Source organism: Rhamphochromis sp. 'chilingali', assembly GCF_963969265.1.
Source record: "Rhamphochromis sp. 'chilingali' genome assembly, chromosome: 1".
Taxonomy (NCBI): Eukaryota; Metazoa; Chordata; class Actinopteri; order Cichliformes; family Cichlidae; genus Rhamphochromis; species Rhamphochromis sp. 'chilingali'.
In genome coordinates, this window is record NC_137929.1 from 49915432 (window position 1) to 50201368 (window position 285937).

Sequence of the window (285937 nt, forward strand, 5' to 3'; positions counted from 1 at the left end):
TGTGAATGGTTGTCTGTCCCTGTGTGTTGGCCCTGCGACAGACTGGGGACCTCTCCAGGGTGTACCCTGCCTCTTGCCCTATGACAGCTGGGATAGGCTCCCGCGACCCTGAAAAGGATAAGCGGAAGCGAATGGATGGATGGATAGTTCCTCCTTACATTTCCAAAGCAGACTTGTTCCTTTAAGTTCATCTAGTGTTTATACTCAGGGATTAAAGTGGGCTGGAGTTATGGTTGTGGTACTTCAGAGTAGCTAGTGTGTTGTTGTGTCCGGGGAAAACAGGTTAGTTTGCATTCATGTGGTGAATTCACTATAAAACACTGTTGGACAGCTTATGGTTACATCAAGTGTGGCAGAAATGAATGTGCATTTAAGATAATGATGCTTAGATTACTTAACTGAATTGAAACTTTGTATGAGCTGTATACTGTCTAGTGTGAAGCCGCATAGTGGCTGTAGCTCAGGTGGTAGAGCAGGTCATCTACTGATCGGAAGGTTGGTGGTTCGATTCCTGGCTTCCCCTAGTCTGCATGCCAAATATCCTTGGGCAAGATACTAACCCGAAATTGCTCTCCGATGCATCCATCGGAGTATGAATGTGTGTGAATGTCAGTTAGAAAGCACCTAGAAAAAATGTGCTGGTGCGAATGGGTGAATGCACAAGTTGTGTAAAGCGCTTTGAGTGCTCAGAAGAGTAGAAAAGTGCTATATAAGAACCAGTCCATTTACCATTTACCATAGTGTGAGTGTAGGGGATGGACATCAGATATGATAGCTGGTGAAACTGCGTACATGTTGTTAAGTTCAGTTGTGTAAATCCACAAAGAGCAGCAGGTCAGCTGATTGCAGCCTTTACACTAAGAAAACTTTATGAAGCTTACATCAGAAATTATTGTGGGCCATCATTTTTTCCCTACACTGAGCGCCATTACTAATTTTAGAGTTCCTCCACCACTTTAACCCCTGACTGCTCATTTTCCTGTTTAGAGGCAAAGTCACCCTCTACAAAGTAGGCAACAGGAAACAGTTATTGTTTTGAAATCTTTCAAATCAAAATAAGCACATTCATTAGAATTAGAATTTAGATTAGAATAATATTTGTATTCTTGTGCACTAATAATATTTTCTGATTATATTCTTATATTAATATAGCACAAGCTTTAGTTACCTTGTAACCTGCAAACTGTACCTTTTCACTTTTACTCAAAGAAGTTGCTTCAGTGCTTTTACTGGAGAATATTTTTTTTAAAAAACACAGGTATCTGTACTTCTACTTAAGTAAAGAACGTCTGTACTTTTGCCCCCTCTGATGGTGTGTGTAACTCATTACTCTCATCTTCACATCATGGGGTGTTTTTACAGATACTGAGTTTTATTTAGAGGCAGTGCCTGTGTGGTTATGACTGAATATGTACTGTTAACAGTAATTTTGGGGAAACTCCAGAACTGACACCCTGTTATGGAACCATAAGTCATAACAAGATGATGAGCTTTGGTACTGTAGTGAGGACAGTATGCACATGTTCAGATGCTGTGTAGGTGTTCAAGTCTCTGATTTTGATTTATCCAGAAAAAAAGATTCTGCTGTTGGAAGATTATGTCAATTGTATTTGATTTTATGTGAGCAAGCCCCTCCAAAGTCTCCCACTGCCCATCTTAATGTGACCAGAGGTACAAAAAGGCAGAGATGCTTCTGTGTGCACAGGTGCTCAAGTGTGAACTCAGAGCAACAATTAAAACAAACACACTCCAGATGAACCTGCTGTGATTCATGCAGATGAGTCAGGATGTTGTTTATGGTGTTTTTATTCTCCCTGTTTTTCCGTTACAGCTCCCTTTATTATGTGTTAGCTGCTTAAGTGCTGGTGTCCTGGTTCTTTCTGCGATTCTCCTTTAGTTAAACAAGCACGTCTAATGTTTCTGCTATTGGTGATGTGTTTTAGCAGGACAGAAAGAAAAGGTCATTACTTCTGTTAAATCTCTTCGATTTTGTTCCTCATTTGCATATTTTCTGCTTGGCTGCAGAAGCTGAAAGCGAAACAGTCACTGTGTGCCTGCACTAATGTTTCCCTGTGATGCTTGCAGTGGTGTTTTTGTGGACTTTTATGGTTTTACAGCTTTACAGCCTATCAACACGACTGATTAGAGAGGGATTGTAGATGGTGAGGTATTTAGTGAAGACCTTACATGTTGTTTCAGTAACAATTAAATTCACCCTGATTATTTTCATCTTGTTTTTACTGCAGCTGTAACATTTGTAAAACGACACTGAGAGAGAGCCTGTTTCTGCATCTTTGTGCTGCTCTTACAGGAGTTAAATGTTCAGATGATGATTCCAGCTGTTCTTCAACCTGCAGAAACCATCATAAAGCTACTACATCTGGATTAGAACAAACCAGTGTTTTTAATATCAGTTTAGTCAAGTTTATTGTTTCTGCCCAGGGTTCAGGTACAGAAATGGTCGTCTCAGAGATGACAGTATCTCAAACTAGCATCGTCAAAACAGAGCAACAATAAAATAAATACATGCACATCTATGCAAAACAAACAAATGAGCCAGTTACTGATCTGAAACATAGTTAACAATGTCCATGAAAAAAAAAATCAACAGCTCGCACACTGCAAGTTTCCAACTTTACCAGTTGTTTTGCAAATGTTTCCAGCACTCGTGATCTTCGTCGGACAATAACACAAATCAACGCCATTGTAACATGACAAAAATGCATTGAAAAATTCAAAAAGGAAGAAAACTCCAGCGCTATCTTATTAAAAAAAAATAGTTCCACATGTTTATTAAAGAGGAAAAAGAAAACTACTGTAATTTAATACAAACAACTGAAACATACAGGATAAAAGCCAGGTGAAAATCCAGGGAACAGACCTGAGAAACACAGATATGTGCACCAAAAACAGTATGCAGTACCATCATAGACAGCCATATAACAACTAGAAGTAGACATAGTAGAATACACAGGAAAAAAAAGACATTGGTAAGGGAAAACTAATAGAAATGATAAAGTAACAACTTTGATGACGTTTAATTAACTGTTTAATAACTGTGTCACCTGATGGTGACAGAAGATCTCCTGTTTGACTGATATACAACATTCACTAATGTTTTCTCTGGGCTACTCCATGAGACACGCTGGTTTTCTACTGAACATTACATGAGTCATATTGATATTTTCTATGAATTTGCATCTTCTGCACTGGTGTTAGATAGTACCTATTAGTTGTGTGTGTTTCTCTCCCTGTGATTATTATTATTACACACACACACACACACACACACACACACACACACACACACACACAGATACTCGCACTTACATGCACACACACATGCAGTGTTGTAACCTTCTGTGACCATGAGAATAAAAGGCTGCAATAAAGGCTGTTTATTTATTTTATTTTAAGGTGGATAGGATTAAGTTGGATAAGCTACCTGATTTCCCCACCAGTTTTTAATTTTTTTAAGGAGGTCTGGTTTGTCCGCCAGTTTTCAAGAAGGTTTAAGGATGGTTTCACCACCGAAAGGAGGTTTTTTTCTCCGCCACTGAGGACGTAAAGTGTTTGGTTTTGTATGTAAGGAGGATAGAGCTCTCACTGGTGACTCTGCTTTAAGGGAGATCATAGGCCTATTTTGTGTGTGAACAAGTGTGGGCCAGACGTGGTCTGTGTGCGGCTGAAAGTTGTCTTGTTAAGTGTAAATGCATTACTAGTCCCTAAGGACGCTAAGGACCCCAAAGCGCTTTACACATTTAGTCATCCACCCATTCACACACTGGTGATGGCTGGGGCGCACTGACAGAGGCGAGGCTGCTGGACACTGGCGCCCCCGGGCCCTCTGACCACCACCAGTAGGCAACGGGTGAAGTGTCTTGTCCAAGGACTCAACAACCGAGACTGTCCAAGCCGGGGCTCGAACCGGCAACCTTCCGATTACAAGACGAACTCCCAACTCTTGAGCCACGATGGGGAATAAACTGAGTAAGTAGTAAGTATGCCTTGAAAGGGGATGGAAAACATTGCAAAGTATTCACCAGGCAGCACGTAATATGTAGATCATTGAAGGAAGAAAAGAAGTGAAATTGTGCGCAAAGCAGTGTAATGTGTCTGAAGTCACTGTGTGTGTGAACCACAGAGAGGTGTGAAAGTGTGTGGGTGAGAATAGTCTCCAACGGGGGAAGAGGTGATTCTGCAGGTCAGCTTCTACCCCAGTGGACAGAAAAGAAAGAAAATAGTTGTGCTGTTGATGAAAAAAAAGGAATTGATAAATGAAGAGCTCAGCCTAAGGCAACTTCAATCTCACTTTCTGTTTTAAAGAAAGGAGAGTTCAAAAACCAGAGAGAGAGATGTGTGTTGTTTTAGGCGTCTCTCTATTGTGAAAACAGGGTTAGCAGAGGCGAGGGTGCCGGGTTAGCCTCGCCACTGCCTCTGCGAGGCTAACCCGGCCTAGCAGAGGGTGTGACTTGCAGGTGAAAAGCAGACCAGGATCAAATTTCCACATGCAGCAGTTGGACGACAATTATAGGTTAACATCATTAGAAACACCCAGGCCGAGTCTTGGCTGAATTGTGTTTACAGGTTAACTCCTATGTGTTTCTCACCCCGAGAAAGCAAGCTCCACGGAAGCTAACCTCTGCCTGAAGACAAGGAGTGCAGTTCTAGAACAATGAGATGGATATCAAGAGCTCACAGCAGGTCAAGAGACAGCAGTATCCTGAGCAGAGAGGTCCAGCAGCGCTTTGGGCAAACGGCATCAGAGAGAAAGAAAACCCATCACCTGACTGGATGGACATGTGTTTCCAGCAAGCTACAACTTCACTGTGTGACATTTGCCACTTTTGGAGTGAAATGCCAAGATGAGACAGTGGAAAACACAGGCCAAAGCTGAAGAGAACTGACTGCCATTGGACTGCAGAGTGGGAGAGGAGAACAGAGTGGAAGAAGTAGGTGAGTATACAGAGGAATGCTGTTGTTTAGTGTGGGAAATCAAAATTTGGGTTAGCAAACCTGTGAAAAAGGAAAATAACTGCTTTAAGTGGGAACATTTGAGGAGTCTGAAGCACTACAAAATGAAAAAGGTACACAAAAAAAACACAAACGGAAAATGTATTAATCCTACTAACCCTACATACACATACAATGAAACTCATGAAGACCAGACAGCATCTTAAGCATGTGATTCTGTTTGTCATCTTATCCAAGTCACTTAGATGAGAAGTGATACATAGACTAGTGGACTAATATTATGGGAGGACAGATGATTGCATCAAAGCTGGGGGAAAACAGAATGCTGATGAGGGGTCTTGAAAGAGTGAGCTGGGCGAGCTAATAGGTTGTTGAGTTTCTGAGGTGTGTGAAGAAGTTTTAACATGGCACACATCTGATTACATGAGAAGAAACTTATTATGTGAAAAGACATCAGGGTTATGTTGTATGTTGTGTGTCGCAAGGTGTGTGGCTGATGGATGAATGCTTGAGATTAATCTGGCCGATGATTTGTCTTTTGTTACAAATTTGAACCTGACAATTAGGTTTGGTATGATTTACCCTCCTGGGACGAAGAGCATATGTCATGGCTTAACAAGGCTTTTCTTTTCTTTTTTCCTGTTTATTTTGTTACAACTTGCCTAATAATTCTGCACTCCCTGCATGTGCTGCGGCACAGTGGTTGGAAACACTGATTTAGAGTTCAAGGAGATGTTAGTGACATCAGAGCCGTACGTATTAGCAGGTACACGTCCCTCACTCATCCTGAAAAGCAGATGCAACAGATGTTCCTGCCTTGGTTTGAAGACACCTGCATGCATACTTAGAAAATCCATCTGTACATGTCAGTAAGTGTCTCACATCATCATTACTAATGTGTCCATCATCACTATAACTGCATGTGTACAATGTGGAAATTGATGTTATGTAACGATGATACAAAAACAATATCAGAACATAATTTGATTCAGCAAATCCTATTTATTAACAACTATTAGTGTAAATAAAACATTCTGTCATCTTTTAATAGCAAAACACATTAAAGCAGACGTGTGTCCAAACCTCCTCCACTAACACATCCGTTTCTATGGTGCTGTCATCAGCTCGAGGCACAGCTGCACCCTTACTAACTCCATCAGGCACATTTAAGTCACTACAATCTTTTCATAATCCCCCATCGTTCAAGAGTCAGGTATCTCTGAAGATTTCCAGAGTACTTTTTCACACACATCCAAGTCATGTAGTTGCAGTACCTCGACCGCAGCATTGTCCAACTCATTCTGAGTCGCTTGTCTGATGGATCCTGTGTTCTGCTGTTTTAACCAGTCCAGCTGGTGCTGGAGGACCGAACACTGGTGATGGACTGCACTGTGCTGAGACAGATTTTGTGTTATAGGCTTCATGTTATGGACGCACAGTGTCAGCACTCAGGTCGCATCAGAGCATCGGGCCGTATAGTGTGAGACCCCCATCGTGACCTACAAACTTCTAACCCCTGTGATTCACTCATACAGAGTCAAACATGCTGAATATGAAGAGTAGTATCATTTAAACTCACATGATTATCAGCCATAAGAACACATTCAGATTTATATTGATGTAAGGTATATAAATGTAAGTACAGTTTGAATCAGTGCAATATTATTTTCACACATCAATGGACCACTGAACTTCTCAGCTTCTAAAATGTAAAGCCTCATTTAGAAACTACACAAGTACATATAATGGTCAGGGATCAACATGAACCTGTCTTCTCTATTTGACTTTAATCAACTCTGCAGTGGCTCCATTTAACCAAAGCCAAAGTCCAGCATAGAGCGGCTGAGTGAATGTGGTCTGGACTCTGTGGAGGAGAGTCATGGTTTCAGAGACGCTGTAGAAAGACAGAATACCTGCTCTGTGATCCAGGTACACTCCTACTCTGGAGGACTGAGGACCTGAGAGGACAGTTTGGACTTTGTTGTGCAGAAATTCAAAACTGTTTGTGTCACAATATAATGCCCAAGACTTGTCATTGTATCCAAATCCACATTCATCGCCCGTCCCTGCTCTGCTGATATTCTTGTATGCGACTGCTACACCAACTTCTCCCCCTCTCCACTCCACCTCCCAGTAACAACGTCCAGTCAGACTCTCTCTACTCAGGACCTCTTCCCATCCAGTGAATCTGTCTGGATGATCAGAATAAGACTGTTGTTGTTCCATCAATGTTACTTTTCTGTTCCCCTCAGATAATAACAGATGCATATTTGCTGTGTTTGGATCCAGTGTGATTTCATGTGAATATTTTAAGAATCCAGCTCTGGTCTTTGGCTCTGCTGGTGACAGTAAAACATCCACTTCAGTGACTGTCAGTGAGATGTTTGTCCATTCCTCTCTCAGAATGTCCTGTAGTTTATCTCTGGTCTCTGACACAGCTGCTGTCACATCCTCAAAGTAGCTCAGAGGACGAATATTGATGCTGGATGAGTGTGTAGACTCACTGAGTGCTGACAGTGAGGGGTAGTTGTGTAGAAACTGGTTGTGATCCTCTGTGTATGAGAGCTGCTCCAGCTCGCCGTCTTTCCTCTTCAGCTCAGCGATCTCCTGCTCCAGCTTCTCCTGAAGCTCTTTGACTCGACTCACTTCAGTTTCCTGCTGGGATCTGACCTGCTGCTTCACATCAGAGCTTCTTTCCTGGAGGAGACGGATCAGCTCAGTGAACATCTTCTCACTGTCCTCCACTGCTTTATCAGCAGAGCCATTGATGGCCTCCACCTCCTGTTGAAGCAGCTTCACATCTTTCTCTCGCTCCTGGATTCTCTGCTGGATGTTTAGTCGTCTCACCTCGAGCTCCTTCTGCTTCTCAGTCCTTTCTGCTGCAGCTGGGACTGTTTCATGGCCTTTATGTTCATCCATTGTGCAGAGATAACAGATACTCTGCTGATCAGTACGACAGAAAATCTTCATCACCTCATCATGACGAGAGCAGATGTTCTCCTGGAGCTTCTTGGAGGGGGCCACCAGCTTGTGTTTCTTTAATGGAGCTGCATCATAGTGAGGTTGGAGGTGTTTCTCACAGTAAGAGGCCAGACAGACTAAACAGGACTTGATGGCTTTCAGTTTCCTCCCAGTGCAGACATCACAGGCCACATCTTCAGGTCCAGCATAGCAGTGATCAGCTGGAGCAGCTTGGAGTCCACTCTTCTTCAGCTGCTCCACTAAAGCTGCAAACATGACGTTTTTCTCCAGGACAGGCCTCGGTGTGAAAGTCTTCCTGCACTGAGGGCAGCTGTGGATTCCCTTCCTGTCCTCTTCATCCCAGAAACTTTTAATACAGTTCCTGCAGTAGCTGTGTCCACAGGCTGTAGTCACCGGATCCTTCAGTAGATCCAAACAGATGGAACAAGAGAAGGTTTCTCGGTCCAGCTGAACTCCTTTCTGCGCCATTTCTCCTCTCAGTGTCAGTGACTGTGTGAGTTTCACTTCCTTATAACTGAAACTAGTCTGAGCTCTGATCTCAACAACATGTTTCTGCAGTGAATGGAGCCTGTCAGCTCTTACACGTCACCACATGTTGGTTACACCCATCTTCAAAGTGCAGATCTGAAGGGGAGGGAACGAGGAAACACGTGGACAGAGAGGAGGTGCTGTGTTTAAGAGCAGGAAGAAGAGGGAGGTTATCAGGCTGTGCTTCACTCCAGGAAGAGGAGCAGTTTGAGAGTGAAACTGTGTGTTTAACCATTTTTATTTACTGCTTCTTCTATATAAATAATTTTTAAAAATCCAGCTTTAATGAACACTGGACAGAAACGTCTCATGTAACAATAACTGTCAGAACAGCAGAGGCTGCTGACCTAATCAAAGCATATGTATAGAGCAGGGTTAGGTTAGCAGACATATGCTGGTTGCTTTTATTTATTTATTTATTGCTTTTATAGGCAGTAATCGATGTTGCTGTAACAGGATGAGAACTAGATAAATGCCACTGCATTGCTTTGAACAGTCAGCAGAGTCTGCACATATAATTACAGATATTCCTGCAAAAAGTTAATTACTCAAAAGAATCTTGCATTTTAGTTTTTGCATTTATAACAGCTGCTGCAACAGAAATAACCATGTTCTTTACATTAAAATAGCAACAAACCTTTCTGGAACAACTTTCAAGGTTCATGGCGAAGACAAAGATCTAATGACATGAAGACTCCAGTGAAACTTAAAGTATTAGGAACCAGTTTTAATGTGTGACCAACACATTTCCCCCTGTGGCCTTCACCAGGGTCATTGCAAAATACCCTTGTGATTGTGAAAAGACTACTGGTCAAGTCAAAAAGGAGTGTATGGTAAAATGACCAATGACCATGTGACAAGATCAAGCAAGCATTTTTCTGATGTGTTCACCGCTCAATGGTTTGTTGTCATATTGAACAAAATATTAGGTTCTCTTTGTATATTACACTCAGGCATCAGGAAAGAGTGGTAACTAGTTCATAGTTTTTAGCTAATGACATGTCAATCACAAGACATTGCTCAGAAAACGTGCAGATTCTCAGCTAGATCCACCTTCCACTCTTTACTTACAGTTTCACAACAGCAAACAAACACACAAATAAGTTGAAGTAATTGTTTCCTGTATGACTTCACTGGTGTCGCATCAGTAAGGACTTTTGCTCCTTGTTGCTTGAGTTCATTGAGGTGGTGAGCATACATTTATCCCCAGACATGTCCATGTACACAAACATTAAACAACTTCTTTCTGACCTTTTTCACACTTTTGCACCACTTCAGAGGAATCCCCTTAACCTCAAATCACTGTTTTCTTAAGGTATGACTTACCTTCACAGCTGTGTGGATTACGCATCATGTCACAGAAGGTCCACAAGCATAGATGCACGTGTGTGTTCATGTCTGTAAGCTATTATTGTTTCATCTCACTGAAAGCACAAATGCCATCCTCTCTCTCTCTATTTTTATATGAGGATGGGGTGGACAAAATAACAGGAACACCTCACAACAGTGATGGCGCTGAGTTGCAAAGCTGCCTGAGCTGCATTAGAGACTGCGCTGGTGTTATTCACCTATAACGTGCTACAGTTCGTGCTTCCCTGTGTGTGTCGCTTACAAGAAGGTCAACAAACACACCGCAGTGCTGCAGGCAGAACATACATAATCAATCAGCCCTCAGTGCAAGCTACAAAAATAAAATATGGGAGACACACACACACACACAGCAGCCTGCTCTGATATCTATAGCTTCCTATTAAAAGAGAATGTGTGTGTGTGTGTGTGTGTGTGTGTGTGTGTGTGTGTGTGTGTGTGTGTGTGTGTGTGTGTGTGTGTGTGTGTGTGTGTGTGTGTGTGTGTATGAGGGATTAAAACACCTAATAAAGTCAGGGAAAAGCTCTCAGACTCGCAGACGGTAAAACTCAACATCAAAACATCCGGCTGGGACTCATTAAACTGTGAGGGTTTGTAGGAGATGCAGCGCGCGCGCACACACACACACACACACACACACACACACACACACACACACACACACACACACAGAGAGAGAGAGAGAGAGAGTCATGTTTTCATATCCTTCCCTAGATGCTTATCCTAACACTAGCCCAGTGCTTCCCAAAAACGGTGCCGTGGCACACAGGTGTGCCGTAGAAGATTATCTGGTTTCACCTGATTAGTACTCCAAGTGACCGCAGTGAGTAACAGGCAGAACAATTACATTCTCTTCCACTAGAGGGCGGTACAATTACCTGTTCTAATTAAGTTGGTTGTCAAACAGAAGAAGATATTACATAATAGTCATGCTGTGAGAACACAGCACATAATAGCAATAGATAAATATTTGAAGAGAAAAAGCAGTCAGTCTGACCTGGGTCGTGGAGAAAATTCCAGCCCACATGAAGGCCGTCATGAGTGATGGTCAGAAGAAAGCAAAAAGGTATACTGGGGACAAACTGAGCCTATTTTACTAAGATAAATGATCAAAATGCTTTTTGAGACATTTTTGTTTGGTGGTGCGCTGTTTGATTTTTCTAATGTGAAATATGTGCCGTGGCTCCAAAAGGTTGGGAAACACTGGTCTAACCTATTTTCTGTGCCCATAAGGGCTGTTGGTCCCCACAAGTATGGTAAACTTCCAATTCTTGGTCCCCACACAGGTATGTAAACATGGTACACACACACACACTTTTTCCTAGGGGTACATGTGTGTGCATTTAGCCGTATTACTATTTTAGTGGGGACGTTTCTATGTTGTCACCCTTTGGGGACAGAAAAACAGGCCCCTGTAATATAAATCATTAAATCATAGGATGGAGTCTGAGTTTAAGTCTGTCTTTTAGTAGATCTCCAACTTTAATTTGTCATGTAAATATCACAGAATTCAGTCTTAAGGAGATTAATTAGTTACTTTAATTATCTGGATACAAATTATAGCACTATGTTGGGCTGGTGTTCTGACTCCAGAGTGGATAAGCAGAAGATGGATAGATGACTTCTTCAGTCTCAGCTGAAGCCTCCACGGCTTTTCATTTGCTTTCTTTTATTTACCTTTTCCTTACTTTGCATCCTATTCTGTTTTATAACCTCTTTGTCCTTATTTACTTTATTTTTCTTCTTTCCTCTTTTGTTTCTTTTTATCCTTCACATTAATGTACTTTTGTTTCTTCATCTTATTCCACTTTCCTTTGTCTTCGGTGTTTCCATCATTCCTGCTTCCACCTTCATTTACTTAGCTTGTCTTCATGTGTTTTTCTCTTTGCTTTATTTCCTTCCTCACTTGTCCTTCCCTATATTTCATTTGTTTCTCCTCTTTGAATTGTTTTTCTTTCCTTCATCTTTCTTTTGTATCCTAATCAATGTTTTCCTTCCTTCCATTTCTGCCTCTTCTGTTTCCTCTTCCCCTCTGCCACTTTCCTCCCTTCGTCTTTTCTTCTTTCCCATCTTTGGTCTTTCTGGTTCATTTTTTTCACTCTTCAGCTGTTTTTGCTCTCTTTGCTTGGGATTTTGCAGTCGTCTGCCTGTTGTTGTGTCAGCTGGCGGTACGTTATCAGGCTACTACAAACACACATCAAACTCTACACACACTTTCACGCTGCACCTTTCATTTCCAGCAGGTTGTAAAAATAGAAAGCCCATAAAATCTGACTCTTTCATGTCGGAGCATTAGGCAGGAAGAAAACCATCCACATGTGCAGAGCACTGATGAGCAGCAGCACGGACCTGCTGCACAGCTTAGATTTAATTCATTAGTTTTATCAATGAAGCTCAGAGAAAAGGAAAAAAAACACCTACATGCTTCAGTTTTCCTCGTACGGGGTGTTGCAGCCAGTTCTGGTTGCATAATATTATCTGCTCTCCTACAAACTCCCACATACTGAAGCAGAAAGCTCGGTGCGAGGCTCAGACAGGAGATGTGTGGGAAGACAGAGATTCAAAGTCAGAGTTCGTCTCATCCTGGTTGAGAATAAATAAGCTTCCTTTAAACGGATTCTGACTGTAGTAGAGTCTACTCCAAGACGCTGCTAAAATAAACTCGACTCATTAAAGTCTGGGTTTCCGCTGCTTTAATGAAGCGCAGTTTCTACATTCCTCCACGGAGATCAGATTCAGTCTCGTACCAGTGAATTTGGTCCGAAAAACCTCAAGCTGACGTTAGAGCTCGCTACATTTCCAAGTTCAACGTGGCTTTACGTTCACTTCCATCTATCAGTCTCTTCTCCTTCCTTTCTCATATTTTTCCTTTTACTCTCTTCTTTCATCTTTTCCTTCCTCCTTTTTCCCTCCTCTTCCATTTTTCCTTCCTTTTCCCTCTCCCATTTTTTCCCTTCCTACATCCCTCCTCCCCCATCTTTTCCTTCCTCCTTTCCTTCTCTCCCTCCTCTCCTTGTCCCCCTTCTAGCCAGTTTCTTTTCCTCTTGTTGAATATGAGCGTTTGCAGTAAACAAACATTAAAATGACCAAGGAAGGAAGGAAGAGAACGATGTGTGCTTGTCAGCATTCAGCTCACCTGTAAATTTCAAGTGACGACTTCATTGAGGTCGTATGAGCCATTCTTTTACTTTGGTAAACCAGAGTTTACCTCAAAGCAGCTCTGTGTACACGGCATTTGGCCGTCTTTGTGAGGACATTCATCAACATCAGTGGGTTTCCCCGTGTATTTAGGAAGTACTACTAAGTGCTTAACTAAAACTCTGACCACAGCCTCATTTAAAGTGGTTTTTGTTTTTTAAATTATTTGGTTTCAGTGGCAGACACCTTCAGCTCACTCATGTTTGGACATTTGGTGCTCTCCTCTTTATGATCAGCTGCAGGTGAAACGTTTAGAGGACATCTGTAAATTGCAGACACATAACCTGCAGTGTTAATACAACACAGGTGTGCATCAAGAGTGAAATCCAACTACCATAAAACTGAGTTACAAATTCTTCTGGGTCACTTTGGTTTGAGTTTTTCATAATAAAAGTCAAAGGAGCTGTAAGAAAAGCAGCAGAAAACTCCCATCACATTTCAAAAGCAATGTTTAAAACACAAAAGACAAGCAGTCAGCACTTTATAAAACTCATCTTTATTGATTCAGAGTCATCCCTCCATCCACGACAATATTTTCTCTGCTGTGTTCTTATAAAAAGCTGAATATGTACATCCTCTTTGTATTTACATTATTTTACATGATTACATCGTCAGAGAGCCTCACACCTGCAAAAAGGTCAACTCTCCTGCCTGAAACGTATCACCTGTTGTCAGGGGAAATGAACAATAGAGCAACTTGCTCGTGGGTTGTTGCCTGGCAACAGCAGCTTATCGGATTAATATCGGTAAAGAGGAATTGTTTTTAATTATTTATCTTATTTTTCTAAATATTTCACAAGCTTAGAAAAACATGCGGAGTGACCCCATGTGCTGCGGCAGTGGGTTGGGAAAAACACAAATTAAAAAAGTAATGGAACATATAATGTAGTGCAATGCAAGTTTCTAATGTGAAGTCGTGACGAAAGTACAAACTAATAACAATAAAGTCGATGCACGTCAAAGAGTTTTTGTGCACTTTACATAAACACACAGTCTGAGGAAAGTTTAACAACAAAAACTGTAGCTAACACTAGGCTGCTAAACATCTCCTCATCAATCAGCTTAGTCCTGCACAAGAAGGTGAGAGGGAAAAATGATACAAAATACAGGGTGGAAAAATGTCCTAAAAAATATACACAAACCACTGATCAGACTTAATGCTGATTATCTGATAAATCATAGAAAGACATCAAAAGGTGGCTGGAAAACATAATGTGGAGAGCAGACTCAGAGCATAAATGTGGCTCTTTAAAACCTGCTTTGCTTCTCTAATGAGAAACAAAACAGGTTTTATTTTATGTCTGTAATATGACTTAAAGTAAAAGCACATAATTACTTAGGTATAAAAATATTTTATCCATGGAGGCAGAAAATGTTCACCGAGGTCATGTGAAGTGTTCAAGGGTCGTTTTCACTTTTCTCTTCTTTATTTTAAAAACTGTGTTAATGCTAATGTTAGCAGCTATGTGTAAAGGCAGGAGAGGCCCCAGTCATTCAGGTCTTAGAGAGTGGTGTGCGATTCCGTGGCAACTACTGGTCGCTATGGAAAAATGTGTATTCCCAGACTCGTTGGAGAGTAGTTTCTAGCAACTGCCTGTAGTTTGCAAGGAAGGCGTCGCCTTGTCTGCAAACATCACCAACTATGCAGCTGTTAAACTGAGAAGCACAACACAAACTGAAAACAGAGATAGTTCACCTTCGAAATAAAAGTTGAACCTTTTGAAATGTACATAGTAAGAAGCTAATTTTCTGTTTTGTGTTGGGGAGCAGTTGGCTAGTGTTTGCAGACAAGTTGGCAACTTCCAAGCGAACTACGGGTGACCACAACAATTTGCTAGCAATACAGTCACAAGGTGGTGCAGCTCAGCCTTCGTGATCAATTTCACAACAGGTAAGTGGTTCATAACCTCTGCACAGCTGAATGAATGACAGGTGTGCAGAAGGAAGAAAAATGATACATATAATAAAATACTACCTAGCAGCAGTCAGCAATCACTTAGCAACCAGTCAGGGGAATATGCAATTTCCCCTAGCAACCAGAGGTTTCCATAGTATCAACAACTGCTCTCTAAGCCTGCGTGACCGAAGCCTAAGCTTTTAAAACATTCAAGACTCTCTCATTAATACTGAGCAGAAAAAAGGCCTCTCTCACACACAGAATGAGTTTAACAGCAACAATAACTCCGTACTTACAAAAGCTCGTGTGTGCAGCCCCCACCCCCTCCAGCCCTGACGGCGAGTAAATAACCACAACCCTGAAACTGAAGGCGCTAAATGGAAGTCAGCCACCTTTTGAACTGTTAACTCCTGTGCTTTCCCCACTTTAATACTTCAGTGTCTCAACAGAAACAGGCTAATGCCAGAGCTGAGCAGCAGCCACCCCTTTGAAAATGTTTAGGCTTTTGGCAGAAAGTTGTTGCACTACAAGTAAAACTGCGGCATAAATCATTTGGACATGTGCGTCTGCGAGTGATTTAGCGTGCAGTAAACCAGAGTAATCGCCTTTCTCTCTTTAAAAATAATGTTTCTGTAAAGCTTGACAAAGTTTCCAGTGTTACAACCATTGCAGATGTGAGGCTCTGCCTGTGGCCAACATGTTTCGAGGGTTTAGTCTTCCCTCTTTTTAATGATGGGAAAAGAAGCTTTAATTCCCGAATTTCACCGTTTCCAACGAATCCCAAGCACCAAGCATGTAACTCTGCCGCAGGATCAAAACACGCTGTTTAGAGGCAACAGAGATGAAGAATTTGGCTCAGCTGCTGAGAATAAATGTGAAACAATGTGATGGTTTAAAAAAAAATACTGACTAAATGTGAGGTTTGGTTTATATGCTGTGACATCGCTCATCGCTGTTGCCTCTAAAAGTTGCCCGTGTCTCTCCAGCTGCCAAGATTTGGTACATTTGCATTGGTTAAACAGCATCTTTGACCTCCTTGTTGGTTCAGCAGCAAAACAAACAAACAAACAAACAAATTGTTTGCCCTCGTTCTTCCTCTCATTGGATACATTCAAGAAATCCAACACTTCTCTTACAAGCCGTCCTCTCTGGGCCATTTTGATTGAAATAAATGCACTTGTTTGTCCATTTACATCCATGTTTTTTGTCCTTGTGGATTTATCAGTCACACTGTTTGAATTATCCACACTGGGTTCATCCACCCGCCTCTGCCAGCCAATCAGAGACGAGCTGTAACATTCACATCTATCAGTTTGACTGACGAGAAGAGTCGGATCCAGTCAGGACTTTGGTCAAAAAAGTCAAAGTGTGATGAGTTTCTGTTACTTTTCTTTAAAAAAAATGAAATAAAATAGCCGACCCCCAAATCCTTTAAAAAAAAAAAAAAAATCTGGGCTTTAACCGCGTTTGATGATGTCACTTCCTCCTCAGTCCGTCTCTTTCTTCTTTTCGTCCAGGTCAAAGTCCAGCACGAGAAGTTTGGTCTCCTCAGTGCCGTTTCTGCTGCCGGCGGCGCACACCAGGCGAGTGTCGGACGCTCTGATTCGCCACACGACTCCACCTGGATCAAAGACGTGATTGGTTTAGCCACAGACATGTGATAACAGGTGAGGACATAAATAAAGTTCAGGTACTTATATATTTATTCTTAATATTTAATAACAGAGTGAATACTGCATCTACCTGCACCATTACAGTTCATTTAGTGTCTTTTCTACTGAAATGTGAATGTATTTAATCTGTTTGTTAGTTCCACATTAAAATGTTGACACTACAAAAAACCACATAATATATAATTGAGTCAGTTACTAAAAATATCTTCTTTGTATCATTTTATATGATGATGAAGTTGAGAATTTATTCATTTTTAATTTGTATATTTTTTGGACTGGGAAACACCGGTTGCTATAGAAACGTGTACTTTCTGACAAGATTGGGTGAAACTGGTTCCAAAGAGGTATATGAGCTACACCGAACACCACACTGTGACTGATTTAGTTGCTAGCAGACCGCCACGGTAACCTGTAATCTGCATGGAAGGCAAACCACTCACCAATCATGAGTGAAATTGTGAAAAGTGCAGTGCGAATGGGATACAGGCTGCTTGCTTACAAATTAAACGTTGTGCTGTCATGCACGTTTCCAGCTGTGCAGGATGGAAAAAGTGACTGACTGCCTTCAAAGTGAAAGAAACCCCTGTGTTTCCACTTTGTGCATTTTCAAACTTTCACTACAATTCAGTGAATGGCAATCACAGCAGCCTTCTAGCAAAAACAAACAAACAGAAAAGCAAGCACCACATACCTCTTTGCAAATGAATTGACTCAGTAACAGCCAGAAAAATACATTTTTCCCTAGCGACCTAAGGTGGCGCGAACTCCTCACCTGATCCTCGGCTCTGCAGCGCCACCACGTCCCGCAGCCAAGCTCCGGTCCGCAGGTCCCACAGTTTGACCGTCCCATCGTCAGAGCTGGACAGGACCAAGCCACGACAGAACTGCAGGCACGTCACCGCCGACTGGTGCTTGTTGGGACCTGAAAAGTACGCATCATTACACCGTGACCCTTGACCTCAACCAGTTGTCTTTACATGAGCAGCCTTTCTTCTCAGCGGTATCACTTTATGCATCCTTTCTTATATGAGCGTCAGCATGTGCATCTTGATATAACCTGATTTCACTGAGTTGTAAATTCTCATATTGAATCATTTCCTCCTTCTTTGGCTCTAAAATATTTGCTCCTTAAAATATTCACTGCTGGACAGATTTCCAAAAAGAAAAAAAGAGAGAAATTACATGGACATTTACAGTCCCAGAAAATAAAGTTCAATACCACTGGCAGCGAGTCCAATTTTTCATCCAGTCACCAAAAACCCTTGAAACCACTCACATTCCCTTTAGCTGTACTTTCTGGCTAAATCCATGTGGCTCGAATTGCCCGCACATGTGAGCTTAACAGATGAACAGCAAACGCTGTGAAATCCACAACCATAAAAGACTAAACAGGCCGTCACAGACTTTGCATGAAAGTATCCTCAGAACTCGTAGCAACAAACACCCTGTGGTTTGTTTTATTTCTCACGAGTCTGACCACAGCTCAGGTTCACTTTCTGCCTCAGACCTTAGCATGATTATTCACGTCATCTCAGAGCCTTTACAATGCCCCCTGTTTCCTCACTTCCTCCCAGCGGGTTGCGGACTTTTGAGTCAGCCTGTTTTATTGCCGAGTCAGCGATCTGGCGCAGAAGTTCCACGGCGACCCTCACCTTCAAGCTGCTCTCATTGTTTAAGCGGACAGATTCCCTCTAAGGGACGTTACCAGCTTCTCACCTTGCAGCGTGTGGAGACACTGTCCTGTCCGGATGTCCCACACTCGCACCGTGGAGTCGGCATTCCCGGAAACCAGGATGTTGTCTCGAAGCTCCATGCCGCTGGTCAGCGATTGGTGGCCCGTCAGCGTGTGGACACACCCACCTGAACAAGAGACACTCGTTTAGCTTAGACTGACACCCATGCGTTTCATTTTTATTTGCAAATTTTTATATGATTACAGCAGGTTACCACCAACAGGGGGCGCTCTGAGCATCACTGTATTTATTCTGTTTAAGTTAGATAAAAGTGAAAAGAGGCGATTGCAGCAGCTTTCTGCATTATTTGCCACAAACCATTAAAAATCAACCATATTTGTTTTTTTTCTTCATTTATCACAGAGAAAGAGGCGGCCGTGTTTCAGTTATGTTCCTATGCGTTATATGTAAAGCAAAATAAATCTATAGTAATAATGATAAACACAGCCCGTCATCCAGAGTTACTGCCCCCTAGTGTCTGAATACAGAAATAAACTCATTAAATAACTCCAGGTTCACAGTGAGAAAACAGAGTCCGTGAGGTCTACCTGTCTCTGGGTCCCACACTTTGATTGAAGTGTCCAACGAGCCGCTCACCACGAACACGCCGTCAAACTGCAGAGAGGGGTGGGAGAGGTGGAGTCAAAACCAAAACAAGGAGCTCAAAGATGCTAAACCGCCTCATGTAGAGCTCAGTTTAAAGACTCCTGCTCTGTGTTTACCTGCAGCGAGTACACTCTGTTGGTGTGTCCCTGCAGCGTGTGCAGGCACACCTCTGTCTCGGGGTCCCACACCTTCACCATGTAGTCGTAGCCGCCCGACACCACGCGGCGCCCGTCGTACTGAACGCAGCGCACCGCCGCCAAGTGGCCAGTCAGGACGTGCTCACAGCGGCCAGTCGACACGTCCCACACGCGCAGCGTGGTGTCCCGAGAGCCCGACACCACCCTGAGAAAAAGAGAGAGAGAGAGAGGCATTACATCGCTGCAGTGACAGCCAATCAGGTCAAGGTGAACCAGAGGTGTGTGTTTGTGTCTCTGTTAAAGCTGCGCTGACCCAGTTCTATGAGTTCATGTGTAACATTAATTTGTGTGTGTGTGTGTGTGTGTGTGTGTGTGTGTGTGTGTGTGTGTGTGTGTGTGTGTGTGTGTGTGAGTGTGTGAGAGTCTGTTACCGGTTGCCGTTGAGATGCATGCAGCGCACGGTGGACGTGTGTCCGTAAAGCGTGTGCACGCACTCGCCGCTTTCAGCGTCCCACACGCGCAGCGTCCGGTCTGTGGAGCCGCTGATCACCGTGGTAGCCGCCATCTGACTGCACCACACCCCACCGGTGTGACCCGTCAATGTCCGCAGACACTGAGGGAGAACAAAAGAGGGATACATGATGATTAAACAGTGTTATGATTGAATTTAAACTTTGCTTTTAATTTAAATGATAAAACGCATGAAAACGTTCAGACATGAATGCGACATGAAGACCAGTGATTACAGATAAAGTTGCATTTTTACTGCACTTTAAGATCAAATATTAGAGTTTGCATTTGGAACAGTCGAGGATGAAGAAAAGCCAACACGTTCTTCCTCATTCACTTAAGATAAAGGAATAAAGAAATAATCTGCTGCTCTTATCTGGGCCAATGAAAGCTGTTATTCTGGGTTTTTCCTGCTTGGATCAAATTAATTAAACGCAATCAAAGCCTGCAGTTTGCACAAACACAGCGAACATTAAACGTCTCTCTCATTGTTTGCGAACGCGTGTGAGTCAATATTTTATCCACTTTCATGGACAGCCTTGAGAGACAAACGCAGTTTCACCTTGAGGGTGTTGTAGCGATAGTTGCCATGGTAACAGTGGCAAAACTTTGCCTTGGCAACTGTTGCGGACACGGAGGAAGACACTGCGGGCGTCGACACGAGCGCTCGCTGTTACTACACGACTTGTCAGCGGCTCGTACGCGGCGGCGCACACGCCTCATCACCCCCGCAGAGTAAAACATCGTGAGGGTGTGTGTGTTTTTCTTTCTGCAGGGAACAAAATGACTTCACACACACAGGCAGGTCTAGACGGATGAGCGAGCAGGTGTGGCGGATTAAAGAATGTTAAACCGAAACCAGATGAACGACCTGAGTCTGCGATCTCTCACCACATACTGAGTCCTGCGAGGGTTACTGTGGTTTATATAGTACACTCAAAGTATCCCACAATGCCTCACTGTGAGTAATGTACAACCAAGGGTCACTATCCAAGCATTGTATCCCATCATGCATTGTTGCTGGAGTAAGAGGCGCCGGTTGGTTTACAGGACAGAATTTCATGAATGACAGGAATTCTTCAAACCCTGAACGCAAACACACACTGGAGCTTCATCAGAGTGTGTGATTGTGTTCCTGTTATGACACGGGTCAGCAGAGATGAGCTTCCTCTGAAGGGTGACCGGTCTCTCCCTTAGAGGCGGGGTAGAGACTCGTGAAACGAGCCATGGTAAACGGCACCTCACGACAGAGTTAATGTCAAACTGTGGCTCTACCGCCTGAGCCACATGTAGAGCAGCTCATGTGTGAATGTCAGACACAAAGCACTCTGGCGTAGAGAAAAACGCCTGTTGCATGGAGAGCTTTGAGTGCTGCATAAGAACCAGACCATTTATCATTTTCCAAAATGACGTCACATGTGCTGTCGTGAGCCGCCGCAGTCCTGCATGTCTCACATTTTACAACTTTGTGTGTTTTGATGCTGCAGCTCGGTTAAAGACGTGAGTGTACCATCGTGTGGGTTTAACTGCAGTCTTAACAATGCACCAGCAGCTCACACATTACACAGACGGACATGCGGCAACAGTGTGAAAAAGATGAAACTTTGTGGAAACTGCTCAAATTCTCATGATGTGGAGGTTTGTCTGAGTGGCGACGCCCGTCGGTCTGCAGAATGCTAACAGCAGTGATAAATGGATGTGACTGTGTGACGTCACCGTGCCATGCAGTGTCCCACGCAGCGGGTTTGCTGAGGCTTAACTCTTTCCACCTTTGATGCTTACAAGGATTTAGCTTTGTTTCTATTTTCTGAACCGAGTAGTTTCTGTCATACTTCATAACAACAGGTGAGCGTGGTCGCTGCCTACACAGCTGTCCTCGGAAAAAAAAACAGAACCTGTTCGTCCGTGTAGATTCTTGGTCATAAGGTCACAGTAGTCTAACGAGCTTAAAAAGAAGACGACAGGACTTCTGGAAGTTTTTCAAATTCATGTACAGGTGACAGAAGTCATCATTAAGCGTACAAGGGAGTTGGTCTAATACCATCTTAAGGGGAAAAGAGTTGAGGAGCTCGGTTACTCAGGGGCGTCCTCCACACCGACAGGAACCCTGAGGTGGTTCAGGATGGGGTGTGGATGCCTCCTGGGCACCTCGTTAGGAGGACACAAGCTCTCAGCTGGCTTGGGAACACAGCGTCACCAGAGCAAAGAGGACGGAGGAGGTGAAGGTGAAGGAATCACAACAGTCTGCTGGTGTTTTAAGCCCGAAACATGTTCAGGATTGTTCTTCTGGTATTACTCTCCTTTTCTTAAAGTGGACTTTCCTTATAAAACAAGATGAGCAAACAGTAAAAACACTGAAACCAGGAAATCAAGAGCACAAGATTGAAGCAAACTGGTATTACATGAGCCCGGCCTTAGCTTAACTTCAGCTGAAATCTCTTCAGCACAATCTAAGATGTCTTTGGCATCCTGCTCATGGTTACTTTTGGAGGGTTTTAAACTATTTTAAAAGGACCTGCAGGGACCCATAAAACTGTTATTTGGTGTAAAACAACCTCCTCTTGCAGAACATTTTGCAGAGTTAAATTAAGATGATCAGTTGCAGCACGGACGTGCACTTGCAATCAGACAGCTTCTTGGCTTCTGCAGAGAGGGCTGCACTTTATGTCAACATTACATTATCCTCGTCTTGGTGCAGCGGGTAGACCGAGAATCTGCAACAATGGCGAAAGCTTAGCTGGCTTAAGATGAGTCCGGGCATCTTTTCTCTGAGGACAAAGGAGGGATTTATATTCCAGCAATGTTCCCTGTTTATTTAAGGAGCTTTTCATGGTCTGAAATAAGGTAAACGAGAGCCTGTCACCTTTCTGAATCCACTCTGATTGCATATTGTGTGTTTAACAGTCTGCGGGTGTTAAACAGGAAGGTTTACAAAAACACGCCAACAGAAACAGACACTTTCTCTACACCTTTAACACAAATGTGAGTATTCAAACAGAGATGCCTCGGGTGGTGTATGTCTGTGTCTGTGTGTGTGTACACAAATAGCTTCCCAGCGACACACCCTGACTGACACGACTGCTCCGCCTGTGTTTAGTCCGTTTAGCCACTCTGAGCTTCTCACTGTCCTATTAGGTCACGCTGGCCTACATATTAAAATCTTATTCAGGTCAAATCTGAAGCTGAGTGCAGCTCGCACGCAGGAGCGTCCCATTATTTCATGATAATGTCTTTTACTGACGATTCTCAAGGTCACCTTGATTAAACACTTGATAGCTTCAAATTTAAACCCAAACATATTTGAGCTCTGATTCTTTGAAATTAGAGCTTGAAATGTGGTAAACATATGTTTGACTTCCAGACGATTAAGCCCACAGACTGACAGTTTCCTCTCGTCGCACCCCGATGTTCACATTTCCAGGCTGAAGTGAAATTTGTCCATGAACTCGAGCACCTGTTGTGGACTCGAAAGTCCTTCTAGAAGCAAGTCTAGCAACTCATCAGCCATTCTGGATCAAATCCAGGGAGTTACTCATTGCTTTAATTGCTCTGTGTTTCTTCCTCTGTATGAAAACATGTGAATGAGCGCCCGGTTGCTAACTTGATCTACAGGTAACTCACTTCCTCCTGATGACAGCCTCCTACACAAATACCTGCCCAGGACAAAAGATTCACTCATTCATCTTTCGCTCAACCAGCCACACCTGCATCTACCTGCAGCTCTTCCATGTGCTTTGCTCACCGGTCTGAAGGCGTTCGTAGGAGCGTTTCACTCTTTAGTCTGAACTGGTTTCACATGTTTATGTCAGACACAAAAGCACTCCACATCACTCTCCTCACATCCTGTAGAGCAGGGATGTCACATTATAGTGTTTCTGTTAGTTTTTAACAGATTAAAGATAAACATCGCCTTCCTGTATTCCCCTGATGGAGGTGCAGACACCAAGTTGGCTCCTGAAGCAAAACCCTTCATTTCTCATCCCAGTTCAATTATCGGTTTCCAAAGAAGGAAACATTGAGATCTGATAATGGTGTGCAACAGCATTATCAGATAATAATGCTGCCCAGGGTATGAAGATATAAATCCTTGTTCTTGCTCGATGAACTTGGGCTCATGGATTATGCAATATTTAGATCATCTTTACAGAAGATTTGATGGCAGTTTCTTAATCTTAATTTTGTCAAAGTCTATATGGTTTGTTTATTTTTAGGTTGGTGCTAAATCATTTATCTGATAGGCTTTATTGTGAAGTACTACAAAATAAAAGTCATATTTGTACCGAATTTGACTTGCAAAAATAAAAGCCTCACTTTTTTTAGTGAAACAGCTCCTGCAGCCCTGCAGAGTAAAAGGAGCTGCAGAAATATTCACACTGTATGTACTTTAATGTGTGAATTTCATAATAAAAGCATCGCTTCTAGAAATTTCACAGTGTTCCAAAATAAAAGCGCACACTTTGTTTGCTAGGCGACACAAACAATCACACACACACGCATGTGATCGTGTGGTCGAAGCAAAAGAAAACAATCGTTCCCATAATCGATACGTCCGTCTCTGCTGTTGCGTCCTACCTTGCCGGTGATGGCGGACCACACTTTGAGCGTGTTGTCGTCTGAGCCGCTGACAATCAGGTCGCCGCTGAACTGCAGGCACGTGATCACATGATCATCGTGGCCTTTTAACACCTGCAAAGACATTTAAAGACAATCAGTTCACATTTACATCTCAGACCGATGCTGTTGAACCGAGGCGGTGTGTGCGTTACCATGGGTTCCCGTGTGTCCCCCTTCCTCCAGTTGGTCTCTATGCGATGCTGTCTAATGTAGGTCGATTTCCACTCACTGACTGCAGCACTTGATCGCCTGTGACGAGACGACGTGCACTCTGATATACCTGCAGAGGGGAGGGGGTAAAAGAAGAGGATATATTTAAAAAATGGGGCGTTCAGTCTCTCCCGTCTCCTCGCAGATGCGCATATTAATTAAAAAAATCCTAGGTTAAGTTATCACATTCACTAACTCAGGTGTCCATGTCGCCCACCTGCATGGCGCAGTGATGAAAACACTCCATCAACCTGTTTTTTTGTTGTTGCCACACCTTTTGGGAGGAAAATAGCAAATCTGATGAGCAGATTTAAATAAAGATCATAAGACAAAAACAGATTTCTAATGAACTTCAGAGTCAATATTTGGGAGGCCAGTCCATGACCGATGATGCTTCATTGTGTTTTTTTCTATCCAGGAATGTTTTTACTGCGAGATTACGTTTCATCACCATACCTGAAGTTCACCGTAGTGTAGTGGAATAGCATCTACTGTGACTTTACTAAAGTAGACCAACTTTAAGCCAACATTCATTAGTATGTAAGATGAGTGTGGTTAATGAAGGTTAGCTGCATTTATATTCTTGCTGAGTTCTTGCTAACGTCGACACCGATCCCGGCAGTATGGCAGGGGAGCTGATAATTAGCCTTATTTGTGAAGCTGGTGAGCTGCAGTCAGCATCGGCTTCATTAGTATGGCTGCGGTGTGGCGCTAACGTTAGGTAGCCTCATTAGTATGGCTGCTGAGCGCAGGCAGTGAATCTCAGCTGACTGGCAGAATTCCCAGGCAGACAGACACACACACACACACACACACACACACACACACACACACACACACACACACACACACACACACACACACACTGCATTGCGCTGAATGAAGGTGCAGTTACTGTGTGTGGCTGTATTTGCATGTTTCACTCAGGTTAGAAAGCACCATACATCCAGCAAGTTCCCGTCTCTCTATTTGTATTCTGGTTTCCATATTCCCCTTTGAAAACAGTGGAAAAACACCTGCAGCCTTCAGGTGCTACCTGATAAAACTCACACTCGCAACAGAAAACAGAAGGAAATTAATATAACAATGTGCTGCTGTCCTGGGCTTTTAAATGTAATTACCACCCTCAACCTCGAAATAAACTGCCATCTACTTCGTTTTGTCTTTGGTTGAATCATTTAAATATTGAGGTGCCTTTTCTGCATTTTTTTTAAATTTGATTTGCTAAAGCTGCTGAGGTCCTCTCATGGTCAAACTTCCAGTCATTTTTTTATGATTTAATTATAGCTGAGATGATCATCTCTCCAAGGAACATTAACTGCTTCGTTAACCAAGCAGACAATACACATTTATCTAATGCAAGGCTCTTAATTTGGAGTTTGTTCATTTTTTAAATCAACCACAGTGAAGTGAATATCTCTGGATCACAGACCACGCAAAAGGTTTCTCTTAGTCTCTTAAGAGCTCAATCGTAAGTTAAGTCTTACTGAATAAAACGTGACGATCGTCATTACCTTCCTCACGGCATTTCTCCCTCCACAGCAGGTTGTCTTCAGCCAGGGTCCTCCAGTTCCTGCAGGTCTGAGCGGCCTGCAGCAGGTCTCTGGGAGCCAGGAAGGTGAGCACGTACAGGGCTAGCTGCAAACACGGTGATAAAACACAATATTTGAAGCGCACTGCTCATCAACGGGGCCACATCTCTCAGACAGCAGAGCGGACTGCTTTTGTGCTGTACCTCTTTGGGCAGAAGTGATATAAAGTCTCTCTGGAACTGAGGCTCAATGACCTGCATCATGTGCTTCACCTGGCTGGTCTCACACCTGTTGATCAGCTCGTCCAGAGCCAGCAGCCGCTCAGGGCCGCTCCACATCTGTGTGAAAAGGCAGCGAGGGGAAACATTAGCACAGGATGAAGAGACAAAGATTTACATTTACTGTTGCCACTAAAGTGCCTCCATATAAAGTGTTAACATTTTTGTACCGCTTTGTTTTCCTGTGTATTTACTGTAATTGTTATATTTCTCCTCTTCTGTGTGCATTTCAGGGTGTGTCATCTTTTACTTTTTGTTTTTATTCCCTTATCTCTAAACTGGTTTGAACTGTCTCTCCAAAGAGATCATGTTTTTATTCCCTCCATTTAAATGTCTCCCATCTCTTTGTGTGTCTGTACTTGTATGTTTTTTTAGTTACATAAGAACAGCTTGGAGGCAGCAGCACTCTGCCACTGTGTTTGTGTAGCGAGCGGAAGATACACCACACTTTACCAAAAATCAAGAAAAGCTGCAGTTTAGCTGCTGTCCTTGAAGAACCAGGACCAGTGTCTCTCTGCTCGGACGTGCATATAATCTGTGCACTGAAATTTTGCTAATTAAAAGTTCTTTGTTGGATTTTGTGTAAATATAGTCTCTGGATTATCTGAGAGAACATGATTGTACGTGTGCTGACCTGGAAGGTGTGGAGCCAGTCCTGCAGGCCGGAGGGTGGCGGACCAGAGGTGACGCGTCGTCGCTGAGCTGAATGTCCGTTAGCCAGTCGTAGGTCACCGAATGTGGTGGGCGTGGCCTGAACCAGACTGGATGGACTGCAGAGAGATGCAGGAGCAGTACAGCAGAAATGTGACTGTTTACCATCGTAAACCCATAAAACATCCATCCATGCATGTTACACCTTTCTTTTATCCTTTTGGTTTATGCTCTGAACTGGTAAAGCTGATCTAATTTAACCATTTAACATTCGAATTAAATCACTAATTCGCTATTAAAATTCGATACAAAGGATTCCTGGATCAAATCCACTGTGGCTGCTATATTCATAAATGTTAGGAGAGCGATGACTTTAACTTCTCTGGACACTGTGTCACAAAATCTGCATGGACAGAATCACCAATCAAAACCAACACAGGGAAGATAGACGCCAGTCAGAGTGTCGGGTCTAGTCGACGGGATGTTTCTGAATGTAAACCCTGTCTTGCTGGTTCGTCTCTGCTGCAGGATGTCTGCAGGTGCAGATGAGAGCAACTAGAAGCCCGGGGGAGCAATGGAGAACTGAGTTAGCAGCCAACTGTTGCACGCTGCCAAAAGCAGAATGGATAGGAGACGCCGAGCTATCAGTGTGATACAGGAAGCCCAAGGCAACCAATAATCATTCCCCAGGTTCACCTACACAAACCTTGTGAGTTTGGTTTGCTTCAGGTAGACTTCGTCTTTTCGTCATGTTTGCTAGAGCTGAGCTAAAAACCAAGTGGGTGTGGGCTTTTGGGAAGGGGCAAAAAATGCACAAAATCAGCTTTGTAGCAAAAAAGAATGCACAAAAAAATAAATAAAGAGAAGAAAAAAACTCTTTGAATTTTGTGTTGCTGTGGGGTGCTGTTTTAAGGGTCATGCACACAGCATCACACGCTATCAGTGATTTGGCAACGAAAACAACTATATTGGGCAATGTGCAGCAGCAGGCAAATAATAATAGTAATAATGTAAGATGGGCGTGTTACGGGTCCAACTCATTAAAACCTTGAAGGAGCAACTGAAGCGACGGGTCCTGGGTGTAAACCAGACGGATGATTAACATTTATGGAGGTTCAGTTACATCGACGACCAGTTTTAAACGTGGTGTTTGTTTGCATGTGAAACTAGCTCCAGCCTGGGCGCCATTTTGGTGCAAAGCAGGTAAATCGGTGACAGGATCTTTGTTCACTTCATGTTATTAGAGCACATTAGCATGTTGTTCCAAGTATTCCTAGTTTAGTTCAACAGTTTTGTGAAAAGATTCGTTCTGACGTTAAGAAATCAAATGTGGTACCTGAGGTATCCGTTGCCTTTGCAGTGCTTCTTCCCCGAAGGGAACGGCCGGCCGTCTGGACCATGGTCCAACTTCCTCTTCATCTGATGAAAGATAAAAAGAGAAACCATCACAGACTGTAACCCTCCCGTTTTGGAACAACAACAGAGCCAAATGGAGCTTTGTAGGCCAAACTAATTGGATTTACCAACCGAGCTCCCAAAGCCCCACTTTGCTGCACGCTGGTGATTTGATTATTTGCAAATACCATAAAATAAGTCTGTCAGATCATTACCTGATCCGTCTGATCAGGTAATGGTGAGGTTGCGCGTCATAAAGAATAAAGACTCTCCATGTGAAAAACCTTTTTAAAAAGCTTTAACTTCTCCACAAACCGCTTCAAACGCCACAGGAGCTCTGGCTGCAATAGCAGTTTTTACCCAAGGGCCAAAAAAAACTGGTTAATCTGACCGTATCCTTCCTCAGCGGAAATCAGCTAAAATAAACACGCGCAGCTAGAAGTTCAGCATCAGCACAGAAAAACAAAAGCAGAAGACATTTATATTGTATATGTCCCTAAAGCATGGGACGAGAACAAAGCTAATGACTTCAAATCTGCACAGACAAAACAAACCACACAAAGACCATTTCCAACAACTGGAAAAGATCAGGACACACTGAGGACTACTGCGGCCGGCTATGGATTTTATTTCTACTTGATTAAAGAGGCTGATGGATACGACTTCCACAGTAAAAAGTAAGACTCAAGACTAAATAAGCCAGACAACAAACTGGAGCTCTAGAGATGGGTAACACAACAAATACCAAACTAACAGCTGGTCTTATACTAAAACAAATATAGACAAGACATATTTACAGTTTTATATATGACGTAAAGCCCATTATTTACTGTCTATCACAAAGCTAACACAGGGACTGTGAGGTTCCAGTGTTAACCACTGCAACACTACGCTGCCCAGCATGGTCATGGCATATTTCAGCAAATGTGTCATGTTTTGTTTGTTTTTTAATTTAGCTCTTCAGTGTGTGACCGTTCACTTACTGTATCTAACTTAGTTTGGCATGTGGGGGAAAACGTTGGCCTTCCTCGGTCTACGTGGTCTAATCATTCGCAATGCCCCAATTATCTTCACAATCATCTCCACAGTATTAATGTGAGCCAGCCGAATTCATATTAGCCTGCAACCAGTGTCTGCACTCATGATGCCAGCGCAGTAAGAGCTAGAGGAGTTCCCACGGATGTTTGTGGGTTTCTGGGTCGACCCTGCGGTCAGAAAGACGACCAAACGGCTGGAGCCGAGTCCACATCATCAAAGAGCTGCAGATAAACCCGAGGCCGTCTTTTGAACCGCAGAGATGCTGGAAACACCTACGCCGCCAACTTAGACAAAGCGAGGTCTGAATCAGCCCTCTCCATCTCTCGCTCGCTCTTCTCTGAGCGTCTCTCGCTGTGAATGAACGCAGGAATGCAGAAAATCAGAGGAATGTCGGCGGTGCAGCGCCGCTCTAAAATAGCCCCCAACACACACACATGCAGAGGATAGCATCTGTGTGTGTTCAAAATTAAACATGGGCAAGAAGCACCTGTAAATATTTCAGATTGTAGATTATCAGAGGGCGTTCTTCACTCCCTAACATAAACTTATAATCTGCTTTCCATTTTCAGACTCTGTGTCGCTGGATTTTAATAACAGATGCCGCGTCTGTGTGGATTTGATTAAGCCGGAAAAAATAAATAAATAAAATAAAAAGGAAAAAACTTGACCTTGGGGGGCTGGAAAACTGAAGAATGTGTTTACAGTTAGAACCAGACGACTTTGGCTTTTGGGTGGGTGGCAGAGACACATCTGTGCTTCAGCAGCAAAAATGTCCCAATCAAGCTAAACTGGGACTTTTTGGAGGGTTAGTATCTCTGCAGCTTCACCTTAAATCAAGTTTATAATAATGAGAAGAGGATACGCCGTGGCCTTACATCGACCTAGGTGCAATTTTGCCGGGATTTAATGTGAAGTCTCCCTCCATAATCTGTGTTTTTACAACATAGTGAAGGAGCTAACGTCCATTTGAAGCTCCAAACGCAAACAAACACTAGTTATTAAAGTTTTATCTGACTTTAAGTAGATTTCTGCCTCCACAAATTGCAGTTTTACAGCAGCTGCTGTCTCTAAGGTGCATCTTTTATTCATATTTTCAAAGTGCAGCGAGGTGAAGGATTCAATTTAAATAGAGTTGAATTCGTTTGTATTAGATTTTCCAGGTTTCCTGCAGCTTTTTCTAGCTCAGTCCTATTTATGCAGCCGTGTTACAGATAAAACTGTCAATTTAAAAGAGCATTGTATTTTACAATTATTTTTAGTTTTAGATTTTCTTCTTTGAAACATCTTTTTAACTTAAAAATAATCACACGGCCATTAAGGAGACAAAAAACAATTCTGTGTTTAATTGATCGCCATGGATACTGATCGTTTTAAACACCATTTTAAACGTGAACTGTGAAAAAATGGATTTCTAAGCTTTCAATCCTTCAGTTTGAAGCTGTGACGATAAATGAGCATTTGATGTAGAAGTCACGTATCCGTTTAATCAATTACTTTTGTTTTCCACTCCTGGATGGAGGCAAATAGCAGCTTTTAACTTTCTGCTGCTGTGGTTTGAAGCCAACAAGACAAATTAGCATTAGACATGAAAGCCTTGTATCCTCTTAATTCACGTTAATAGATAATATCTGTTCATAAAAAGCTTCATCGGTCTGGAACACAAAGTTTACATGGTAGCGTTGGGACCAATATAAATATTTACATAAAATATAAACAGTTTCTAACTGTTGCTGTTTGCAGATTAAAGGATAAACAGGTAAACACTACAGATTAGTTTGAGTTGGCATTTTAGCTCATGTCCAATGTTTTGTCAAACACTTTCAAGGTTTTAATCTTGTAGTCTTAACCAAGCACTTAGCTACTAAGCACTAAAGTGAAGCTTGACTGAAATGAATTTTGACCTGTATTAAACCCCACATGCTGACCCGGCTGCTCAGTAGAAAGACTTCATTCATTTGTGTTTTCAGAGAAGAAGCAGTGTCAGTTTCTAAGGCTTCATTCCTGTGGTCAGTAACAGAAGATGTGACTGACCATAACACACTCAGCGTTAGCTTGATTTCAATGTGAATTCTGGTGTTTTATACAGACTGAACCTAACAATGTGTCTCACAGCAGCTGTGCTTTACATTATCTGTCTTTTGAGGAGGTTTAGTGATACAGTTTCTTTTAAATTTTAATATTGACGTGATTTTATTGTCATTTGGATCCTCACCTTGATCCCGACTGGAGTTGATTTCATGTGTTTTTCTCTCGTATCTGACCACAGATATGGCAGAATACTGACACTGACATGCCTGTGCAGTGAAAGGCTCCACCTTTGTTTGTTTTCACAGTGTCGGGAGAAAGAAAAGTTACTGTCAAGGTTTCATTCCTGTGGCTCGCAGCACCAACAACGAGTACAGACTTTTTTTTCCCCTCGTTTAACCAGCGTATATGAGGCAAACAAAGCTGAGTGTGACGGTATTTGAAGGTTCGTGGAAGAAAGAAAGAGCCAATTTTGAGAAATTTAAGCCAAACAAAGCAAATTATATCAGCTACTGTCAGCCTTCCTTATTTTTCGGGGGGAAAGAAAGTTTGCAAGGTGTCATTCTATGAAGTTCTCTCTGCAATCGTATGCGTTTCACCTTTAAGAAATCACATTTGACCTGTAAAATTGCACTTTTACCACGTGCAGAGTAAAGTGCCCTGAATTTAATTGTGCCTCAGAGTACAGGGAGGAAGAAATGTCACTTTTCAGGGCTTACCCAGCATTTATGAGCCAAATAGCACAGCTGCTAGAGATTATCACAGCTGTACTGTAAAACATCCCAGATTTACAAAGGGCAGGAGGTGTCAGGTTTTTACGTTTTCATCTTGCAGTTTGAGGTTAATTTGATTTAAAGTACTTTTTCCAACCTTTATTAAACCCTACTGGCCCAAAATGGTGGCGTTTGACAACATTAAGGCAGAACTGAGCACTTGCACAGTGGACTAAACCACCTTTTGTCTGCATTTTCACAGTGCAGGGAGGAAAAATGTCACCTTCATAAGGTTTTGTGCCTGAAAGAGGAACAAACATAGATATTGACGTTAGGGCCGACTAAAAAAATGTAACTCAAGTCTCACCTGCCAAAAAGGGGTCTATTTACATGACAGTACAGTGAAATGCACTCCTGTATTTATGTTAAATATGAACAATATGACTTTTGTGGGTTTAGGCAGAAAAATCTAAGCCAAACAACACAGATCACAGCAGCTGTACTGCAAAACATCACTCATTTCAAGGAGCACAAGTCACTTTGTGAAGGTTTAATAAACCATATGGGACCAACACTGAGGAGTTTACCGTGGAGCGCACCTCCTCCACCTGCATTTTCACAGGGCAGGGAGGGAAAATGTTAATTATTATTGAGGTTTGTAGCTATAAATCATGGAATAAATATTAGACACTGAAGTTTAGAATCTAAAGAATTTAAATAAGATTTTTAGATTTTATGTCACCGTTTACAGGTTACACCCGCGGCTGAGCAGTAAAATCTATCACCAATAATCAATCACAGAGAGGGTGACACGGGGAGGAGAGGGAGGACACGGATGCCCCCCCTCTCTGGTTCCGCAGTGGTCCACGCTCGCACGCGCACTCGCACGCGCCGCCGAAGCATTTCGCTGTCAGTGAGAGAAACGCCTTGTCATGCCGGCGCACGAGCCTGACAACCTTCAACATCTGCACCACAACCGCCCTTATCGATCCGCCGCTCGTCTCTAATCGATACTCACTTTGTAGAAGATGAGCTTCAAGGTGCCGTAGAAACCCATGGCTGCCCCCTCCGGTAGGTACGAGCCTCCCGGAGCCCCGAGGGGTGGAAAAAATATATATTACAAAGTTCAAATGAATGAATCCGGAAATAAAATTTGGGAAAATAAAAATAAAGAGGGATATCCGAGAATGGGCGTGACGTCACACATCCATGGGGCGCTAATCGATGAGTTTGAGAGGAGCCGCCGAGCTGCTGCTGCTGCTTCAGGATCCACTCACTGACTGACTCCCTCTCTGCGCTCCGGCTCTATGCGGCTCGACCTCCACGGGAACACGCAGGGACATGCCTCTCCGTGCCTCGTGAGAGGGAGGGTGGAGCCTCTGTGCGTGTCCGTGTGTGTGTGAGAGAGTGTGCGTGTCCAATGCACGGTAATTATCGTCGTTGTAGCCTAATTACCACGAAAACACTCGAGTTTGAGTCCAAAGCGTTTAGAGGAAAACAAGCAGCTGTTTTTAATGAGCGCAGACACACATCAAAGGTTCCGAACAGGAGGAAAGACAGAATCAAATGGTTAAAAATATCTCACCGGCCACTTCGTTAGGTACACACTGCAACAGTTACACACCATTAATATCACGTCCTCTGCAGAGACACCTCAGTGTCAAACACACACATGTAATTTAGTGTAATAGTGTAATATACTGGGATATTTATAATTCGAGCTGTGTTGTGAATTTGATTTATATCATAGTATTTAATTGGAGCAATTGACCACATTTCCTCTGGGATTAATAAACTAGTTTGATTGTCATACACCTGTTAACCTGCTCGTTAATGCACATATCTAACCTGTCAATCACATAGCAGCACTCAGTGCATTGAGGCATGCGGTTGAGATGACCTGTTCAAACGTAGGATTAGACTGAGCGAGACGGGTGTATTTCAGAAGCTGCAGATCTGCTGGGATTTTCCCGCACGACCATCTCTACGGTTTCAATGATGTCAGAGGTCAGAGGGGAATGGCCAGAGTGCTTCACGCTGGCAGGAAGGCAGCAGTAACTCAAATAACCGCTCACCACCAAGGTATGCAGAAAAGCATCTCTGAATGCACAACACAATAGGCCTTAAAGCAGCAGAAGAGCACAACACGCACCACTCCTGTCACCTAAGCACACAAAGCCAAGGCTACAATTCACAAAGGATCAACACAATGGAAAATAAAAAGAATGAAGGAAAAAATGTTGCCTGGCCTGTTTGCTGCTGGGACAGGCTACGTCCACACAAAACATAGTTTCCATTTCTATATTTCGAAAAGAAGGACAATGGTGATTTTGTCTCACAGCATCAAATATGTGAACCTTTATCGCCTTCTTCAACAGTGCACCGTGTTATTGTTTGTGGGCTGCTGATTGGCCATTTCCTCAGTGGTTAAGGCTACATGACCGTTTTTTTGACTGAGTTTTTTGTCCAAAACAAAAAACAAAAAAAAAATCCAGGAATGCTATACTAGCAACGTGTACCTAATGAAGTGGCATAAGCATATTAGCAAATTAGATGTTTAATAGGTCAGGCCAGTAAAATTATTGGCTCATTTAAAATAACACTTGAAATTGTTTCCCTTTCGTCAAGTGTCAAAAAAAGTATCTTGTGAAACTGTTTTTTGAGCCGTCCGTTCATAAAACTGACACCTCGACAAAACCATGAATCGGTTTGTTTCCACGTCTCAAAGCAAAGCAGCTGAAGTAAACCAGTCTAAAAATATATATCTACACGCTTACAGGAAGTAGCACTAAAAAACAAATACCCAGACTTTTTCTCACAATTTAAAAAGTTTTTCATTACTTCACAGAACACTTTCAAGCTTCAGCGTTGGTGTTTTTGGCTGCTGCCATTTTGACTTTTTTGGACCAACTACCTGTTTGTGGTAAACAGAGGGTTTAAACAGTAGGTGGGTGGGGCTTCTGAGGCGCCCATATTAGGGACATCCCCTCTCTGCTGCCATGTCCCAATCACCTCATGAAATAAACTACTGTCGCTGTCTTTGTGAGTTGGAAATCCGACTTGAGATGGGGTTCAAGACTCAAATTCTGACTGGGAACTTTGAAATTCTGGCTACAACTTATTCAGGAACGTGTCATAAGACATCATATGGATCCAAAGTGTGAAGCGTGAGCTTTCGGCTCACACGGATCCCTGTCACCCATCACTGTAACAGCAAAGCACAAAAGAGAACTGTGTCTGGACCAAAGCTGAAAGCCGACCACTGTAAACATTGTGACGTTACTGTGAAAGAACGGCCACACAGGCAACAGGAATAAATGTGACATGCTTTCACATAAACAAACACACACACCCACATATGGGCACAGCAGGGGGTTGTTGGAGGTTGCAGCTTTCTCACAGCTGATTGACCTGAAGGTCGAGTGACACTCCCACAGGCGCGCACAGACACGCAAGCGCACACAAACACACATTAGGCAGCTCTGGGAGTTGGTGGAGGTTAATTTGGGAGGTCAAGCCTTTCACTCACTGCCTGCAGAGACAAAACATCCAACACCTTCCCCCTCGCTTACCTGTAGAGTTTTTTTTTCTTGCCTTATCTTCCCCTTTCTGATTCTCTCTTCCTTTGTTACCCTGCTGGCCTGAGACGCTCTGTTTTTTCCCTTCTCGTCTTATCTCGATTACATGCGAGCGCACAGAGGAAGTTGCTGTATAAACTTGGCATCCAGAAAAATGGAAACACCTGTAAATCCAACAAAGCAGCCCTGCAGCCGGTCAAACTGCATCAGCGCTGAGGTGGTTACGTACACTCTGTTCAGTCTCCTGAATGTATAACCCATACGAGCCTGATTAACACGTGAGGCGGGATACGCTCGGTCTTTTTTAATTGCATTTACAGACCGGATCCAGATATAATGTTGGCGCCTGTTAGTTTGCTCTGAGCTTAATCAAAGACAAACTTTCCAAACAATGCTAAACAGATCATCAGTGCATGCTCAGTATTCCAGCTTGTGGCCCGTCTCCTGCTACTTTAATCTACAAAGGTTGCCACTGCATTCCTGATTGCGTCCAGAGAGACCATTTCTTCTAAAAGTACAGTTTATTTTAAAAAAAGAGGCACTGAGCTGTTTTTACTTGTGATTTTTGGACTAAAAACAGGAGGACTTAATGGGAAACCGGCTGAGTTCTCAGAACTTCTCTCTCAGAGCATGTACTGCATTTAGTAACTGATGCTGCTGCTTATAAGCGACGACTGAAACCAAATGCTGTGCCGGCAATTTTGTCCAATAATGACTCTGAAAGCTCCCGGATAGTGAGTGAAAATTGCTTTGAGTAACATGAAAAACGAGCGATACAAGACATCCTTCTGCTGGTCCGTGAACTCTCTGCTCCGAAAGCCAACCAGAGGTCGTGACCTTTGTCAAACAGGAAGCGATAACCTGCCAGGTTTAGTCAGCTCAGCAGTCTGAGTGCCCAGTGTTTCCGACTCACACCGATGCAGACGCAGAGGATGGAGGTGTTCACCAAGCGAGTAATTATGGACCATCTCTGCACGTGAACGAGGGCTAAATGTCATCTCCTAACTCACCCCACGAGAAACCACTCATTTTTCCCACACTACATTTGCAGTATGTCATATCCAGCCATGGAACAGCGCCACCCTGAGACTATAAAAACTTTACAAGTTACAGCACCTTAGAAGTACATGAGGCAGCCGCTTCATTTTTTCCCAGCTTTTTTTGAGCACTTATAACTTCTTAAATACAGGACATTGAAACTTGAAAGTCCGTTTTCAGACCCCCCCCCCAACCCTAACCCCCCCCCCCCCCCCCCCCACACACACACACACACATTTAACCTCTTAAAACTCCAAACAAACCAACTCGCTGTGCTACAATATGACTCTGAAATCTCATTATTGTTGCATGGCCAACTTTGAGCATGACTTTCAATTATGGCAAAATTTTGAAGCACTACTAAAACATTTTAAAAGAACAGCTGAGATGTTGCGTGACATCAACACAAACACTGAAGTTAGTGTTGAATACTGTGAAGGATTGGACTGATTTTATACACACTTTAATATTTTATCCCCAAACAGACTCTTCACACGCTTCTCCCACAGCAGCTGTCATTTACCTGACCTGCTCTGACCCCGCCTCCTGGCTACAGCCATCCTGATCACCTTAATCATCAGGACCCCGGATGATCTTTAACCTCTGGACCTGCTAATCTATAAACCTCTCTTTCTCTCTGTCATCACATCACTTATTGGTCAATCCTCCTCCCTTCATCTCTTCTTGCTGCTTTGAAGCCTCTCACTTCATTTCCTTTGTGTCGCAGCACTTCCTTCCTCCCACCTTTTCCTTCCATTATATCTGGGACTAATTCTTCTCTTTCTCCTCCTCCTCGTAGTTTCCATTTTGTCATAAATTTGAATTCAGCATCTCCCGCTGTCTGCTTCTAATTTACGTCTTTTTCATCCCTCCACTGCTCTGTTTTCTCCACAGAAACATGCTCGACATGTGTCACAAATTAATCCTGGAAGTCAAAAGCAAAACAGAAGGAGTGCATGAAGACATAGGTGGAAAATACAATGTTTGGGTGTTTTAGAAGCATCCCCATGTCAGTGGTAGGGTTTTAAAAGTATTTTCTGAACCGTGCATCAGCTGATTTGCATTTTTTTTGTATCACCTATAATTCAAAATAACTCCATCATCTAGATTTAAGTCTTATTGTTTTTCAAGTTTCTCCTGTGCACATGTTTATTCTGCAGATCCTTTGTAATGAATAGAAAGTTTCCCCATCTCAAATAAAAAACTACAGAAACTAAAATTTGCTCTCTGCTGAGAATTTACAAAAGAAGCCACTTTTAGATCAGTGACGACTGAGAATATTAGATGCTCTCCTGCTCGATACAAATCTCTGAAAGCAAACCAACAACACAAACCTGATCTCAGAGAGAGCTGACAATCATTTTATTTTCCAGCAACTTTGCAACAAATCGATAACTTTACAACAGACGAGACTGCAGCGAGTCTCCAAAACCTGAAACAGTATGTATGGTATTATTTAGAGGCTCTAAGCAAAAGATCACTGGTTTGGTCCGAGGAGGAGACACAAATCCCTCTGGGGGTTTCATCAGGAAAAATTCTGCCACACCAAACACGAGCTACCCACTGTGGTGACATCGTGTGAATAAGTGAACAGCCAGTAGTTTAGGCATTTTCAATACAAGACTTTTTTTGTAACACATTTAAATTTCATGCAGCTTTCATTCATTTTTGAGAGTTTGTTTAGTTTAAGTTTTAGGATGTTAGTGACTAGATGGAGGGTGGTCTGTGGTCTCGTTCCCATTTGCCCATGTGTGTGCTGGATTTTTAGCAGCTACTGAAGTTTCAAAATAAGAGTAGGTTTTCGTAGCCTGGAGCTCAGATTACAGAGGGCTTGAAAGTGTCAGACACTTTTCTGATTGGCGACACCTTTCTGGAGAAGACTGAAGCAAGTCCAGCATGCTTCAAGCAGTGGAAAAAATAGTTATCAAACACAACACTGGCATTGTGATCATAAACAAGGCTTTAAGTGGGGATGATGGTATCATGTTTGTGCCAGTCTGCAATAGTTTTTGGCTACTCTGAGAGAAAGATTTTGGGTACGAACATCAAAGTTTCCAGTTTGCTGTAGTCCTCCAAAATGCACCGACTAAGGCCAAGTGGAGTAGTTCACATTGCTAGTTGTAATTCTACAGCATGTAGATGGTCTGCAAAGTCATGCTGGTCTGTTTACTCCAACAAGCAGTTTCAAACAAAACAAAACACACACAAAAAAATGGACGTATGAAGCCAACTATACTTGGGTGGTCTGAAGTCCTTTGTGTGAGAAACCCTGCATCTACAGCATTCAGATCCCAAGCTGTAAATCTTTAAACATCTGAAAGGACCATCATAAGTGACGAGAGGAAGACAAGTCCTGCAACAGATGGTCTGACCCCCACACAGAGCCCAGATCTTATCATCATGGAGTCGGTCTGTGATTAGTTCAACTCAGACAAACAAAACTCTTTCGGATAGTACTGATCAATGTCCAAAAACACAGAGTGTCTCTATACAGGAAAAAGATCACCAGCTTACATCTCTTCTTCGTGTATTTTTCCCTCCACCCTGTTCATCCTTCAAAGCTCAGCCTCCCTCCCTCTCTGGTATGCAGACCCACAGAGTCTCTCGCTCTTATGACCTTGTAAAACCTGAAGCTTGTGTGAGTGTGTAAGTGTGTTCTGCATTAAAGCACACCCTTTCCCACACTCAAGGACTTTGAGTGCATGTAAATTTCCAGAAGCTACTCTCCACTCGGTCGTGCCGCTCGTTATGTAGCAGCAGAGCTTGGGAGACCCTGTTAAGGCTGATATGACGCTCAGCTGATAAAACAATGGATGGCATGTGTTCACAGAGGTGGCAGCAGTCCTTGTTGCAGGGAGAGTGCATGATAACCGCGCTGCTCTGTGGGGACTGGAGTATATCGTGGTATACGAGATAATCTTTGTTCTAGGGCTTAAATTTGGCCAATTTTATGGTCAAGGTTGTCTCGTTGGCGAGCTACAACCTCAGGTTGTTTCTGCTGAATGTTTTCCATCAGGTGCTTTGAGACGTTACAGAAGTTTAAACTGACATCTTGCCCTGACTGAGGGACGAATTGTTGATGCCCACCACTGTGAAGGAGTCACATTTCTGACCTTATGTGGCACATTTAGGCTAGGCAATAACACCACCTAGAGTTTAATTATGTTTGCCTTTTGCATCTGCAAAGGGCACGATACAGCAAAAGTGACATCATATGTTGGTGCAAGCCGCACTTTGGTGTCATGTCAGACAGTTGTGCTGCCACTGAAGCCTCCTGGTAAAAGACAACCATATGAGCCTTCCACACCATAGCTGATGTGCGTTGTTCAGGAGAATATTTTAGTGTACACCCACGCCACACTGGTATTAATGGTACAGAGTTATGGTGGCAGGTTTCCGTGCAAAGTGACTAATGTGGTGGGTACAAATAGTTGGAGAATGTGTAGTGTTGAAGACAAAGCTCTTTACAGGAACTTATCCTTTCATACATGCTTGTAAAGGCAGGCACACCTGTGTGAATGGGAGTGAAAACACCTGAATACAAAGATTCAGAGGTGTCGCCCATTATTTTTGACAATGCAGTGTATTTAAAAGTATAAAGCCATTCTTCAGGTTGGTTTGGGACATACGTTGATATTTGCTCTGTGGTAAAATAGATGTGGACATGAAGACGGTTAGAAGTGGTCTTTACTGCAGCAATGCTTAAAGCTCAAAGGGGAACTCAGCCAAAGTTCAAATTCTGTATGGCTTAAGTTTTACAGGAGTTCCAGAATTTGAACCTCACAAATCTTCCTTATAATAAGCATTTGTCCTCCAGCTGTAGTGATGAATAAGTTGCAAAATGAAGAAACTTCATGTAGAGATGTTAATGTAAGGTTTTCATAACATACTGCTGCTGACAGTGATTGATTTTTAAAAAGAAAACGATGTATTCTCTTAAAAATGCATGCATTGTAATATTAGAAAGACTCCAAATCCAGCAGTCAGAATTACAGAGTCACTGTAGTTACTTCACCATCTCTGCACACTGGAAAAGTAAACGGTCAACTTCAATGGGCAGTCTAGTGAGGGATTATAATATTATTTTATGCCATGTTAGACCCCTAATTAAAGATTGTGAATTATTATGTAGTTTTAGTTTGCATTATTCTCCTGAATTAGAAGAAGCTGATAACTATTGCATTTGTTAAACTGATTTGCATTACATTAGACTGCTGATTTATTGTGACTGAATGATATTGTTTTATGATGCATTATACTGCTGAGCTATAAGAAATACTGTTCGCAGAAAGTCATCGCCTTATTTGTCTGATTAGAAGAGAACAGAACATACTGGAGTTTTCTGCCCCATCTCAGCAGGAGCAGATAAACAGGGAGCCAAGGTCGTAGCTTAGGCGCCGTGTGAGAGAAAGCATGTGAATGTTTAGGCTTTTATGATTAGGTGGGGGCCACTAGAGGCTATAAGAGTTTGATCAATGCTCCACCATTTTGAGATCTGAGGCTGTCTGCGTACGGTGTCCATCTCCCACGCGTGTGATCATTAAAATCATCGTTTGACTCAACCTGGCCGGACCAGTGTTGTTATTGTGGTTTTTCCTCTTGTATCCATCCCCAGTATTTGAATCCGTAACAGTAGATAGAAAGCACTCTTCTCACACACACTAGGGGAACCTCACTTCCCACTATTAGTTCCTATCTTTTACAAAAGCGCCTGTTTATTTCCTTTGGCTCAATGACTTTGCAATCTAATAAAGCAGATTTTCATTTCTCATTGTGTTTTATGCACCAGCTCATCTCTCTGATAGTCCTACTGCCCACGAGGCCTGTAAGCCCAGATTACCAACTTTTTCCCCCAGCGCTTTGTCCAACATCTGTTTTAACTCTGTTACCTTAAGTTTAGATACAGGAAATATTTTATTATAGTTAGGCTTCGATTTAGAGCTCTTTGCGTTCTCTTCTGTTAGCTCTCTCTAACAGGCAATACAAATCAAAATACATTTATTTTTTGTGCAAGGTTGATTTTGATTTTATCTGCTGTGACAATTTCTGATCTTAACCCAACTAGGTCAGAATCCACAGAAACTATTTACACACACTCCAAAAAATTATTTTCACTGGTCTCCAAGCAGCTAGGGTTTGGAGCTATAGCTGGGGTCATCAGCAGTGACCTCACAGGGTTAAGCTCACCAAGTCAGTCTGAGTCACTCACACCAGTGAGGTTCGACTGTTATTAATCGGTCGAACCTCACCCAAAGGAAACCCCCCCCCCAGAGGTTGCTTTAGGATGTTGTGGCCCAGGACTGGTTCTGGTCCTCAGGCCATGTTTTGCTCTGTGATGGCAGAGTTACACACTCCAGCCTCTGTAACCCTAAATTGGGTAAGAGGGAGGGATGAGTGTCAGGTACTTCCATTAAAAGCAGTAGGAACATATACTGTGAGGCACAAAGAGAGAGTTGGTACCTAATCTTGTTGAGACAGTGTTGGTGATGTGAGGAACAGGATTTTATTTCTCTTTTCCAGCATGAATATAAAGTAATGCACGGCAACTCTCCAGAGACTCCGCTATCCATATTTAATGAACTGAATGCACAAATATCAGCTGAAATGAAGGTAAAAAGTTTATAAAGCAAAATAATTTGTCTTGTTCTTCTTTACTTTTTTTAGACTTCTTCTATTTCTAAAGAAAAATCGTCAAACCAAACACGTTTTTTGTATGTTTGCGATCCTCAGAGCTAACGATTGTCAGACAGTGAGAAACACAGAGAAAACCACTTCAAAGAAACACACAGTCACACTTCAAAAAGGCAAAGGCAGATGTGGACGTACGTGTGTGTGTGCGCGTGCACGCACATGTCTGTTAGCAGGATTACCCTACGAGTGTGTGAGGAATCAATAAGGAGGGGGGGGGGGGGGGGGGGGAGAGAGGATCGGAGGAATGTGTGAAAGATTGATTTTCAGCAGATGATGTTTCATCTCTTTCTCTCCGTAGATGGCTGCGTGTTAGAGTAGAAGAAGACCCTCACGCTCAGAGTTCATTTTAGCATCAATAATGCAGCTTAAACAACCAACAGTGAGCGCTTCAAAGGTCAGGAGGTCACCGGCCATAAAGCATGTGCAAAAATATCATAAATCATTCACCCCTCCAGGCTGCAGAGAGATTAAATGTATTTTAACACCTAACACCAGAGAGGCTGGTTTCCAGCATGATGCAGAGCATCTTCCAGAAATGATTCAGTTTCCATTGCAAACACATGCAGCAGATTGCAGCCAATCCCTGAGCTGCTGGAGGTTTCTTCCTGTGAAAATGAAGCTCCTCCTCTCACCCATCAACAAGTCCTGCTTACACTGAGATTGTCTGACTGTTGGGTTTCTCTCTCTACTATTGCAGTCTTTCCTTTACAATTAAAAAGCACCTTGCAACAAGACGAGTGCTGTTGTGAACCAGCACAGTGTAAATGAAATTAATTACAATTACAGATAGAGATGCAGCACGTGTAAAATTCTGGGCTGATATAGGAAAGTGCAAAATTAATATAATCAAAAACCTTAATATTGCCAGTATCAGTCAGCTTTGTTCAACTGTGATGTTTCCAGGGTGGAAGGATTAAATCTTTAATGACTTTTAAAAGTATTTCAGATTTGATCTAATGCACACAGCGTCAAAAGTATACCTACAGGATCAAATATAAACATACATTCACAGTTTTAATAAGTGCTGCTGAACATTATCCAGTGTTTTAACTTGACTACACCAAGGCCTGTTTACCTCTCAACAGTGATCATGAATGACTACAACTGGTAGTTTCTCTTTGCTAGCATAAAATAAAATTTGACAGCACTGCATTGACTGCAATATTCCGAAAAATGGGAAACTTGAAGGAAGATCTAAGAAGGAGAATTGTAGACTTAAACAAGCTAGGAAGCTGTCACGGAGCCATTTCTTAATAACTGCTCATTCCAAGATCATCAGTTCAAACAATTGCACATAAGTTATTCGGATGTGTCACCACTTTCCAAAGGTCTTGAAGAAACATATATGTCCAAACTGTCACGTTCATGTTCAGGAACAACCAGCTGAGATGAGACAAAGATTTAGTTGTTTGGCCACAGTGACAATAGGTATATTTGGAGGACCGTGTACCAACTGTCAAGCATGGTGGTGGTAGTGCAATGCATATTGCACAATGTGGATGGAAATATGAGAGAGAACTACCTTCAAACTCCTCACATGAAATCAATTTAGATTCAAACTTAAACACAGATCTTTGTCCCAACACAGCAATGATCCCAATACACACATCTGGGGTGGCTCTATCTCAAGAGGTACAACAAGTCATCCATTATTTGGAAAGTTGGTTGTTTGATCCCTGGCTGCTCCAGTCTGCATGCCAAAAGTATCTTTGGGGAAGAAACGAAAGGTTCATTAAAGTAAGAATGTGTGTCAGTATTAGATAGAAAGCACTTAGGCATAGAAAAAAATGTATGAATGGGTGTGAGTGGGTGAAGGAGGTGATTTGTATGAAGTGCTTCGGGGTGCTCCAGTAGAGTAGAACAGCGCTATATAAAGGACCAGTGCATTTACATCAGAACTGGTTTTAGAATGGATAAAGCAGGCTAACACTAAGCATCTGAAAGTCCTCAGAATTTATAGACTATGCTTAAAAGACAGATCCATACCAAGGAAACAAACCAATTTAAATGAACTGTAGCAATTTTAATAGACAAAGATATTTCTTATGCTATCAAATAAACATTTACTAGCTTAAATTTAATAGCGCTCCCGTGTTCTTCACCATAAGCCATTAGCAACTGTTGTTTTCTTTCAATTTGCAGAGATATTTTAAGAGTCAAAAACAAGCTTGTGCAGCCACTGAACATAATGGTTGAGTAAGTTATTACAGCTTCGTCAGCCCTCAATTAAAAATTACTTCAACAATAAAATGCTACTGTAAAAATAGTCAATTACTAGGAACATCTACCGTGAGGAGAAATTGAGCTTAGCGAGCTAACAAGCTGCCAGGTCTGAAGACAGAAGTCATTTCCAGTGGGACACGTTACAGAGGTGCAATGCAGCAAACAACAAGTGGTTTATAATGGAAGTAAACAATGCCACTGCACCGTGCAGAGAGTGTGTGCGCGCGCATGTGTGTGTTCATCTATAATGAATGCCGACAGTGTTGGAGGAATGTAAGGGAGTTAGTGCTCATGTATATTTTAATGAGTACCTCTGTGTGTGTGTGTGTGTGTGTGTGTGTGTGTGTGTGTGTGTGTGTGTGTGTGTGTGTCTGTCTGTCTGTCTCTAAGCTGCAATCGTTCCCAGGGGAGAAATAGAGATTCACCAGCACTAGCAATCAGGATAGGAGGATGGAAGGAAAAAAGGCACAAAGGAAAGAAAGAATTAAGATACACACTCAGAGGAAGAATAAAAAGCCCTGTTAATATGCTGGCCTTGTGTGTGATCAAGCATTAGCATGTAAAGAGGGTAATCCTAAAATCTAAGGAATATGCAGAGTTGCAATATTTCTTTAATACAATGATTAATTCTACCTGTTTGGTATGTGGCAACTATCACAGCAATACAAAAATTAAAATAAAAACTATGTTAAAGTTTGATAAAGAGCAAGTCCACTGGCAGGCACTGGATTCTGGTGCTCCTAAACCAGTGTCTACTTCCAGTTGGGCGACCCAAGAGAACCTCAGAGGAGACGAACCTGAGCTGGAAACTTTTGAACATGAAGGAGCATTGAGTTTACTCTGGGTGCAACTATACAGAGGAGTGTGCACAGGAAGAACCCCTGTCAATCAAATTCAGTGACTAGTAGTGATGACAGGGGTAATAACGGTTAGGAACACGAAATGGCCAGGTGCTAACCATTACAGGAAGTTAAGCAACAACCGATGGGAAAGCAGTATTTAAAAACCATTGTCTATTTGTCTCAAACCTAAAATTAGGGACTTGGCAAAACAGCAAAAATGTTTCAAAAGGTACAGCTTTTACTTTTTCTGTATGGTGGGGTACCAGTCTGCAGGTCTGTGTGACTGCGCCCTTATTCACTTGACCACGACTGTCGCACATCAAAAATGGTGGATGAGTTAACACTGTATGGTTAATGGTCATATTTTTTTTTTAAAGAGGCTTGAAACTTTGCAGTCTTTGCCTCAAAGCATTTTTCCCCACCCACTGCAGGTTGTTGCTCTAGCACCACCTTCACCGCTGCAGAGCTCTCCCACAGACTTCAGTGAAGGACTGTCAAACAGAATCCCTCTTCTTTTAGTCATCTGATTGAAGCCTGCAGCTCGATGACATCAGTCAGAAACATCATGTAGGTGTGTCTAAGAATAAGAAGAAATACTAGATGTGTGGGTGAAGACAGGCACTCAGAAAGAAAAACAGACTGGGGTGGGGGCGCGAGAACGACACAAGCTTCGAGGTTTTAGTGGCATTCTTCAGGTGTCACCTTACACACTGTAAAACACAGGGAACGGGAGAGAGAGGAGACAGGACAGCAGAGCACCTGTTCCTCGCTGTGCTCCCTCGCTCACACACACATGAATGAGGGTCAACGGAACACCGGCCCACCAATAAGAATACAGTTCTGTGGGGTTGCCATGGTAATGGTGCAGTTAGAGAAAGACATGAGTGGTTTAAAAAAATAAAAAAAAAAAGAGGAAAAAAGGAGAAGGTCGATTTATACTTCAGCTACCACGTTTGAATACCTCACAGTTTTTACTGCACATTTTATATTTAGGCAAACGGGTTACAGCTATGTTATTACAGATTGGCACCTTTTATCCACTTAAATGACTAAAAAAAACAAACAAACAAAAAAAAAAACATTACCATCACTATTTAAGTTTTATTTGCTCATGATTTACTAGAAGGTTTATTCCTGTGTGGGTACAACCACTTGTTATAAAAGGTTTTGAAGACAGTTTTCATCTAAACCACATGGCTTCAGTCAATCGTAGTGACTACGTAAGATCACGTGAATATAGGCTAAGACACAAGGCCTGGAGACTAGTCTGCAACCTTTGGGCAAAAACTGGTTGTGTGGGAAAAATAAGTATTCCGCATCTAGTTGGGAGCATTGCGGAGGGTTGATGGCAGTTGCTAAAGGCCAAATCACACAGGTCTACAAATGTGTCAGTGACCTCTGACTTATGGGAACCATCTGTCACTGTGGGGTGGGAGGTGGGGGTGGACTTTTTTTTTTTTTACACTACTGCTTGGCTAAATGTTGGCATGTGCTTGCAGACAAATGTGAAAAACTACAGACAACCAGTCATTTTTTTTTAGTTTTTGGTGCAACATCTTCTTTGCAAGCGATTTCATCCAGCCACAGCCAGAAACCTCCAACAGCCACTGCCAAACAGTCCCTAGTAATCATGTCCAACGTTGACGCCAACTCTTGAGTTAGGTGTCCATAAAGTCACATAAAAACATATCTTACATACAATATAGGTGTGGCTTCCTGGTCTGGAAAATTAGCCAATGAATACCCTGAATGGCCTTGTAATAGCCCCTGTTCAGGGCCGGTGGGGGCAGCATCCCTCCAGTTGACAGTTTGATCAGCACCACACTATGTCCATCTTTTATATACAGTCACTGGAAAAAGGTAGAGTTAATGTTCATTCGAATTAGATCCATTGTTTAATCTCCGTAAAAAACCCACTGGTGAATTCTTACCCTGTTATGACTCCATATCAGCTCTAAATTGTGGTGGTAAGCCATAACCACACAGAAAGGAATTACATTTTGTTTTTTATTTTCTCTGTATGCAAAATTAAAAATGAAGATTACATCAAAACAATCAGCTCCTGCATTGAAACTACTGGCAGAAAATGGCCCTGGTGTACAAACATATTTGCATAAATCCTTGCTAAATTCCCACATCTGACAGCTTTGACAGGCTCACAGGAGAAAGTGTCAGTCTGACTGACTGACAAGAACGTTTGCTCCTCGTTTACACAAGAGAACTTGAAAAATCAGGGGGTTTAAAAACACTTATAGCCAATACAAGGTCTGGCTTCAAACCTAGCACTTTGGATGAACTTTCTTTCTCTCTCTGATAATGATTTCTGTCACTACGTACTAGAGCAAGGCGATATGGCCAAAAATATTTATCACGATATACATTTGAAAATGTGTGATAACGATATAACTGACGATATAATTGACGATATAATTGACACGAGACAAAATACTTACAGAATACAACTCCACAACTTTATTAGTGCAAAAAAACCCAAACAAACCCCCCAAAAGAACCAAAACATCAGTGTATTTTCACTTAAACAAGCAGCTGTTTTTTTAAGTGCATTAAAGTTATATAAAAATTTAACAGTGCAAATGCAAATTCCTTGCTGACAGTTTAACCAAAAGGTATTTCCAGTGGAATTGGCCGACATTTCCTCAGCATAACCATGTATAATATCCACAAAGAGGTTATACACACACACAATACGGTGATATTATGTTGAAGCACAGTACGTATCACTCCGCGAGACTCCTGCCTACGATAGCTGTAATGCTCCGACAATCCATCAAGCGGTGCGGGTTCGTAGCTTAGCAAAGTCGTACTGAAACATTTGACAGATTTTCGAGCACCATGTACCACATGAAATCGTTTCGAGGTCAGTAAACACAACCAGAATTCATACATAAGGAGCACCAGATTATAAGGGGCACTGTCGACTTTCAGAAAAATCAAAGGATTGATTTTAACCCTGGAGAACCAATGGGGTCAGAGCCGACCCCATTGGTTTTCTAGGGAAACCATGGGGTCAAATTTGACCCCATGGGTTCTCCAGGGTTAAGTGTGCCATATTTTCTGAAAAACACGGTAATAACGACGGCCCGCTAGCATGTGCTACCAAAAATAGTGCTTTGTTATGTATCTGATGGACGAAAGCCAAACCAGTTCCACACCACTGAAGTTGCAGCATTTTTACAAACCAATTTTGGTTCATCTGTTTCATTCAACGATCCGCTTTCGCGCTTCTTATTCTCCATCACTGCCACACTTTTTCCACCATGTGCGTATGTAAACAAAGGCACTGCACATGCGTGTTTTACCCGTATTCTATCGCGATATTTCATTTTCTTATTGTTGCCCAACATTATACCTGTATTACCATGAATGGTGTGATATGGCCCAGCCCTACTACGTACTACAGTAAAGAAAAAGCTACAAGAAACAAAAACCATCATGACATCAGAGTTTCAATAAAGAAGATACCAGCTCTATATTAAAAGTTAGGCTGAGCAAAAACTGAGAAAGAAACAAACTGAATCTTTTTTTTTTTCCTCTTCCAAGACACCGGATATGAAAGAACTGAACTACATTTTTCAGTAGTTGTGTCAACGTGCCGCAGGGAGACTTTACTGTAACCGGAAGGTCACAGATTCAAGCCTCCGTCCTGCTGATGAGCAGAAGAGTCCAGGAATGCTGCAGCTCGAGGAATGTGTGTGTATGACGCGCCGACTCGGCGTGGCCGGACCTGACTGGCTGGAATGTGACCGCATGCGCACACAAACACACACACACACACACACACACACACACACACACACACACACACACACACACACACACACACACACACACACACACACACACACACACACACACACACACACACACACACACACACACACACACACACACACACACACACACACACACACACAGAGCGTGGGTATGAGGGTGTGTTATGGTGTGTATAAGCAAAAGGAAGAAAGACTTGGAAGGCAAACAGAAAGACCAACTAACAAATTATATGTTAGATGTTCCGTTTTGTAGGTTTGTGTACCTGTGGTAGAAATGCACCGTATTGAACGAACTAGACCAGATGATGTCATTGATATTGGTGAAATTAAAATATACCGAGTGCATTTCTTAGGAAGGCACGAGTAGCATCCTCCAGGTCTGAAAAATGAAACCTGGAGATACAAAAAAGTGCAGTACCTCTAATGTCCACTTGAGGCCCACTCCAAAAGTAAGCCAACTCTAATAGAGTCCTGTGTTAAAAATGTCCACAGTCTAGTAAAAATGGACTTTAGCCATCATGCTAAAAAGTTACCAGCTTAACATAATGGGCATGGCGTCTTTGATTGGCAGCTGTCCCAGCACTGCTCCTAGCTGTCAGCGAGGCTTCCCCTGCTTTCAAGTGCCTGAACTGGACACGTTTGTGATGTTGGTGCCTGCTGGAGTGAAATGATCTAAAAATAAAAAATAAAATAATAATTTTTTTTTTTTTTACAATACATATGTTTTTTAGTCTACACTGATTAGCAGCTGTCTAACTAACCTATTGGTGGATAAAGTGCTATTTAACCCTCTTGACCATATGTGTTAATTTCTGGCTAAAAACTCCCTACAGCAACGTTTTGACAACCAAATTTATTCATTTATTTAGTTTTAGTCTGAAACCAATAAGCTGCATTGTATAAAAGAAGCACCCATCCATCATTTATAGACAGAAGAAAGCTGACTCTCTGCCAGTTCTGTGCTTTGAAGTGGCTTCCTTTCTCACTTTGTGACGTCTACATCATGACAGAAAAATGGAAATTTCCTACATTTTGGCCCAGACATTAAAACGCGGCCTCCTCTAACAGTAATACGATTTGGTTCATCCCTCCTGAAACTCACACAAGAGACACCACGTTTCAGACCCTGTACGAGCAAAGGAAAGGAAAAGTGTGTGTTCGCATACCAGACATGCCGTTGCAGATCTAATGTGCCTCCACTCATGCCAGTCATCTGACCCTAGTGAGGTCAGTGTGTCTGTCATGTGTCTTTCACAGACATTTTGAGTGAATAAGAAACAGACCGAGTGTGTGTCAACAAGGTCACACTAAATCGGTTTAAAAACTAAGATAAAACCTCTTCACTGAGCATTAAAGTGTATTAATATAATTCCAGTACAAGTGTGTGTGTGTGTGTGTGTGTGTGTGTGTGTGTGTGTGTGTGTGTGTGTGTGTGTGTGTGTGTTTAATCCTGTATACGTGTAGTAGTCTAGAAAAAAAAATGCTCTTAGATTACAGATCAGTGCCCTAGTTTTTCTGCCTGCTCCCTTACAAACACAAACATTTGTACATTGTGGGGACCCTCGCTGATATGGCCACTAACCATCACGCCTAAAAGCCTCGACTCAATTTTAAATTCAACCAAACCCACAGCATCTTTTAAGAAGTCAAATAGGCCCTTACAAAGACAGTCATGCATCGCCCATCAGCAAACTTGACTTAAAAGGAGAGAAAAAAAAAAAAAAAAAAAAAAAAAAAGAACTGCTTTCACGTGTTTTGAACCGAATAAAAACCTAAATGTGCCCCCTAGAGGCCACAGAGAGAAATGCAGAACCAAACCATCAGTTGATCTTCGGGTGTCCCATCATCACACTAACAACTATACACTGTACTGGTTCTGCACCAGTATGACAGTGCATGTGTGTGTGTGCGTTAAGCCATCAGTTCCCATGGGACCAGACTTCATATCCCATGATCCCGCAGTTGTGAGAAGAATCTGAGGAATGTTGACTGCTGCACATTCCCACCCACACCTCCCTCTCGGTGTGTGCGTGCTGCGTGCCTATCTTTGTGATGACTAATTTAGTTTGAGTCCTTGGGATTGAGGACATCATTATCAGCTACGAGCATGATGGGATATCTGATGTTCTCACTGCTGCTAGACAGCACGTTTTTTCATTTTTGTATTCGAAACTAATTCATGACATGTGAGATTAAAACATGTGACTCAGGACAGGTTGACTTGATCAGCCTGAAGCTTTTGGCTGATGGCATATAAAAGGTGCTTGAAGCTACTGTGAGGTCACAGGCGGGTTTGTGGACTCTTGATTTGAACATTTTGGCAATCGAGATCAATTTTTAAAAATAAACTCATATTCTACTACTTTATAAATCACAAATATAAGCCACAGACTGAGATGCTTTACCATCTGCAGTATCGTCACTATTACAAACATGATCATAATTTACAACTCCGACTCAGACTCTTGACTTGGAGCCGAAACTCATCAGGAAAACATCACCAAGGTTGTGCATCCAAAGCTTCTTTCAACCATTATCTTTAGGGGTCGCCAAAGCAACCCACCTCACCCTATCCCAGCATCCTCCTCTGTCACACCAACCCTCTGCGTGTCATAATTCACTGCATGCATCCATCTTCTCTCTGGTCTTACACTTGGAAGTTCCATCGCGTTTTTGTTGTGTATCCAAATCATAGACCATAGCTAGTCTCGCTACCATCGTGTAAGCCTTCCCTTTCGCTCTCGCTGCGATCTTTCTCTCACAAATCACCCTGAAACCTGTCTCCATCATGCCTGCACTCTCCTCTTCACCTCTCTTTTGCACCAAATGCTATTGGATCGTTGACATCAGCTATTTCCCTGTTGTTCCCACATGTATTCTGTCTTGCTTCTACTCACTCTCCTTACCCTTCACTCCAGAGTTTACCTCGACCTCTAGGCTCAATTCGAAATGTCATCTGCCAACATCATAGTCCACGAAGACTCCTGTCTGATCTCATCTGTCACTCCTGCCGCACACCTCACCCCAGCCCCTGGCACCACACTTTCTCTGCCTGTTCTTCATGCAGCACTACAGTTCATCTGCTCTCTCTGACTCCACAAAGACACAGAAACTCCTTCTGACATTCTCATATATCAGCATGATGCCATAATGCTGCTCACAGATCATTATGGCATCATGCTGAGATTTGATTTAGTATGTACTTAATCTAGTATGTGCAAACAATCCCCGTAAGTCGAAAGCTCCACCTTCACACCGCTCTGAAAAGTTTCAGAAACTGTTTTTCTACTTCTCATTTACATAGTGTAAATAAAATGTGTATATGTGTAAACTTACACACACAAAGGGCATTTCAAACCCTTTGTGTATACACACACACACACACACACACACACACCTCTGCATCGGTGTTTCACTCACTACACATCTCTATCAGGTGTATTTCATTCACACTGAGGAGATAAAGTGTGCACTGGCGCCACCTGCTGGATAATTGCAGAAGAAGCAGGAACTCATAAGTATAAAAATATATTGGCAGCAGTAGAAGAAACACTTTTATAGTTTAAAAGTATAAATATACCAATCAGTAAATGGACTTCAAGAGAAAATAAAGATCCTACTGATTTATTCTGTTTGAATGAGACCATCCTCCACTGCTGTGGACCTACTGTGAACACAGTGTAATTACACATGATGTAACAGAACAGACAGAGCTCATTAAAGCGCCTCTCACATTTTAGGATATTTCACCATATTGGATTATACAAAAGCTGCAAGGTAGAAATCGTAAGCAAATTGGGATATTTATCCATATATGCAAACTGTATGAACACTGACCTTTAGCCAATTACAGCAGCAGAATATGATGGGGCATCAAGGCATCTTCAAAAACACTTTAAATATCTGAATGAGGTTTTATACTGGACGACTGTTAAAATAGTTGAAATTTTTAAAATGTCGTTCTTTATCCCAACGTGTTCATGAATAATCCTTAAAGTGTTGTCTCTTTTTACAAATGTGTCAGGCTTTTCAATCATTTGTCAGAGTTTCTAAATTCTCCAGCTCTTTGTTTCCCCGAAGATCTAAAACTGAGGTGGTGAGTATTAGACTGACCCACAGAGGAGCCACTTTATGGGCAAACCTCCAGTCTCAAATAATGAGAATGATCCTTTAATCCAAATACTGAAAATATACATGATTAAGTTCTTCTTTGTATTCCCTTACCCCTGACTCCTAACCATTCACTGCCTCTCCCTGATCCTGGTTCTGTTGGAGGTTTCTTCCTGTTAAAAGTCAGTTCTTCCTTCCCACTCTCACCACGTGCTTCTCATTGGGCAGGGGTGACCAAACATTATACTAAGAGCACCACTGGAAAATCACTCAGGGGTCCTTTTTTAAGCATAAGAATTATACTACTATGCTGCCACCATGAGATAAAAACAGAAATTACACACAATAGGGTGAATTACACTTTATTAAGCACGGTGGCACAGTGGTTAGCACTGTTGCCGCACAGCAAGAAGGTCCTGAGTTCAATTCCACCATCAGCCCCTTTTCTGTGTGGAGTTGGTGTGGGTTCTCCCTGGATTCGCCGGCTTCCTCCCACAGTCCAAACACATGCAGTTAGTGGGGATAGTTAATTGATTAATCTAAATTGCCCATAGGTGTGAATGTAAGTGCGAATGGTTGCCCTGCGACCGACTTGCAGCCTGTCCAGGGTGTACCTCGCCGCTCGCCCTATGACAGCTGGGATTGGCTCCAGCGTCCCCCGCGAAGGAGAAGCAGAAGCTGATCGATGGATGGATGGCTAATTATATTTATGGTGGCGAGCAATACACAATATATTTTGAATTAGGAACGACAGGTCATATAAAATCTGACCTAGAGTGATGATTGGCCACCCAGCTGGACTTTGGACAAGCCTGTCAAAGAGGGAATCTGAGTGTTTGGGTCCTCTTGCTAACAGTAGGGCAGGTGTGTCAAAATAAATCCCACACATCACCTTTCTAGCGCGCATGACACACAAGTGCTTAATCAAACAGAAGCCTGAAAATGATCAAGTTTACTAAGATAAAAAAAAATACTGTGGGTCCTACCTTAAGTTGCAGATGAGCCTCAGGTGACGCCAGCTCCCCTTCCTCCTCTCTCTCCTCAGCATTTGCCGCCTCCTCCTCCTCATTTTCTTCTTCTGCCGCCTCCTCCTCTCCTTCCATCTCTCCATCCTCCTTCCCCTCCCCTCCACTCTCTGCCTGTCCATTATCCTCATTGGTTGGTTCAAACTGGGTGGTGCCAAAGGGCTCTGAAGGACAGGACTCATCCTCAACAGTTAGGATGGCGACTCTGACCTCCTCTTCATCCTCGCCCCCCCTTCCTTGATGAGGGGAGGAGATGAAGGGAAAAGAGGTGAAAGAGGAAGAGGCAGAGATTGGGGTGTGTCCATTAATCAGCTGACTTTGAGCTTCATCTCTGGGAGAAGCCTTCATCAATTCTGTTTCCTTTCCCTCATCTTCCTCCTCCATCTTTATCCCCGATTTAGGTTTAAGAGAACCATCCCTCTGTTCCCCTCTTTCTCTCGCCTGCTCATGTATCGTCTCCTCCTCTCCCTCCTCTCTCCTTTCTCGATGTCGTCCCTCCATCGATCGTCTACTCTTTCTTCTTAACCAGCACAGGAATGTAGAAGCATCCTGAAAAGATAACAGGGATCAAAACATCAACATCATCATCAACAAAAACCGCAGCACAAACCTCCACTGAGGCAGCTCACTGTCTGGGCAGGATTTACTTTGAAGGGAATATTGTCATTATCTATTTATTCATTTAAGTTTTTTTCCTTTTTAAACTATAAGAAGTTTGCACTTGTTCGTACTGCCCCACAAAGTGCAGGCTTTTAAAATCTAGCCTGTTTAAACCCATTTTAATGCACTTTTAGCTGTTTATGGCATTCTTATCGCATTGACTTTCAATCTATTGACCTTAAAGGAAAGATCAGAGGTCAAATGTAACAATACTTTATGTCTTTATATCGCACTTGCTATACATTGACCATACATACCAGACTACATAAGAATATTAGTTTTTAAGTTGTAAGCTTATTCTGTCCATTTTTCCATGAATAAAACATTAATGTAAGGTCACACAGACAGAGTGGGAACGTATTTGGTTCTTTTAAATATCTTCTTAGAACATAAAAAACTGGAATGTGTGTAAAAATTGGATTATAGTTCTGCTTTTGCAGTATTTTTATGCTGCCAAAGTATAAATATCTGAGAACAAATGGGATTCAGTGTGTGCCCAATGGGAAAAAATAAAGCAGGTTTTTATTTCATCAACCTATGCCAATTATTGTGTCTCATAAGCTAAAGACAGAAAGTATTTTAATGAATGACAAACAGCAGGTTTATTTATCTTCAAAACACAAAAGCATAAAAAAAACAATTTTTTTTTCAGTGGTTTCATATTGAAATTAGCTCATGGTCACATGTTTAAACAACACTTCAGTTTTGGTTTCCTTTCCTTCAGAATTCAGAACATTTGTCCATGCCTTATGTATTGATCACTTTAATAATAGTAATATCACTTTGTAACTTAGTTATATGAGTGCAGAATAGCATCACAAATTATGCTCTATCACACATACACTTTCCCAAAGGGACCATTGTATGGAGGTCAGAGACATCCAAGCGCTGCATGTCAGGAATTATTATTATTTTCACCATCATCATCATCATCATCTCGGAAAGAAGGGAGGCAACGGCTAAGTGAAAAACATAGTTGTAATTCTCTCGGAAGGGAAGGTTTTAAGGATGAGCTGAACTGAAGGTTCAGGCTCACATGATGTGTTGTGTTTTTGTCTGTGTATGTGGATAAAAGAGGTCAGAGCGGCGGCCCATCTTTAGAGACCACTTTGGCGTTTGACTAGAGATTTCACCATATTGCAATATGTAATTGAACCCACGTCAAAAAGCTGCTAAGCAGGTGTTTGCAGTTTATTTTAAAACTCTCATGACAGATGTTTTTGTGATTGAGCCCCAGTGACCCAATCCTCTTACGTACATCCATGGCCAAAAACACAAATGAAAATAAAACACACGAGTAATCAATCATTAAAAACGTATGAACATCCATTCCTAAATACAGAAAAGTCCATGGAAGCACCAAAGTTCATCTCCTCTCTTTAGATCCTCAAAGAAAGAGAAATTCCTCCAGACCTTCTCTTTGCTTCATGAACACTCGAAGCAAACACTCATTTAATTTTTCCACCAAACAAACTTAAATCATGCCCCTTATATAACATTTGGTTTTAAAATATTTTTTTTCTTCAAACGGAACAAAAAAACCAAACAAACACTTTTTTGACAAATTAAAAGCTCACTATAAGAATCTTTCTATTAAACAGTGAAAGAGTTTTCCTCTGCCATCCTCACCTCGAAATGTTATAAACCCTTCTTTGTTGAAAGCCCGCCACTAACATGAGATCTTGTTTTTCTCTAATCAGTGCCTCTAAAGTATGACGGGTGATCTATGCAGAGAGGAAACACCACAAAAGTGAGCTCTCAGCAGGAATAGAGACCAAAGAAACTAAAAACTAAAATGAACACTTTAACCTGTCCCCAACTTGATGACTTCTTTTTATTTCAATTTGACAAACTCTGCAGTGGCTCCGACACAAAGTCCAGCATGGAGCGGCTGAGTGAATGTGGTCTGGACTCTGGAGGAGAGTCACTAAAGCTGCTAACATGGTGTTTTTCTCCAGGACAGGCCTCGGTGTGAAAGTCTTCCTGCACTGAGGGCAGCTGTGGATTCCCTTCCTGTCCTCTTCATCAAAGTGGGTTTTAATACAGTTCCTGCAGTAGCTGTGTCCACAGGGAATAGTCACCGGATCCTTCAGTAGATCCAAACAGATGGAACAGTTTAATTCTTTTCTATACAATCAGAGCAGATTTATAAATGTTGAATTCAGTTTTTGTGTGATAAATTTTCAGTTTCAGTGTTTCGCTTTAGTAAAATTACCATGAGATCGCTTTCTACTTGTTAGAGATGCTGTTTTCTGCACTTTTCCCCTTTTAAGGCATAAACATTTTATCCCTTGTGGCCCATTTGGGTAGTGCTTTACTACATGTGAACGCTCTTAAGGAGTGGTATTAGATTGATGCACCTCCTTAGCAGATTTGTTTTAGAGGAATTTGCAGCCAGCTATTTTACCCTTTAATCTTTATTTATCTTCTAATATATCTCCTGTTCTTGATTGCATAAGCCACACCAAATCACCGTACCACATTCTCCTACACTATGCCATAACTCTATGTACCATCCATCTAAATGTAAATAAACTCCACTCTTACAATTTACTCCTGGATTTCAGCCTCTCCTTCTGACTGAGGATAACTATTGTAGCAAAATCCAGCACTGAACTGAATAACAGCATTCTGTACAAGAAGAGTTGTGTAAGAGCCAATTAGCACATGTGCAGAGCTACAGAAATCACCTGAAAACCTATGGAGAGAACTAAAGGTCAGAGTTCACAGAAGGGGCCCACAGAACCTTTGAAGTCTGTGTGGAAGGGCCAAAATCACACCTGAGCTGAGATGAGGCAAAGGCTTTTCTACCAAGTATTAAATACATTTCAGTAGGTGTGTTCAATACGTTTTCCCTGTGTGATTGTTCGTCATTACATAAAATTTATGGAGATCCATGGTTTGATTTCCTTGGATGTTTGGATTAGATGGGTCATTACAGACATTTGATGAGATTTCGTGTCAGTAGCACCTTTAGAAATAAATTTAATTAGAAAAATTGGTGACATGTTTAATACTTATTCTACCAGCTGTATATAGTAACTATTTTTAGAAAATATGCGGACAGAGTGGAACTACAGAGTTTCAGGTAAAAGAGGGAGGAGTTATCAGGGTTTCAATTTTGAGCCATCTTTTAATATAGAAGAGCGCATTTAAAACACCAGTGAACACAATTCTTAGGCTGTAAATGTTAATTTCAAAGTAATGAACAAAATAGAAGTTAAATCACTATACTTACAATATTAAAAGGTCATTATGCAAAAGACAGGTTAAATAAATCAACACAGTAAATAAAGATTCAGTTAAACTCTATAGTGTAGTATGGTGTAATATGGTGTAAGGTAAAGATCGTACAATAATACAGAGAAAATAGAAATCCTCAACAATTAGATGACCTCCTATGAGCAAGCACTTTGACAGCAGTGGGATGGAAAAAAAATCCCTTTTACCAGGAAGAAACCTCCAGCAGCAGCAGGCTCAGGGAGGGGCGGACATCTGTAGCAACTGGTTGGGGTGAGGGGAGGAAGACAGGGCAAAGACACGCAGTGGAAGAGAGCCAGAGATTAATAACTAATGATTAGATGCAGAGAGGTGTAAAAGACGTGTTAAAACAGGTGATTGAAAAAGAAACAGTGCATCATAGAAGCCCCAGCTTCAGGCCTTCACAACTAAGGGAGGATTCAGGGTTACACAATCCAGCCCTAGCTGTATGCTATGCCATATCTTCCTGCACTGAGGGCAGCTGTGGATTCCCTTCCTGTCCTCTTCATCCCAGAAACTTTTAATACAGTTCCTGCAGTAGCTGTGTCCACAGGCTGTACTCACCGGATCCTTCAGTAGATCCAAACAGATGGAACAAGAGAAGGTTTCTCGGTCGAGCTGAACTTTCTGTGCCATTTCTCCTCTCAGTGTCAGTGACTGTGTGAGTTTCTCTGGGATCCAATGGAAAATATTTGTGATATGTGTACAGACTGGAGCTGCTATGTTTCAAGTAAAAGTGGGAGTTTTGTTAAAGGAGTGGTTTGAAGCATACACTGCATATTTAACCCTTGTTATACAAGAGAGCACCTTTAAAATGCTGGTCAGCACATTATGTACAGTATGAAAATTCTAATGAAATATGAGTGAAATCAGTCACATGTGCTTGTAACAACTGACATTTAATGGCACCAATCACAACAATCGCCCCCACAACAACACCCAAAGCCAAAATACACTGATTACTGTAGCTAAAGAAGATATTTAAAACTTTTAAACAACTTCTGCAACGAATCCAAACACTAAAACTACACCAACACTTGTGACAAAAGAATGTCTTACATGAAGCACCTGCTACAAACAACAGCAGCTCCAGCGATCAGACAAACCAACATCAAGCATCAAGTCAATCTGGCTTCTGCAACTAAAATGACCACTACAACTTACAACAGCATCAAAAACATGGCAACCATCTGCAACTAAGAAGAACATCAAAACAATTAAGCAAAGCAAATCTTTAACCTCACAACTTCTGAGCCAATTAGTGAACCTACAGCACCAATTACAAAGCACATGGCACTCTGCAATCTATTTGTGTAATTTCACCAACACCAGCAATCAAATTCAGATCCTACAACAAAATCCCAGAATTATTCAAGACCTTTTCTGCTAAACACCAGAAACAAATTTCTTTCCATGTTGCACAAACACTTATTCGAACATCTATAAGTAAATATAATTTAAGATTTAAAGCATTTAATCCCAAATAAAGTCAAAGATAGAGTGTTGTGATGCACGCTCAATCGTCCAGCTGTCCATCTGGACGTAGCATTTCATCACTCATCCAAGTGACTTCTTCAGTCTCTGCTGACTCCAGGTTTCCGAACATTACCGTTCATACTTGTATAATGAGACTCAAATCCTGCCTGCAACAAGTGTGTGTTTTGATAACTACCCATATGATGTCGTACTTCAAACTGCCCGCAGCTAAAAAATATCGGGTATCTCTATAGTTAACATCGATATCTCCGTCACTTTTACAACCACCCTGTTTAGCCACTAAAAAAAATCAATACGACTATGTTAAAAGCTTTAAACCGAGACGGACTTACGTTTTGAGCTTTCCTCTCGCTCTTCGGACTTTAAAATTTAAAAACCGGCATTTTCTTCTTTGTTTATTCTTCACAGCAGCTTCAGCGTTTCCGCTCCAAACAAACACCTCGGCTCTGAAGATGTCTCCAGAGCGTTGAAATTACACACTTTCCGCTTCTACAAAACCTCAAACCTCAGAAAAACTAAACTTTATCCCGTTCTCCTGTCTCCCTTTTACGCATGAAGCTTTGTTTGGCGCGGTTTGATGACGTCAGGCGCCTGAATTACATAACGCTCCGCCATTGTCCAATCAAACGCCTCACAGCTTCTTCTGTGTGCTGACGTCTCGTTGTGAAAATCTGTTGTTTAGTTTACTGTGGAAAAACAAAATATCTGCAAACCTGCAGCTCTCAACCATTATAATAATGGTGGCATAACTTTTTAAAAATTACATTTAGTTATCTAATAATACACTAATACTAAATACTCTTATACCAAAGCCTGTTTATTTCAACCCACAAATGCATTTTCCTCACAGATGTGGCTCCATTTAAGGTTTCACAGAGGTGTACACAATGGTGTGAGGTTCATTGCCAAGAAGCACTGTTACAAAAAATAAATGACCAAACACAAATGTCCTGATTTTATAATATATATGAGACTGATATCAGGACCAGAGCAGATGGACTAGACGCCAAGCAACTTTGATGGGGTGAAATTAGACTGAGCTCACTTTATTTCATTACAAAAAATGAAGAAAAACAGAGAGGAAGATTAATGCTTCCACCTTTACAGCCTGCACAACAAATTCAAGCATAAAGAACCTGTCTGAAACCACAACATGAACCTGTAATAACTGTACATGCAAAGTACACTCACTGCAAATTTGTTTTGCATGTCTCAAGTGAGAATTGGGATAACACATTTTTTTGTTTAGTTTTTTAACATACAGATTTAAATATTTGCTCCACGTCTGACAATGTTCATGTAAAGTTTCCTTCAGATTGGCCCACCATAATTGGTTGATTTGAGATTTACCTATTATATACATATATCCAAAGATGAAGGGTAAGGACCTTGTGTAATACAGCTAGCACCCCCATAGCAAATTGTAACATGTATATGGTAGGAAGCGAGGGCTGGGAGACTCTGTGATACAACTTGTACCACTAATCTTAACCTGATTTACAAAGAGGACCTTTCAAGTTAGCATATTTAAGAATATTCTATATTACAGCCTGCAAATCTAAATCTACACTGATGTTCTTCATTCTTGTATGTGACTGCATCTCCCCTCTCTCTCCACTCCACCTGCCAGTAACAACGTCCAGTCAGAATCTCTCCACACAGAACCTGCCAACATAAAGCAGCGGAGGACGGTGATTTCATTATTACTGTGTATGTGAAAGATTAGCTGCCAAACAGAACAACTTACAACAAATGAAAGCTAGTCAGCATAGTGACAAAATCACCGAACATCTGTGAGCTCTACGGGTGACCACGTGTGGCTCGTTGGTCTAGGGGTATGATTCTCGCTTTGGGTGCGAGAGGTCCCGGGTTCAAATCCCGGACGAGCCCGAATTGCTTTCGGATGCTTTATTTATGTCATAGTTATGGATGAAAATGTCTAATTTCAACTGAGGAATCCTTTAACATTTATATCATATTTAAGTTAAGCTTTTGCAAAGTTAACTTGTATAACTCAAACATTAATTAATTAATATAAATGATGTACTCAAAAAAACTCATTCAGTCATTAATTGACTAATAAGACATTCATTGGTGTGTCAGAAAGAAGATAAAGAGGTCATGATACAAATAAGTGATGCCATTTTAAAACACACTTTAACTATACAACAAAAGTTCAAACTGTTCTGATAATGCGAGGACGTTGCTGTGACTTATACAGTGTCTGCTTATTTTTATCTCTTCTCTAAAAAGCATCAATAATATTAGCTTAAACCCCTTGAAATTATTAGCTAACTTTAACCTTCTGATCCACTAGTCTGCTGGTATATGCGAGTCGCCAGCTGAGAAGCTGATGAACTTTATTATTTTTATTTTATTTTTTTAACGATTTTTGTTCCTATTCTGATCTAATTGGGCTTCAGTGTTTCGGTACAGCTGCAGATCCAGGTGACAGCAAATCAAAATGATGTCACCTGTGAGTGTCCAGCTATTGTTATACACCGATATGGATCAGTTCATGTTGTTTTTTTCCCCCACTGTAACATTTAACAAGGACTGAGAGAGGAGGACAGAGAGGGAGAGAGCAAAGAGAAACAGGTAAGAGTGGACATGTGGTCAAATTCACCTCAAATGATAAAGCTGTAGATTCTGTTAACCCACATTCAGTGATGATGATTTGACATAACTAAGCCGTGTGTTGTCCTGTTAACAATCACAAATCCCAAACTGCTCTTCTAATAATTATTATGAGATTATATTTTTGTCATTTACCAGCAAATACAATTCTAGTTTAGTGAGGAGGATGAAGAGAGAGAGGTTGTACAAGAACAGGAAGAACGAGGAGAAGATAGTGAAGTTAGCTGGAAAACTACAATTATTATTCACAAAGTAATTTTTCATGTTGGCATCTTGTACAGGTTGGTGGAGTGGCAGGGTGATGCTACTTTAAGTGTTTGACGATTTGACGGATATAACGAGACCCAAGGGAAGCGAAACTCAATACATTCACGTAGGACACAGGCCTTCAAAGTAAAACAGGAAATGTAACATAGATGCAGACTTGACAAGGGGAGACAGAGCAACTAAGAAACACAGAACAATAACAAGGAGACACAGAGGGCGGCTACTAAAAAATACTGAAGAGAATACAAGAAAGCCGAACTAAGACACTAGACTACTGGGGCAACAAAGAGAACTAAGATCGTAATACAAAAACTCAGAGACACAAGGAACTCAAAACACTGGGTCACCGACCCAGGACCGTGACACCGCCCGCCTCTGTCATCTTATCCTTTTTGACACAACGTGAGAAGGGTTGACTACATTTGCAAACAGTATTGTAAATAACCCTAAATACTTTTATTTAGTTCCTTGCACTTCATTTTGGCACTTATCGCTGTTTCCTATCACCAGCTTTGTGTTTGAGTTTAGAAGCTTTTATTTTGCAGGGACGATTTCCCGTGAAACACTGTCGGCGTAGTTTTAGCATCAGTCCCTTGGAGATTTCTTTTGTCATTAGCAGCCCCCTTGATAGAGGCACATGGTAGTTTCATGACGTAGATAAGGACATGTTTATATGTTTTGTGTGACAGAGGCTACATTTGTTAAATTTTATGTTGAATCCTATTTTATGATGTAAGGTTTATGATTGTTAAGAGTGTAGATTTTTAACTTACACGCTGTTTCTGTGTATAAATCCCCAGCTCCTATGGTGAGGTTAATGGTTTACTGCCATTAAGTCTTCAAAACCTAATGAGTAAAGTGTCATCCTTCATTCGGTGGTTCGCTACAAGTATATTCCATATTAACTACGCCCCCTGCCCCCCGGAAGCTGATCAGCTTCCGTTAGTTTGCTCCGTTTCGAGTAGTGATGGTAAATTTGATTCTTTTTACTGAATCGGGTTTTAATGAGTCACTCACCAAAGTGAATCGGATATTTTGAGTCATTTGATTCACTGAGTCAGTTGACCAGAGAGTGCAAAAAATTTACATTTTCACTGAAACTTAACTTGTTTCTCTTTTCATGTATATCCTACTGCTAAGATGAATGATAAAAAAAAACAACTATTTTATAGAGCAAAAAAGAGCTAAAAAATTTCTAAAATTAAGCAATTTCCTATCAAAACTGCTTAATAAACATTTATTTTGTTTATTTTTATTTTATTAGTATTTTCCTTAAATGTGTTAAATATATATTTTCTCAACTAAATGTCCACTGAGCTGTGAGCCAGGGGGCGGTAATGCGCCTTAACATTGGTGGCCAACCAAGCAGAAGAAGAAGCTGTGAGCCAGGAGGGAGGGGGTGAGTGAGTGATTCGTTCACATGATTCAGCACAGGAAGGAAGGGGGTGAGTAGCTTAAATGTGCTGTTAGCATGTTAGCAGAGCGATGCTACTGTGAACCGAGGAGCTATTTTCTTGATGTGAGCTTCTACTCAGGGTTTTTTTTCTTCCAGTTCAGAGCAGAAATTTTTTGTTACGATACTGGATGTTGTGTTTTTCTCCACAATTTTAATTATAAGCTAGATACATTGCTGCTAATAGCAACAGGGATGAGTCAGTGAGTCAGTGGGGCTTGTGAATCATGATTCATGAGTCAGTAAAGTGATTCTGGAGTATTGAACGATTCGTTCATGATTCGTGCAGCCTGTTGGTAAGTTGTGGAGGAGAAGTCCTCGCTCTTCTTTTTCTTTTGAACCTATAAAATTATAAAAGCATTTTTAAAAAAATAACTGACCTGTTTGTGATGTGTTCCTTGGCGTGTGCTAAAGAGATTGTTGTGCATGTTCACATTGTTTTTTGTTTGTTTTTTTACTGACGTGCAAGTTTAATCTGTTCAAACAAATCGTTGCGAAAGTAACCAGTGCAGCTCTTCAGAGACTTCAGCACTTCTAGCGTACAGGGGACGACAAGTAAGGACAGACATGGTGACAGTTCATATGTACCTAACATGTATGTAAGGTACATATGAACTGTCACCGTTATTAGGAAATCTCCTTGGGAAATCATAACATTTGATCAGAAATAAATAAAGAAGGAAAAAGGTGTTGGGAATGGTTTTCAGGGTGACGTGCAACCCTGTGCTCTCATGTAGTAGTATTATTTTTAAAAGAATAATTTAATGATTGTTTTGTCAAAGTGGTGAAAAAAGTGAGCAAATCCTTAAAAACTGATATTGTCCAAACATTTTAGGACCAAAGTACTAAAATTGAAAGCACTGAAGAAAAATCATACACAACATAGTACTTGTATATTGAATTTTATATCACCCTGATGCTGCATCAGATTTTATTTCCTTAATGCTGAGTGAATTTATAAGAAACGCTGTGATTTTAAAAGTGTGACCTAGAGCCATCTGGTGGACCTTGAATGTACTGCAGATGGGATCTACAAGAAGTCACAAGATAAATTTAAAAATATATTTTAAGTGTTAGTTTAGTTTAAATTGACATTAAATATTACTCTACTACTACTACTACTACTAATTATAATAATAATATAAAATTAACTAGAATAAAATAAATAAGTTCCATGTTTCCAACCAATATGATTCTTATCTTGATGCATGCTCAATCCAGGTAAGTAAATCGCAAAAAGTTGATTCTGTTCATCTGGACGTGGCGTTTTCAGAGCTACAAAATTCTTGTTAAACACTTTTTTTTGCATAAACAAACAGGTCTTAGGGTCCAGAAGTTCTAATCATTGTCATTTGCATGTCTAGCTTAGTTTGCAATGTAGCGTTGTGGTACCTTGCTCATTCATAATGTTCAATAAAAACTTGATGTTGACCTACTGTTGTTTGTGCTCCCTTGTTTGGATATACAGGTTAAAGATGTGTGAAACCAACATGTGGTCATGTTTCTGAGCTGATGGGCATCATTCACTACAGAAATGCATGTTTAGACCAGAGATCAAACTAGTTTCACCAAAACAAAAGAAACTCACACAGTCACTGACACTGACAGGAAAAATGGCACATAAAACAGTTCAGCTGGACCAAGAAACCTTCTCTTGTTCCATCTGTTTGGATCTACTGAAGGATCCGGTGACTACAGCCTGTGGACACAGCTACTGCAAGAACTCAAGAAATAAAATGTTGCATTTACTCCACCCAGTTATGTCAACCGGTTCCACATAACTGGGTTAGTGAAATATAAAATGTATGATACACTTAATTTGAACAACAAATTTTAAGTACATCTGTCAAGTTTTGGCTAATTAAATGAAAATCACAAGAATGGTGTTGTATTAACTAAATATCATAATGTTGATCTAACTAACATGTTGACTTAAATTGACAACACTAAATAAAATCTACTCAACCAAAACAAGCCCTACCTACTCTATAAAATAAGATGTTGCATTTACTCCACCCAGTTATGTCAACCGGTTCCACACAACTGGGTTAGTGAAATCTAAAATGTATGACGCATTTAATTTGAACAACAAATTTTAAGTACATCTGATAAATTGACTAACCCTAAACGAGCTCTAATGAAACTATAGGATTAAATTACTTACTCTATTTAAAGTAAATTGAATAAATCAAACACAATTTTATTCAGTTAACCCAACTTTAATAACACTTGGTGTAAAATGTGCTGAAGCAAACTTTGAGCTGTTCAAAATTCTAGATCAATGCCTTTTTCCTAAACAAAAATATCTTCACATATATGCAAGTGCATATTAAGTTCAGGAAGACATAATACAGAATGTAAAAATCAAGTTATTAAAACTGGAAAGTGTTGTGATTCCAACATTTTTAACATGACTTAATTTAAACTTGCTTTGGGTACAATGGAAAACTCACAATTCAGTCCTATAAACAACAAGTAGAAATGACTTTAGTGGCATTTTTGTCCATATTTAAAAAACCTTTTTTTCCCCCAAAACTTAAAATGAAGTCCAAACTTAGGAGCAGTCTTGTTCAATGTAGCTGGATGGTGGTAAAAGTTCAACATGAACAAAGCATGCCAAAAGGTAAGAGGCCTTGCAGAAGTTCTTGCGGAATTCAAACTGAACCGTTTATAAAGTGCAAGGAGATGGGTTTGAGAATCTTGTAACCAGTTCAGTGTCCTCTATAGTTCAGTGCAGGCGGCTTCACTCAAGCAGTTTGTTTTTCAGAACTTGCACCTTCATGGATAGGTTGTTCCCATCCAACTCCATCAGCACCTTCTGAAGAAATTCAAATATGTATTTCATGTGCTTTGGGTACCTCAGATTTAGACTGTAGATTAGTCCAAGCAGGAGGGCACACCCCTTTGCCACATCACTAAGAGCTTTCAGCACAGTGTATCCTTCTATGATGACACCAATGTCCTCAGGTGTATCTGCAGAGTCTGCTCCTTCATGTCTGACAACACAGACTCCTAAAGTCAGCTGCTCCGTTTCTCTTCTTGCACTAAGATCCACATCCTTAAAATGAAAACAAGGTGGGGGGAAAAGCTAATTGCATATAGATACATATGAACAAATGAGCCCACCTTCAATTTACTATCCCAAATTAAAAAACAAACAAACTGATCTTTCCCCTTTTCTAACTTACCAAGAATTCCTTGAACAGGTCATCTGGCTTTTTATTTAAGTAGACACAGATAGTTTTTAGAACGCATTCCCGTCGAGCATCAATGCTGATATTCTGGTGGGGATAAGAACTCAATGTGAGACAAGATTTTGGTTCTTTTCCACCTCTTCCCAAACCAAAGTCAAAAATATTAACAGATGACTGATTAGCGATGAGTAATTAAACAATGTTTGACAACTCACATTAGTGACATTCAGTGAGGTTAATGATTGGTTAGGCACTGACTCTTCTGAGTCAGATCAACAAATATATGAACACAAAACTAGAAGCTTTTCAATTTTGACAATACATGAAAGCTTTCACTTTTGCTTTAATCAATTCTAGACTGTTCAACAATATAATTATTAATTGTACCCCTAAAAATGTTAAAAAGAAATAGAAGATTAGAACTCAGCAATATGGATTCAAAATCCTATCACAATATTTTCTGGTATTTATTACGATAACAAGAGTTACAATTAAAGATAACAGTAACCACAATCACATCTGAGCCACTTTTGTTGCATCTACTGACAGACAGAACTAGCTGACCAACATAAAATGAAGGGGGAACACACAAATTGTCACTTTGATAATCAGTGGAACTGATACAAGGAGTTAAATGCATTACATATAGCTGTATTACACATAATGCTGCATTTTAATGACACAAGATAAATGCATGTCTTACACTTTAATCACTGATATTAACACTAAACCAGATATCAACACGGGGTAGAATTCCTTCAAACAATGTAGCAACTTATTTGATGCATGTTTCTAAAATACACTATACATATATTTCATTCTTCAAACGGATAGGATCGCTGGCGCTCCTGGTGGTCATTACTGACACCAGGGAGCATGCGCGGTAGATGTTGGGAGTAATTTTAAAGCTGCAGTTCTTAGTAGGCAAGTTGCAGCTTAACATGAATCGTAAAACATTTTGGGAAATTACACCGAAGTGGGCCCAATAATATTTGTTAAATGCCTGACTACTAACACCTGTGAGAGGCATACAAGCTAGAATGCTAAAAAAAAATTTACCAGACATCATTTGTTTTAAAATAAAACATACAGAAGTACTCCCGAAAATGTCGGATGTTTATCATTTAGTACACATTAACCAAATTTGTCATCCTTAAATGGTTGTACTTACCAAATAATCCTCAAATGGCAATGGATTTTATCCATGCTGATTGCATCAACATGATGCAAGTTTCGGTTGAAAATGGCGGTTGTTCAAACTTCCACACTGCACATGTGCAAACTGAGAAGTACGGAGAGCCTGTTAGGACAATCCTCTTCAAATTAAAGTGCTGTTCATTTTAAATGAACTTTTTACATTGGATTTAATGTACTGCATTTTGTTGTATTGAAATATTGTGTTATTAATTAAAATCAAAACAATATCCTTGTGTTTAGAGTTAAAAATCAATTGGTGACATTAATTTTAACATAAAACGTTTACATAATGCTAGCAACATCAGTGTATCATTTCTTAGAGTGTACAAGTCAAACACAACAAGGATTTAAATTCAAGACTGGAATGACAACACAATCAAAACAGGAATCAGAAATCTATCTGAACATTAATCAGAAATTAAAAACACTGTGACAAAAGAAACTGAAATTCAGCAACTCAGTTTAAAACCAGGGATCATGACAAAGTGTCCAATAAGGTGATGTTTTTGTTTCTCTGTTTCACTGCCTCACTCATTATCAGTAATATAATAAAAAATTTATTTTCATTGCTTTTTTCATAAAGCAAATCTCTGTATTGATTTTTATGTCTTACTTATATGTTTATTGATGTTTGAATCCTTTGATCATTTGATAGACTGTTAACTCCATTTTTTGACTTTGAAAAAAAAATTTCAGAAGAAAAATGTCCAAAAATCATTTGAAACACAGCTGATTACAAAACAAAACAAAACAAAATGTAAAAATGAAAAAGGAGTTGTTTCAAAAGAGAGACTCCAAGAAAAATTGACCCCCCCCCCCCCCCCCCCCCCCCCCCACACACACACACACACACACACACACACAAAAACTCTGTTAATTATGCTCTGTACAGAAAAGGGTATAAAACACAGTGTCTACTTTAAAGGGCTCCTATTCCTGGAATCACTCACAACCTGACCACTCCTTCCTCTTCTAAACATAGAAACTACTCTTTGTGCATGCATTTCCTCATTCTCTCCTCTTACGTATATAGATATATATCTAAGGGCTGACAGGCTCCATTCACTGCAGACACACATTAAGTTCAGACCTCAGGCTAGTTTCATTTCTACAAAACAGAAACTGAAACCGTCACTGTTACTGGCACAGAGAAATGGCAGAAAAAGGAGTTCAGCTGGATCGAGAAACCTTTTGTTGTTCGATCTGTTTGGATCTACTGAAGGATCCGGTGACTACAACCTGTGGACACAGCTACTGCAGGAACTGTATTAAATCTCACTTTGATGAAGAGGACAGGAAGGGAATCCACAGCTGCCCTCAGTGCAGGAAGACTTTCACACCGAGGCCTGTCCTAGAAAAAAGCACCATGTTAGCAGCTTTAGTGGAGCAGCTGAAGAAGACTGGACTCCAAGCTGCTCCAGCTGATCTCTGCTATGCTGGACCTGAAGATGTGGCCTGTGATGTCTGCACTGGGAGGAAGCTGAAAGCCATCAAGTCCTGTTTATCTTGTCCAGCCTCTTACTGTGAGAAACACCTCCAACCTCACTATGATGCAGCTCCATTAAAGAAACACAAGCTGGTGGCCCCCTCCAAGAAGCTCCAGGAGAACATCTGCTCTCGTCGTGATGAGGTGATGAAGATTTTCTGTCGTACTGATCAGCAGAGTATCTGTTATCTCTGCTTGATGGATGAACATAAAGGCCATGAAACAGTCCCAGCTGCAGCAGAAAGGACTGAGAAGCAGAAGGAGCTCGAGGTGAGACGACTAAACATCCAGCAGAGAATCCAGGAGCGAGAGAAAGATGTGAAGCTGCTTCAACAGGAGGTGGAGGCCATCAATGGCTCTGCTGATAAAGCAGTGGAGGACAGTGAGAAGATGTTCACTGAGCTGATCCGTCTCCTCCAGAAAAGAAGCTCTGATGTGAAGCAGCAGGTCAGATCCCAGCAGGAAACTGAAGTGAGTCGAGTCAAAGAGCTTCAGGAGAAGCTGGAGCAGGAGATCGCTGAGCTGAAGAGGAAAGACGGCGAGCTGGAGCAGCTCTCACACACAGAGGATCACAACCAGTTTCTACACAACTACCCCTCACTGTCAGCACTCAGTGAGTCTACACACTCATCCAGCATCAATATTCGTCCTCTGAGCTACTTTGAGGATGTGACAGCAGCTGTGTCAGAGACCAGAGATAAACTACAGGACATTCTGAGAGAGGAATGGACAAACATCTCACTGACAGTCACTGAAGTGGATGTTTTACTGTCACCACCAGAGCCAAAGACCAGAGCTGGATTCTTAAAATATTCACAAGAAATCACACTGGATCCAAACACAGCAAACACACATCTGTTATTATCTGAGGGGAACAGAAAAGCTATGTATACCAAAGAAGAACAATCCTATTCTGATCATCCAGACAGATTTACTGGATGGCTTCAGATCCTGAGTAAAGAGAGTCTGACTGGACGTTATTACTGGGAGGTGGAGTGGAGAGGAAAAGGAGTTGAAGTAGCAGTCACATACAAGAATATCCGAAGAGTAGGAAAATCAGACTTGTGTTTTTTTGGATTCAATCAAAAATCGTGGTCACTGAAGTGTTATATCAACAAATATGAATTTTGGTACAACAAAATCCAAACTGTCCTCTCAGGTCCTCGGTCCTCCAGAGTAGGAGTGTACCTGGATCACAGAGCAGGTATTCTGTCTTTCTACAGCGTCTCTGAAACCATGACTCTCCTCCACAGAGTCCAGACCACATTCACTCAGCCGCTCTATGCTGGACTTTGGCTTTGTGAATCTGATGGCGTCTCTGCCGAGTTCATTAAACTTAAATAGACAGAAGTCATTGACAGAAAACTGGATAAATGTGTGTTTTAGTCTACAGTTTTTTTTCTCTGTAATCATTGTTACTGATCTTGCAGTTGCGCTTTTCTTCTTTGCATACCATACCATCACCTGTTAGTTAAACTTTTGTTGTCTAGTTAATGACTGACTTTATTTGGGTGGGACTTCATCTTGTGTTTGTTTAGCCATGTAAGGAAAACAAGGCTCCCATGTTTTATTCCGTCAGTGTATTCTTCCACTGCAAATGGTAAGTAATGTAAAAACACTGCTGCCACTTTTTTGGTTTCTTTGATGATTGATTAGACTTTTTCTTTAGTGCTGATATTACTGTGTTATTTGCAGCTTTAGGTGGTTTTAATCGTTAGCATAAGTTTGGCAGACATTCTTGCTTTCACCAATGTTCAAGAGTAACAGTCGCGAATTAATTGTCAGTATTATTGCTATGGAGAATAAAACATTAGAGCCTGTCTCTGGTTTACCTGATGATATTCTCATGAATGGGGCAGAGTATTAAGTATCACCTTAAAGCACTTGTTACAGGCTGCTGAGCTTGCATCAGCATAGAGTATGCAACCAGAAGGCCTTCTCGGTCTTCGAAGGAGCCGGCCCACGCAGACCACGAAGGCCGGGTCTTCCAAAATGTGCGGCCTATGAATTGGGACATAGCTTTTGTGTGTGTGAGTTTGCATGTGTAAGAGAGATACTGAGAATTTAAAATATTATCTGTTAATGATGTAGTTGACATGATGTTGCATACTCTATGCTATTAATTTTAAAACTGAAGTGCTGCTAATTGAACAGTATGTGCTGTAATGCATTAATACAATGTACCAGAATAGAACAGAATGGAATAATACAGTGAACAGGAGCAATGAGAAGTATGCAATGTAATGATGAGCACTCCTAAAGATCTGCAGAAAGGTTCACAGAATCATTTTCCCGCTACAATCTGATATGTTTACATCTTTTGCTGTGAAGTACAGCCAGACTTTTGACCGCTTTGCCTTGGGCATTTTTAATCTGTAGCTCTGCTCTAACAGAACTTACGTACCTGGGCCTGCTTACTACGCTTGCAAAGGTAAACTGATTGGCTAGCACCGAAATAAAGCACTGAAATGTGCGCTGCTTTTCGGTCTGGTTACTACCGTTTATGTCAGAACCGATACCGGTACCCATCCGTACTCTTGACCTACTGATCTCCAAGGGCCTGAGCATTTGAAAGGTTACTGTGTCTGATGTGGGCCTGTCTGATCATTACTGTGTTTTCTTTGAAAGTAAAATTTCAGCCCACACAAATATATCAACAGCAGTGATCACAAAACGGTGTATAACTGAAAACGGTAGTGAGATTTTTAACCAGGTCTTCCCATTAACCTCTGACCTGTCCAGAGGGTCAGTCAATGAGCTCGTCAATAGCTTCAATGCTAACATGTTAAATGTAATGGACACTATTGCTCCCATTAAGGTGAAGGTTATCTCTGGAAGGAAAAAGTCTCCATGGAGAAACTCCACACTGGTGAAAAATGAAAAAAGAGAGTGTAGGAAAGCTGAGCGCAGATGGAGAAAAACAAACCTCCAGGTTCATTATGACATTTATAAAGAGAAACTTCACAATTATAATTTACAACTGAGGAGTGCAAGGAGGTCCTACTTCTCTGACATCATCACTAAAAACAGCCATAATGCTCGGGTCTTATTTTCTACAGTTGACAGGCTAACAAACCCTCCTGTGTCAGTGGCAGCTGAACTTCATTCAACCATGGCCTGCAATGACTTTGCCAAATTCTTCACAGACAAAATCAAAAAGATTAGACAAACAATTGGTACATCAACAGCAGATCCAGAATATGTACTGTGTCCACCAAAAAACAGTTTAAACACCATGAAACAGTTTAAACCTATTAACAGCAAAGACCTGGAGGAGATCTTTGGTCAACTGAACTCCTCCTCTTGCTGTTTAGATGTCCTGCCAACAAGTTTTTTCCAAAAAGGTCTCAAAGACTTTGGAATCAGACCTGTTACAGATCTTCAACATTTCTTTAATGTCAGGTGTGTTTTTAGAACAACTAAAAACTGTAATTAAACCTATACTGAAAAAGGACAATCTTGACATGACACAAATGAACAACTACAGGCCGATCTCAAATCTCCCAAAACAGTTCACACAATACACATCACAGCAAAAGCACCTCCCACCCAAATGGTTCTAAGACAAGGCACTATGAGTGTGTATGTGTAAACATGTGTATGCATGTGAGAATGTGTGTGTGTGAGTGTGTATGCATGTGAGAATGTGTGTGTGTGTGTGTGTGTGTGTGTGTGTGTGTGTGTGTGTGTGTGTGTGTGTGTGTGTGTGAGAGAATGTGTGTCTCTTTGTGTGCGTGACTTCCAACTGTTTCTAACAACATCCTTAGTCATAAAATGGTAATCTCCCCCCACACCCAATATTCATTCAGAACTCTGCTGCTCGAGTCCAAAAAAGTGGACCACATCAGTCCAGCTCTGAGGTCTTTACACTGGCTGCCTGTTCGTCAGAGGATAGACTTTAAAGTTCTGAAATTTCCCCTTGTGGGACTAATAAAGGTATCTTATCTTATAAAGCTCTGAATGGTTTAGGATCAAAATACATCAGTGACCTCCTGACCCAGTATGAACCTTCCAGATCCCTCAGGTCATCTGGATCCGGTTTTTTAATCAGTTCCCAGAGTCAGAGCCAGACACGGAGAAGCTGCATTCAGCTTTTATGCTCCATATATCTGGAACAAACTCCCAGAAATCCTCAGATCAGCTAAAACACTCAGTTTATTTAAATCCAGGTTGAAGACTCACCTGTTCTCAGATGCATTTGAATAAAGGACACATTTGTCAGCTGCATTTGGAGGAGTCTACAGTTTTGGACAGCCTTCGTCACCTGGCTGTGATGTAATCGGCCTACAAATGCATCTTCAGGAAGATGCAGCCCATGGTTTTGGACATCCCCGTTATCTCTTGTTGATACTCATTCAGCACAATCTCCAGCAGGTGGAGGGTTGCGAGTTTAATGTTGATTACTGTTTCCTCTGACAGGTCTGATCCAGTTGGGTCTGCAGTGCAGCCTTGTGGAGTGGGGGAAGGAGTCGGCAGGGTCTGGATTAGCAGACCCTCTGCGAGGTCCCACAGTTGCGCTGCATCCTCTATAGGAATATTAGAAAACACCTTGTTTTTGACACTAAATTGTCAAAAACAAGGCGTTTTCTAATACCCTCGTATGCAGTGTTGTGTCTGTCCCTCTTGATGGCGTCATCAACCTGGCTAAACAGACAGTGCAAACCACTCCAGTTGCTCCCCTGTATAAAAAGGGGAGTCTTTAAACCATGTCGTGCGCTCTTCGAAGTTTTGGAGGGTAAGGATTTAACCTCCTGTTTTCAACCCCTCTGGTAGCTATAAGACTTTCCCTGTCATTACATACACTGAGAAAAATAAACGATCAGCCTAAACCCTGTAAAGCTCGGGGGCTGAGGAGCATATAGCATCTCTACAATACAATAGTGCAAAAGAGCTGGTGGGTGGTGGTGGCGGGGGGGTGATAAAAGCACATACATATTACTACTCATGTATGAGTACAAGGTAGGAAGGGGAGGCCGGGAGACTCTGTGATACAACCTATACCACTAATCTTAACCTTACGAAGAGGAACTTTCAAGTTAGAATCTATATTACATCCTGAATTGCCCGTGTGTAATAAATGATTATTACACCACGGTGTGTTTCACCTCTAGCATTCATTTCAAATCTACACTGATGTTCTTCATTCTCGTATGTGACTGCAACTTTAACCCCTCTCCCTCTCGACTCCACTTCCCAGTAACAACGTCTAGTCAGACTCTCTCTACTTAGAACCTGCCAACATAAAGCAGTGGAGGACGGTGATTTCATTATTACGGTGTATGTGAAAGATTAGCTTTCTGATATAAAGCCTGTTGGATTTTGTGCTAAATATCACCGTTTCCAACAAATCAAAGACAGTTAGTCAGCATAGTGACAAAGTAACCAAACATCTGCGAGCTCTTTGGGTGTAAGCGGGCCCGGGTTCAAATCCCGGACGAGTCCAGAGTGTTTCCGACACGACATTTTGATATGTTAGCAACAGCTTACACCATATCTCATTGTTATGAGATAAAAATACCTGATTTAAATTTAACATGGAACGTTTACCTACTTCAACTGTAGGTAAACGTTACATGTCATATGGTGATCTAGGAATCCTTTAACATAGATATTATATTTAAGTTAAATATTTGTAGAATAACTTGTACAACTCAAACATTATTTTTAATAGAAAAGATGTAGTCAAAAACAATCATTCAGTCATTGATTGACTAATAAGACTTTAGTTGTTACGGCAGAAAGAAGATTAGTGACACCAATTTAAAACACACTTTAACTGAAATTTAGCAAAAGTTCAAACTGTTCTGATAGTGCGGGGACGTTGCTGTGACTTATAAAGTGTCTGCTTATTTGTATTTGTTCTCTAAATCATGTATAAAACTAGTAGATGGTGTATTTTAAAACCACTAGAAATGAATAGCTAACTTGAACCTATTGATCCACTAGTCTGCTGGTATATTGCGAGTCGCCAGCTGAGGAGATGATGCAATTTATTATTTTAGTTTGTTAAAGATTTCTCTTCCTATTCTGATGGAATTGGGCTTCAGTGTTTTTTTCCGGTATAGCTGCAGATCAAGGTGACAGCAAGTCAAAATGATGTTACCTGTGAGTGTCCAGCTGCAGACTGGGTTTGAATATTGTTATAAACAGATGTGGATCAGTTCATGTCTTTTATTCACTGTAAGATTTAACAAGGATTGAGAGAGGAGGACAAAGAGGAAGAGGTAAGAGTGGACGTGTGGAAAAATTCATCTCAAATGATAAAGCTGTAGATGCTGTTTTACCACATTCATTGATGATGATTTGACGTAACCGAGCAGTGTATTTTCCTGTTATCAATTATGCATCCCAACCTGCTCTTGTAATAATTATTATGAGATTATATTTCTGTCACTTTCCAGCAAATACAATTCTAGTTTAGTGAGCAGTTCAGTGAGAAAGACGGTTTTTCAAAACAGGAAGAACAAGGGATAAAACAGTGATGTTAGCGGAGCAAAGTGCGCCGACTTTGTTCAACATTACTTGGCAACAGGGAACGTGAGGCAAGTTGCACTGGTGCATTTGTGACAGCTTCACTTGAAATGCCTTCGCCGCATCATACATGCCATGTCCATGAACAGACAGATTTCCTTGCTGAGCTCAAAACCTCTGTTGAGAACTTTTCCCCAACTCAGCCAGCGGACGTCTGTATGATAAGGAATGTCGGCAAACTCTGAATCTATTTCCCACATAAAAGACTGAAATTGACGGTGATTTAAACTTTTAGCTCAGATAAAATGTACAGCCTGCGTCACGGTGATCATTACATGCTCCATTTTTAGGACTTTACCACACAGCGTCTCTTGGTGTGTGACGCAGTGATATGCTGTTAACTCACCGGTACAGTTCTCCTCCTGCATCTTTACTAGATCCTACATCCTGCACAACACCAGCGCTCCATCTGTTGTCCCAGGGGAGTTTCATGTCGGTTACACTTTGACATACGTTTTAAAAAATGTCTTTGCATTTGCAATGCAGACTACTTTGGGCCCAGAAGCAGAATTTGAAACGTCATCACTTAAAGACCGAATAGGCAGAATGCTACAGGTATAGCTCTAAAGAATGTAGCATCATGGACAGTGTAGTCTGTGCTGCATTGAGAATGGACTGCCATACACGTTATGTGTCTGTGAGCAAGAGGAGGGAGAAAAAGGTGAGTGGAAAGGTACGAGTTGTCATCGAGCAAAAATAAGAGCTGGAAGCATGTAAATATAATAATAACCACTGCAGCCAAGAAGAGTGCCTGACGAGCCCAGTTGTAAGTAAGCTATTAAGACTCGACTGTACACCGTGTTCGTGTTTTCCTCCGAAACAATAAGTTCCGTTGGAGCAGCCTTTCAACGCCTCTCTCTGTCTCTCGCAAGCAAAGTTGACCCACACAACAAAGTAAAGCTATTTTTTGGCTACGAGCCGACAGGGACCCCGCCGTATTAGTCAGAGGTCCCTTTACTATACGGGACCTTCAGTAACAGTAATAAATCACACAGCAATAGTACATTCGTGTAGTTGTAAAAAGCATGATAATATATTAAGTAATCCAGAGAAACATGCTGAACATTTGAAGCTTTTATATTCCAAGCAAAGTAAACAGTGTTTTAGAGACGATCTGTGATTAGTGTGTTCACACCTGCAGCTTCAACAAGGTTTCGTGTACTCACACGTCAGCATGCGAACTTTACTCTGACTAGATTTAGTCTGAGCAGTCAGACAACATATTTTTAAATGTTACAGCATCAACACACACAGAGCTTAGCCCCTCCCACCTGTCCTGCTTCAGGTGGAGTCCCACCTCCTTCCTGTAAGCAGCTCACCTGTGTGTCCCTGTTTAATGTCCAGGTGTGGAGCTTGTTGTTCGTGTCTCTGTGTGAAGAAACTGTAAGTTTTTTTTGTCTCCTCCTTTAACAGTTTGACTGTTTGTTTCTGCTCTGTGATGTTTGAACCAGATGTTCAGCTCTTACTTCAGGACAAACTTTGATCACTCTTTTTTTAAGACACTGGTTATCAGTAACTACACTGAAACATTTGTTACTGTGAACAACAGTTTAAATGGATCTGTATGAAACTTCACATCCATTAGACAAATTAGTTTGTTGCTGAGAAGTGGACGTTCAGGTTTTACTGAATTTGTACTGGTTTTATTGTTGAAACAAGATGAAGTAAAGAAGCAGAATGTTTCAGTAAAAACATGAACAACAGAAGAAAATTCAAGAGCGATGTGACTTACATCATGCATGATGTGCAGAAAAGTATTTGGCAACTTTTCCATGTCTTTGTGTCGCTGTCGAGTTTACTTTGTACTTTCTCTTTTTGGATGAATCAGTGGATTTGAGTCTGAGTTTTCTTGTTTAGCATTTTAAGCTTTTAATCAATGATAGTTGGACAAGGTGTGGTCTCTTGCCTTTCTCTCCATTTTGACGTCCCACGTCTTCAGATTTTTTGTAAAATGCTTTTACATTTCTTCCTTTTGAACAGTTTTCAAAGGCTCACTTGATGTTATTTGAGTCAGTTGAGTCCTTTATGTAAAGGTTAAGATCTATGTTGCATTCAATCACAATAGGAAATGCAATCAGAAGCACAAATAAACAAAAAATAAAAACTAATCAGTACTGATTATTAGTCTTTACACTGCATTCAGAATTATTATGCAAATGGTATTTTTCTCTGATTTTCCTAAATAGTGATTCAAATGACAGTCAACATAATTTTCGAATAGAATAGCCTCCCAGAGCTGCTGTTTGGATGTGAACTGCCTCCCACCTGTTTTGCTTGCTTGAATGCTCCAAAGGTTCTCAATAGGATTGAGGTTAGGGGAGAATGGGGGCCACACCATGAGTTTCTCTCCTTTTGTGCCGATAGCAGCCAATGATGCAGAGGTATTCCTTGCAGCTTGAGATGGTGCATCGTTTTGCATGAAGATGATTTTGTTGCGGACAGCACTGTTTTTCTTTTTGTACCATTGAAGAAAGTGGTCAGTCATACTTTGCAGAGGTCATTTTCACACTTTCAGGGACCCTAAAGGGGCCGATCAGCACTTTTCCCGTGATTCCGGCCCAAAGCATGACTCCACCATCTCCCTGCTGACGACGCAGCCTTGTTGGGACATCATGGCCGTCCACCAACCATCCACCACTGCATCCACCACTGCATCCATCTGGACCATCCAGGGTTGCACGGCACTCATCAGTGAAGAGGACTGTTTGAAAATTAGTCTTCATGTAGTTCTGGGCCCACTGCAACCATTTCTGCTTGTGAGCATTGGTTAGGGGTGGCCGAATAGAAGATTTATGCACAACTGCAAGTCTCTGGAGGATCCTACAGCTTGACGTTTGCGGGGCTGCAGAGGCACCTGCAACTTAAAATATGTGTTTGCTGCTTTTTAATGGCCTTTTAGCAGCTGCTCTCTTAATCTGATGTATTTGCCCAGCAGAAACCTTCATCATTGTGATTTGATTTCAGTGATCCAAAGATCACCACCACCACAGTGTGTATGCATGTGAGAATGTGAGAATGTGTGTGTGTGTGTGTGTGTGTGTGTGTGTGTGTGTGTGTGTGTGTGTGTGTGTGTGTGGCCACAGAATGTGTGTCTCTTTGTGTGCGTGACTTCCAACTGTTTCTAACACCACAATTCCATCCTTGAGTTTAATTGAAAAACAACTTATTTAATCTTTATGAAACTTAAATAAACACAATTTGTATAATAATTTGGGATCCGGTGTATGTATAAAAAACTCAGCGAAATGTTCAGGTGTGAAGATCTGAACCACTTTAACAAGGACTCCTATTTGTTGATGAAAAACAGAAGCACGTATTTAAAAACAGAAAGAACAGAGAAGAATAAAGTTGTAATAACCAAGTTAATGTTCACACTCAGACCCACATGTAGCGTGACACACTCAGGCATGAGGAAGTGTACAGTTAAAAACATTCCTCTGCTAACAGCTGATAATTTTGGCGTCACAGAAACTAATGGAGCTGAACTGACCTGACTGTATTTATAGAGCACTGTAATATTTCATAACTTTAAGGTTTTTAAAAAAAACATTTCTCTACGTTTGTAGCTCTGGATTTATTAAATTCTATAATTGTGATGTCTGCATGTGAATTATGTTCTATAACTAAAGGCTAAACTAATAATTTTGATGGTATCATTAAATCCTCTTGGACTATCTGTCTGTCAGCTCTCTGTTGGTGTAGCTGATGTGGAAATAGTTTTGTGATGGAAGATTTCTTTATTCTATGTAGTAATATGTATTTTACATTGGTAATAATAGTATCACTTTGTCACATAGTTATATGCATGTAGGATGTTATCTCAAGTGGGCCTTATGTTTATCACACCTTCACAGTGGGGTCATTGCATGTGGGTTACAGGCATATAGGCACCGCATAAGGGAGGTGCCGGTTGGTCGTAATTCTCCTTTGGGGGGAAGGGTTCGAGGATGAGCTGAACTGGGAGGTATAGAGCTACGTGATGTGCTGAGGAGTTTCCTTTGTCCATGAGTTTGGCCGGGTCATATGTAAGGCAGCGCCCATCTTTAGAGACCATTCTGGTTTGTGACCAGAGCCCTCTCTCCACATGCAGTGTGTATAATAAACTCTGCTTCAAAAAGATGCTTACCGGGTGTTTGCAGTTTATTTAAAATTTCCTCAACAGTTACCTTTTGTAGTTTGTGATCACAGTGATAAATGCGAGCAATGTAAAACAAATTGTAAAGAATTGGTTTGCTGTCGGTTCCAGATGTGTCCAAAATGTGATCACAGAGGTTCTCTGATGAGTTAGGAATGAGACTGTGTTGGCAGATCATCTCTAATCTTCTGTGCAATAAAAAATGATTTAACATCATCGTAGCCCAGATAGCTGACTCATCTGTTAAAGCTGTTCTTGTGTTTTTGGGTTCTTGATAAACAGCTTCCTTTCTGTTTTCAGTCATTCTATATCTATTATAGTGCTGGACCGAATCATTGAGTAATTTGATTACTGTGTGCCCATGTGTTAAATGATGTAAACGTGAGCATTTCACACACATTTGCAAGTAAAACAGAGCTACAATAAAAGTGTATTTAGGAGCAACCAATTAAAAAGTCTGACCACATTAAGGCTACACTATGGGGCGCCGTTTGTAAAGGGAAACGTGCTGAAATTAACATCAACATCTTTCCACATTTAGCTCAAAACCTTACAAAAACATGTTTTTTCGAGTCATTTTTTACAACATTTAGTAAAATATTTGTAACTTTTTATGTTACATTTATATTTATGTTACTTACTACTGTACAGTGCATCACTTCAGTAGTTTAGAGGACCAAGGCACGGCAAGACCAACATCAGGAACATCGGCAACTAAAAGAAATGTTACATCTCTTGTGTTTTGTGAAAATGAGAAAAGACAAGAAAAAACAAGTCACGCTAAACTTATACAATAGCATTAATAGTATTTCAGTTGATGTGCACATGAATGATTGGTGTTTCCTCTGCAGGTGAAGGTAGAAGGTTTGTGTGAGCTGACGTGGATGTGAATTCGGCAGCATGGATCCGTGTGAGGACAGAGAGGAGGGAGTCCCTCCCTCTAAAACCACTCTGTGTGGGGAACATGACAGCCAGACCAAAGCTCAGAGGTGAGATGACCATCTCTAACTGTCCATGACTCTTCTCCATGTCACAGCTCAGCACTCACATCACTGCTTCATCATTATTCACAGGAACCAGCCTGAACCTCCACCCAGCTGTGTGTCCTTAAAGACTGACGACTCTAATGAACGTTTCATTAATTTTAAAGTCCAGCAGGCATCTGCTGCAGAGAGGTGAGCTGTTAGTAACATGAAGTCTTTGAGAGCTGATTTAACTGCTTGATGTTGTTGGATATATGTTGTTGGCAAACAAGGCTTTTATCTGAAATGACTTTTTTTTTTCTTTTTTAATCTCATCAGGACTGGATTTTATATTCCTGACGGAAACTTGGCTTCGACCCAGTGAGTTTTCTTCCTTCTCGGAACTTCCCGGATCACTGGTAGAGATGGAGGGCTAGCTTTGGTGTTTAAAAACAAATTTCGCTGTCGGCAACTGCCACCTTTTTTCTACCCCAGCTTTGAGGTGCAGTTTTTGGAACTGAACTCCACTCCCTCAGTCCTCTGAGCTGTGGTGTATCGTCCACCGAAATGCATTAAGGATTTTAATCTTGATGTTGCAGACTTACTAGGGAATCTTATGCTAGGATATGACCGTGTTTTAATTGTTGTTGAGTTTAACATCCATGTACGCTGTGAGACTAGACCACTAGTAAAGGACTTCCTTCCCCTTATGGACACTTTAATCTTACTCAGTGGGTGTGATCCAACTCACGAAATGCCACACACTTGTTCAGGTGCTGTCAAACAGTCTGGATGTTTGTATTACAGAAATCAAGGACTGTGGGATATCAGATCATTTCCCAGTGATGTTTAATATCGCAGTGTGTAATGTGGAGTTGAACAGTGAGGGACCTGTGCGTCAGTTATGCATGATAAAGTCATTGACCGCTGCTCACTATTCTCTGCTTTTACTAACTGTATGATGTATGATGCCAACTGTAAATATCAACACTTCGCTGAGTTCTTTTGGTTCCTCAGAGGCATCCGATGGAAGACAAAACACTGCTCAGTAGACCATTTAACCCTTTATTTCTCTTTCACATTACTTCTAGAATGGAGATGCGTCCTGCATGACACGTTGCCACGGATCTCAAAATGGTGCTGTGCCCCTAACAGTTTTATTCCAGACGCGCTCTCATTCTAGTCTAAACAACAGTGTCTCAGTAACCTTCCACTAGAGATGGTCCCCTCTTATCTACATTTTCCCACGCAAGTGTGAGCAAGAGTCTGCAGCTTTCTACTCTTGCAGCACACATGGTTTCATGCCTTTATTTTTCAGGGCTGTGTCCACTTAATACTGTACTTTATAACTTTATAACACTTATTATTAATAAAAAGCATAGTATTTTTGAGGCACTGCAAATTATTTAATCCCAACACAACTTTAGTTTGGAACTAGTGGTTGAAGAGCTAGCTAACTTTTTTTATTCAACATGTTCTGGCATGTTTGATTTTCTGTTGTTCTAGTCCAGCTGAACATAACATTCTTTTATCGAGACTTCAACACATTGTTGGTCTTAAAGGAGCCGTATTAAACAGGGTTTAAATTATAACTATCAGAGAGGTCCTTTTCTGTTGCTACTGAAGAATACTCCTCTTCCTCCGCCCCTATTTGTTGCGGTGTGCCACATGGGTCTGTTTTGGGCCCAACTCCCTTCTCCTTATACATCCTGCCTTTGGGATCTATTTTCAAGAAATACAACATTGCCTTTCACTGTTATATTGATGACATCCAAATTTACTTCCCCTTGATACTGGATGTCTCTGTCCCACTGCCACCTTTCCTTAACTGTCTACATGATGTTAAAGACTGAATTTTCTCACCCTAAACGAAAATAAGACCGAAGTTATTGTTTTATGAAGTCATGCCCCTTTGGATAAGTTAATGGATACTCTTGGGCCTCTTGCTTGTTATCACTCCCACACTGTAAGAAATCTCTGAGTGTTTTTAGATAGCTCTTTTAAATTAGAGAAGCAAGCGTCCACAGTTGTGAAAAACAGTTTTTTTGTCAGTTACATGAAATTGCCAAAGCGAAGCCTTATCTTCCTCCTAAAAATCTAAAAGAAAATTATTCATGCCTTCATCACCTCTAAACTGGACTGCTGCAATTCTCTCTGTTTAGGTATTCAACACTCCATCGCTTGCATTTAGTTCAAAATACTCATGCTGTATGTCTTCTAACAGGTTTAAGAATGTATGAAAGGTTTTCTCTGAAAAGGAGAAAAACGAACTAATCTGATTGTGAGCGCATGCTGCTCATCAACCCGTATTTAGCATTAATGGTGCAATCAAAGATGTGGTGGATCGGCATCCTGTACTTGGACTAATTCTTCATGATTTTTCCACAGAGTGGGCCAGAACAGCTCAGAGTTTCCCTGTGGTCAGTCTGCCCAGCAGCATGAAACACAACTGGACTCCATATTTATGGTCTGCACATGTTCAACAACTACTTTACTACTAAACAAAACATCTACATAATAATAATAATACTTATTATTATTATTATTATTGTTGTTGTTGTTGTTATTATTATTATTATTATTATTATTATTATTATTATTATTATTATTATTATTATTATTATTATTATTATTATTATTATTATTATTATTATTGATGCAAATACAATGAATGAAAGTATAATGTATTGTCGAGAATGACACCCAGACTCTTAAAACGTGAGGAGGGGGAGACAGAGGAACAGTCACTGACTAAGGAAAAATTGTTTTGGATCGTGTTGATTTTACACTAATGAGGTTAGTTAGTTTTGTCGCTATTTATTTTGAATAAATCTGAAGACAACCAGGATTTTGTTTTCGATATATAGTCAGTGAGTGAGGAGGGAGGCAAGGTAGATTTGTTGTTAAGCCGGATGTCATTTGTGTGTCAGTGGAAATTGTTGTTGTATTTATGAAAGATAGTACATGGAGAAGAAATGAATGATAAAATACCTCCAGTACTCCAGCTTCCTCCCACCGTCCAAAGACATGCAGATTGTCATTATGCAAATGTACTATTTATAAGATTGGGGAAACCTGCAGTCAGCTGAGACTGAAGAAGTCACTTGGATGAGTGACGAAATGTTTCTCCCACAAAACGCTACGTCCAGATGAACAGAATCAACTTTTGGAGACTGGATGATGTTGTTAAGCAATGAAAAGAGTGACTTGGTGTTACCTTCATTAGAAGAGATAATATGACAATAGTAACTGGGCAAGTTTGAGCGATGCTGTCCTTATAATGTCGTTTATGATTTTTATACAAGTCCAGTTCTTTTGTAGAGCCTCTAAAGTTTGTGACAGTAATAGTCAAAGTTCAGGTGTAAACTCAGGGGGTAGAGAAAGAGGAGAAAACAGATCTTTTCTTTTTTCATGGAGTTCAGTGTTGTAGAGTGAAATCAGTTCTTCAATGGTGAATAAACTCTGAATGTCTATGAAAGAGTCAATGCTACTGGAGAGAGAATTATTAATAGAGAATTGTTAATAAAGAGAGTTTCATAGGTAAGCGGGGTTACACCAGAGCAGCAAATCAGGTTTCAAATGTTTCCTTTAGACTGAGTAGCAACACCAATATGCTGCTGAAATCCAAACTCTCAAGGTAAGATACAAAATCTCTGATGAGAGAGTTATTAATACTGTGATAGATGTGAGGCAGGCAGCAAAATCATTTGGGAACTGATTGTTGAGTTTAGGGAAATGGTAGACAGTTGAAATAATGCTAGGAGTAGGAACAGACATTTAACACACAGTAGATTCAAAAGAACTGACACAGGAGCAGAGACTAGTATGACTTTTCACCTCTCATGATAGATGAGCCAGTACTAGTCCCCGGCCAGTACTACAGGATTGAAAGATGTTAACAAACCCAGGAGGAGTGGATTAATTCAACTGAGGCAAGTCATTGGGCATTGCTAAGTCTCAGTTGACCAGAGAAAGTCTAGCTTACAGTTGGTAAAGAGATCATAGAAGATATGTCCCTTGCTCTTAAGTGAGTGGGTGTTAGGTAGATGGAAGTTGAGAGTGATGGTATCATATTTAGCAGCAAAAAAAAAGAGGTGCATCATCCTACTGAGAACAGCTGAACAGTCAATTAAGACGTGACACAAATGTATAAAGTTACCAATGAGAAAGTCCAGTCATCTGTTCACAGTCATCTCCATGCTGCTCTTTGTTCGACCAGTGGATTGTCCAACATGGATCTGATGTTTGGCTGCATGATTTCAGTCTGACTGGGTCATTCATAAAGTATTCTGTTCCAGCTGCTGGAGGACAATATCATCCTTTTTGTAAAGAATGAGCTGAAGAAGATCCAGAAGGTTCTGAGTCCAGATTACCCAGAATGCGTAGAGAATAAGATTGTGAATGAGGAGGTTTTGAAGGGTGAGGATGATGAGCAGCAGAGCAGCAGAGAAGCATTTGTGAAGATCACATTGCACTTCCTAAGGAAACTGAAGCAGGAGGAGCTGGCTGACCGTCTGCAGAGCAGTAAGACAATTTCTCTAGATATTTAAGCTGCTGGATGAATGGAACATTTAGTAATGTCTCATTAATGTTAACAAAAACATTACACATGCATATTTTAGGGGGCACAAATCGTCATATGCATTTCATTTCATTGTTTTCTGGTTTTTTTTTTATTGTTTTCAGAACATGTTGCAGCAATTTGTAAGTGTAAACTTAAAACGAAGTTGAAGAAGAAGTTCCAGTGTGTGTTTGAGGGGATCGCTAAAGAAGGAAACCCAACCCTTCTGAATCAGATCTACACAGAGCTCTACATCACAGAGGGAGGAACTGCAGAGGTCAATGATGAACATGAGGTCAGAAAGACTGAAACAGCATCCTGGAAACCAGATAGACCAGAAACAACAATCAGACAAGAAGACATCTTTAAAGCCCAACCTGGAAGAGATGAACCAATCAGAACAGTGCTGACAAAGGGAGTGGCTGGCATTGGGAAAACAGTCTTAACAAAGAAATACACCCTCGACTGGGCTGAAGACAAAGCCGACCAGGACATCCAGTTCATATTTCCATTCCCTTTCAGGGAAATGAATATACTAAAAGAGAAAAAGTTCAGCCTGGTGGAACTTGTTCATCACTTCTTTACTGAAACCAAAGAAGCAGGAATCTGCAGCTTTGAAGACTTCCAGGTTGTGTTCATTTTTGATGGTCTAGATGAGTGTCAACTTCCTCTGGACTTCCACAAAACTGAAATCCTAACTGACCCTAGAAAGTCCACCTCAGTGGATGTGCTACTGACCAACCTCATCAGGGGGAAACTGCTTCCCTCTGCTCACCTCTGGATAACCACACGGCCTGCAGCAGCCAGTCAGATCCCTCCTGACTGTGTTGACATGGTGACAGAGGTCAGAGGGTTCACTGACCCACAGAAGGAGGAGTACTTCATGAAGAGATTCAGAGATAAGGAGCAGGCCAGCAGGATCATCTCCCACATCAAGACTTCACGAAGCCTCCACATCATGTGCCACATCCCAGTCTTCTGCTGGATCACAGCTACAGTTCTGGAGGATGTGCTGAAAACCAGAGAGGGAGGACAGCTACCCAAGACCCTGACTGAGATGTACATCCACTTCCTGGTGGTTCAGGCCAAAGTGACGAAGGTCAAGTATGATGGAGGAGCTGAGACAGATCCACACTGGAGTCCAGAGAGCAGGAAGATGATTAAGTCTCTGGGAAAACTGTCTTTTGATCAGCTGCAGAAAGGAAACCTGATCTTCTATGAATCAGACCTGACAGAGTGTGACATCGATATCAGAGCAGCCTCAGTGTACTCAGGAGTGTTCACACAGATCTTTAAAGAGAAGAGAGGACTGTACCAGGACAAGGTGTTCTGCTTCATCCATCTGAGTGTTCAGGAGTTTCTGGCTGCTCTTCATGTCCATCTGACCTTCATCAACTCTGGAGTCAATCTGCTGGAAAAACAACAACCAACCTCCCAGAAGTCTTTCTTTTTTAAAAAGAAAAGTAGTATAAAGTATCTCCACCAGAGTGCTGTGAACAAGGCCTTACAGAGCCCAAATGGACACCTGGACTTGTTCCTCCGTTTCCTTCTGGGTCTTTCATTGCAGACCAATCAGGCTCTCCTACGAGGTCTGCTGACACAGACAGGAAGTATCTCACAGACCAGTCACGAAACAGTCGAGTACATCAAGAAGAAGCTCAGTGAGAATCTGTCTGCAGAGAAAAGCATCAATCTGTTCCACTGTCTGAATGAACTGAACGATTATTCGCTAGTGAAGGAGATCCAACAGTTCCTGAGTTCAGGAAGTCTCTCCACAGATAAACTGTCTCCTGCTCAGTGGTCAGCTATGGTCTTCATCTTACTGTCATCAGAAAAAGATCTGGATGTGTTTGACCTGAAGAAATACTCTGTTTCAGAGGAGGCTTTTCTGAGGCTGCTGCCAGTGGTCAAAACTTCCAACAAAGCTCTGTAAGTGAATATATACTCATCACTATATTTAAAAATGGTTGATTTCACAAATGATTGAAAATAGAACAGTCATATATTAAATGATTTCCTGTTTGCTTCCCTCATAGGTCAGGTCAACCGATATCTCTAAATTACTTTTTTAAAATTGAAAGAAACTCCTAGGTTTTTTTGTAGTTCTGTGATTTTGTAATAATCCAAAGTTTTCAAGACTGTATGCATTTCTGTTAATGTATAATGTAAAATTACGTTTTATTCTGACACAGTATTGTTAGATTATATCTTAACATTGAGATAGCACAAATTTTTACGACAACCCACATTTAGCACCCCCCCCCCCCCCCCCCCCCCCCCAAAAAAAACAAAACAAAAGAAAGATGAACATGGGACCCTTTTCTGAATTACAATTAATCCAATTTCTGCCCCACCGTCCTACCTAAAAATATAAACAACATTTCCAAAATGTACAGAAGCCAGTTACAATGCAAGTGGATGATTTATTTTGTTTTTTTGTTGGTTTGTTTAAATTGTGTGTGTTTGTGTGTGTGTAAGAGAGAGAGAGAGATTTTTACTTTTTGAACATAGACATAAGATAATTGTTGTTGAGTCCTTAGCGGTCAGGGAGCATTGAACTGTTTGATGCCTCAAAGAAGAAAAGAAATTAAGAAAAAATTACAAAAATAATTTTGACATTGTTGATCAAGACTGCTTAAAAAATTGCTAAATCTAATAATACTTCAGTGTACTGTCATTGCACTACAACAGTGTTTTCAGTTTATCTTTTATTTTTCAGACTGAGTGGCTGTAACCTCTCAAAGAAAAGCTGTGAAGCTCTTTCCTCAATTCTCAACTCCCAGTCCTCTAGTCTGAAAGAGTTGGACCTAAGTAACAACGACCTGCAGGATTCAAGAGTGAAGTTTCCATACTCTAAACTGACAACTCTCCGGTCAGATCAATATATATTCTGTTTTCTTATCAGTTAACCCTCCTATTCTCCTCAAATATTACTATCACGTTTTACCATGGGGGTTATTTACCTCTACAAAATGGTTTACATACAATTGTTGACCAATTGTTTGCGTCAGGCACTTTGTTTATTTATTGAATACATTAGTATTCTCTTGATAATAAAATTCTAGTGCCACCATCAAGCCATGAAGTCAAACTTTTAATTTAGAATAAATGTATCTTGAAAAGTTTGAATTGAGAACTTTTCAAAATTACTGCCAACATTAATAACCACAAGTAGATGAACCCTGTTGGTCTTTGGTGATGACATGACCTTTTCTCTAGCACCACCATCAGGTCAAATGTTTAATTCTAGATCTGTTTCTTTCTCGTGGTGTTTACATCCATGCCCTTTAGAATGAATCTTGTTAATTTTTGCTCTAGCACCATGACATCACTTTCAATCACCCCTCCTCTTTTCTTATACAGGCCTGGGACTGGCAATGGTAGAGTTGAAGGTTTTTTTTTATTAATTTGTTATGTTTTGTTTGTTTTTGCTGTTTGTTTGGAGGGGGTGGTACATATTTCATGTGAAATTCAACCAGAAAACAGAAAATAATACGAACATAGTCAGAACATGGAACAGTTCTTGTCCAACAGCCAAATTTTTTCTCTGCACTACTGTACACAGGATGTGAAGAGAGTGTGTGCATGCTCCTTGCAGACATATTTCTTGCATTGTGCCCAGGTCATGCTAGTCTTAGAATCATTCCTGGTGGGACAGCCCTGGCACCTGCCATGTTTCCTGCCCGTGGTTTGTAGTATTCAAAAGTAGAATGGGAGGGAGAGCCTTCAGTTTTGAATCCCCTCTTCTATGGAACCAGCTTCTATTTTGGATTTGGGAGACAGACACTATCTCTACTTTTGAAATTAGGCTTCAAACTTTCCTTTTTGCTAAATCATATAGTTAGGGCTAGATCAGGTGACCCTGAATTTTTTATCTTGTCTTTCTTATCTCAGGGGGGTCATATGATTGTTGGGTTTTTCTCTGTATGTATTATTGTAGGGTCTACCTTACAACATAAAGCACCTTGAGGTGACTGTGACTTATATCAGTGTTCTTTGTGTTCTTGTGTATAAATCTGCAGACTGAGTCACTGTAACCTTGCAGAGACAGCCTGTGAAGCTCTGTCCTCAGTTCTTAGCATGCGGTTCTCTAGTTTGAGAGAGCTGGACCTGAGTAACAACAACGTGAAGGATTTGGGATTGAAGCTTCTGTCTGATGGTCTGGAGAGTCCATACTGCAAACTTGAAACTCTCAGGTCAGATCAAGATGTGCTCTGCTCTTTTTTTTCTTTTGCATTTTGTTTGTATAACTTAATAAAAATAACAAGATTTTTTGCCCTAGTTTTATAATCGTGAAAATTTTAATTTAGTTTTATTTACACAGTCCCAAACAATATTTAATCCTTAAATGATCCTGGATGCATTTTGTTCCATTTAATGTTTTTTTGTTTGTTTAATTTATTATGCTATTTTACCTGTGCTCAGTGAATATAGCTCACATTTCCTTCCACTGCCCAACTCGGTTGACATTGGTAGTGCCCCATATACGTTATGGACTATGTGAGGAGAGCCCTGCTTTTCCCGCCTGAGTTACCTGAATCTTTTTACTGAAGCATTTACTGAACCTTATCAGTCAGTCTTATCTAATCTGACACAGGACTCATGGGCTGTTTGTCCTCACTCGCACCAACATCACCTACATGTTAAAGCAGATGGTTAAACCTCCCTGAGCAAGATTTTGTTGGCGGTCTCTTCCTAGTTGTAAAACGTTTTTCCTCCTTCCTGTGACCAATTGCTGCTGACAGGGGACCATCTGAGAGTTGTGGTTCTTTCTCTTATATTGTAGTGTTATCTCTGCTATAAAAAGTTAAGACATTTTTATAAATGTAGGTAAATTAAATTGAGGGGATGGAGCTCACTTTCTCTGGGAAGAAAATAAAACACTTCTTTTTTGGTATGTACCTGCAGTCTGTCAGGCTGTTTGATCACAGTGGACGGATGTGCTTCTCTGGAATCTGCCCTGAGTTCTTCCCACTCCCACTTGAGAAAGTTGGACCTGAGCTACAATCATCCAGGAGACTTGGGAATGAAGCTGTTGGTGCCTGAACAGAAGAATCCATCCTGGAAACTGGAAACTCTCAGGTATGGAGAAAAGGTCTGGTACTGGAGGAAGACATTAAAACCATTGTTTTTCTTGTGGCATTACTGTAAAGTGTAGAAGTAAATTTAAATCTAATTTGATATACAAAGAGGTGTTTACAAAGGTTATAAAGCTAGTTATGTAGCTATTTGGTGGTTACGTGTTTTGATATTTACATGTTTACATGTTTGAATGTTTAGACATACATGTTCAAACCAGTAATAAGTATGTGTTATATCTACCTGGTTGTTTTCCCTGTTTTGATCTGAGTATAAGATTTCCTGGCTTCTGAGAGGCCAGTGAAGTATTCATGAGGGCGGCACACAGGAAGTGTGGGTTGTTGTTGCGGTGTGCTGAGAGTAAAGTGGCTGCTAAAAAGTTATCCGTCTCCATCTTGCTGTTCCTAATTATTCAGAGAGATTCCAAACCATCTAGTGAACCCTCACGTTACATTACCAATAAGTTTGATGTGTCACATGACCCTCTTCCTATTGAAAAAACAAAAGTTGCATCCAAGATGGCCGACTTCTAAATGGCCACCATGGTCACCACCCACTTGAGAAGTTTGCCCCCTCACAGATAATAATGTACCACAAACAGGACTTTAATATCACCAACCATTCCCATGTTAATACGGTGTATCCATATAAATGGCCCACCCTGTACAATTCACGACTACGTTAAGTCATTCACTAGTGTCTTTGCAGTTGTTTTGGGATCTTTGGACATATCTATAACTATATGTCTTCCCACAGTCTTTACATTTTTCACTTTGTTCCCCTGCCTGGCTTGTTCCATATAATAATAATAATAATAATAATAATACTAATAATAATAATAATGGATTAGATTTATATAGCACTTTTCAAGGCACCCAAAGCGCTTTACAATGCCACTATTCATTCACTCACTGGTGGAGGCTCTCTTTAAATATGCCCCGTATGCTCTCTTTAAATTTCTTAATACTTATGCTTGGGACTTGGAAACACTGGTGATTGTGTATATGGACCTTCTGCTTGGTGAGAATCAACAACTCTCTTTGTTTTGTTTTGTTTTGTTTTGTTTGGGGGAGGGGAGTGGCATTTGAAAGATACTGGTTCACAGATAGCCACATATTTCTGAAAATGTTGGACTGTTCCTTTATCACTGTCTAGCAGTATCAGTGTATGATGATGTAATGTCCTCGTGTGCATGCTGAAAGAGACTGTGCTGGTCTGATCCCCCTCCTCCTTTCAGGGTGGAGCCTGCTGGTGTCCGATGGTTGAGACCAGGTCTGAGGAAGTGTAAGTGCATTTTTAATGTGATTCATGAAAACAAAACAGCACACATTCAACCATCTTCAAACTGTCAAATCACTCATTCACCTCTCTGATGTCAGAAGTCATCATAGTGTCAATCAATCAACAGATGATAACAATAACTGCAACTGGATTGTGTTTGTTCTCTCCATCAGATTCCTGTCAACTCACAATAGATACAAACACAGTACACACAAACCTCAAACTGTCTGACAACAAAAGAAAGGTGACACATGTGGAGGAGGTTCATTTATATCCTGATCATCCAGACAGATTTGATGTTCATCCTCAGCTGCTGTGTAGAAATGGCCTGACTGGCCGCTGTTACTGGGAGGTTGAGTGGAAAGGAGATGTTGACATATCAGTGACTTATAGAAAAATCCGAAGGAAAAGTGGCAGTGATAACTGTTCATTTGGGTGGAATGATCAATCCTGGAGTCTCAGCTGCTCCGATGATGGTTACTCTGTCTGTCACAATAACAGAGAAACATCCATATCATCCTCCTCCTTCTCCTCCTCCTCAGTCTCTAACAGAGTAGCAGTGTATGTGGACTGTCCTGCTGGCACTCTGTCCTTCTACAGAGTCTCCTCAGACACCCTGATCCACCTCCATACCTTCAACACCACATTCACAGAACCTCTTTGTCCTGGATTTAGAGTGTGGTTTCCTGGTTCCTCAGTGTTTGTTTGCAGAGAATAATCTAAAGAGTGTACTCGTGCCTCTTTAGAGAAACACTTTGACTGTTGAACAGATAGTCTGTACATGTCTGTCTGTTTCACTCAGAAACACGTTTTCAGATTCATGGATAAAGATGGAAGCTTTGATTATTCCAGGATCCACATGTTTTTCTGTTGTTTTTCTTTTTCCACTCAAAGCTTCACACTGAATATCAGTATGTTGTGTTTCTCTGAAGCTCAGTTCACAACCAGCTCCTCTGCATTTTCAACAAACATGAACTCATTAAAAATAATCTGCTGTGATATCAAAAATGAATTCAGTTTAAGGTAGAATGTTATTTTATATTTCTTAGATATTAAATATGAAATGGTAACTCACGTGAGCCACCTTAAAATCACTATAGTCTGTGATAGGAACTGATGTCATTAGCAAACAGGATGTTAGCCAGTGAATTTGAGGAGACGGGCTGTGCTCAGCTAGTTAAATCCAGCAACATCCACTTACATCTTATGCCTTTTGTGGCTGCCGTCATCAGCGGTTATGCAGTTTTAAGGTAATTTCATGGTTTTAAGTTATAATAAATACATTAAGAATACTTTATTTTTAATAAATCAGATTGTAATGTACAGTGGTCCTTCGTTTATTGTGGGTGTTATGTTCTAAAAATAATCCGCAATAGTTGAAGTCTGCAAAGTAGCCAACTTTATTTTTTACAATTATTATAGATGTTTTAAGGCTGTAAAACCCGTCACTACACACTTTATTCACTTTTCTCACACAGGCATGAACATTTTCACTTTTCTCTCTTGTTTAGACACTCTCAAAGTTCAAACCTTTGTAGAAAAATAAGTCCAGTATTATAAAATAAAACCAAAAATAAAACCCTCTTTTCTGGTCCAGAACATGGGAATAGAGCACCTGCGAGAGAATTCAACATCAATTAATCATTAATAAATCATTGAATCAGAAGTTCAAGATTTTGTGCGATAGCTATCTTCCTCTGCCTTTTGGGTGCTACCGCAGGTGCCTTTGATGGTGCAAAACATGTTGGGGAGAAAAGTACAGAAATTTAGACTTACACTGCAAGCTATCAATGTAGTGATTCTGTACTGTACAGGAGAGACAGGAGGAGATTGACAATGGTCTACAGCTGATCAGGACACAGAACACAATGCGTTGTAAAAAACAAACAAACATTTTACGCTAGGTGACAAATCGTCAACATATTATGTTTTCGGGCACCCAACACGTTCCTACATGATGACATTGGAAACTGAGGACATATGAGAACCGTTTGGAGTCAATCTACACATGCGTCAGGATGTTACGCCTCAGGAGTGAGAATGGGCTCAAAATTGCACACAAAAAAATCCGCAAAACAGCAAGGCTGCAGAAGTTGAACCACGTTATAGCAAGGGACCACTGTATACATTGTTGGGTTTATATTTAAAGGATGTTTCCAGGGTGAAACCAATGTTCAGTCTGTTGTTTGGGGTTGACAATATTTTCAGTTACACGCCACTCTCGGTATATTTTAGGAGGATATGCTGACTTGTAATAAAAAGTAGTTAATATATTTTCATCGTTTTATCTGTACATGGTGAATATATAAAAGTGATTATGCCTTGTACTCTATGGTGCAGTTTCACCTTCCCCTGTGTCATTAAACCTGTGAACAGATGGAATTGTGTCATCAGAGTCTTAATGTAAGGAAGGAGTTTAGCTGACTGCCAAATCATAGCAGAGCCAGTAGAGAATCCAAATGTTTGATTTCTCTTTCTTGTGATTTTTTTTTTTTTTACCAACCTCTCCAAGTATGCTCATTGGTTCTGAAATAGGAAAAGACAGAAGCTCTTAAAATGAGAGCAAATGCAGATTTGCATGGTTTTTTCTTTTCTTTTCTCTCTAACCCCTTAAAACAGAATGCCTTATTAAGTCATGGAGCATCTACACTAAAATCTCCTAGAACTGTTCATTGATGGTGATTTGTGGCCCTCTGCGGATGAGAAGATGAACTGCATGATGTCAGTTTAAAGGCAAGTCTACCACACATCTGTTTGACCGTCACCAGTTAATCTGTGACACGAGTTAATCTGCCGGCATTGTGGCTCGTCTGGAAAAGCAGGTGTATCGATAGACATGATAGGTTTATATAAACATGCGGTTTTAAGCTCTAATGTCTCAAATGAAAGCTAGTTCAGATAATGTTTCAAAAGACCTACCCAGTGTTACAAAGTGGACTGGCTTCCACAGTGAATACTGCTGTGTGCAGACAGGGGACAGGTGTGCAGCTCACACCAGAATACAGTTTGTGGGGTTCATCTTGACTTGTGCAGGCATGTTTGTTTGTTTGTTTGTTTGTTTAAAAATGTTTATGCACCATCTTTCTCTCCAGCAGGTGGCAGTGACATCTTCTTTATAAATGTAATACTTCAGTTGAGGCTTTTAAAGCTGATTGACAACTTATTGTATATATAAAAAAAGATGACACCTTTCCCCCCCTGCAGATATAGATCTCACGTGGCACTCATCTGTACTACTTTCAGCCATTTTAGTCTTTTTTTTGTTTCTAGAAAATATTCAGGGATTTTAAGAGACAAGGACAAAGAAAGAAAAACGATATAAATAAAAACATCAATTAGAAAGAAGCTCCAGCCTTTGATTTTTTTTAAAGTGAGAGGGGTAACAGACTTCAGAGGTGACCATGACATTGTCATGGGAACTGTCTTTTTTCCCCACCACATTTGCACAGGTTACTCAGAGACAGCCACCTGCTGGTTGTTGGAATTTGCCCCAGGATTCTGCAAACAGTGTAATAGTAAAACAATAAAGGAGGGGTCATATATGGTGCATATAAGGATCCGAGCCCAGAGCGTACCTTGAGAGATGGTTTTTGGCACAAACCTGAGATTTGTAATAGGGTGGTGGGAAAGTTCCTGATTTAAATCCTGGCTGAGGCCTTTCTGTGTGGAGTTACGATGTTTCTTCCATGTTAATCAGTCCAAAGACATGCATGTTAGGTGTATGTGAGGCAAATTAATACTTGAAGTGTATAGAATAAAGTGCTGAATACATTTTTAAGATAATAAGATTATAAAAGCAAATGAGTTGCCATTTCACTGAGTGTGGGAAATGCATACCACAGATTTAAGGTTTCTTACCACTGCTTTGAATACACAGACTAGTTTGTAACAGTTTTAATATTTTTTTTGCTCCGTTAATTCATATTTAATTAAACCTGATCATTATAGATGAGGAGAATCTTTTAATACAGCAGTGAGAACAGTGTTTATAAGTTGTGCTTTCAGTGAAATGTATTCAAATGATTAAGACTGTTATGTTTTCATGTCTAAGTTAAACACAATGTTGTGTGATAGTAGATGTTTTTCTGCTCCCTGCTCTGAAGCATTAACTAAAATTTCATCTGTGGTGGAATTTTCTGTTAATAAAGTCTGCAACACAATCAGCTGTGGCCAGGCTACTGAAATTACTGCATGCAGGAGAGCAAACACAGACATCAAACAGTTATACAATCAGGAGAGCTCTAAAACAGAAGTGGAGCTTCCCCTCCTTTATGCATTCCAAAGAAGAGGGAAGGAAGTCATAAACTGATCATAACACACGTCACGCGGCTCGCTATGAAACCTAATGGAACAATGGGTATGCTGTTTCATGCCTTTGGCGTTATCAGCAGCTGCAGAGGGAGTTGTTTTCTTCAACTACTGAGGCTTAAATAAGTTCATCTAGTTTTAGAAACTTCCACTGAACAGTCTATTACAGTGTTTCAGTGTTTCATTTGCATAAGTATTTAACACCTTAAACAAGAAAAATGGAAATTTTCCATTACAGATCACTGGTTTAGTAATGAGATGAAGCTGAAACCATGACTCTCCTCCACAGAGTCCAGACCACATTCACTCAGCCGCTCTATGCTGGACTTTGGCTTGGGTTGTATAATGGAGCCACTGCAGAGTTGATTAAAGTCAAACAGAGAAGACAGGTTCATGTTGATCCCTGACCATTATATGTACTTGTGTAGTTTCTAAATGAGGCTTTACATTTTAGAAGCTGAGAAGTTCAGTGGTCCATTGATGTGTGAAAATAATATTGCACTGATTCAAACTGTACTTACATTTATATACCTTACATCAATATAAATCTGAATTTGTTCTTATGGCTGATAATCATGTGAGTTTAAATGATACTACTCTTCATATTCAGCATGTTTGAAATCTGTCATCAGTCTGGTTAGTGCTTTTATTCTGTAGTTGCTGTAGTGGGTTGTCAAATGCAACAATATATTGGAGCTGCAGTGATTCATCAGTTAGTCAATGATTAGAGAATTGAGTGTTTTAAACGTTTCACCTGCAGCTGATCATAAAGAGGAGAGCACCAAATGTCCAAACATGAGTGAGCTGAAGGTGTCTGCCACTGAAACCAAATAATTAAAAAAAAACAAAACAATAAAAAACCACTTTAAATGAGGCTGTGGTCAGAGTTTTAGTTAAGCACTTAGTAGTACTTCCTAAATACACGGGGAAACCCACTGATGTTGATGAATGTCCTCACAAAGACGGCCAAATGCCGTGTACACAGAGCTGCTTTGAGGTAAACTCTGGTTTACCAAAGTAAAAGAATGGCCCATACGACCTCAATGAAGTCGTCACTTGAAATTTACAGGTGAGCTGAATGCTGACAAGCACACATCGTTCTCTTCCTTCCTTCCTTGGTCATTTTAATGTTTGTTTACTGCAAACGCTCATATTCAACAAGAGGAAAAGAAACTGGCTAGAAGGGGGACAAGGAGAGGAGGGAGAGAAGGAAAGGAGGAAGGAAAAGATGGGGGAGGAGGGATGGAGGAAGGTAGGAAGGGAAAAGATGGGAGAGGAGGAAGAAAGGAAGGAAAAGATGAAAGAAGAGAGTAAAAGGAAAAATATGAGAAAGGAAGGAGAAGAGACTGACAGATGGAAGTGAACGTAAAGCCACGTTGAACTTGGTAATGTAGCGAGCTCTAACGTCAGCTTGAGGTTTTTTGGACCAAATTCACTGGTACGAGACTGAATCTGATCTCCGTGGAGGAATGTAGAAACTGCGCTTCATTAAAGCAGCGGAAACCCAGACTTTAATGAGTCGAGTTTATTTTAGCAGCGTCTTGGAGTAGACTCTACTACACTCAGAATCCGTTTAAAGGAAGCTTATTTATTCTCAACCAGGATGAGACGAACTCTGACTTTGAATCTCTGTCTTCCCACACATCTCCTGTCTGAGCCTCGCACCGAGCTTTCTGCTTCAGTATGTGGGAGTTTGTAGGAGAGCAGATGATATTATGCAACCAGAACTGGCTGCAACACCCCGTACGAGGAAAACTGAAGCATGTAGGTGTTTTTTTCCTTTTCTCTGAGCTTCATTGATAAAACTAATGAATTAAATCTAAGCTGTGCAGCAGGTCCGTGCTGCTGCTCATCAGTGCTCTGCACATGTGGATGGTTTTCTTCCTGCCTAATGCTCCGACATGAAAGAGTCAGATTTTATGGGCTTTCTATTTTTACAACCTGCTGGAAATGAAAGGTGCAGCATGAAAGTGTGTGTAGAGTTTGATGTGTGTTTGTAGTAGCCTGATAACGTACCGCCAGCTGACACAACAACAGGCAGACGACTGCAAAATCCCAAACAAAGAGAGCAAAACCAGCTGAAGAGTGAAAAAAATGAACCAGAAAGACCAAAGATGGGAAAGAAGAAAAGATGAAGGGAGGAAAGTGGCAGAGGGGAAGAGGAAACAGAAGAGGCAGAAATGGAAGGAAGGAAAACATTGATTAGGATACAAAAGAAAGATGAAGGAAAGAAAAACAATTCAAAGAAGAGAAACAAATGAAATATAGGGAAGGACAAGTGAGGAAGGAAATAAAGCAAAGAGAAAAACACATGAAGACAAGCTAAGTAAATGAAGGTGGAAGCAGGAATGATGGAAACACCGAAGACAAAGGAAAGTGGAATAAGATGAAGAAACAAAAGTACATTAATGTGAAGGATAAAAAGAAACAAAAGAGGAAAGAAGAAAAATAAAGTAAATAAGGACAAAGAGGTTATAAAACAGAATAGGATGCAAAGTAAGGAAAAGGTAAATAAAAGAAAGCAAATGAAAAGCCGTGGAGGCTTCAGCTGAGACTGAAGAAGTCATCTATCCATCTTCTGCTTATCCACTCTGGAGTCAGAACACCAGCCCAACATAGTGCTATAATTTGTATCCAGATAATTAAAGTAACTAATTAATTGCCTTAAGACTGAATTCTGTGATATTTACATGACAAATTAAAGTTGGAGATCTACTAAAAGACAGAGTTAAACTCAGACTCCATCCTATGATTTAATGATTTATATTACAGGGGCCTGTTTTTCTGTCCCCAAAGGGTGACGACATAGAAACGTCCCCACTAAAATAGTAATACGGCTAAATGCACACACATGTACCCCTAGGAAAAAGTGTGTGTGTGTGTACCATGTTTACATACCTGTGTGGGGACCAAGAATTGGAAGTTTACCATACTTGTGGGGACCAACAGCCCTTATGGGCACAGAATAGGTTAGACCAGTGTTTCCCAACCTTTTGGAGCCACGGCACATATTTCACATTAGAAAAATCAAACAGCACATCACCAAACAAAAATGTCTCAAAAAGCATTTTGATCATTTATCTTAGCAAAATAGGCTCAGTTTGTCCCCAGTATACCTTTTTGCTTTCTTCTGACCATCACTCATGACGGCCTTCATGTGGGCTGGAATTTTCTCCAGGACCCAGACTGACTGCTTTTTCTCTTCAAATATTTATCTATTGCTATTATGTGCTGTGTTCTGACAGCATGACTATTATGTAATATCTTCTTCTGTTTGACAACCAACTTAATTAGAACAGGTGGTTGTACCGCCCTCTAGTGGAAGAGAATGTAATTGTTCTGCCTGTTACTCACTGCGGTCACTTGGAGTACTAATCAGGTGGAACCAGATAATCTTCTACGGCACACCTGTGTGCCACGGCACTGTTTTTGGGAAGCACTGGGCTAGTGTTAGGATAAGCATCTAGGGAAGGATATGAAAACATGACTGTGTGTGTGTGTGTGTGTGTGTCCCATATTTTATTTTTGTAGCTTGCACTGAGGGCTGATTGATTATGTATGTTCTGCCTGCAGCACTGCGGTGTGTTTGTTGACCTTCTTGTAAGCGACACACACAGGGAAGCACGAACTGTAGCACGTTATAGGTGAATAACACCAGCGCAGTCTCTAATGCAGCTCAGGCAGCTTTGCAACTCAGCGCCATCACTGTTGTGAGGTGTTCCTGTTATTTTGTCCACCCCATCCTCATATAAAAATAGAGAGAGAGAGGATGGCATTTGTGCTTTCAGTGAGATGAAACAATAATAGCTTACAGACATGAACACACACGTGCATCTATGCTTGTGGACCTTCTGTGACATGATGCGTAATCCACACAGCTGTGAAGGTAAGTCATACCTTAAGAAAACAGTGATTTGAGGTTAAGGGGATTCCTCTGAAGTGGTGCAAAAGTGTGAAACAAGTCAGAAAGAAGTTGTTTAATGTTTGTGTACATGGACATGTCTGGGGATAAATGTATGCTCACCACCTCAATGAACTCAAGCAACAAGGAGCAAAAGTCCTTACTGATGCGAGACCAGTGAAGTCATACAGGAAACAATTACTTCAACTTATTTGTGTGTTTGTTTGCTGTTGTGAAACTGTAAGTAAAGAGTGGAAGGTGGATCTAGCTGAGAATCTGCACGTTTTCTGAGCAATGTCTTGTGATTGACATGTCATTAGCTAAAAACTATGAACTAGTTACCACTCTTTCCTGATGCCTGAGTGTAATATACAAAGAGAACCTAATATTTTGTTCAATATGACAACAAACCATTGAGCGGTGAAGAGATCAGAAAAATGCTTGCTTGATCTTGTCACATGGTCATTGGTCATTTTACCATACACTCCTTTTTGACTTGACCAGTAGTCTTTTCACAATCACAAGGGTATTTTGCAATGACCCTGGTGAAGGCCACAGGGGGAAATGTGTTGGTCACGCATTAAAACTGGTTCCTAATACTTTAAGTTTCACTGGAGTCTTCATGTCATTAGATCTTTGTCTTCGCCATGAACCTTGAAAGTTGTTCCAGAAAGGTTTGTTGCTATTTTAATGTAAAGAACATGGTTATTTCTGTTGCAGCAGCTGTTATAAATGCAAAAGTAAAATGCAAGATTCTTTTGAGTAATTAACTTTTTGCAGGAATATCTGTAATTATATGTGCAGACTCTGCTGACTGTTCAAAGCAATGCAGTGGCATTTATCTAGTTCTCATCCTGTTACAGCAACATTGATTACTGCCTATAAAAGCAATAAATAAATAAATAAAAGCAACCAGCATATGTCTGCTAACCTAACCCTGCTCTATACATATGCTTTGATTAGGTCAGCAGCCTCTGCTGTTCTGACAGTTATTGTTACCTGAGACATTTCTGTCCAGTGTTCATTAAAGCTGGATTTTTAAAAATTATTTATATAGAAGAAGCAGTAAATAAAAATGGTTAAACACACAGTTTCACTCTCTAACTGCTCCTCTTCCTGGAGTGAAGCACAGCCTGATAACCTCCCTCTTCTTCCTGCTCTTAAACACAGCACCTCCTCTCTGTCCACGTGTTTCCTCGTTCCCTCCCCTTCAGATCTGCACTTTGAAGATGGGTGTAACCAACATGTGGTGACGTGTAAGAGCTGACAGGCTCCATTCACTGCAGAAACATGTTGTTGAGATCAGAGCTCAGACTAGTTTCAGTTATAAGGAAGAGAAACTCACACAGTCACTGACACTGAGAGGAGAAATGGCACAGAAAGGAGTTCAGCTGGACCGAGAAACCTTCTCTTGTTCCATCTGTTTGGATCTACTGAAGGATCCGGTGACTACAGCCTGTGGACACAGCTACTGCAGGAACTGTATTAAAAGTTTCTGGGATGAAGAGGATAGGAAGGGAATCCACAGCTGCCCTCAGTGCAGGAAGACTTTCACACCGAGGCCTGTCCTGGAGAAAAACGTCATGTTTGCAGCTTTAGTGGAGCAGCTGAAGAAGAGTGGACTCCAAGCTGCTCCAGCTGATCACTGCTATGCTGGACCTGAAGATGTGGCCTGTGATGTCTGCACTGGGAGGAAGCTGAAAGCCATCAAGTCCTGTTTATCTTGTCCAGCCTCTTACTGTGAGAAACACCTCCAACATCACTATGATGCAGCTCCATTAAAGAAACACAAGCTGGTGGCCCCCTCCAAGAAGCTCCAGGAGAACATCTGCTCTCGTCATGATGAGGTGATGAAGATTTTCTGTCGTACTGACCAGCAGAGTATCTGTTATCTCTGCACGATGGATGAACATAAAGGCCATGAAACAGTCCCAGCTGCAGCAGAAAGGACTGAGAAGCAGAAGGAGCTCGAGGTGAGACGACTAAACATCCAGCAGAGAATCCAGGAGCGAGAGAAAGATGTGAAGCTGCTTCAACAGGAGGTGGAGGCCATCAATGGCTCTGCTGATAAAGCAGTGGAGGACAGTGAGAAGATGTTCACTGAGCTGATCCGTCTCCTCCAGAAAAGAAGCTCTGATGTGAAGCAGCAGGTCAGATCCCAGCAGGAAACTGAAGTGAGTCGAGTCAAAGAGCTTCAGGAGAAGCTGGAGCAGGAGATCGCTGAGCTGAAGAGGAAAGACGGCGAGCTGGAGCAGCTCTCACACACAGAGGATCACAACCAGTTTCTACACAACTACCCCTCACTGTCAGCACTCAGTGAGTCTACACACTCATCCAGCATCAATATTCGTCCTCTGAGCTACTTTGAGGATGTGACAGCAGCTGTGTCAGAGACCAGAGATAAACTACAGGACATCCTGAGAGAGGAATGGACAAACATCTCACTGACAGTCACTGAAGTGGATGTTTTACTGTCACCAGCAGAGCCAAAGACCAGAGCTGGATTCTTAAAATATTCACATGAAATCACACTGGATCCAAACACAGCAAACAGATATCTGTTATTATCTGAGGGGAACAGAAAAGTAACAAGAATGGAACAACAACAGTCTTATTCTGATCATCCAGACAGATTCACTGGATGTGTACAGGTCCTGAGTAGAGAGAGTCTGACTGGACGTTGTTACTGGGAGGTGGAGTGGAGAGGGGGAGCAGTTGGTGTTGCAGTTGCATACAAGAATATCAGCAGAGCAGGGGGGGGCGATGAATGTGTATTTGGATACAATGGCAAATCTTGGGAATTAGATTGTGTCACAAACAGTTATAAATTTTGGCACAACAATGTCCAAACTGTCCTCTCAGGTCCTCGGTCCTCCAGAGTAGGAGTGTACCTGGATCACAGAGCAGGTATTCTGTCTTTCTACAGCGTCTCTGAAACCATGACTCTCCTCCACAGAGTCCAGACCACATTCACTCAGCCGCTCTATGCTGGACTTGGTCTTTGGAAAAATGGAGCCACTGCAGAGTTGATTAAAGTCAAATAGAGAAGACAGGTTCATGTTGATCCCTGACCATTATATGTACTTGTGTAGTTTCTAAATGAGGCTTTACATTTTAGAAGCTGAGAAGTTCAGTGGTCCATTGATGTGTGAAAATAATATTGCACTGATTCAAACTGTACTTACATTTATATACCTTACATCAATATAAATCTGAATTTGTTCTTATGGCTGATAATCATGTGAGTTTAAATGATACTACTCTTCATATTCAGCATGTTTGAAATCTGTCATCAGTCTGGTTAGTGCTTTTATTCTGTAGTTGCTGTAGTGGGTTGTCAAATGCAACAATATATTGGAGCTGCAGTGATTCATCAGTTAGTCAATGATTAGAGAATTGAGTGTTTTAAACGTTTCACCTGCAGCTGATCATAAAGAGGAGAGCACCAAATGTCCAAACATGAGTGAGCTGAAGGTGTCTGCCACTGAAACCAAATAATTAAAAAAAAACAAAACAATAAAAAACCACTTTAAATGAGGCTGTGGTCAGAGTTTTAGTTAAGCACTTAGTAGTACTTCCTAAATACACGGGGAAACCCACTGATGTTGATGAATGTCCTCACAAAGACGGCCAAATGCCGTGTACACAGAGCTGCTTTGAGGTAAACTCTGGTTTACCAAAGTAAAAGAATGGCCCATACGACCTCAATGAAGTCGTCACTTGAAATTTACAGGTGAGCTGAATGCTGACAAGCACACATCGTTCTCTTCCTTCCTTCCTTGGTCATTTTAATGTTTGTTTACTGCAAACGCTCATATTCAACAAGAGGAAAAGAAACTGGCTAGAAGGGGGACAAGGAGAGGAGGGAGAGAAGGAAAGGAGGAAGGAAAAGATGGGGGAGGAGGGATGGAGGAAGGTAGGAAGGGAAAAGATGGGAGAGGAGGAAGAAAGGAAGGAAAAGATGAAAGAAGAGAGTAAAAGGAAAAATATGAGAAAGGAAGGAGAAGAGACTGACAGATGGAAGTGAACGTAAAGCCACGTTGAACTTGGTAATGTAGCGAGCTCTAACGTCAGCTTGAGGTTTTTCGGACCAACTTCACTGGTACGAGACTGAATCTGATCTCCGTGGAGGAATGTAGAAACTGCGCTTCATTAAAGCAGCGGAAACCCAGACTTTAATGAGTCGAGTTTATTTTAGCAGCGTCTTGGAGTAGACTCTACTACACTCAGAATCCGTTTAAAGGAAGCTTATTTATTCTCAACCAGGATGAGACGAATTCTGACTTTGAATCTCTGTCTTCCCACACATCTCCTGTCTGAGCCTCGCACCGAGCTTTCTGCTTCAGTATGTGGGAGTTTGTAGGAGAGCAGATAATATTATGCAACCAGAACTGGCTGCAACACCCCGTACGAGGAAAACTGAAGCATGTAGGTGTTTTTTTCCTTTTCTCTGAGCTTCATTGATAAAACTAATGAATTAAATCTAAGCTGTGCAGCAGGTCCGTGCTGCTGCTCATCAGTGCTCTGCACATGTGGATGGTTTTCTTCCTGCCTAATGCTCCGACATGAAAGAGTCAGATTTTATGGGCTTTCTATTTTTACAACCTGCTGGAAATGAAAGGTGCAGCGTGAAAGTGTGTGTAGAGTTTGATGTGTGTTTGTAGTAGCCTGATAACGTACCGCCAGCCGACACAACAACAGGCAGACGACTGCAAAATCCCAAACAAAGAGAGCAAAAACAGCTGAAGAGTGAAAAAAATGAACCAGAAAGACCAAAGATGGGAAAGAAGAAAAGATGAAGGAAATGAAGGGAAGAAAGTGGCAGAGGGGAAGAGGAAACAGAAGAGGCAGAAATGGAAGGAAGGAATGAAAACATTGATTAGGATACAAAAGAAAGATGAAGGAAAGAAAAACAATTCAAAGAGGAGAAACAAATGAAATATAGGGAAGGACAAGTGAGGAAGGAAATAAAGCAAAGAGAAAAACACATGAAGACAAGCTAAGTAAATGAAGGTGGAAGCAGGAATGATGGAAACACCGAAGACAAAGGAAAGTGGAATAAGATGAAGAAACAAAAGTACATTAATGTGAAGGATAAAAAGAAACAAAAGAGGAAAGAAGAAAAATAAAGTAAATAAGGACAAAGAGGTTATAAAACAGAATAGGATGCAAAGTAAGGAAAAGGTAAATAAAAGAAAGCAAATGAAAAGCCGTGGAGGCTTCAGCTGAGACTGAAGAAGTCATCTATCCATCTTCTGCTTATCCACTCTGGAGTCAGAACACCAGCCCAACATAGTGCTATAATTTGTATCCAGATAATTAAAGCAACTAATTAATCTCCTTAAGACTGAATTCTGTGATATTTACATGACAAATTAAAGTTGGAGATCTACTAAAAGACAGAGTTAAACTCAGACTCCATCCTATGATTTAATGATTTATATTACAGGGGCCTGTTTTTCTGTCCCCAAAGGGTGACAACATAGAAACGTCCCCACTAAAATAGTAATACGGCTAAATGCACACACATGTACCCCTAGGAAAAAGTGTGTGTGTGTGTACCATGTTTACATACCTGTGTGGGGACCAAGAATTGGAAGTTTACCATACTTGTGGGGACCAACAGCCCTTATGGGCACAGAATAGGTTAGACCAGTGTTTCCCAACCTTTTGGAGCCACGGCACATATTTCACATTAGAAAAATCAAACAGCACATCACCAAACAAAAATGTCTCAAAAAGCATTTTGATCATTTATCTTAGTAAAATAGGCTCAGTTTGTCCCCAGTATACCTTTTTTGCTTTCTTCTGACCATCACTCATGACGGCCTTCATGTGGGCTGGAATTTTCTCCAGGACCCAGACTGACTGCTTTTTCTCTTCAAATATTTATCTATTGCTATTATGTGCTGTGTTCTGACAGCATGACTATTATGTAATATCTTCTTCTGTTTGACAACCAACTTAATTAGAACAGGTGGTTGTACCGCCCTCTAGTGGAAGAGAATGTAATTGTTCTGCCTGTTACTCACTGCGGTCACTTGGAGTACTAATCAGGTGGAACCAGATAATCTTCTACGGCACACCTGTGTGCCACGGCACCGTTTTTGGGAAGCACTGGGCTAGTGTTAGGATAAGCATCTAGGGAAGGATATGAAAACATGACTGTGTGTGTGTGTGTGTGTGTGTCCCATATTTTATTTTTGTAGCTTGCACTGAGGGCTGATTGATTATGTATGCTCTTCCTGCAGCACTGCGGTGTGTTTGTTGACCTTCTTGTAAGCGACACACACAGGGAAGCACGAACTGTAGCACGTTATAGGTGAATAACACCAGCGCAGTCTCTAATGCAGCTCAGGCAGCTTTGCAACTCAGCGCCATCACTGTTGTGAGGTGTTCCTGTTATTTTGTCCACCCCATCCTCATATAAAAATAGAGAGAGAGAGGATGGCATTTGTGCTTTCAGTGAGATGAAACAATAATAGCTTACAGACATGAACACACACGTGCATCTATGCTTGTGGACCTTCTGTGACATGATGCGTAATCCACACAGCTGTGAAGGTAAGTCATACCTTAAGAAAACAGTGATTTGAGGTTAAGGGGATTCCTCTGAAGTGGTGCAAAAGTGTGAAACAAGTCAGAAAGAAGTTGTTTAATGTTTGTGTACATGGACATGTCTGGGGATAAATGTATGCTCACCACCTCAATGAACTCAAGCAACAAGGAGCAAAAGTCCTTACTGATGCGAGACCAGTGAAGTCATACAGGAAACAATTACTTCAACTTATTTGTGTGTTTGTTTGCTGTTGTGAAACTGTAAGTAAAGAGTGGAAGGTGGATCTAGCTGAGAATCTGCACGTTTTCTGAGCAATGTCTTGTGATTGACATGTCATTAGCTAAAAACATCTTTCCTGATGCCTGAGTGTAATATACAAAGAGAACCTAATATTTTGTTCAATATGACAACAAACCATTGAGCGGTGAACACATCAGAAAAATGCTTGCTTGATCATGTCACATGGTCATTGGTCATTTTACCATACACTCCTTTTTGACTTGACCAGTAGTCTTTTCACAATCACAAGGGTATTTTGCAATGACCCTGGTGAAGGCCACAGGGGGAAATGTGTTGGTCACGCATTAAAACTGGTTCCTAATACTTTAAGTTTCACTGGAGTCTTCATGTCATTAGATCTTTGTCTTCGCCATGAACCTTGAAAGTTGTTCCAGAAAGGTTTGTTGCTATTTTAATGTAAAGAACATGGTTATTTCTGTTGCAGCAGCTGTTATAAATGCAAAAGTAAAATGCAAGATTCTTTTGAGTAATTAACTTTTTGCAGGAATATCTGTAATTATATGTGCAGACTCTGCTGACTGTTCAAAGCAATGCAGTGGCATTTATCTAGTTCTCATCCTGTTACAGCAACATCGATTACTGCCTATAAAAGCAATAAATAAATAAATAAAAGCAACCAGCATATGTCTGCTAACCTAACCCTGCTCTCCACATATGCTTTGATTTGGTCAGCAGCCTCTGCTGTTCTGACAGTTATTGTTACCTGAGACGTTTCTGTCCAGTGTTCATTAAAGCTGGATTTTTAAAAATTATTTATATAGAAGAAGCAGTAAATAAAAATGGTTAAACACACAGTTTCACTCTCTAACTGCTCCTCTTCCTGGAGTGAAGCACAGCCTGATAACCTCCCTCTTCTTCCTGCTCTTAAACACAGCACCTCCTCTCTGTCCACGTGTTTCCTCGTTCCCTCCCCTTCAGATCTGCACTTTGAAGATGGGTGTAACCAACATGTGGTGACGTGTAAGAGCTGACAGGCTCCATTCACTGCAGAAACATGTTGTTGAGATCAGAGCTCAGACTAGTTTCAGTTATAAGGAAGTGAAACTCACACAGTCACTGACACTGAGAGGAGAAATGGCGCAGAAAGGAGTTCAGCTGGACCGAGAAACCTTCTCTTGTTCCATCTGCTTGGATTTCCTGAAGGATCCGGTGACTACAGCCTGTGGACACAGCTACTGTATGAACTGTATTAAAAGTTTCTGGGATGAAGAGGACAGGAAGGGAATCCACAGCTGCCCTCAGTGCAGGAAAACTTTCACACCGAGGCCTGTCCTGGAGAAAAACACCATGTTTGCAGCTTTAGTGGAGCAGCTGAAGAAGAGTGGACTCCAAGCTGCTCCAGCTGATCACTGCTATGCTGGACCTGAAGATGTGGCCTGTGATGTCTGCACTGGGAGGAAGCTGAAAGCCATCAAGTCCTGTCTGGTGTGTCTGATCTCCTACTGTGAGAAACACATACAGCTTCATCTGGAGTCTCCTGCCTTTGAAAAACACAAGCTGGTGGCCCCCTCCAAGAAGCTCCAGGACAACATCTGCTCTCGTCATGATGAGGTGATGAAGATTTTCTGTCGTACTGATCAGCAGAGTATCTGTTATCTCTGCTTGATGGATGAACATAAAGGCCATGAAACAGTCCCAGCTGCAGCAGAAAGGACTGAGAAGCAGAAGGAGCTCGAGGTGAGACGACTAAACATCCAGCAGAGAATCCAGGAGCGAGAGAAAGATGTGAAGCTGCTTCAACAGGAGGTGGAGGCCATCAATGGCTCTGCTGATAAAGCAGTGGAGGACAGTGAGAAGATGTTCACTGAGCTGATCCGTCTCCTCCAGAAAAGAAGCTCTGATGTGAAGCAGCAGGTCAGATCCCAGCAGGAAACTGAAGTGAGTCGAGTCAAAGAGCTTCAGGAGAAGCTGGAGCAGGAGATCGCTGAGCTGAAGAGGAAAGACGGCGAGCTGGAGCAGCTCTCACACACAGAGGATCACAACCAGTTTCTACACAACTACCCCTCACTGTCAGCACTCAGTGAGTCTACACACTCATCCAGCATCAATATTCGTCCTCTGAGCTACTTTGAGGATGTGACAGCAGCTGTGTCAGAGACCAGAGATAAACTACAGGACATCCTGAGAGAGGAATGGACAAACATCTCACTGACAGTCACTGAAGAGGATGTTTTACTGTCACCAGCAGAGCCAAAGACCAGAGCTGGATTCTTAAAACATTCACATGAAATCACACTGGATCCAAACACAGCAAACACACATCTGTTATTATCTGAGGGGAACAGAAAAGTAACATTTATGAAGCAACAACAGTCTTATTCTGATCATCCAGACAGATTCACTGATTATTATCAGGTCCTGAGTAGAGAGAGTCTGACTGGACGTTGTTACTGGGAGGTGGAGTGGGGAGGGAGAGCAGTTTTTATAGCAGTCACATACAAGAATATCAGCAGAGCAGGGGAGGGCGATGAATGTTTATTTGGATTCAATGACAAATCTTGGGCATTACGTTGTTACACAAACAGTTATAAATTTTGGCACAACAAAGTCCAAACTGACCTCTCAGGTCCTCTGTCCTCCAGAGTAGGAGTGTACCTGGATCACAGAGCAGGTATTCTGTCTTTCTACAGCGTCTCTGAAACCATGACTCTCCTCCACAGAGTCCAGACCACATTCACTCAGCCGCTCTATGCTGGACTTTGGCTTTATTACTCTGATGGAGACACTGCAGAGTTGATTAAAGTCAAATAGAGAAGACAGGTTCATGTTGATCCCTGACCATTATATGTACTTGTGCAGTTTCTAAATGAGGCTTTACATTTTAGAAGCTGAGAAGTTCAGTGGTCCATTGATGTGTGAAAATAATATTGCACTGATTCAAACTGTACTTACATTTATATACCTTACATCAATATAAATCTGAATTTGTTCTTATGGCTGATAATCATGTGAGTTTAAATGATACTACTCTTCATATTCAGCATGTTTGAAATCTGTCATCAGTCTGGTTAGTGGTTTTATTCTGTAGTTGCTGTAGTGGGTTGTCAAATGCAACAATATATTGGAGCTGCAGTGATTCATCAGTTAGTCAATGATTAGAGAATTGATTGTTTTATCATTATTTTAGTCACATTTAAAGCTGGTTCCAGTTTCTGAAATGTGAAGATTGTTGGTTTTCTTGATCATATATGACTGTAAACTTAATGTCTTTGAGGTTTGAACTTTTAAAATGTAACAAAAAAATTAATCCTTGAGGTTTTTGATATTATTATTATTATTATTATTATTATTATTGTATCTACAGTGATGACATTTAATGTCTTTTTGAGATGAAAAGCTTGATCACACTCACTTATTTATACATTTAAATATAAAAAACCAAATCAGTGTTCCCCAACCCCCGGGCCCCAGACAGACCAGGCAGCAAGAGAAGAAAACATTTTTTTGTACCGATACTGGTTTTATTTTGTTGTATTTATCAACAACACCTTAATAGCCGGTCGGTGACACACAAAAAGGTTGGGGACTGTTGAACTAAATAACACAGGCCTGTATATTGTGGAGGATAGACATGTTTCTTGCCCTGAGCTGTGTCTGGCAGGCAGAGCGTCTCCACAAATCTGAAGCTTCTGATTTGGAGAAAACGAGCTGAAGGAGACACCTGGTGGACAAACACAGACATGACAGGAAGAAAGACTAAAGTGCAGAGTGGAGACAAACAGCTGGAAATACTTGTTGGAAAGGATTGTCATGCTTCAGACAAACACACAGCACACACTCTAACAGTCCTTTATTTGCACTGAAGGAGACACGTGAAGAAGCCAAATCACACAATAATGAAGTGAACACATTTATAGCCAGTGTTCAAGATGATGGATAGAAATGAGAATCATGGAGCATTTATGCATTTTTACATCTGTCTTACAGCAGAAGCAGCATTCACATGAACTCACTGGCCTTTTTCCACTGAACGCTCTCTTCTTCATCACCTCATCTTCCTCTTCTGACTGATGCTGAGCTCCAACCCTTTTTACTTCCTGGAGATGATTCATACTCACTGAAATTTTACTCATGACACAGAAACTGTTCAGTTATTCTTCATTTATTAGTCTGTTTATCAGGAACCTCTGTTGATTTTACATGTAAAGGATTTTTCTTCTATCATTGAACCTTTTAAGGGTTTTCTCTTAGTAGTTTTGGGGAGTTTTTAATTAGATTTACAGCTTCAGAATAACTTTGTGATGTCAGATTAGAAAGTCTGTGTCCAACCCTGGTGTTTGATCAGATGTTTGATCCCTGCTGGGCTGGATTTTTTATATGAATGTTGAATTTGTTGTTTTGGAACTGAGTTAGATTTTTATTGATGGATGATTCGTTGTAAAAAGTGGATCTACCAACAGTTTATTTCTTTGTTATTAACCAGCAAGTAGACTTTTCCCCAGAAACAGAGTTTTGATTAGTGGAACTGACAAACAGTTTGAGGCTGATTTGGCTGATATGGGTGAATATTGAGCAGATAATGATAATGTGAGACACTTACTGACATGTACAGATGGATTTTCCAAGTATGCATGCAGGTGTCTTCAAACCAAGGCAGCAGCATCTGTTGCATCTGCTTTTCAGGATGTTCTGAGTGAAGGACGTGTACCTGTTAAACTTCAAATAGATGAAGGCGAGGAGTTTAATAATAAACATTTCCATCAGCTGAAGGTTCAGTTTAACATCACACATTGATTAAACCAAGTTTTGTGGAATGTTTTAACAGAAGCTTTAAGGACCGTATGTGAAAATACTTCACATCTGTTAACTTATGAAGACGTGTAAACGTGGTCCAGGACCTTGTGCTGTCAAGGCCAAGCAGCCGGTGTAAAGAGGTTGGAGCCAAAAGCTGACTCAGTACATGTTTGTTTGATTTGAATGAAAACTTGATTTATAGCAGGGATCATGAAGGTCGAGGCGAGACATGGAGGGAATGACATGGGAGCAGGACTCACTCACTATTAAATGCTGAAGCAAAGCTACAGAGAGGGGCGTTTCTCCAGGATTGCGGTGGAGTGAGGAAAAGAACAACATGTCTGAGGTGAGTTTCTGGACTTACACTACGAAAAAGGCTCTATTTTTTGTTGCCTACATAGTAGAAGGTCACTTTGTCTCTAAACAGGAAAATGAGCAGTCAGGGGTTAAAGTGGATTCAGCAGGTGGAGGAACCCTAAAATCAGTTGCAACAGCTCAGTGTGGGGAAAACATTCACGACTCAGTATAATTGCTGCTGAGAGCTCCAGTAGATTTTCTGAATGTACAGGCTGTGATCAGCTGACCTGCTGCTCTTTGTGGATTTACACAAGTGAATTCAACCAGATGTCAGCAGATGTTTTATGAGTTGAACTGCTTTCCATCCTCTACACTGACAGTAAACTGTTTATGCTCTTTTTATTAGACACTATTCAGCTGGTATGAAGGTGAAATTCAGTGAATCTTCAAATTCATCTCTGCTACACTTGATGTAATCAAACTCTGAGCATGAAACCACAGCCACTGTGCAGCAGTCACACACTGTTCTGCAGCAAACTAACCTGTTTATCCTGCACTAACCTGCAACCTTTAAATAGCACAGTGCCTCAGTTTGTTTAGCAGCACGTTTCAGGATATGAAAAAACATAATGTCACATGTACAGAACCAATATCTGATTTAAAAACATGAAGACTTACATGTGAGCTTTACAATCAGTCGTTGGGCCAAAAGCAAGAAAAAGGAAACACTTTAAGCCCTGACTATGACACATAGTTTTGCCACTTTTATTTCTTTTTCTGTGATATTGCTGGTGATTAATACACCAACAGGAATGAATTTCATGTGTTACTGTTTAATCTCAAAGCAGTTTGATTTGAGGCTCGCAGTGACAAAATAATAACTCCCCTTAAAGGTGTTAAACCTAAAGTAATGAAGGTCTCCTAAAGGTCTCTTAGCATTAGACTCTTGCTATTTCTGTGCCTTCATTCTAATGTGTACACTCTGTGTTTAGTTCCTCTGGACGTGGCCCTGTTTTCCCGGAGCAGATCCTTAGTTGTGAATGATTGGAGAGTGGCTATAGCGAGCAGTGAGTGAGCGAAGAGAAGCTTTCCCTGTCCTCCCCACCTTGGATTTCCTGGAGCCTGGACCCCGTCACACTTGTATATAGCACAATTCCCTGCACTGTCTGTACACATACCTGGTGTAATAAACTATTTCTCCTCAAAGTGAAGAGTCCTGCGCGTGAGTCCTCAGTGAACGGTGACATCATTACAGTAACAAAGTATTTGTACTTCATTACTTCCTTCCTCATGCTGTAACCCTCGATTTCATTTGGTGTGTTTTTTTGATGAGATGCAGCTTTCCACACCATCTTTTCACCTATTGCTGATCACCACACTGTGTTTGTGTGCTAAAAGAGAAATCATTTCCTGCATGGAGACTAAACGGAAGCACAATTACATTAACTCAGAGGGTACAGCAACTGTTGCAGTTTGTCTTGAAACAACTGTAATCTCCACATCTGGACTTTTTTCTCAATTGAATTACGATTTTAATCTCAAAATTGAAACTTTATTTTCAATGTTATCTATAATAGTTTTTCTTAATGTGGCCGTAATACTCATTCGTACAGCAACATTGCCAGCAAACTGAAATTGGAAAAAAAGATGTAAGCAAAAAAAACACAAAGATGTAGGTTTCAAAACTTAGTAAATAATAGAAAATAAATTTATTCGCACATTTTACGGTTTCAATTCACCTTTTTTTCAGTTTCATTTTTTCCCCTTTCGATACAACATTTTCGTGTTAATTATTCTCAGTTTCATTTTAAGGTGGCATCATTTTAACCCCACGCACACACAGAGGGTCCATAACACTCACATTTCCAGAGTGTAACAACCAACCACCTGTGTGACATCTGAAATGCCCATGGTGTTGATTCTATAATATATATTTAGCTAAAATCTACACATTTATTTGGGGAAAAATTGTTATCTGGCTGTGGTTCTAAAGATCTGTGATCGTTACGTGTTCACTGACACCTGATTTATGCACACACAGTTATTGTGGTTCATTTCATTATGTCTTGGATTTGTCTGAATGTTGTGCCTGCTCCTTTATCAGTCTTTGCTTCCTGCATGTACAGCTTATGTGATTATTGACCAGGAGGGTTTGCAGTTTCATCAAAACATGAGTTGTTTGTTGCTTTCATTATGACTTGGCTGACTATGGCTGCTTACACATTGCAGAGTCAGACTATTACATTAATAAGCAATTATTGAGCCTGGATAGCTCAGTCGCTAGAGCATCAGACTTTTAATCTAAGGGTCCAGGGTTCAAGTCCCTGTTTGGGTGCCGATCTTTACAGAATTTCGCAGAGGAACCCACCCGAGAGATTAATAAAGTTTTATCTTATCTTGTGTAATGTAGGGGGGGAAATTCTTATAGTGACAAATATTTGACATGATTGCCAAGTTGTCAAAGCACCGTGTCAGGTCTTTGAAAACTGTAATGCCCTTTCAGCTTCCCGCTGGACTAAACATGCCTTGTTGTTTCTTTCAAATCTGTCTAAACACATGCATGTTGTATTAGTTGATGAATTAAAATGGAAAATGGTGCTTTTGCCACTGAAGTCTGAATATGTGCCACTGGCAATGCAGTACTAGTTGACTTCTTTTTGCTTGCCCCCCAGTATGCTATGCTTTGCAGTTGTTGATTTTCGGGTGGAGGTGGATCCAAAATTATTTGCAATTGGTTTACAGGACTGGTGAAGGACTCTTGTTTCTGGTCACCAGGGAGAGTCCGTATCACAAAGGCTGTGAAGGATGCAGCTGCTCTAGATCAGAGGTGTCAAACTTAATTGTACAGGGGGCCAAAACTCAAAGCACACTTTAGGTTGAGGGCCAAACAGGGTAAGCATTTATTGAAAACACTAAAACAATGTTTTTTGAACATAAATATGAATAAAAACAGACAGGAATATTGTTTCAGAATAAATAGACTTAGAATAAAGAATAACTTCTAATAACCGTCATAAGTGTTCAAACATGTCTTTTCCTGTCGTTGCATCGATTTAATGTCCAATATTTCCTCTGAAACGGGCATATTGGAGTTCAGTTCATGGATGAAGATGGCCAGCTGTGTAATGTCCATCATGTCTGTACTTTTATCCACAGCAAGACAGTATGCTATAAAGTATTTGCTTCTTTCACACGACTGTGTTCTTAAATCAGTGGTCATCTCACAAACCCGACCGTATTTCTACTCAAGCTCACATTTGCCAATATCTGGGTTACCGTTAGAGTTAACCCTAACACTAGCTCTTCTACTTTCTGTATGAGAACTATGACTACATGGAAGGAGGTAACACAGACGATCCGACAAAGAAAGAAGGCACACAGACTAAATACACACAAAGGAGATTAGGGAAAGTGGAAACACATGAGGAAACAGCAGACACCACAGGGAAAGTGACACTAAAACACGCACACACACAGCAAGCTTGACGAACCAACAAGGGAGACTTAAACACAAGCATACTGAAAGTAAAAGACAGACCGCATAATGCTGTGAACAAGAACAGACAAGGGCATAGAAGAAAATCTAAACCATGATGAAACTCAGCTAAAACCTAAATGATGATCAACACCAGAACTTAACATATGTTCATTATCATGGGAGAGAAGAAAAAACTATAAAAAGAAATCAAAAAGATGGGTCGCAGACCCAGACCCTGACACAGAACAGAAACTGGACTTGATTGACACTCTGAATTATTGAATCTGTAGCTTTTGTCTCATTAGCGCTTCATTTTGCCGAGCCATGAATAACAATATGAATGAATGAATCTATATAAAAAGGATCTTGCAGGCATATAAATGTACGCTGGGCTGGATGTGGCCCACGGGCCTCGAGTTTGACACGTATCCTCTAGATACTGAACAACTACAGAAAACTACATTTCTCCTGTGGCCTGCAGGTTCTGCATCTCACCGTCTGAAATACACAACGTAAACATCACTTTAATACTTTTTGCTTGTTAGAATAATGAACTACAGAAAGACGTCATCTTACCTAATAACTGCTGAGCACTGTTTGACTGGGACACAATGGGCACCTCTGCAGTCGACTCTGAATCTATATAGAAATGATCTCGTGGGCCGGATATAAATATACGTTGGGCCAGATGTGGCCCGCAGGCCTCGGGTTTGACACACATGATGTAGATTGATGGGTTTGTAAACGAGATAATGAAAGATTATATTAGGTAAACCTGTACAACTGCTCACCGATGCAAATATTTAATTAGCCAATCACATAGCAGTAGCTCCACGCATTTATGGACGTAGAGATGGAAAAGAAGTTTAACAGGTTTGGTTGTTGGTATTACACAGGCTGCTCTGAGTATTTCAGAAACTACTGGGATTTTCTACACACAGCCATCTGTAGGGGTTACAGAGAAGGTTTTAGACTTGACAAATATTCAGAGAACAGCAGTAACGCCTGAAAGCACAATTCTTATTACAGTGTTTAAAGAAATCAAAGATACTTGTAAAGGTTTTTTTTAACTCTAATAACACATTCAAGATGAACACGTTGGCAGTGATGTTGCCAGAGACGTTTTCCTCTACACAAATCACTACAGTTACTTTAGCTTCAGCGTTGTTACATCACTACAGAAAACCTAGAAGCAAAAACACATTTGTGCTTGTTTCTTGAACTCTAAGAACTATAAAAATGGATGATTTTGAGATTGATGATGGTCTCGACTGCTTTAGTTTCTCAGTTTTAAATATGATACAAGACCAGAATTAATGAGAGGTGCAGACACAAAGAGGTTCTGCTCAAGATTAGATACAAAATGCAGCTGTAAGAATAGGAAATGTGGATATAGTTTCAAATGTGCTTGGTTTTAAAGTGAATGTTTCCAGACATTCATCCACTTGAAGCGAGATATTTCAGTCTATTTCAATTAAAACATTGTCTTCTGGCAGGAAAAAGTGCAATACAGTCTTTGAATGAAGTGCGCAGAGTGACTGAGGAACAATGCTTTATTAATTAGTAGGGAAACATTACATACATACATAAATAAAGACAGATAAACATAAAAATGTCCTCATATGAAAACACAACTTGAATTTTCCAAGTCAGACAGAAAGTGTCTGTTTTTAATCAGAGTTATAAATATCTCCTTGTTTAAACTGATCGTGTTTTTAAAAAAAGACACCACCGCTCTCAAAGATTAGTTATGTCAGGCTTTATAAAAACACAATTAGTAATATTATTATTTCTATATAAGTCCAGCCTGGATTAAAGAGATTCTGCTGCACGGTTCGTGCAGTTAAAGGTGCTTGTGAATCGAAAAGGCATTCAGTCACATGACCTTTAAAAACTGCAGAATTTTCAGGATACTCCAAAGATGTACATCTTTATAGCTGCAGATATTTCACTTTCAAAAAAGAAAAAAAGTACCACAGGAATAAATCAAAGGGAGTACAAATAAAATGAAATTAGATTTTATTCACTCCGTTTTTTAGCTCCCCTCCTTTCAATTCAGTGTTTAACTTTGCAGTTTGTATGTTGGTTGTAATAGTTTCTTTCATACAATACGGCGTACCCCTTACTCTCATAGTAGGAGCCTTTAGTCTGTGGATTAACGCACAGACTGACTCAAGTGTCTGTAGGCCTAATAGGAGAGATCAAGTCATGGCTACGGCCACCAAATTATTCAGAACTGCTAGTGTTAGTGTGGTTTTGACTGAAAGCTTGTTAGCAATCACGTCACAGGCTGTAGTCATTTCCCGACTCATCCAGAGATCTCAGAGCTTCACTCTGACCAAAACAAAAAGGTCTGTGATTTCTGATAAGACATCGGCTTTCCTGAGGTCGTGAGGAGAGGTCATAATTGTCATTAATCTTGGAATGTACTCTCAATTAATAGATTTAGAAAGAATACAAATATACCTTGAAAACAAGTTGTTTTTCCCCTCTGTGGTTGTTTAAAGTGCATTACAAGGACAATATAGTACAAAGAAAACGTAGTGAACTTTTCAGCTCCGCTGCACTTAAACCTTATAATAACAAACAAACAAGGTAACAAACAAGATTTAAATCCATACGAGACAATCTCATTGTATCTTCCTTTGTTACTCAAATTAAACTTGAACATTTTAAAAGGTATCTACATTTCATAATGGAGTGTATCTCCTGACTTTCCTGAAGGAGGAGTGATTAGGAAAAAATCCTCAAAACAAAACAACCAAGAGTTTATCTCCAGCGCGGCCTTGTGGGCAAGACCGAGTCCTGAGAATGAGCGGACTTGTCACTGTCACTGTCATTCCGTCTGTGGCCTTTAGGGGGAGCCAGCAAGTCGTGGCGCGATGCACGAGGAGATGATTTGACGCTCTGAGACTTCCTCTGTGAGGAGGGGGAGAGTTTTTGGACATCTGAGGATCTTGCTGACGCATGGACTCTTAGTGATCTTGATCGCGTAATAGGCAAGGAGGTGCTGGATGGGGTAACAGGGGAGGAGGTCTTGGAAGAAGGTTTGGGGGAGGGGTCTGACCCAATGTTGGGGGAGTGGGAAGCAGCAGGAACAGCAAGGTTGGTGTGAGTACGTCTGAAAGAAGAAGAGGCTGTGCTCCGTGCAAAACCCGGAAACACAGATGATGAAGAGCTAGTGGCTTTGCGCAAAGGAGTGGCAGGAGCACTGACGCTGCCTCCTGCTCCACTTCTTCCACCCTGAGAGAGTGCCCGCAGTGTGGAGCGACAGATCTTCTCCTCCCGCTGGGCTTTAGGTTTCATTAAGGGCTTTTGGCTGGACATCTTTCCTTGAAAGTCCTTGTTCTGTTCTCGGGCAGATGGCTGAGTACCTGAAACATTCTGGTTCTTTGAGTCCTTTGGATCCAAAGTCTTGGGGATCCCAGATTGTCGGGATGAAGGAGCATTTGCAGGCCTCGCTACTCGTCGAGGGGAAGCACTGCTTCGTTTTGAGGGAGTCAGACTGGTGGGCCCTGCGGTGCTGGAGGAGCCTCGATTCTTCTCTGTATGTTTGATTCTGGATGGACTTCTGTTGGTCCTGGATATTGGCACAACCCTCCTCATGTCCTTGTTCTCGGAGGTTGTGAGGGTCCGGATAGATTTGGATTTGCCAGATGCAGAGATAGTGTTTGGGGTAGGTTTCTTCCCATTAGTTTGGACTTTAGACGTAGGAAGGCTCTTGCTGGGTAGTTTAGATGGAGTTGCTGGTTCTGCTTTTACTTTGGTGGAAGAAGCTGCTTTTGCAGTTTTACTGGTTGAGTCTTTAGATGCCATGTTGTTTTTGCTTTTCTCTTCTGTTGATTGTTTTGAGACGGTCACTCCATCACTGTTCCTGTTGGTGGACACTTCTGCTTCTTCCTCCAGTTCTTTATCTTTCTCAGAAGCATCTGCTGTGAGAGCAGGCACTACATTAGGTGTTGGAGGTTCTTTCGGGCGCCACACAGAGGAAGAAACAAGCAGTGATGTGTCATCACAGCGGGGGACAGGCACTGGTTGGCTGCTGATGGGTACAGGCACTGGTTTTTCATTGGCCGGTTGAGGTTCTGAAGGCATGTCATTGGCTAAAGCAGAGGAAGTTAGTTTGTTTCCTCCTTGGTTGTCACCCTTATGCTGATCTTTTTCAGTTTCTGCATAGGTGCTTTGTGTGTCACTTGTAGCCTCGCACACACCCGTCACACACCATACAACCACCTTATCCTCTTGCCCCTCATCGCCCTCTCTTGGTGTTGAAGAAGAGCTGAGCTCACAGACTTGCTCATCAGATTGTTTTGGATTTACAATCAGTTGGCCATTATTCTGCACCTTATCAACTTGCAAGTCATCCCCTTTCTCTTCTTCCAAATCTGTGATTGTCAAATCATCTTGATGAAGACCGACATGTCTGTTTTCGCTATGACTTGTGAGGGTGTCGCCACTGCCAAACACTTTTAGCTCAGGAACCAACGTGCATTTGTCTAAAACCACCACCATGTTTCCTGTAGCAGTGGTGCTCTGCTGAAAGCTCTTATCAGTGCAGTCAGTCTGCTGAGTTAAAACCAGTTCAACATCTTTTGGTTTGCTTGTTGTAAGTGTTGCATGGCTGCTTAAACCCATGCCAGGTTGATCACTGCTGCTTTTGTTGTTGTGTTCAGATTGCTGGTTTGAGTCAGAGGTAGGTTTGACTGCAAGTTCATTTGCAGGATTAGTGGCATTTGCACACGTCTGGGTAGCATTTTGGCTGAGGTAAGTGGCAGTTGCATGGTTTTTGTTTTTTGGACTCCTTTTGGAAGGTGATGAGGAGTTTTGTGGTGCCGTCTGGGTGGACACTGGGAATCCTGGACTTGAGGGAGATGGAAAACTGCTCCCTTTGCCTCTTTGCTGAATGTTTTTGCGATCAGTCGCCTTTTCCAGGAAAGTGCTTAGTTCCTGCTCAGCAGCAATAGATGGTGAGCAGGATGGAGACTTTCGGGAACGACGTAAGCTCACAGCACGTCCCAGAGGACTGTGGGAGTTGTTCACTGGTGAGCGAGGGTGGGACCTAGGGGTCAGGAGCTCCATCAACAGTCCGGCCTCGTCATGCCGCGACAAAGCAGTGGACATGTCAAGCTCACTGTGGCAGCGCAGCCCAAAGACTCCATCCACCTATAACGGGAACAGAGAGTGGATCATCGTTAGACATCTTTGATTGATTTTGTTTTACAGTGTCTGCGTACGTCATCCTACCTTTTCTCCTCCAGCCCAGGAGTGCCTCTTCTTCTCCTCCAGCTCTTGTATCCGCTGACGACGAGCCGCCTCCTTCGCCTCCCTCTCCATGTTCTCCTTCAAAAAGAGAAAGAGAAGTTATTTTCCTGATGCACGTGACTCTTCTGGTCCTCCATAGCCTACAGATATTATGCATGTTGAAAAAAAATTCAGATCCTGATGGACAAATCAAAGCAAACAAATCAAAAAAATAAAACAAACTGTGAACCCTTGGGCCTTAAATACAACATCTCCTCTTATGCCTGATTTATGGTCTGGTATTTGTGTCTCTGTCAACAGCTCATCGTGAGAGAAGGGTTTGGGAATTCAAACTACTCAGAGGCAATGGAGACACACTTGAGCCAAAAAGCCAACAATGGTGAAATTGTTGGCAATCACACAAAACAGAAGGTTTAGAAACTAATATGTTTCACTGTAAATCAGAAGCGTTATGAAATATGGGATGAAGACTAATGTATCAGTTGAAGTATACCAACAGTTTTAACCACATCTACTGGATCTTGTGTGGATTGTTGTACAGCTCGTGTAATGGATTTGCATTCATAGTTGTACCTTGACAGCATTTGTGAACCTGGAGCAGAAGGTGTGGAAGATGCTGAAACAGTCGTCCAGCCTGAAAGTGTCTCTGTCCTCGCAGAAAAAGTCGATCAGCTCGCTGCCTTCCCTCTTTAGCTGTTGCCGACTGCCACGGAGTGAGCAGAGAGATGATGTGGCATGCTGAGACAAACATAATAGGCACAAAATTATTTTTTAAACTACACACTTATTTAAAGATTATATAAAACTAAAATACTGTTATGTGTATTACCTGCAGAAAGCTGTCCAGTTGCTGCAGCAGCTCTGTGTCTCTCTGGATGCTCTCCTCCACTGAGTGTGTGCGAGATGTCAGCAAATGCAGCTCAGCATCCAATGTTTCCAATGAGATCCTACCAAAGGAAGGAAAACAAATCCATGTAGCCTCATTTCTGCTTTGGTTTCATTCATTTTGTGTCTGGTGTAATTTAAGTATCAAATGAAGGACTGAAAAGAAACCAGCAGGGGGCGGTGTTCACTCAGATTCTGTAGAGATGTAATAAAATGATGGAAAGAAGGAGTATAATAAATAAATCCCCACCAAACAGGTTGATGGAGAAATGTAGTGGTGTATGTGGACAACTGTAGTATTTAATATGTGAATAATATGAAGTGATGTCTGACCTGGCTGCAGCCTGGATGTGACTCAGCTTGAGAGGAAACTCCAAGAGCTTCTCATCTTTTTTATGGGCTTCCTATAGAAAAACAAAAAAACAAAACATGAGACCCCCTCTTTCCAGCTACCTCCTCTTGCTCATTTTGGTGGTACAGAGGTGCTCTCAATCCACATAAAGAGACCCATTCTCTGTCCCAGGGTCCCCTTCTGGTAGACATTGCATGAAATCACCTTAAAGACATAATCTCACCAGCATGTTTAGGCCTTCTACCAGTAGGACTTGCCTGCAGCTCTATTCTGAGCCCCTCCTGAACTACTGAGCATCTCACTCTCTAAAGCTGAACCAACAACTTGTCAGAATAAACTAATTTCCACCTGTTGTATCTGCAATTTTATTCTGAGGGTTCAAATTTATATCAACTAGTTACTCAACAGCTTCCCCTTCAGCTTCAGGTCTCTCTTCACCACTCAAACCATTAAGACGTGGATCTGCTAATTTTCATTGTAACCACTTCACACTGAGCTTCAAACTCTCTCAAACTGTCTCAAGAGCTGATTTCATTAATAGATTAATCAAAAAAAGGATTGTATCATCTGCAAAAAGGAGAGACGTGTTTCTGAGACCACCAGATCTGAAAGAGTCTGTACAAAACCAGCAGTGGCGGAGTCCACCACTCTCCAGGAATAAGTATGACTTATTGACTGTAATGTGAACCAAGCTCTGGTTGCAGTTGTCCAGGTACCAAGTAGCCTGTAACAATGGCAAACACCCAAAGCAACACCAGGATGACAACCACATCATAGCATAGATCTTCCCTGGAAACTCTAAAGGTGTGATTCCCCATAAAAATAGGGTCTTTAGGGTCTTCCTCCCTAAAAAAAAGAAAGAAAGAGGGACCACATCTCCAGCCTACCCATTCGGAAGTAGTGTCCCTGACCTCCTGCCAATGAGTGCCAACCAGCACAGCCGACTACATCCAGAACCTTGATCAAATTCAGATGAATCTCATTCACCAATGGTGCCTGACAACCAAAGAGCACTTTAACTGTTTTTGTGACTTCAGCCACACTGGCGTATGTGCAAAAATGAAATGAACAATGATGTTACTCACCAGAGCGACAAAGTGCAGCAGGTTCATGCCTGGTTTGTTAGCTTTGGTGTCAGCCAGAGACAGGAGGGACGACAGCTTGAAGCCTACTGCGTTTCCTGCATAACCTCCCTGCAACGCACATAGCACAGAAATTAAACTCATAGTGGTAAACATTCAAACACTTGAACAACAGAATCTGAAGCTATAAAACTACATTTCCCACAAAGCAGTTGGTCTCCATAGTCTACCTGATAAGAGAGAGTAGAGACAGCAAGTCTCCAGTTTGACTGTACACCTAACATGTATCGCCCAATTATCAGCTCATTCTGTTAAACATTTATCAATTAAATGAACATAAATACACTTTTTCTGCAATCATTGTGTCATGACAGTCAAATGAGCTCATGCATTCAGACCCTGAGATTTTAAATGACAGATACTAAGATTGTGTAAATAAGCTAACACTAAAATACAACTTCTGCTCAAACTAGCAAACTAAACCGTCAGAAATAAAAGTAGTACTTCAACAGCAGAGTGACTGGCTGTGATTAAAACTGCAGATCAACCTCCGAACAATTTAACACAGACAAACATTTTTAAATGTGCTGTGTGAAAAATGACCACACGCCGTCTGCTTGAAACCACATCTCCTCTTGGAATAAGTCAAGGCCTCATAACCACTCCCACTTCCTGTTTCTGAAAAACACCCAAATCTTTTCCTGTATTGCATCAGTATTAGAGAAACTCACACAGTCACTGACACTGAGAGGAGAAATGGCACAGAAAGGAGTTCAGCTGGACCGAGAAACCTTCTCTTGTTCCATCTGTTTGGATCTACTGAAGGATCCGGTGACTATTCCCTGTGGACACAGCTACTGCAGGAACTGTATTAAAAGTTTCTGGGATGAAGAGGACAGGAAGGGAATCCACAGCTGCCCTCAGTGCAGGAAGACGTTCACACCGAGGCCTGTCCTGGAGAAAAACATCATGTTTGCAGCTTTAGTGGAGCAGCTGAAGAAGACTGGACTCCAAGCTGCTCCAGCTGATCACTGCTATGCTGGACCTGAAGATGTGGCCTGTGATGTCTGCACTGGGAGGAAGCTGAAAGCTATCAAGTCCTGTTTAGTCTGTCTGACCTCTTACTGTGAGAAACACCTCCAACCTCACTATGATGCAGCTCCATTAAAGAAACACAAGCTGGTGGCCCCCTCCAAGAAGCTCCAGGAGAACATCTGCTCTCGTCATGATGAGGTGATGAAGATTTTCTGTCGTACTGATCAGCAGAGTATCTGTTATCTCTGCACAATGGATGAACATAAAGGCCATGAAACAGTCCCAGCTGCAGCAGAAAGGACTGAGAAGCAGAAGGAGCTCGAGGTGAGACGACTAAACATCCAGCAGAGAATCCAGGAGCGAGAGAAAGATGTGAAGCTGCTTCAACAGGAGGTGGAGGCCATCAATGGCTCTGCTGATAAAGCAGTGGAGGACAGTGAGAAGATGTTCACTGAGCTGATCCATCTCCTCCAGAAAAGAAGCTCTGATGTGAAGCAGCAGGTCAGATCCCAGCAGGAAACTGAAGTGAGTCGAGTCAAAGAGCTTCAGGAGAAGCTGGAGCAGGAGATCGCTGAGCTGAAGAGGAAAGACGGCGAGCTGGAGCAGCTCTCACACACAGAGGATCACAACCAGTTTCTACACAACTACCCCTCACTGTCAGCACTCAGTGAGTCTACACACTCATCCAGCATCAATATTCGTCCTCTGAGCTACTTTGAGGATGTGACAGCAGCTGTGTCAGAGACCAGAGATAAACTACAGGACATTCTGAGAGAGGAATGGACAAACATCTCACTGACAGTCACTGAAGAGGATGTTTTACTGTCACCAGCAGAGCCAAAGACCAGAGCTGGATTCTTAAAATGTTCACATGAAATCACACTGGATCCAAACACAGCAAACAGACGTCTGTTATTATCTGAAGGGAACAGAAAAGTAACATTTATGAAGCAACAACAGTCTTATTCTGATCATCCAGACAGATTCACTGGATGGTTTCAGGTCCTGAGTAGAGAGAGTCTGACTGGACGTTGTTACTGGGAGGTGGAGTTTATGTAGCAGTCGCATACAAGAATATCAGCAGAGCAGGGTTTGGCAATGAATGTTTTTTTTGGATATAATGAAAAATCTTGGGCATTAGATTGTGACACAAGCAGTTATACATTTCGGCACAACAATATCCCAACTGTCCTCTCAGGTCCTCGGTCCTCCAGAGTAGGAGTGTACCTGGATCACAGAGCAGGTATTCTGTCTTTCTACAGCGTCTCTGAAACCATGACTCTCCTCCACAGAGTCCAGACCACATTCACTCAGCCGCTCTATGCTGGACTTTTATCTTTTGAGGGCGTCTCTGCAGAATTCATTAAACTGAAATAAATGTCACTGAGGGACAGTTGATTAAAATGTGATTTAGTTTTGACTTTCCTTTGGTCTCCATCATTGTTAATCAGACCACATTGTCACTAATGCCCACTTTGTTGCCTCTGACATGGGATCCCTCTCTACACTAGTCCATTTACATTTACATGCTTCCCTTAGGCAGTATTATTAGAGTGGATAGTATGTGGGCATATTCTCATTATTATGCAGTGAAATGTTGATTTACTTACAAAACAATGTTGGTTAAAATGTCTGTTTTAGTTTGCAGTTTCTTTGGTCTCCACATTTTTGCAGAGCACTCATCGTTGTGCAATTTCCTGTCAGTCACACTTTACAGATACTATTTTGATATCTTATCATTTATTGTCTAATTAATAACTGACTTTGTTTGAACAAAGACAATTTTCATTACATTTACATATATTTGTTGTTGTTGAAATAATCAGTTCAAGAAACAGCTTGCTTTGGGTTTTTTACATTGATAAATGCAGCTTTTTATGCTAATTAATGAATTTGCAGTTATTTGGGATCTAATTTTCTTTCACCTTTAATTATACCTACATATACATACAGCATACTCTGATTTTATTAATTAATGTGTAGCTGTGTTGGTCATATCGTTATTGCCATGTCGTTCAAAATTAATAACTTGATTTAAATATCCTCTTTGGAGGCTGCTTAATTTAGTGCACCAACCTGTTTTATGCATACAATTTTGTTTAGATCCACAATTTGAACTTTTACTCAGATTCATAAATAGTTTTTGTCTGATTTTCTTTCATCATTTTCAGTCACTGTTACATTTTGCACGAGTCTGATTTCTGCATCTGTTCACCAATGAATGCATGTCATTGGTCCACACTGTGTATAAGACAACCAACAGTTATGAATTAAAAACAAATCATTTTGAAATTTAAAACCTTTAGAAGACATTATATTATTTCCAATCAATTTGTGAGTGATAAATTGTTCAGTGATACCCTGACTGTAATTAAATGATGGATTTAGCCACCATGCTGTCACGCATGGTTTTGGCCGCCATCATGTCAGTTTTTAAAACAAGAGCCTATATTTGGATGATAACTTGAAGTCTAAGGCTACGTTCACACTGCAGGCGAAAGCACATCAAATCCGACTTTTCTGACCCTCTGCGACCCATATCCGATCATGGTATGACAGTGTGAACGGCACAAATCTAATATTTTCAAATCCGATCTGGGTCACTTTCGTATGTGGTGCTGAATCCGATACATATCTGATGTTCTAGAAAGCGACTGCTGTTTGAACGGTCATGTCGCATTAAATCAGTCTTTTACGTCACTGACACAAGACAGACGCCGATTATCAGCGCCGGAGAAGACATCGCGAACGCTTCCTGGCCATCCAGAGAAACTGTTGGGAAGACAACGTTGGAGAAACGTGAACATTTTATTTGTACTGTATAATCTGCAGATTCTGACAGAAATCTGCAACTATCCTTTGAAGCACCGCTCCCCTAAAACAGCAATAAGGATAATTATTAGGCCATATGTAAATAACAAAATAACTTTAGAATTTAAAGCAAAATTGGGAAACGTAAAGTCTGAAACAAGTCTTTATATTAACGGCCAACAGTCAAACAATACTGTTCAGTCTGGGTGTAAACAGAGCGCGTTGTGTGTGACGTCTTCTTTTGCACATGCGGGCCACTTTGAGGGTTCACACTAGAGCGCGTTTGCTGTCAGATTTTATCTGCAGTGTGAACAAGCAGACAAAAAAAATCAGATTTGATCAAAAAAAATCAGAGTTGAGCATTAATAAGACCTGCAGTGTGAACGTAGCCAAAGTTACAGTTAATCTCATGGTTAAAACTGTAGATATGAATCTAAATCTATTTGTAGCAGTAAACATGTTTAATTCTGATCTAAAGTTGAACATTTAAACATGAGTTTTTTTGGGACTGACTCAATTTTGGAGCCAGCCTCCAGTGACCACTTGACACTCGTATTAATATATGTGAGTGTTTTTAAAAAGAGCATATTACGTCTGATTATAATAAGGAAGAGAAGTTCTATGAAAACACTGCTTTGTTTTAGTGTCGTCTTAGCATTTCTTTTTTAATTTGCAGCTCACCTTTTCATCTTGACTCACTCTAATAAAAAGTTTCCATGCAAAGTTTTAGGTTATGTACAGAAACAGGAAATAAACCAGAATTCTAATATTAAATTACTGTCACGGAAATAAAGGGTGTAAACTAAAAAGCCTTTTGTTGCCTCTTCTTCCTTCTTGTATTTCTTTTTCTTCTTCCACCATCTATCCACTTTTTTCTCCCTCATCTAATTATTCATTGATGCTGTACAATGTTTTTTTTTTTCCTACTCACAGCGTTAAGGAGGTTTCCGGCCTGCAGCACCAGGTGGAGAACAGCATGGAGCTCCTCGCAACACATTAATTCTGGAGGACGGAGACAAAGTAAAAGAAATGATGTCTTCATTTGTGTCAGTACATAAAGGATAAACCAATGCAAAAGCATCACCTGCTGGAAATAACTGTGTAAAAAGAGAGTAAAGAGAGAAAAAACACAAAACCTGTGCAGTAAAGATACAGATAACATAAGCTTATGATGCTAAAATCCCACTGGGTTTGCTGTTTTATCACATGCAGTGTTAGCATGTGGAAGGTTAGTTAACAGTTCAGGCAGTTATCAAGTTCACACACACACTGCTAAAAATACTGAAGGTGTTAGTCTGTATTGGGTGGAGGGTGTAAACGAGGAGGAGAAGGCTTTACTTCAGGTATTTCTGCACCAACGACATTCAGTCCAGATTTATTGCGTTTTATTTCTTTTCATCTTTTTTATTATTATTTTATTTTTGTTAAAAAATATTCCAGAGTTTCATACACAGATCTCTTTTCTTTCTTTCTTTTTTTACAACTTCTGAATCAAACGGCTCACTCCTTCACATAAAGGTGAAAGTACTGATTCTGAGACATTGTAACACAATCTGTGTAACAGAATCTGCTAAATCTGTGAAAGTGTTTCTAGAAGCTTCTTGGTTACACCTCTGCGTGGTGATTCTGAAGCTAAATGAATCCTCTGAGATCGATGCCACCACTGATGACGACCCCAAACAGAACCTTATGTTTGGAGTCAAGCAAAATAACTTTTCTGGAGGTTTTTAATGTTTTTGATGGATGTGAGTCGGTGTGATTTCTTTGTTGTTTGTTCATTGCCGAGACACAGAGATAGGGTTCATCAGCAGCAATGAGCTGCATCTCAGAGTAACTATTAACATGCTCTATGCAACTTTTAACACCTATTATTTATTGTATATTTGACCAAACCCTACTTTACCTCAGTGCCCTGATCCCAGTGTCAGGAGTCAAACGTTACTTTTTTTTAAAAATGTAAAATTAATTTTAAAAAGTTGATGAGTTTGCTCTAAAAAGTTTTACAGCTCCACCACCATCGTTGGTGTTCATGCCATTCTCTCAGTAATTTCAGTTCATACAACACAGATAGAAGCAGTCTGGCCACACAATCTCTACCTGCCTCCTGCAGCACATTTGCTTGTGGTAAGGAATAAAACATTGTAACACACTCAGTGTTGGTTCTGGTCCTTCTCTGCTCTGCGTTGACACTGAGACAATAAGTAAGAGAAGAGAAAGCAGAGCTGTGGCCTGTGTGAGCTCCCAACAGCGGCTGCATGCAGAGAGCAGCTCATCCGTGTGCCGCTGATGCTGCGAGCGTGTTACCTTTGATGGCGGCGCGAAGGATCTTAATGTCCCGTTTCATGGCCTCGCACGCTGCCGGAAAATCCTCCTTTAAGAGCATGGATTCAATGCGGACTGTGTAACTGCAGACCGAGAGAGAGAGGGGTGAAAATGAATTGATTAATACATTTTTATTTTGCGTCCAAGCTGGTACACATCACTAAATACAGCTAATGCTACTACTTTACATACTCTCGTAGTAACTGTATACCAGCAGCTGGCAATTAGTTTGAACTGTGGGACTATTTTTAGCGCATCTCATTAAGGAGATGTTGTTATTGGTGTGTGGGGGAGCTGCAGGCATGTAATTGATTCAGCTTGATGTTTTTGAAATGATCTGAAGGCAGATGTCACATTACCAGCGCTCCAGCAGCAGCTACTTACTAACATTTGTTTGTTTTGTTGAGCACAAATTGATGCATTAACGGTTATGATTCCTGAGTCACTGAGTCAGCTCTGTTAACTGTCACAAGGTCCTGTTTAGTGATACAAAAACATTTTCCCCCACTTAGAGCTAGAGCTGGTACACAGGCCACTTTTACCCAACACTGTTTCACACCAGTGCATCATGTTTTCAAAAATTCAAAGTAACCACTGTACAGCCAGTAAAAGTATTTATGTTTAATGTTGTAAGTATACAAGTACTACAAAAATGTACTTTTTTGGTGCAGTATTTCAGTGAATGCAACGGTGAAACTGTACAGACAGTGGAAGCATTTTCAGTGTAAAACTGTTTCATGGATCTTGCATGAATATCGGAAATGTTAAAAAAAAAGATCATAAAGGTTTAATTCTAATTTCTGAAACTTGCAGTGAAAGTTGAACGCAGCATAAATCTGAATAACTAAGTAAAAGTTCAGCGCTCACCTGGGCACCTGAATCAGCCGGTACATGAAGGAATCGGCCAATGAGAGCTGAGAGACTTCGCCGCGGTGTGCCTTCAGTTTCTTCACCTTCATGAGTGCAAAAAGATGGATCAGATAAAAAAACACATCAGTGTGTGTGTGTGTGTGTGTCTCACCTCTTCAGACTCTGGCAGCAGTTTCAGCATTTCTCTCAGACGCTCCACCCCAAAAGCCTCACTGTTGCCATGGCAGATTTCATCTACTATAGTCTCATTGGACCTGGAGGAAGAAGATGTTTAAATTTAGTGTGAGCAGCGATATAAAAAACAAACACTCATTGTGCTGAAGTTAAGAATTAAAATGGCATCAAAATAACATTACACTAAGCTGATCTGGGTTTTCCCCCCACAGAGATTTAATTACCATCTGCACACGTACAAGGTACACTCAGTTCACTCTGTCAGGTTAAAATTCAAACAAGAAAATGAATAATTTAAGACAGTTTTATCACTTTGTGAACTCCAACCTTTTGCTTTTAAATGATAATTTCATTTTCAACATTGAAACAATGTTATATATTCATTCAGGAATTAGCCTGAGACGACATTTATAGTTATTTTTCTGTTGACTGGAAGCACCTTCCCTGTTACTTAAAGTAAAATAAAATGGACAAAATAACTTCTTTAACTAATTAACTTCAGTGCCGATACACGTCCAGTTTATTTTAACCTACACAGTGGATGAAGAGAAACTCAAAAACTCAAAATTTAACTTATTGTACTGTTGTCAGGAGATAGAAACTTTCTTGCACAGAGTTATTGTGCAAAGCTGCTTTCAAGGTCATGAGGAATTCCATAAACTTGAGATTTTCCTATTTGATATCCAGTTTTTGTATTTTTCGCTGAAACCTTCAATTTGTTCAATGAGTACAGAGCACACTTTCACAGTTAGGCCAAGCACAAAAAGACTGAAATTCTGATGTCAGAGTTCATTAAAACCGTTTCTTGACTGAGTGAGCTGAATAAACTGGACAGGCGTGTTCTGTCAGATCATCCCACCAAGTACAACTTCCTTGTACATATTTTTACACTCTGTTATAAATGCAACATGATGTCACAGAGTTTGCAGATGTATTAACAACAGTTTTAGTAACATGCTCTGGACATACTTTTAAAATGCGATTTTCTAAGCAACAAGCCCTAAAACGAGAAAAGCAAAAATCCCACATTTGAAATTTTGTTTCCTTAATTTTATGACAAAGAAAATTAGTATTTTCTGAATACTGTCTGTCAGTGCTGTTTACATCTGTCTAAATCTCAGCCAAGGATATCTGAGAGTGGATTTGTGGGTTTAGAAGTTGTTGGCGTTCTGTGTGTGTGTGTGTGGGGGGGGGGGGGGGGGGGGGGGGGTTGTTGGTCGGAGAGCTGTTTGTCACACATTAAGTGGTCGTTCAATGGAATCCGCTGTGACGCTAATGATTGTCTCCCCTGCTCTCTTACCTGCCTGAGAAAAGTTGGCTTTAAATTTACGGCAGTGATTTATCAGAGATGTGCGGAGCATGGAAGGAGAGCGTGAGAAATAGAGACAGGTGGTTAACAGTGAGTCTTTACAGTTGCCTGCACAACCTGGTGGAGTCTTTCATGTTTTAAGGCTGCATTTCAGTAAATGGTGTTGGAGATCTTGTTAAAAATGGAAGAACTATGAACAAAGAAAAGTCAGATTTTGACACACTGCACAAGTCTGGAAGGCATTTGATTGGTAAAGACTTCATTTTTCAACATCAGAATAATCCCAAACACATTGACAATTACAGTAAAAGAACACCTTGACTGTACCTGGACCTGCACAATAAAATGGTATCAGTCATGGACTGGCCTCCCCTGAGCCCAAATCTCAACATTACTGAAGCAGTGTGAGAACAGAACAAACAAAGCAAAACAACACATCCAAAGAAGAGTTTTGAATGTCCTTCAAGAAGCCTGGAGAACTATTCCTGAAGACTGTTTAAAGAAAGTACAAGCATGCTGTTTAAGAAAGTTCAGGCTGTGCTGAAGAACAAAGGCGATCCTGCTAAATATAGATTTTCAGGCTCATCTGAACTGTACAAACTCTGATTTGTCTTATATATTGGTTTTCCATGTATGTTTTCTCACGTTTTAATAAATCGCTGCACCTTTGTTTGTTTTTTAACCATTTCCTTAGAAAAGTATAAAGAAGTGCAGGGCAACTCGAACATTTTGCACAGTCATCCCAAAGTATATTTCCTGGAGCAGATGGCTGTGTCTTTTACTTCCCACTTCTCGAAATTGTTACTTTGTTGTTGGAAAAGTTAAAAGTACTTATACTAAAGTCATGATGCATGCTTAATCATCCAGGTAAGGAAATCCTGATGAGTGACGAAACTTTTCTCCACCTGGAAACGTTACGTCCGGATGAACAGAACTAACTTTTGGGTACTTTTAGCTCGGTGTTAAAGCAGCTGCAAAACCTTCAGCTTAATTTGAAACTGAATGACAGAGTTTTTGTGGATATTGTACATCGTGAACATAAAATGATGCAATACAACTCAGAATCTTCTCCAATTGATTTCAGGTATAGTTGCTGTACATTCCTGCTCTCCGTCTCCCACATGCCTGTATGTCCCTCAGTGTGTTTGGTAAGCACTAAGTCTCAACATGGTGACCTGAATGATTCAGCACATTCATTCAATACATTCTCTAAGCTTAGCCAACTGACTCACCTTGTGGACACTTTTTACGTGACTTCCTATCTCTATATTAAGCTGTGGTGAAGATGTAAAATCCTCAGTGAGGTATAAATGTAAAAAGGGTGAAGGGAGGTTTAGATAAAGCAAGTTTTTTCATTCTTTGAACTACATTAAAGCTTCATGAATACGTATCTATGAACAATATAAATGCAGTAATTCTGTCAAGCAGCATTGCGGTGACCTTACCATGAATGGGTTACAAGACAGCAGGCCCCTGGGGACAAGACCACCAACCCTCCTATAGAGGATTAAGACATCAAGCTCAAGGACACACGAACCACAACTGCGGTGTAGCCGAGCTGTTTAGTGTCTCACTGGAGCAGCGCTGTGCTTTGATTTGAATGTAGGATATCACTTTCTTGCTGTTTTGTCCCATTTTGTACGCTTTTTTTGTTCATTTTATGTCCCTTTGTAGCCACTTTATGCCTGTTCGTGACCATTTTGTATCTCTTTATTTCTATTTAATCGCTCTTGTAGAGATTTTCATCTTTTTGTCATCAAATTATGTATGCTTGTAACAATTTCGCATTTCCTCGTATTCTCATTTCGTTTCCCTTCGTCACTGTTTTTTTCTCTTTGTGATCAATTTTAGTTTCTCAGTCTTCATTTTGTATCTTTTCATGGCTAACATAAGTTTCCTTGCACCTATTTTGCATCTTTTTAACCATTTTACACCCCTTTATTGCCACTTTGCACCTCTTCATGCAAGTTAAGTTCACTTTCAGCCATTTGGCCTCCTTTGTCACAAGGTTACACCATTCTCATTTTTCTTCTTTTCTCCTCAAGTGGTTTAATTCTTCTTATTGCTATTTTGCATCTCTCAGCCTCTTTGTTGTCACTTTAAATCTTTTTGTTAATAATAGTCAATAATCAATGACATTGTAGTTATTTTCTGTCACTTCTGTAGCTCTTCGTTGTGAATTTAAATCTTTGTTTAGACAGTTTGTCATTTGTCAATTTAAGATCAGTTTATATCCATTAAGTTATTCTAAGGAGCTTGGAAAGAAAAGCGTCTGGACTTCTTTAAGTTTCCTTGAAGACGTTTCACTTCTCATCCGAGAAGCTTCTTCAGTTCTAAGAGCGATTGGTGGAGAGTCCCAGATTTTAAGCCCTATGGGAGTTTCCCCCCAAGAGGGACAAAGGACCCCCTAATGATCCTCTACCTAATCACATGAGCCAAGGTGTGAAAACTGGTGTAGGTCACAATCAGCCAGGGTTTCAGGTGAGCTCATTGTGAAACTTGGCCCCACCCCATCGTGTGATTTCCTGAGGTCAGATGGCCCAGGATGTGAGTGGGCGTTAAGGCGTCTGGGAAGGGATCTCAGAACTGGATTATAGATGGCAGACAGTTGGTGTCGTAAACCACCGCCTCTGTTCAAAGACGGTCGCTCACAGTGGACATAGATGAATTATTTTACTCCTCTTTCAAACAGTCTTCTCTGTCCAAAATGTGAACATTGATATCCTCGAAAGAGTGACCTTTGTCCTTTAGATACAGATGGACAGACGATAGAAGCTTCTCGGATGAGAGGTAAAAAAAAAAAAAAAAAAAGGTCTTCAACTAAGCTCAAGTCCTTTTTTAAGCTCCTTAGACTACGATGACCCAGATGACTGAGAACCTTCACATTCCATTAAGTTATTATTTTACATCTCTTGTTTTGGTCAACTTGAATTTGATTGTTGTCATTTTGCTCGCTTCATCTCTTGCGTCCCTTGTTGTATTATCTCCGTATACGTCAGTCTTTTCCTCTAATCTGACATATGGTCACATGTCTGTAGTGTATTCAATCAAGTATAACCTGCCCACATCACCACATTTGTTTATTCAACACTTCAGGATGATGGTGAGGAAACACACTACAATACAGCATCGCTTTGTGACACGCCATCAGCTAATAAAATCCCCATCTCCGTCTGACAGTCATTTTGTCATAGTCATGCTGTGTCATACCCACATTATTCTCAACAAACACCGACATGACAACACTGTCTGCATTTAGCATTCCTGTTCATGACTTTCCTTTTCTTCTTTTCTCTGGGAATCAAATCCGTGACCTTTAAAGTGAAAGCTTGCCTATCATAACTTAATCCACTCGACATAACTTTCAGTCAGAAATTATCAGTTCGATGCTCTGATGCTTCTTATCATGGAAATCAAACAGAGGCAGCAATGAACAACCAAATACATAAAAACATATTTTGTCTTTGTCTCTATGTTTTCATGTTGGGTTAAACTGTGTGTGTGTGTGTGTGTGTGTGTGTGTGTGTGTGTGTGTGTGTGTGTGTGTGTGTGTGTGTGTGTGTGTGTGTGTGTGATCATGCTCAAGATCAAGTGAGATTATTTACCTCTTGAACTGTTTGAGAAAAATTGCAATGTTCATCCCTCGCTTAGCATCTAGGATGGAAACCTGAGTGTGAGAGAGAGAGGGTCAATCTGAGGTCAAAGCCCTGGTGGAAACTGTCACACACACTTCACTCCATCTCCCATGCCTTCAACAAACAGCAGCACACGCAGCCCTGCATCAAAAACACACCTCCTGTTTGGTCTCTCTAAATGAGCTGCTGGTTTTCCCTCCCCTGGCGGGCGTTGCCAGGGTTTTTGATTGACCGTCATGTTGACCGAACAGCTCTTCGACAGTCTGAGCGTCAATCTCGTATTTCTGTTTCACTTGGCCTTGAGTCCATAGGTTGAGCCGTCCCTTTACCTGAGACACAGACTTTAGTAATGTAATAGCCGTTTTATGAAAGTGCTCGATTTCTCTTTGGACTCAAGCGTTTTCAGAGAGGTGCTTAGTCATCATTTACGTTTGCCAGTAAGTAAAACAATGTAATATATATTAAAAATATATATGTTAAAACAATGTGCTGAGACAAATGTAAAGCAGGAACTCTACCTGCTCCTCTGGAATCGTTTTCCAGAAAAAACTCCTCACCCTCCTTTTCTTCTTCAGCCCACCAGCGGGGTGTCCAAGCTCTGGTGGCAGAGGCAGTAGGGGAGGAGGAGGTGGGGGAGGTGGTGGAGGAATGTCAGGTGATTTCATCTGCTTATCTTCTATGTCAGCATACCTCGATGGAGGACGAGGAGGAGAAGGGAGAGACATTGTCACGGTAACAGCTACATCCTCTTGTTGGACAGAGAAATCTTGGCTCCCAGTGGCCTGCGAGACGCTGCCCATCACATGCATCCCTGCTGCTGATGGGGCAGTCGAGGACAGGGGAGATGGTGGGTTTGGAGGCAGACTGTAAGATCAGTGGGCCGATTAACTGACCATTGTGAAGGGTATAGTTACGAGGATGAAGATGGGTCATAGCATTTGAAACATCGGATGACACCAAGGTCAGGTTACGAGATCTAAAGATGCTGGTAAGCAAAAGAAAGGAGAAAATTAATGTTAGCTTTAAGTGAGAGAATTAGCTAAGCTTGTTATTAAATCTAAATATACAAAATCTTTTTGACCCATAAGGAGAACCAGAAACAAATTTTGAGTTTACAGTAGAAAACACATTTTACAGACGCAGCAGTTCCACGTTTGTGAGAGAAATGCAGTTCATTGCCCATCCACCAACGGCCATTTGAGGCTGGTTCCAAGAGGGAGTCAAGCCACACAAACTCCCACATTACATTTTCAACCTTACAGTACCAATAGACATGTCCACTTCTGGCTCCAACTAAATCTCATGGTAGCAGCCGACGTGCTAACAACTGGTGAGACTTCAAAATTGAGAGTCCAAAGCCAGGTGTGGATATCAAATGATTATATTTATTCTATGGGAAAAACTTCAATAACTAATCAAGTTATTGCAAAAGAACAAAGTAAAGAGACCGGCCAATAACCCACTGCAAAAATATGTATTCCCCAGCTGTTTGGCTAATGGTTGCTGAAAGGTGCTTTCGACTCGACTCTCAGAGGACTGCTGCAGTGGCATTTATGCACTGGAAGACGATGACTTGTCTGGAATTACTCACCAACTATTCACCAAACAGCAAAAAAATAAATAAAACAGAAACAGTGGTTTTCAAAGTAGAGGTTGGCAAGCATTTGCAGACAAGTTATTGTATTGGCTTTTGACTAAAGCAATGACAGGTATGTTTTTGGTGCTTTACGACTGAATGAAACAAGTGACAACCAGCAAGCTCTAACAACCACTCGCTACCATTCAAGGAGACACTAGCCGTTCTCTGGGTCTGTGTTTCTGAAGCTACCGGTTTTTGATCTTTGACAATTTTTTTGCACTTCTTCCTTTTTACAATAATCTCAGCTGATGTTCTCTTTCCTGTTCATGATAACTTTTCAAATAAACCAGTGTTTGACCTCCACGTGGTGCCAATGTGATAGAGCTATGCCTGTTATTTTATATTTGCAAGGTCTGCCTGTAGCTGAATTTCTATAATCTCTATAATTTCTATAATCTTTCTCTTTACATAGCCAAAGAGCTAAGCAAAAAGATACACACAGATAAACATTACACACATTACGTGCATTACACAATCAACTCCAAGTCCAATATAAGGTTTTTTAACTCTCCACCAACTGTTGAAGGAAATATCTGGAATTTTAGGACGCATGTCGACTATAAGAAAATTACTTTTTCTTTGTATTGGGTAATTAAGAAAGAAAACCTCAAGTAAGCTGAGAGCATTTTTTATATTTGGTATGACAATAATCAACAAACAGTGTCACTGTGATAGGACTAATAGGACTAATAGGAGAAATCGTGTTCACTGGAATGCAAAATGTAAAAAGCTGCTGCAGAGAGAAAAATGACTTTGGCACGTAAGCATGTTGGTCTCATGCTGACATTCATCTGTATTATTCATACTGTGGGTGTGTGAGTGTAATTACATGAAAAGCAATTAAACATTTATAAAGTTAAACATTTGCTTTTGAGTCGTGTATGTGTTTCTACCGTTTTTGTTAAGCCTTTTTCCTCTATTGAAAATTGTTGTGTTTGTTTTTTCAAACAATTAAACACCTCCAGCAGTTCTCCGACCTCCTTCTCTTCAAACATCACCAGCCTCACCTGGATGTCAAAGCATCTGCTGTACAAAGGTACGCTTAGAAATTGAATATATTGTGACCTATCTAATAAATGAAGAGTCTGGTTCAGACATTGAAGTCCCCCATAGGATGAATCCTGCTGGTTTTTGGGGTTTGAGTGACATAACTAAGGTTTGATGCTATATAAATAAAATTTAATTGAATGCGCTTTAGATATACACGCTCCTCAGAGGATGAATCTTCTTGACTTTTTTCCCCTCCCACTGCCTTTTATTCCTAGGACCACCATGAACAGGATTATTGTTGTTTCAGCTAATGCTGTAGATTGATTGCTGTACAATCTGGCTTAGACGTTCATGTTCCCCAGAGGGTGAATCCTTCCTCCAGCAGTATCTCCCCCCTGGTTTAACATTTGTGGTTTTGAGTGGAATCTCTCTACAACTGTTAAATGGATTGCACTGAATATGGATGAGACATTCACATTCTCCAGCATATCAATCCTACTGATTTTATTAATTCTCTTTGTTTTTCTGTAGCACCACCATAGTGTTGCCATGTGCTGCTTAACTATTAAACTTCGGTCCTCAACATGTCTACCATCATCGTGGGATTTATTGCAATCAAAACCACCAAAGTATCTCAGGATATGTTACTGGAAACTGATTGCTGTAAAATCGAGTTCCTCTAAGGAGGCTGAATCCTAAGGTTTAGATGATTGTCTAACTTTCCTAGCAGTAAAATAAGATTGAAATTTTTGATTTTGAGTAAAATATCACAATTACTGAGTGGACCTCTCTCCAAAGCAGGAATCCCACTAACCGTTTTGTTCACCTGATTATCATCATGGCACTGGACCTTTGTTGTTCTATTACTGTACAAGGATTGATGCAAAGCCTAGGTTTAGCATTCATTTAGACACTAAGGATCGAGCCCACTTTTTCTTTTTTTTAATCCTTATTGACATTTGTGGTTTTGAGTGAAATAACAGTTATTGAATAAACTACGGTGAATTCTGGTTTAGATGTTTATTCCTCTCCGGACTGAGCAGAAAACTTCATGGTTAATGTAACTCTTACTCACCATGATGAAGAGCATTGCTAATTGCAGTTTTTCCTAATAACAACTCCTTTGGCGTTTTTGACAGCACCGGCAGGAAGCCCACGAATGAATTATTTAATACATACAAGATTCCCCAGTGTGAAGTTCTGGATACATGTCGACAGAGATACACACTTCCTGCTGTTGAATTAGAGATGAGTGTGTTACGTAAGTTAATCTCACAACATTGTTTTTCAGCCAAATTTCATTTATGTTGATTGTGTGTAAATGTTTACAATTAGTCAAAAATGAGAAAAATATTTTCTTTAATCTCTCGGGATATTAAGTTAGTTGTTTGTTTGTTTTATTTGTTTTCCTAGAGCATATCTTGTCTTTTAAAAACATTTATATTTCGATTATTATTTTATTAAAAATGTAACAAATGAAAATATATTAATTTTAATAAATTAAATCTAATAACATTTTATAAATGTAATAAAATCAAATAAATGAAACCCACAAATGAACAAAAATTATTAAGAAACTAATGTTGCTGTGAGCAGCAAACTTTCCAGTAAAAACGTGATGTGCTGGCTTTGCTTTACTTATTTGGTGTCGTTAGTGTTTTTCAGTTGCAGAAGCATGAGGGTTTGGGTCGGCATGCACGGCTGTGCAACTAGTCATAGTATTGCTGATTGTCATGGTAACACAAACAATGACAGTTTGTATACTTGGCAGAGAACACATTTAGGTCACGATGTGCACGTGTGTTAAAACTACACATACATTATCCTTTTCTCCTGAACACCCTGAGATCTGTTTTTTTCTCTCGCATCTCTTCATCCTCAAAGGACCACAAACAAAACATTTTGACAACTTTCTCTCTTTAAACAGTTTCAGGCAGTTGATTTAAAATGTGAGTGATGATGAGGTCCAATCACATAACTCAAAATGCAAAAATGCCAAACTGTTGACCTGGTTCTCATGAAGGTTTCTAATTGGACAATGGGGTTGTGCGGTAGAGGAGGAGCCACAAAAGTACAAACAAGAATGGCCACACTCACACAAATCAACAAAAATAAGAGCAGAACAGCTCCAGAGATAAAGAAAGCGCGGAAAAAACGCAAAATGTAAATGGATGACAACAAAACAAAAACATGACTTTAACGTGGCATTAAAAAGCCATAAAGACCAACTACAGTAACAAGAACAGGAAACTACAAACAGGAAATATAGCCACATGCAAAGAACTACAACAGTCCACAAAAAAGCTACAAACAGATGCAAAATGACCAAAAAACCCAAAATGTTTAACAATGACACAGAAAACATTAACAAATAGACACAAAAAGCAATAAATGAACACAAACTACCCAAAAGGTAGCAGAAAATATTCACAAAAAAATAAAAATCACAGAAACAATGTGACTTAAAGACCACAAAGCGTTAGCATAGCCCAACAAATAGTATAATACCTCAAAGACAGACACAAAAACAGCAAAAGAAGAAGATTCAGACAAATGGATAAAAAACAGCCACAAGCCGATTTAAAAAAAATGAAAACAATTAAAACAAAAAAGTGCACATAAAGAAAAAAGACATACAGCTGATCAAAACAACCACAAAGAGACACAAAATCACCCATAAAAAGTAAAATGTCACAAATAAACAAACATAGGTCACCATGGCAGGTACCAATAGGTGACTGTGATAGTAAAACATGCAGAAAAACAGCAACAACAATCCTCAAACAGCTACAAAAAGAAAAACTAAATGTACAGAGACAAAGACATGGAAAAAGGCTGCTAAGAAACAAAAAAGAAAAACAGCCACAAAGAGACACAAATTATCCACAGATATATTTTAAAAAACAAATAAACAAAAGAGACATAAAAATAGCAACAAGGTGACAATATAACTGAAAATAAACAAAAACAGCAACAAAGTAATCAAATAAATCCCCCAAAAAGTAAAACAAAATATTAATAACAACAATAAAAGAGTCATAAATATAAAATACAAACAGAGAAACAAATCACTCACAAAGTGAAACAAACTGAAAAATGTAAATTTAAAAGAACACAAAAAACGAGCCAAAAATAAATCCAGGAACAAAAAAAATAAATAAACAAGAAGATTAATAAGTTGTGCAGGAGGTGATCTGAGTGATGAAAGCATCCCCCGATTTACATTTAGTGTCTAAATGTTTTATATACAAATTTATTTGAATAAAAATCACAAGTGTGAACCCCATCGTGGCACTGGAGAAAGGTCAGTATGGGGCTCATCCTCTGGGGAACATGAACCTGAGTCAGCCTGTGTAATGGTTATTTAATAATGGCTATAAAAAGCCTTACTTTAAATCCGCACCAATGGCCCCAGGTGCTATCGAAAGCTGGGAGATCCACTGCGTGAGTGAAGCGCACTCATTCAGAAAACCCTTCTAGTGGCTGCACGCTCCTTCTTAGTTTGCCTTTCTCGGCTGACCCACTTATGATCTTTCCATACATCCAGCTCTAGCATTTGCTCCAGATTCCAGTAGAGTCGGCTTGACCTCAATACCGAAGCAGAGAGAGAGAGCTCGGCTCAGACAAAGTGTGAATGAGTAACTGACAGAGACTCTGATCCACCATGAAAAATCTCTCCTCCTCCTTTTTTTCTTCATCTAATGATTTCCCGACGAGTAACTCGCTGCTTTGGTCACATCAGAGTACAGAGACGACGTCTGAGTGAATAATAAGCAGAGAGCTGGTGGAACGGGGCGGTCTGGATGTGGGTAACAATTAACCTCACTGGTCACACACTGGAAACTTAAACTCATCATTTAAGCAGCAAGTCTTCCAGCTGGACTTTGTCTCAACTCTGAGTGTCCATGAAACTGCACCAGACTTCATTCACAATTTTGACAATTTTAGATTCAAGTACAATTTAAGAGTACTTGCGTCTGTATTTAAAGAGTCTAGTGTGGTCATGTTAGTGCCCGTGAGGCAAACATAGACTACTGTGTTTGCAATCTTGTGTGTACTATGAAGCTCGACACGGCCGGGCACAGCTGAGCACCACAACAGAGCTTCTCGCTACCCCAGGCTTCCTGCACCAGGCTCTGAGCGTGCTCACAAAAGACGGGCCTGCCTTTCATGTGATCCATTATTTCTTCTTCTGGTCTAAATGGACTGAGGAGCCCCGCCTACTCCAGTCAAAGAAATCATCAGAGGGGAGGTGAAAGATCCACAAAGAACTACAGATCAAGTATATTGTATATGTTGTAGTACGTCTTTAAGCTCGTGAGTTTGTGTTTGTTCTTCCACTCTCAGAGCTGCTGTTTAATTCTGGCGTGGCAGCTGCATGAGAGCAGTGAAACTTTAAAGGCTGCTCAGTGTCACAGTCAAACAAAGGAGACGCAGAAATCTCTCTGGGAGCAAACTCCCGGCCTCCTTCATTGGCTGGGAGTTTCATTGTTATGCTCTATGATATGCTGAGGTATCCCTGCTGTCCCTTTCTGTGATCCAACAGACTTTGATTAAACAACACCAGACCTCATTCATAATTTGGGGGGTTTTAGAACATTTAAGGATTTGAGGATCCACTTAGACCACTAAACACTTGTTGAGTGCAGTGGTGTTGGAGCCGACATTAAAGGCACCTCAACTTGTTCTTCTCGTTTTAAAGTCTGGGATCTGAAAGTGGATTTGCTGACAGCTGTTGGCCTGCTGCCGTGCCTACGCATGGGGCGTCTTTGAGAATGTTAAGAGACTGCAGTTTATACTTGAAGTGAGGTAATAAAACACTAAATGACTTCTGTAACAACTCCTCATCATAACAGTTCCCACTATGACTTCTGAATGAGAGTCACTGATTTACATTGGAAAAGACATGCAGCCAAGCTGGGAGGCCTAAACGGCAGTGCAAGTCTACAGTAAAACACGGATACACAAAGACACACAAAAGTTCCCACAAACCTGTCTGCAAAATAATGGAGTGACAAATATTTACACAAATTCATCTGACCTCCCCCTCTGAACAAAAGAAAGAGAGCATGCAAACATTTAACTGAACAAATAACATGAACTAAAATGCTCAGACACACACACACACACACACACACACACACACACACACACACACACACACACACACACACACACACACACACACACAGTGCTGGTGGTGACTAATTCACAGTGACTCATGCCATTTAACAAGATATTAATAACCAGCAGATGATGACACCGAGATCATGAGGATGGACGCCAGAGCGTCACTGTCTCCAACATCCTTAGATTAAAATATCAAATTAAACTTTGTTGTCTGTCAGGTTCATGCAGCTGCGTTCAGATAACAGCCACACGCTGCACACTGAGCTGTTTAACTCACTGCAGCGACTGTAAACTTTATGAACATGTGAAACAAGCTCCACACCTTAAGTGTGTCTCTTAGAAAGGTAGCTCTCAAAACCACTGCTCGCTGGATACAGTCAGCAGTCATGTTAATCCATCCATTCATTCTCTTCCACTTATCCAATCCTAGATTTTAGCTTTTCCACAGATACTAACTGGAAGTACAGTTGTACTGATATATTGTTTACTTTTTTAAGGTTAGCCTAACTTTAATGAATGTTTCAGTGTTGATACATATAATTGCATTTGTAGAAAATTCCTTTGTTTTCCATCCATGCATTCACCCGCTTATCCTTAGAGCCCATCCCAGCTACCATAGGGCAAGAGGCAGGGTACCCTCTGGACAGGTGGCTATTCTGTTGCAGGGCTAACACAGAGAGACAGACAACCATTCACACTCACATTCACACCTATGGGTAAATTAGAATCGCCAATTAACCTAACTTGACTAACGACATGTCTTTGGAGTGTGGGAGGAAGCCGGCGTACTTGGAGAGAACCCACGCTAACACGGTGACAACCTGTAAACTCCACACAGAAAGAGCCCAGGACCTTCTTTCTGGGGGGTGCTGACCACAGAGCAAGCAGTGCTAACCACTGCTCCACCATGCTGTCCCAGTCATACTAGCTTGGGCAACAGTGGTTAGCACTGTTGCTGTAACACTGTTAGCTTAACACAGTCATGCTAGGCCCTTATGTTTCAGGGTGAAGTAGTGAAAACATCCTCTAGTTGTTCTAATAAACAGCAGAGAAGCAAACCAACTAAGTGTCCTGTGTGATTATAGGGGGAGGAAGTCGATCTGGATCGATGGACACAAACAAACAAATTAATAACCTTAAACATGGCGATTGTGCGCGACTGATGAAGGACAGAACATTTCCAACTCTGTCAAACTGGATAAGAGTTTAAGGCCAGTAAATGTGCAGGGATGTAGTTCCAGTCTGACACAGATCTCAGAAAAAAGGCAGGCGAGACTTTAATATCAGGGCCGAGACTTTCTTTCAGCTCAGTGCCGTCAGCGTTGTCATGTTGAGGGTTATTTTGTTCCAAAACGCAAAAGATTTTTGTTTTTTCAGCTATTCTGTGGAAAAAAATATCTCACTGACATCTTAATGTGAAGTGTTTGTGAGAATGGACAAAATAAGTGCTGGTTTGCTGAAGGAACCGCGACAAATAAGGCGCTCTAATCCCCCGGTGGTTTGACACCGAGGCTGAGCTCAGAGAGTTTCCAATAAAGCCGAATGTCTGCACATGAAAATCTGCACGTCTGCCTGAGTTTCTGCAGGTGATGCATTTATACAGGCCATCTCTTCTGGTTTCACTCCATGTTTTGCTCGAAGAGTGGATCATAGCACCATCACAGATGACTTTTCCCCACATTTTCACCTTCGTGCAATTGTTCAATAATGCAATTTACTGTACACCCGCCCATTTATGTTATGCTAACCACGTTTGCTTGGTGCTAATTCTGAATCCAGCGAGATCGTCTGATTTAACTTGATTTTATTGATATTTTTAATTAGATTGTTGCATTATTTGTTATTTGTGCACAAACTGACAGCTTATGTATGTGTTTATTTCTTTATTTTATTAGTAATTGATGTTAACATTTTTTTTTAAATCACTAGATGTTTGATCATCTCTGCTGTTGCGTCATTTTCAGGTGATTTAAATGCATAATGTTACAGTTTTGTTTACCTACAAAACTCCTGATTTTACTGACAAATAATTAAAAAGCAGCTTTCACAATTATAGCCTTTCTAATTATAACATCTATAAAAAGTTAGCCTATATAATAGGCTGTCTTTATTTGTCTTTGTACTCCAGCTGCTGTTCGCCATTTCAGATTTATACTGATTAACTAAATTCTTCCTCAGAGAAACTTTTATTGATGCCTCTGCAATTATTATTTTTTTAAACACACCTTTAATGTGCAAATTGAACAAATTCACTTGCTAAAAAACGCAATATAAATAGGTTTAATTTGTAGGCACAGAGTTGTTTCTGATTATTAAAGAAAGCCAAATTCCTCTCGGCTCTGCGTGCCTGTGGACTGAAACAGCCGATGTAATGACAATCGCAGAGATAAAAAAAGAAAAACATATTGAGATAATTACAGGCTGTTGGTACAGTGTGATGAGCAAGCTGACAGCATCATTGTGAAGCTGTTGCCACAGCTCTGAGGGCTAAATTAAACAGAAAATGGAGGGGAAACTGCTCCAGACTGCAACATGTGAGTCACAGCAGGCTTTAAATACATACGTATTTGTCCTCCCTCCTGTGATTTCTGTAGGTTTACAGGATGGCTGGTTGTTGCTCAGCAGTCTGACAGATTAGCTCCCACACTTTCTCCAGCACTGACAGATCTAACGCCTCAGTTTGAGGATTACAGCAGCAGGTCGGCGGACTGCACTGTCACACTAAATATATGAGGTTCAGGGTGGAAGAAGAGAATTTGAAGCCATCCTGAAACCACCGAGTCCAAAAGTGTTGAGGAAGTGTTTCAGAAGTAGAAGAACAAACTGTCCAAGAATGTACTCGTAAAAATGAGCCATCATTTTTCACTGAAACCACTTTTAAATACTTGGACACTAACCATAAATCTATAATGATGCATGTATATATACACTTATATGATAACAAATTATAAATATAAATTCCCTTGGTTTCCTTATATGTTGCGTTCCCGCCATCGTCGCCCTGCAAACACAGTGCTACTCTCTCTTTAGAAATAAAGTCCTCAAACATCACAAACACATCGCTGCTAGCATCCAATAAATAACCAAAAGTTTAACTGAAAAAGCATCCATAAATATGTAAACCATTCAAGAATCTGCAAAAGAATTACCAGTACATGTAACACAGAAACCACCAACACATTTTTAGAAATGATCCCCCTTACTTGTCCAACATCCAATTAACAAGCTAATGGCATTACAACAGGAGAAGTGATCAGTTACTATAAAACAGGACACAAATGATTTCAGAGCGCGCAGCAGACCTGCCACAAAGACTCGCTCTTAGTCACCGTGGAAACCCCAGTAAAACCTGCTGATGAGCAGAAGGCCTCTGTCTCATTGAGCCGGGAAACAACAGTAAACACATGTGTTTGTCTGTATGGCTGTGAGGGGTGGTGAAGAAGGACCCCCCACACTGATCAGTCTCGGAAAGGAATCTGAGCTCCGTTGTGCCAAAAACAAAAACAAAGCAATAGAAAAAAACGCTTTAACAAAAGAGAATCTCTTTCACGGCTCTGCTGATGGGCTGATGGTTGCTTTCTTTATCTGAGGAAGAGCTTTACCGCTGTGTTTTACAGTCGGGGAGGGTCAAGCAAAGCAAAGAGCTGGCTGAGCATCCCTCGTCTCTGGGGTTACCACGGTGACGGGGACACGGTGACAAACAGAAACCCGTTTGTTAAATGTCACCCGGTGGTGTCGTCACCGGAGCTCCGGGCAGGTCAGGGGGTCAGGTGGAACGCATAACCCGCAGAGAGAGCAACGAGGCCTGGCCACAGTCTGTGGGGAGGCTCGGTCAGAGAACCAGCTGTTTGTCTGCTGCACACAAATTATCCAGATAAAAGGACAAGACAGGATGTAATGCACAGTGCTGTGAATTAAATCTATTGATTTGTTATGTTTGTGCATATTTTTTTACTTAAATATTTTGGATCATCGCCTACCATCAGGTAGGTTTGGATCATTTTTCCCCCAATAAAGGAAATCGTCATTTGTATTTACTACTCATTTTTGTTTAATATTAAAAGCCAAGAAATGAGAAGCTAACAAATCCTTTTTCACAGCTCTGCACCTTCACATTAATAATGTGTGTACAGTAATCACACAGAGGTTGGACAGGTTCTTAGAAATTCAAAGAAACTTTCTGACACATTTTAAAACTGCTTGGTGGTTTCAAGGGTGCAGATCTGACCATGAGACTGTGCTGAATCCAAAATAAATCAAAGCTGTATTCTGTGTGCACCGCTAAGCAGCAAATTAAACGGAAGCATACTGAAACATATCTCCTAAAAAGGCGAAGCTCGTTTATTAGAAGTGGTACCATTTAATTCAGACCACAATAAATACCAAAAGAAAAACAGACAATCTTACAAAATAAAAATAAACCTTCTATTTTGAATATTATTAGAAGACTCCATTTAGTGTAAAGCAAGGTCAAAAATCAGGTGGCACAAGTTGTTATATAACAAAAGATTAAATTCACAGATTTCTGAATGTAGTCTGGTTTACTGAAATCTTATAAAAAGTGGATAAACTAAAAGTAACATAGTTGTTTAAAAAATAATTAAAGAAAAGTAAAGATATCAACCAAAGACTTAAAAACTGATTTTTCTGTTTCATTTTTTGTATTAATATTAATATTGAAGAGGTTTTCTTTATATACCAGTGCTTGGTAGATGTATTGATGTGATAGGCAATGATTTAGAAGCAGCTATAAAAATGAACATTTTTGATATATATTTAAAACATGCGCTGCTGAGTTTGTCTATTTCCTCAGAGAAAACCATCGAATGAAGGACAAAAAAGGATCTGAAGGCATGTTCTAGACAATTAATCACACAAAAAACAGTTTAATGATTAATGAAAGCAGCCAGAGCCACAGCAGACTGCATTTCACTGTATTAAAGTGTGACAGCACTCATGGAAAAGCACCAACAAGCACCAATCTGTCACAGCAGCTATGACTGCAACAATGACTGTTTTGGATCTACTAGAAGTACTGAAGTGGGGCTAAAGTATTCTTGTATCCGAGCATATTTATCCTAAGAAACAGCAGCACTTTAACCTCACTGTCACTAAATTACCATTATAGAAATATTATGGGACATAAGCACCACAAGTACACTGCAGAAAACACTCTAAATACTGCACCAAAACCACAGCAAAGGCAGTAGACCAACTTATCAACTTATCAAGGATACTAAAAGCACAAACATAATGAATATTCCAGAAATCTCACCCCCAATAAAAGCTCAGTCCAAAGAATCTCACCAGCCACCGGTATACCTCGAAACCGGGGGTCGTTTTAATTTAAGGTCACAAGCAGCCCAGTTTAATGCTAAGGTGGGAGGATTACATTTAATGAACCCTGCATTTAAAACACAGGATGAACAGCCTGAGGGGGGAAAGCTCCGTTTCAATAACAGGTCTGCATTTTTCCACATTTCATCAGCTGACTGAACAATGTGTGTGCAGCACAGTTACGGCGTCTCTGTGAAGGCACAGGACACCGTAACTGTGCAGGACTTTGACTTCCCTGTGAGGTAACATGTATTTTAATGGAAAGCTGCTATTCACACAGTTTTACACCTGCTCCAAATGATTGGTGTGAAGGTGTGAATATATCAGATTAAAACATTAATGTCAGTGTGAGTATCACATGAACCATGCCGGAACACTGTCAAGTTTGAACACCACTTAATTAATCATTATAGGAATATTACGCCGCTGGCTGTTTGTGTTGATCCAAGAATTTACAGAAATTTGCATGTAGTCTGGTTAGCGCAAAGCGCCCCCCTATTAAACAGCTCGTTAGTCTGTCAGATAACTTATATTCAGCTCTGAAGTTACATTTCTGGCAAACTAAAATCAATTTAGTTAGTTATAAACCAGCGGTTAGTTTTCTGTTAATATAACTCACCCCACTGCGCGTACTCAGCGGCGCTGCGGCTCCTATACAAAAGTCCCGTTTAAAAAATGTCCAAATATACAGCAAAGCGATGTCAACTGATCCCGGTCGCATCCACATGAAGGGTGCTGCTTGCAGCCAAGTTCTGGACTGACAGAAGCAGGGAGAGAGGAAAAAGGAGGTAGGGATCCCGAACGCTGCGCATGCGTGTTTACTCAGGTGAAAGGAAAAGCGCTGTCTCTGGTGCGCGCGTGTGTGCAGCTCAGATAAGCTCAAACAGCCCCTCCCTTGGCAAACAGTCAGGCTTCCCTTCTCATGGTTATGTTTATTTATGAAAAATAAATAAAAACACATCATATCAGTGTTAAGCAGCACACTGGGTGACAGCTTTTTTCAGTGAGTTTACCTTTGGTAGTTCATTGCTACTTAAGGCTCATTTATACTGCCATAAATATATAAAATATGACTGGATTTTCTGAATTTACCTGCTTTTACAGGGGGAGACTCTTTAGGTTACAAAACGTGTACAGAGGTCTGTGGATAAATTAGAGTACTCCAGACTGTCATTTATTTGAAGAGTTTATGGTTTAAATCACTGCATTAAAGTCTCATTGAATAGGACATGACAATTATGAGAAAAATCCTCAGTTTCTTACAACCTTTGGATTTCTATTTTTTTGGGGGAGTTTTGGGGGTAAGGGATTTTTTCCTGACAATTTTCATCATGTTTTTATATAGAAGGTGTTATGACAGTAACATTTCTTCTAATTTCAAATGTGTAGAAATAAACTTCTGTGAGGGCTGATGAGGTCCTACCTCCACAAGCCACTGCAAACACAGCATCCACCCTTTTGCACCTCCTCGTAGCAGTCAGGAGCTATAATGATTATGCTTTATTGTGCCTTTTGACCCTAATAGTGACCATCATTTCCAAAGTAAACCCCATGTTAGATTCAACAACACTACAAATTAGTGACTGAGACCGTAAACTCCCTAAGAAAGTGTTTACTGAGGCGCCAAAGCAAAGAAGCTGAAGGCCTGCTCCTCCACAGACTTCTGTACAATCACTTCTTTCTGCAACTGCCCCTAGTGGTCAGCAGAAAAAATACAGCTTTAAAGCTCTAATGTATTTAATGACAGATTGGGTCTCGATCAGTGGTATCCTGCACTGTCATTGGCCATCGCTTAAAACGCTCACCTTACTGTTGAGAAAAGTTTATCTCGGGTTCCACAGAGAGCATCGCCTGTGTTCAGTTAGCCAATCAACTACATACACTACTAGCTTTCCACTTCTCACTTGGTACATTGTCTCCTTACTTTCCAGACGCTTTCTTCTTTTTGTTTAATTTTTTCCTCATGTATGACCTTTCCCTGTTTTTGGATTTTTGCCCTTTGCCAGCCTCTTGTAGGAAGTGTTTCCTTGTGAGCGCTTTGGATTTAGGGGTTTACTGCATTTGTGTCTTCTGCTCCTCCTGTAAACACTTACAGTGATTTGTTAAGAGATTTCAGTGACCTACAGATGGACACCCTCCCTACAACAATGTGACAAATTCATCACTAAACGAATACTAAAGTAATACAAACGCACATCTATGTTAGAAAGACACACCTTCAAACAAATACGAGTAAAGCAAAGCTGAAGCTACTCAGTGCGTGCTTCAGTCTTGACAAGTTAATCATTGAGTTTGTGGACGAACCTCTTTTAAAAAAAAACAAAAAAACAAAACTGGAGCTGAGACAAGAGAGGTGGGAGTCTTTGTGAGAAACTCTATCCCGCTGGTGAAATGTTTGGGAAAATGAGCCTGGATGCAGGAACACACATTCACAGACTCGCTCAGACAAATAGTAGAATCAGTTTTGTGTGCTGGTGTTGCCAGGTGAGTAATTGCCTCTCTTTAAAGCAATCAGAGCAACAGAACCACAAACAGACCAGGGTCTTATTCTAAAATCGCTTCACTGATCCCCTCCATTTAAAGCAAGAATCACAACACTGCATACTAATACACCCTGCTTCAAGTCTAGTCCTTTTATTCTTGGAAAACAATTATAATGACACTGTGGACACGTAGATTTGATGTTTTAAGGTTTCTTGTTGCTGGTGTTAAGTTGAGCTTGAAGGAAAGTCAAGGTTAGGCCAGCATCTGTCATCATTAAAGAGTCTGCTGAGTGAAGGACATATTTTGCTTGCATAATATACACATTTTTTTCTGGAATTCAGTATATTAAATATTAAAATGATGGATGGTCAAAATTTTAATGGTCAAAATTTTAAATACTTTGATACAAATGCATAAATGTGAGTCTTTTTGAGTCTATAGCTGATGTTTTATCTGCACATCCAGAAAGTAGTTTAACAATTTACAAGTGCTGGATGCTGCCCCTCGGCAAGCTTCCAGATGCTGGTCAATGAGATGAAAGTGAGCTTTTAGTGCAGGGATTTAAAAAAAAGGGAACTAAATTGGAGTGTTTCAGACAGCAGTTGTATGAAGAGCCAAACTAAATCATGTGAAGCTACTCAAGTAAAGCCACAGACTAAAAATGTAGCAGAGGATGAGCTGTTTGTATAGCTAAACATTTCTTAAACTCAAAGATTAGGAAAAAATCCATGTCTGTTTTTTATGCTTCAAATAATTATGTGAAGCATAAAAATCGGTAACTTTAAGTAAATATAAAAATACATAACCATAAATAAAGATAAAAATACATGACCTTATTTATGACTTTCTATCCACAAAGGAGGCAGGCTTAGTCTCGCTTCCACAACAGGTGCAGATTTTGGAAAGCATCTAAAAATCATTCAGTTAATTTAATAAACTGAATATTTTTATTGAGTCTCTCAGATATTAAACCTAAGTTCAATAACAATTTTCAATTTTAAGAGGTTTGCATACATAATTATACTTCGAGTTACAAGATACAAACACTTGCAAACTGCTTGCCAAAGCGTAGTAATGGTGAAGAGCATGATGTAAATTGTGCTACTTCAAAGTTAACTTTGAAACTTTTAATATGTGCTAGTCGTAGCAGTATTGTGTTGCACTTTTTCAAGTTTGACTACAGCTCAGAGAGTAAAGGGGCAGGGTTTGTACAGTGGTCAAGCTGGTATCTTCCATAAAACTACAGCTGGCTGCAGAAATTTACTAGAAATCAAGTCACTCTTTGTAACTGATTTCACCTGATGATAGCCAGCCACCGAAAATACTTTTCAGTCTGTGAGGATAAAAAAAACAACAACAACAACAAAAAAAAAAACAAAGACTTTGGCAAAGGAAAGAAAAACCAAAGCACCTGGCAAAATCTGACCGGGAATTTGTGAAACTAAAATGAAAAGATTTGATGAATCTGAGTAAAATCTGAAATGATTACAGAGTCAAACTGTCAAAATCAAGCCAGAAATTCATGAACAAAATCTTTTATATTTGTACACTCATCGATTTTATTTCATAGGTTTATTAACACATGCAGAGTAAAATAATTTTGCCTTGTGTCTACATACATGTTGGTCCTTTTTCTTCACGTCTAATAAAAAGCAAAATTTATATTTTCACTTTCAGTTTTACTTTAGCCCTGTGGGTAAAATCCTGAGAAAAAGCTGACTGATAATCAAACTGCTGAAACAAAGCCAGTTGACAACAAACTGTGGTGGTGTTGGTGGAAAAATCCCCAAACTTTCATTTGCCTGGTGAAAACCCCAACCTCTTTCTGCTTCAATAAAAAACAAGCAGACAAAGTCAACTCAATTCAGTCAATTCAAAGACTGTGGCTTATCTTTTCTAGACATATTAGATTTGGCAAGTTGGGTGTAACCACCATCTGACTTAATGAAAGAAAAAAATATATATACACACATCAAATACAAACCCACAAAAACAAATTCAAGGTCATCTTATTAGATTTTCTCCTTAGCTTTCAACTTTGTCTTGCAGATTTCCTACAACTGATGACTGCACAATCCCAGAAACCTCTCTTTAAGCTAATATTACCAGGTGTTCTACCAAATGCAACTGAAAGCTCAAGAAAAATAATCTAGTAAATGGACCTTGAGATAAGATTACTTTTCAAACTACTCTTTTTTTTTTAATTGTCGAAAAATAAATTAGCAGTCAATCAATATATTCACCACACACAAACAAGAAGTAATGAGCTTGGATCAAAAGTGTGGATTCAAGCTCAAAATATAATTTAAAACAATCAGAATGTTGCACGGTTTCCTCTAACAATCTAAAGTCAAACCAAACCATTTCTTAAAGATGTCGAGCCCAAAAGTGATTTTGGTCACCAAACACATCACAGGAGTATCAGTTTACACCCAGTGGAAATTCCCTTTAAAGTCACAGATACATCAGGAAAGGGGAACTCAAGTCACTGGCAGTTTACACATTTACATGCAAGAAGGTCGTTGGGACATTATTGCACTGCATCTTACAGTCATTGCATATTTGGTCTTGTTGAGGTATACAGACACAAACATAAGAGTATTCATACATGCCAACATAACATAAGGGAGTCGTTCAATGAAGATCACTACAATCTTATGAGTAATGCATATGGCAGACTATGGTTTGGATAGGGTGCAAAGTGTGCAAGAAAATATGGTAGATGGACAAAATAACAGGAACAGGCACGAGCAAATCAAAGCCCCCAATATTATTTCAACACAATTTTACCATTTCATCTGCTTTTTTGTCCATCAATGGAAGAGTCCCCAAATTTTTGGTTTCATTTGGGAAAATACAAAAACAACAAGGTAGCAAATGTGTTCATCATCCTCAAATAATGCATATCTACGAATATAAAAGTAGTGCATTGGCTCCTGAGTCGCCCCTGAAAAGGCTAACTTCAGCTGACCTTTCCTCACCAAAAAAAATTTATTGAGCTCAGAAAGTAAACAGCCTAAACCTGGAACTTAACTGGTTTCATTAGTCTTTATTTGGTTGTGTAGCTTACAGATGAAAATAATAAAACAGAAGTGTGCAGGAACCTGTACATTAATAGGAGTGTTAGTTCAACTCTAATATTTGGCTGATGGTTAAATATTGCTGGAAAGTTGTTTTTAGCCAACATTTCTATACTTATAAGGCACCATGGTCGACATATAGTAAAACTTTTCTTACAGCTTTACCCATTAAACACTTTGCTCAAATGTTCCCTAAAAGTCTGTCTTTCTCTAAAAAACAAACAAACAATGTATTATGACCAACACACAGCAAGATGAATCCTACTGGAAAAAACAAAAAAACAAAAAAAAAAAAACAGTGCCTGTGTGGTTATTTATTTAAAACTCTACAACTTTTATTAATGTGCAACTCTTAATGTGAACGTCCAAAATAAAAAGGAAAACCTTTTTACTGGTGAAGCCTGAAAGATTGGTATTAAACAACAAGCAGTGCTAACATACTAGATAAACACCAACATTTTTGGCTATTAGCAAACCATTGGACCAACATGTTTTTGCACCGTGAACAAGCGAAGAACATGACCAACAGCCAATCAGACCAGGGGTTTAAACCTAAATCTCTGGCATACTGACAACCAACGCTCACTATCGACATCACGATCACTGTTTTGTTGTGACTGACCTTTAGAGGTGACAGAGTTGCTTGTGATGTAAACCAAGTGGCAACCAGCCAAGAACAGTGATACTGTGATAGCTACATTTGGAGGTGGCCATTCTTCAGCAGTCAAAATAAATAAAACACAAAATCTGAATCACACATAACCAGTTGCTGGATTTGAGTTTGGCATTTTGGTTTTTATCGATATACAAATACGCACATCAAATCCAAAGGTTACTGACTTGTTTTAGGTTTAGCTTTCAGCATCAACAGAAGTTGAAAATGACAAAAACCCCCAAAACAATTAGCTGATATTTTCACACCAGTTAGATTCTGCTGATATCTGCAGATATTTGACACTCAGATTTAATTTGCTTAATGTTGCTGGTAGAGACAAGAGAACTGTAGCAGCCTTTTTTGACTATGAAACTGTTTTCCAGCAGTGGTGTTGAGGCACTTTCGGGAGCTGTGAGCTTGTGACTGCAGTGGTTGAGGATTTTGGAAGTTCAAAGAAAGGCTTACTGACTCCTGGAGGATTAGATGGATTTACTCCCCAACACACTGAAACAGAGGTAAGAAACCCAGGAGAGTGCGAATGTTTGTATGTCTATGAATAAATGCATTTTACTGAATGAATGAGATGATATTTCTCTTAAATCAGAATTATTTTTAAGACTTATTACAGACTCACATTTTGAGACCTTTTCAAGGCCTTTCCAGACCTCCATGAGTTACACCAGAACCCATGAAACCCTTTCTACATCCCAAATAAATTATTTTTGCTAACTCCCAATTTTCTGTAGCGAACACTCAACTTTGTTTCCAGAGCTCTTTGTGAGGCTGGAAATTCATCCCAAATCTAACAAATTAAATTCCACTCTGGTATAAATGAATTAATCACATTAAACATTTCTAGCTGAGTACTCCCAAACTTTTCTCACAGAGAATCCATGAATGCCAAATGTTCCTCTGACTCCCTCCGATTCTGCCTTACAGCTCTATTGGTTGTTGCTTTGCTGTGTCAACTTTCTTCCAGGAAGGAGGGGACATCGGTGCTGACGTTGTTGAGATGTTCTCCGGCCTCTTGGATGTTTTTCTCCAGGAAATTCTGACAGGACAAGCTGTGAGCTGCAAAGGCGCCGTGGAACATCCACAGCTGATTACGGAGGACTTTGACCTGCATAGGAAAGAAAAAATAACACTTTTTTATTAACTGTGTTAGATGACACTACAATAATTTTACTCAATTCACATGTGGTTATTTAAGTTATTGTTATTCCAACTTAGAAACACTGCAGATTAGAAAGTTAGCTAAAACCCTAAACTATAACAGTGACACTGGATTGGGAATTTGTTGTACCAGGTATAAAAACGGTGCACATCGCTTTGTTTTAGCATCGTATTGTCATTTAAATAAGAGTATTTTACTGGGGAAAAACTGATCAACTGTTTTTATTATATAAACATTATTATTATCGTCATCTCCTAATAAAAAGTAGTCATATCAACAAAATATGGCTTAATGTGACAGAATATTTTATAGTCGAATAATTTGGGGAAAAAATGCATGGAAACGATGAGAAACCTTAAAAGATGCTAAAAACTATTTCACTTGTCACATGGTTTCAGTCATACGTCGTCACCTCCATCTTTATTCCCTAACTTCAGATGCACAAGGTAAAGATCAATCCAATACTTGTCACCTTGTTCCCCTCCAGCAGCTTGACTTTGACTGACAGGTCGTCTCGGAGCTTCTCGTACTTCTCCCTCTGAGTCTGGAAGTCTTTCTGGGCCTGCTCCAGTTTGGGCACGGTGACAGCATCACGGGGGCCCATGTTCAGCTCCTCCAGATCGACTCGGAACGCATCATACTCGATCCTGGAAGACAGGAAATTGACACGGATGTGTGCACTGAAGCTCCCTGTTGTATTGTAGTGGTTAGGCATCTCTCATTTGATCTCAATTTCCTGCTGCGTGGGTGCAGAGATTGACCTCCCTGCTTCTTTCTGGTTGGATGTTAGTTTGATTGCAGAGTCACTGTCACAGCACATGAATTTATTGAGAAAGGGAAAAAGGAAGTGTGCTTTTTAACCCACCTGACAGTCTCATACTGCTTAGCATTGATCATTGTGTCTTCAATGGTTTTGTTGACCAGTGTGTTCATGTCAGATGTGAAGGCGTTGATGGCTTCCGTCAGCGTTTCGCCGCTCTTGGAGAGAAACCTCTGAGCGTCTGCATTTATGCCAAACTCCAGCTGGTATTTATATTACAAAGAAAATGTAAGGTAAGCATGACGCATAGAGACATAAAAGCCACATCAATGGGAACTATAGCTGGTTAAATGAACCTGAATCATCTGTTAGGTTAGTTTACAACCAGAAAAATGGCAAATCAGTTGAACCCGAGATCTTTAATGGCGATATCGTCCTCTGGATTCCAGTTTATGACTGGACAAGATATCAAAACATTTCTTAAAGATTTCTTAAGGTTTACATGGACTCTGTGTAGCTTTTTCCATATATTAAAGCCTTTTTATCACCAATTTCTTAAAATGCTGTAAGCTTGTCTGACTCTCCCTGTAACAGCTTGAGAGATTTCACTGTGAAGGACTCTGAAAATCTAATTTATGTGACGTTTGTGCTTCTTCCAAGTGCCCACAGTGAATAACACTAGCTCACGCTAGTTATGTAGCCAGTGAATATTTGGAAGTCACAGCTCTCTCATTACATTTGGTTTCAAGATACCAAGATATTTAATGACGAAGGCTCTCCGATCTGGGCGTCACAGGATTTCACTATTTAATTATTATTATCATTAATATTATTTAATTAGTGAGGTCTTTCATACTGTCTGTGGTGGGGAACCAAACAATCTGTCTGCACTAGCAGGTAAACTAGCAGATTTCGACTTTTACTCCTTTATTGGCACTAATGTGGAAGTTATACCCGAGTGTTGACATCTATCATTCGGGAAAATATTTCAGCAAGTCACAATCAATATGACGACCAAAAACAGTAAACAATCAGGAGATTGTGTTTTTACAGCATAACTTGGGCATTTTTATATATAATCTTTGGACAAAGAAACTTAGAGTTCAGCATGTCACCAGCGCTGGATCTAGTAATTCTAAATACATCAAAGGTTACTGTATGTAATCCTGTTAGCATTAGCAGGTAGACTTAAAGTAGCAGCTTGTATCCCCAATACTTACGTGCAGAGTTGGGGTTTTGACGCTGAGTTCTGTGAAGGCATCCCCGAGGTTCTTCTGGGTAACTGTGAGCTGAGAGAGCTGACTGGCAAGCGTCTGAGCCAGACTGGTCATATTTTCATAGCGCTGTCGGTCGTCTTTGAGCAGCTCGAGGCGGGGCTCCAGGTCCAGATCCACGGTACGAGACCCACGGCCAAGCTTCTCCGAAAGAGCCTGCCTGGTATACTGTGGGGAGACCAGATCGATAGTAAAAGATTATATCTGGCACCAAAGTACAGTAACAGGAAGTCTAGTCAAAATCCTCCAACCTTGTATTTGGTGATGCTCCAGTTGCGAACTCTTCTGAACTTCTCGCTGGCAGGGTTGCTGTTGTTACCTTGAATCACCACACCTTGGGGTATCTCAGGTGTGAGTGAGAAACCTGGAGTTGGGGTCAAAAATTTATATAATCATCAAGTCATATTCACTTGCAATGAAAATACAATGGAGTTCATCTGATGTTTTTAATGTTAATTATATTTAATGAACCTACCATTTACACAACGCATGACAAAGAAAAAGAAGTAATCATAATATTTCAATAATCTCTTTCAACTATTAAAATGTATGGATCAGACTGGATCTACAAAAGCTGTTAAAGTTATTAAAATGTTAACTTGTTGGACAGACACATAAATAATATTGCACTTCTCTATGAAAACACTTCAAATGTGCATACAGTTACACTTCAGTATAGTGATGCTTGTATCAGCAGCAATAACAGTGCATTTGATTGGATGCAACAGGAGTCTAATGACTTTGCTGCAGTTTTCACACTCTGGAGCGCCCTCTAGTGGACAAAGCTGAGCATCAAAATATCCTTAAAATACCTCAAGTAAAAATATTCTGTACATGGAATCATATACATTACATTACTGGATGATTATTATTATTGACTAGGCAACATGTATATCACTTGAATATTGCAGCTAGAGAGGATGTGAATTACCTGTACTGTGCTGGGTACATTTATGTCTAATAATATTCCTTCCCAATTTATTGGGAGAGTTGTATTTAAAAAAACGCTAAATAAGAGTAACTAAAGATTTAAAATATGTGAGATGAGGTACAAAGCACAATAAAAGTACATTAAAACTTTATGCAAGGTACTTGAATAAACGGGCCAAATTATAGTCTACCAATGGACTGGAATACCCTACACCACTGGCATTAGAGGTGGGTGGTGTTCAGCTGTAAGTCCTTCACTTCTTTACCTTTGCTCTGCTTCTGTTCCTCTGGAACATCTGGAGTGGTCTCAGCTGTGGGGGCAGTAACATCGTTGCTGGCGTGGCTGCCATTACCGTTTGCTTCCTGTAAAAAACATCACTGTTTAATTAACGGCTTCTATCATTATACGGTCTACTGAGGACATGATGTGCCCAAGCAGCTTGTTGTATCTAAAAGTTACTTGCAGATCTCTTTGACCTTCTCAAAATTCAAATTTTGACTGGTCTGTGGGGTTAGACTGGTCTCAGTTATACTCGCAAATGAATGCAAATCAAGCAGTTTCAAACAATTGTTTTTGCTAGCAATCGATCACCTCCTTGATGCAAGGTTTTGGCATGTCTATGAATAACATGCACCTTACCCCATAGACTAGCTTAAGCCAAAGGCCCAGTGTTGTCACTTCTAACAATCTCCATTAACCAGTAGCACCCAACAGCAACGAAAGGAAATGACACGGCTCATAATTAGCTACCAAAAATCAATTAATTGAAACTTTTCAGTAGGTTTGCTATAAACTGCACGATTAAATAATTATCCAGTGAGCTACAGACATGCCACCCCTGGAAAGTAAAGCATTTCTTTTGACTAATTTCACACTGGTCACCCTTATCTGCCAAAACAGAGGCAACTGACTAACATACAAGGGGCAGTCGTTTAGTGTGGTCTCCTAACTTTGACAAAGTGCCAGGGTGTAGATTCTAAGTTACTGTACCAGTAAGCATATCTTACATATGTTTTCTAATGGAATAATGACTCACTTTCCCAAAACTCACTCACACGCACACACACACACACACACACACACACACACACACACACACACACACACACCTGGAAGGCTCACCGTGCTGCAGGAAATTAGCTCAAAGGTTTCGTGCCACATTGAAGTGACAGCGAGGCACACAGTGACGCAAATCAAGCCTCTCAGTGCCCACCTTGGATTTTTCCAAAGGTTAGAGGAGCTTATATGTGACTGTAAGGGTCCGGATTTCTGTGGAGAGTTATTAAAGGTCCAATAACAGAGGTTTATCGAGAAATTGTTTCTCCACTTATCAGTCCTCTATAGATATCCTCTCTATCTATTAACTATAGGCCAGACATGCTGTTATTTTTTGTGATTTAAGCTGTGAAGAGATCTGGGTTCAATGGTTCATACCTTTTCTGAAATACTTTCCTTCTTTTACTAATGGAGTCTGTAGTAGTTTCTACCAATGTTTGGTAAATAAAGTTAACACATGACATGACACTGAATTGGATAAGTGAAGATGGATGGATGGATGGAGGCATTTCATTTATTCTTTTCACCATGTTTAATGTTTATTCCTGAAGAACTCTGGTGCTACCAATGGTCTCCATTTATGTGTATAACATTTGAATCGAACAGCAGATTTTCAAATCTGAGGTTTCACAGGTGGCTTGAGCCATCAAAGTTTCCATGACTGGTGACCCACCAGATTCTATGTTGTTTTTAGACAACAACTCAAACCATCAATCTAGTTAATATATTTTACAGTGTTGTCATCAAATTAATCGAACTAATTTATACATGGAAAGAAAAATGAGAGATTAAAGAGACAGTTTAATGTGGAATGAATATGATTAACCAGCACAACAACCACTGGGACTGAAGCACAAAATGTTCACTTGAGGTTGGCTCCAAAGTGCTCCCCAACTTTATATCCAAAATAAACATGTTTGCAAATAAAAAGCTGTTTTGGCCTCTATGGATGGTTCCCTCCATCATAACTGCACAAAGACTCATGTTTTTATAAGTCATCCATTTGGAAACCTCTAAGGCATAAAGTTAGGAGTGCAGTCACTTCGACAAGTTTCCAGATACAGAGCTGTGGTAATCCATCATCTCTTAGTCACTGAACTGGACCTCCTGACCATGTTAATGGTGGGTTTTTTGTGGAGAATGGATTTATGTGATGCATGGATTGTTGTATGGTACAGACCATCCAACAAGTTTGTATTCCAGGTTTGAGTGAAATGGAGGATCCACCATTTTTGGGACTTCTGTGTTCTTTTCATTTATTGAGCTGTGGCGGTGGCAATAGAAGAAACGTTTGTGTTTGGCCCTCATAACATCTCAAATGAGGTAACATCACATCAGCCCCCCTGAGAACAGAGTTTTATAGATGAACCTTTCTCCCATTATTCTTGTGTTTGTGTGTATGCAGGAGAGAATGTAAGACCGTATGTTTGAACACTTATGTGTAATGTAAGCTTTTATTCAGACGCTTTGCAAAATTGTATTTTTTAATTGTGCTCTACAGCCTACATTTTCTCCACACACGCATAAACCCTGAGGTCTGTCTAGCAAAGGTTCATTTTTAGTGGAATGTAAAGAGTATGAAAAGAAAAGGTTTCACAAGTTTACTCGTATTAAAGTGTAACGTGTGTGGCGTCAACCTTCTCATGTGACCACTGAAAGCATGAAAAAAAGAACCATTGTTTTATTTCAGTCAGTCACCGGTCGTGAAAACAAAAAAGCAAAACAACAAGCTGCTGGATATTCACGAGCAGCAGCTGAAACGTTTCAGTTTACAAAAAGCAACTACATGTAGATGCAAGGAGCACCACTCTTGCCTCCCGCTGTCACACACTTAATATTAACCACAACAACGGTCTTCGAATCACTGATTCATCTGCTCACTGTGAATGTTCATCGCACCAGTTTGCCTTTGTTGTCATGGCAGCAGCTAATAAGATTACAGAATCTGCCCGCTTTTGTTTTTACCTGCCAGGTTGCACAGCCACATGCATTAGATGTAAAAACAAGTGCACTAACCACAGGTCTGTTTTAAATCTACACATCGCTCTGATGCTTTGCTGCTGAGCGGCGGCAGGAGCAACGGCATGTCGTTTGTTGTCCTTCACATGAAACTTTTACTGGTCGTTTAAGATTTTCCAGTATTTTAATTGAGGGCTTTAAAGTAGAACGTGCTAGTTTGTACACTGGACATTTTTAGTTCCAATGAAAAGCGTCCACAGTGCTGTTTGTGGATTATACAAATGAGCTGATGTTTACTCTACTGGAAACCAGCAGCATTGGGGTGTGGTCTTTAAACCACAGCCTGCCCTGTTAAAGACGAGTACAATCAGTTATTCAGGATGGCTACAGCTTACATGAGTTGATAAACTGAACACTTTTTTCCAATGATTATGAAACACTTATAATTTTCTACTTCTTTCCGTTCATTTTCAGCACAAAGCTCTTGTTTGTTATGGGTTTTAAGTCAAGCACAGACCTTCTGTTAACAGCAGCGTATTTTCTGTACTTTCTAAAAGCCCTGACTCACTCGCTGTTTAGTTCAGCTCAATACAAAAAGGACAAATTGGTCAACAAGATCCAGCTAGTACAAGTACCAGTCTGAAAATGCCTCTTTGGGGGAACCTGAAGAAGGCTTGTTAACATCCATCTCCCTAACACTTTTTTTGATAGTGATGTGATATGTTAGTGCCACTTCAAATTGCCATCGCTCTCCCAACAAGACCTCACAATACAGCCTTTACACTCACTGTTTGTCCTCCATCATCTTAACCAATTTTGTCTCTAAACTTGTCTTTTTTTTCTATTTTAATTATATTTAAATTCAGTGAAATCCTCTGTTAAAAGGCATCTACTAAAATTTTCAGATCCAGCATTATGTGCCATTATCTGCATGTATATATACACATGTCCATGTTTCTGCCTCCTACCACCATCTGCACAACAATATTTCCCCCCTTCTTCACAAAAAGCAGGTCCTACTAAACTCTTATTGCTCGTGCCATCGAACAGGCTCACCTTTGGAGGAATTTCTTCCTCTGTGACAGCGGACGCCACGGTGACACTTCCTCTCTGCTCCACCACGGCCATCCTCCTCTTCCTCCCTCGCTCCTCTTTTACTAGACAAACAGAAAACAATCATCTGTGCTGTTAAAAAACTTGTTCACGTGATTGTTATGAAAAGTTTTTCAGAGTGGTGTTTCTACCCAATCATTTCACCAGCTGTTTTTATTAGAATGAGCTCTTTAATAGAAGCTAAGCTACACCTGACTATTACTTGATTATTGATTAATTATTATTATCAGTAAAAATGCTGTTATTCATCGTGTTCCATAAAATAAACAAAAAAAAGTAAGTGAACTCGTTTAAAGTCAAACTATCTTTGGATGTTTAACCAGGACAACACTGACGTGATGCAACTGTACACCTTTTGTTTAAGCCAGTGTGAATATGACTGGTTTTTATGCCTGGGTGGCCTCTTAAACAAAATGTGTGTATGTATTGCTTATATATTCAATATTGCTTTAAAATAACGGTCAAAATAAATGCCATGCAGTGTGAGACTTGCTTCTAAGATTACTTTAGTTAAAGGAAAACATGGTAGAATAAAAGCACAAACAGGATCAGCATCTCTTTCAGTCTAGAATCTAACGCCACCTATTGGTCACAGAAGTGCACAGCTCTAAAAAAATGAAAGTCCGCAAATGAAGGCTTATCTGACTTCCAAATGCTTTAAACACACCCTGCATCCTGCAAAACAAACCTCGTGCCATCTTAAAACAGACTGACAACATTACAGAGGGAGTTTAAACACATGCTGACTGAACAACTTTATCCAAAAGCTGCATGAATCACTCACGAGCTGGGACGTGTTTGCCATTTACGGGGCCTGTGAGTCAGTCACTCTTATGACATGGACAAGTAATAGCCACTGTAACACAGTAATAAAGTTAAATCTTCTAAAACTTTACTTAACTTTACTTAAAGTACAAACCTCTCATTATAAGTGTGCGATAAGACAGATCAGCAGGTAAACGGTGACCTTTGACCTCACGTGTAATATCACAAGGCAGAAATGATCCAGACAAAGTTATTATGCAAACGTGATATAAAAGGCCGCATTTAAAAAATAAACAATGCAACAGGAAAAATTAAGCTAATCTAAACGTCTGCTTATTAAAAGGGAAATATGCTTTACTTCCACCAACAAGTCGGTGAACACAAAATTATCGTTTTTGTTGCTCAGAGTAGAGCCAAATAAAAGCCAGAAATGTAAAACCTTTTTGTTTAAACTACTGTTACGCATATACATTATTTTTAAATTCATTTTAAGTTTTACAAAACCTTGAAAAAGAAATTCATGAAACAATTAGAGTTAATTAAAAATTAGAATGAATAAAATGTAGTCAGATTTACCCATTTACCGCACAACTTCATATGCTTTATTTAAAAATGTTTACATTTTTAATAATGAAATCTTCAATAAAAAAAATAACAATGACACTAATATAATAAAATAAAGAAATCAATTAAAACTGTATTAAAACACACACACACACACACCAAATGCCTAGGTGCTTTGTTTACATCTTTTTTAGTTCTTCGTAATTTTTATTATTTAATTCTAAAGATTTTCTGCAGCTGGATTAGTGAAAAGTTTGCAGGTTAAAAATAGAGAGGAAACCTAAGCTAACAACGATTAGGTAAAAAGCAAACAAACAAAAAACAGAAAAAGAGAATGAATTTCTGCATCATTTTACGACATTAATCTTAGTAATAGCCTGTATGTGTAGTAATAGTTTCCTGCTGTATTCTTATTCACTCAGTTTCCAGTTTATTGCTACATCGAGCTGGAAGTTGAAAGCCTCATACAAGTAGAGTTTTTTAAAGGTTTTGCAAGAAACTTCTGAAGTATTTTCACACATGACAAAGTAACTAAATCCAGTTTTTACATCAGTTTATGCGCGTTAAAGGCGGATTAAAGAGTGTTTAAGTCCCTCTTGTCATCAAATAAGTTAAACAGAAACAGACAGCGCCCATTCGAGACACTGCAGACAGTTTTTACCTTCACAGCTTTGAAAGAAACTCTGCTTTTTCTTCTTCCGGGCTTCTGCTTTTTTCCCTGCCGTCAGCTCCGCATATTTAAACCTTACAAGCTGAAAACTGGACTAATTAAAAAGTTGTGAAGCAAAATCAAGAACGAGGAAAAAAAGTCACACACACCCGGAAGTTTTTTCGTTTTTCTGTAGGGGATGCTTGCGTTAACCTCCTGTCCTCACCTGGAGGGGCGGTGATAGCAATATGAGGTATTAGAGAATTTCTAAATAGTCCTCAACATCCTAGAGCACATCGTCTACAGCCATATTAGCACAGCCAGTGTTAACGCTCTAACGTTCAGAAGCACAAGCTTTCACATTTTAACAGTAAATCGATGGGATATAATTCAACTGACTAATGATGTTTTTCTCGCGACATATTTCAGTTCCACGTTAGTAGCGCATCTGGGAAGACAGACAACTCTCGCGATACTTGATTCGATCAAACGTTATTTCGCTGTGGCGTTGGCTAAGTCTATCCAAACACACCGCGGCTGGTAAAGTTGGTCATTACCCCTCCAAAACCCACTTTCTGTGCCGGTAAGAGACACGGAAAAAGCGGAAAACACTTGTGAATCACTTTATCTCACGTGCGGATATTTAGTCGAGTTTTCGGTTGTTTTTATAAACATTTTCCCGTCATGTCAACAACTAATGTCAAGCATTAACTTGGTGTGGCACCGTGCAGGTGCACTTGTTCCGCTTTATGTTCATGTATTTGTTTTCACAAAGCCTTAGCTTAAGGATGTAAGTATGTAAACCGTGTGCGGTACTATTACTACGTAAATAATATAGCCACAGTACTCAGAATATTCCAGTTGTTTTTGTAGTGCAAACTTTAAACATGTTAATGAGAGTGTGGGGAGTGAGCTGGAGGGTGGGGTGGGCTGCTTTTAACCATGTAAAGCACTTTGTGCTACATTTTTTTTGTATGAAAAGTGCTTTATAAATAAAGACTGATTGATTTGTTCTGTGTGTTTCTGTTTAGAAAGCAGTGACGCTCACGGAACCCTGATGATGCTGAGGATAGTGATGAAGAAGAAGATCATAATGGCGGGGTCAGCAGGCAGATGATGATGATGAGGAGGATGAAGCTGAGAGTGAACCGCAGCCAGCTGCTGTCTCTGTCCAAAGAAGAAACATCTGGGAGCTTCCAGAAAGAAGGGACGCTGCAGGTCGGACGGCAGGAGGCAGGTAAGAGATTCTGATCAGTTCTATTCTCCTTTATCATAACCTCTATTAGGCTGATGGAAATAATCTTTATTTTTTTCATTTGTTCTCTTTTTTATTTATTTAACTTCACTTTCACTGCAGTGTTTTGCTCTCCTTTGTCGTTGTCTTCTTTGCTATTTTCTTCTCCCTTATTTGTCCTAATATTTATGCTTCTTGTTATCTTCTGTTCTATTTTGTTCTCTTTTATCTTTTGCCTCTCATCTTCATTTTCTTATTTTTTCTCTTTAATTATCGTCTTTATTTTTTTACTAGTTCTCTTTTTTGATCTTTAGTTCTGTTTTTTGTATCCTGCTCTCTCATGTTTCTGTCGTTTTCTTCTCCTTTGTTTTGTATCTCTTTTCTCTTCTGCTCTGCAGTCATCTTCGTCTGTTTCCATCTCCTGCCTGAGTCACTCTAACTTTACTTCCTGGAACCTCTGAGTCTCCACCGGCAGAGCAGTTTCCTGACTCACAATCTAAAGGTCATGAAAGAAAACGCTGTTATTTAACACGCTCTGCAGAGCTCCCTTTAGACAGATTTTTCCATCTTAGTGTTCAGAAATCTGTGAGCCGTTCTGTGCTTTCACAGGTCTCACAGAGCGGTTCTGCCGTCTGAGAGGAAACCTGCTGTTCATCCTGAAGAAGCAGGTGAGAGTCAACATAGAGACACCAAGAAAACCAGGAAACGTGTCTTTTTGTTCTTTATTAAAGAGAAAACGTGAAACTTTAACACAGGCTGGTGAGCTGGAGGAGGTGTTGCTGCTGGAGAGATGTAACGTCATGAAGCTTCCACACAATAGCAGACGGCTGGCTGTCAGTACGTAACACACACACAAACACACATTAACGAACCTTTTCGCATACTATGTGAGCACAGTAAAATGTGTTAGTGTGTGTGTGTGTTGAGGCTTTGAGAGCGGCGACCCTCCCGTGTTCCTGCAGTCGAGCAGCTCTGCAGAGTGCACGTCATGGCTCATCAGCCTGAGAGACGCCAACATCGAGGAGCTGAGGAGACGCATCACACACCTGCGCACGCTCATTAACACACACACGCAGGAACACACACAAACCACCACGGATAGCCCTGACAATGATGGAGGTGCAGGTGAGCATGTCGGTCAAAGAAGTTTTTGTTGTTTTAATTCAGTGTCAAAGAGACGTTATACTTTTTATTTTATTTATTTTATTTATTGCTGCCCACATGACCTGAACCCAAATAAGCAGTGGACAAATCCATCCATCCATTCTCGTCCACTAATCCTTATCAGGGTTGTGGTTGGGCTGGAGCCTATCCCAGCTGCCACAGGGTTTATAAAAATAGCACATGGATGTGTGTTAAACTAACAGGTTTGAATAGTTCACAGCTGATGTAATGCTGTTCTGTGGCCACCAGGTGGAGCAGAAACTGCTGCTACAGTATCTCCGCTGCACCTGACAGTGGGTATGTCCACACACACACACACACACACTCACACACACCGTTAAAGCTTTCATTTATAACACTGCTGATTTTCTGTGTCATACCGTGTGTTTTTGTTCCTGACGTCTTTCCCACGGCCCTTCTTCTCTCAGAGTGTCACGGTTTGGATATCATCAGAGACAAAATCCAGATTCACATCTCTGTCATCGACACACACACTCACACAGTCAGGAAGCACTGCAGCGCAGAGATAGCAGAGGTACACGCAGACACACACACAGACTGCCAAGTCCTGTTCTTCGCTTTTATTGCTATTTTTGTGAGAACCTCTTTCACACACCATTTATGGCACATGAGCTGCGTTATATTAAGGCTAAGCTCAAGTTAGGCTTATTATTTTCCTCTGAATTGATCAAACTGCATTTTGTGTGTGTGTGTGTGTGTGTGTGTGTGTGTGTGTGTGTGTGTGTGTGTGTGTGTGTGTGTGTGTGTGTGTGTGTGTGTGTGTTTCAGGGATCAGATGATGGTGTGTTTCTGACATCAGTGTGCTTTTGTGATGACTTCCCGCTATACCGACACTGCAGGATCAAAGTCACCATTTACCATGGCGACGACTCCACAACAGTGAGTGTGTGTATATATGTGAGTGTGTGTTTCCAGGTGTGTGTTTTTCCTGTGTGTCTGAAAAATTGTGTGTTTAAGAGGATTAGTGGTGCGGTTATGTGCATGTGTGATACCAGCAGTGGTAGCTTTTCAGCACACTCATTTTCTCTTTTGGGTCACTTAATCTGCCTCTCTCTCACTCACACACACACACACACACACACACACACACACACACACACACACACACACACACACACACACACACACACACAGCTGGTTGAAAGAGTAACACGAGAGAGAAAGTGAGATTACAGAAAAGCAAATATTTCCGTTTTCAGCTCTTTTCCCTCCGTCCTCTTTGCCAAACTCCAAGCTGCCAGCCAGTTCAATTGTTTCCCATGATGCTCAGGGGCGTGTGTTTTTAATCCAGTCGGCCATGACGAAATAGGAGGCGGAGGGAGCGGGAGGATACTCGGCCGGTGTGTGTTGGTCTTTTCAGCTGGAGACGGATCAGAAGGGACAACCAAAGCCGACACTGAGTTTATTTTTTGTGTTCGATGTTTTCTGAGACGCTTAATTCCTGGACCAATGGATGAACCTGCTCTCCTTCTGCTTCACGTTTCTCTTGTTTTATCCACAGTTTTGTTGAACGCCTGCTTGGAAATGCATCACGAGCAGGAGAAATCTGCTCGTACAGCTGCTGCCAAAGTCAGCGTTAAAATATCAAATAGTCTTTAACATCGAGGATGCGTTCAGGTGCAGATGAGTGTTGCAGGTGCTGTAGCTGGGCTGTATTTCTGATTGTCCAGCAGTGTGTCTGTGCAGCAGCTTCAGTTTAGATTTGTAAAACTTTACCTGCTTTTGTTTTGGGTTCAAATTCATTTCAAATATATTTGTTAATAATGAGCGTACAGTTTTGAGATTGCAACCAAATCGCAGCATTGTACTGGCAGTAGGACCTGGGTATATCTAAATGCATGAAACTGCAGTAAAAGCTGCCTGCATGGAGTGAGCACCTGGCAATATGGAATCATTACATTAGAAAAGTGACATTAAACTATTAATAAATGTCCTTAAAGACTGATGAGCAGACACAGGTGAGGTGGCAGCAGCTGACAGAAGCTTATTTAAAAAGTCAGTTTGATATTAAGAATAAAGAAAAGTTTGATTGTTTTAAAAGTTCACATGCTTAATATATTGGGATGTGTACCTGTGACTCACTTCCTTTGTGTGTCATTGTATAGATTCAGCTGGTTAATCAAATCTTCAGCTGATGTTAGAAAGCAGGAAATCCTAGAAAGAAATATAGACTGAAATAGTGAGAGTCAGAGCAGAAACAGGAAGTCACTTTTTAAAAAACCAACTTTCTGAGGATGCAGAGGGCCATGAAGGCATGCACCGACTGTCTCCGACCGCCAGGAGACGGCCACAGCATCTCTGCTGGACAGGTAGGGAAAGTCCACATGCATCAAACCCCGTAGATTCCCATGTTTAAAACTCCTTACTAGCAGCAGAAATAAGCCCGCTTACAGCCCTACAAAAATCTGCTTCAGTCTCTGTGGATAGTTTCAACTGTAAGGGATTAAATATAACTTTATTTATTTTGGTATTTGTTAAGGTTTAAGTTTAGAGATGTGTCTGCTTTGATAGCTAGCCGTCCATCCCTAAGCTACAGTCAGCTACTTTAGCCACAGACCTGACCGGCCAGGCATCAAATGCTGGACGATTACAAAATAGAAGCAAAAATTTATCGCAGGTTTCCGACGATGGTCTTTGAGGCAGAGATCAAAGCCTTCTACGAGCCTTCAGCTGAGTTTAGAGACCGGAAATTTTCAAAAGTAGCCCTCAGCACTCTTACACAGCGACTAAGGCCACGCTAAGTGAATGGAAACATGCTCTGTATGTGTAGAGGAAGGTTGACAGTCTTGAGTGGCTTTTTAACTTTAAGGGATATTCCAGAGGAAATTGGTTTTAGACAGGGGACTTTTTTTGATAAAACACTGATACATGTTTGGTCTCGCAGCTGATGCTTATTCAGGTTTATATGTGAACCTTAACTTCCTCGTCTTTCACACTCTGCAATACAGGGTTTTGCTTCGGCCCTGTTTGTGATCGCTGCATAACCCTGATGCTGTTTCCTGATAAGCTGGTGGTGCAGATGATGCATCAGTTCAATGTCATTGTTGTGGAAATAACACAATAGAGATGTTTTATTGTCGTGTGTGTCAAGGTTTGATGGTGATTTGCATTTAATCTTAAAAGCCTCTTGCTTTTCCCAAGAACTGAGTGAGACAGATTAGCTCGGTGTGTGTTTGCATGTTTGCGTGTTGTAACCCTAACCTTGAGCTGCAAACGAGGAAATGAGGCAACTGTTTGCATGACTGAAGTTAACCCATCAATATCCGGTTTCCTTCTGTCTGTCTTCAAGTGGTTTTCTCTTTTCAGCGTCCTACAAGGGTCTCTGACAAAGATGAATTTCTACTTATGAAGAACGTTTTAAGGCTTTCGGAAAAGTTTGTTTGCAGGCTGGCTCTGCTCTTGGGAAGCAATGAGGACACGTCATAGCGTGTCTGCTGTAACATGTCCTGCATTGTGATAATTTAAATATAGTAATCACACAAATAAGTGTTGTTGTTTTTTCTAAACAATTAACATTCAGAACTTTTAAAAAATGACTGCCTTATTCTGACCGACCAGTTTTCACTGCACAAACTCACAGACGAATTCATTTGATCCAGAACTAACCAGCAAATAAAAGGAAGGTAAGAACTGAGTAAGAAACTTAAAAAGCAAATCAGCATGTTTAAAAAATGAAAAGGTTAAACCTCCTCCTATGTCTCTCGGCTAGGCGGCCAAAATTGATGCAAGTTGATGCATCAGTACGCCTGCACTGCTGCTCGCAGTGGACCAGATGCATCTGAAGCTATCGGCCTTACATTACACACAGAAATGAAAACCTGTCACAAAATGTTTGGCCAGATATCCAAATTCATTAGATGTTTGTACAAACATCACTCAGATGAATGAATCCTCACGTGGGAGCTACTTTCTGTGTGGGTTGGTGTCTTTTTATATCTGCTGTTTTTATTTATTTGTGTATTTTTAGTTTTTTGATGGTTGCCTCTGTTGAATATCAGCTTAAAGTCTCAGACTCAGTGAAATGAATGCATGTTTGATGTGATAAAAGATATCAGACAACTGAAGTAAATGCAGCTTCATTCACTTTGTCTTCACTGTGGTGTGTGTTTGTGTGTGTTTTGGGTGATTTGAGTGCTTTTCACTCGTCAAGGTAATCCTCTGAGTTTCCGATTATCGTCATGGCAGCCGAATGATTTCAGTGTCGTTGCCGTGGGGATTTTTGATAACAGGGCCGTGACCTTGTGGAGATGATGAGTTTGGATGTGTATTTGGTCCTTTATTAATTGGTGTGACAGCTCTGTACATACCTTGGAGTGGAATACGTCTTCCCTGTGAGGGCTGTTACGTCGGGTTCAGACTGCATGATATCAGCCTGATTATAGCCTGGCTCTGACATCGTAGGGCACGTGTTGTACAGCTTTAATCTGGCCTGAACATCGCTTTAAGTTCTTAATAAACTTTGGCATGTGCAGTTGCAGCTGTGGTTCGTGTAGTGACGGGCACAAGCTGCCTAACACAGAATTCAATTAAAAGGAAAGATGCTGTACGCACATAGTCTCAGCTGAGAAGACTGAGTACCTCACATCTTTATCGAGTGTAGAGTTTATCTTGATTTTGGTGTTTGAATCCACCCAGCAGTAAGAGTATGTAGTCACAGAGGAAAGAGAGGCTTTCAATAAGTAGCCTACTTTGGAAAGTTCAAGAGCTAAAATAGGCCAAACATGATGGTGCTGTACAGGTCTGTTTCATTTTTAGGTGCAGAAGAAATGCACAGTGAAACCATAGCACTGGTGCTACTCTCTGGCTCTGTCAGTGTCTGGCTCCATAGTGTAGTGGTTTACAATCCAGATCCCTTTGGGGCCATTCTGTGTAAAAATCTGCCCAGTCAAACACAAGGAGATGCATGCTGCAGTAGGTGACCCCTCGTGAAAGACGGGGCAGCTGGAAGAAGCTTTTAGTCAGTGACTATATTTTGCTCACAAAACCAGTTTGTGAAATTCCCCGTGTGCTCTGGCTTCTTCCCACGGTTACGTGCTGATTCCAAACTGACCTGTGAAAGCTTTCTAGGGTGTAAGAGTTCTGAAACTGAGATCGTGACCGCACTACAAAGGTCCTCTTTGTGGTATTACTGTAGCTTGTAATGCCTGGTAAAGGCCTGCTGGTCTGTTGGAAGCTGTGGAGTCAGCGTGTCAAACCAAAACTGTGCCTAAAAGTCGAGTTTTGAACCAAACTGTGAGTATTTTTACTCTGGTTCACGCTGGCTCTCACCCAGTGTTTGCCACGATAAGCTTCAATCTCCAGTGACTTGAGATATACAAGTAGTGCTGCTTCTTATTTGTTATTAAGGAAAACCATCAGGCCTCTAAAAGAAGAAGGTTTTGTCCTTGAGTCTCTCAGACTGCAGCCACACTGTCAGATGAGGCTATTAGAGTTCACGTTATGGTTAAGTGTTGATGTTATACATGGTTTGAAATGTGAAACTGTGTAGTCGATGTTTTTGACCTGATTCTAAAAAACACAAGTTGAAACGCGTCTTATCATCATAATCTACTTTAAAGCTGATGTTTTCACATAGAGCTTGTTGTCAGTGGAAATTGGATATATTTATATGGCTATGATGTGAGCCACAAAGAAAAAGCAGTTTGATGTGAGATGAAACAACTGTCTTGCTCTGTTTCTGTCTCAGAGGAGCTTCCTGGGTTTTACCTCGTTCTCTATCAGAGATGTGCTCAGGGTCAAGGAGCCTCACGTCTCTCTTAGCCTCAGGTAAACACACTTAAATCTTCCCCTTTTAACCATATTCATCACATCTTCTCTTAAAATAAAGTTTATAATTACTCTGTGTCCCCCTTATCCAGTTTTACTAACCTTTCGTCACTATTCTGCATGGTTTAACTCATCAACAACTTTCCCCGCCCACCACCCTGCAGGCATCCGAAGTTCATTTTAAGTTTACCTGCTCTGCACACACTCTTTTCCTCACCATGCATGCTCTCTCCCAGCTTTGCCCCATTTCCTATCATAGAAATGTTTTGAAGTCAACGAATTGCACGTCATAAAAAGCTTCCAGGATTGTCCGTTGCTTAGATACTGTAGACCACAAGAGGAAGTGAGGAGAGAGCGTGGGGCTCCACCTCTGTAGAAAGTAGAAAAAGGCAGCTCCTTCCTGTTTTGTCACCACAGCATCTTTAGAGAGACAGACGCGCAGCCGTAAAGACTAGATTAGATGAAAAAGCAAATTCCGAGAGATCGAAGGAGGACAGGAAGAATGAAGACGAGGAGAGAGAGGCATAGATCCAGAGCGCGGTCCAGGCATGAGCAGGCGGAGTGCAGTAGGTGTGTCTGTGCTGGCATGTTGTATCCAGGTGTGCCTCACTACTAACGCATACCTCATGCAGGCTGGCAGAACTGCAAATTTTTGTGACTTCATAAAGAAGCATTTCAAATAAACTTACAAAAGCAAGGCATCTTTATCCAGAAATATTTGTTACCACCTTAATGGAATTTCTTAGCTAGTCTTTCAGACGTGTGTTTGTTGGTTCTTCTATCATTTAGAGGTGCTATTTTGTCTTTAGTTAACTTTTCCTGGTGCTTATTGTGTAATTGGTAGCCATTACTTCATATTTATGTTGGTTCCTGATTACCTTAATGGTGATTTGTTTCTTAGTACCTTTTTTTTGTCTTTCTGTTGTTAATATTTAGCTTTATTTTTAGGGTTATCAGGGGGTCAGGAGGTCCCTGACTGGTCCCTAGTCCTGTGTAGTCCTGTGTAGCTGAAGCTTAAGGAAGAATGTATATTGGCAAGCGGTTGCTGGTGAATACGGCTTATCTAGAAAAGAATAGTCCGTTATTGTCTTTGCACATGTACCATGAAATTGTCTAATTGAAACTGGTCACAAAGAGCTTGCAATGACCTACTTGTCGTTGCTTTGGTTGTTCTAGTTTGCATTGAAGATGGCAACTTGTTTGCAAACACTCTCAAAAACTCAGCTTGAAAAACTGTGATGCAACCCTGCAAAAAGCTAATCCTGGTGCAGCACCGTGCGCCTTACTGCGACAAGTGTCATGTGAATGACCTCAACCAGTAAGGGAATACACATTTTCCCCCCTCATGTTGCTTGTTGCCAGATGTTATCCAGTCAGTCTCTGGGTTGATTCAATGTTTAAAACTCTTTAAATAAGAATTTTCTGAAGCATCAGTGGGGAAAAACAACAGGAAAATTAACGCCTGGAGGCCATAAAAGTGTGCAGCATCTATTTCTACTCCAGTTCTCTTGCTCTTTAGCATTGCCTCGTTGTTCTGTTTAGCCGTGTATTGCTTGTAATTGTTTCTAGTGAGCTTCAGTTCTCTAGTTAATAATTAGTCTTTACCTCCATCTGTATTTTCATTTATTGTTTCTGTTTTTACCATCTAGTCAGTTATTTTGTTTAACTAACTTTTCATTTCCAGCTAATTGTTACTATCGTCTTAAACATGTTCCCTCCTGAACTTTTCTTATGTTTCTAGTATGTTTGTTTTTTTCACTAGCTTCTTTTTGTTAGTTAGTTTGTTTATGGTTAGTGTTGGATTGTTGGTTCTCTGGTTTCTGACCACCTTAAGTTGTCTAGTAATCTTGTTTTGAGTAACTTTTGTCTTCTCTGTAGTTGCTTCGTCTTTCTCGTTAGCTGATTGTGGCTCAGGTTAGCCTTGTATACCTAACTTTCTATTTCTTTCTTCCCGTTTGTTTCGTTGGTGAATCAGGTAGCAGGTGATTGAAGCTTTGTCTTGCTAGTCGTTGTATTTTTAGTTAGCTTTTCATTCAGTCTCTCTAACTTTTCCCACTAGTCGCTCTGCTGTCTTGTTTCTCAGAAAGCTTGGTTTGAAATATTTTAATATGTCCCCCTGTGTTCACTGGTCCGTTCCAAATTATGAATTTAAACTATGAAGAGGAACTGAAAAGTGAATCAGGTTTTCTTGGCTCACAGTGGGCCTCTCAGGAGTGACTGTCCATGTGAGCAAATCCACATACGAGCAGAGTCTGTGTTCCCACAGCGCTGTACTTCCCATATTTCTGATATGTTCATGAATTCTGTTGAATTAATTAGCATCAAATGCCCTACTCATGGTACCCTTACCGCTCAGTCTTTACATTTTTGTGATTTTTTTCTTTGAATATGAAGTGTCCACTCTTTCTTCATCAGGACGATGGATGGCGTGAACGAGGTGGGGGAGGTGCGGGTGTCCCGCGTGCAGATGGAGGGAGACGGCGAGAGTCAAACTCCTTCTGAACACAAGGTAGCACAAAGTTGTCTTTCTCTTTCAGTGGTGCTTGTTTGATGCACCGTGGACTCGTCTCAAGTCGACAATTGGCTCTGTGGTTTTCTTTCTGGCACATTTGAGGTCTAGGTTGGTAGATGAGTCACAGTGAAGCTGCTTTAGCACTGTCCAGTCTAGCTTTCATTTTAAAGTGCAAGAAAAGAGATAAATAATAACAAATTATGTTTGACCTACTTTCTCTCTTTCCGTTTTCCTGCCCCAGTGTTCCACGCTGTGCGACAGTATTCACGGCTCTGTCCACGACAAAGACAACAGTCCAATGATGAGAGCATGTGAGGCACACAGTTTACAGGATATGGTTTTCTGCTTTTATATCAGTTTTCCTCCCTTAACCTGTGTGTGTGTGTGCGTGCGTGCGTGCGTGTGCGCGTGCAGTGCTGTGTGCTCAGGTCTCTAAGGTGAACAGGTTTAAGACAGAAGATCAGAGGTGGCTGCTGGTCAGGGAACAGATGTCAGAGACGCCGCTTTCTTTCTCTTTACCCAAACAGTTACTGAGCTTGCTCACACAGGAACATACAAACAGGTATGCAGGGCTTGTTCTTTGCTCAGACTGGGCCTTCAGGGGGTGATTACTAACATTTGAGTCTTGTTTTATTTGACAGTATATGCATTTCTGATGATTACATAAGTGGACATGTTTACTATACTTGTGTAAATAAAATGTACATTTAAACAACTTGAAAAAGTTTTTAGTTCAGGATCACCTAAACGATGTTGTTAACTTCCTCCAAGCTATGTTAGCTCTCTGCTAGCTACATGCTGAAGTAAACACAAGACAACAGAACTGAAACAGACGTGTCCATAAGTCGGCATGCTGACACAGATCCAGCACGTTGAGTCAGGACTGGATGGATATGCGATTCTAACGTTAGATTAGTGCATCCCTGCAGAGATGAGATAATGTGGTCGTGCATGTTTTCACACTGTGCTTCCTGGAAGTTGTTCATGATGTTATTTTTGGCTGGGTTTACATATATATGTAAATAGAAATTAAAAAAAACACAACCTATGCAAAAATAAAAGTCTGTAAGAAAACGACCCTTCAGAACTAATCTATTATCTCAATAACCTGAACTCAGGTACCAGATCAAAATCACCTTGAAACTGCAGTTTATTCTTTAGTAGTTCAAACTCTTCCTTGTTTATCTTATTCTGGGCGTTGGTGCAGCACCCCAGGTCATCCTCTGTAAGGAACAAGATGTTTTAGCTCCTCCCTTTGTGGACCTCCCTCATTTTATCCAGAGGGCGCAGAGCAACTGCACATACGAGATGAACAAGCAGGGAAAACGTGTGGGTGTAATGTTATTACACGCAACAAAAGTTAGACAACCACTGTTTTCAGCTGCCCCTGACAACAGCAGCTGGGCGGGGCTTCTGTGAGATCGTCAAGGATATCACCTGCCTATGACATCATAAAGATCCAAGAGTAGAAAAAACTTTGTTTCTTTCAGCCTGAAGTTTTTTTTTTCCTGTTAGAATTCAGGAAGTGAAGGAACTCGGTGACCTTTCACCCCACTGGGATGGCCTTCGCCATGATGTCGTCAGCCACTGTAACCACGTGACCGGCTGCTATCAGGAACTGCTCGCTGAGCTCGAAAAAGTCTCAGGTGAGGTCACGTGATCTTCACGCGGATTTTAGCTTTTTCCACAGATACTATCTGGAAGTACACAGAACTGATATATCCTGATATATCCGCAGCTTCATCCTGTTTTAAGTCGAGCACCAGTAAGTCAGACAGACACCTTCAGTTTGTTCCGACCAACCTACACACGCAGAGGATGGAGGTCACCAGTCCTGACAGCACAGGTACACCCGGGAGCCTCCTGCTTCTTAGAGATGAGCATTTCAAAGCTAACGTGTGATTTGGTGTCTGAAACCACCGCTGGCCTCACAGAGACTGTTTAATGCAGGGAAGTCGAACTCATTTTAAATCATGGGCTCATACAGCTCGCTGAAACTACATGAGAAATATTTAAAGTTACAGAAAATGTTCTGATAGCGGCTCATCCAGATTGTCCTTTAATTAAAGAATTTAAATTAATTCACAGAAAAGGTTGTTTTCCCCCTGTTGACTCAATATTAAGAATAAAAAAAGACATTTCTGTGGTAAATAATAAAAAAACAGGAACTTTACTGTCATTTCCTTGTTTATCGATTACTTAATTACTCTGCTGTAGTGTGTGGTATGAATTCATACTACCCCAGGGGTGCGGTCCCTTATCAATAGAAAAAGCTGTAAAACCAATGAAAATGCAGTTAAAAGTAAAAAAGCTAGCTTATTTTCAAAGTCATCCAGTGGGCCAGCTTTAAGTCTTTTCAAGGCCTATTCTGGCTCCCGGGCCTCGTGTTTGACACCCCTGGTGTAAAGGTTGGAGCTACATATTTGGATTGTGATTTAAATTCTCTGCAGATGAGGTCACAGGTTACAAAAACATGTGGACATCTGCACAGACTCGGACCAAAGTGCACCCCATGAATGTATCTAATCATAGCTTAAGCTATACACGTTACCTGTAAAACTGAACATCTAGAGGTTTCAATAAGACTGTTGTTGGTTTAAAAGCTGTAGCATCAGTCTCTAATTGTAGTTGTGGCTTACGAGTCAAGTCGTAACAGTATTCGGTGGTAACCGCTCCACACTGACTGTGGTTAACTGTGGCAGAACTGTATCATTCTAGCGTTACGTAGCAGATTTGCCCTGCAGAGTACCGTACAGGACTTTCTGACAGCGGTAGCCATCTTTGATGCTGTGTCCTGTTTGCACGGTATGAAGCGTCTCACAGCGCAGCACGCTTTCCTGCTCCCGTTTGCAGCAGTTACAAGTGTCTCCCTCTAATTTCAGTGGTGTTTTGTGAACAGCTTGCAGGTAAATTACTGCAGGTTTTAGTTGCATCCCAGTCGATGCTGATAAATAAGAATAAAAAGATGTATTTGCTATGTTGACATAAATTAAAAATGCTCAAATATTTAAATATTATTTAAGTGTTTCTAAATCATAACCGAACTTTCTTTAACTGCTTCTTATTTCTGTTGTGTATTTTTTATCGACTTTTGACGACACTTTACAATAACCATCAGACATACATGTAAGCAAACAATTGTGATTTAAACTTTATCAAGTAGTTATTTTACTGTTAATAATAAATGATGTTTGCCATCATTAGTAGTGGTGTAATTCCCCTTTATGTTGGTTGTGTGAATAAAAGCAGAAAATAACATTTTATGTCAACGCGGCTGTTGTCTGCGGCTTCCTTCTTCTTCAGGCCTGTGGTGCATGTGTGGTATGAACAGCGAGACAGCGCTCAGTCGAGGCTGTTTTATAGTAACTCACACCACAGGTTTTCCTAAAGTAAAGGTGAAAGCAAAAGTAAAAATGAAACGGGGTACAAAGGTTCACAGACTGGTACTTCTGCCACTCCACCGGCTTACTTAAACATTCCTAAACATCATCTATTAACCTTATGTGGCTGGTTAAACTGGTTTAATTGGAATTGTTTACCAGTTTGTAGGCATTATCATGTATCATGTAGCAGCTGTAAACACCACATTATGATTCACTGATGATGTTATTATAAAGTGTTTTGTTTCCCATCTTCACCTTTCTCTCTCTCTCTGTGCTTAAGACGCTACAAAGCTCTCTCACTCACTCATCTCTGTCCTCAGGTGTTTGGTATGACGTTATAACCTTTGGTGCTCCGGCCGATCATCACCAGGCCTTTAAACACGGAGGGCTGAAGAAACTCCTCAGGAAACATACAAACCTCAGGGAAAGGTAACGTCTCCACCCTTTATTTTCTCTTCCTCCTCCTTCCTCCAACAGCGTCACACTCAAACATAATATTGTTGGCTGCTGTCGGTTAATCTCTATAATCTCGACTCTGTCAGGATTAGCGTTGCTGCATCGTGGAGTCGGCGCACTGATGCTTTAATTTTTATGGAATTATCTCAGTCTGCACACAGCAGAGGGATGAATGGCAGTGATGTACGTTTAGAGTTAAAGAGATTGTAAGCGCTCGCTGTAAATTAAATTGAGCTGAACACAAGTTAATATCTATAAACATGAACTCATGAATAAAAAGTTTTCTCATTGCCACAAATTGGTGACAATTTATCGCAAATAATTGGTGACGATCGTTCCTGCATTAAGTAAATCACACTGTGTGACACTAAAAACTTCTACGAGCGATTTTCCAGCACAATGTAAGATTGTAACGAGGCAGAAGGTCCAACCAAGTGACACAGAGATCATCGGATTAACATTTTGGATTCATCCCCAGATCTTAATGTGATTTAGTGTGTCAAACACCTAATTTGTGCCACTAACAAAACTTTTGTCCATTGCTGTAGAGAGATCAAATATAAGAACGTGTTAGTCAGTGTTATTCAGCGGCCCCTCGTTTATCACGAGTTGCGTTCCAAAAATAACCAGCGGTAGGTGAAGTCTGCGCAGTAGCCACCTTTATTTTTTACAGTTATTATAGATGTTTTAAGGCTGTAAAACCCCTCACTACACCCGTTATACACTTTTCTCAGACAGGCTCGAACATTTTCACACTCTTCTCTCTTGTTTAAACACCCTCAAAGTTCAAACCTTTGTAGAAAAATACGTCCAGTATTATGAACTTAAGGAACCTGCAGGTGTCTTTGACGCTGCAAAGGTTTGTGGACATTGTTGTGTTTGTTGGGGAGAAAACTTACAAACATACAGTACAGCACTTCAGAGTCACACTGCTAGCGAGCAAAGATTTCAATAAATTTGACAAAGTGAACACATTCACGCTCTGTACTGTGCAGGAGACACGACATGAGATTGATTGACAGTGGTCTAGAGCCAATCAGGACGCAGAACATAATGTGCTAACAAAAAAACCCCCAAAAAAGCAAAATTGCACACAAACACAAAAAAAATCACCGAAAAGTGATCCGCGTTACTGTGAGGCATCACTGTATTGCATAAAGAGGCATCTCAGAGATAAAAACAGATTTGTGTGTCCACATGTGAAAACTGGAGACTGTGCAAACCAATCAAATCAAATTTGCTGTTTTTTCTGCATTGAGGTTTAATATCAGTCACTGTTGTGTCCAACAAGCTTGTCATGAAGGATAAATACTTAAAGGTGAACTTTAACTCTAAATGCTCAGCTTGAGGTTTAAGAACAGAAATGTCCTGACCGTAGGGGGACATCACGGTGCTCGTCGGCTGAGCACGTTTTCAGGCAGAAATAATCCTACTTCTCACTTTGACCCCAGTAAACTCTGTGATGAGTTTATAGCATCAATCATCTTTCTGATTACAACATGTTTCGTTTGGAAATAATGGCCCCACCTAGAGTTAAATTGACCGCCCAGGCTAAAGCTGCTAGATTACGAGCGCGCAGTAGTCTTGGATGTAACCCATGTCCTTCACATCTGGTTTTAAAAAGCCAAAATGTTGCAGTCAAGGATTCAATACAAATTCATGTTGTTATCTGTTGTATAACAGATACAACAGTGTGTAATCTACACAGGTGGACTTGTTGGACTCTTCAGTCTGTTTCAGTTTAGCTTGTTGGTAAAGTTTTCCTCGTCCTCCTTTCTTTCCTCTCCAGATGTGTCTCTTACTCCCAGGAGGAGAGCTCTAGAGCCAAGGAGCTGCTGACAAGGATGGCCCAGCTGCAGCCGTTGGTCTTCGGGCTCGCAGAGGAGCTGCTCTCCGTCGCGCAGGAGCTGAACGCCGCCCGGCTGCGGCAGGTCCTGGGCAGCCTGACGGAACAGGTGAGGAAGGAATAAGAAGAATACAGCTAACCGGCAGTCGTTTGGACACCAAGAAATCTGACGTTTCCTCATACTTTGTCGTCCACCAGACCGAGCAGTTTGTGCACGCGCTCAAAGAGGAGTTGGTAAAATGCGCCCTGCTGGAGATCCATAACCAGTGCATCGCAAACGCCAACAGCAGCCACGTGCACAGCAACGGGCTGCTGTGTGAGAACTGTCCCGCCGATCAGGAGCAGGATGGTGGCCGACACGACACGGAGTACGACGACGAGGAGTGGGCAAGTTGGAGTGTGTGTGATGTCTGCGTGTTTCCGACAGCGTTGTATGATTCCAGTTTTTATATGTGCTTGTTTTTGTGTAGGACAGGGTGTGGGTGAATGTCGGAAAGAGCATCAACTGCATTGTTGCCATGGTCGACCGACTGCAGCGGCAAGAGGAGCAGACGGTGATGTCACCAGAGCCGCAGGAAGGGGACACAAACTCTCAGAACACAGGTGACGGTAAATCACGTCTCAGAGTTCTTATTCAGACAAGTGCATGTTTCTGCTACTGTTTGTGTATAAAATCATTTTTATATGTTTTAATATATTTGAAAAATTTTTACATTTAGCACTAAATTAGCGATAAAAAAACAAATTTGTCAATTGATTATTCTGCAAAAGGTTTTAGTAGATTCAGCTGTTCAGTCCATAGTTACCTTGGCTGTCAGTATGCTGTGTGTCCACGTGTATTTACTCTGGAGGAGGAAGTCTTGAAGTATTACCTGACATTGTGCACGTGTTAATATCATGGATTATGCTAGCTGATAATCTGGCAGGCAGCGTTCTCACTGAGATTATGCTTGCAATAACGTTAATAAGCTCGATACAGTTTTTCAGCGATGTGCATCTTGGCTGTGTATGAATCTTGTGATGGTTAATTTAACCTCGGGATTATTTCATCTCGAGTCCTTTAAATCAAAATCAGTCCATGTGCTGAGACAGTCGGAGAATACCTCCGTTTTTAAATTCCGATCAGACTTTGACAGTGAACAGGGTTTAATACATGCACAGAGCACGTTTGAATAACAATTTTTAATGCTTCATTGTTTTCTTTCTGTTTGAAAGATCACTTCATCTCACTCATCAGTGCTGCATTTCCTGTTAACTTAGATTTGCTAGTTCTTCTTCTTCTTAGATATCTCATTTTCAGATATCTGTTTTTTGTTTTCTTAAAGTAAATTTCTGATTAAAACACCAAACTTTCTCACGCTCTCCCTCCAGCCTCTCGTTCCTCCTGCTCCTCCTTCTCTGGGTGCACCTGGCAAGAGCACCTTCTCCCTCTGGTGGTCACTCTTAGGGACTGCGTGCGTGAGGCAGTGGGGAAGGCCCAGGTAGCAATGACCTTTGTGGTCCTGCAGGAGGCAGTGGATGTGACGGTCGCTCAGGGCCCTGCACACATAGCCCAGAGACGTCACGCCGTCTTCAGCCAGGCGGTGAGGATGACAGAGATTTAGAAGGGAACATGTTCTGTTTTTTTTTTTATTGGGGGGGGGGAATTTTAGTGGGAGTTTGTAGTTTTCTGTATTAAAGAAACTGTGTTTGTCTTCCAGCTCTCAGCAGTAGTTTGTGGTGTCATGCTGAAGCTTTACAGAGGCCTGGGGGATCCTGACTTTCTACGGCAACTTCACACTGTAGGAGTATTGGCTCAATTTGAAAGCCTGTTGAGCACCCACGGTAAATACACACTAGTCACACAGAGTCACACTATGGAAAACAGTCATTGGTGAGACCAAATTGTTGTTACCATGTTTGAAGAACCTGTGATCTTTTTGCCTTTGACATGGTTGCCTTAAAGACGGGGACCAGGTCTCATGACTGAGTGATTGATGTGTTAAAATGGCAATTGTGGAGTTATTCGGCTATCAGTCTGCAATTAATGTATTTTTCGGTCCATAAGGTGAATTAAGCAAAACAAAACAGTCAGATGAGTCAAACTTTATTCAACTCATTCTTCTTGCGTCGTCCACTTCCTTACCATTGATTCATTAATGTTGAATTCTCTGGCAGCTGCTCTATTCCCGTGTTGTTGCAGTATATTAATGACTAACCTTGTATTGTGGATGGATTATCTCAGTTGTTCTCCTGACTGAAGTTTGATCCATTTACAGCATCCTGCCATGCAATTGCATTTGTCCCTGACCATCAGGAACCCTCGCGTTAAGGGTTAAGGGGAAAAAGTTGGCGTTCATCCTCCAGCTTCACTGTGCTAATGTTATGCTAACATAGCTGTGTCGCTAGCAATCATGTAGCACATCATTATATTCCAGCTAGCCAAACCTCAGTAACCCGACAAACCTCACTGCTGTTGAGTTTTCTGTCTTCTGAATGTTAAACTTAATTGTTACACCTGTTAAAGCAGCAACGCTGATCATTTTATTAAAGATGAAAGAATTTAGATAATTTTTAACTCTCAGTGATGCTGCAGTGTTCGTTTGACTTTGGGACCTGAAGCAGACGGAGTTTTGGACCCAGATTTCTCCGCGAGGCTCCTGACTATGGTAGCCATAATGCTCCGATAAAGCCACGTACCACATAAAATCGGTTCGAGATCAGTAAGCACAACCAAAATTCATACATAAGGCGCATTGTCGATCTTTGAGAAAATTAAAGGATTTTAAGTGTGCCTTATAGTCTGAAAAATATGGTACGTACAATCTGTTTGTGATGATACAGTGATTAACTGTGATTAATCTGGGAAAATTCCACAGATTTATTTGGGAAAGTACCCAAAAAACAAAGAGTTGTCAACCAGTTCATTCGAGTTTCTTGTTGCAAAATGTGTTGCAAATAAGTTATTGGTGCAGACTGACTGAGACTGATGGCAGTGTGTTGGCCGTCTGTCTGTGATTTGGAAATCTTCGCCACTCTGTCTGAGAGTGATTGCAGTAAGGTGTGTGTCAGGCCTTCACTGAAAGTGAAAGTTTTAGTGCAATCACGGGGCAGCCACTCTCAAGGAAGCTGCTGTCCTTTATTTTAGTGTGACACATGCAGTGCTTACACATTTAAGGTGTGTTTGTGTGTCAGGTGATGAGATTGGGATGCTGGAAGACATGGAAGTGGGTGTGGCTGACCTAAAGAGAGTAGCGTTCACCATCACCGAGGCCAAAACGGAACAACCAGACGACCTGCTGCCGACACTCAGTGGAACATGGTGGGAATACACACACACACACACATCTATACACGCAGTGAGTGTGCAGCTTCCTCACTTTGTGCGTTCATCTCCAACTAGGGGCAGTTTTATTGTTGAAGTGCCGTTGCCCCCGGAGACCTTCAGCTCACTTCCACAGGAACTGAAAGATGGACTGTTGATTCGAGTCGATCCTGTTCTGTTTAACATTGGAATCAACCAGCATCAGAGTTACGCTGAGAGGTAAACAAACCGCTTTTCACTCTTTAATGAGCAAAATTAAAACTCTTGTGAACATCAATATATTTTTCTACCTCTGAATAAAATTGCTGGAAGTAGAGGTCTTATAGGAAAAAAATATTAATGTGTCTGCTGTTGGTGCACATCTTCATCGACAGCTTAATCTTCATTAGAGATTATTAATCAGATGACTTTAAGCTGCATCTCAAGCTGCACATTCGTCTTTTAGGATTCGACTAGCTTTAGTTACTTTGTCCTTCTCTGTAGGCGCTTAGCTCATCCTCCATTTGAAACAAGCAGCCCTTTTAAGGCACACCTTTTTAAAAGTCCACTCTTTTCTGATTGGCCGGCGTCTGGAATGCTTCAAATTAAAAGCCCAAATAAGAACCCAGAGGAGTTTCAAGATGTTGTAGTTGAATTTTGTGAGAAAATCTGCAAGTAGAGATCAGGTTTAGGTAGAGAAAAGGCTTTGAAAACAACATTTATTGTTCATACCTGGCTTTTGACATTTCCCTCATTATTTGAAACTTTAGCCAACTATTATTATGAACATTAAACATTATAATATCACAACAACAAAAAATAGAAGGTTGCTTCCTGTAAGCTGCGAAATTTCTCTCCATTTTTGGTAAAAATACTCAGAAGCTGATGTTTGTTTTCAGGTTTGGTGACTGTTCGTTGCAGGAGAGAATAAACCAGCAGAGCTGTGAGCGTCTCAAAGCTTATTGTAACACACTGAGGGACAGACTGCCGGACATGGGTAAGGCTTTTTTATCACTACTGCGGTTTCTTCCTGTTAAAAGGGTGCTTTCCTTCCCACTCTTGCTAATTGCTTGCTCACAGAGGGTTGTCTGATCGCTAACAGTGAAACAATGACTGAACTGAACTTCCTTCTTCTTCTGTCAGCTGGTATCCAGTCGCTGGCAGACTTGTTGTCTTCTCTGGAACGCAGCATTGAGGCCAAGAAGAGGAAGAACGTGGAGGTTCTGTGGATCGCTGCTAAGGTAAGCACCTGAAACAGACTTACTGATGTAAGATTTTTAAGACCTGACTCTGTGGGGATCACCTGGTGGGAACCACCGGGAAATATCCCAGTGCTCCCAATGGGGACTCCTTTACTCCATGTAACCAGTTTAGAACCACAAATTAACCTCACAAGCAATAATATACTTGTACAGGCGAAGAACGTCCAAGCCGCACAGAAAGAGCTCAGCTGACTGTCAATGTTGAACTTACTCAAGGGGCATTTACACTAGGACCTCTTCTACAACACTTCACATAATATTAATGTGTTTTCTCTGCTTTGGGCCTTTGAACAAAGTGTTTTTGTCACGTGCAGGTGTGTCGTAAGGTGAACGGTGTGCGGCTGACGAGCTGTAAGAGTGCGAAGGACCGCACTGCGATGTCGGTGACGCTGGAGCAGTGCGCCTTACTGCGGGAGCGACACACACTCAGCCAGCAGCACTTCAGCACCGCACTGGACTGGATGAGAAGGTGTGTTTTTGTTTCTCCTGAAAAACACAACAATCCTCTTCCTCTTGCCTTCCTTTATTTCTGTTTGTTCGCCTCGTTTGTTTTTCCTGTTTCCCCGTTTTGTTCTCCACTTATTGTAAATGTTGCAAAACTTTTTCAGTTTAATCTTTTTCTCTCTTTGTTCTTTTACTTCATGCCATCAATTCCCTCTCTTTCTCTTCACATCTCTTCCTTCTCTGCCCCCCCTGGCTTTCATTCACACTTGCACACAAACACCCCTGCTCATCCTCCAGATCTCGTCTGTCCTGGGGGCAGATGCTTGGCTGTTACACCCAGTCAGGGTTCCCTGTCTCTGGGTTAGATCCAGGGGAGACTCCCTCAGAACTCCCACAGTGTTTGGCCCCCAAAGCCCCCAGACGGCACCTTTACCCAGTGGCCTTTCTCCTGGTGACCTCTCACCTCCTGGTTCTTTGGCTCATCCTCAGCCTCGTTATACTGCTGGCAAAATACCAGTAGAGCAGCACAGACTGGGAACACTGGGAAGTGGACTGCATCACTATCACTCTTACTATTTTCTGTCAGGTTTGTTCAGACGAAGCGTGTTCATGAGATTTAATTCAGCTTAAGGAGACGAGAGGCGGCTTTCTTTATTTTTCTCTTTCATTTGTTGGAAAGTTTTATTCACAAGAATGATACCAAAGACTAAAACAATATGTCAGTCAGTAAGTATCCTCTAATGAAAATCCCACACTGGACGTGTTTTAGAGTTTTGGGGGGGGTATTTACATTTTTAGGGAAATGTTCTTGCTTATTTATAGCTGTATATGTATATATACAGTCATAGGAACCATATGTCTACAAAAAAAGAGTAAATTAGATTCACTTTAATAAAATATAAAGTTACAAATCTTGATAAAGTAAAATTTTTAGATGGTGCTCCAGTGTTCACTCAATAATGTGCACCCCTCCTCAAAGTCCACCCCACTCTTCTTCCCTGTCGCACATCATTTCTCTGCTATGCTGCTCATTCTGTTTAGAGACCAACAGAGGAACAAGTTTGAATGAAAAGCAGACCGCTTATTTGTTATGGCTTTGAAATCTGAAATTTGATTTTATTATTACCAGACCACAGTTTGTGACTGACACAAGGTTGATAATGCTTTTTTTTTTTTTTTTACCTTTCAATATATAGCGAGGGTTAGGATACAATTAATTTGTAGCACAAACGTTTACTCTAGTACTTTACTGAAGTGCAAAGACATGAACAGTCTGTAATTTTAATGGAGAGAGGCAGCATAACAACCACAACATAAAAGTTATAAATTAATTTGCATGTCACTGAGTGAAACAAGTATTTGAGAACATGCAAAACAGGACTTACTACTTGGTGGCGAAACCCTTGTTGGCAAGTTCAGCAGTAAGATGTTTGTACTCCTCTTTACAGAAATGCTCTAAATACTTCAGGTTTCTTGGCTGCCACTTGGCAACTCAGAGATTTAACATGCTAACTGAGGCCTGTAGAGTAGCTCTCTGTTTTTTGGATGGTCTGACATTGCTGTGAATTTACTGAAACATTCACTGCTGGGAAGATTGTGGCATTGTGCTTTCATTCAGCACAAACATGAATGTTTGTGAGCAGCACACTGCCGAAGCTTCTGCTTTTAAAGAGGTGATCATACTTGCTGAAGATCAGTTACTGTAATCTAATGAGTACTTTATATTTTGATCCTAAAACCTTAGTATACATACTTGAGTAAGATTTATTCAGCACAACTAATCATAGTTAAGATCTATGTGTGAACTTATTTTGCAAAACAATAATTTAATAGAAATTTCTGTTGTGCAACAATGTAACACATTGTAATACGTCTGTCTTTACTAATCAAATATTGTGATGCCCTGCGGGTCCTCCTCACTCTATTTAAAAAGTCCTGTAAACCCCCTGCGGGTGGTAAGTGTTAGTAAAAAACGAATGCATAAAAATACACAGAATGCAATGAATAAAGTGCCTGACACATATCATCTCCATATTTTAGGCTCATACACCTCATTTTAAACCCTTTTATTTGTGTGTGTTTTCAGTCATAATAAATTCATTAAAATGATTCATATTAAAAATGATTATTATTTCTTGGCCTTTCATTGTTTTATGTAACTGCACAGCACAGGTGGAGGATGAAGTTCATGACTCATTAAATCACAACAGACGCATGATGGGAAATACAGCAGGCTAAAATAAAGCAGAATCATCCTTTAACATGAAGTCGTCTGTATCCTATAGTTCACTCTGACATCATGTGATGTTTACATGGAGTAAACTTTTAGATTCACGTCATTCAATTTGGTTTAAAGTCAAAACAGTTTTTATTTATATAACACCAAATCAGAACAGTCACTTCAAGACTTCAACATTCACACAATCAGTGTGTATGACTCAGGATATGAGCTGTGAATAATCAAGTAATGACGAGAGACGATCACAGTGAACAACAAAATCTAAAAATAAATGTGAATGTAATTCTAAATGGTTTTTTTTGTTTGTTTTACAAAATGAGAACAAATTCTGTGCAATGAATTAATGAATCTGCTGGTTTTTCTATTACGGTCCATGAATAAATTGAATTGAATTTAAAAAATATACATTAGCCAAAATATTCCTGAAACATTTCGAGAAGAGAGAAGTTCACATATGTATGCGGTTTCATTCAGTGTAGCTGAAAAAAACTCACCATGAGCTTGGGGAGTCTTAATGGTTAGAGACACCGGAAGTAGAGCCATCCAGACAAAGTCAATCATTATCTAAATGAAACATGATAAGACATCAAAGTAGCGCACATGAAGTGTGACTGACAGATGATCTCTGTGCAGAGAAGTAGCACGACACAGTTCACAGCAACAACAATGGAGACCGAAGAAACTGGAAACTAAATCACACATTTTAACCAATTGTCCCTCAATGACTTTTGTTTATTGCAGTTTAATAAAGTCTGCAGTGACTTTGTAGTCTAAAAGGCAAAGTCCAGCATAGAGCGGCTGAGTGAATGTGGTCTGGACTCTGTGGAGGAGAGTCATGGTTTCAGAGACGCTGTAGAAAGACAGAATACCTGCTCTGTGATCCAGGTACACTCCTACTCTGGAGGACCGAGGACCTGAGACAGGAGTTGAGAGATTCTTGAAGTGAAAACCATAGCTATGTGTGTCACAACGTAATGCCCAAGATTTGTCATTTCCTCCATAAACACATTCATCTGAGTACCATGCTCTCCCAATATCCTTGTATGCCACTGCTACACAAACTCCTCTCCCTGTCCACTCCACCTCCCAGTAACAACGCCCAGTCAAACTCTCTTTACTCATTACCTGATAATAGAAAGTGAATCTGTCTGGGTGATTAGAATAGGACTGCTTTTGTCTTTTTACTGTTGCTTTTCTGTTCCCCTCAGATAATAACAGATGCATATTTGCTGTGTTTGGATCCAGTGTGATTTCACGTGAATATTTTAAGAATCCAGCTCTGGTCTTTGGCTCTGGTGCTGACAGTAAAACATCCACTTCAGTGACTGTCAGTGAGATGTTTGTCCATTCCTCTCTCAGAATGTCCTGTAGTTTATCTCTGGTCTCTGACACAGCTGCTGTCACATCCTCAAAGTAGCTCAGAGGACGAATATTGATGCTGGATGAGTGTGTAGACTCACTGAGTGCTGACAGTGAGGGGTAGTTGTGTAGAAACTGGTTGTGATCCTCTGTGTGTGAGAGCTGCTCCAGCTCGCCGTCTTTCCTCTTCAGCTCAGCGATCTCCTGCTCCAGCTTCTCCTGAAGCTCTTTGACTCGACTCACTTCAGTTTCCTGCTGGGATCTGACCTGCTGCTTCACATCAGAGCTTCTTTTCTGCATGAGACGGATCAGCTCAGTGAACATCTTCTCACTGTCCTCCACTGCTTTATCAGCAGAGCCATTGATGGCCTCCACCTCCTGTTGAAGCAGCTTCACATCTTTCTCTCGCTCCTGGATTCTCTGCTGGATGTTTAGTCGTCTCACCTCGAGCTCCTTCTGCTTCTCAGTCCTTTCTGCTGCAGCTGGGACTGTTTCATGGCCTTTATGTTCATCCATCAAGCAGAGATAACAGATACTCTGCTGATCAGTACGACAGAAAATCTTCATCACCTCATCATGATGAGAGCAGATGTTGTCCTGGGTCTTTCTGTAAGGGTCAACAAGTTTGTGTTTCTTTGATGGAGCTGCATCATAGTGAGGTTGGAGGTGTTTCTCACAGTAAGAGGCCAGACAGACTAAACAGGACTTGATGGCTTTCAGCTTCCTCCCAGTGCAAACATCACAGGCCACATCTTCAGGTCCAGCATAGCAGTGATCAGCTGGAGCAGCTTGGAGTCCAGTCTTCTTCAGCTGCTCCACTAAAGCTGCTAACATGGTGTTTTTCTCCAGGACAGGCCTCGGTGTGAAAGTCTTCCTGCACTGAGGGCAGCTGTGGATTCCCTTCCTGTCCTCTTCATCCCAGAAACCTTTAATACAGTTCCTGCAGTAGCTGTGTCCACAGGCTGTAGTCACCGGATCCTTCAGTAGATCCAAACAGATGGAACAAGAGAAGGTTTCTCGGTCCAGCTGAACTCCTTTCTGCGCCATTTCTCCTCTCAGTGTCAGTGACTGTGTGAGTTTCTCTTTCTCTTTCTTCTTTTACGCAGAAGAGGGAGGGACTTTGAACTATTCCAGTAACAGAAGAGGCAGTTCAGTCAGTAATGTGATCACAAGTGGTGACAGAGGATAAACCTGGCAGTAACCTCATTTCAAACATTACCGATCATCAAGATGTCTGCTTTAGGTAATTTAAAAATCAGATGAATGACCTTCCTGAAGTTTTTGTCAAAGTTAAAACTTTAAAAAATTGATCAAACATGGTCACTGAAACCTATCAAAATCTCTCACTATGTTAATATCCAAAAGGGCAAACCCGAATCTTTAAAGGATATTCAGGGAGACTTTGGCACCTTCTGACTTCATCAGGACAGAAAAGTTTAAATGTTTGAGGTTTATTCACAGGTGTCTAACCTGTATAAGTAATGATGCATCCAGGTGCTACAGCACAGAATGCAGAGAGGACTGTCGGGCTGTGCATCAAAAATGTCTTTGAACCAACATGAAATTACTTGAAATAAAAAATTATTGAAATCAAAGTTAGTATTTTAATTCAACATTTTATAGCTGGATTTAGTCATTTTACTTGTTCCTGAGACAGATTTATGTGATCTGATAAGAAAATTTTGTTCAGTTGCCCTGTGGTGCTCCATCCTTTATAGATATATTTAAAATTAATGATTGGGGCACCTTCCAACATTTGCAGGTTGTAAAAAAAGTCCAGTTTTCTTCAGCTCCTCCAGTAAGTCTGCTAACATGGTACTCTTGACCAGTACAGGCCTCGTTGTGAATTGCCCCATGCACTGAGGGCAGCTGTGGATTCCCTTCATGTCCTGTTCATCAAAGTGTGTTTTAATACAGTTCATGCAGTAGCTGTGTCCACAGAATAGTCACTGGATCCTTCAGTAGATCCAAACAGATGGAACAAGAGAATTTCTCTGAATCCAGCTGAACTCCTTTCTGCTCCATTTCTCCTCTCAGCAACACTCGATATTTTAATAAGAAAGAAGCTGTCAGACAGGTTGTTTCATTTAGACTACAGAACAGGGTGCAGTTTGAACTTTAGCAGCATTTATGACTTTACATTTTTATTATCATCAGTTTGAACTTTGCTGGAATGTTTTACCACTCCTTCAAATTGTAAAAGACTGATGCTTGGTCATATGATCTGCTCCTATGGACCTATTTGTGATTGCCAACCAGTCACATTGCAGTTCATAGCCCTGACTATTATAAGATATTCTGTATTGCTAAAAGTATTCTTTTTATCCTTCCAAATCAATGAATTTGGGACACCTCCAATCACTTCCAGGCGTTTAAAATTGAGCACTTAGCCAAGCAAACTGCTTCTGGAAACATTCATGAGAGAATGAGTGCCCCTCTGGAGCTCAGTTAATTCCAGCTGAGTCCATGTGTTTGGCCAGCTCATCCCATGCTGTCACATATCCTGTACTACTGAAAAATTCTTGAACTATACATTTTTTTTCCTTTTTTTTTTTTTTTGGATTGGTGTGAACACCACGGACCCACAGCATTCAGTCACTGTTCAGTCATTTATTCACAGCCCTACATCACGCACACCCACTGCCAGACTGAGGTCAGGGCCATATCCGGCTGCACCTACGGCAGTCAACCCCCCTTACCTGCTGGGACAAATTGGCTCTAGCTCTCCGTTTGAGGCGTCCATCTGCAAGACACCACCTGGCACCGCTTCGTCCACTAGACAAGATCTGACCAGCCCCCGTGAGATGAGGGGCTGGTCAGGTCCGCAAACCCAGGCACAAACCGGCGACAATACCCAACCAGCCCCAGGAACCTCCTCACCTCCTTTTTGGTCTTGGGGCACAGGCCAGATGCAATGGCGGCTGTCTTCTCTGCCTGTGGATGCACCTGCCCACCCCCCAAGTGGTATGGTACCCCAGATACTGTTGGCTGTGAGCCCTGCCTTGATCAGAGACTCCAGAACCACGCCCACCTTCTGCACATGCTCCACACAGGTGTTACTGTGAATGATAACATCATCCAGGAAGGTGGCAGCCTGTGCACTGTGTGCCCCCCTACCTGGTCCATTTGATGCTAGAAAGTGTCAGGGGCTCCAAACAAGCTGAACAGAAGGCCATCTTTTGCCTGGACTGGTGCCCCAGTGCATGGTAGACATCAGACCGCTGTTTCCCTGGCAGACCATCCACAAACTGCTCCAAGACCACCTTTGCCAGTATGCATGCCTTCCCCTCCAATGGTCCGGGCTGCAGCCATATAGCCCCTGCATCGTGGAGCTAATAGGCCCACACAAATAACCGATCCTCCCCCACCAGCTGACAAACCCAGAAGCGCCAGAAGTGATCCTCCGGGGAGAGGTCCAAGTAATCGAGCCCCGCATGGCTGATGTACTCAAAACTGCCCTGTAAAGCAGATGACAGGCTCAAAGGCGCCGTCTGAGCCTCTCCCGACAGCATTGGCAGCAACCACGGTGTCCATTCCGCGGCAGGCCACTGGCATGCCTCTGCTGTGGCCCGGAAGGTTTCCAGAAATGACTGAGGGTCGTCGCCCTCCCCAATGCATCAACACCGCCAGTGCCTTTCCAGCACCTCGGTCTGTCGCTTCTGCAGCCTGTCCAGCTGTACTTTGTACACCGCCACCTCTTCATGGTGCATGACCACGATATTCACCAATATTCGGACTAACAGCTGGAGCAGCTGTACTGGTTGTGCAGGCTCGGAGTCCAACATGGAGGCTGGGGTTCGGCACCATTGTTAACACCACGGAAAATGGGAAACAAATGCAGCTATTTACAGTAGAGATGGGGAAAACAGAGTTTATACAAGTGTGTAATCTGAGCTCTCTTAGGCAACTTTCTTGTAATTTCTGTAAAGTCTTCAGGAATAGTTCTCCAGGCTACTAAGGACATTCAAAGCTCTTCTTTGGATGTTTGCTTTTGTTCTATTCTCTGTCTGGGTGATCCCAAATTGGATTTGAGTTCCATGTGTGATAAGTGTGTTAATTTATCCAGAGGTTCAAGGTTCTTTATTTGTCACATGCATAGTTATACAAGTATAACACACAGTGAAATGTAGCCTGACACGCTCCTCGACATGTGCAAAAATGGGGGGGGGTAGAGGAAGAACATTATATATATACACACACACACATTGGGTGAATGTGCAGTAGTAGCAGCAAGCAGGTGAATTCTGTACATTAATATGAATAGACATCTGACTATTTTACAGAATAGACAATATAAACATATTTAAAATTAAAAGAATTTGAAATGTACATTGTTCCTTGGTTTAGTGTCTGGAACAGAGTCCTGTCTCAGTCAATTATAGATGATGTGAGAGGGGGTGGGTGTGTGTGTTTAGGGCACGGATGGCTTGGGGATAGAACCACGATGTCATGTTCTGTGTGAGGATGCTCTCCACAGCGGATGTATAGAAAATCCTGAGGATCTTTGGAGAGACCCTGAACTTCCTCAGTTGTCGTAGGTGATACAGGCGCTGCCTAGCCTTTTTGGTCTGGACCTGAATGTGGGCAGCCCATGTCAGGTCTGAGAAGATGTGGACACCAAGATACTTGAAGGACTGCACCCTCTCCACTGGAGCTCCATTGATGATAATAGGCTTGTAGTCTCTGTGCTGACCCCTTCTGAAGTCCACCACCAGCTCCTTGGTCTTGCCGACGTTCAGCTGGAGGTGGTTGTCCTGGCACCACGATGCCAGATTCTTCACTTCATCCATGTAGGCCGCCTCATCGTTGTTGGAGATGGCGCCCAACACCACTGTGTCGTCAGCAAACTTCACAATGGTGTTGGAGCCAGATATGCTTTTACTGCGCTGGTAGTGTGTTTGGGATCAATGTCATTCTGAAAAATGAAGGAATTGCCAATCAGATGCTTTGCTGATGGTATCGCAGGGTGCAGTGAATCGAAATCTGATGGTATTTGTATTTCCAGCAATTTTGCTGTGGACACTCATTGTTGTACTTACACACTCTCACTAGATCACTAAGGTCTGCTGAGAAAATGCTCCTGGCTGTCTCCCAAGATCCAGATTAAAAGAGGAGATGGGTTTGTAGAAGCGGTTGCTTCTGAATTAGGGCACAAAATGCCTCTTCACATCAGGAGGTCGTCAACATTAGATATCTTTAAAACAGTTTGAAAAACATTTCTTTGTATTTTAAACCAGTGGTGTTCTAATTTTTTTAATGTATTTTGTTTTCTCCTCTTTTCTCAATGTATGTTATCTTTATCTTTAGGGGGGGGGGGGGGGGGTTAAACAATTTTATTTTTAAGCGATTTTATTATTTTATGTATTTATTTTTCTTAACTCAGACATGATCAGTATACACCCTTCACACTCCCTCTTCAGCCTTCGGAGAGGATGTACAGGAGTGTTCAGGCTCGCTCCACTGGACTGTTGAACAGCTTCATTCACCAGGTTGTCAGAAGGCTGAACTCTGTTCATTACCATTCCCCATCAGCCCCTACCCCTACATTGTAAGATTGTACCCCTAGATTGTCTCTCACACAAGTTGGCTTCTTACAATTCTATCCTTGTACATTTTACAAGCTGTTCTATTTATTTATTTCTTATTTCTTACCCATCCTATAATTGCAAATGCGAAGACATTGTTGTGTAAATTACATAGGGCGGGTCGCTGGGACTTTATTAAATCTCCTTCGGCAACCCTATGGGGGAATAAAAGAATTTTAATTGGAGGGACATCGGTTGACTGGTTACAGTGGCGTAAGGCAGGCATCCTTTATGTATCAGATTTGTTTGACTGGGGGACCAAATGTTTTTTTAAGCTTTGATAAAGTTGTGGAGTTATACAAGTTGCAGCATAATCAATTCTGGAGATATGTCCAAATGCATAGTTCATTATCAAAGTGGCCTTTTGAGTTGTCCTGTGGGCAGCCCTATGGAAGTCCTGCTCTCAAGATCACCCTTGGGTAAAGGTATCACTTCTAAAATTTATCATTTATTGCAAGAACGGTCAGCTGACCCTCTCCTTAAAGTTAAGGGCTATTGGGCCCAGGACATGGCATTGGACATATCTTCAGTTGAATGGGATTCATGTATTCATAATGTTAACACTGTGTATAAAGAAACAGGCAGTAGATTTATTCAACTTAAGATAATCAATAGGTGGCATCGAACACCGCAACAACTGTATAAATGGAACTTGGCCCCCACGGACGATTGTTGGAAAGGTGATGGTCAAAACGCTTCGATTTTACATATCTTATGGAGCTGTTCGGCACTTCGGGATTGGTGGGAAAACATAATGGAGGTAATTTTCAGTGTTTTCAAAAGGAGATTTGGTATCTCACCAAAACTGTCCATACTTGATATAACCACAGAAATTTCTGATGGAGACTTTTCCAGTTATACAAAAAGATGGATTATTCTTGCTCTTACTACGACCAAACAGGTCCTGCTAAGACATTGGCGGTAAAAGAAGACCCCCTCCCTATGAAGAGTGGCCAATGACGATGGCTAAGTTGGTGTTTTATGAAAAAGTGACCTATGGTTTATTAGATAAATTGCATCAATCTGATTGTATTTGGTCCCCCTTTACAAGCTGGCTTTCTGTAACTTGAAGAACAGAGTAATGAGAGAGTGGTGGTGTGGGGATTGGTGTGCAAAGAAAGAATAGGATAACCTCCCTTTGTCTTTGTGTGTGTGTGTGTGTGTGTGTGTGTGTGTGTGTGTGTGTGTGTGTGTGTTTTTGATTATTTATTTTTCAGTTCTGTTATCAAAGTTTAAAATGAAATAAAATTGTTGATGAAAAATAGTTTACTAATCCCTGAGTAAATAATGAGGTTACAGTTGCTCCAAGATGGATGAGAAAAGTGGTGAAAGTCTCCTAAATCTCTTGTATGTCCTACAAAACATAAATAGAAGTGGTTCTTCATGTGGTCCAGTGTCCTTAACTATTCTCTCCTGAAAATGTATTCATGGTTGAGTGATTATTTACTTTTCTAATTTCATTTATTCTTCCTATCCTTCAGCAATTTACATTTTATTTTATTTTTCCTCTTGATTTTGAATCTTTTAAACAAGCAGCGCTAAACAAAACTGCCACTGGTTTTAGATATTTATGAAAAATGCTAATCTTAAACCATTGTATGTCCATGACTCAATGTTAATTTGTGTATTTGTGTCTCTTTCTGCCCTGCTCTGTATGTATGCAGGGATGGCTGCAGGATGGAGAACGTGGAGAAAAACATTGGCAGCAGGAAGTTTGCCTTCAGCAGCGTCCAGCTTCTCACCTTCCCCAAACTCTACAGACCTCCAGATGGCAGCTATGGATAAGAATGCATAAAGTTTATCTATGTACATATGTGTATATAATTTCTTTTATCATTAATTTGTTTTATAATGTGATGACAGTGTTATTTTTATTTCTGTGTTCATAAAAATGTTGATTGTGGGTGTGGAAATTTGAATGACCAACATTTTTCTGCAATAAACACTTAAACACTCGACTTATTTCTGTCTAATATTAAATTAAACCAAATGGGTAATGATATATGCAGCAGCACAAGTCATTGTGGTCTGGGACTCCAAAAACACATGAATCTGCTAAATTGTCTCCACTTTTTCATTTACCCCAGAAACAAATCTGTAAACTGAAAACATTAAATATTGATAAGTATCAAAGTTCAGTATCTGATCAAATGTGAAAAAATTACTAAAATCATCCCTGCTTTCAATAACTTGATATCATTGATCATAAACTCTTCCTGCATTGACCAGAATACAACACTGGTGTTAAAGGAAATCCCTGAATTATATGCATCTTATAAATTCCAATTTGGCCATGTAGGTCAGGAGTGTTTGTTGTATACAAGTTTAGCCATGGAGACGTGCTCGGGCCGATATTTTTGTAGTTTTATTTCTATGCACACAAAGACTTCTGTGTAATCACTGCTTTCACTTCCGCTAATATGCAGTTAATTCCTTGTCATAATGTTGAATCCATCCATGGACTGTTTAAGGATTGGTTAAGCTTTTTTTGAGCTTTTGTTGTGAGGAAGAAACATTTTTTCTCGAGTAAACAAAATGGAGTGAAACATTTTGGAAATGGGAAGTAAGTCACACCTAGGGATGGGTATCGTTTAGGTTTTATCCGATACCGGTGCCAAACCGGTACTTTTGAAACGGTGCCAGTGCTTACAGGGTGCTCAAACCGGTGCTTAAAGAATGGAGAACACAAAATTGGTCCAAAAACCTCTTTATGTTCAGCTGTTTTTTTGCAAAAAGATAACAATGTTAGCCTTTTCTGCAGCTATGGGGCATATATGGTATCACTCTTGGCTGGAAGCAGTGCTTAAACAAAGGAAAAAACACAAACTTTGTCCAAAAACCTCTCATGTTTAACTGTTTTCCACTTTTTCTTTGGTCATTTTAGCCTTTTTGGCCAGGGTGAAGGGAGCATCTGCCATCAAACAAGAGAACAGCCGCATGTAGCTATGATGATGTTTGCTAGTTCACCTTACATGCATTAATGTAATAACGTGGTTAGCCTACTCAACGTAAATTACACACGAACAACATTAAGCTACTCACGCAGAGAAGAACGGCTGCTGCTGCCATCAGCTATCAAATACGGCGCATTTCTCGGCTTTTAAAAAAACCGCTATGCGTCGCCAGGTGTTTCATCGGATTTGAGGTGTTACCTCCTTTGACAGTGTCACAGTATCACCTTAAAGCACTTGTTGCAGGCTGCTGAGTTTGCATCTTTTGCTGTGAAGTACAGCCAGACTTTTGACCGCTTCGCCTTGGGCATTTTTAATCTGTAGCTCTGCTCTAAAAGAACGTACGTACCTGGGCCCGCCTACTATCCTCGGAAACGTAAAATGATTGGCTAGAATCTAAAGTGTATCACAGCTCAGGGAAGAAGAAAAAAAGCACCGAAATAAAGCTAGTCGTCTGGTTACTACCATTTATGACAGAACCATGCCATCATGGCACCGGATACCGGTACCCATCCCTAGTCACACATGCTGTTTTTGTTTTCCCACATTTGTTTAACCTCCTAGGACCAGGGCCCTATTTCAGGAAGCCGGTTTAGTGCAAACTCTGAGTAAGTATACCCTGAGTTAACGAAAACTCTGGGTTTTCGGTTTCACAAAGCGAGTTTAGATTCATTCTGAGTGAGTTACTATGACGACACACTCCGTGAAGCTAACCTGCCCCCTAGCAGGTTTACTTCAACTAACCTTGACTTTCTCCGCCTCTTTGTCAGAAACCTGACTGTAGGAAGTGTCAGACATGGCGTGTCCCTTCCTTGAAGAGCCAGTAGATGTTGAAGCCCAAATTCTCCACAGAGCTCTCCGCCGGGAGAGAGTGATTAGAGCGCGTTTGGACATTTTATCATTTCCTGATGATTTCCTGTGTGAACGTTACCGTTTTTCAGCACAATCTATAATTTATTTGAATAACATCCTCAGGCCTAATATTGCTCATGTGACACATCGTGGACATTCTCTCAGTTCTGTACATATTATTTGTATCGCACTTCGGTTTTTTGCAAACGGGAGCTTTCTGTATAATATTAGTGACGCTGAGCACGTTTCCAAGGCTACCGTCTGTCGCGCAGTCAGGAATGTTACAGTTGCACTGAAACGTCTCCTGTACTCGTTTGTGGTGTTCCCCGGTCATAGACCCACAAGATTTATCAAGAGGGATGCCACAAAATTGCAGGTATCAGGATGAACAAAACTTAATTCATGATGTGGTGATATTTGAACTACTACTTAAATTTTACATTTATTCTCACGGTTCCCAGGCGTGATTGGCTGTATAGATGGCACTCACATTCCAATCATTGCTCCTTCAGTAAATGAAGGAGACTATGTGAACAGGAAGTCTTTCCACAGCATTAATGTACAGGTACATAGTTCCCTGTAGCATTTCAAACTAACAAATTATTTCATTATAGTAATGGATGCTAATTTGTGTTCTCTGCACTGTGAAGATCATATGTGATGCTGCCAACATTATCACAAATGTGGAAGCCAACTGCTCAGCCTCTGTGAGTGGTGGTGGTGGAGGACCCCCACCTGTTTTTCAGGCCTCCACTTTTTTTCTGTTGGCTATAACGGGTCACATTTGAGCATACAGAGTAAGCAAATATGTACTTGTAATGTGCTCAGATAATTTCAATAAGTGCTTACAGAGGGGAAATTAATGTAGCCTCTAACTGCAATTGATTTACATCGGACAAACAGACCAAGCACTATGGCTCATAATACAATTACACCTTACCTGTTTGGACTATATTTTTATATTTCATTTTTACTTGCTGCCAGGCACGTTTGGGGCCTGTTGGGTTGCACCTGCGCTCACATCACATCACAAAATCAAATGTATAAAATAAAAAATAAAATATAATAAAATAATGTGTTAAATGGGTGGAAATCCCTAGATCAATGTTTAAATTAACACTCACGCATTGACTCTGTCGGCTATGTTTTGCCATGCATGCTCCCTTTCTTTTGCAGCTGAGGCTGTGTTACTTTTTTTCTGCAAAATTTGCATGTTATCGGCATATGCTGCCATCAGAATTTCGGCCTCAAGCGCTGTAAAATACATTGACCGCGCCTTCTTTCCCTCCGGCTCCATGGTGACTCGCTTAATCTGTGCTCCACTAATCAGGGCTTTATGTATCCTCGTGCGCGCGCTTAACTTGGGGTTAAAGCAACTCCACGTTGACTGAACTAATTGTTATCAGCCTTTCTGAAACCGAATATTCAGAGTTGGACAGTTCGGGGTTACTCAACCCTGCGTATCGTTTTTCACTCTGAGTTTTCTAAACCAGCTTCCTGAAATAGGGCCCAGGGGCCCGTTCTTCGTACCTCGCTAAGTAAGTTAGCTGGATTTGATTGTTGACGATTTCGCGTGATCCTGGATCGTTCCCCGAAGCTCATCCGGGACTTGCTGTCGTAGCAACAGAGCCGTAAGCGTAAACCTGCTCGGGAGCAGACCACGGCTATAAAAGCGAAGGTGGATTTGGGAAGCCTGTCGCAGCCATGTCCTGTCCGTTTACGCGAGCAACCCATTGCAGAAGGTGCAAGATTGATAAGGAGAGTCCTCAGAATCCAGCGTACATTGCGGGATAGACAGGATCCTTTAGCTCAGCGCGACAGTGTGCTCATAGAGAGATATCGATCTTCCCGTGAGGGTATTATTCACTTAACCAACTTGTTGACGAGGGGGTGCAGGACCACCACCTGTCTTCTTCTGCTCTGCCCTTTTCTTGGTTGCTGTTATGAACAAACAAACAGAGTATTCCAGGGTCTCTTTCCAAGAGACGAAAAGCAATATAAGTGGTAAATAGAGTGGGGCAAAAAAGTATTTAGTCAGCCACCGATTGTGCAAGTTCCCCCACCTAAAATGATGACAGAGGTCAGTAATTTGCACCAGAGGTACACTTCAACTGTGAGAGACAGAATGTGAAAAAAAAATCCATGAATCCACATGGTAGGATTTGTAAAGAATTTATTCGTAAATCAGGGTGGAAAATAAGTATTTGGTCAATAACAAAAATACAACTCAATACTTTGTAACATGACCTTTGTTGGCAATAACAGAGGTCAAACGTTTACTATAGGTCTTTACCAGGTTTGCACACACAGTAGCTGGTATTTTGGCCCATTCCTCCATGCAGATCTTCTCGAGAGCAGTGATGTTTTGGGGCTGTCGCCGAGCAACACGGACTTTCAACTCCCGCCACAGATTTTCTATGGGGTTGAGGTCTGGAGACTGGCTAGGCCACTCCAGGACTTTCAAATGCTTCTTACGGAGCCACTCCTTTGTTGCTCGGGCGGTGTGTTTTGGATCATTGTCATGTTGGAAGACCCAGCCTCGTTTCATCTTCAAAGTTCTCACTGATGGAAGGAGGTTTTGGCTCAAAATCTCACGATACATGGCCCCATTCATTCTGTCCTTAACACGGATCAGTCGTCCTGTCCCCTTGGCAGAAAAACAGCCCCATAGCATGATGTTTCCACCCCCATGCTTCGCAGTAGGTATGGTGTTCTTGGGATGCAACTCAGTATTCTTCTTCCTCCAAACACGACGAGTTGAGTTTATACCAAAAAGTTCTACTTTGGTTTCATCTGACCACATGACATTCTCCCAATCCTCTGCTGTATCATCCATGTGCTCTCTGGCAAACTTCAGACGGGCCTGGACATGCACTGGCTTCAGCAGCGGTACACGTCTGGCACTGCGGGATTTGATTCCCTGCCGTTGTAGTGTGTTACTGATGGTGACCTTTGTTACTTTGGTCCCAGCTCTCTGCAGGTCATTCAACAGGTCCCCCCGTGTGGTTCTGGGATCTTTGCTCACCGTTCTCATGATCATTTTGACCCCACGGGATGAGATCTTGCGTGGAGCCCCAGATCGAGGGAGATTATCAGTGGTCTTGTATGTCTTCCATTTTCTGATGATTGCTCCCACAGTTGGTTTTTTCACACCAAGCTGCTTGCCTATTGTAGATTCACTCTTCCCAGTCTGGTGCAGGTCTACAATACTTTTCCTGGTGTCCTTCGAAAGCTCTTTGGTCTTGGCCATGGCGGAGTTTGGAGTCTGACTGTTTGAGGCTGTGGACAGGTGTCTTTTATACAGATGAGTTCAAACAGGTGCCATTCATACAGGTAACGAGTGGGGGACAGAAAAGCTTCTTACAGGAGACGTTACAGGTCTGTGAGAGCCAGAGATTTTCCTTTTTTGGAGGTGACCAAATACTTATTTTTCACCCTGATTTACGAATAAATTCTTTACAAATCCTACCACGTGGATTCATGGATTTTTTTTTCACATTCTGTCTCTCACAGTTGAAGTGTACCTCTGGTGCAAATTACTGACCTCTGTCATCATTTTAAGTGGGGGAACTTGCACAATCGGTGGCTGACTAAATACTTTTTTGCCCCACTGTATTACCATTCTGTAGAATATTCTTATATTTCACTTTTACTTGTTCCCATGTTCTAGTGGGTCCTGTTGTGGCTCTAATGTGAAAGGGGATATAATATAACATATTATAATATAATGTAATATAATATTGGATAATATAGTGTGGTATGAAATTACTTACGAGTTTAATTTGTCAGCAACTTTCTGCCAGCCCTCTCTCCTTGCTTTTGCAGCCTTTGCAGTGTTCCCTTGCGTTCTGATTAAACTCTGAAACTCCTGAAATCCCTCACTCAAGAGTTCTTGCTCTGCTGCCGAAAAATACCGAGCGCGCTCCTTCGACATTTTCGCCGACCAATCAAAGGGTTGCCGATCAATGTTTCTACTATCGATGCGTAGCCCCTTTTACGACACCCAGTGATCTCACATTACTTCATCCAGCTGTACTAATCGTCAACAGCAGGTGTGTTCGGAGAACCGGATTAGCGAGCTCACGGTTAGCGCGATGATTTGGTCTTGGATGTGTCATTTGATCTTGGATGTAGTGAGCGACGTACGAAGAACGGGCCCCTGGCGTCCACATATGTGGACATCACATTTTGGGTTGTCTAGACCACAATACTAAATTTTGCTCTACAAGAGCCTGATATCCACTTAGGAGGACATTATTCTGCCACTGTTCTATCAGAATTATGGGTGGTTTTGAATCAATTTATAAATAGCATAAACTGAGACTGGTAACTTACGACATGAACCTCCAGTGTCTAGACCCTGGTGGTCCTGATGATGGAGGTCTGAGTAACTCAGTTGAGGTAGAGATGGGGAGAAGGTGGGTTGCACAAATGACACCAGGGCCGTGCATAGATGTTTGAAGGGGCAGGTTCTCAAAGTTAAAAGGGCTCATCGAACCAGGCTGAATAACAACAACACACATTCATCAAAAATCTAATATGGAATCACATCATACTATTTCACTGTCAACAGATGGGGAAAATGCAACCCAAACACAGTCTGTGTTTTACCTGATGGGTACAATGTTGCTGTTGAGGGGTTTCTGCTGCTCCTGCTGCTGATAGTGCTGGAGGGCAGGGCTGTGTTGATCTGAGACTGTAGAATGTAGTCCACAGGAGAGATTGTAGCTAATTACACAAGTGTTATGAGATAATAATAAAATGCAAAGATTGGTGATGGCGCTTGGAACCATACAGCAACAGATTAAAAAAACTGTGGGAAATGAACTGAAACTGGAATATTATGGTAAATGGCCTGCATTTGTATAGCGCTTTACTCAGTCCCTAAGGACCCCAAAGCGCTTTACACTACATTCAGTCATTCACCCATTCACACACACATTCACACACTGAGGGCAAAAGAAATGGGTGGTCTTGGTAGGGTAACAATGTAACAAAAAAAAATCTATATACAGTCTCAGATTCTTGATGAATGGGGGTTGCTGTTCAATGTGCCCCTTTTTAACTTTTAGTACCCGCCCCTTTAAGCATCTCTGCACGGCCCTGCAGTTTCTTTATATAAGCAAACTTGACTATCAGTACTATATTTTAGTTTCAATTGCAAAACTGTGCCAATTTAATGTTTATGATGTTGACTAAAATAAACAAGCATTAGTAATATGGATATTTGAATTGTTTGTAATAATTTAGTGGAGAAAAACCATAATAACTAAATTCTGAATAGATGGAGTCATTTATCTGGAACCAGTGGGTGGTCATAATAGCACACCTTCAACCAAGAATCAATAATAAGGTAAAATTTTAACACTACAAAGTTTTAAATTTAATATTTCAATAACAAAAGGAATTAAATCCACAATGATGATGAGTGAGTTCAGGAAGTGATATTACAGCATTTACATGGACAAACACAATCAAACATCACCATCTAGTGACCACACAGGACAAAGTAAACATGTAGTTGCAATTTTCACTGTCATGACCATCTAATTTCAAACTCTACATCAGTGATTCCTAAAGTGTAAGCCCATAAAGTGGGTCACACAAGTTATGCAATTTTGTTTTCTACAGTAACTACAAATTTAATTTTTAAAAAAAATGTCATTTGTATTTTGTAAAACCGTATAACATACAAATTTTATAAAATTGCAATAACCACCTAAAATTAATTAATAAAAAAAATGCTGATGCAGATGTTGGTTAAGAGTAGATCCACAATGTTAACAACCCTGCATCTACTTTAGTAATAAAAGGCACTGTAATATTGACACAGTTAGGCATAAATTACACAATCAGTAGTTTTATTTATTATGTGAAGCTTCAGTTTAAAAAATAAAAAATCTGGAAGAATAAACAACATTTTTAGGGATTTCTATGAAACTTTATATTCACCACAAATAAACCCATCTAAAAATGAAATTGATTTGTTTCTTGACAACGTAACTCTTCCAAAATTACTAGACAGTCAAGCAATGGCACTGGATTCTCCACTGACGCCAAGTGAACTCCAGGAAGCCCTGATAAGTATGCCCAATAATAAGGCTCCAGGTCCAGACGGCTTCCCTGCAGAATTCTACGAAGAATTCTGGACAATTCTGGCACCAGTTTTCCACAGAACGTTGCAGGAAATCGAGGAAAATGGCAGACTACCTGTCACGGTTCTGGGTCCGTTGGACCCAGTATTTTGAGTTCATTATGTTTTGGTACTTTTGCATCATGGATTTTCCTTTATGTTTCTCTGGTACTTGGTGTTTCAGTTATCTTGGTGTTTTTCTATATTATGATTTATGATCTGATACTGTTGTGATTATGATTATGATTTAGTAGCCTTTGGTCAGTGTCAAGTCTGTCTCTGTCTAGTCTGTGTCTTAGTAAAGTGTGTTTTGTTTCCTGTTTTACTTTGAAGGTTCTTGTTCCTGTCTGATGTTAGTATGTGCAGCTTTGTTCCCCCTGTCTCGTTAGCCCTGATCTCTCCCAGCTGTGTCTCCCTCCTGTTGCCGATTCCCCCGTTACTACCCTGTGTATATAAGCCCTGTGTTTTCCCATGCTCAGTGTCGCGTCGTACCATCAGTTTATGCCTGTGTGTTCTTGGTCTCAGTGTTCCGTCCTCACTTCATGTTTGTTTTCCTGCCAGCAATAAAGCTGAGGTTTTTTGAGTTACATTCCATTTTCCGAGTCCTGCATTTGGATCCTCATCTCTGCCTGCCCGCACACAGAGCCTTGACACTACCACCAAATATGAACTCTGCCAACATTAGTCTCCTGCTAAAACCAGGCAAAGATCCTTTATTTCCCTCAAGCTATCGTCCAATTTCTCTTTTAAATGTAGACCTCAAAATAATCTGCAAAGCTCTCTCAAAGAGATTAGAGAAAATAACCCCCCTCTTAATTCATCCTGACCAAACTGGTTTCATAAAAGGTCGGCACTCCTCAACAAACACTCGTAGATTACTTAATTTAATAGACTACTCATACAATAAAAACATCGAAACCATAATATTATCTCTAGATGCAGAAAAAGCATTTGACAGAGTTAACTGGAAATTTTTATTCGCAACTTTACACAAATTTGGTTTTGGAAACTCTTTCATAAACTGGATAAGAATATTATACAATTCCCCAACAGCTCGTATCAGAACAAATGACCAGACATCCTCCAGCTTCTGTCTCCTGAGGGGCACCAGACAGGGATGCCCACTCTCCCCTTCACTTTTTGCAATTTTTATCGAACCTCTAGCAGCAGCATTTAGACAGGCTACAACAATTAAGGGCATAAAATGTAAGAACATAGAACATAAAATCAGTCTCTATGCGGATGATGTGTTGCTTTTTCTGCAAAACACACAAACCAACCTCTCTGAGGTAATTACTCTAATAAACTGGTTTTCAAGAGTTTCAGATTATTCAATTAACTGGCCAAAATCTACAGTTCTCCCCATTAACTGCTCCTTCCATAATTCTTCCTCTTCCCCACTGCAATCCGGAAATATTAAATATTTAGGTATTAATGTTTCTCCTAAGCTTTCAGACTTAACTAAATTAAACCACATCCCACTTCTAACCACTCTTTGGTTCTGTCCACCAGTGCAGAAGTTTTGGCGCGAGATATGTGAAGATTTATCAAAGTGTCTAAAATGTAAAATTCCAACCTCCCCTTTAGTATGCATGTTGGGAAAACTGGATGAGGTCACTACAGAAACTAATACAGTCCACATGGTTTTTACTGCCCTATGCATCGCCAAGAAAACGGTCCTCATGAACTGGAAAAATAAAAATAATCTTAATTCTAGCCAATATAGAAACCTTCTAATGGATCACATTAGTCTCGATATAGCCTCTGCCGCCACAGCACCTCTGGGCTCCTTTGATCGGCTCCATCACCTAGCAGGGGTAGGGGGTCGTGGTTTGGTCCCGCCTTAGCTACTGTGGTTGATATGGAGTTGGGACGGGCTTAGGGCGCCTGGAGGACCCCTAGAGATGTTACCCCTGGAGGGCTTAACCCGGGGGTTGTGTTCATAACCTGGTTAGTGGCTCTGGTCGCTCTTAGAGGTTGTTCTCCTCTTGGCTGCGTGCAGCGGGGCTGGAGGATGGTCTGTACTGGTGGACGTAGGTTACTGGCCTGGTGGCCTGGCTGCCCCTGGGTGGATCCGGGGCAGGCGTGGGGGTTTGGGGTTCGGGGGTGCTTCGCCTCCGTGTTGGGGCTCTGGCTGGGCCTTGGGGGCTTTGGTCCTCGTCGGTGTGTCACCGAGGTTGTGAGCGGGTGGGTGCACGGGGGCTCAGCCCTGGCGCAGGGGGCCTCTTGTGCATCGGCCTAACTGGGGGGCTCTTCAACTGGCGGGGAGGCTGTTCCATCCTTGCAGGAGTCCACTCTGCAGGTGGGGGAGAGACATAGGAGAGGTGGAGAATAAACTTAACCTGGGTGTCTGTTGTCTTGTGTAGTCTGGGAGACGATTGAATGTTGGGGTGGGTACAGTTTCCTCTGCGGTGGGGTAGGGTGGGCTGCCCTGCTCCCTTGCCTTGGTGGACGGGGGTGCCTACTGGGGTCAGCGGGGGAACTGGCCCTAGGGAGGGGCATCCTCCCCTCCCTCCTTCTCCTCCCCATCCCCGGCTACCTCTCTTCCCGCTCCACCACACTCACCCACACAGGTAGGGCCTTGGGGTGCGGGTGTGTCACGAGGGTGCAGGGGAGACATTCCCCCCCCTCTGTCCCCTTCTGGCCACCTGTGCCTCAATTTTATCTCACAACTTAGACATCCACATTACTTACACTCTCATAACACACACATATATATAGGGCCTTGAGGGTGGGCACGTTAACGGCGTCCAGTGGACGGTCTGTGTACTCAAACCTACCTCTGGCGCTGGTGCCCACCTCTCAATTTTAAATCCATGTAGACATTGAGGGTTCTCTGGAGGGGCCGTGCTAACACCTGCTGCTCTCTGGCAGCAGCACCATGCTCTCCCTTGTTTTAAATGCACTTTAGAACAACACGCAGCAACACTACACATGAGCGGGAGGAGGGAGGTATGGGGTCTTCACACACCCCCGTTCTCTGCTAGCCATCGGGGCGGGGGGGCTGGGGGGAGATGTTGGCTGTCCGATTGGCCTCCCTGCTGCTGCGGAGCCTGGGGCGGTCTGCTTGCCTCCACCCCGGGGGGAAGGGTAGCATCTCTTGGGTCTGGGTTCTGTTTCCCCCTCTGGGGGCGAGGGTACCTGGACCCGGGGTATAGAGTATATTTGGGGAGTGTGATTGTGTGTACATGTCCATTTATGTCAATCCTTACGTTGGGTGAGTGCTGAGTGTTTGTATATGTGTGCATGAGGGTGGGAACGCATGTTTGTGTCTGTGTGTGCCTGTTTGTCTGTGTGTATATGTCAGGTCGGGTCTTAGACTCCACCTCTCTGGGAACTCCCAGGCCCTCCAAGGCCTATCTCCCCTCACCACACTCCCTGCCGGTGACTGATGCCCTCAGGGGTCGGTGCATTGGTGGTTCTTGGTGTCCGGGGCTGGGCACTCAGGTATGTACCAGCTCACTCCCGGTGGCTGCCTGGCGCCTGTTGCTCGGTCAGGCCTCCTCCGGGGTGCGGGGGGCCCTCGGGCCTCCGGCCTCTGGGCCTCCAGCTCGGTTCACTCTGGCACAGCTGGCTGCCAGCAGAGCCGGCGGGCATGCCGGTGCAGCCCCCTCTAGCTTCTGCTCGGTGGCTACTCGGTGGCTACTGGGTGACGCCTCGTCTGGGGATCCTCAGCCCTTCCCATGAGGGTGGCACGGATGCCCCTCCGATAGTCCTCCTTGGGCTCTCGCACTCTGGGGCCTCTGGATGTCTGGGGCCTGGATCTCCTCCATGCCTGCTTCATGCCCTGGGGGACGGGGCTATGGCTCGCTACATCCTCTTGCAGACCATTACATGTGGAAACCATTTGAATACAAGCGCGCTGATCCACACAGGTATGCACACGGATGTTCACTGCTCGTAGACTTAAATTACACCTTTCTTGGCTGCTACTTCAAAGCACATTGTGCGCTGTCGGTCCTGCGTGCTGCACAACAACATTGAATTTTTAGTATTTACTGCTGTTTACACTTAGCTAGATTAATGCGATGGTGTTGTGTTTAGTATGTTGCTTTGTTTTTTTTTGCTTGTTTTCTATTCTTTCTCTCTCAACAGGTGATCCAGGAGATTTTTTTCCCCCTTTCTCACTGTCCCTCTCCCCTTCTGTTTTTCTTTTCCTTCCTCTTTCTCTCTCACTTTCCTATCCCTCACTCATGTCTGTCCCGTCTGTAACATCTGAAAATAAAATATAATAAATAATAAAAACAAAGGTCGATCAAATGGACCAATACGGCAATGCCACGATGATCCATTTGGCAAAGTAAATCCATTGGGTATCCTTGTTGGTCTTCAGACAACAATTCTGACGACTAAAGAACCAAATGGGACAGGCAAAAAAAAAAAAGAAAAAAAAAAATTCTGATCACACATAAGTTTAAATCTTCATGTGTACAAACCTAAATAAAAATTTATCATGTACAGTCTGAGCCTCCATGGCTAAAGAAATCAAGAGTGGAGCACCACCCGACAAAGTCAATCAAATAACTAGACAACACAGATGAGAAAAAACAGCACAACAGTGAGCTCACAGCAACAGTCACGAGACCAAAGAAACTGGAAACTGTTCCCCTCAGATAATAATGTTACACCCCTGAAAACAGGGGGAAAAGAATCACGAGAGTGATTATGACTTGCGTCTCTCATGCAGTAGTTTATTGCAGTGAAAATGAGCAGAAACGTTTCACATTCTGTACTGCTAAATGTCACATGGTGGAAGAAAAACACTAAATAATAAACCGAAATACTAAAGTGCTTACTATACATATACTTGAGCAGGTTTCCTGACAAAATGGCTGACAATCGCGGTGTTTTTAGCTCCTGCCGTTATCTTAATAGCCATTACACAGTACAAAACACAGCTCAAAACCGCCACGTATATGTGCACAAAACTGCAATGTAATGCTTTTAACGCTTACAAAACAATGAAGGATTACCTCTTAAATATCTTAACAGTGTACACATTGGAAATATATCAACTTTTAAACACTTTTACCTGAAAACAGGGGGAAAAGAATCACGAGAGTGATTATGACTTGCGTCTCTCATGCAGTAGTTTATTGCAGTGAGGAGAACGCGCGAAAGCCCCCTAGTGGAGAATAGAGACACTACTAATCGATCCCAGAAAAGGCTTACTAGCCGATCACTGATGTATAGATTGCAGTTCTCTTAAGTAACATGAAAGCCATTAATATAACATGAAAAATAATAAACTCTTAACCATTTTCTTACCATATTTACATTATTTTCGTCCTTATATCAACAGATATGAATTAGTATTAACTGAACAGTTTTATATGCAATAGTCATTCAACCTGTCACAATAACAGATATCTGTGTGCTGTGTTTGGATCCAGTATGATTTCATGTGAATATTTTAAGAATCCATTGTGTTAGTCTACATTTTTGTCTTTCAATGCCACGTTTTAATCTTAGCATTTGTTGCTGTTTTCTTATTTCCTGTCCTACTTTGAATGTCTTGTGTTACCTGTGCTTTGTATGTAGTTCTTTTCTTGTCTTCTGGGATTAGTTAGCTGTCCTCCCTTTTACCTTTGCCCTCTTTATCTGCCTGCATATATATATTGTCTGAGCTAAAACAGTACTCATCTCTCAAAAAAATTTAAACTTTAAATTTACCTGAGAATCGAGGATCATAGACTGACGGCTTAGAGACTTGTTTTTGTTCTGTTGGCTGGAGGAAGAAAATTTGTTTCCATTTTGTGCATATTAAAGATAATAATGATGTTCAAAAATATTTGGGCAAACCGTCTTTTATGTTACAGGAGACCATTTTCGTAACTGTGGCACCAACTCTAACATTTTTACCATCTTCAAACTGAGCTGTCATTTGTTTTTCAGGTTAAACACACACGGTCCACTTCCAATCATTCTTTGTATGTGAAAGGCTGATAACTCCTCCCTCTTATTCCTAAACCACAGCAGCTCCAGACTAAATGTATTTCCTGGTTCCCTCCCCTTTAGATCTGCACTTTGAAGATGGGTGTAACCAACATGTGGTGACGTGTAAGAGCTGACAGGCTCCGTTCACTGCAGAAACATGTTGTTGAGATCAGAGCTCAGATCAGTTTCAGTTATAAGGAAGTGAAACTCACACAGTCACTGACACTGAGAGGAGAAATGGCGCAGAAAGGAGTTCAGCTGGAGAGTGAAACAATTTCTTGTTCCATCTGCTTGGATTTCCTGAAAGATCCGGTGACTACAGCCTGTGGACACAGCTACTGCAGGAACTGTATTAAAAGTTTCTGGGATGAAGAGGACAGGAAGGGAATCCACAGCTGCCCTCAGTGCAGGAAGACTTTCACACCGAGGCCTGTCCTGGAGAAAAACATCATGTTAGCAGCTTTAGTGGAGCAGCTGAAGAAGACTGGACTCCAAGCTGCTCCAGCTGATCACTGCTATGCTGGACCTGAAGATGTGGGCTGTGATGTCTGCACTGGGAGGAAGCTGAAAGCCATCAAGTCCTGTGTGGTGTGTCTGATCTCCTACTGTGAGAAACACATTCAGCTTCATCTGGAGTCTCCTGCCTTTGAAAAACACAAGCTGGTGGCCCCCTCCAAGAAGCTCCAGGAGAACATCTGCTCTCGTCATGATGAGGTGATGAAGATTTTCTGTCGTACTGATCAGCAGAGTATCTGTTATCTCTGCACAATGGATGAACATAAAGGCCATGAAACAGTCCCAGCTGCAGCAGAAAGGACTGAGAAGCAGAAGGAGCTCGAGGTGAGACGACTAAACATCCAGCAGAGAATCCAGGAGCGAGAGAAAGATGTGAAGCTGCTTCAACAGGAGGTGGAGGCCATCAATGGCTCTGCTGATAAAGCAGTGGAGGACAGTGAGAAGATGTTCACTGAGCTGATCCGTCTCATCCAGAAAAGAAGCTCTGATGTGAAGCAGCAGGTCAGATCCCAGCAGGAAACTGAAGTGAGTCGAGTCAAAGAGCTTCAGGAGAAGCTGGAGCAGGAGATCGCTGAGCTGAAGAGGAAAGACGGCGAGCTGGAGCAGCTCTCACACACAGAGGATCACAACCAGTTTCTACACAACTACCCCTCACTGTCAGCACTCAGTGAGTCTACACACTCATCCAGCATCAATATTCGTCCTCTGAGCTACTTTGAGGACGTGACAGCAGCTGTGTCAGTGACCAGAGATAAACTACAGGACATTCTGAGAGACAAATGGACAAACATCTCACTGACAGTCACTGAAGTGGATGTTTTACTGTCACCACCACAACCAGAGCCAAAGACCAGAGCTGGATTCTTAAAATATTCACGGGAACTCACACTGGATCCAAACACAGCACATTTAAATGTGGTATTATTTGAAGGGAATAGAAAAGCAAAAGCAATCAAAAAACAACAGTCTTATTCTGATCATCCAGACAGATTCACTAAATGGTATCAAGTCCTGAGTAGAGAGAGTCTGACTGGACGTTGTTACTGGGAGGTGGAGTGGAGAGGGTGTGAAACTGATATAGCAGTCTCATACAAGGATATTAACAGATTAAGGACAACATTTGGATATAATGATATATCTTGGGCAGTGCGCTGTGACAGAAACGGTTATGAATTCTGGCACAACAAAGTTCAAACTGTCCTCTCAGGTCCTCGGTCCTCCAGAGTAGGAGTGTACCTGGATCACAGAGCAGGTATTCTGTCTTTCTACAGCGTCTCTAAAAACATGACTCTCCTCCACAGAGTCCAGACCACATTCACTCAGCCGCTCTATGCTGGATTTTTATTTTCTGAAGGAGACACTGCAGAATTCATTAAACTGTAAAAGATAGAAGATGCAGTTAGTTTAAATGTGTCTTTCAGTTTCCAGTTTCATTGTTATGGTGTTTAATCTTCACATAGATCACCTGTCAGTCACTCTTTATAAGTTCTACTTTCAGATCTTATTAATTGTCTTCTAGTTAATTGTTGTTTTTGTTTGATTTGGCGCTACTTACTGTGTTTGTTTTGCCAAAGAGGCTCTCACTGCTCATGATTTTTATTCAGCAAAGGTAACATTGTATAGTTTGTTTTGGAAATATTTTCCGGATTTTACTGATTTCGCGTTTGAACAAAATGAAGTTTTAAATCAGGGCTGAAGCAGTTTTTTTTGTCATATATGCTTAAGTGTGTCATTATCATTCTTGTTTCCAATATTGTCAGGGAGTATTCTAGTAATATTTTGTATTATGGTTTATATTCAGGTTCATTTATAGTCTTAGTTATTCTATTGTGAGTTTCTCTTATTCCCTGTTTAGCTTTTGATTATTAGACTCCCGCTTGTGTCTTTGCCCTCTGTGTCTCTCTATTTGTGCTGTATTTATATATATGGAGTTCTTGTGTCTTGTTTCCCTCCTCGTGTTTCATTCTTTGTTCTCCAATGCTTGCCATGTGTATCCATGTTTCCCCAGTCTGTCATGTCTCTCTTGTCTCCTCTTTCACTCCCTCGTACTCTCTCGTCTGCCTTTCCTCTACTCCTGTGTTATGTCCCTCTGTTTCCTGTTTGTCGTGTTTCCATGTTTGGTGTGTCTGGTTTTGCTTCCCGTGTGGCGTAGTATATTTTGCATTCTCAGTTTTGTTAATGTTGGTTTTCCTTGTGTTCAGCAATAAAGCTCTTTTTGAGTTACTTTTTGCCTACCTGGGTCTGCAGTTGGGTCCAATCCTGCCTGCTCAAGTTCATGACACTAAACTCAAAATTGGTCCCTAAAGCAATTTTTCCACCTACTGATCTGCTGACTGATCTTTTATAAATGTGCTCTGCTGTATAAAAAGGGTTAAACTCAGTGTCTACTTCAAAATACCTGTTAAGTCCTCTCTAATCTACCAGAAATACAGGAGCTCCAGTCTGTCCACATATTTTCTAAAAATAGTTTCATTCATATATAAGAAAAACTCCGTCATTGCTCCTGGGAGACTTTGGGACACTTTGCTCCATGTGAACAACTACAGTAGTCCATAGCAGATGTAAACAAGGTTTACATCTGCTATGAACCTTTGAACTTTAGATTATTGTTATAACAGCCTGATCTGAAAAATTAAAATTTAGAGTCTTCGCAAATTATAAACATTAAAATCTCAACCCTGAGATGTTAATGTTCCCCGAGATGAAATGTAGAAAAAACTCATGTGTATCAACAATGGACACGTGTGGAACACAGTTTGTAAAAGTTTGTGTCTGAAGACCTTTGCATTTGTTTTCATAGTTTTTAACAATATTTTTGTTAAAACGTTTAAATCAACCATTAATAGGGACTTAAAAAAAGCATATACCACTTCCCTGTTTGCAATATTCAAGACGATTTAAGAAATGTAGTAAATGTAAATGCAAATGTAGTAAAGACAACGCTGGAATCCATATTAAAAAATCAAGTTTGACATTGTTTTTCTAATCCAGTGCATAACATTTGGTCTGAGTGGGTTTTTTTGGCTGTAGCAAACAAATTATTTTGATGTGATTTTGCAAGCACAGAAGTTGTCAGCTGATAATTAAAAAAAAAAATCCTCAAAACAAAAACTGTTGGAGTTTAGTTTAATTATTTTCTTACATCAGATCAAAATCTAATCATGTATTTAACAATTGCAGTCTGCCTGTTCAGTTTTTCTACTGAGTATAAACACACAGGAAGAGATAGTTTGAGACCATAAGAGTACATGTATGACCAGTGAGGGATATCATGTACCGTAATCGAAAACATAAAGCTCTGTAGACTGACTATAGAACAATAAATTTGGGAATTTTGAACCTCGCATAATCAGACAACACGTTTAGTAGAGCCTGGCTTTTCATGTTTTCCATCTGAATCGCACCCATATTTAAAATTTTCCCGAACAATGTTTGGACAAAGATAAAGTTTTGATATTTATTTCATAATAAACACAATCCCTCTGAAACATATGGTCATAGTTTCTGCATTTAAAGTGCCCATGTAAGATGAGAAATATAATGTAATGAGAGGGTGCGGTGGCTGAGCTGTCCTGAAGTGTGGTTAAGTTTGTTCATATAGTTTTGGACTCCACGCCTAAATCCTTTGTTCAAAGATGTCTCACCTATTTACCTATGAACAGACTTCACACTGTTAAGGATGCACCATAATCTTTCTTTCATCAAAAAATATCAAAGAGTAGAATGATAAATAAAGTTTCACGTGATATAAACTGCATGTTTTATTGCAGATGTGTCAAACTCATTTTAGTTTGTGAACCACATGTAACCCAATTTAACTGCAAGTAGGCTAAAGAAATAAAACCACAATAATGTATATTTAGAAAAATAATCCACTGCCTACCACTCCACACTGGTCATTGCTGCTTGTATAACCACAAAGGTAAAAGAAAAGAAACAAGAGAAAGCAAAAGGGAAGAAAAGACTAACACTAAGAGCCTATAGAGAATCTTCAGTGCTCTTCTTGGCAAATGAAATGTGTTTGGGACAACAAAGTGTTTAGACCATGACTCTGCTTGAAAAAAACGATGGCTAGAAAAGATTAAACTAAGAAAAAGAAATAGTGGCTATAAGTCATAGTATTGCCTAACAATCAAAATATCCCTAGCCTGATCCTGGGAGAAGGTACAAATCCTTTGGGGAAGTCTGAAATCAGGAAGAGCAAAAAATTAATTATAAAATGAAATATCAAATGCAGCCAAACAGCCCCTTGACATTGATCCAAACATTTAATCTAGAAATGTTTCCAAACATTTCTAGTTCTCAGAAATAATGCTGCCATCACTTCACTTTTCTCCAAAGGCCAGTAGGCTGCATGTTTGACACTTCCACTATGCCCCCAATTTGTGCACATCTCAGGAAGGATATTAGCCCACTCCTCTTTACAAAAGTTTTCTAAATCCTGTAGTTTCCTTGGCTGCCACTTGGTGGAGCTTTTGCTCCTTCCTCAGTTTTCATATAGGACTGAGGTGTGGGGACTGCGTGGGCCACTCCATGATGTCAATGTGCTTCATCTTTACCCAATCTTTTGTTGGCTTGATGGTACGTTTTTGGACCCATCCATCACTCATCTTCCGTGTTCTGGCTGAGTTCACGAACACTGAAGATTTCATGGTGCAAGATCCCTGTACTTGATTTTGCTGTCATCTGACCACATCACTTTCCATCAAGCTTTCACTGAATCATTTAGATGTCACTGGCAAACATAAGTTGGTCTGTACGTGTGCCATCTGGAGTAGGGGAACCTTGACCACCTACAGTGACTAGGTGACTATGGTCCAACACACATTATTAACAAGTTCCTGCTCTTTAGTTTTGGGCTATCCACCACCTTTCTCATCCTCATGAGTTGGGAGAAGGAGTCTCTACTTCTTGACACTCTGTGACATGCAAATTGTTTTCTCACTTTGATGTAATGTTTTTTCTGGATTTTTTGGTTGATGTGTTTCCCCATTAAAATGACCATAATAATAAAATAATAAAGCATAAAATAGAGATTGTTTACTTCTATGTAAGTGAGTAAACATTCAAATTAAACAGGAGATCAAATAATTATTTCTGTTACTGTAAATGTACATGCTTAGAGTCTCCATATGTTAAAATATAATGAATTAGCCACATTTATCAAAGTAAAAGTAAAACACAAGCTAAGCTTTTATTGATCTATTTTGATTGAATTTTGCAAGCTTGTAAGCTGGAGGAAGTGAACTCGAGTAAGCCTGTTCTTGGACCTGTTCTAACAGAGGGCAGATTGCCAGCTGCCAGCCCTTTCAAATCAGTGCTCGATGAGCAAAAAGGATCAGACACTCACTAAATGTTTTAAAGGGGTAAGCAAGGTAACAAATAATAAAAAGGCACACAAGTTTTATCTCGAGGATGGGTTACTGCTGAGGAAATGGGTCTCAAGACCTGCTGCACAGCAGAAGGGGATCGATGAAGATTGGGGGGTGGTGCATCAAGTAGTCATTCCTAAGGGATTCCGTGATGGCATATTGCAGCTTGCGCATGAACACCCACAGTCAGGTCATTTAACAATCACTAAAACCTATGAACGCATTCTTCAGCATTTATTCCAGGTCTGAAGAAAGACGTTGCCAGATTCTGTAGAAGAAGCAGGGTTTGCCAAATTGTGGGTAAACCTAATCAGATAGTACAACCTGTTCCCCTTAACTAGGGATGGGTACCAGTATCCGGTGCCATGATGGCACCGGTTCTGTCATAAACGGTAGTAACCAGACCGAAAAGCAGCGCACATTTCGGTGCTTTATTTTGGTGCTTTTTTTTCCTGAGCTGTGGTACACTTTAGATTCTAGCCAATCATTTTACATTTCCGAGGATAGTAGGCGGGCCCAGATACGTACGTTCTTTTAGAGCAGAGCTACAGATTAAAAATGCCCAAAGCAAAGCGGTCAAAAGTCTGGCTGTACTTCACAGCAAAATATGCAAACTCAGCAGCCTGCAACAAGTGCTTTAAGCTGATACTGTCAAAGGAGGTAACACCTCAAATCCGATCAAACACCTGGCGACACATAGCAGTTTTAAAGCCGAGAAATGCGCCGTATTTGATAGCTTGCTGCGAGACCTCACACCGTGCACATCTACTGTGGGTGTGGCGCCTGTTATCGGACCCGGAGTTTGCAACATCCCCCAAAAACCCGAAGAGTACAGTCCTGGCCCCTAGCCCTGCCAGTGTAGCAGAAATGATGACGGATGATGATGGCAGCAGCAGCCGTTCTTCTCTGCGTGAGTAGCTTAATGTTGTCCGTGTGTAATTTACGTTGAGTAGGCTAACCACGTTATTACATTAATGCATGTAAGGTGAACTAGCAAACACCGTCGTAGTTACATGCGGCTGTCTTCTTGTTTGATGGCAGTGAAGGGAGCCTTCACCCTGGCCAAAAAAGCTAAAATGACCAAAGAAAAAGTGGAAAACAGTTAAACATGAGAGGTTTTTGGACAAAGTTTGTGTTTTTTCCATTGTTTAAGCAGTGCTTCCAGCCAAGAGTGATATCATATATGCTCTCTAGCTGCAGAAAAGGCTAACATTGTTATCTTTTTACAAAAAAACAGTTGAACATGAGAGGTTTTTGGACAAAGTTTGTGTTTTTTCCATTGTTTAAGCACCGGCTTCCAGCCAAGAGTGATACCATATATGCCCCATAGCTGCAGAAAAGGCTAACATTGTTATCTTTTTACAAAAAAACAGTTGAACATGAGAGGTTTTTGGACCAATTTGGTGTTCTCCATTCTTTAAGCACCGGCACCGTTTCAAAAGTACCGGTTTGGCACCGGTATCAGATAAAACCCAAACGATACCCATCCCTACCCTTAACCCATCCCAGGACTTGGTGGGCCTTTTGAGCGTGTCTTGCTGGATTGTGTGGGTTCCCTACTAAGAACAAAAGCTGGTAATCAGTTTCTCTTGACGATCATGTGTGCTGCAACCTGTTTTCCTGAAGGCATTCCTCTTCAAAAAATCACTGCTCCCACCATAAGGCCGTACTAAGACTCTTCTCAACATTTGGTCTGCCCAGAGTTATTCAAACTGACCAAGGCAGCAATTTTCAGTCAAAACTGTTTAAGCAGACTTTACAAACATTTGGCATTTTATATATCCTCTTGAGCCCTTACCACCCTCAGTCACAAGGAGCACTAGAAAGATGGCATCAGATTATAAAGGCGATGATGCAAAAATACTGTCTTGAGACTGAAAGGAACTGGGATGAAGGGCTACCTTTCCTACTTTTGCAGCTCGTGAAGCAAAACAAGAGTCCTTGGGTTTTAGCACTGCTGAATTGGTTTTTGGACATAGTGTATGAGCACCACTGAAAGCTCTAAAACAACAGCTTTTGTCAGCTACAATCAAATGGGCTTGAGTTTTTTACACAGTGTCAGGAAAGTCTGTACCAATCTTTGTCAATGGTGGCAATATGACAGAAAGACAGTGCAGAGTTCTTTTAAACCTGGTGACAATGTACTTATGTTGGTGCCCACACCTGGTCCAACTCTGTCAGCCCAATTAGCAGGTCCACACATTGGTTCATCCTCATGAAACTGCGACACGAATGAGGACTTACACAGCTTGCATGTTGCTACACGTTTTATTGCTTTAAACGCCACCAACACTCTGTTCCACATTTCCAGCTGCTACACAAACCCAACACTTCAGGTCCCGGCACAGCTGATCACGGGAGACATGATCAGCTGATGGAGCTCAGGTGTGTCGGCCTCCCCTGACTAGGGCTGTGTCCCAATCCAGCGACCACACGCTTCGTAGTGCGCATTTGGAGACCGATTACATCACAGGGACGCAACGAAGGGTGTCCCAATTCGAAGTGTACTCCAAATGCGGTTGACAAATGTGCAGTTCATTTCCCCAATTGGAAGGGTGGATCCAGTGTAGACTTTGTGGTCCCATATAGCCACAATTCATAGCGTGGCAGTGGGTGTGGATATTTTTTTCGGAAAAAAACAGCGGATGGCTGAAGCGTGGCTGCTGAAGAGTAAACTTTCAAAAGTAAGTGCTGAATATTATGTCACAGTAGTTTGATGTATCACAAAAAACTCACACAACTGAGAAGCCAGAGGCTCATAAAACATTTCAGTGTGAGTAGGAATGTGATAGACTGCATGAGAACTCTCACAGGCTGTTGTTTTCCAGTAATAGCTGTCTTTTATGCTGTCTCACAAGGTGCTCCATCTCGAAAGGCACCTGGTGCTCCCTCTATGAAGACAGCCAAAGTAATCGCTGTGGCACAGTCGAAGCTGAGCTTTATCAAGCCTGCACAAACAGCTTTACCCAGAATGTTGAATAATGAAGAACATTAAAACATTACTGTTGGCCACATGTCGACAAAGTTATGTGACATTAGTGATGTTTGTACTTTCAGCGTTAACTTGGTTTTAAAGCCTTTTCTTTAAAATATACACCGTTCAATAGTTCTCCTTAATCTTGCAGAGAATGTGATGATTTTATGGATAATTAAAGTCAGTCATATATCCACAAACACAACAAGCTGAAAGTCAGTGATGCTGCTCGGTTTGCAGTCCTGAATATCACGGCACCAGCAGGATTCACTGCACTGTTAATGTTATCTATGTTATATTGCTGCCTCTGTTCGGTGGTGTCGAGCCAAACGGACTTTAACGTGTGTTTGAACGAGCTGACGGTTCACTTGTTAAGCTGAAAGAAAGATGCTTTAATCACAGGAGTCACACGTGTCCACTGTACCATCTGGGAACTCTTCTTGTTTAGCACTCGTAATAACACAAACACTAAATCCTCCTGTTTGTAGCAGTGTATACACCTGAGACTGTCACCTGTCTGTCTGTCTCATCTGGCCTTTGTCGTGCTGTTCAGGTTGCCTAGCAACCATGATACTAACCGCGAGAAACGATTCATACAGCATGGTGTGACAGAAATGAAGGAGAAAAAAGGTTTTTGTGTTCATTTGTTTTTGTTTTTTTTATGAGATCACTGTACTGAACAGTCTTTATAAGATTAGTTAGTAAATAACAATTAGCTAATGTTGTTCATGAGACCAAAGTCATGATAAATGAAAGTTCGTCAATAGAGAAGGAAGGAGTGAACAGGACTTGGACCAATTGTTTAGGCAGAGGGATCGGGTTGGAAAGAATGTGCAGCGGGTTAGAGGAGGGTGCCAAGAGAAGAAACGGCACAACAATGAGCTCTCAGCAACAAAGATGGAGACCAAAGAAACTGGAATCTAAAATATATTTCAACTAACATCCATCCATGACTTCTGTCTATTTTAGTGTAGTGAACTCTGCAGTGACTCCATGATATAAAAGAAAAAGTCCAGCATAGAGCGGCTGAGTGAATGTGGTCTGGACTCTGTGGAGGAGAGTCATGGTTTCAGAGACTCTGTAGAAAGACAGAATACCTGCTCTGTGATCCAGGTACACTCCTGCTCTGGAGGACCGAGGACCTGAGAGGACAGTTTGGAAGCTGTTGTAGAAAAATTTATAACAGGTTTTGTAGCAACGTAATGCCCAAGATTTGGCATTGAATCCAAGTCTACATTCATTTAATTTCCCATCTCTGCTGATATTCTTGTATGAAACTGCAACACAAATTCCTTCTCCGCTCCACTCCACCTCCCAGTAACAACGTCCACTCAGGCTCTCTCTACTCAGGACCTGATAAAAATAAGTAAATCTATGTGGATTATCGGTATACTCTGCTGATGAGTACGACAGAAAATCTTCATCACCTCATCATACACCTCATCAACAGTTACAGAAAAAAATATTCACAAACGATTAATATTTTCACAAATATACTTAAATGGTAAATGGCCTGTATTTGTATAGCGCTTTTACTAGTCCCTAAGGACCCCAAAGCGCTTTACACACCCAGTCATCCACCCAATCACACACACATTCACACACTGGTGGAGGTGTAACCCAGATCATTGTTTGAATATGGGATTTCTGATTATTTGTGGTCACTGAACGCACCACTGTGCCGTGCGCATAGCCACTCTCTAGTCCAGCTACAGAGTTTTTCCTTCCGTTCGTCCGATGAGGCGCATGTATGGAATCAGAACGATGCCACCTTGAAACGAAACCGAAAAATGGATTGAAACCGAAAAAAAAATAAATGTACTGAAAAATCTTGTATTGAAACCGAAAAAAAAATTGATATTGAAAAACAATTAATTGAAACTGTAATTTTTTTGTTTTCGCTTACAAATTTTTTTTTTTCGGTTTCAATCCATTTTTTTCCGTTTTCAAACCATTTTTCAGTTTCAAACCATTTTTCAGTTTCACTCTGCTGGCACTGTTTTGGCGTCCGGGGGCGGGGTTTCCGGCCCGCATGTATTTGCATACATTATAGAGGCCACTAGTGCTGACCAAGCTGCCATGTTTCTCTCTTCCCGTTTTTCAATGGCTGCTTCGATTTCAGCTTGAACCTCCAAACCGCAAGTAAGTAATCATTTTTTGTCATCTTTTCCTGCTGTCCCACTGGGCTGGACATTAGTTTAGTTTTTTTTAGCTACATCTGGTGAAGTTGTGGTAAAATGCTGGTATTAGCCTATTCGTCGTAGCAAGCTAGCCTGAAGCTAATATTTGCTAAATTTAGGGACACCCGTGTCTCTTCAGGAGTTGGAGGCCGGTGTTCTAGGAGCGGATCTCAGGATCTCAACAGGCAGTGTTGGGCAGTAACATAATACATGCACCGGCGTTACGTATTTAAAATACAAAATATGAGTAAATGTATCCGTTACAATTACTGTTCAATAGGTGATATTGAGAATACAGTTAGTTTGTTGAAATAAATGGATTACATGGCGGTATTTACCTGTTTCATATGTTAGGCTATGGTCTCTCTATTTTTTGGTAATTTCACGCCGGTGGAAACCCAAACAAAACACACAATAAGAGCCTCTAAAATTATTATACAAAAATGATTTAATATGAAGGCAATAGCAGAGTGTTACAGGCATCGCCCTAAACAATGTAGCCTCATGGGCAGTGTAGTCCGTGCTGCAGGGAGAATGGACTGCCATACCCGTTATGTGTCTGTGAGCGAGGAGGGAGAAAAAGTAAAAGTACAGCTGTCACGGAGCAGAAACGGGAGCTGGAAGCATGTAAATATAATAATAACCACTAAAGCCAAGAAGAGTGCCTGACGAGCCCAGCTGTAAGTAAGCTGTTAAGACTCGACTGTACACCGTGTTCGTGTTTTCCTCCGAAACAATAAGCAGCCTTTCAACTCCTCTCTCTGTCTCTCGCTAGCAAACTTGACCCAGACAACAAAGTAAAGCTAGTTTTCAGCTATGAGCCCGACACGAACCGGATGTATTAGCCAGAGGTCCCTTTACTACGGTTCGGAGTCGCTGACCTGTTTTATATACGCGCTGAATAGTTTTCTACACGAGATCGCTGCAGCCTTACCTAATGTCCACCTACTGTTACTCATTTATATTAAGATTTTAACATCTAGTTGGTGTTGGTATGGCGAGTAGCCTTCAGTAATAGTAATAAATCACACAGCAATAGCACATTCATGTAGTTGTAAAGTATTCAGAATACATTACTTCTATAATCTTTGGTGGAATACATTTTAAAATTAACCTTCCCAACACTGTCAACAGGTTAGCACCTCATACCACAGTGCATCAAAGCAGTCTCATGAGCGCTGGGAAGGAGGAGCCCAGAGCCCAAAACAGACAGTGCAGGAGATGACAAGGTTAGTAATTGTATGGTGAAAATTATACTTTGTTATCTTGATTGGCAAAAGAAAAGTAAATACAAAATCTGCTTCTCACATATAGGGCATTTCCAAAACTTCAATTTCTTTCATTACAGCTGTCCTGTGCCAGAAGTTCTGTTGACCCACAGTGAGAGGCATCATTTCAGAAACACCAGGAAGACTGAAACTCATCGCCGGGATCAAGCAGGGCTCGTGATCTTCACCAGCAGCTCCCTCACAAGAAGGATAAACCCAGCATTTCATGAACACTGATGGAGACCTTTGCTTTGTGTAATGTTAGAAGTACTCAGATAATCCTCAGAGGGTCTGGACTTTTACATAATATAATAGAATAGAATTCAACTTTGTTGTCATTGCACATGCACAGGTACAGGGCAACGAAATGCAGTTTGCATCCATCCAGAAGTGCTTTAGCCATGATATAGATATATTACAATATATATTAGCAATAGTATAGATATGTAAGTATATTACAGAAATGGGTCTATTATGGTATGTTACAATGTACACGGTATGAAGTATGTTGTGAATATTCTATAAGTATGTACAGGCTGTAGTGAGTACAAACTATGTACAGGATATGAACAGGATATAAATATGAAAAACTACAGAAATCTGAGATATACAGTTATACAGAAATGTGAACTATGCAAATTATAAACAGTTGTAGGATTAAAAATCATCATATGTACAGAATGATTATTTACACAGAACTATACAGTAGTGCAGTTAAGTAATAGCTATAAGCTATAGTAATAGCTTTAAGTCCTGTAGAAAGTTAAATATATGTTGTGCTCACTGGTTACTCTGGTATGAATAACTCTGAATTACTTTATGATAAATGGTAAATGGCCTGTATTTATATAGCGCTTTACTAGTCCCTAAGGACCCCAAAGCGCTTTACATATCTAGTCATCCACCCATTCACACACACATTCACACACTATTGTCAAAAAACAGTGAAAGAATTCCAGATCACAAGTTTTTAGTTCAAATACAAGTAACAACCTTTGACTTTAATCAGGTTTTATTTAATTGTGTCAGAGAAAACATGTGCTCTTCATGTAGCTGAGTACATTCAGTGTTTAAAACAGAAGTTGTGCAGGTCTGAGATCAGCAGTTTTCTGAAACACCAAACTGAGGTACTGTTAATGCTGATGTATAGTGACACAGTTACTGGGGTGATTAATCCTTTTGACTTTTTGTCTTTAAATTTATCAATAAAACAGCTGCAGCTTTCACTGACAGCACATGTGGTACTTTAACCTTTGTACTGTTTTCTTCAGTTAATTTTGGAGTTACTACAAAGATTGAAGATATAGGATGATCTGTCTGCTGTCACCGGGTGGTGCTGAGGTCTGAATCTGAGGACAGCTCCTGTAATCACAAACAGAACAGAATCATCACAAACTGAAATATAAAGTTTCTCTCAAATCTGAAATAGAGCTGATCCTTCTCCGGCCTCACACACTCGGGATATGAAGTTGTTCAGTCCTACAGTTCTGCCGACAGCTTTTTATTTTTTTTATTTGTTTTAAAGGCCTTACTAACACATTTTCTAATATCATGTTTACCTTTGAGTTGTTGATGCTTTATAAATGGACATCTGCAAAGATGAGATGATGGAGCAGGTTTCAGTCGAGGTTCAGTCTGCTGCTGCATCCTGGTCACAACATACAGAGGTGTTATCAGCTCAGTATTGAACAAGAAATATTAATGTTTCAAATTATTTGTCCTAAAGGATGCAAGCTGTACAGAGTACTGAACATGTGACTTTGTGAACATAATTCATTAAAAATAATTTGGACAGTTTTTTAACCTGAATATTTGTAACAAACTCAGTAAAAAAAAAAAAAAAAGCTAAAAAAAAATAATCAGGGGAAAAATGTAACATTTTAACTTAAGCTGACAAGCGGAAGTAGTTGGTTTCAGTACATAAGTATCGGGCTTTGCTATTTAATCCGTAGCTATTGACTAATGAGGGGAATTTAAAAGTTGGCGTTAATGTCCTTCCACATGTGGAAAGCGACAGAAAACATGCTGCTGTTTGCACATATTTAATAATCAGCTCTGCACAGGAGCAGAAGCAAAGTCCAGCCTGTTGCTCTTACAGTATAATACTCATAATAAAAGTACAGTAACCGTGGTTAGTCACTGAGCAGCCCGGTGCGTTTCTCTTGATTTCTTTAGTCAGGGTAAATTCATTCACCTGCACGGGGTAGCTAAACGAACTTTACAAAACAAGTTTCCCCGACAGCCGAGTGCTCATTTTAGCTAGCTAGGTCCTTAGGTAGCTAGCTAAGGACCTAAATTACGGATTAGCTTACAAACACATTTAACTTACCAAAAATAATGCGGTGGGGCCTCAGGTCCTCCTGTCCGGTAGTCCAATTTACTGAAGAACACCTCAGGCTGTCACTTTGAAATAGTCGGTAATGTAAACGCTGGACCTCTCTGCATCTGCCATTCCCGAACAGAAACGTGCGAGTTTGTCCGTGACCGCAGCCGCGTCGTCAGTGTTTTCTCCAGTCATTGGTCAGCATTATAATATATGCAAATACATGCGGGTCGGAATCCCCGCCCCCCAGCGCGCCCCCGTACACCAAAACAGTGCCAGCAGAGTGAAACTGAAAAATGGTTTGAAACCGAAAAGTGGATTGAAACCGAAAAAAAAATTGTAAGCGAAAACAAAAAAATTACAGTTTCAATTAATTGTTTTTCACTATCATTTTTTTTTCGGTTTCAATACAAGATTTTTTCAGTACATTTATTTCAGTTACAATATTTTTTTTCGGTTTCAATCCATTTTTCGGTTTCGTTTCAAGGTGGCATCGTTCTGATTCCATACGCATGCTGCTCTCGTGCCCTCTACGAGCTGGAAATTCGGGAAAAAGTCTTGTAGCGGTTACAAACGTGAAGCGGAGCTGAGTCCGACAGCATTCGCCATTACACGAACTCCTCTGGTGAGTTAGCGTGCAGCTCATGTTCGTATGAAATGTTTTGTGCCTTATTATACTGCAGCGAGGTATCAAATCTACCGCTGTCATGTTGTTAAGAAAGAGGCTAAATATTGTATAACGTGTGTTATTGGCTGACTGTTAGCAAGCTAGCCGTTAAGTGAGCCTAGCTAATGTCCTAAAATGGCGGCCGACACGAGGTCAGTTACAGTGTTATTATGTTATGCCTAAGAGAACAGCATTAATAAGCATTGTTAACAGCATTTATGTTCTGTTATATTTTTATTTTGACAAACCTGTATTATTATAATGGTAAGTCTGTTAAATAAGCCATTAGTGACATGGACACTGAGTCAGTGGTACTGAGACTTATGAACATTTTAGTTAATTCTTCTGCACACTTGTGTGTAGGCTGGTTTGTTTGCCCTTTTGGTGCCCTGGATCCTACTGGATGAACTGCCTTGTGGAAGTCCTCATCTGATGACTCTGCCGAACCGTCCTGGCAAATAGATGGTCGTTGCTGCTTGCTGGATGCTATTATTGGATGCTACACCGTTCCAACAGAGCGGTAGGAACAATTCAAAGGGCCCCAACGATGCGCTTTATTTTTCCCTGAGCTCAGGTGATTTTCTTTTGGCCAAAGGACCTTAAAGGATACATATTTGATTTTATTTATTTATTTATTTTATTTTTCTTATGACACTGAGTGGAAAGACACTACAAAAGAAGGGTTTATTATTTAAAATTGTGTCTAATAAATGTGTTTATGTTAAGTAAGTGTGGTGTCCATTGTGTGCTGGAAGCCTTATTGTTCCTGTGGTGGAGCAGCTACTACCAATCTCCTTTACGAAACTAGCTTCTGACAGGATATAGATATTTGGGATACATTTGATTTCTTGTAACCTATTTTTAGAGAAACTGTGATTCTGGGTTAAACATCGGGGTGAAATTGATGACACCGACACCTAGTGAACTGCCCAAGGTCAACAGTCCTGATTTCCACGCATTAAAGGTTTGGCGTAAGTACAGATTGCGTTACAGAGGCAAGCTACAGTTGTAGCCACAGCTGCCCTGGGGCAGATTTAGCGCTGCAAACTTGCAATTTTTAAATATTTCATATTTATCTATTATTTTTACTACTTAGAACCACAACTCTGTTATTCCAACCTCTCAGATGAGTGAATACAAGTGCTCGTGTCATGATCCGGAGTGTTGGTGTTGTTTGGGGAATATTTTCTTACTCTTTTCAAAACTCAGGCCCTGCCTGTGGGTGAAGTTTTAAATCGGCCTCCATGTTCTACTTGCTCCAAGTGTTTCCCTGTTTAATTTCGCCTTCTTTTTGTCTCCAGTTCCCTGCACCTACAGATCATTATCCACTCAACTCCGCTCTTATCTGGATTTCTTGTGACACTGGTCCTTTCCTCCGACCGACTGCCTATCCCAATCTTACCTGTCAGGAGCCGTCCCTTCCTGTGGAGAATCTGGGAACCCACCGGCCTGCTTTCCTACTCACTGCAACCATCCATCGCTCCAGAAAAGATCTCCCTCCCTTCAAAACCCAGATTAGCCAGCCTGCTAAGGAAGCAACCTTGCAGTACAACTCACCTGCACTGGAAATAATAAGGCTTTCCTCTGTCACAGTGGATCCAGCTTCTCAGAAGCATCCTCCTTGTCACATTTTACAGCTCTTTATCTCTGTATTTAATGAAATCAGGCTGAGTTTCAAACAGCCGTGCCTTGAGTCTGCTTGTGGGTCCACTTTCACGCTGGCCTCTCAGCCCTGACAGCTTGACTGCCTCCTCTGAAATCACAAATTCACACACTGTGCTTTGACTTTTGCAGCACTTCTTAAGAGAGATGTGATGCAAAACTCGCACTTGTAGCTGAAGGGGGACAGGGGGTGGTTAGGGGGTCTGTGGGGTTGAAGGCAAAGAGAATAGGAATGGAGGTCAGCCGATCAGAATATTGATAACTGGTACGTATTGCAGCTCTTTGTGTTGTGTCTTTCTGGGGGTGTCAATCAGAACAAGCAGGAGTCAATCAAATGCAGTCCAGTCATTTATTTCGTTGGCTCAGATATTTACACAGCACAGTAATGAAGGGCACAGTACAGGTTTTACAGTCTTTGTAATCTGTGAGTGTGCATTGAGCTTTGCTCTGAAGAGGAAATAAACAACAAGAAATAACATTTAGTTTCATGTCACGTCTGTAGGTTTATATAACAGTTATAATTAATTAAACTAAAACTCGTACACATATTTCTGTGTTAAACTAAGTACATCCTAACTTCACAAAGACAAACACAGTCCAACAGCACCATCTACTGACTACACGGGTTTACAGCAGAGTGATCATGTGACTCCACATTTGCACAAACATGAGTATCAAGCTGCAAACTGTCTGTATCAGTGTTTCCATTCTGAAAGACATGCAGAGGTTTTACAAAATCAAATACATATGAAATAAAATAAACTAATAAATTATAACAATTTTAGATTCAAATATTTGTTAATAAAACAATTCCAGATTCCCAACTTGTGAGGACAACATAAAGTTTATTAATATATTTTATATAACAAAATATATCTATAGTCTGAATAATTATAATCATCAATATTTAAAGACATGATTAGAGACGAAAATAAACCAATTCCAACTGTGAAACTTGTTACGAGTTCAAAAATTGGGGATGGAGACAAGAGGAAAAACCACAATAACAACACTGGTCCGGCCGGGTTAAGTCAAACGATGATTTTAATGGGCACACACGTGGGAGATGGACACTGTATGCAGACAGCCTCAGATCTCATCTCAAAAAACACATCTCCATAGTTTTATGAAATCAGGGTATTAGAACGCCCCTTCATGCGTAGTGACAGGTGTGATACAATCGATGTTGACAGTTTTATTTAACACAGAAAATAACATTATCTCCTTCCAGAGGGCAGACGCTGACTGCCCCCGTCTCCTGGAACCATCTGTCCCCTGTTAAGACACAACATTGCAGCTACAAGGACTTCCACATTGATTAAGACGATCAGTGTATACTGCTCTGAACCAAGTATATAATATTAAATGAATATTGCTTGATCAGCTACCACTACTTAAAACATAACAGGAAACATAACTAAGCACAAGATCACCAAGAATAACATCGTATAAGTGCTGTGTAAGCGCGTGCGGCCTTCTAAGCTCAAAGCCTTTCCCCTCCATAGATCAGCCAGACATCACGCTGACTGTAGCTTTTAACCCTTGATTAACTTGAGCACAACTCTATAATGAGCAACAAACTGCAATATGTATAAGATGATCATGGTTACACCTGCAATGAAAGATCATATTATTATTCTGGTACCTGTAAGGAAAAGATCAATCTAAAGTTATAACAATCACTGTAATGCAAAAGATACTGTAAGGTCAAAAACTTCAATACATGTTTAATGCAAAGCTGATTATCTGATTCTAATGGACTAATAGTGCCATATTAAAATAATGAGACCAAAAAGACAAAAACATCCCCTTTTTATCCCACAAACTGTATCTACAAGTAAGCTTAAGCTGCATTTATTAAATGGTAAATGGCCTGTATTTATATAGCGCTTTACTAGTCCCTAAGGACCCCAAAGCGCTTTACATATCCAGTCATCCACCCATTCACACACACATTCACACACTGGTGATGGCAAGCTACATTGTAGCCACAGCCACCCTGGGGCGCACTGACAGAGGCGAGGCTGCCGGACACTGGCGCCACCGGGCCCTCTGACCACCACCAGTAGGCAACCGGTGAAGTGTCTTGCCCAAGGACACAACGACCGAGACTGTCCAAGCCGGGGCTCGAACCGGCAACCTTCCGATTACAAGGCGAACTCCCAACTCTTGAGCCACGATCGCCCATTAAAGGAAACATCCTGATTGAACTTCTTTTATAAAAACGCTGCAGATGTTTGCTAAAAGTAGATCAACAATGACTGCATCCTTGCATCTGTTTCCTTCCTTTCTAATATTAAAAGTAAGAATAATGATGATACAGTTAACAATAGTTATAAAAACAGAACCTGCTTTTTCTTCAAACATGAAACCAATGACTAGTCACAAAACATTTCTGGCACAGAAATTTAAATTTTCATGAACACGAACAACAGTTTAGCTGAATGAAAATCATCGTGAACAGTGACAACCTCAACAGCTAAAGTCATGGAGGCTAAACACACATAAGATGGAGGGCCCCTCAAACAAAGTCAGTCATTAACTAGATAATAAATAATAAGATGTCAAAGTAGCAAAGATAAAGTGCGACTGACATGTGATCTCTGTGTGAACAAGAGACAAGGGAAACTGGAAACTAAAGCATGTTTTCAGCAACTTTCTGGCAATGACTTCTGTCTACTTCAGTTTAATAAACTTTGCAGTGTCTCCATCTCCATAAAGCCAAAGTCCAGCATAGAGCGGCTGAGTGAATGTGGTCTGGACTCTGTGGAGGAGAGTCATGGTTTCAGAGACTCTGTAGAAAGACAGAATACCTGCTCTGTGATCCAGGTACACTCCTACTCTGGAGGACCGAGGACCTGAGAGGACAGTTTGGACATTATTGTGGAAAAATTTACATCTGTCCTTTTCACAACGTAATGCCCAAGATTTGTCATTGTATCCAAATTTGCATTCATCTGAGCGCCCTGCTCTTCTGATATTCTTGTATGCAACTGCTACATAAACCAGTTTTCCTCTCCACTCCACCTCCCAGTAACAACGTCCAGTCAGACTCTCTCTACTCAGGACCTGCCAATAATATACGAATCTGTCTGGATGATCAGAATAAGACACTTTCTGTGTCATTACTTCTATTTTTCTGTTCCCCTCAGATAATAACAGATATCTGTTTGCTGTGTTTGGATCCAGTGTGATTTCACATGAATATTTTAAGAATCCAGCTCTGGTCTTTGGCTCTGGTGGTGACAGTAAAACATCCACTTCAGTGACTGTCAGTGAGATGTTTGTCCATTCCTCTCTCAGAATGTCCTGTAGTTTATCTCTGGTCTCTGACACAGCTGCTGTCACATCCTCAAAGTAGCTCAGAGGACGAATATTGATGCTGGATGAGTGTGTAGACTCACTGAGTGCTGACAGTGAGGGGTAGTTGTGTAGAAACTGGTTGTGATCCTCTGTGTGTGAGAGCTGCTCCAGCTCGCCGTCTTTCCTCTTCAGCTCAGTGATCTCCTGCTCCAGCTTCTCCTGAAGCTCTTTGACTCGACTCACTTCAGTTTCCTGCTGGGATCTGACCTGCTGCTTCACATCAGAGCTTCTTTTCTGGAGGAGACGGATCAGCTCAGTGAACATCTTCTCACTGTCCTCCACTGCTTTATCAGCAGAGCCATTGATGGCCTCCACCTCCTGTTGAAGCAGCTTCACATCTTTCTCTCGCTCCTGGATTCTCTGCTGGATGTTTAGTCGTCTCACCTCGAGCTCCTTCTGCTTCTCAGTCCTTACTGCTGCAGCTGGGACTGTTTCATGGCCTTTATGTTCATCCACTGTGCAGAGATAACAGATACTCTGCTGATCAGTACGACAGAAAATCTTCATCACCTCATCATGACGAGAGCAGATGTTCTCCTGGAGCTTCTTGGAGGGGGCCACCAGCTTGTGTTTCTTTAATGGAGCTGCATCATAGTGAGGTTGGAGGTGTTTCTCACAGTAAGAGGCTGGACAAGATAAACAGGACTTGATGGCTTTCAGCTTCCTCCCAGTGCAGACATCACAGGCCACATCTTCAGGTCCAGCATAGCAGTGATCAGCTGGAGCAGCTTGGAGTCCAGTCTTCTTCAGCTGCTCCACTAAAGCTGCTAACACGATGTTTTTCTCCAGGACAGGCCTCGGTGTGAAAGTTTTCCTGCACTGAGGGCAGCTGTGGATTCCCTTCCTGTCCTCTTGATCCCAGAAACGTTTAATACAGTTCCTGCAGTAGCTGTGTCCACAGGCTGTAGTCACTGGATCCTTCAGTAGATCCAAACAGATGGAACAAGAGAAGGTTTCTCTGTTCAGCTGAACTCCTTTCTGCGCCATTTCTCCTCTCAGTGTCAGTGACAGAGTAGTTTCAGTTATAAGGAAGAGAAACTCACACAGAGCTCTGATCTCAACAACATGTGAATGGAGCCTGTCAGCTCTTACACGTCACCACATGTTGATTACACCCATCTTCAAAGTGCAGATCTGAAGAGGAGGGAACGACAAATGAGAGAAGAGGTGAAAAGGGAAGAGCTTTCAGGCTTTAACTGAATCTATGAAGAAGAGCAGTTTAAAGCAGACAAATGGTGTACAAAGAAATTATGGTTATCATTACTAACTAATGAAAACCATTAGTTACTAACGATAACCATTAGTTACTATCATTAGTAACTAATGATAACCCAAAGAAAGTTAAATATATCAGATAAAAACAAGAACAAAGAATTTCAGCAAAGCACGACAGAAAATACTCTGAACAGACGTAAGCATAATTATTTCCACACACAACAAAGGGGGGGAGAAGGCAGGCCACCACCTGTGGAACATGAGGGACTTATTACATAAACATAACATTGTTGAAAACAACTTAATAAAGGTTTTGCCACACTACACTAAGCCTTTAATAATAGTTGTTTTTCTTTTGTTAGTCAGGAGGATTGTTTGTTGTTTTCTTGAGTGTCAGAGTTCCTCATATTTCAGTGGGGGCTCATACGATGTAAGGACAAAGAAGATGTAAGGTCTTTAAACCAAAAATGGCTGGAGAGTGTGGGATTATAATATTATTTTATGCCATGTTAGACCCCTAATTAAAAATTGTGAATTATTATATAGTTTTAGTTTGCATTATTCTCCTGAATTAGAAGAAGCTGATAACTATTACATTTGTTAAACTGATTTGCATTACATTAGACTGCTGATTTATTGTGAATGAATGATGTTGTTTTATGATGCATTATACTGCTGAGTTATAAGAAATACTGTTCACAGAAAGTCATCGCCTTATTTGTCTGATTAGAAGAGAGCAGAACATACTGGAGTTTTCTGCCCCATCTCAGCAGGAGCAGATAAACATGGAGCCAAGGTCGTAGCTTAGGCGCTGTGTGAGAGAAAGCATGTGAATGTTTAGGCTTTTATGATAAGGTGGGAGAACCAGAGGTTATAAGAGTTTGATCAATGCTCCACCATTTTGAGATCTGATGCTGTCTGCGTACGGTGTCCATCTCCCACGCGTGTGATCATTAAAATCATCGTTTGACTCAACCCGGCCGGACCAGTGTTGTTATTGTGGTTTTTCCTCTTGTATCCATCCCCAATATTTGAATCCGACAGGCAGACATTTGATACACCCGGGGCTTAGCCCTAAAGGGTAGTATGCATGTGGGATTGGGGGGAGGGGGGGGGGGGGGGGGGTTGGAAATGACTAAAAGATTAATTTGCTCTGTTTTGAGTTTTGTTAAAAAAAGAATGACTTCATATAGGGAAAAATATATATCACATATGCAGGACACCTTAAACTAGTTTTTTAATTAAGCAGCAATGCAGAACAAAATCAGGGCTGTATCAAGACACGAGGACTAAAGCCCAATTCAACCAGACCCAGAACTGATCCGGAATTAAAACAGGACTACAACAGTAACCAAGACAGAACCAGAATCAAAACTAGATGATAGTAGCACTAAAAATCATCATAGACCTGCACTACACTTATTTTTTTAATTCTACCAAAGTCCACTATTTAGTTTGAGAAAAGTTTATATAATTATTTAGCCTTGTTGTGCAAACAAGCCTGCAAAACTTAATAAATATAGAATTTGAAAAATAACAAACCTAAAAAGAAACACTAGGTACGAGATACATGAGTACCTATGATACGGTGATACTTTTGGTAAACAACCGTTTGACTAACATGTGTGTCTCACCTGCTCTTGTTCCATCTCTGTTCTGTCCTCATTCTCCATCTCCCTCTCTGTTCCTCTCTTTCCCTCTTTGTGCTGATAATCAAGCCAAACACCGACATCATCAAATATACAGTTGAAATCAGATATTTACATAATCTTCAGATAAAAACACAAACACTTTTTTAACTGTAACATCAAATCAGACTAATTGTTTATTTTTTTAGGTTGATAAATATAAAAAACACATTTATTAACTTTAAGAGTAAAGAGAGAAACTGTCTGTATTTCTTAATTGTAAATGGCACCAAATTGTATTCAAAATTGAGTCACACTTATGGAGCTCCACAATTCTTTTCCTGGTGTTTTGGTTTATATCAAAACACAGGCTCTGTGTTTTGCCTTATATGCATCCACAGGTGTGCCACCAATTTACTCACATGAACTCTACTAACCTATCAGAAGCTTCTTCAGCTCAGAATGGAATCATCTGGAGTTTTCTTATTAATTAACAATAAACTTAGTGTATATGTACTCCTAAATGTGGACAAAATTGTTGGTACCCTTCGGTCAATGAAAGAAAAACTCACGATGGTCATAGAAATACATTAAATAATTGTGAGTAAATTGAGAGCTTCACTTTTACACTTAGCTACATCTTCACCACAACAGACTGGTACAGCACCCGCATCACTGCAGCCGCAGCACCAATCTGTCGGTCGATCTCCAGCTATCTTCTCCCATCACTCGTGAACAAGACCCCGAGATACTTAAACTCCTCTACTTAGAGCAGGGACTCGTCCCTGACCCAAAGTGAGCACTCCACTCTTTTCCCCGGCTGAATACCATGGCCTGAGATTTGGAGGTGCTGATTCTCAGTCCCACCACTGCACACTTGGCTGTGAACTGTTCTAGTGCAAGCATTAGGAGATCACCTGATGAACAACAGAACCACATCAATTGCGAAAAGCAGAAATGAGATTCTGAGACTACCCAAATTAAAACCTTCAGCCACTTGAAAATGCATATAAATCCTGTCCTTTAAAATTACACACAGAATCAGTAACAAAGTGCAGTCCTGTGAGAATCTATCACCCACCGGAACTTGTATAAGGATCAAATGGCCCGTAACAATGGCCCAGAGACCACTCTTGAATCACCTCCTACAGGACACTTCGAGGGCCACAATCAAATGCCTTCTCCAAGTCAGGGTAAGAACCTGGTCCCGTGTTCCACGGCCAGGACGAAAAACTCATTGTTCCTCCTGTATCTGAGGTTCGACTAATGGATGGACTCTCATTTCCAGCACCGTGGCATAGACTTTTCCAGGGAGATTGAGGAGTGTGATCCCCCTATAGTTGGAACATAACCTCCAGTGCCACATCTTAAAGATGGGAACCACCACTCAGGTCTGCTAATCCAGAGGTATTGCACCTGATCTTCATGCAACAATGTAGAGGCGTGTCAACCAAGACAGCCCTATAATGTCCAGAGCCTTCAGGGACTCAGGGCAAACTTTATCCTCCCCAGGGGCCCTGCCACCAAGGAGGTTGTGGCGGAGGTGTGGTCCCGGGCGCGGCTGCAGGGGAGGAGTGGTGCGGTGAGCTCAACGGGGCGGTGCTGGAGACGCAGGTCAGAACAGCTGATGGCGTTTTGGACTGATGATGGTTTCCTTCCCTTTTATAGTGAGACGGGAGAGGAGCGGAGGAGCGGGAAATCAGCTGAGACCGACAGCTGTCAGACTGTGGCCGGTCATAACACAGGACGCTATAAATAAATGTGACATCTGGAGACAAAGACCTGTGCGTGTGTGTCCCTGTGTGTAGTGCATTTCACAAGTGGTGCCCAAACCCAGCTGGCGTGGGGATGTCTGACCCACAGGCTGCGCCGCCCGCCCAGCCTTTGCACTTCCTGGCGCAGATGCTGGCGGGGGTGGCGAAGATGAGCCAGGACCAGGCGGCGGCCCAGCGTGCTCACCTGGCTAAGCTGCAGGAGCAGGTGGACCGGCAGACCCAGGTTCTGGAGCAGCTGGTTGGGGCCGCTGCTCCGCCGAAGCCCCCCCCCCCGCTGTCGGTGGCGATGCCCCGGATGGGTGACGGGGATGACCCCCAGGTTTTCCTGGAGATTTTTCTTGTCACGGCGGAGGCCTGCCAGTGGCCGCAGGTGGAGTGGGCTCCGCGTTTGCTTCCTCTGCTGTCGGGGGAGGCTCAGACGGCGGCCCTGAGTCTGCCGCCGACCTCGAGGGGCAGCTTCCAGGACGTGAGCCGGGCGGTGGTGGACAGGATGGGACTCACCCCTGAGGCTCATTGCCGGCGGTTCCGGGCCTGTCGGCTGGCCGCGGAGGATCGGCCGTTTGCTTGGGCCCGGAAGCTGCACGACGCAGCGGTGCGCTGGCTGCAGCCGGGATCGTCAGAGGGAGAGAAGCTGCTGGTGGACAAGGTGGTGCTGGAGCAGTTCGTGGAGGGATTGCCTGCGGAGACGGCAAGATGGGTCCGGTGCCACAGTCCTGTGAGTCTGGAGGTCGCAGTAACGTTGGCGGAGGACCACCTTGCCGCTAGAGCGGGGGAGCCCGGGGACGGCGGCCGGAGACCGAGCAAACAAGCCCCAGTGCCGGCACCGAGGCGCCGGGTACCTGCGCCAGGGAAGGCAGAGCAGGCACTGGCGCTGAGCCCCACTAATCCGTTTGCTTCGTTTGTGCCTTCCCAGGGATCCGAAATGAGCGGTGCCGCCCCTGAGCCACGGAGAGCAGCACAGACGCTGGGGCAGGAGTGCTAGAACTGCGGGCAACCGGGACACCTGAGGAGGGACTGTCCTCTGATGGAAGTGGGGCAGGTGTTCCGCGTCACCGGTGCCCTAGCACCCTCTCCCGGTCCAGGAGGAACGTACAGCATTCCGGTAAGGACTCGAGGGGGTATACGCCATGCTTTGGTGGACACGGGCTGTACGCAGACCCTCGTGCACCAAGGCTTGGTTCGCCCCGGGGCATTGCTGGAGGCAGAATGGGTGGAGGTGAAGTGTGTTCATGGTGATGTTCACAGGTATCCCATGGTGCCGCTGTTATTAAAGTATAAGGGCAAAACGCATAGAGTAACGGCTGCGGTTAGCCCGCGCCTGTTGCATCCCCTAATTCTGGGCACGAATTGGCCGGGGTTTCATCACCTGTTAGGGCAGTATGCGGGGATGCGATCACGACCGTTAGTAGCGTGTAGTGTCTGCGCGGCGCTCAGCGGTGACGCGGGGTCGTCCGACACTGACTCCGGGGAGGGGGAGACGGCGGGTCCTTCATGGGAGGCCCCGCCGGCTCCGGAAATTTCCCCCACGAGTGATTTCCCACTGGAGCAGTCTCGTGATGACACCCTACGCTCAGCCTTTGACCAGGTGATTGAGATTGATGGTCACGTGGTGCGCCCTGAAGCCGTGCGGACCTACCCGCGCTTCATTTTATTAAAAGATAGGCTATATCGAGTGAGTCGTGACACTCGCACGGAGGAGACACACACCCAGCTGTTGGTGCCGCAGGGCCGCCGAGAAATGATTTTACAAGCGGCTCATTATAACCCCATGGCAGGGCATATGGGATACGAAAAAACTCTGGAGCGAATAACGGCCCGATTTTATTGGCCGGGCATCCAAGCGGATGTGCGCCGCTGGTGCGCGTCCTGCCCGGACTGCCAACTTGTTAATCAGCCGGCCATACCAAAAACGCCTTTGCGCCCGCTCCACTCGTAGAGGTCCCGTTTGAGCGCATTGGTATGGACCTCATCAGGCCGTTTCATCGGAGTGCACGCGGCTACTGCTTTGTATTAGTCCTGGTGGATTATGCAACGCGGTACCCGGAAGCAGTCCCGCTGCACAACATCTCTGCAAAGAGTGTGGCGCAGGCACTGTTTCAGGTCATCTCCTGAGTCGGAATCCTGAAAGAGATACTGACTGACCAGGGCACGTCGTTCATGTCTCGTACACTGCAGGAACTGTACGAATTACTGGGCATTAAATCTATTCGGACCAGCGTCTACCACCCTCAGAAGGACGGGCTGGTGGAGCGGCTGAATAAGACTTTAAAGTCCATGATTCGTAAGTTCATTACAGAAGATGAACGCAATTGGGATCGCTGGCTAGACCCTCTGTTATTTGCAGTGCGGGAGGTGCCCCAGGCCTCCACGGGATTTTCTCCCTTTGAACTGCTGTTCGGCAGGAAGCCGCGTGGGGTGCTCGACCTGATTAAAGAAAGCTGGGAGGACGGTCCGAGCCCCGCCAAGAATGAGATTCAGTACGTGTTGGACCTGAGAGCGAAACTCCACACTTTGGGGAGGTTGTCACGGGAGAATTTGCTCCAGGCTCAGCAGCGTCAGCAACGCCTGTATGACAGAGGGGCTAGACTCAGGCAATTTTCACCAGGAGAAAAAGAGCTTGTATTACTCCCTTCTTCTAGCTCAAAGTTGCTCGCCAAGTGGCAAGGACCCTTTGTGGTCACATGGCGAGTCGGGGACGTTGACTATGAGGTCGCTTGGTCGGACAGGGGAGGGGCCACGCAGATTTATCACTTCAATCTCCTTAAAGGGTGGAGAGAGGTTGAAACCGCTTCTCTGGTAAGCCTGGTTAAGGAGAGAGATGAGTTGGGGCCGGAGGTACCAAATTCCATCATCCCCGCCTCCCTCCCTTGTGATGACCATCTCACACAGGCCCAGAGAGCGGACGTTGTTGCGTTACAACAGCGTTTTGCTGATGTGTTCTCCCCCCTGCCCAGCCGAACGTCTCTCATTGAGCACCATTTTGAAACGCCTGGTGTGACGGTGCGTTCACGTTCCTGAGCATAAACAGCAAATTGTTCAGATGGAATTGGCTGAAATGCTGAAAATGGGAGTGATAGAAGAGTCGCACAGCGCCTGGTGTAGCCCCATCGTTCTTGTGGTGAAGAAGGATGGGTCTATACGGTTCTGTGTCGACTATCGCAAGGTGAATGAAGTGTCACGCTTTGATGCTTATCCCATGCCCCGGGTCGACGAGCTCCTGGATCGGTTGGGCATGGCCCGTTTTTTCACGACACTGGATTTAACCAAGGGCTACTGGCAGATTCCCTTGTCTGCCGAGTTCAAGGAAAAAACGACCTTCTCCACTCCGTACGGTTTGTACCAATTCGTTACGCTTCCGTTCAGCTTGTTCGGAGCCCCTGCCACCTTTCAGCGCCTCATGGACCGGCTGCTGCGTCCACACGCTGCATATGCTGCCGCCTATCTGGATGACGTGATCATCCACAGCGACACCTGGGCGGAGCATGTGCAGCGGGTGGCCGCGGTCCTGGAGTCCCTGAGGAGGGCGGGGCTCACGGCTAACCCGAAGAAGTGTGCGGTTGGACGGAGGGAGGTGCAGTATCTGGGGTACCACTTGGGGGGCGGGCAGGTGCATCCACAGGTGGAGAAGACGGCAGCTATCGCATCCTGCCCGCGCCCCAAGACTAAAAAGGAGGTGAGACGGTTTCTGGGGCTCGCAGGTTACTACCGCCGTTTCGTGCCGGGGTTTGCGCAGCTGACCAGCCCCTTGACCGATCTCACCCGAAAGGGTGCTCCGGATCTTGTTCAGTGGACGGGGCCGTGCCAGGTGGCGTTTCTGCAGTTAAATAATCTCTCTGTGGGGAGCCGCTGCTTCACACTCCTAACTTTTCCCTCCCTATTGTTCTGCAGACTGACGCCTCAAACAGGGGGCTTTAGGCTGTTTTTTCCCAGCAGGTAAGGGGGGCCGACCATCCCGTTCTTTACATCAGCCGGAAGCTGGCAGAGCGTGAAAGACGGTACAGCACTGTGGAGAAGGAGTGCTTGGCTATCCGGTGGGCGGTCGACTCCCTCCGCTATTACCTCCTGGGGTGCTCATACACTCTCTGCTCGGACCTCGCCCCGCTGCAGTGGCTCCACCGCATGAAGGACGCCAACGCCCGGATCACCCGGTGGTATCTGGCTTTACAGCCCTTTAAGTTCAAGGTGGTCCATAGGCCGGGGGCGCAGATGGCCGTGGCCGATTTCTTCTCTCGCTCGCGGGGGGGTGGGGAGTGTGTGTGTGTGTGTGGGGGGGGGGGTTCGGCCGGACAGCTCCCCAGCCTCAGTCGGGCGGTGGGGGTGTGTGGCGGAGGTGTGGTCCCGGGTGCGGCTGCAGGGTAGGAGTGGTGCGGTGAGCTCAACCGGGCGGTGCTGCAGACACAGGTCAGAACAGCTGATGGCGTTTTGGACTGATGATGGTTTCCTTCCCTTTTATAGTGAGACGGGAGAGGAGAGGAGGAGCGGGAAATCAGCTGAGACCGACAGCTGTCAGACTGTGGCCGGTCATAACACAGGACGCTATAAATAAATGTGGCTTCTGGAGACAAAGACCTGTGTGTGTGTGTCCCTGTGTGTAGTGCATTTCACAGAGGTGTTTAAGGGTGACCTCACCCCTGCAGTTAGATGAGCTATCCCCCTCATTCCCAGACTCTACTTGTTCTATGGGAGACTTACCAGTTTCATTTCACAGCACGACAATGTTCTTAGTCGAAGTCAGTAGCACTTCACCCACACTATACACAGTGCAGGTAGAGCACCATTTTCTCATCCTTAGTTGCCTGATGGTTTGCCAGAATCTCTTCGAATCTGAAAGACTTTTTCCATGGCTTTCCAAACTGTGAGCCACTGCCTGAGCCACATTCTACTTGTACTGTCTGTACCTATCAACTGCCTTCAAAGTCTTACAGGCTAACCTGTCATGTTTCGGCTGTGTGCACGAGACACAACCTAAGAGCTAATCCCTCACCAAGAATAACTGAAACAGATCTATAATAATAATAATAATAATAATAATAATAATAATAATAATAAACAAAGCACCGGAACATCAGAAAATAATCCATAATGCAAAAATAAAACCAAAATATAAGAAACTCAAAATGCTGGGTCAACACTGACCCAGAACCATGACAACAATGAGACACAGAAGGAGAGCACAACTGGGGGAAATCAGAACTGACGAGACAAGGAAGAAAAATAGGATACACTCACATGAGACACAGACCTTCAAAGTAAAACAGGAAGTAGCACAGACGCAGACTCGACTAGGGGAGACAGAGCAACTAAGAAACACAACAAAGAGACACAGAGGGCAGCTACTAAACAGAAAACAAGAAAGCCAAACTAAGACGCTAGACTATAGAATAAACTGGGGCAACAAAGAACTCACATTATAATACAAAAACTCCGAGACACAAGAAACTCAAAACACTGGGTCCGACCCAGGACCGTGACAGTACCCCCTCCGTAAGGGCTGGCTCCAGACAGCCCAACAGGAAAAACAAAAACAGTCCCAAAACAACCCGACCAGGGCGGGCAGGGGGGTCCAGGATGGAGGGCTTGGAACGGAACAAAAAACAGGAGCACAAAGAGGGCAAAAACAAAACGTGCACAAAAAAAGAAAGCACTGGCACACAGAGAACAGTTTACAACTAATTCAGGGGGCCGATCGTGCGGACGGCAACTGCGGTAACAGGGAAACAGTTCCAGGGGCTGATCCTGCGGATGGCAATGGCAGCAGTGGGCAAATAGTTCCGGGGGCCGACCGTGCGGACAGCAACTAAGGCGGCGGGCAAACAGTTCCGATAACCGGCCACACGGAAGGCAGTGGCAGCGTTCAGGAGGTCGTCCACAGTGGCGACGATGCCCAACAAGTGGCCTGGCAGATGACCGACGATGTTGAGGCTGCGTGGCCTCCGCAGCACCAGGTGAGGCACAGGCTGGACCAGGCGAGGCAGAAGCCGAAGATGAGGAAGACGACACAGGGGCTGAACTTGACGGCAGCGTGACGGCTGCGGATGCTGTAGACGGCGATGCTGCTGGCAAGGACGAAGACTCGGAGGCTGGACCAGACCAGCGGAGACAGGTTGCTGGCCGGGCTCAACAGAACCCCCAGCGAGACGAGAAAGTGCTAGCCGGGCTCTCCAGACCCCCCGGCGGAGACGAGGAAGTGCTGGCCGGGCTCACCCGAGCTTCCAGCAGGAGCAGATGCAGGGCCAGAGGGTATTGGGACCCCTGGCTGAATGTGTAGCCGACCAGGTGGGAGAGTGTGCAACAGACTAGGGGACTGAATTGAAGACTGAACTGGCACAGCGGATTGAACTGAAGACTGCAATGGAGGTTTAGGAGACTGAGCTAGTGGCACCTGGACAGGAGAGAAAACAAAAGGCAGTTGAGCTGGGGACTGCACTGCAGGTGACACTGGACACTGAACTAGTGGCTGTAGTGGTGGTTGCGGTGAGAGTGGAGTTGGTGGTTGAGTTGATGACTGGGCTGAGGGAGACTTAGCGGCAGACTGGGCTGAGGGAGACTGAAGTGATGGTTGAGGTGAAAATGGAACTAGTGGCGGAGTTAACGACTGTGCTAGCGGGGACACAGGAGACGGAGCTAGCGGGTGCTGTACTGGAGTATGAAGTGGTGGGAAAGCTGATGCCTGAGCTAAGAACTGGGCTAATGACTGAGCAAGGGACTGTAATACATATTGTAGGGGCTATTGTAGCGATGGCAATTGTGACAGAGGCTGAGCTAACCCTTCTGAGCTTTCTGAACACGAAGAAGATGGCTGGACAGACTTGCTTACGCTTACAGTGGACATGGGAACGGGTGCAGGCTTCCTCCAGACATGAGCTGCTCCCACCTGAGGAGTAGGTACGGGTGCAGGAGGAAGCTGAGTCACGGCTGCCCTCACCCTCGGGGCCGGAACAGGCACTGGCAATGGCTGAGCAACCATGAAGGTGTTTCTGCCACCCTTCTTCGAATGAGGCAAAGAGGCTGGATAAATCGAGGTTCCAGGATTGTATGGAAGGTGATTGATTCGTGCATAAGTTGCAGAAAGTATAGGGCCAAGTTATGCACTCAGGTGATTAGTGATCTTCCTCTTGTATGCATTACACCAGCAGCCCCTTTTGAGTATACACTACTTTGGACCTGTTTGGTCCGTATTTTGTCAGAGACTCAGTAAGGCAACGAGTGAAGAAAAAAGTCTGGGGTGTAGTTTTTAGTTGTATGGCTTTAAGAGCAGTTCATGCAGGCATAATTGAAGGTCATTCCACCATTCTCCACAGGGACGTAAGGAGGCTGGTGGTGTTACTGCCAGTAAAGTAGCAAGAGGGATGTGGTTCGTCCCCCTGACTACCCGAGAAATACTTACATACTGTGGACTCTTTGGTGTGGGGATCAAATCTGGTGACTTTCTGTGTTGATTAAAAACGTGTTAAAGTTATAAACATGACTATTACCAAACTGTACTGTCATTAATAGGGTTGCTTTATTACTGGTTGTTTTATTTAGTGTCTTTCAGTTGATTACCTCGCTTCTGTAAAGGCACAGTTACTGTAGTGGTGTTAGCTTATACTTGTGCAATAAAGCTTGTAAAAGGCAGCAATCAGATGTCCGAGCCTGAGTACGGCACCGTTTCATCAGTTAAAACACACCCTTACAGCACCCACATATCTGAGGACCTATCTTGGTCCACAAACACATCAGCCCTAGTAAAGAAAGCCCAGCAGCGCCTCCATTTCTTGAGGGTTTTGAGATGGAACAGGCTGCAGACTGAACTCCTAGTGTCATTCTACCGTGCCACTATCAAGAGTGTGCTGGTGCACACCATCCCTGTGTGGTACGCTGGTTGCACAAAAGCTGACAAGAAGAGACTACAGAGGGTCATCAGAACTGCAGAGAAGGTGATCGGCTGTCCACTCCCCTCCCTGGACTTAATTGCCAGCTCAAGATGTCTCTCCAGAGCCAGGGCAATTATAAAGGACCACCTCCATCCTAACCACCACCTCTTCAACATCCTGCCCTCTGGAAAAAGGCTCAGCTCGATCAGGTGCAAAACCAACAGACTAAAGAACAGCTTCTTCCCGTGGGCTCTCAGAACTCTTAATGCAAACTAAGAGTGTGTACAGACTTCCCCAACACATCCACCCTGACACTGCTGTTGATCATCTATGTGCAATATCTCAGTATTTCCATGTTCTGTGGAATATGTTTGGCCCATGTGCAATATGCTTGGTGTGTGCAATATTTTTCAGTCCCGTGAAATATTCTGGTAGAAGTACCATCTCCACGCAAAATGACCATGGCCTCTCCATCCTTTTTTATTTATTATATTATATAACGGACATTTTATTTATGTTTCTGTTTCAATGTTTCTTGCACATACACTATGTATAAAGTGTCACTCTCATATATGCTTTTTATTTTATTTTATTTTATTTATTTATCCCCCCCCCTTGTTGCATATTGGTTTCTCTTCTTCTTACTTTTGCACATTTGTGGTCCGGCTGCCCAATTTTGCTGTGCAAGAAACTGCACAACGACAATAAAAAGCTCTAAGTCCAAGTCTCTAAGTCTATTAAATTTATTGCTCTTGCAATCATATGGCATGTTGACTTGTGAGGGAATTTTAGATGGCACTCATCATCAGAAAGGTTGCCGACCCCTGGGTTAAACAGACAGTATCACTCTCAAACTGCTCCTCTTCCTGGAATGAAGCACAGCCTGAAAATCCTCTTTTTCCTGCTCTTAAACACAGGAACTCCTCTCTCTCCAAATGTTTCCTCGTTCCCTCCCCTTCAGATCTGCACTTTGAAGATGGGTGTAACCAACATGTGGTGACGTGTAAGAGCTGACAGGCTCCATTCACTGCAGAAATACAGGTTGTTAAGATCAGAGCTCAGACTAGTTTCAGTTATTACGAAGATAAACTCACACAGTCACTGACACTGAGAGGAGAAATGGCGCAGAAAGGAGTTCAGCTGGACCGAGAAACCTTCTCTTGTTCCATCTGTTTGGATCTACTGAAGGATCCGGTGACTACAGCCTGTGGACACAGCTACTGCAGGAACTGTATTAAATCCCACTTTGATGGAGAGGACAGGAAGGGAATCCACAGCTGTCCTCAGTGCAGGAAGACTTTTACACCGAGGCCTGTCCTGGAGAAAAACACCATGTTAGCAGATTTAGTGGAACAGCTGAAGAAGACTGGACTCCAAGCTGCTCCAGCTGATCACTGCTATGCTGGACCTGAAGATGTGGCCTGTGATGTCTGCACTGGGAGGAAGCTGAAAGCCATCAAGTCCTGTTTATCTTGTCCAGCCTCTTACTGTGAGAAACACCTCCAACCTCACTATGATGCAGCTCCGTTAAAGAAACACAAGCTGGTGGCCCCCTCCAAGAAGCTCCAGGAGAACATCTGCTCTCGTCATGATGAGGTGATGAAGATTTTCTGTCGTACTGATCAGCAGAGTATCTGTTATCTCTGCTTGATGGATGAACATAAAGGCCATGAAACAGTCCCAGCTGCAGCAGAAAGGACTGAGAAGCAGAAGGAGCTCGAGGTGAGACGACTAAACATCCAGCAGAGAATCCAGGAGCGAGAGAAAGATGTGAAGCTGCTTCAACAGGAGGTGGAGGCCATCAATGGCTCTGCTGATAAAGCAGTGGAGGACAGTGAGAAGATGTTCACTGAGCTGATCCGTCTCCTCCAGAAAAGAAGCTCTGATGTGAAGCAGCAGGTCAGATCCCAGCAGGAAACTGAAGTGAGTCGAGTCAAAGAGCTTCAGGAGAAGCTGGAGCAGGAGATCGCTGAGCTGAAGAGGAAAGACGGCGAGCTGGAGCAGCTCTCACACACAGAGGATCACAACCAGTTTCTACACAACTACCCCTCACTGTCAGCACTCAGTGAGTCTACACACTCATCCAGCATCAATATTCGTCCTCTGAGCTACTTTGAGGATGTGACAGCAGCTGTGTCAGAGACCAGAGATAAACTACAGGACATTCTGAGAGAGGAATGGACAAACATCTCACTGACAGTCACTGAAGAGGATGTTTTACTGTCACCGCCAGAGCCAAAGACCAGAGCTGGATTCTTAAAATATTCATGTGAAATCACACTGGATCCAAACACAGCAAACAGACGTCTGTTATTATCTGAGGGGAACAGAAAAGTAACATTTATGAAACAACAACAGTCTTATTCTGATCATCCAGACAGATTCACTGGATGGCGTCAGGTCCTGAGTAGAGAGAGTCTGACTGGACGTTGTTACTGGGAGGTGGAGTGGAGAGGGGGAGGAGCTGGTGTTGCAGTCGCATACAAGAATATCAGCAGAGCAGGGAGGGACAAAGAATGTGGTTTTGGATACAATGACAAGTCTTGGTCATTATATTGGTACACAAACGGTTATAGATTTTGGCACAACTTTGTCCAAACTGTCCTCTCAGGTCCTCGGTCCTCCAGAGTAGGAGTGTACCTGGATCACAGAGCAGGTATTCTGTCTTTCTACAGCGTCTCTGAAACCATGACTCTCCTCCACAGAGTCCAGACCACATTCACTCAGCCGCTCTATGCTGGACTTTATCTTTATGGAGTTGGAGCCACTACAGAGCTGGTGTAGTCTTTACATTTTAGAAGCTGAGAAGTTCAGTGGTCCATTGATGTGTGAAAATAATATTGCACTGATTCAAACTGTACTTACATTTATATACCTTACATCAATATAAATCTGAATTTGTTCTTATGGCTGATAATCATGTGAGTTTAAATGATACTACTCTTCATATTCAGCATGTTTGAAATCTGTCATCAGTCTGGTTAGTGCTTTTATTCTGTAGTTGCTGTAGTGGGTTGTCAAATGCAACAATATGTTGGAGCTGCAGTGATTCATCAGTTAGTCAATGATTAGAGAATTGATTGTTTTATCATTATTTTAGTCACATTTAAAGCTGGTTCCAGTTTCTGAAATGTGAAGATTGTTGATTTTCTTGATCATATATGACTGTAAACTTAATGTCTTTGAGGTTTGAACTTTTAAAATGAAACAAAACATTGAATCCTCAAGGTTTTTGATATTATATTATCATTATTGTATGTAAAGTGATGACATTTAATGTGCTTTTTCGTATGAAAATCTATTCACATTTGATCATTGATACATGTAAATATCAAAACTAAATGATACAGGCCTGTATATTGTAGAGGATAGACATGTGTCTTTGCCCTGAGCTGTGTCTGGCAGGCAGAGCGTCTCCACAAATCTGAAGCTTCTGATTTGGAGAAAATGAGCTGAGGGAGACACCTGGTGGACAAACACAGACATGACAAGAACAAAGACTAATGTGCATAGCGGAGTAAAACAGCTAGAAATATTTGTCATGCTTCAGAAAAAAGGGTTGGAAATGTTTTTTTTATATGAATGTTGAATATGTTGTATTGGAATAGATTTTTACTGATGGATGATTCGTTGTAAAAAGTTTATTTCTGTATTATTATGATTAAAAGTTAAAACAAATATATTGTACACTTTTTGAGTGACAGAGGCAGAAATGTCTCTGTCCTGCATGTAAATTTGTCCCGTAAAGTTGTTGAAATAATAAAAAATATAAAATACAACTCAGTGTTGCCTGTTAAGCTAGAGAGGTCTTTGTTGGGAAGATACTTACACAATTCATAAACCAGCAAGAAGACATTTTCCCAGAAACAGAGTTTTGATTAGTGGACTCGACAAACAGTTTGAGGCTGATTTGGCTGATATGGGTGAATATTGTGCAGATAATGATAATGTGAGATATTACTGCCATGTACAGATGGATTTTCTAAGTATACATGGGTCAGGTGTCTTCAAACCAAGGCAAGAGCATCTGTTGTATCTGCTTTTAAGGATGTTCTGAGTGAGAAACTTCAAACAGATGAAGGCGAGGAGTTTGGTATAATATCACACATTTCTCAGCATAAAGCTTTTACTGTTTAACCTCAAAGCGGTTTGATTTGAGGCCTGCAGTGACAAAATAATAACTCACCCTTAAAGGTGTTAAACCTAAATTGACGAGTCTGTTTTGAAAATGTAAGGAGTAGAAAGTAAAACGTCAGAAAAATAAGTACTCGAGTAAAATGCTACTACAAATTCTACTTAAGTACAGTAAAGAAATATTTGTACGCTACTTCCTTCCTTCTTCTCAAGGCCCTGATGCTGATTGCCACACTGTGTTTATGTGCTAAAAGAGAAACCGTTTCCTGCTTTGTTACTAAAACTGATTCTGAAGCACAACTTCACTAACTCAGAGGGTAGAGCAACCATTGCAGTTTGTCTCGAAACAACTGTAATCTCCAGATTTTGACTTTTTTTTCTAAAGTGAATTACGATTTGAGTCTCAAAACTGCAACTTTATTTTCAATGTGACCCATAATATTTTTTTTAATGTGGCCCTAATACTCCTTTGTGCAACAACAATTAACTCGAGAAGCTTTATAAGGTAAAGACCCTACAATAATGCAAAGAATACAGAGAAAACCTAAGAGTCACATGACCCATTATGAGCAAGCACTTTGGTGACAGTGGCGAGGAAAAACTCCCTTTTAACAGAAAGAAACCTCTAGCAGAACCAGGTTTACCAAGGGGTGGGAAGTTTTAAGCCTGATCTTAAAGCTAGAGAGGGGCTCTAACTCCTGAATCCAAGCTGGAAGCTGGTTCCACAGAAGAGGGGCCTGAAAACTGAAGGCTCTCCCTCCCATTCTACTTTTAAATACTCTGGGAACAACAAGTAGAACTGCAGTGCGAGAGTGAAGGGCACAAATGGGGTGATATGGTACTACAAGGTCATAATAACACCGGGCCTGATTATTTAAGACCTTGTATGTGAGGAGCAGGAGTTTGGATTCAATTCTGGATTTAACAGGAAGCCAATGAAGGGAAGCCAATATAGAAGCTATATATATACTGAGCTCTAAGACACTTTATCGCTTAAGGATTTGCACATTTCACGAGGGGTGGGAGCAGCTTGAGCACCTGAGACTTCCTCCTCAGGCTCATCAGATGTGTCTGTGTCTTCTGATTGATGCTCTATACCGTTGTCCTTCTCAGAAACTGGATCATGCATATCGCTATTCTGACCTATGTCCTCTGCCTCATTAGGAAAGTTATGGCCGAGAACCTGGCCTATTGTGTCTTTATTTTCTCTTGCTGAAATCTGGAGTGTGTACTCTGTAAGTCACCATCCAATCCTAGCTGGCCTGTACATGCCTTACATGTCTGCATATTTTCTTTTCAGTCTTTGGAAGCAGAATATTAGTGACTACCTATATATAAACAGGCAAAGAGAGAAGGTCCTGAATAAATTCTCTCTCTGTGTGTCAGAGAGCTTTCAGTGTGTTTATGATATCAATTTTGGTAGTACGTGTTGTTTTATAGTAACAACAAAGATCATTATTTTTGTCAGACTATTTTATAATGTTGTAACATTTATTTATTTATTTGCTTTGTTTTCTTTAAATAAAAGTTCCATACAAAGTCATAAGGCCTGGATGGAGTGGACACAGTTAAACTGTACCTTTATACAAACCAGGTGAGAAATTTGGGTGTAGTGATGGACACAGACCTAAACTAAAGTTCTGATGCTGGTCTATAAAACTCTGAATGGTTTAGGACCAAAATACCTCAGTGACCTCCTGACCCAGAATGAACCTTCCAGATCCCTCAGGTCATCTGGATCCGGTCTTTCATCAGTTCCCAGAGTCAGAACCAGACACGGAGAAGCTGCATTCAGCTTTTATGCTTCTTATATCTGGAACAAACTCCCAGAAAGCCTCAGATCAGCTGAAACACTCAGTTTATTTAAATCCAGGTTGAAGACTCACCTGTTCTCAGCTGCATTTGAATAAAACACCAAATCCATATTTTTAAGCTTAAATTTCAAAACTTACATTTTAACTACTGATTTTATCTACTGTTTTTTTTAAATCAATTTTAAATCATACTTTTTATTTGTTTTTTAATGTCTCTGTAAAGCACTTTGAATCACCTTGTTGTTGAATTGTGCTATATAAACTTGCCTTCCCCTGCCTTGCCTTATACCATACAGTCAAGAAATGTGAATATAATTTTAAATATGGCTTTATTGAAGATTATATAAAGATGAACATGAAAAGTTATTTGGTGAAGAATGCAAAAGATAAAAAGACAAAAATATAATGTACAGTTAATTTGCTATTAATTAGCCCTCTTCCGAAAAAATAATAAAGGCATTATAACTGTGACTCAGTTTTGTAACTATAATCAGAGTGTAGATTTCGCCTCGTGTCGCTTTGTGGCGCTGTTTAGAATTGATTTCTTTAAATCCAACAGAGCACTTTAAATCTTTCAGGTAAACAACGTGTGGTGACCTTCAAAATAAAATACCTTAGAATTTCTTTGGTAAAGGTTGACTGTCAGAACACCTGCTGGACATTATTTATTAATGAATTAAAGCGAATTAAAGTTTTAATCGAGCATCACAGACTTATAATTAAAAAAGTAAAATGCTTTTACTTTGCAGAGTAATAACCGGAACTAACAGTCCACATTTCCGTAACTTTACCAGTGGACCGTGGCCCAGTCAAAACAATGCAGCCGTGCTGGCCTGCTACTGTATCGAATGCCAGGACTGCCATAACGAATTAATTAAATACACCATTAAATAATTAATTAAATGTGGCAATAATTAATTAAAATTGGAATTAATTAATTAAATAAATAGTTATGACACATGTAATTAATTAATTATTGACACATTTAATTAATTATTTATGTATTTCACATTTTAATTAATTATTGACACATTTAATTAATTAATTATTGACACATTTAACTAATTATTTATGTATTTCACATTTCAATTAATTATTGACACATTTAATTAATTATTGACACATTTAATTAATTATTTAATGATATATTTATTTATTTCATTTTGGCAGTCCTGACGCCTGGCTCTCATCATGAAATAATTTTATCTGTCAGCCTCACCCATCAAACTCAGGGGGTGGAGTTAACGCTGCCCATGCAGCTTCTCTAACATTTGATTGGTTGCCGTGCAAAGTAAGTCAAAATAGGTCGATCCTAGATAATCGATTGCTTGTGTAGACTTGGGGCAGCCAGGTATCCCAGAATGCAGATCAAATCACAGGCAGCAATGGTGGTGGTGTAGTTTTAAAATACCCCGTTTTTCTGTCACCAGCTACACTTTTAACAGTGTTTTAGCCGCGAATGTCGCGACGTATGTCTGGTCAGGTTGTCAACATAGAACATGTTTGCAAAAGTGCTCAGATGTTTTCAGAGATTTCACTAGCTCTGCTAACAATTAGCATGCAGAGTGCACCCAGGGGGTTACGTTAACCGGTTTGTTTACATATTCCACTCTCCGTGTTCCACATGTTGCATTCGCAGATTCTCATTTTCACCGAACGATCGTCTCTTTCCGCCTGGTCTTGTGTCTCTGTGCTTCTGTAACATAAAGAACGAGCTGACATTTTTCTCACGAAACCAGCGATCAGCTCAACAGACCCTCAGTTTACCTGCATGCATCCTCCTCCTCATCTGTCAGCTGTTTAACACCTGCTGCTAATTCAAGAAACATGCCTAGTTACCTGGTGATAGTCACAGTTTAACTGGGCAGCCGGTACTCGATATAAAGCAATGTCAGCGCATTTTTCTGCACAAGATAAGTAAATATAGTGTTTTCCCCGAGCGCAGAGCTGCTGGAGCTTGTTTCCTTACAGAGCACTTCATCAGCGGCTGATGTCCAATCACCGGCACACAGCTTTGAAACCTCAGCTGAGTTTTAGCTCTCAGTGGTTAAACGCTGGACTTGATTCACTCAGGTTCTGTCTGTCGGGTCACGTTTACTTCGCTGTTTTATTTACAGCTGAGCAAATCGGTTTGGCTGAGGTTAAAGTTACGTTTCATAACTGCATAGTTTCACAGACGTTTAATGGTTCACTGGCACATGTGTTAGACTGAACTATCATCTAAATATCATCTGTTTTTTAATAGTTATTCAACTGTGTTCTAAGCACCAGCTGTCTGTTAGAATGTGATTTTTTTTCTCTCTCTGTTGGCAGAGGTATAAAAATGCGCAGGAAAATCTGACGTGCATGGCAAACTTCACCGATGATATTTAGGGAGGAATAAACACACATCAAACATAAATGAACCATTTGCCTGTCTCCATAATTGAGAGCATTTTCTCTTCTTATGTCAACTCTCTCTCTCTCTCTCTCTTTTTTTTTTGCTTTTTCGGTCATGTTATGTTTACCTGTCAAAGGCTTGTTACAAACTATGAAACACATTGTGCAGACTTCTGGATGTTAGAAGAAAACTAATACTGCTCATGAAGGAGACTAAAGGCAGGAAGGTGTCCTTTAAAACTAAACATGTTAATAGGACCTCCCTGTTTATATCATAGTTTATGATATAGCACGTGTATTTCAGTAATAGCCTGCTGATTTCAGTGTAGTGGTGAACAGTCGCACAGCTCACGTAGTATCTGTGATACTCCTTAACTATAATTTATCCAAGTTAACTTCAGTTAACCATTCAGACGGTTCTTTTGCAATGAAAAACACAAACACCCATGCTGCCGGTAGGTTCCCTCGGTGCCAGCTGTTAACATTATAGCTGATTATGCAGTAACCATGGTAACCACGGACTCTGAGCGGCTGGATCGACGGAGGTCAGACAACAATTTTACATGTATGATCTTAAAACAGGACACAGCCACTATACGTGCTGGCCTCATATCAAATGTGAAGGCAGACTGAGTCTATGTTTGACGTTTGTTCTTATCTAATCTTCCTTTTCAAACATTTAAACAGCAGCGAGTCTGCAGCTGAGGGAATACAAACTCAAATAGTCGGAACAGGTTTGCTCGTTTCTTGGATTCATTTGGTGATTTATTAAATGTATAACTGTTATTCTAATCTGCTGCTGAGTCTCTTACACTTTTCTTTATGCTGTATATTTTCACGTCTCTGGAATAGTTGGCAGTTAGATAGTCAGCTGAGAAACTTTGTGTTAACTCATGGAGCTGAGGATATCGTGGATATCGTGGATATGCTGACCTCGCTGCGTGGTGTACAGAGCGAGGTCAGCATGATTAATATTCACAATAAAAATATTAGCCGAACATCATGAAGTCTGTATGTGTTTCATAGTGTCGAACAACCTTTGTACAGTTAAAGCCAGCAGTTACTACATGACAGAAACACCAACGTTATCTCTTTTATGCGTTTATACACAGGTCACGCTGATTACTGAACAAACCCAAAGATCAGATGTTAAACAGATTTATTTGCTCTCTCTCCTCCTTAAACACGTTTTTAATGTTAGTTATAATTCAGAATTGGCGACTGAAACACGTAGGACACATAAGAACATCAGGAAATAAAACACCGATAAATATAACCTCAGTAAAAGAAGTCAGCGGGGGTTACTACAGCTGTGTACCGGGGCCTGCGCTTTGTCGGTGGGATTGCTTGCGAGGTGAGCGGGTCTATCCCACGCTTTGCCGTGAGACTGGGCAGACATCTCCGAAATCATCGACGCACTTTTGCAAAGAGGCTGTATCTTGACAAACCGACCAGACACATGAAGATTAAACCACTACATTCTCGGCTAAAAAAATATTAAAACGGTATTTGGTGACACACAAACAGGGTTTTTCAAAGTTCAGTTCTGTTAGCTTCCACATGCCGGTTGTTGTGTGCTAGAAACAATGGCCACCAGGCCAAAGCAATGGTTTTGACTCGATCAGCGTTAACCCCGCCCCCTGAGTTTGATGGGTGAGGCTGACAGATAAAATTATTTCATGATGAGAGCCAGGCGCCAGGACTGCCAAAATGAAATAAATAAATATATCATTAAATAATTAAATGTGTCAATAATTAATTAAATGTGTCAATAATTAATTAAAATGTGAAATACATAAATAATTAATTAAATGTGTAAGAGCCAATTAAAGGTTAATTTTATTGGTACTGGTAAAATGATTAGAGGAGAAATATATATGTTTGATGTTAAGAATATAATTCTAGTTGATTTTAAAATACTGTTTGTTAAATGTATAGAATATAGAAGTGCAACATTCTAATGCGCTTTTTAGTATTTTGGGCTTCCGGCACACTGTTATTACGTAGTTGGGGAGTCGGATAAGCTGGAAGCAACACAGTTTTTTGACCGAGTCTTGCCATGTAAACTAAAAGTGTCAATAAACATATTGTTTGCAAGAAGGATACTTGGACTTGCTCGCGTTTCAATGCATGTTGCCGGACTGACTCCTAAAGGTGGTACAGAAGAGTGAAATAGAGACGGAGTGCCGCCACTACATAAGTCAAAAAACTAGCTTCACCGATATGTGGAGGATCGGCTGCACGGTGCTCGGACGGAAGGGAGCAGCCTAACGGAAAGTAAGAGGCACTGCTTAAGGATGCTGGCACCGAACCGGATAATTCTTTGGATTATTCTTTAGAAGAAGGTAACAAACTCTCTTATTACTTCGGGCAGTAAGAGGAAAAAGACGTCTTTCAGAGGCTTGTTAAGTTTGGTGGAAAACGAAAGTGAAACTTAACTGCGTGCCGTCGTCAACCCCGCTCTCCTTTTTCTCTCTCTGCCCGTGGGACTGCATGTTGTAAAACATTATTTGATGCAGTCAATGCGGAGTTTTTGGCATGTTATGAAGCTGGTTTACACTATGTCTATTAAAGATTCTAAGCAGAAGACAAATAGTGCATGCAACTTGAGCCAATAAACCCCTGCAACTTATAAGATGGCAGATGAAAGAGAGGTGGGAAGAACATGCAAGTTAACAGAGAAGGCTTTGGAAGAAAAATCACAAAGATGTATTGCCTTAAGAAGACGAACATTAGGAACAATCACAGGCAAAATAAAGGAGATAAAGATAATGATGAGTGATGCTCAGAACCTTCAAAGTGTGAAAGAAAGGATGGAAAGTGACTTTGCATTGGCTCTGAATGAGTTTCACAGTCACAATAACCAGGTTATGAGCCTTTTGTCTGAAGAAGAAAAAATATTTGACCAGGACAATTGGTTTGAGCCCAAAATGGCATCTATAAGAGAGTTCATGAAAACAACAAAGAAATGGATAGCAGAGGATCATAAGCATACGATTCCAAATGAAGCTGAGCAGCAGGAGCACTTTACAGATGGCTTGGAAGAAGCTGTTAACCCAGATGACAGCGCATCACAGGTTGGAGCTAGAAAGGATGCAGTTCATAGCTCGCATGGGTCTCAAGTCAGCCAAGCATCTACAACATCCAGAGTTTCCTCCACTCGTGCTAAACAGGAGGCAGAACACGCAGCCTTGCTGGAACGAGCCGCAGCATTGAAGAAAAGGCAAGAACTTGAGATGGAGTTGGCCAGGATTAGGCAACATCTTGAGCTGGAAACAGCAAGAGTCAAAGCGGAAAAGGAAGAGTTAGAGTTGGAGACTGCATTAGCGGAAAGTCAAGCAAAATTAAAGGTGCTCAAAGAATACGAAAGATCTGAAGATGGTCTGAGCAGTTATGTGTCAATACAAAGGTCGCAAGGTCGAGGAGTTAAAACGGAAAGAGTTGGCGTAATGCTCCCACAACAAGCTGATGTGAGTAGTCACGCTAATTCACAAGTGCATAACTCACAGGTACCACAACTGTCTCATCCAGTCTCCACTCATGGGCTTAATGTTCATGTTAACAGAAGTGATGATCTATTGTCAGTCATGCAGAAACAGAATGTAATCACTGAGTTACTTGTGAAACAGCAGCAGTTGGCTCAGTTGTCATCAAAGGACATTCCTGTTTTTAAAGGTGATGCACTACAGTATAAGGCCTTCATAAGAGCCTTCGAACATGCAGTAGAGCAAAAGACTGATAACGATCAAGATAAGCTGTATTTTTTGGAACAGTTCACTGCTGGTGAACCACAGGAGCTAATTCGCAGTTGTGTACACATGACTCCTAGCAAAGGTTACCGTGAGGCCAGACGGTTGCTACATAAGCACTATGGAGATGAGCTAAGGATCGCAAGCGCGTTCATTGAGAAAGCACTCAAATGGCCGCAAGTGAAAAATGACGATGCAAAGGCATTACATGCCTATGCTATGTTCCTGACTGGATGTCGCAACACCATGGAGGATGTTGAATTTTTGGAAGAGATGGATAATCCAACCAATCTACGCACAGTGATATCCAAGCTGCCCTACAAAACCAGAGAACGTTGGCGCGTAGAAGCATTTGAACTCCAAGAAAAGAGGGGCAAAAGAGCAAGATTTGCAGATTTGGTGAACTTTATAGACCGCCAGGCTAAAATAGCTATGGATCCACTCTTTGGTAATATCCCAGACAACCGTGCAGCGACAAGTGGAAAGACTGACCAAAGGGAAAAATATCCAGCAAAGAAGGAGTTTCGAGGAAGCAGTTTTGCCACCAACATTTCCGCCGAGAACAAAAGACTACAAGAAACAAACGTTATAACTGAAAATTCGATCAAGACAATGAGTGCCTTTGAGAAGCCATGTTTGTATTGTCAGCAGCCTCACACTCTTGCTTCTTGTGGCAAGATTAAGAATCAACCACACAAAGAACGTGTGGATTTCTTGAAGTCAAAGGGACTCTGTTTTGGATGTTTAGTTTATGGGCATCTCAGCAAGTTCTGCAAGTGCAGAATGGAGTGTAAGGAGTGTTCACTAAAGCACCCAGACATTCTGCACATGGGGAAAAAAGAAAGTTCTGTGGAAACAGAAAGGAAGGATGTTACTGATGGTAATGAGGCACCTTGTGCTCAAGTTCCTGTCAGTCAAGAGACTTGTGGGCTTACAGGGGCCGGAGAAGAGGAGTGTGTGCTCTCTATAGTACCAGTCAAGATCAAATCTAAAATGAGTGATAAATATATAGAGACATATGCCTTTTTGGACCCGGGAAGCACGGCAACATTCTGCACGGAAGATCTGCAAAGGAAACTGAATGTGAAAGGAAAGTCTACACGGATACTTCTAAGTACCATGAGTCAAGAAAAACCAGGAGAACAGAAACTCATGAACAGTTTTGTTATATCAGACCTGGAAGTGTGTGGGTTGGAAGATTCCAAGTTCGTTGACTTACCCAAAGTGTTCACTCACACTAGTATACCTGTGAGTAGTGGAAACATACCCAAGCAGTCAGACATCCAGAAGTGGCCTTATCTACATGAAGTGAGGCTACCAGAGATAGAGGCTAATGTAGACCTGCTTATAGGAGCCAACTGTGCAAAAGCAATGGAGCCATGGCGTGTCATTAATGGACAAAATGGAGGTCCTTATGCAGTGAAGACCACCATTGGTTGGGTTGTGAATGGACCGATAAGAAAAGAACTAAATGACTCAGAAAACAAAGAACCACATTTCTCAGTAAGCCGAATCTCTTTAGTGGAAGTTGAGAAGCTACTGGTCCAACAGTATAACATCGATTTTTCAGAACGTAATTATGATGACAAAGAGGAAATGTCACAAGAAGACAAACAGTTTCTACGAGCAGTAGAAAAGACAACGACCTTCGAAAATGGACACTATAACATTGGATTGCCACTTAAGAATGAGAATCTTCAAATGCCAAACAACCGCTGTGTTGCGGAGCAGCGGATAGCATGTTTGTACAGGAAGTTTAAGAAGAATCCTCAGTTTTTTGAAGATTATAAGTGCTTCATGGAAAACATCATCACCAAGGGCTATGCAGTTCCAGTGCCAGACCACCAGTTGAGCCGTGACGACAACAGAGTGTTCTATATACCACACCATGGGGTGTATCACCCGAAGAAGAGAAAGTTGCGGGTCGTGTTCGACTGTACGGCTTCATACCAGGATATGTCTCTAAACAAGGAGTTACTGCAGGGACCGGATCTGACTAACACACTGGTGGGTGTTCTTTTAAGATTCCGTGAAGAGCCAGTAGCGCTGATGGCAGACATTGAATCAATGTTTTACCAAGTCAGTGTACCAGAAAGAGATGCTGATCTTCTTCGTTTTCTCTGGTGGCCAGATGGCAAGCTGGATGAGGCCATGAAGGAATATAGGATGATGGTGCACCTCTTTGGAGCTACTTCCTCACCAAGTGTCGCCTCATATGCGCTAAGAAGAATGGCAGAAGATCACAAGGAAGAAGCATCTCCAGAAGCTGTTCAGACAGTCCTGTGCAACTTCTACGTAGATGACTGTCTTAAAAGTGTAGCTACAGAAGAGGCTGCAGTGAAATTAGTCAGTGATCTCCGTGCTCTGTGTACCAGTGGAGGGTTTACATTAACAAAATGGACAAGTAACAGTAGGAAAGTGTTGATGTCAATTCCTGAAGAACACAGAGCCAACGAGGTGAAAGATCTGGATCTTAGGCATGACACTTTGCCAGTTGAGAGAACTCTAGGTGTACAGTGGAACACAGAAACAGATACCTTCACTTACACTATAAGGTTGCAAGACAAGCCAATGACCAGAAGAGGCATTTTGTCAGTCATTAATTCAATTTATGACCCTCTTGGCTTTCTAGCACCAGTCATCTTACCTGCAAAGCTTTTGTTGAAAGATCTCTGTAAAGAGCAGCATGGTTGGGACAAAGAGATCAATGAAAAGCATGCGAAAATTTGGAAAAAATGGAAAGAAGACATTGTACTCCTCTCCAACTTCCATGTGAGTAGATGCCTAAAGCCTACAGGTTTCGGATGCACTGTTGTTGCGCAGTTGCACCATTTTTCCGATGCTTCAGATTACGCATATGGAACTGTCTCTTACCTGTTGATGGAAAATAGACGAGGCAAGAGACATTGTGCCTTTCTCATTGGGAAATCCAGAGTTTCTCCGCTCAAGCAAGTCACAATTCCTAGGCTTGAGCTGACTGCAGCAGTGATTTCAGTGAGGATGGACAGATTACTGCGACAAGAACTTCAAGTTCCTCTGCAACAATCAGTCTTTTGGACGGACACCACAACTGTGCTTAGATACATTGATAGCGAAACATCTCGCTTCAAAACGTTTGTTGCAAACAGAGTGTCACTGATTCGAGAAGCAACCAGGCCATCACAATGGAAGTATGTGACATCGGCAGAAAATCCTGCAGATCAAGCAAGCAGAGGCTTAAAGGCAAAAGATCTGTTGGAAGGAGGTTCATGGATTCACGGGCCGAACTATCTTCTAGACGAAAACGAATGGCCAGAACAGCCAGTGAGAAAGAAGGAAAACCTTCAAAATGATCCAGAAGTCAAGACTTCAGCAACGGTTAATATACTGACAGCTGAGGAAGGCATGGAACCAATGAAACGTGTGATAGACTACTATTCAGACTGGAATAAACTGAAAAGAGCAGTAGCCTGGATAATGAAGCTAAGGAAGGTGCTATGGATGTTGAAAGAAGAAAGAAAACAGTACTCAAAAATAGTCCAGAAAAATGAAAATGATCCTGAAAAGCAAAGGTTAAAGTTGCAAGTGCACATGAGGACATTTAAATCTGCAATGGGAAAGAAAGCGCTTGCTTTGGAGGATCTTGAGGCTGCCGAATCAGAAATTGTTCGTTTCAGCCAGAAACAACATCATGGAGAGGAGATCAAAATCCTACAGAAGGGAGCTCAGTTGTAGCAGCCAGCTGTTCAAATTAGACCCAGTTCTTCGAGATGGGATGCTGAGAGTTGGCGGCAGACTCAATAAATCACGCTTGCCAGAAAATGCTAAACAACCAGCAATTCTTTCTAAACACAGCAAAATCTCTGAAATCATTTTGAGAGACATCCATCAACGAACTGGTCACTGCGGTCGCAATTATGTGCTGGCACAATTGCGATGCAGATATTGGATTCCTCAAGCCAATTCGGCAATTAGAAAGATAATCAACAAATGTCAAACTTGCCGTAGGATTTCTGGAAGGGTTGGTGAGCAGAAGATGGCAGACTTACCTGAAGACCGTCTTCTACCAGACAAACCTCCGTTTACAAACACTGGTGTCGACTACTTTGGCCCATTTGATGTCAAGCGGGGCCGGGGTACTGTCAAAAGATATGGTGTCATGTTTACCTGCCTCACTCTCAGAGCTGTGCATATTGAAGTGGCAGACAGTCTTGACACAGACTCCTGTATCAACGCGATTCGACGTTTCATCTGCAGAAGAGGTCAAGTTACCATCATGAGGTCAGATAATGGCACAAACTTTGTGGCAGCGGAAAGGGAGTTGAGGGAAGCCATTCAAAGACTGGATAACGACAAAATAGAAAGAGTCCTACAACCAAAAGGTATAAAGTGGATTTTTAACAGCCCGGCTGCTTCACATCAAGGTGGAGTTTGGGAGAGACAAATTCGAACAGTGCGTCGAATTCTCAGCGCTCTCTTGAAGGAACAAGTGCCAAATGAAGATTGTCTTCATACGATAATGTGTGAGATTGAAAGCATCATTAATGGCAGACCTCTCACAAGCGTCTCAGATGACATAAATGACGTTGAAGCTTTAACGCCGAGCCATCTGTTGCTGCTTAAGTCACAGCCCCTCATGCCTCCAGGTGTCTTCAACAAAAACGATGCATACACCAGAAGAAGATGGAGACAGGTTCAGTATCTAGCAGATTTGTTTTGGACCAGATGGACTCGTGAATATCTTCCACTTCTGCAAGAGCGCCAGAAGTGGCTTAAACCAAGAAGAAACTTCGTGGTCGGAGATCTTGTGCTGCTGGTGGACAGTTCTTCTCCACGCAACTCCTGGCTCATGGGGAGAGTGGTTGAGACGTTGCCAGACTCAAGTGGAACAGTCCGAAGATTGAAAGTAAAAACTAAAAGCAACATCCTGGAAAGACCTGTTAACAAGTTGTGTCTTCTGGAGGAGGCTTCATCCGAGCGATGAAGAGAAAGAATGTTTGTTCATGGACATTACAATTAGGTTGGCTCTTAATGATTAATGTGTAAGTTAGTAATTGTTTAGTTCTCTCACCTAACCAATTAGGGGCCGGATGATGTAAGAGCCAATTAAAGGTTAATTTTATTGGTACTGGTAAAATGATTAGAGGAGAAATATATATGTTTGATGTTAAGAATATAATTCTAGTTGATTTTAAAATACTGTTTGTTAAATGTATAGAATATAGAAGTGCAACATTCTAATGCGCTTTTTAGTATTTTGGGCTTCCGGCACACTGTTATTACGTAGTTGGGGAGTCGGATAAGCTGGAAGCAACACAGTTTTTTGACCGAGTCTTGCCATGTAAACTAAAAGTGTCAATAAACATATTGTTTGCAAGAAGGATACTTGGACTTGCTCGCGTTTCAATGCATGTTGCCGGACTGACTCCTAAAGGTGGTACAGAAGAGTGAAATAGAGACGGAGTGCCGCCACTACAAAATGTGTCAATAATTAATTAATTACATGTGTCAATAATTAATTAAAATATGAAATACATAAATAATTAATTAAATGTGTCAATAATTAATTAATTACATGTGTCATAACTATTTATTTAATTAATTAATTCCAATTTTAATTAATTATTGCCACATTTAATTAATTCATTATGGCAGTCCTGGCACTCCATAGCTACTGCACTTAGCTTTAAATCTCCAACAAATTATTAACGTGTGCGCGCACTCAGCCAACCGCCTGTAGCTTCACTTCGGTGGGCTCACGTCGCGTCACTCCTGTGGTGATTTCTCCTTTCAGTTGTGCGCATTTAGGAGTTTTTTCGTGGGTGTTTCTCATCGAGTTAACGGCAACGGCTGGAAATGGAAACTGCTAACAGGCGTCTGCTGCTAGATAATCTGAGAGTAGTGGAGGGGAGCGGCTAAAAACAGGGACTTTTTTTTCTTTGGTGTGAAAAAAGGGGAGTACAAGCGAGTTAAACACGCTCCTTGTGGTTTTGCCTTTTAGCATGGTGGAGTAGGAGGCTCCAGCGTTGAAGCTGCCGGGCTCCTCCGACCTACCGACACACAGCTCGCTCTCGTCATGGCCCCGGGCTTGCTGGTGGCGGCCTGCCACAGCCTGGCCCTCTCTACGTGGCTGCTCTCCTTCTGCTTCGTCCATCTGCTGTGCCTGGACTTCACCGTGGCCGAGCGGGAGGAGTGGTACACCGCCTTCGTCAACATCACCTACGTGGACCCGGCCACCTCGGAGCTGCGCACCGAGAAGACAGAGTGCGGGCGATATGGCGAGCACTCTCCGAAGCGGGACGCCAAGGGGGTGTTGCACCTACAAGGACAAGATCCGCCACGCTGCAGCCCACAACGCCTCTGCGGTGGTCATCTTTAATGTGGGCTCCACCAACACGAACGACACCATCACCATGCCTCACCCAGGTAGATGATGCTCTGCTTTATTCACCCCAATAAATGTGCATTTAACGATTTCCTCCCTCTGTGAAGGAGGCTTTGCTTAGCTTTTCTAAGTTGGGTAGTTTGCTGCTGGGGTGAACTATGGGGATTAAAGGTGACGTGTTCAGTGTTTATCTTAATTTCTTAATAAAGATGTCATGGAAAGAGTCCAACTAACGAGGTCTTTCTGTTATACGGGATGTGTTGTATCTTTCAGAGTCATTTAGTTTCATGTCAAATCCAAGGAGGAGTGCACTCACACTGGGGACTGCTTTACTGTGGACTCTGAGAAATAGTTGATGGTAAAATGCAGATGTGTGTACAGGTTAAGTTGGTGTCAAGTATAAATGTAGAACATAGCCATACTGACACCACCCATTTTTATATGTTGTGGTTGGTGTTTTGGTCTCACCTGTTGGGGCAAGAAATTGCCCCATTTAGATTAGAGTAGGGATGGCCAATGTAACCCACATCAGATTTGTGGGTTGTGCTGCTGCATAAGGTTGGAGGTGTAATTTTCCCTCCCCGCCGCTAGGAGGCGAGTATGCCTTGAGATGACTTTCTGTTAGTCAACATTTCCTGTTGTGGAAGCCATTACTCACGAGGCAACCGCTACTCATGAGGCAACCGCCAAATTAGCTGAAAGATCCTGGATCTGAGATCTGTGAAATACGGCCGTGGGAAGCTGCGTCAGCTGGACGAGCTATCTCACCACGAGCTCCGATTGTTTTTTTGACCAGGACTGGATCATTTGAGATCTGAACCCTGTGGGTTCAGTGGCGAGCCAATCCCAAGAGAGTGACTGTCGACGGACCCGAGTGCAGTGTGGCCAGCCGTGGGATCCATCTTCAGCGAACCTCAGGACTATTACTACATTCCTTGATACAGATAAGACTAACACTTTAAAAATCTACCCGGGTAGTGTTAGAACCAATGGACAGAAACACACACACACACACACACACACACACACACACACACACACACACACACACACACACACACACACACACACACACACACACACACACGGAACTCTAATTTCTCTTTCCAAAGAGAAGTGGACTGAGCAATAGGAGCGGAAGCTCTTTAATTGAAACTCTTTGGAGAATTTCCTTAAAGAGGATGTTGTTTTGATTTTATTTTTGGGCCCTTTAATGTGCGTTTGTGCACTGTAGGAAGCCGGCTTTAGACAGGCAGGGTTTGTAAACTTTACAACTTTCAATACAGTTTCTATTCAAATCACATCTTATCTATCATTGTGTGGTTCCTTCTCTGCTGACCCTTTCAAGGCTCCATAGTCTTACGTAGAACTTTCTGATACTGGTCCAAAGTTGTCGAGACAATAATTTAATGCATATCTCATGTTGTTTAATTGTAATACCTGTTATAAAAGTGGCGAGTCAGCCAGGAGCCTAGTTAAGTGTCAGCAGTGAAACATATCTCAAGTTTGGGGAATTGTATGAAAAAAAAGTTGTTTAAATGTTTTAGCGTCATTGCCAAAGATGGAGTTCATAGCTAACTCAGGTATCAAAGTCCCTAATGCAGTGATTGTGAGTGGGTTGCTTGAATCGCCAGAAGATGAGGAGATTACAGACTTTCTAAAGAAATATGGTTCTTTTAGGCTTGTTTCAGTAACTGATGCTGAATCAGAGTTTTATAAAAACCTGATTATTGAGTATCAAGATGGTGCCTCCATTGAAGCCTTATCTCCTCTTTTGCCTTACACACATGAACTCAAAGAGAACCCAAGTGTCAGGTATCTCGTTCAAGCTTTGGCTAGCATTTACACTACGAAGGTTGGCTGCAATGTTACCAAAACCTACCTCAATGAGATAAAGAAATTGGCAAAATTAAGTGGGAAAGACTACGAAGAAGTGCTGAGAGACATGATGTCAGAGATCAGTGAGGCAATTGGAACAGACAGCATTGATGAGGCATCTGTAGCCAAACCGTTCGACACATCTCTTGAAACAGTTGAAACCTCAGAGCACCGGATGTTCAGAAGTGCCTCCTTAATGGATTCCGGTCAAGATTGCCCCAAACCAAAGCCACCCACCATACTGAGGAAAAATCTACCCATCAGGGAGAGTGACCTGCATCCACCTGAAGTTCAAAAGGTCATCGTTGAACACATTGTAAGGAAAAGTGACTGTAACACATATCCACATTTTCCCATCAAGCTTCACCCATTTTCAGGAAAAACCCCAAGACCCAGTAATGAGACCGACTACGACACATGGCGATCACATGCTGAGCTTCTCAGGAAAGATCCCACTCTGTCCAATCTTCAGAAGTCTCGGAAAATGGTTGAAAGCTTGCTCTCCCCTGCAGCAGATATTGTTAAAAGGCTAAGTCCTGAAGCTACCCCTGAAACTTACCTTCAACTGCTGGATGCAGCCTTTGGAACTGTTGAAGATGGCGAAGAACTTTTCGCCCAGTTTATGAACACTCTTCAGGATCCTGGTGAAAAGGCTTCATCTTACCTCTGCCGCCTCCAGGCTGTTCTAAACCTTGCTGTTAAGAGGGGAGGAATTGCTGCTGAAGAAGCAGACAAATATATTCTCAAGCAATTCTGCCGCGGTTGTTGGGACAACATCTTGCTCTCTGACCTCAACCTAGAAGAAAAGAAAAGTCACCCTCCAGCGTTTGCAGAGCTCCTGTTACAGATCCGTACTGAAGAGGATAGACATGCAGCCAAAGTCACACGCATGAAGAAACACCTCGGCTCAAATCGACAGCGGGCCATTACTAGCTCGCAAAGCACATGTGCCTGCAGCCAGCAAGTAGTGATCCCACCCGAGTCCAACACATTGGCGGAACTAAAACAGTAGGTCGCATCTCTTCAGAGCCAGCTTACCGCATGGCCACATTTCCTCAACTTGCACTAACGAACCAAACCCCACTCTCGTTGATGAAAAAAGAAGTCAGCTAAGAGAAAAGCAGCGTCTTTGGGATGCAACCGACCATCTAACTCCCAATGAAAATTTTTAGATGTAGCCTCAGTTGTAGGGCAAACTGAGGCTGTAGCAGCTCACCAGCGCCCTGTTAATAAAGACGCTACACCTAAATTAAGTGCTGCTTTGAACCAGTGTAATGTCAGGAAACACCTTTCGAAGGTTTCCCCAAAACTGATAGGTACAAAGAGTACATGCCAAGTGATGATCCAAGATAAACAGTTTAACTGTCTGATGGACACAGGTTCACAAGTGACTACGGTTACCAAGTCCTTCTTTGATCAACATCTGTTCAAAACACAGATAGAGCCACTGTATGATCTATTGGAAGTTGAAGGTGCCAATGGGTTACCCGTGCCTTATTTGGGCTACATTAAAATCACCATCACCTTCCCAGAACAATTCCTGGGGAAGGAGTGGGATGTCCCAACCTTGGCCTTAGTGGTCCCAGACAGTGGAACATCTGGCTTTCATGTACTGATTGGTACTAACACCCTTGATGTGGCATATAACATGCACAAAGAGAAAGGTCCAGTGATCCACCACACTTCAGCAGATGGCTACAAGACTGTGCTGAAAGTATTACAACTGCAACATGAACAATGTCATGACAGTAACATTGGAGTGGTGAGGATGCATGGGAAAGACAAGAAGGTTGTTCCGGCTGGAGAAACTGTTGTTTTAGAGGGAACTGTAGCAGTCAAGGGACTCCAGTCGGAGAAGTGTGCCATTGTGGAGTACCCTACATCATCTCTGCCTGGAGGACTTCTAGTAAAGACCTGCCTCCTTAACATACCGACCAGATCCCCATGCAGGCTACCAGTTGTGATTTCTAATGCGTCTGAGCACGACATCACTATTCCGGCCAAGAGCGTGATTGCTGAGCTCAATGCAATCCAGGCTATTCTACCGCACAAACAGAGTGCGACGGAGGGTCAGGAGCCAACCAAGCTACCTGGATCCAAGTCCCCTGATCAACCTAAGCTGGTCTTTGACTTTGGGGAATCTCACATTTCTCCAGAGTGGAGAGACAGAATTGTGGAAAAGCTGAATGGCATGCCTGAAGTCTTTGCCATGAATGATATTGACTTTGGGAGGACAGATAAAGTAAAGCATCACATCAAGCTGTCTGACCAAACACCATTCAAGCACAGGGCCCGGCCAATCCACCCAAACGATGTGGAAGCCGTCAGAAAACATCTTCAAGAACTTCTTGATGCTGGAGTGATTCGTGAGAGCGAGTCTTCATTTTCATCTCCCATTGTTGTGGTCAGGAAGAAAAATGGTCAAGTTCGCCTCTGTATTGATTACAGGAAGTTGAACCTGCAGACAGTGAAGGATGCGTACGCACTCCCAAGGATGGACGACACTTTCACAGCACTCTCTGGTTCCAGGTGGTTCAGTGTTCTCGACCTCAAGTCTGGTTATTACCAGATTGAGGTTGATGAAGCTGATAAGCCCAAGACTGCCTTTGTCTGCCCGCTTGGTTTCTGGGAGTTTAATCGCATGCCTCAAGGAGTGACGAACGCTCCAAGTACCTTCCAGAGGCTGATGGAAAAGTGCATGGGTGACATGAACCTGAATGAGGTTGTAGTTTTTCTGGATGACCTGATAGTCTTTTCAAAGACTTTAGAAGAACACGAAGCCAGACTCATCAAGGTTCTCAACCGGTTGAAGGAGTACGGGCTGAAGCTGTCTCCAGAAAAATGCAAGTTCTTCCAGTCTTCGGTTCGTTATCTGGGACATGTGGTGTCGGAGCGGGGAGTGGAAACAGACCCAGAGAAGATAGCAGCATTAAGGACCTGGCCAGTTCCTCACCGCCTAAAAGAGCTGAGAGCCTTCTTGGGATTCTGCGGGTACTATAGGAAGTTCATCAAAGGCTATTCAAGCATAGTAAAGCCTCTGAATGACCTGACATCGGGGTACCCACCTGTTCAGAAGCATCCCAAGTCAAAAGACAAGAGTGGGCAGTACTACCACCCAAAAGAACCATTTCTGGACCGTTGGACACCCGCTTGCCAGCAGGCCTTTGAAATGATTATAGACAAACTGACAACATCCCCAGTTCTAGCCTTTGCAGATCCCACGTTGCCCTACATCCTACACACGGATGCAAGCTCCACCGGCCTCGGAGCGGCCTTGTATCAGGAGCAGGAGGGGCAGCTGCGTGTTGTTGCCTACGCTAGCAGAGGGTTATCACGTAGTGAATCCCGCTACCCGGCTCACAAGCTCGAGTTCCTGGCATTAAAGTGGTCTGTGACAGAGAAGTTCAGTGACTATCTGTATGGCAATCAGTTTACGGTGGTCACTGACAGCAATCCTCTCACTTATATACTTACTTCTGCCAAGCTCGATGCAACCAGCTATAGGTGGCTGGCTGCACTCTCCACCTTCTCTTTTAAGCTCCAGTACCGCCCTGGGAAACAAAATGGAGATGCTGACGCATTGTTGAGACGCCCTCACGGCAATCTGCATGATGACCTACCATCTCAGAAAGAGTGGGACAGGATACGTCGTTTCACTCAACATCACCTATCTGACCCAGGAGACATTGAAGTGGTTAATCCAGAGGTCGTTCAAGCCATTTGTGAGAGACAACTTATCTATTGCACCGACAATGAAATGGACTGTGATGGTAGTATCTCCCTGGTTGAAAGCCTGGCCATTTCTGCAGATGCGGTGCCTGACAGTTTTGGTCATGAGGACGGGCTTGGAGGACTACCCATCATCCCAAACCTTTCAGAAGAGGACCTCAGAGACAAGCAACGAGCTGATCAGTGCATTAAGCATGTCATTTCCCAGATTGAGCACGGAGTGAAACCACCATCTCGTCTAAGAACCGAGCTTCCAGATCTGCCTCTCTTGTTGAGAGAATTGAACAAGTTTGAGCTCCAAAATGGCATCCTCTATAGAACATGCCTAGACGTGGTATTGACCAGTCTGCATGACGACATGGGTCACACGGGAAAGGAACGCACAGTGGATTGTAGGAATGTTTAGCTGATGTAGAGTTTAGAAATGTGTTAACATAGAATGTAGAACTATTGTAGAGATACTGTCTGTAAAGTAATAAAGGCCTTATTGTGTTGTGAATTTAGGAGTAGATTTTAGAAGGCTTCTCCCCCACTGAGCGGAAATTCCCCAGAGGATGCAAGGTGGTGGTTTTATGACCTAGGGAGTCACCTACACCCACAGTGTTTTAACTGATTGTGGCATGAATAAGGCACGGCGGGACCACGGAGCGACGTTCAGAGCCAACTTTATTTGATTCACATCACACCACACCACCACCAACCCCTGAGTCCCTGTGTTTTAACACGGCGGGCGTGATTGCGGATGCCGTGCAGGTGCGTCCGCACGGCCCCGCAGACCACGCCCCACCACACTGATTTTATTTGATCATTTTACCACTTTTGAATTCCATGCTATTGTTTTCAGCAGCCCTCCAGTTTTATCTGTCACAATTTATAGACCACCTAAAGACAGCGCTGCTTTTATCAAGGAATTCTCAGAATTTTTAACAAACATACATTCAAAATATAACATGATAATTTTAACCGGTGATTTTAACCTGCACATAGATAATCCTTCTGACCCTGCAACAAAAGAATTCTTAAACATTCTTCACTGTTTGGATTTTACCCAGCACGTCACGCAGCCGACTCACAACAGAGGACACACTCTGGACCTGGTCATCACCCATGGGCTGTCCACCAGCGTGTCCTCTGTTGTTGACTTGGCTGTCTCTGACCACTACTGTGTGTTTTTTAACATCACCGGTTTTATTCAGCGGGAGACCTCAGTGCGAACTGTGAGGAGGCGCTATCTAACCTCTGAAGTGGCTGCAAATTTTACCAGGGTTTTAGTCGAATGCCCCCCTGTGATTTTACCTGCACCCTGCGATTTGATTTTTAGTTATTTCAACAGCAAACTGAAGAAAAGCCTTGACTCCGTTGCTCCACTCACCACCAAAAAGATTAACGTAAAACATGCATCATCCTGGAGAAACGAAGAAGTCAAAAAACTCAAAAGAAATTGCAGGGCAGCAGAAAGGAGATGGAGGAAAAATAATAATACTATCAACCATCAAATATTTTGCGAGCAACTTAAAATGTACAATAATACATTAAGGAAGTCAAGAAATTCATACTTCGCCAAAATAATCAGTATTAACAAAAATAATCCCAAGGTCCTCTTTTCCACCATAGATCATTTATTTAACCCTGATTTTAAAAGCTCCAAAAGAACCCCCACAGACTCGCTCTGTGAGCAGTTTGCAGACCACTTCAGGGGAAAGATCAGCGCCATCAGATCTGATATTTTATCTAATCGTGATATGATTTTAAACACATCTGAGGGCTCGATTGTACCTGAGGAGACACTGGACAGCTTTGTCCTGGTTAATGCTGAGAACCTTCAGAAAGTTTTCTCCACAGTGAGACCCACCACATGTCTTTTAGATCCAATCCCTTCTTCACTTTTTAAAACACTTTATGGATTTTTTGAGGCTGAGCTTTTATACATGATGAATTGCTCTCTTCAGTTGGGTGTCTTCCCTGCTGCCTTTAAAACGGCGGTGGTGAGGCCCCTTCTGAAGAAGAACAATTTGGATTGTAATGATTTTAATAACTACAGACCTGTATCCAACTTACCATTTTTAAGTAAAGTCTTAGAAAAACTTGTTTTTACTCAGATTACTGATTTTCTCAATGATAGACAGATCCTGGAGATATTCCAGTCTGGATTTAGGGTGAACCACAGCACAGAGACTGCTCTCCTAAAGGTTTTAAATGATCTTAGATGTAACTGGGACGCCCAAAAGCTCTCAGTCCTGGTGCTACTGGATCTAAGCGCAGCCTTTGATACAGTAGACCACGCTATTCTTTTAAACAGACTGAAACACATGGTGGGCCTCTCTGGTGCTGTACACAACTGGTTCACTTCCTATCTCTCTGACAGATCTTTTATGGTGAGTATGGATACATGCTCCTCTAAGATCCATAGAGTGACATGTGGTGTGCCTCAAGGGTCGGTTCTAGGCCCTGTACTTTTTAATTTGTATATGCTGCCTCTCGGCGGTGTCATCAGGAGGCATGGAGTGAACTTCCACAGTTACGCTGATGACACGCAGCTGTACATCTCCGTGTCTCCTGATGACACCAGACCAATGGATGCCCTTTCTAACTGTATCTTGGATATAAGATCTTGGATGGCAGAAAACTTTTTACATCTTAACCAGGACAAAACTGAAGTTTTAATTGTCGGTCCTGAGGCTCAGAGAGAGAAACTCTTGTCTAAATTAGAGGCATTTTCACTATATCCTTCGCTACAAGTGAAAAACCTGGGTGTTATTTTTGACTCTGAGCTTGGTTTTATCCCACATATTAAACATGTAACCAAAATTGGATTTTATCATCTAAAAAATATAGCCAGAGTCCGCCCTATTCTCTCTCGGGCCAACACGGAGATGCTGATGCATGCTTTCATTACCAGTCGCATTGATTACTGTAATGCCCTGCTCTCTGGTCTTCCTAAGAAGAATATTTCAACTTTACAACTCTTGCAAAACTCGGCAGCTCGTGTGCTGACGAAGACCAGAGGGCGGGCCCACATTACACCGGTTTTAGAATCGCTGCACTGGCTCCCCGTGTGTTTCAGGATCGATTTTAAAGTTCTTTTATTGGTTTTTAAATGTCTTAATGGTCTTGGGCCTTCTTATCTCTCAGATCTGCTTTCACCATACGAACCCTCGCGGACCCTGAGGTCCTCTGGTACTGGCCTTTTGATTGTCCCTAAAGTCAGGACACATACTCACGGAGAGGCAGCTTTTCAGTGGTATGGTCCTCGTCTGTGGAACAGCCTGCCGGAGGAGCTCAGGGCCGCAGAGAACGTACATGTTTTTAAGAACAGGCTCAAGACCCACCTTTTTAATTTAGCTTTTACTTAGCGTTTATTTATTTTATGCTTATTTATTCTATCCTGTTATTCTATTATTAATTTAGGATTTACCTAATATTTGTTTGATTTTATTCTTATTCATTTTTTAATCTTCTTATTCTATTTATATTTATATTTATATTGTATCCTGTTCTTATTTATTTTATCATTTTACCCTATATATATCGTATTGCGTCATATCTCCAGTGTTTCCTCGGAGGGCGCTCTCTGCACCGGGGCTGTGATTGACCGTGGCTGCTGGGTCTCTGGGGTCCTCTCAGCCTGGCTGGGGGGCTCCTTGGCCTCCTTCCTGCTGTGTGCCCAGCCTGGAGGCTGCGGTCTGTGACCGGCTCCCGGTGCAGACGGCTCCCTGTTATAGTGTTTCCTCACTTGGCTCATGCGAGCCCAGCCCAATTTTTACTCTTTAAGTGTGCGCGTGTGTGTATGTGTGTGTGGGTGGGGGGATATATGTGTATTGAGAGTGTGGGGAGTGAGTTGGAGGGTGGGGTGGGCTGCTTTTAACTATGTAAAGCACTTTGTGCTACATTTTCTCTGTATGAAAAGTGCTTTATAAATAAAGATTGATTGATTGATTGATTGAACTGTCACGCACACACATCCACACACACACTCACTCATGTGCACTCACACATACACACAGGTATGCGTACACAGTCACACACGAGCACTCACATAGACACGTGGGAACGTGCATATGTAGGCATTCACGTGCTCGTGCACATAGACACAGAGTTTGCAGCACACCGTGGGGGTTTTATGATGGGGTCGCTTCTATAAAGCTGGCTGTAACTAACAAAGGGATGAAGATTTTTGCAGAGGGACACTGGCCTCATCTTCCCTTCTAGAAGTGCATGCTTAAATGAAGATGAATGAAGATGAATAAAGATGAATAAAGATTTTGTAAAAATGACTACTGAGTCCGGTGCCATCTCTGGATGCTCGAGGAATAAAAAGAACCGGGGTAAAACTGATTTCTCAACAGTTTTGGTGCCGAACCCGCGGGATTCGCTCGAGGCCCAGAGATGAATTGGCAGAGCTGAGATCGTGAAACGAGGCGAACAGAGAGCTAGCTCACATGATTAAAAGGTAAGCACGACCTGTTTATTTTCGAACCGTGCATATTGTTTAAAGCCTAAATTATCTGTTCGCTAAGTTGAACGTATCCCAGTGTAAATTCACTCAGTAGAAAAAAAGGCGGCTAGCGTCCGTCTCAGTGCGACTAAAGCAAGAGACTTTTTTAAGAACTCCAAGTTGATGTTTAGCGTACTGTGAGCGACTAAAGCAAGAGACTTTTGTAAGAACTCCAAGTTGATGTTTAGCGCCCCGTAAGGACATCTCGGTGCGTTAAAGCAGGAGACGTTTGTTACGGATTAATAGAATCGGTGTTTCATCCGTGGCGGTGTCTGATCCGTCTTAGTTATTAGGAAAAAAGTGGCGGTGTTTGATCCGTCCCCGTGCGTTAAAGCAGGAAACTTGTGTTATTATTAGTTAGAAAGCGGGGCTGAAAAGCTTTGTCGCCGGCTAAGGGCCGTGTGCGCTCCGAGTTTGGCAACTCCACCCTTGGTCGGACGCGTGCTTGGGATTTGCCAGGTTGGTAACCTGGGCACTGAGTGCGCCCTAAATAACTAAAGCTAGGTGTTGGATCCTAGTCGTGGTTGATAACGTGCATGAGAGTGGGGGGCAAGTTGCTTTGTTAGTGAGAGAACGACTGCTTGGCTCAGCCCACTGACTGCAGTGTGTAGATTGCGTGTGTGTGTGAAAACCCCGTTAGAGTCGGCGTCTCGTCGGAAGTACGGGAGTCAATTAAAGTAATAAAAAGAATTCGTGTCTAAAAGTGTGTGTTTGTGGTGTGCAGAAATCGCGGCAGGAGGCCGTGTCGCGAATTGTTGCAAGCTGTGAAGTCAATTGGGGCGTTTAATTTGGTTTTATATTTTTTAGGGGAAGAGAAACCGCGGTATCGAGTCCGTGGCGCATGTTTGAACAATTCGTGAGGCGCACGAGCGGACGGTACCCGCTTTGTGTGCCGCTTGGGGCGTTGTCCTGAATCAGCAGAAGTGTCTCGCAGAAAGTTTGAATGGGACTGCAAGAAGCATGAAGTGTGTGTGAGCCAGCCTCGAGGGGGCGGGTTCACAGGTAAGGCAAGGCAAATTTATTTGTATAGCACAATTCAACAACAAGGTGATTCAAAGTGCTTTACAGAGACATTAGAAACAAAAACAAATAAAAAGCATGATTTAAAATTGATTAAAACAAGCAAACAAACAAACTAACTAAACACACACATTCACATTCACACCTGTTCGCGCGATCTGAACCCTTATCGTAAGGGGAGCTACCAGTCCTTCTGTGGACGAGCTACTTTCTATTTTAAATTCCCTGAATTTAAAATACTCTCTAGACCCAGTCTAGACCCAGCTGGGGAGCTACCCAGAGCTCTAAACCCACTTAACAAACAAACAAACAAACAAAACAGTATATAAAATCAAAACAGATAAAATCAGAACAGTAGATAAAATCAGTAGTTAATGTAAGTTTTGAAATTTAAGCTTAAAAGTGTGGATTTGGTGCTTTATTCAAATGCAGCTGAGAATAGGTGAGTCTTCAACCTGGATTTAAATAAACTGAGTGTTTCAGCTCATCTGAGGCTTTCTGGGAGTTTGTTCCAGATATAAGGAGCATAAAAGCTGAATGCAGCTTCTCCGTGTCTGGTTCTGACTCTGGGAACTGATAAAAGACCGGATCCAGATGACCTGAGCGATCTGGAAGGTTCATACTGGGTCAGGAGGTCACTGATGTATTTTGGTCCTAAACCATTCAGAGCTTTATAGACCAGCATCAGAACTTTAAAGTCTATCCTCTGACGGACAGGCAGCCAGTGTAAAGACCTCAGAGCTGGACTGATGTGGTCCACTTTTTTGGTCTTAGTGAGGACTCGAGCAGCAGAGTTCTGAATGAGCTGTAGTTGTCTGACTGATTTTTTAGGTAGACCTGTAAAGATGCTGTTACAGTAATCAAGCCTACTAAAGATGAATGCATGGACTAGTTTTTCCAGGTCCTGTTGAGACATCAGATCTTTAATCCTTGAAATATTCTTGAGGTGATAGTAAGCTGACTTTGTTATTGTCTTAATGTGTTTTTTTTAGGTCTGCATCCATCACTACACCCAAATTTCTCGCCTGGTTTGTGGTTTTTAGATGTATAGATTGAAGTTCTCTGGTGACCTGTAATCGTTTTTCTTTGGCGCCAAAGACTATTACCTCAGTTTTGTTTTTGTTTAGCTGGAGAAAATTGTGGCACAACCAGTCATTAATTTCCTCAATGCATTTACCAAGAGCCTGTACAGGGCCTTGGTCTCCTGGTGACATTGTGATATATATTTGTGTGTCATCTGCATAGCTGTGATAGTTTATTTTTTTGTTCTTTATAATCTGTGCCAGTGGGAGCATGTAAATGTTAAACAGAAGGGGTCCCAAGATGGAACCTTGGGGAACTCCACATGTGATACTTGTCTGCTCAGATGTGAAGTTACCTATTGATACAAAGTATTTCCTGTTTTCTAAGTATGTTTTGAACCAGTTTAGTACAGTTCCTGAAAGACCTGTCCAGTTCTCCAGTCGTTTGAGTAATATGTTGTGGTCAACTGTATCAAATGCTGCACTGAGATCCAGTAAAACTAGGACTGACATTTTTCCACTGTCTGTATTCAGACATATGTCATTAAACACTTTGGTCAGAGCGGTTTCAGTGCTGTGGTTCTGTCTAAAACCTGACTGGAAGGCATCGTAGCAGTTATTCTGTTTTAAGAAGTAACTGAGCTGTTGAGAAACTGCTTTTTCAATGATCTTACTTAAAAACGGGAGATTTGAGATCGGCCTGTAGTTGTTCATTTGTGTCTTGTCAAGATTGTCCTTTTTCAGTATAGGTTTTATTACAGCAGTTTTTAGTGATTCTGGAAACACACCTGATAATAAAGAAAAGTTGACGATCTGTAACAGGTCTGACTCTAAAGTCTTTGAGACCTTTTTGAAAAAACTTGTTGGCAGGACATCTAAACAGCAGGAGGAGGAGTTCAGTTGACCTAAGATGTCCTCCAGGTCTTTGCTGTTAATCGGGTGAAACTGTTTCATGGTGTTTAAACAGTTTTTTGGTGGACACAATACATATCCTGGATCTGCTGTTGATGTACCAATTGCTTGTCTAATTTTTTGGATTTTTTCTGTGAAGAATTTGGCAAAGTCATTGCAGGCCATCGTCGAATGAAGTTCAGCTGCCACTGACACAGGAGGGTTTGTTAGCCTGTCAACTGTAGAAAATAAGACCCGAGCATTATGGCTGTTTTTAGTGATGATGTCAGAGAAGTAGGACCTCCTTGCACTCCTCAGTTGTAAATTATAATTGTGAAGTTTCTCTTGGAAGGTGGAACGAACGAAGAGTAAAGTGTGAGTGTGTGAGAGAGAGAAAGAAAAGGTGAGGGCGAGTGACCAGCCTGTGAGTGTGTGTGAATTCCTTGATGACAAAGAGGGAGACAAAGAAGATTAGTTGATTTTCTGTGAAATAATAAGAGTTAAGAAATTGTAGTGATTAAATAGGAGAAAATGAACTAAAGTAAATAAAGCAAATTAAAGAGTGGATGATAATGATAAATAAATTGATAAAATTAATAGTGACATTTAAAGTGATCAAGTACTTAAGGATGAATGGAGAATTTGATTGCTGACTGTATGAGAGCTGTTGGGCTGAAAGGAAATGAGGTTGAAGGAGTGAGTTAACAGGTTAATGTGGGGTGAAAAAAAAAGAGAGAAAGAAAATGATGAAAACAAAGAAAATAAAAAGTGTGGAAGTGTGAGTGGGAAATTGTCTCCAACTGGGGGAAGCAGTGACGCTACAGGTCACCTTCTTCCCCTGTTGGACACAAAAGAAAACATAATTTGGAGTGTGGTGGATGAAAATAATTAACAACAACATCAAGAAGATTTTTGTGTTTGCGGTTAAGAATAAATAAAATTTCATTTTTGGGGTTTAAAGTCAGTAGAGATCAGAACAAAATAAGCAGAGATGTGTTGCTTTAGGAGTGATGAAAACATATGCAGTCACAGTGAATAATGAAAGTCTCTCAGTCTGTCGTTTATAGGTGGGGAACGGACCTGGATCAATTCTCCACGGGCAGCAGTCGGAAGAAAATTATAGGTTGAAATCATTAGAAAAAAATAGAAAACACCCAGCCAGAATTTTTTGGCTTAATTGTTTTGCAGCTTCCCCATCCTCATCCTGAACAAGCAAGCTCCAAGGAAGCTGATCTCTCCCTGAAGACACAGAGTGCAGTTTCAGAAGCACGAGCATGAACATCAACAGTGGACAGGAGTCCAAGAGACAATACCAGAGTTCTGAGCAGAGAGGTCCAGCAGAGGTGTGGGCAAACGGCATCAGAAAGAGAAGAACCACCATCTAGGTTGGATGGATGGAGATGCGTTTCCAGCAAGCTGCAACCTCACTGTGTGTGAAGGACTTTTGAGAAGACTGTCTGAGCTTGACATTTGCCATGTTTGGAGTGAGATGGCAATGAAAGAGACAGTGGGACAAAGAGAGACACGGGACAAAGCTGAAAAAACTGACTGCCATTGGACTGAAAAGTGGGAGAGAAGAAAAGGAGCAGAAGAGGACTGAGGCGGCTGTTTTAGTGTGGGGAATCAAATTGGGTTAAGGAATCCGGGGAGACAAGCGACTGCCTGGAGGTGGAGGATTGACACAGTGTCCAGACCACCACAAAAGGGGGAGGAAGACAAGCACTGAGGTATGCAAGTGTACTGTTAGAAGAATGGAAAGGTGACACTACACATGCAGCTAATATCCACCAGAGATAACACAAAATCATACACAAAGTGTTACACATTAAAAGAGGGTATTTCTAGAAGGGGTTAACAACACACAGTGTGGTTGCCGATGGTAACCTGCAAGCATTTGGGGTTTAGCTGTGCCTGACTATGACGGAGTTTTTCATTTAGATGTTTCTGAAACAAAATTTGGAGTGAACGGAGTTTTGTTTCAGAAAAAAGGGGGAAGGTACATGAAAGGATACATAAAAACAGAAAATGTATTAACCCGACTAACACACACACACACACACACACACACACACGTAATGAAGATCAAACACAATTTTAAGTAGGTAATACTGTTACCATCATCCTGTCTGGGTTATCGAGTGGGTTGAGAACTGATATATAGATGACTTAATTAGTATTATTTTGGGGAACATGATAGCAGGGGTGAACAGAGTCCTGGGCCCTATTTCAGGAAGCCGGTTTAGAAAACTCAGAGTGAAAAACAATACTCAGGGTTGAGTAACCCCGAACTGTCCAACTCGGAATATTCGGTTTCAGAAAGGCTGATAACAAGTAGTTCAATCAAGGCGGAGTTGCTTTAATCCCAAGTTAAGCGCGAGCACGAGGATACATAAAGCCCTGATTAGTGGAGCACAGATTAAGCGAGTCACCATGGAGACGGAGGGAAAGAAGGCGCGGTCAATGTATTTTACAGCGCTTGAGGCCGAAATTCTGATGGCAGCATATGCTGATAACATGCAAATTTTGCAGAAAAAAAGTAACACAGCCTCAGCTGCAAAAGAAAGGGAGCATGCATGGCAAAACATAGCCGACAGAGTCAATGCGTGAGTGTTAATTTAAACATTGATCTAGGGATTTCCACCCATTTAACACGTTATTTATTATATTTTATTTTTTATTTTATACATTTTATTTTGTGACGTGATGTGAGCACAGGTGCAACCCAACAGGCCCCAAACGTTCCTGGCAGCAAGTAAAAATGAAATATAAAAATATAGTCCAAACAGGTAAGGTGTAATTGTATTATGAGCCATAGTGCTTGGTCTGTTTGTCCTATGTAAATCAATTGCAGTTAGAGGCTACATTAATTTTATTTCTGTAAGCACTTATTGAAATTATCTGAGCACATTACAAGTAAATATTTGCTTACTCTGTATGCTCAAATGTGGCCCGTTATGGCCACTAGAAAAAAAGCGGAGGCCCGAAAAACAGGTGGGGGTCCTCCACCACCACCACTCACAGAGGCTGAGCAGTTGGCTTCCACATTTGTGATAATGTTGGCAGCATCACATATGATCTTCACAGTGCAGAGAACACAAATTAGCATCCATTACTATAATGAAATAATTTGTTAGTTTGAAATGCTACAGGGAACTATGTACCTGTACATTAATGCTGTGGAAAGACTTCCTGTTCACATAGTCTCCTTCATTTCCTGAAGGAGCAATGATTGGAATGTGAGTGCCATCTGTACAGCCAATCACGCCTGGGAACAGTGAAAATAAATGTAAAATTTAAGTAGTAGTTCAAGTATCACCACATCATGAATTAAGTTTTGTTCATCCTGCTACACAGCAAATTCAAAAGTGTTAAATGTTTTGGTGTTAATAGTCTTCTTGCAAAAGTAGAGTTAATTTTACTCTAAGTAGAGTCACATTCTTTTAATGTAACTCTGAGGTGTAAAATGATAGTAGTTAAAATCGAGTGTTAAAAATGAGTGTTTCTATGTCAAATCTGGAGGTGTTACAATGGAAACATTAACTCTTGACCTCTTAACTCTGAACTCCTACAGGGGCTATGACACCAACAGAGTAAATTCACAGACTCCGCCCCCAGCACGGCTCCAATCGAAGCTGAAGTGAAGCCATTTCAGAACATTTTGCTCTACATATTTGAGTCATTTGCCATGCTTGGTAAGTCATTTTTCCAAAGATTGTTTCAATTATTTCTATTAGCTTTTACTTCTGTGGCTCTTTGGAGTTGAGACAAAGCTGTGTGAAAGGCATTAGCCATGTTGCTCGGTGATAGCATAATATTCTGTTTTAGCTAGCTGAAAGGTATTGTTTGAGGGCCAATACCACAGCCTTGAAAAAAGCTTGCATGTGAATTTTCAGTCAAACTTTTGGTCAAACACACCTAAAACAATGTCTAGAATGTGAAATGCTGGTATAATGGTGCTACTTGAAGCCTGAAAACGATCGCCCATGAAATTTTTTTTTTTAAAAACCGAGCAAACGGCAGTAGCTGACGTCCTGACTGGATTCTACGTTAGCATAGATCCCTCCAGAGTTTTGTGCACACGGTTTAGGTAAAAATGAAAAAGGTTGAGGTTTTACATTTAGTTCAGTATTACCTGTTGCCTGTGTCCTTGTCTTTTGGGAAAATACTTTACACAAGTAATGGCTCAAAGAGGATTCCTTTTTTTTCTTACTGTGCTGCATTTGTTTACTGGATTATTTGTGCCATTAATTAGTGTCAACTAATTTTTATTCAATCTCCGCACAGGATATGCTTGTGAAGATGGAATATGGGGGACAGCAGAAGTGCGTTGAAGTTCCACAAAGGGATGAATGAAGGACATGCATATTGTATTGAAGAAATAAGTGTTGAGAATGCTGTTATTTGCATTTACCAGCTCACCTATGTCAGACCTTTGATAAACAAAATTTTAATGAAAGTGAGAACATGTACACTGTTACATCTTTCAGAAAATGTTTTGAAATTGTGGTGCACAGTTCAGAATAAATGTTTTTCAAAAACCATTGCGTCTTTTTAGTAAATGTTTATTTCCAAAAGAAATTTCTAGATGTTCAGAACAGTAAAATTCCTGCTTTTTAGAATGAATTAGAAGATAACTCTTACGTAGTTAAACTAAAATACTCTTTGAGAGTTAATATATAAACTCTTAACACCAAGTGTTAAATTGTCAACTCCAGACAGATTTGGTGTTTAACACTAAATCAGAGTTAACGTACCAACTCTCCAAAAAGAGTTAAATTAACACTCTCTGGTGTGGACCCATATAGACACTTTAATAGTGTTGAAATCAAATCCGACAGTGTTAATTTGGACATGCTGGATTTGCTGTGTACCTGCAATTTTGTGGAATCCCTCTTTGATAAATCTTGTGGGTCTATGACCGGGGAACACCACAAACGACTACAGGAGACGTTTCAGTGCAACTGTAACATTCCTGACTGCCCGACAGACGGTAGCCTTGGAAACGTGCTCAGCGTCATCAATATTATACAGAAAGCTCCCGTTTGCAAAAAAAACGAAGTGCAATACAAATAATATGTACAGAACTGAGAGGATGTCCGCGATGTGTCACATGAGCAATATTAGGCCCGAGGATGTTATTCAAATAAATTATAGATTGTGCTGAAAAACGGTAACGTTCACACAGAAAATCATCAGGAAATAATAAAATGTCCAAACGCGCTCTAATCACTCTCTCCCGGTGGAGAGCTCTGCAGAGAATTTGGGCTTCAACATCTACTGGCTCTTCAAGGAAGGGGCACGCCATGTCTGACACTTCCTACAGTCAGGTTTCTGACAAAGAGGCGGAGAACGTCAGGGTTAGTTGAAGTAAGATCTGCACGTCGGGAATTAAAAGCGCCACACATCGTCAAGAAAATTGTTGCAAGTGAGTTTCTCCACATTAAAATGGGCTCAGGAGAAAGCCACTTATTTGGGACAATTAGAAAAATGAGAGTCCCTCCCTAAAAAGGATTCAGCGAAGTAATCCGATCTAAAGTTCTCCTTTTTCTTTTGAAATGACGTCATTTTGCTGAAAGTGGAAACTAAATGCGACGATGGTTTCCACTATCAGCAAAGAAAGAATGGATGAATGAATTAATGGAAATAAAAACAAACTGACTGACTGGTAAAAGCTGACAAGACTTGACCACGACTCAAAGTTAACCTCCACCCAGACAGGACAAAAGGGTGGATGAATTTATGTGTTTCGTTTTACAGGAGCAGAAAGATGACAGCAACATTCGAGGTTGCGTGATGGTTTAACCTTTTAAATGCCATTTTTATGTTTGTGAATCTGTCAGAGGTGTGTTATTCATGGGCTTGTGTTGCTCACAGAAGTTACTGTGAGAAAGTGTGTGCACACCTGCGCAGCGCTAACATTTGCATTTTTTTCTACAGCATTACAGTTCTTCATGTGATTTGATGATGTGATTTTTAACAGAACAATTGGTGGATGTTTGTTTCTTTATTACAGGTTATTATCTTGTGCATGTCTCATTGGGGAGTTGACACATGGCGAAAGCCGTGTGGCGAGAGGAGTGTCATTTTTTCAATTTGTAGATGTTGTGAGGTGCCATGACGAGAGGGAGTGGCTGAGAGGATCATCCAAAAAATGGGAGCTGAGGCCAGGAGAGAGGCTCCAGGAGGATCAGAGATCATAAAAGAACAAGAAAAGGCCTCTCCAGAAGAAAAGTCACTCTGGATGGAGAGAGGAGCCCTAAAGTTTTACATCACAGGTGACTGCAGGCCAAGGACAGGAGCAGACGGTGCCAGAGGCAAAGTGGGTGTGGCTGAAGGTCTACAAACGAAAGTGGAACGAGCCCAGGTGGACAGGTCCATTCGAGGTGGAAACCAGGACCTCACACGTGGTCCGACTGAAAGGGAAAGGCGAAACCTGGTACCACTGGAGCCAGTGTGCTGTAGCGGAAGAGCCTAAGAGGTCGGAAAGGCTCTCTGCAAAGGAAAAGAGGGGGAACTCGGCTGAGACCCCCCACATGGATCCCAGCCCAGGGACAGAATAAATCCCTGATCCATGCAACGACTGAAGGGTAGTCTACCCCGGAAGTTGAAGAAAGAAGAGTAAGAGAGAATCACCCGACTCAGAAGATAAAGGTTTAAAAATAATAATAACAATAAAGACAAAAACAAAAGTAGATAAAAAAAACAAAAAAACAAAAAAAACAAAACAAAAAGAACAAGTGAGATTACATTGGACAAAAAGCGATGAGAGAAATAACCAAAATGGGGTTATGGGGAAAGTGGAGAGCAATGGCAGTGTTAGGAGTGATAACTGTTGTAATTGTAACTGTGATTTTTTTTGAAAGTGAATTGCCCAGAGACAGATCTGAGTCCACTCCGGGGATACCCCCTTCACAGGCCACGGCGGAGCGAACCAAACGCAGCGAAACAGGTAAATCTGATGAGTGTTTGGATTATTATGGCGGTATAGAGCTGGACTACGTTAAAGGGTCCACTACTTCGTACACATTCGATCTTTGTGCTGTCATTAAATGTAAAGGTTTAAATAGTTCATGGCGGGGATATGATGTTTGGGTAGGTTACAATCCAATGGTAGATATAGAGTGTAATAATCAGAAGCTTGGTTACCCCTATCACACTTATTGGAAGGGCCCACGTGATTATTGGTCTACCATAGTGGAGTATTCTGGCACGTGGCGCCCCTACAAGGACGCCACGTGGCAGAAGCTTGGGTTTCAGCGGGACTTCTCAACTGGGCAGAACTCGTTGACTCTCTCACTGAATCGTTGGTATGACACTGTGTGGCCTGCCCGATCTGTGGTGTGTTTATTTATAGGAGCAGATGTCTCAGGGAAGGATCCATACGGTTTGGTTAAAATTAATTTTAAAGATTCTGCACCTGAGGTGGCTGAAAGAATTGTTTTAACACCTCCCTCACCATTGTTACTTTCTGAATCGGGCCCACAAATGCTTGAAGTAGATTATACAAGACTCAAACCTAAACAGCTTATTTCAATGGCCATTGGCTATCGTGACAGCAGTTTGTGGCTAGATTGGCTCATCCAAAATGCTAGAGAACAAAATGTTTCAGATTGTGTGGCGTGCGCAGCTCCTCGCCCACATCTTTTCACAGAACCAGCTCCCCTATATCCAGAAGACCAGTGGGGATTTGAGTGCATGCTTAGACTCACGAGAGAAGCGGTTTCTGAAGGTAATTGCACTACGTTAGCTAGTTTGTTTCCACCAATAGGTAATGACACTGTACTTGGTCCTTTCACACCAAGAAGAGCCAACTACACGTGTTTTAACTTTACTGTGTCTTTCCCTGACAGACATGAGCATGAGGCCGGGGAGATTAACGCCGATTGGTGCACTGTGACATACCTGGCCAGAGGAAAGGTATCAAAAGACACTGGCACTGAAATAGGCCTGTGGGCACGTGCTGGTTTGTATTATTATTGTGGTGGGTACAGATTATATGTTAGAATTCCTAGTGGGACTTCTGGTCTCTGTGCTATGGTACGTTTAGGTGCACCTCTCGTTCTAGTAGGTGAAAAGGGGGTGCGGCTGGGTAAGCGGTCATCAGGATCGTTTGACCTTACATTAGGATCACCAACATATGTAGATGCCATTGGAGTCCCTAGGGGTGTGCCTAATGAATTTAAGTTAGCTGACCAGGTTGCTGGAGGATTTGAAAATCTTCCCATAATTTCTGCATTTTTTCCAGTAACTCCAAATAAGAATGTGGATCGTATTAATTATGTGCACTACAATGTCCTGAGAGTGGCAAACCTTACCAGGGACGCAGTTGAAGGTCTTGCTGAGCAGTTGGGTCCAACATCTTTAATGGCAGTACAAAATCGGATGGCGTTACATATGTTGTTGGGAGAAAAAGGGGCGTTTGCGCGATGTTTGGGGATATGTGTTGTACTTTCATTCCAAATAAAACAGTTCCTGACGGCTCTGTGACCCGAGCGCTGGAAGGTCTGAGAACGTTGTCCATTACAATGCATGAGCATTCGGGAGTGGATAACCCGTTGGAAGCATGGATGACCTCTGTCTTTGGGCAATGGAAAGGTTTTATTATGTCAATTATGGTTTCTTTGTCTGTTTTTATTGCAGTATTAGTGACATGTGGGTGTTGTTGTGTGCCTTGTATCAGAGCCTTGTTCGTAAGACTCATCAATCGTGCTGTGGGAGAATCTGATACAAAGGCACACACCATGATGCCACTTTTGGGAAATGGGGAGTCACAGTATGAAAACATTATGGTGACAGATTTAGTTTAGTTTTATCTGCCATGGAGCAGATAAAAAAGGGGGACTTGTAGGAATGTTTAGCTGATGTAGAGTTTAGAAATGTGTTAACATAGAATGTAGAACTATTGTAGAGATACTGTCTGTAAAGTAATAAAGGCCTTATTGTGTTGTGAATTTAGGAGTAGATTTTAGAAGGCTTCTCCCCCACTGAGCGGAAATTCCCCAGAGGATGCAAGGTGGGGGTTTTATGACCTCTAGGAAGATATCTTCACCCACAGTGTTTTAACTGTCATGCACACACATCCACACACACACTCACTCATGTGCACTCACACATACACACAGGTATGCGTACACAGTCACAGACGAGCACTCACATAGACACGTGGGAACGTGCACATGTAGGCATTCGCGTGCTCGTGCACATAGACACAGACAGAGTTTGCAGCACACCGTGGGGGTTTTATGATGGGGTCGCTTCTATAAAGCTGGCTGTAACTAACAAAGGGGTGAAGATTTGGAGAGGGACACCGGCCTCGTCTTCCCTTCTAGAAGTGCATGCTTAAATGAAGATGAATCAAGATGAATCAAGATGAATAAAGATTTTGTAAAAATGACTACTGAGTCCGGTGCCATCTCTGGATGCTCGAGGAATAAAAAGAACTGGGGTAAAACTGATTTCTCAACAGGATCTAGTCAGAGCTAGATTCTACTGGCCAAGAATGGCTTTGGACATTGAGAAGAAAATAAGGACGTGTACCAGGTGTGTGTGTAGGAAAGCTCTACCCGAGAGAGCTGCACCTCTGGTGAATATAACAACGACGCGACCACTCGAATTAGTATGCATGGACTTTTTGTCTGTTGAACCAGACAGAAGCAACACAAAGGACATCCTCGTGATCACCGATCACTTCACCAAGTATGCTGTAGCTGGACCGACACAAAATCAAAAGGCTCGAACAGTTGCAAAGTGGTTGTGGGACAATTTCATCATCCATTATGGATTCCCAGAGAAGCTGCA

General features: G+C 41.6%; 12 protein-coding genes, 3 long non-coding RNA genes and 1 pseudogene across 21 annotated transcripts; 8 read left to right on the top strand and 8 right to left on the bottom strand.

The window, feature by feature from the left end:
• Window positions 1-6517: 6517 nt before the first annotated feature.
• Window positions 6518-8717, bottom strand: LOC308401114 (tripartite motif-containing protein 16-like). Its single transcript, XM_080889178.1, has one exon. It carries the CDS (start codon window positions 8422-8424, stop codon window positions 6751-6753), a length of 1674 nt encoding a protein of 557 aa, XP_080745304.1. The 5' UTR covers window positions 8425-8717; the 3' UTR covers window positions 6518-6750.
• A 4918-nt stretch (window positions 8718-13635) lies between these two features.
• Window positions 13636-60352, bottom strand: LOC308400792 (F-box/WD repeat-containing protein 7-like). 2 transcript variants are annotated; one of them, XM_080888762.1, is made up of 14 exons: window positions 60114-60352; window positions 54325-54912; window positions 28228-28310; window positions 26875-27010; window positions 26166-26300; window positions 25945-26068; window positions 24373-24500; window positions 24179-24292; window positions 19528-19709; window positions 19076-19301; window positions 18902-18968; window positions 18337-18480; window positions 17393-17542; window positions 13636-16568 (listed from the first exon to the last, which is right to left on the bottom strand). In XM_080888762.1, the coding sequence occupies exons 2-14, from the start codon at window positions 54862-54864 to the stop codon at window positions 16435-16437; spliced, it is 2163 nt and encodes a 720-aa protein (XP_080744888.1). In that variant the 5' UTR covers window positions 54865-54912; window positions 60114-60352; the 3' UTR covers window positions 13636-16434. The 2 variants fall into 2 exon arrangements, with proteins under 2 accessions (XP_080744888.1, XP_080744889.1); XM_080888763.1 differs by lacking the exons at window positions 54325-54912; window positions 60114-60352 and adding an exon at window positions 33081-33375.
• A 5797-nt stretch (window positions 60353-66149) lies between these two features.
• Window positions 66150-68596, bottom strand: LOC308401894. The gene is made up of 3 exons (XR_013972645.1): window positions 68504-68596; window positions 67327-67419; window positions 66150-67196 (listed from the first exon to the last, which is right to left on the bottom strand). It is a non-coding gene; the product is annotated as an uncharacterized lncRNA (long non-coding RNA).
• A 766-nt stretch (window positions 68597-69362) lies between these two features.
• On the top strand, window positions 69363-71299 carry LOC308400903 (tripartite motif-containing protein 16-like). Its single transcript, XM_080888943.1, has 2 exons — window positions 69363-71079; window positions 71175-71299. The coding sequence occupies exons 1-2, from the start codon at window positions 69683-69685 to the stop codon at window positions 71245-71247; spliced, it is 1470 nt and encodes a 489-aa protein (XP_080745069.1). The 5' UTR covers window positions 69363-69682; the 3' UTR covers window positions 71248-71299.
• A 6578-nt stretch (window positions 71300-77877) lies between these two features.
• LOC308408457 (uncharacterized protein) lies at window positions 77878-104310 on the top strand. Its single transcript, XM_080900706.1, has 14 exons — window positions 77878-77929; window positions 81533-81670; window positions 81755-81856; window positions 81983-82024; window positions 84032-84110; window positions 85942-86167; window positions 86330-88133; window positions 88924-89076; window positions 90227-90400; window positions 91113-91286; window positions 92521-92567; window positions 92738-93271; window positions 93691-93814; window positions 102035-104310. The coding sequence occupies exons 2-14, from the start codon at window positions 81582-81584 to the stop codon at window positions 103815-103817; spliced, it is 5331 nt and encodes a 1776-aa protein (XP_080756832.1). The 5' UTR covers window positions 77878-77929; window positions 81533-81581; the 3' UTR covers window positions 103818-104310.
• Window positions 104311-108448: 4138 nt separating this feature from the next.
• LOC308400889 (tripartite motif-containing protein 16-like) lies at window positions 108449-113789 on the top strand. The gene is made up of 2 exons (XM_080888920.1): window positions 108449-112712; window positions 113656-113789. Exon 1 carries the CDS (start codon window positions 108707-108709, stop codon window positions 110381-110383), a length of 1677 nt encoding a protein of 558 aa, XP_080745046.1. The 5' UTR covers window positions 108449-108706; the 3' UTR covers window positions 110384-112712; window positions 113656-113789.
• A 4133-nt stretch (window positions 113790-117922) lies between these two features.
• On the bottom strand, window positions 117923-149724 carry LOC308400677 (uncharacterized protein). The gene is made up of 14 exons (XM_080888518.1): window positions 149594-149724; window positions 136397-136863; window positions 136037-136207; window positions 135849-135910; window positions 130912-131014; window positions 130758-130843; window positions 129873-129973; window positions 128500-128570; window positions 123726-123833; window positions 122622-122692; window positions 122233-122350; window positions 121977-122141; window positions 121386-121481; window positions 117923-121304 (listed from the first exon to the last, which is right to left on the bottom strand). The coding sequence occupies exons 2-14, from the start codon at window positions 136685-136687 to the stop codon at window positions 118911-118913; spliced, it is 3837 nt and encodes a 1278-aa protein (XP_080744644.1). The 5' UTR covers window positions 136688-136863; window positions 149594-149724; the 3' UTR covers window positions 117923-118910.
• Window positions 124457-128479, top strand: LOC308401025 (tripartite motif-containing protein 16-like; annotated as a pseudogene). Its single transcript has one exon. The product of its transcript is annotated as a tripartite motif-containing protein 16-like (transcript).
• A 3259-nt stretch (window positions 149725-152983) lies between the features above and the next one.
• LOC308401373 (arfaptin-1-like) lies at window positions 152984-165646 on the bottom strand. Its single transcript, XM_080889560.1, has 8 exons — window positions 165451-165646; window positions 163404-163504; window positions 159598-159694; window positions 158653-158765; window positions 158348-158569; window positions 157233-157390; window positions 156840-157014; window positions 152984-156313 (listed from the first exon to the last, which is right to left on the bottom strand). Exons 2-8 carry the CDS (start codon window positions 163473-163475, stop codon window positions 156158-156160), a joined length of 993 nt encoding a protein of 330 aa, XP_080745686.1. The 5' UTR covers window positions 163476-163504; window positions 165451-165646; the 3' UTR covers window positions 152984-156157.
• A 290-nt stretch (window positions 165647-165936) lies between these two features.
• On the top strand, window positions 165937-197943 carry LOC308400735 (type II inositol 3,4-bisphosphate 4-phosphatase-like). Of its 5 annotated transcripts, none has more exons than XM_080888660.1 (26): window positions 165937-166021; window positions 166470-166675; window positions 167282-167340; window positions 167428-167509; window positions 167600-167797; window positions 168086-168133; window positions 168265-168371; window positions 168626-168736; window positions 173544-173623; window positions 176039-176132; window positions 176377-176446; window positions 176550-176697; window positions 177651-177781; window positions 177874-177981; window positions 179839-179947; window positions 181764-181929; window positions 182019-182207; window positions 182291-182429; window positions 183192-183403; window positions 183521-183644; window positions 184995-185121; window positions 185203-185343; window positions 186003-186100; window positions 186247-186344; window positions 186680-186834; window positions 197657-197943. In XM_080888660.1, exons 2-26 carry the CDS (start codon window positions 166552-166554, stop codon window positions 197775-197777), a joined length of 3039 nt encoding a protein of 1012 aa, XP_080744786.1. In that variant the 5' UTR covers window positions 165937-166021; window positions 166470-166551; the 3' UTR covers window positions 197778-197943. The 5 variants fall into 5 exon arrangements, with proteins under 5 accessions (XP_080744786.1, XP_080744784.1, XP_080744785.1 ...); XM_080888658.1 differs by lacking the exon at window positions 197657-197943 and adding an exon at window positions 187107-188847; XM_080888659.1 differs by lacking the exon at window positions 197657-197943 and adding an exon at window positions 187107-188846 and having other exon boundaries at window positions 182291-182423.
• On the bottom strand, window positions 189781-191460 carry LOC308400210 (tripartite motif-containing protein 16-like; the record flags this gene model as incomplete). The annotated part of the gene is made up of 1 exon (XM_080887761.1): window positions 189781-191460. The coding sequence occupies exon 1, from the start codon at window positions 191452-191454 to the stop codon at window positions 189781-189783; it is 1674 nt and encodes a 557-aa protein (XP_080743887.1). The 5' UTR covers window positions 191455-191460.
• Window positions 197944-212012: 14069 nt separating the features above from the next.
• LOC308401193 (tripartite motif-containing protein 16-like) lies at window positions 212013-214545 on the top strand. Its single transcript, XM_080889312.1, has one exon. The coding sequence runs from the start codon at window positions 212103-212105 to the stop codon at window positions 213762-213764; it is 1662 nt and encodes a 553-aa protein (XP_080745438.1). The 5' UTR covers window positions 212013-212102; the 3' UTR covers window positions 213765-214545.
• Window positions 214546-222808: 8263 nt separating this feature from the next.
• On the top strand, window positions 222809-224716 carry LOC308401865. The gene is made up of 3 exons (XR_013972630.1): window positions 222809-222869; window positions 224042-224136; window positions 224256-224716. It is a non-coding gene; the product is annotated as an uncharacterized lncRNA (long non-coding RNA).
• A 559-nt stretch (window positions 224717-225275) lies between these two features.
• LOC308401891 lies at window positions 225276-226632 on the bottom strand. Its single transcript, XR_013972644.1, has 3 exons — window positions 226505-226632; window positions 225735-225823; window positions 225276-225537 (listed from the first exon to the last, which is right to left on the bottom strand). It is a non-coding gene; the product is annotated as an uncharacterized lncRNA (long non-coding RNA).
• A 1839-nt stretch (window positions 226633-228471) lies between these two features.
• LOC308401197 (tripartite motif-containing protein 16-like) lies at window positions 228472-233204 on the bottom strand. The gene has a single exon (XM_080889326.1). It carries the CDS (start codon window positions 233175-233177, stop codon window positions 231504-231506), a length of 1674 nt encoding a protein of 557 aa, XP_080745452.1. The 5' UTR covers window positions 233178-233204; the 3' UTR covers window positions 228472-231503.
• A 12545-nt stretch (window positions 233205-245749) lies between these two features.
• Window positions 245750-248013, top strand: LOC308401267 (tripartite motif-containing protein 16-like). Its single transcript, XM_080889414.1, has one exon. The coding sequence runs from the start codon at window positions 245784-245786 to the stop codon at window positions 247446-247448; it is 1665 nt and encodes a 554-aa protein (XP_080745540.1). The 5' UTR covers window positions 245750-245783; the 3' UTR covers window positions 247449-248013.
• Window positions 248014-285937: the final 37924 nt, after the last annotated feature.

What these genes read in the sequence shown, in the direction of transcription:
- LOC308401114 (XM_080889178.1), bottom strand. Translation starts at nt 8,424, where the DNA reads ATGGCGCAGAAAGGAGTTCAGCTGGACCGAGAAACCTTCTCTTGTTCC.
- LOC308400735 (XM_080888658.1), top strand. Translation starts at nt 166,552, where the DNA reads ATGATGATGATGAGGAGGATGAAGCTGAGAGTGAACCGCAGCCAGCTG. An exon ending in GGTCGGACGGCAGGAGGCAG is followed by an intron (nt 166,676 to 167,281) that starts GTAAGAGATTCT and finishes GTGCTTTCACAG; the next exon opens with GTCTCACAGAGCGGTTCTGC. An exon ending in TTCTGTGGATCGCTGCTAAG is followed by an intron (nt 186,345 to 186,679) that starts GTAAGCACCTGA and finishes TGTCACGTGCAG; the next exon opens with GTGTGTCGTAAGGTGAACGG.
- LOC308400677 (XM_080888518.1), bottom strand. Translation starts at nt 136,687, where the DNA reads ATGCATGTGATGGGCAGCGTCTCGCAGGCCACTGGGAGCCAAGATTTC. An exon ending in TTAGAGAGACCAAACAGGAG is followed by an intron (nt 135,911 to 136,036) that starts GTGTGTTTTTGA and finishes TCTCACACTCAG; the next exon opens with GTTTCCATCCTAGATGCTAA. An exon ending in GGTTCACAAATGCTGTCAAG is followed by an intron (nt 121,482 to 121,976) that starts GTACAACTATGA and finishes CTCTTTTTGAAG; the next exon opens with GAGAACATGGAGAGGGAGGC.
- LOC308401267 (XM_080889414.1), top strand. Translation starts at nt 245,784, where the DNA reads ATGGCGCAGAAAGGAGTTCAGCTGGACCGAGAAACCTTCTCTTGTTCC.
- LOC308401193 (XM_080889312.1), top strand. Translation starts at nt 212,103, where the DNA reads ATGGCGCAGAAAGGAGTTCAGCTGGAGAGTGAAACAATTTCTTGTTCC.
- LOC308401197 (XM_080889326.1), bottom strand. Translation starts at nt 233,177, where the DNA reads ATGGCGCAGAAAGGAGTTCAGCTGAACAGAGAAACCTTCTCTTGTTCC.
- LOC308400792 (XM_080888762.1), bottom strand. Translation starts at nt 54,864, where the DNA reads ATGGAGGGACGACATCGAGAAAGGAGAGAGGAGGGAGAGGAGGAGACG. An exon ending in GGTCCGCCATCACCGGCAAG is followed by an intron (nt 19,710 to 24,178) that starts GTAGGACGCAAC and finishes GTTCTCCCTCAG; the next exon opens with TGTCTGCGGACATTGACGGG. An exon ending in GCTGCAGAGCCGAGGATCAG is followed by an intron (nt 16,569 to 17,392) that starts GTGAGGAGTTCG and finishes TCTTTGATCCAG; the next exon opens with GTGGAGTCGTGTGGCGAATC.
- LOC308408457 (XM_080900706.1), top strand. Translation starts at nt 81,582, where the DNA reads ATGGATCCGTGTGAGGACAGAGAGGAGGGAGTCCCTCCCTCTAAAACC. An exon ending in AGCCAGACCAAAGCTCAGAG is followed by an intron (nt 81,671 to 81,754) that starts GTGAGATGACCA and finishes CATTATTCACAG; the next exon opens with GAACCAGCCTGAACCTCCAC. An exon ending in AAAACTTCCAACAAAGCTCT is followed by an intron (nt 88,134 to 88,923) that starts GTAAGTGAATAT and finishes TTTATTTTTCAG; the next exon opens with ACTGAGTGGCTGTAACCTCT.
- LOC308400889 (XM_080888920.1), top strand. Translation starts at nt 108,707, where the DNA reads ATGGCGCAGAAAGGAGTTCAGCTGGACCGAGAAACCTTCTCTTGTTCC.
- LOC308400903 (XM_080888943.1), top strand. Translation starts at nt 69,683, where the DNA reads ATGGCAGAAAAAGGAGTTCAGCTGGATCGAGAAACCTTTTGTTGTTCG. An exon ending in AGAGTAGGAAAATCAGACTT is followed by an intron (nt 71,080 to 71,174) that starts GTGTTTTTTTGG and finishes CTGTCCTCTCAG; the next exon opens with GTCCTCGGTCCTCCAGAGTA.
- LOC308401373 (XM_080889560.1), bottom strand. Translation starts at nt 163,475, where the DNA reads ATGGCCGTGGTGGAGCAGAGAGGAAGTGTCACCGTGGCGTCCGCTGTC. An exon ending in GGAGCATCACCAAATACAAG is followed by an intron (nt 158,570 to 158,652) that starts GTTGGAGGATTT and finishes GTCTCCCCACAG; the next exon opens with TATACCAGGCAGGCTCTTTC. An exon ending in AGCTGCTGGAGGGGAACAAG is followed by an intron (nt 156,314 to 156,839) that starts GTGACAAGTATT and finishes TTTCCTATGCAG; the next exon opens with GTCAAAGTCCTCCGTAATCA.